Source organism: Prinia subflava, chromosome 5 (genome assembly GCF_021018805.1).
Source record: "Prinia subflava isolate CZ2003 ecotype Zambia chromosome 5, Cam_Psub_1.2, whole genome shotgun sequence".
NCBI classification, from domain to species: Eukaryota; Metazoa; Chordata; class Aves; order Passeriformes; family Cisticolidae; genus Prinia; species Prinia subflava.
In genome coordinates, this window is record NC_086251.1 from 4,680,934 (window position 1) to 4,907,090 (window position 226,157).

Here is a 226,157-nt window from a genome sequence, read left to right on the forward strand (position 1 = left end):
GACTGGCAGAACCCACGTGGTACTGTTACCCACCTCACTGACTCCAAACCAAAAAGGTTTTCATGGCAAGAACCTGTAGGGGCAAATAAAGAGAGCTTTTTTTTTTTTTTTTTTTAATGGGCAAATAAACTTTTGCCCATAAAAGCAAAGGCCACATGGTTCCTCTCCTCTGCCTTCACACCCAGAACTTTCAGTGGGTGAATCACCACAGGAGGAAGATGTGGGAGATTTAAAAGCACCTCACTTGTCTTACAATTTACAGACACCAACACCCCTCTTCTGGGTATCAAGATCAAGCCCAACAAACAAACAAAGCAGAAGGAATTTGGACTTTTTTTTTTTTTTTTTTTTTTGCTTTGGTTTTTTTATCAGAACATCTCCCTTTCTCCTTTTTATTTATATTTTGTGTGTAGGTGCAGGTACCTATAACACTGTTCTGGTTATTTTGTAATAATGGCTGAGAGGTGTCTTTGAAAAGGGTCCTGTTTAAAAAGTAGTTATTAAAAAGTGTTTAAAATGTACTTTGGGAATCCCTGCTAACTGGTCCCTACAGCAATTAAATGTTCCCAAATCCAGGGCTGGTTATAATGGTGATAGCCATAATTATTTGCAAAAGCAGAAACATTATATAATTATTTAAGGGATAATAAATCATTAAGATGAATGCAGAGATTTCATGGTACTACATAAAGACATTTTAAAATTGCTGTCCTGCTGAAGGTAATACAAATATTAAGGATTCCTCCTTTTTTTTTTACCAGTGAGACTTGAAATCTCTGCTGATCCTGTGTCCCAGTGAAATCAATACACGGCTGAATCAAAAGGGTTCTTTGTGGTGTCAGTCTCATAAATTAAACTGATAATTTGTAGTGTTTAATTAGAATTCTGTTCATTTGAATTATTTATTGATTCTTTTTCAATCTGGTTTTAATTAAAACATTTCTGTCTCTATTTGTCTGAACAGGCTGCTCTGTGTCAATAATAATTTCTTTATCTTTTTAATAAAGGTTCTTAACAGTGGAGCTGGTTTACCTTGGTCAAATTCTAACATGGTTAACAAACTCCAAGGGGTCAGGTGGGAACTGTAGTATTCCCTGAAATACAATATTTGCCATCTGGAATACTGGAAGAGAAGGAAATTAGGGAGCTGCTTTGCAGAATGCTTCTGGAGTTTTCTCTTTCTGCAGGAGTTTGTGCTGAGATGCTGCTGGAAGTTGTTTCCCTTATCCAGGTAGAGCAGAATCTCTTTTCTATCTTTTTGTTCTTCCCTCAGGTCCCAGATTTAGGGATGCAATTGGATAAGATGCTTTGGGTGGAATCTGATGAAGAGGATTTAGAAATGGATAGAAAAACTCCCTTTTCTGCTGTTGTCCTGCTCTGTGTGGCAGCACCTCAGCCTAGCACCTCCTTCTTGAGTGTAAAATGATTCATTTATGCACTGATTCCTCTTAGCAGCCACCCCTGCAAAAAAAAAATCCTTCAGTTTTATTGCCTAAAACCTCTTCAGTGATTGTTTGGAGGGCAACTTGAAGGAAATTGCAGTCTGTGTGTCCATACAGAGAGATCCAGCCAGAAACAGAGGTTGTATTTACACTGAACTCCAAAAAACCCGGGTGACTTTATTCCAGCTTGCCACCTAAAATGCTTTTTCAGGTGCTGCCCAGAGAAGGTGTGTTCTGCTGTTACTCCAAAAACCCTTCAAGTGCTGAGCTGTGCTCCCTGCATGTACAGAGCCGCCTCTGTCGGAGCAATTTTCCTCTTACCACCCACCCAAGGGTGGGGCGTGCCTGCTTTTCCTGGCTGCCATCCCCTGGGGGCCTCATCCCATGGCGGGATCACACTCTCAAAGACAGGACTGTGCTTCCCAGGGGATATTTCTGCCTGTTTCCTCTCAAAAATCAGGCTGGGAGAAGCAATCCTGCATCTTTTGTCATTAAACTTCCAAGAGCAATGTGGTACCTGAGGTTTCATCTTGGCCCTTCAGTTCAATTTGTCCCTCAGGAAATTCCTCATCTCCTCCATGGATTGGGGCAGGTTTGCATCAAAATATTAATTCTTTCACTCTGCTTCAAGTCTTCCTAACTGGTGAGTGGTGAGGATGTTCCTCACTTAAAACTCTTGGCCTCCCAAGGGTATTTTTTTTATTTTCTCAGAAAAATATAAATCTATCTTCCTTATAGCCTCTTATTCTTGGTGATAGATGAGGAAAAATCAAGTGAAATAATCTTTACTGATTTGTCTGGTCACTTAACTCAATCTAGTCTGAAAAAAATCATTTTTACCTAAAAGATCTACATTCCCTCCTGGAAGTAACACCTGAAAACACATAAAAATAGATGTGAACATACATCTTCTAGGCATGGTTTAGGTTCTGGAAATGGTCTAGAACTCTCCCTACCGACTGTTCCATCCTTACAAATATTTACCACTCAAGTCTTATTTACCCTATCTGTGTATTTTATCTGCGGGGTGGTTATGCTTAGATGGGTAAATATGTTTATATTTGAGATTTTGATTGTGTGGGGGTTTTTTTTCAATTCTAAAAAAAGGCCATGCTCAGCCACCATGCTATCTTTTTGTGCCAATTAATCCAGCCTGTTGATTGAAGGTGTTGACACAAAGGTGCCCACTGGAGCTGTTACTCCCATCTGTGATAGAAGAGATTCAGTTTAAATGTATTCATGAAATAAAAACAGAGGCAATTTTTAAAAGCACTATCCCTTGCCTTTTGGAGCTTTTAATAGCATATAACACCTGAAAACTCCAGCTGGAACATCCAGAATCCAGCCCTGTGAGGAGATTATTGAGCAAGAACAAGCTAATTATGCAAATAAAGCCCAAATTCCCTGCTGCACACAGCGATCTGCGTGACCTTCATTTTGACTCTGACTCACAATTCCACTTTTGGGAGCAGAGCTGGGCACACCAGTTGGATCCCAGTCAGTGAAGGGCTGGAAATTGCTTACGTGGCCTTTTCCAGCTGTTTCCAACCTGTTGGATCAGTGTCAGCTTCAATTTGTGGTCTGCAGGGTATCCAGAACAACAGAGGCAGGAGAGGGCAAAAGAGAGACCACACCAGATCTGAGCATTATTCCAGTGCCCAGAAGTGGAGGCCTGAAGAAGGAAACAAACCCAGCTTCAACAGGGATTAATTACAGTGTTTATTTGGTTATTCGACGTGGATTGAATCCACAGGGACTTATCCCAAGTGGGGAGAGGCAGCTCTGCCACAGTGATTTAAAGGGTAGATCTGCTCAGGAATTACTGATTCCACTTCCACTGTTTTATTGGTACCTTTGGAATTACAGCCTCATGCCAGAGGTCCCAAATATTCATCTAACCATCTCCTGTTCCTCTGGAATGATGAAATAGCCTAAAACTCTTTGACCTGTTGCAACAATGGATTTACCAGGCTTGGCTCCTCATTAAGCTGAGAAAAGATTTGTCTTTTTTATTTTTGTCTTTATTTTCTTGTTGAAGTGGGTGTTAGATCTACACATACCATGACAAAAACAAACAAACAAACAAACAAAACCTCCAAACCAAATCCCACATAAAAATTACACATTAAAGTGTCTATGCCATTAAAAAAAAAATAAAAAGAAACATCTTCAAATTAAGATTCCCTGCATTCTTGGTGGTATGTCAGGGAGAGAGGAGCAATCAGTTTTGGAATGTTCTACTTGAGCTTCCTTTCAGGGAAATAGATGGGAAACAAACTCCAGCTGGGATTTTCTGATGCCATGTTTCAACACCCCAAGTGTGAAGCTCCAATTTGCTGAATCAGAAATCCATGAGCCATGCACAGCAATGAGCAAAGCAAAGCAGTCAGGGACTAGCAGGCAAAATGCTCATTAAAATTATTTAAAGATCAGCTGTGGGACATGAGCTAAAAGTGTCATATTGCAGCACATAAAATTTGCTCAATATTAAGTGGTGGTGATGTAAGGTTTTTAACCCTAGGATTGAAGTTGCAGGCTTTGGGTGTGTGACAATGAAAGAGATGCTCTCAGGGTAGCTTTAAATCCCTTTTTATTAACTCACTTCTCCTTTTTATTGCTCCTACCAGCTCTTAAATGAAAAAATCCCTTGAGTAAGAAGGTGAGATGCGCTGACAGCTAGTGAGGTGAGGGAAAACTCCACCCATGTGACCATCCACCCAACAGTCCTGAATTCTGTGCTCTCTGGAATGAGGTGAAATCCATTAGTGCCTAAGAATGTGGTAGAAAAAGTACAGAGGAAACTTTTCCCTGACTCAAATAAGGTATTCTTGGGGCTGTGATTTACAGTTTGAGCACCTCTCTGAAATGTGTCTCCTGCAATGAAAAATCTCAACTCCTTTTTGTCCATTTAATCCTTTTAATTCCCTGCAGCACGGTCCTGAGTTCCTCATTTTGACTGCTTATATTTAAAAAAAGTTGGTGATGAAGGCCTGTGTTGTATCTTTAACCAACATCCCCATTTTTTGAGTATAAACTCATTATTTGCATCCTTGCTACACTCCCCAGTCCAAAATCTGAATATCCCTGGATACTTTCACTGCCTGTATGTGTTATTTTGCCACCTCCATCTCTCCCTAGTAACACCTTGGGAAGGGATTTACCTCTGGGCTACTCTCTCCAGTTTTGTTACTCCTGGGATTCTGCCACTCTTTCTTCCCTCCAAAGTTGGTTTGAAATAAATATTGGGGGGGTTATCCAGAGTAATACCTGGATTTAGGCAGCTGGGCTGGATAAAATCTGCTGGTGTTTCTTACCACGAGTACACCCAGTGACTTACAGAGCAGGGAAGGAGAGATCCCAGCTCACGTCCTGTGAATTTGTTCACAGTATGCCCAGATAACAGATACAATGCCAACAAATCCAAACAGCTGGCTTTTCCAGGGAGCTGCACAAGATCCCAGTTCCCCATCCTTGTATTCCGTGTATTTTGGTGCCTTTCAGGCCTTGATCAGCACCAACTGTTGTCTTTTTACATAGCCAGGGCCTCACCATCCTCACAGGGAAAAATTTCTTCCCCATATCCAATCCAAACCCACCCTCTGGCAGTTTGAAGCCATTCCCCAGTGTCCCTGGAAACAAAAACCTCCAATTTTTCTCTTAATGAAAACAGGGCTTTGGAAAGAAAAATCTATGGAATATAATTTGCTTTTGTGCAAATTCAGTGCTGCAATCCCTGTGGAACAGCAGATTCCTGGAAAAGGAATTCTCCCTTGACTAACAAGCTCTTACATATGACCTCAGATATTAAAAGCATGTTTGAGGCATAGCTGCCTCATTCATGCAGTGTTTTATTGTGTGTTGTCACTCTTCAGTTGCATGAACCAAGGTGTGTTCGTGTCTGAATCTGTTGACAGCAAGATAATCCCTCTTGTCTCTGCAAAGGAAACCTCTTAACAAGTTTCCCACTGGGAGAGCTGGGACGTGGCAAGTCCAGAACTCATCTCCGAGCTCAGCTTGATCCCTGGGTCACTGCCTAACACTTTTAGAATCGTTCCCCCCTGGAACTGGGAGTAAACCTTGCCTTCTCCAGGTGTGCTGCTGCTCACTAAAATGGAATATTGTCTGTGGCCATGTGCTCCTCCCCACTGGTAACTACATCCAGGTGACTGTGGAATACATGCAAGGATTATAGTTCTCATTTTCTAAACCTAAAATGTAAAATCGGCTGATTTTGGAGTGTAATCTTCGGCTACTGGGGATATTTTACCTCAATTCCAGGATCAGCAGTTCCCCCAATGACTGGAAATGAAATAAAAACTTCTTAAAGTTTTATCACAGGCAATTTCAAAGGAGTGGTTGACTGAATGTAGATCTGGAGAAAACCACGATGTTTTCCTTCACTCCCTAAGGAGAGGCAGCTGAGTTTCTAATCGATTGATAATTGAGGATAGGCAGATCAGAGTCACGGGAATTTGATCAGCTTGAGGCGTTTTCAGGGAGAAAACAGGGAAAGGGCGACGAAAAATGATCCAAGATTGCCCCCGTGTGGCAGAGCCCCGCTGCTGCAGCCGGAAACGGGCCAGGTTTTCCTTGTCCTTGCATTAATTCCTGCCTGGAACAGCTGCTGTGAATAACACAGGAACGTTATCCAATTCACAGTAACAAATTAAAACATTAAAAAACACCCTGAAATACAACTGCTGTGAATAACAGAAACGTTATCCAAATCACGATAACAAAAGAGAATGTAAAAAAAACCCTTAAATACAGCTGCTGTGAATAACAGAAACGTTATCCAAACCACAATAACAAATAACAACGTAAAAACCCCTTAAACAAAGCTACTATGAATGACACAGAAATGTTATCCAAATCACAATAACAAATAACAATGTAAAAAAACCCTTAAGCAAAGCTTCTGTGAATCACATAGAAATGTTATCCAGATCACAATAACAAATGGCAATATTAAAAAAAAAACCCTTAAATAAAGCTGCTATGAATCACACAGAAATGTTATCCAAATCACAATAACAAATAACAATGTAAAAAAACCCCTTAAATGCAGCTTCTGTGAATCACATAGAAGTGTTATCCAAATCACCATAACAAATGTCAACATAAAAAACATCTTTCTGGGTTACATTTGTATTAGGTGTATTTGAAAATGAAAAGGTGGTGCAATTGTAACAATTGATTTATTGCAGCTTTGCAGCTGGAGATAATCAACCAAAGCTCTGCTATGGGAGTAAAAGAAGCCATTTTATCTCCAGACAAAAATTCCAACTTTTAAGTAGCTCATAAAAGAGAGAAAAAATGAGATGAAAACTGTAATATTTTTGGTGAGTTATTTTGAAATAATGGTGGACTTAGAAGCCAGGACCGCACAGGACTTTAAAAATCACAAATCTCACCCCAAACCTGTATATTCTAGAGCAGGCACTCCATCCCCTGGACAAGAAGGATCACTGTTTACACGAAATTTCACGGTGTGACAATTTGGCTGGCTTGTTTTCCCCCAGACTGTGAGGGTTTATTCCTCAGGCAGGGGCCTGGTGTGGCTGCAGGCCCGGCCGGGGAGGCTCAGCCTCTCCCCTCACGTTCAGTGCTGCATTTCCACACAATTGGAGCCCTGTCCCTCATCACCAGCTTTTTGGGCATGGCTTTGCACGCTGTGAGGGGTCTGCCAGTGTCCAGGAGGACAAATGTCACCTTTGAGGTGATTTTCTACTGCAGGAAGTGTTTGCTACCAATTTTTTGTCGCTTCGTTTTCTGAGGGAGAGAGACTCGGCATTTGGATGGCAGGTCAGGGTCCTGCAGTTCCCTTCTCCTCCAAAATCTCTTCTCCAAGGAAAGGAGCACAACAATAGCTGCATGGCCTCTCATATCAGTAGCCTTTTCTTTCAATCCATCTTATAAAAAATAGAAGGGGATGTGTTGTTTCCACTGCTTGCTCTGTATATAATATCCTGTGGGATACCAGCAATGGCTGGGCCTGACTCAGCTTTGGATGGTTAAACCCATTCCTTGCTTCCCTTTGCAGCTCCCAAAACCCTGTTATGCCTCTTCCAATATGAAATTTAATTGCATTTTATCCCTGGTATAATCCCTAAAGCTGCAAAATAATTACTGGGCCTGCTGTCTCTGGACACTGGGAGGCCCTGCTGTGGTAAAGGTTCTATTTCCAGATCCATGGAACCCTGGGATAATCCCAGCTGCTGTGACGCTTTCTGTTCCATGCCCAAAGGACATTTTCTCTTCCATGCCCAAAGGACATTTTCTGTCCCATGCCCAAAGGACAGCACTTGGAGTGGTTCAGTGTTGGCAATCTGTGAGCAATCAGGACATAAACAAGGGTTTATGGGTTTAGCTGCTCAGGGCTAAGATTATCCAATTAGTACTCCAGAAGTATCCCACAGGCACAGCCCGAGGCCTCTGTCTCATCAAGGATTAGGAGCAATTAAGAGAAGTCAAATGCAATGGTGGCACAATATCCAATAATATCCATCCTGCTGGGCTGGAGCAGAAGGATTTATAATGCAATTACTTTTCAAGGTTAACCCTCCAGGTGGCTCATGCAACACCTAGAGAAGCAACACCTTTGTACCAGAAGAACAAAGTATTCCAACCAGTTAACCTGTGGAAGGGTGATCCATGAATCCAGATAAAGATGTGGTCCCTTCATGGACTTGTCTCACTTAGGATTCCTCAGTTCAAGGATGTAGAAATGAGAGGAAAAGGACTGCACATGAAAATTCACCTTAAATCTCCACTCTTTGCCTGTTTTTATTCTGCCCAGGCATTACAATTTCCACACTTACTATCTGAGTCTTTGCTTCCCTCAGAAGTTGCTTTATGTGCCTCATTTCTAACACTTCATTATATTTTAAAGATGCTGTTGTCCCCCCTAAAACTTTTAATCTTCTCTTTTGCTAAGGTAGTTTTAAATGGTGCATACTCTGATAAACTCCTATGAACATTTACTCTTGGTTTACTGAGTTATAATTAGAAAAAGCTTAAGTAAAAAACAGCTGGGAATAGTTAAACTGTACTTTTACCAATATTTCTTTCACCAATACAGGCTAGTTTTGATTAAAGAGCATAAAATAATACTTTAAAAAAAAGGGAGCATTAAACAATCTGGTCAGCATTAATAATCATTAGTGATGGCAGGTTTTTAGACGTTGAGCAATTGATTATCTACAAAAAATAATTAGATGCTTGAGATAACATATCTGATGACTTTGGAAAAGAACAATGATAAACCATTGCTGATTCATGGAAGCTCTGCAGGGGTTGTGCAAGGAAATATTTAAGTATTTGTTGAACTTTATGGACGTTTTTATTCTACTGACTGTTTGAGACCAGTCAATCTTTTCCTTAATGTGTTCCTTAACAATTTTAACCTTCTAGATTTTTTTAGAAGATAATCAAAGGTTCTGCCTGAAAAATGAGATATTTTGATCATAGGTAAATAGGATACAGGAAACTTTGAGTTTTGCTGTGGGTTTTTTTCCTGAGCAGGAGCAATGACATATTTGCCCTATATGAAGATGTTTATGATGTAAAACTCTCTTAAAGGAGGCACTGCAATGCCACACTCACTTATCTGTGCTTAACACCCCTCCTGTTGGTTGATTGAATTGTATTATCTCCTCTTAATAGGTTGGACACTATTATGAAAGGAATATTTAATTATTTTTAGGGTTCCTAATTGATGGGCAAGACGTTTCCAACAGATTCTGTTATCACATATCTTTATATTGTTTTTACAGATGTACACATGCAAAGGCACAGGTTTTGACTGAGCTGTAACCTTTATTTTACAACTGAAGGTGCAGTTAATAAATCCCTGTGGTTTCCAGAGTGAGCTGCCCTTGTGCACCTGGGGATGTGAAGCTGGAGTGTCCTGTGCCTGTGTCACCCATGCAAATTGTGTTCCTGTAAACATAACATTGCAACTGCAGGCCAAAATATAGATCAACTTGACAGTTTGTAGATTGTTTTAGATAAATCCTGTTTGGCAAGCAAGAATTGTGAGGTTTAGGTAGCATTAAGTTCCCATTTCTGCTTCTTTGCTCTTCACAGGGATGCAGAAGGAAAAAGACCCTAAAAAAAAGGCTGGGTTGTGATGAAATGTGGCTCCAGCCCCTCCAGGTGAAACAATTTCGTTAGGTAACCCAGGCGGTGCTGGGCACAAGTTGAGCAAGGAACTGGTCCGGCTGCAAACTGCAGTTCCTCCCTTTTGATCTTGATAATGGCTCTGAGTGACAGGGTGAGTTACAGCCCTGGGTTCCGCTCCCCCTCGTTTCCCTCCACTCCAAGTGACAAGATTGTCCTGCTCACGGAGTGAGGGGGCGTCTGGCATTTTGTAAGACAATTCCAAGTGTGGAAAACGCCAGTTCTCGCTCCATACTGGCTGAACGACTTGACTGGGGTTTTAATGTTCTGTCTCCCCTGGGGAGAATAAAGGAGAATCGTTTAGGTTCATTCTTGAAGGTGAGGAAGTTGTAAAAGCTAATTGTAAGGGTATATTTCTGCAAAGGGGTGTTTTAATTCTTTGATTTTCTATTTCAACTGCTTCTGCAGACTTTTTCTGAAAGCAGTTCCTTAAAAAACTCCATTACTTCACTTAGGAAAGGGAAGATGAAGAGCTAACCTGGTCACTGTCCATAACAAAGGGAAGGAATACAAAGACATGCCCATTAGATCTCAAGTACTCCAGCTTCCTTTAAATCTAAAATTTGTGCTGCATGCAGCAATGACTTTTGAGAAAAAGAACCTTGTCAACAATAGCACTGAAGGACTCCTTAAATCAGATTTGTCTCGTCCATCTTTATGGAGTCAAGCATCTTGTCTAAGCTGCTGCCTGGGCTCCCTTGTCAATGCAGAGATAATTATCTCTGGATCTAATTTATGCTGTCCATTTCCTTAGATGATTACAGAGCAAGAACATAGAAATCATTTACATTATCCATTTTAAGACAGCCAAAGCCAAGTGGTTAAATTAATTTACTGCATTTGAGATATTCTGGTGCTCACATCATCCTGTTTGGAGACAGAGAGGTGCCATGAAACCCTTTCTGTACCTGTGCCACCACACAGCATGATCCTTAAACATGTAGTTGATAAAAGAGGGTGAAATTGTTAAAGGACATCATATTCTTCATGGAATCATGGAACGGTTTGGGTTGGAAGGGACCTTAAAGTCATCCTGTTCCACAGACAGAGAGACCTTCCACTGGAACAGCCTGGCCTGGAACACTCCCTGCAAATAGCAAAGCAGGGGGAGAAAAGAAAGAAACCAGTATGAAAGGACCAACCACAATTTCAGATGATGTTTGCAATATTTCTCTGCAAATGCAAAGTCACTGCAATTTGTATTTGTGTGTTTAAATTTGGCAGAATAATGTGATTTCCAGCTGGGGTTTGTACGAGCCTGTTAGTGCAAAGAGCTGCAAAGGAATTGCTTCTTAGGTGGTGCAGGGAAAGACGCAAAAGTTGAGTCCAAATATTGCAGAAGCAGCTTCTCAGGAAGGTAATTTGGAGGGTTGTGCAATGTGTTTTCACCCCGCTGGCTGCTGGGGCCTGCCTGTACCTGCTGACACACCTCAGGTGGGAAGGCTGGGTGCAGCTCTGCTCAGGAGCTGGAGTGGCTTTGGAGTTTCCCCAAACACCAGAACAGACAAAGCTTCCTCCCAATGGGATCTGTGAGTCCGGGTAGGATGTGGACACAGCTTGTCATGTGCAGCAAATCCTTGCTGGGCCTTTGCTCTTCCTCATCTCCTTGTGCTTCCTCAGCTCTTGAAATGCACAATTCCTCTCTTTTATAAGAAAAGGAGGGAATGCAGTGGCACAAACACAGAGAGTGCCCTTCTCTGCCTTCCTTTCCAGGAGAAAATGTGAGTTCACTGTGGACACTGCCACAAGTTTCTCCCCAGATTTCCTTTAAGAACATGACTGTAAAAGGTCTTTTCCAACCAAAATGGCTCCATGTTTTTCCTGCATTTCCCTGTCCTTGCCAGTAGCGTGATGGAAACATAATCACCACCCTTATGAAATCCCTCTGCTTACTTTCCACCACAAGTGAGAACCATGTTTCACCTTCTACACCAGCTAATTGTGGATGGGTTATGTTCTTTTCCCTTCCTAATTTGTTACTTTATAATTTGAGATTGATTTTGTTCCTTTTTCTTCATAATTCCAACGTATTTAGAGTTGCTAGGCTGTTCCTTTGGCCTTTTCCAAACACTCTCTTCAGCAGGATGTCACCTTCTGGACATTAGGAAAGGAAGTAATTATGGTTCTCATTTACAGAACTAAGAAATTAGGAATTATGCAACATTAATCCCCCCCTCCCGCACAGTTTGGCAATGTGAACTGGAAATCAGCTCAGAATATTCCAGGTACCCTGAAGAGTGAGAAGTCAGTTTAGCCATGCTGTGATATAAGGTTGTTTGGAAGAGTCAAGGATTTCTGAGGGATTTCTGGCTCCCTCTGACCTTATTCTAAAATAAAGTGTCTGTGTTTGCAGGAGGAGAGGGAGGAAGAGACAGACTGGTAGATTTGGACATCACTGAAATAATGTGTAGAACTGGGCATAACCTTAACAGAACCAAGTTTGAAATATTCTGTTTGAAATAGTGCAGTTGTGAAATACTTTCACTGATTTTCTGCTGCTGATAGGACTGGTAGGATAGATAATATCTAAATTAATCAGGCTAACACGAGGGAAAGTCATGTGGACTCATAAAGCTTTCAGTTGCTTTATTTATTACTTCTTGTTTTAACAAGAGAGTAGTGCCTCCTATGGGAGAGAGTGATGGTACAGCTGATTTTATGTATCATTTTTATGCAGAACTGGTCCTTCTTTATTCTGTCTCCCCTTTGTGGCCTCTCTTGTAGGTAATTGCTGCCATGGTGAAGTCTGAGGTGTAAGAAACAAGGCTGATGAGAGAAATCATTTCCCCAGAGGTTACAAAATGCCTTGTGTTATGCAGTAACTTCAGCATGTGCCACCTCCATGACTCCTGTACCCAGCATTTTCCTCAGCTCAGTTCCCATTTATCCCACTAATAGCACCAGCCATTATCCCATGTTAACATTCCCCAGCCACTTTCTTTGTAGTTTTTGTTCAGGTTCTTCTCTCCCCTATTTTTGTGCCACAGCTTGGCTCAAACATCTCCCAAATACGTTTTGAGTTCCCATGGAAGCTTCTCCTCTGTGTTGACATCCTTGCCTGCCTTGTTCAGACATGCAGAGCTGCATAATTGGTGCCTCCCTAGCCCTGAATTTGGGACTGGAAACTTCTGATTTGGGTGGAAGTATGGTAATAAGGTGCTTGGAAAAGCCAGTTGGGATGAAGAAAATAGGAAAAATGCAGGGTTTTCCTTGGAGTTTAAGTGGTTAAAAGTGAGGGAAAGTTGGTAGGAGCGGACTTCTGCATGTTTCCAGATTTTTTTTCAGGGTTTAAGGGACCTAGGGGCGCAGTTATCACCAAAACAGGGCATAATCAGCTCTACCAGGGTGTGACGTGGTGTGACAGGAGAGAGATTCTATCACTTTTCATTCAGCAAGCCTGTGCTGCAAACCCTGAGTCACAGCTGCTGCTTTCTGGGGAGCAGATAAGATCTGCTCTTGTGAAAGATGACATTACATCACATAAAACCACGAGGACTCGGCTCTGCCAGTTAAAACCTGGGAAGCACACCCAGAGAATGGGTGACCCTACCCAAAAACCAGAGTTACCAGCACCTCTGGGCCGTGCCAGCTGCTCCACTAAATCAATTTATCAGATCCTTACCCACCCCAGCCTTTTCTGCACCAGCCTGCAGGATCACGAACAGAAGGCAGTGACAAATTTCCATGGCAAGCACAGTGTCTTACCCACAGCACCGCTTTGGCTGAACACATCTGAAGTCCTCAGCAGAGTATCAGGACCCTCAAAAGTCCCTGCCGTGGTGTCCCTTCCAGTTTGATGCTGTAAACTCCAAGGACTTGCTCAGATCCTGTAGGAATGAGGAATGAATACAGAACATTCCTCTCAGGAGCTGCACCACATAAAAGAATAAGAAAAGAAAAAAGAAGGATTACGGGTTATAGGCCACAAATAATAATTTAGGGATACAACTTGCATTCTTCTATAAATTACCTTTTTACACCTAAGCTATTCATTTATTTATATTTAATAATTTATTTATTTACACTTTTAATTATGTTTTGCTCTGAGTTATTCGGCTTAATTAGTGCTCCTTTTATTTTTTTCCTTTTTCTTCAAGAGGTGGATGATGTTCCAAGCCTGGCAGTGTTTAAGAAGCATTTGAACAATGACTCAAGAACAATTAACTCAAGAAAAATTTGAACAATGAACAATTTGAACAATTAACTTTTGGACAGCCCTGGTCAGGGATGATTTTTGTAGTGATCTAAATGATCTAAGTGATTAAATGATAGTCCCTTGCAACCAACTCAACTAAAATATTCTGCTGTATCCCATTCTGTTCTATTTTCTCCTGCCTCTAAGAGCAAGGAGATTCCTGGTTGTACATTTCTGACGGTCCTTGACCTCCTCCTGCCTTTGGTGTCAATTATCTAATCAGTGTTTCTCTCCAGAATCTGCCACATTTATGACATGCAGAAAGGGAACAGATGGAGTTTCTTTGGCAGTCAGCAAATATATTAATCACTTAGGAAGTGCAACAGCTCAGTTTGTTAAAAATCAGATTTTAATATGCACAGAAAGTCCATTAAGCTTTGCCCCAAATATTTTTTTTTCAGGCTTGATGATGTGCATTAAGACAAAAGTTCCAGAAAGGACCATCATGCAGCTTTGGTACACTGCAAGGAAAGGAAGATTGGATTCCAGGAGCATAAAACTGTGGGATGTGTGAAGGAACAATGGTTATCAGGTAGCTATCAGTCATAATTTGATGCTTATCTTTTTAGCAGCTGACATCTTCATTGTGAAAAGACAGCTTGCAAAACCAATCAGTGCTGCTTCATGTGGGTAAAAAACTGAGGAGCTGGAACCTTGGTGATGTAAGGGCCGTGGTGCAGATTAATGAAGGGTTTGTTCTCAAATGGATTGTCCCGTTGTAAGGACCTGCTGCTACATGGAGCTGGGTGCTGTTATCAGCATTCCTATCAGAGCAGTGTCTGGCACAGTGACAATGCCGTGAGTGTCCTGCTGTGACAGGCAGCTCCTTCTCTCAGCAGGTACCTGGCTCATCCTGAGGTGATGAAAGCTTCAGTTAGCCAAGGGCTTGACACAAATCTATGCAAGGTCTTAAAACCTTGCCACCATTTGGGGTGCTCCAGGGCAGTTTTTTAAAAAATCTAAAGCTCCAGCTAAGCTCTTGCTTGTCTCCTGAAATCCCCAGGTTCAAGCCTTGTCCAACCTGGCCTGGAACACTTCCAGGGATGGGGCAGCCACAGCTTCTCTGGACAACCTGTGCCAGGGCCTCCCCACCCTCACGGGGAAGGATTTCTTCCCAATATCCATCCCATCTAACCCTGCCCTCTGTCAGTTTGAAGCCGTTCCCCCTCGTCCTGTCACTCCAGGCCCTTGTAAAAAGTCCATCTGCAGCTCTCTTGGAGCCCCTTTAGGTACTGGAACTGTGCCCAGAAGTTGTGGTGTTTGGGGTTATTTGGTGTGCTCCATACACTAAAATCCCCTTTGTGGAGGAAGCTTTTCCCTGCTTGTCTTACTGACCCAGGGAGAGCTATTTAGCTTTGTGCAGGATTTCAGGCTCAGAGAAAGGCTGAGCTGATGATCTTGGAGGTCTTTTCCCACCTTCCATAAAGCAGCTAAGGAGGTATGAACATGGGGCAAGGAGGGGCTGGATTCTTCCTCCTTTTCTGCTGAATATTCAATATTGAGTATTCAGTGTAAGAGGGGAAGCTAAAAGAAACGAGTTGTGCTGCACTCCTGAAGGTGCTGGTGTGCTGCAAGTGGTTTATCGCAAATGTTCTAAAAACACATTCTGCAAAAAGCACGAAATGTGAGCCTAAAGGGATGGCAGATCCCAGGAATCAGGAGGGAAAAGTGCCTACTGTGACAGGGGACAAGCAAAGAAACAGGTTGATTATAACAACTATTAAACTTCTTTTTAAGGCACCTTATTCCACTGGCTGTCTCTGGGAGCTGAGAAATCAGTTTTAGGATTTTCACACCTTCCTGTAAAGGAGAAGAGCCAGAAATACTGTGTAAACAAGCTCATTGAGATGACTAGATGAGATTTCTTCTTTTGCATCAGCATTTCTTTTGGAAGTCTAGACTACAGAATCATTATCAAGTAGACTCAAGAGCAAACAAGCACTGAGAAAAAAAAAAAGGCAAGTAGATGCATGAGAAATGTTATAAATATAAAGAAATTAGTTCAAAACAATCATCAAAAAATCGTATCTGAGATAAGTTAATTCATGTACTTTGAAAAGTCTGTCCTAACTGTGGGCACCTCCATCTGGGTTGTTGCTGCTGTGTGTTTTAACAGGTAAAAGAAATCTTTCAGTCAATCACAGTTTTAAATTTTCAAGATTGTGTCTGTTTTGACAAAATGTGGATGCTGTGACTATGTAGAGGGAAAGAGAGGTGGCACCAAGTGTTGTTCTGCAAGTACTGCTCATTTCCTGGAATCCCCAAATCTAATTAATAATTTTACAGACACGAAGGGGGCAGTGGGAGGTGAGGAAAGAGCAGTTTCACAACCTGCCATCAGCAGCTGGTCCAGCATTCCATGTGTGCCATCCCAGGTTTATCCCAGGTAACAGAAGTGCCCAGGGCAGAGCTTCGAGGATTATTGCTGCCATGGGCTCTGTGGGAACTCCCTGCTCCCTGTGAGTGTTAGAAAACCAGACTGAGATACAGGGTTTCATCGGGTGCTAAATATTGTACCGAGTTTTCTGCACTGATTTTTGATTTCTGATCGATGTGCTGTGGTTGTTGGGGTTTTTTTTCAATAGGACATAAGAATATGCTTAATTCACTTTTCATCCAAGGGGTTTGGGGACTGTAACATCAAAAGCGAAGCTACAGAGTGATATTAATTTTTATTGTATTTTCCAGTTAATCAGCAGAGCATTTTAAGGGAAGTTTTCCCTGTCTGAGCCCTCAGGAGTAGCCCCCTAGTCAGGAACCCCCCAGCTGAGGGAACTGCGGGGCTGCAGGACTGGGAATGCAGAACCAGGGCAGGAAAGGGGCAATTCTGGGGGGCAAACCCAACCCCGAGCAGCCGGAGCGGGTGGAGGAGGCGGGGAGCGGCGCCGGGGCGGGTCCGTCCCTTAAAGACCACGGCGGAGGGGGATGCGGGGCTGGAGCTGCGGGAGGGAGGAGGGCAGGAGGCAGGATGGCACCGCCGGGGGGTGGCGGGGAGGTGCGGGACGGGGACAGGGACGGGGACAGGGACAGAGCCCCCGCAGCGGGGATGCGCCGCTTCACCTGGGACGAGATCGGGCAGCGGAACGGGCGGGGGCCGGCGCCGCAGGAGCGCTGGCTGGTGATCCACAGGAAGGTGTACGACATCAGCAACTTCTACCGGAGACACCCGGGAGGGGCTCGGCTCCTCGACAGCCACGCCGGGCAGGACGCCACGGTGAGCGGAGCGGGGATGCGCCGGAGGAGGGTACCAGGGAAACGCCGTGCCGAGAGGGCTTGGGAGCGACCTCAGTGGGAATCGGGCTATGGGACAGGGTCGGGGGAGCGAAGTGTGACCGCTCCGTGCGAGCCTCGCCATCCCCATGCCATGGCAAATGAGGAGATGCAGCCCACGGGAACAGAGGACTGGAGCATCTCTGCTAGCTGGGAGTATTCAGCCTGGGGAAGAGAAGGCTCCAGGAAGAGCTCAGAGCCCCTAACAGTACCTAAAGGTCTCCAAGAGAACCGGAGGGGGACTTTGGACAAGGGTTGGAGGGACAGGATAAAGGAAAATAGCTTTAAACTAAAAGAAGTCGATTTAGATTGGATATAAGAAAGAAGGATTTGATGATGAGGATGGTGAAACACTGGCAGAGGTCACCCAGAGATGCCCCATCCCTGGACACACTCCAGGGCAGGTTGGATGGAGCAGCCTGGTGTAGTTGAAGATGTCCCTGCTCCTTGCAGGGAAGCTGGACTAGAGGAGCTTTAAAGGTCTCATCCAACCTAAACCATTCTGTGATTCTTAAATCTTCAGGATTCCTCTTAGCTCCTGGTTTTGCTTGTGCAGTAGCTGTGAGCTGCAGCATTTTTTTCCATATATAAGGGATATTTGAGGCTCATGGAAATCAAAATAATTTTCAGTTCATCAAGTTTAAATTTCAAATTGTGTATTAGTTGAACTCTGCATTCTGTAATTTCATCACTCATTTCTCGAGTTACTACCTCCAGATTTCTTTCATTTTAGCATGCTGGAAAATCCCAGACAATGGATGAACCAGATATTTTGTTTCTGGGATCTGAGCTGCTGCTTGTAGGCTGGTTCCACGTCCAAATCATTAAGCCCTGCAGGATCTGAGCCACTTTTGTGTCTGTCCATCTTGCATTAGGTCCATTGCTTAATCTTTTGGATGTATATTATGAAAAATTAGGAAATTATCTTAATTGAACTTTTAATCAAAAGCAGAAAGCCATGAAAGGTGGCAGCTGAGGAGAGGATGAGAAGCACAGAAGGCTCTCAGTGAGCAAAGAAACCTGAGGAATGAAAAAGTGAGTATAATTAACGTCACCATTTTAGAAAGGATGATAGTGCACACCGAAACCATGGAGTCTTCTTGGTTCTGCCTTTTGTTGTGGTGTTCTCTCACAAAGGATAAAAAAGGAAGGATGCCTTCCACCAGACCAGGCTGCTTCAGCCTGACCTTGGACACTTCCAGGAATGGAGTGATACAAAAAGCAATTAAAAAAACCAAAACTTGAAACAAAATCTGGATTTCTTTTCCTGTATTCCTGTGCCTTTGCAGGATGCCTTTGTGGCATTCCACGTTGACAAGGCGCTGGTGAGCAAGTACTTGAAACCACTGCAGATTGGGGAGCTGGCACCCGACCAACCCAGCATTGAGCCCACTAAAAATGTAAGTCTGTCCTCACAAACCAGATCAAGGGAGACTAAAGGGAAATATTCTGAGCTGGTTCTTCTCTATCAGCATGGCTCCTGGAGCAATGGGATCCAGGTTCCTCACATTTTTTTGGGATACTACTTAAAGACAATGTGTGAATATGAGTCTAAATCCACATTATGTGGTTCAGAATGAGATTGCTGAAGGTGATTTTTTCTTATCACAGCTCCTCTACCTAAATAGCAGAGTTCTCACCTCTTCTTCCTTGCTTTGAGGAAGAGCTAACCAAAAGGAAAAGGAGTAGTCTTGGAGCATAAATATTCTCCTTCAGCTGTAGGTGCATTTAACCCTTCCCTGTTAATCCTGGGAAGCAAAAAGTGAAGACAAATATAAGAAATAATTTTATCCCAAGACCTACCACAAGGTGGCATAGGAAGTTCATGCACACAAAGTACAACTTCCACTAAACAACTTCCAGCTGAGCCCTCTGCTGCCTGCCAAGGATTTGACAGAAGCAGCACCGAGGATTTATTTTAGGAATTAGGATGCAGGCATTGTGATGGCTGCTCCTGGCTCCTCAACAAAAAGCTGTAGCAGTGCAATGGTAATGTTTATTAAACCCAAGTCTTGCCCTTTTAGCCAGATCCTTTGCTGTTTCTCCTCCCTTATGAAGTGTTTTCTGGGTTATGAGGCTGCAGTGGTGCCCTCTAAAACCAGAGAATTGTAACCCTGGTGCTTCCCCCAGGAAAAGCTGGTGAAAGACTTCCGGGAATTGCGTGCTACAGTCGAGAGAATGGGACTCCTGGAGCCAAATCCACTCTTCTTCTTCCTGCTCCTGGCTCACATCCTGCTCTTGGATACAGCTGCCTGGCTCATCCTTTTCTACTTTGGGACATCCTTGCTGCCCTTTGCTTTCTCCCTGTTGCTGCTGACCATTTCCCAGGTGAGCAGTGAATTCCACAGCATGGGCTTGCATCAACCTACACACACAGACACACACACACAGAGGGCAGCAGTTTCTTGTCCTTTGTTTTCTCACCTGGCACAGTTTCACTTTTCCATAAAAACACAGCCACTGTCTGGATGCCAAGAAGAAATTCTGCATGTGGAGAGCTCACACCAAACTTAGTCTGGGATTCTTTCAGCAAGATACATTCTGGGGGAAGGCTTGAGTCTGTCAGGATTCCACAGTCCATTTCTGCTGGTGACTTTAGAGCCGTGTCTGAGAATTAAATCTTGGCATTTCAAAGCAAAGGATGAATGTGGCACCATCCTGGCCTCAATTCCTGTTTTCCTCCTCTTCAAAGTTTTCTTTTCCTCTTTCAGGTCCAGGCTTCCTGGTTGCAGCATGATTTAGGACACCTCTCAGTATTCAGGAAAGCCAAGTGGAACCACTTGCTACACAAGTTTGTGATGTGCCATTTGATTGTGAGTCCCTGGAAAACTTCTGAGGGTTTTCCTGTAAAAACGTGTGTTCTGAAGACTCTGTGGATCATGTGCAGCACTGGGGGAAGGATTAGGGTTAGGAACTGAGGGGATTCTGGCTCTGAAAGGGCTTCTCATGCTTCGTTCTTCCCTTGACCAGGGGGCCTCAGCCAAGTGGTGGACCCTCCTGCACTCCCAGCACCACGCCAAACCCAACTGCTTCCACAAGGACCCTGACATTGACATGCACCCTTTCCTCTTCACGCTGGGGAAGAAATTCTCTGTGGAGGTCAGTGAGTGGGTGTGGAAAGTCTGAAACGAAGGTGTGATGGCATGTTCTGTAAAGAGATTTATTTCTCCACAGGTCACACTAAGTCCCTTTAGGGCTGTCTTGAACAGCTGATGCGTGGATGTAAATCAGACATGATGTAAGGGCGTTGTATAGAGGGTGGAAAATCCACCAGCATGTTAATGGCTGGAGAAACCTAATGACCTAGAACAACAACTCAGTAATTAATGATCATTAGATAACTTGTAAATATCAATGGAAGGCATGGCTGCAGTCAGCCTGGAATTATTATTTTAATATTCATGTATGAGGCTCAGTCAGAGGGTGGCTTTGGTGTGTCCATGTCTTCTAGGAGAGTTTGCTGTGACAGGAACAGCAGGACTGAAAAACCTGGGGCTGTTCCTGGAACTCCAGCTGGACAGAATTTGTTGGACCATGTAGGGTATTCCTAGTTTGTCCTGCTTGGACACTTCCAGGAGTGACAGCCTAAAAGTGCTGAACCCCTTTTGCTGTAGATCCCATCAGTTCTTGAGACCTCATCACAGCAATTACAGCAGTGAAATATTTTTCTCCATGCCACTGTGGAACTGCCCTTTAGTTTTAAAAAATCGGAGAAGAAATAAGGGGGGAAACTGAGAGAAAACATGTATTTCTGACCACTAACATAACTTAGCCTTGATCTATCTAATTCTTCACAAAATGAATCATGAAACAAAGAATGAGTGTTGTGGGAACTGTGCAAGAAGAGTCTCTCTGGAAAATAAATTAAAAAGAGCAACTTACCTGTGCAGTTTGCTTCGTCTCCACTCTTCTTTTTTTTTCCACAGCTTGGGATCAAAAAGAAAAAATACATGCCCTACAATCACCAACACAAATACTTCTTCATCAGTGAGTATCTCCATTCCCCTGCAATGCCCTGGCATGTGCTAAAGGGGCTTGGAGATCCTAGTTTTGACCTGGAGAACCTGAGTAGAACAAAGGTGCCTGAGTCAAAGAACACAATAAAATGCCGTAATAATAACTAAATTTTTGCAAGAGTTGAAGACCTGACCCATCTTATCCAAGATCTCCCACATCCTCCACAGAGGCTCTGGGTTATGATATCATACCACATCTTTCAGTAGTATCAAAGTCTGTGGGTTTGGGTTGTTGGGGTTTTTTTCCATTTGCTTTGCTTTGGTTTCTTGCAGTTGTTTTAAGTGCAAGTGAGATGTCCTTTTGAAAGGTTGAGATTGAGTTCTTCAAACCCAAATCCCTGATAGAAAAGAGATTTCATATGCAGTCCTGTTGTTCTCCCTTCCTTTGCCCCAAGGAATAAGGAGCCAGATAAGCTTTGGACTGTGGAAGCCACTTCTCAAAATAATCATTTGTGGCTGTTCTCAGTTAAGAGCCTAAGATGAAATCTGAGGTTTGTTAAGAACTAGATTAATGGACAGAACTAGAAATGTTCCAAGGCACTAAACCAACATCCTAACTTGGGATGTTCTCCAGACTGAGCAGCAATTCAGGACCCTTCCCTCCCAGGCTGATGTTGTCACTCAGTCCATGATGTCACCACTGACGAATTTTTCTTTCCAGCTCTTCCCCCGCTCCTGTTCCCCACCTACTTCCACTGCCACACATTCTACATTGCCTACACAAAGAAATACTGGATGGTGAGTACTGCTACTTGTGTGACCAAAAAGGGGTCAGATGGGGACCTTCAGCCTTCCTTCTGAGCATGGAGCCAGCTCCTTGCTGGGCAAGAATGCTCAAGCTCACCTCTTACAGCAAGCTGTGAGAAAGTATCATTAGCTTGTGTTGGATTGCTCTAGATTATTGCATTCAGAAAAAAACTGTCACAGCTGAAAGTAAATTGTACTCTTATACCTCTTCTGTGAAGCTTAAGAAAAGAAATAAGCAAATGTAATTTATAAGACCTGTTTTTCTTGTTGTCTCTGTTTTTGGTAGGACTTGGTCTGGATGCTGACCTTCTACATCAGATTCTTTTATACTTACGGATCTTTATTAGAAACAAAGGGTCTCCTGGCATATTATTTTATATTCAGGTGATGTCTCTTTAGAAGGTTCTTCAGCCTTTCCTCTAGGCATTCTTCCAATCTGTACCTGCCTGCCTTCCTCTATGTTTACATTTCCACATTCTCCTTTACACCACCTTATTTTTTGCCTACTTTTTAATTCATAAATTCTTTTGTTTAATTGCCAGTGCAAGTTTTACATTGCCCCATTAGCTGTGCCAGCAAAGAGATTTCACTGAGTGCTGACCAAATTGAGAAATACTTATGTCATATAACATTCAGTGCTTTGGGTGTTGAGTCTGCTGCTACTTAAGGAGAACATTTAACCAAAACAGCTTAGTCTGGGTTTGCAGATGCCCAGGTATTATCCAGCAGCACCCACTTGAGTGGACAGCACACTCTCCCCTTGGATCATTTCACTGATTCTAACCAGTTTGGTCTTGGCTACAGATACAAGCTGAGCACCAGTCAGTGTTAACACAACACATGAAATAATCCAGAGTTTCAGAAAGAAATACGAAATTTCCAGGGTTTGCAAGTCCTTCCAGGTGCTAGCTTAGCAAGGCTGGTGTTCAGCCATGTCTTGAAGTCTGGCTCTGCCAGTATTTCAGTGGCTCCTTGCTGACCTGAATTCTCTCATCTCCTTGCACAGGATGCTGGAGAGCAGCTGGTTTGTCTGGGTCTCACAGATGAACCATATCCCAATGGATATCGACTACGACAAGAATTTGGACTGGATGTCTACTCAGGTAAAAGATTTTTCCCTTCTTAAGAATTGTGGCCATACAGGTCCAAATTTTAACCACTAGCAAGTCTCCTGTTGCATCAAGGAATCTGTTGGTGGCTGGGAGGTGGTCAATAGGCTGATGCATTCAGTCATGGAAAAGGTAAAGGAGGACAGCAATGACATGCTCATGGACAATCCAAAATGAAATCCAGGTCCAGCTCTGGTTCCTAAACACACTCTGACCTGTCTCTGACTTTGCTTTCCTCTCCCCTCCTTTAGCTCCAGGCAACCTGCAACGTGGAGCAGTCACTGTTCAATGACTGGTTCACGGGGCACCTCAACTTCCAGATTGAGCACCAGTGAGTACTCACCCCAAGAGGGAATTTTCTTTCCCCTTTTCCTTTTAAAACATTTTTTCTTCTCTCTTTCTTTCCCTCTTCTTATTCCTTTTTGCTCTGAATTCTACAAATAGTTGTGGGGCACCAATGAGTTTGTCTTTAAAACCTGAAGCTCTTAAAGAGAATCATGTAATTCAAAACTTTCACTGGATCCATAGGATGACAAGAGAAAATGGAACAGGGGCAGGATCCATGCAAGGACAGCAACAGAGTCAATCCTAAATAGTAGGTTTTAAGGATCAGTGAAAAAGTCCTGTGCACCTGTTTCTAGACTGCCCCAGGAGTTTGAAGCCACCTCTGCTGGTTTTTGATGCTGTTACTCTGTAGAGTGAGATTGGCAAGGATGGATTCATGTCCTCTGTGCTATGGAGATGGCTACTTCTGGAAAAAGGATTGGGGGGAAAGTAGTTCCTTCCATAAACATAATTTAATTTAGAGACGAACTGCTGAGCAGAGGGGGAAGCAAGAAAGTCCTATGAGTTCCTTGTGCTAAAAGCACAGCAGGGAGAAAGAAGAGCTGGGAGCAGCTACAGACCCTCCTCATTGTGAGCTGGGTGAATCGTGGGAATGACCAGGATTTCCTGTGAAGCTTGTCTGTCTCCTGTTCACAGCCTTTTCCCTACAATGCCACGGCACAACTACTGGAAGGTGGCGCCTCTGGTGAAGTCCCTGTGTGCCAAGCACGGCCTGGAGTACCAGTGCAAGCCCCTGCTCGCAGCCTTCGCAGACATCGTGCAGTGAGTAAAAATAAACCCCCCAAATTGCAGGAGGATGCAGGAGAGACTGGAATCCCAAGAGCAAGAGTTGTCTTGCTCTCCTTTTACCTTCCTGGTAAAAGGAAGTGACTCTTGGGGATGGTGCTGTGTAGGGCTGAGCTGGACTGATCTTTGTGGGTCTCTTCCAACTCAGCTTATTATGGGATTCTCAGAAATCAGACCAAACCTCATTCCCTTGTTCCAGCCACCCTCACCTGAGCATCCCTGTGATGTGTCTTCTCTTTCTCTCTCTCCCAGCTCCCTGAAGAGCTCAGGAGAGCTCTGGCATGATGCCTACCTGCACAAATAAAGGACCAGGCTTGGTGCTGCAATTCACAGCCTGCCACAGCTGCATTCCCAGCAAGCTGAGGGTCAGGGACCACAAGGGACTCTGGCAGAAGAAAGTGAGTAAGGACTGAGGGATAAAATTACAATACAGATGAAGCTGCTTGGAAATTCTTCTGTTTTTTCCTGGGGTTATGGTTCAGATGTGTTAAGAGTAGGCAGGGCAAGCAGAAGGTGAATTGTTTGGAGAAAGAGGAGCACTTTGCTGACTGAGTCTGAGCATTTCTGAGCCTGGGTATGGGCTCAAGTTGGATCTGTGGAGCTGCACACACTTAACTTCGTGTCAGAGGCCTCTGACCATGGCTTATTTTTTTGTTTTGTTTTCCTCATGTGGAGGGTTTAATGCTTGCTAACTTGAATTGGAAACTACAAAGGATCTTGGATTAACGTGGTGTTCCAGCAATGTGCAGAAATCACAATAAATGAGGATAAACTACAAACAACACTTAGACTGTAGCAAGTGCACATGCAGTGAATAAAAACACCAATGTGTTTTCATTACTGTTTTTAGAGAATCCTCATTGTCACAGGGCCAAGAAACACATGGGTTAAAAGCAGCTCAAAGCCTCTGCTCTCTTCCAAATGTATCTGGTTTGGGGGTTTTTGTGAACTTTGAGTTGGGCTGAGATGTGCACACTCCACATACATTCCTCACCTATTCCTCACCTCACCAGGACTAAGATTATACTACAGAAAGGTAAACCAGAAGTAAAATAAATCCCCTACAGATATTTGGTCAAGTCCAGAAGTTGCTGTTGCAGCTAGACCAAGATTAGATCAGATTTTGGCTGTGCCAGGCAGAAGGTGAGTCAGTGAAAGAAGCTAGTCCAGGTACTTTGAATCACCCTTGAGAAGAGACAATATCTTTCCATTCATTATTAAGAAAGCCTGTTCTTTGTCTCAAGTGAGTACTACAGTGAGTACATACTCACACCCTGAAATAAAAGACCAGCTTTCGCAAAGGAGACTACGGGAAAAACAAAATCCATTTGAGTATTAGTGGTTACCACACTTTTTTTCAATAATTCAAGGTTAATAAATAGCAATCTGGAAAGGTAAAAAGATATAAAAAAAGTCTCTGATGATGTAACAAATGGACTCTGTACTACTTGTGCAATGACCAGCTGAATTACTTAAAAACCTTTAACCCTGCACAGTCAGCCAGAACAAGGGAAAAATTTGCTATTAAACCATTTTTCCTGCCTTGGAAAAAGTGCAATTATATTTAGAGGTTAACAGCACAAAGTACAATGCCTGACCCATGGGAGTAAAAGAAGCAATTCCCAAAAATTCAGTGGAGAATTAAGAAATAAAGCAGGAGTCACAACAGTATCATTTACAAACACATTTCCACTACTTTAAAAAGCCTTTTAAAATTACCTTAAGCAGCCTTTGAAAATGATTTATTGGGTAGATGAAAAGCCTAATTTTGAAGATCATAATTTGATTTTTGGACCTTTGACATCATTAGGCTCCTAGTTCAGGACCCCTGCAAATCAAAATGCAATTAAAAAAGAGAGCTGTGAATGTTTCCATTGTTAAAGACTCAACAGCGCTCCAGTGAGGACTGGTGTGCAAGAGGATTGAGCAAGATGGAGATGAAGGGCTGTGGATAAACATGGAATAAACCCTAAGCAATACATGGATCAGTGCCAGAGCAAACAGGAGCAGTTGCCAAGTTTTCCTTGGATATCTTTGACCAATCTTATCAGTATCAGTCTCAGATGAAAGGCTGCCTGCACTCCCTCAGGAAAATATTGAGTAGCTGAATAAGATTTTATGAAGAAGATATCACTGAGACACCCAAAGAAGGAAACACATACAAATTAGTCATATAACCCAACAGAAAACCATAAGCAAACAAAACAAAACCAAAACAAAAAAACCACTCCCACAAAAATTTATGGTACATGAGAACAGTGAAAGGAAAATCAGCATCAGGAGCAGAGTATCTTCCTTAAATGTGAAAGATGATTGAAACAACACAAAGTATTAACTGGCTTAGTCTAAAATACAGCCTTGATTGCTGCAACTCCGAAGGGCAAAATGCCATTCTTTTCTTTTACAGTAGTATCTTGGAATCAGAGGTTCAGGGAAGACAGTTCCTACTTGAAATAATACTGAAAGTTTAAATTCAAAGTGAAGTATTTTTCCAGTAAAATCTCTTAGGAAAAGGACTGAGTGGCTAAAGCACCTTGGACTCTGCACACACAGAATAAGTACAGAAGGAGAATGAGATTTCTTCATTCCTGGTTTTCCAGGTTCCCTCCACAAAGTCGAGAGTGTTGTTGAGACCTTCTAGACAACACAGGAGCTGTGATTATGTAGGAATTCAGAATTTTCATTCTGTTTGGGGAGCATTGCAAGAGCAACTTAGTCTGTAACCAGTACCTGCCATCACCCTCCTTCCTCAATAAATCTTATACCTAAGCACAAGGTCAGAGATTCACAAGCGTGGAAAAGAAAATCATACATTAGTTTTGGTAAGAAAGTATATCCATTTCTGTGTCAAACCCAAATCAATAATCACAGGGACTACTAGGAGTTGTTGCACTGGAAAAAAAAAACAAACCAACCAAGCAATTAAAAAAAAAAAAGTTGTCAATCCTGGTCAAAATTTGAAAATGGGGAACCTACGAGAAACAAGCAAAGAATAAATACTGAAATTAACAGACACAGCAAATCTATATAAAGGATTTCCGTGGTTCATCACATGGTATGAAACAGGAAATGAAGTTTTCCTTCTGACTTGGTCCATTACAGATTTATAGCATTTGAACTGCTCTGAGTAGAGGGATGGAAAAATATTTAGTGGGTTTTTTTCTTTAAAAAAGTAAAACTACCACTTTATCAAGCTTCAGTGTGTGATCTGAGAATAAATTTCAGCCCAGCTCTTGAAGGCCTGCAGTGCAAGGAGATTTCCAGCTGCTCTGGGGTTAGAATTCCACTTTAGGTACAATTCCAGCAGGACAAAGTCCAAACTTTCATCAGACAAACCACACAGGCTCTGCTCTGGAATCCAGGCTGCAAGTGTCACCATTAACAGGCAGCTATCAAATACTCCACTTGTTGTTTTTACACCACTGTCTTGTTCAGTCTTCATTTGCTTTCCCAGACTGTGTAAAAATCTTTATAACCACTTTTATAACTTTCTTTACAACTGTGCACCACTTTATAACCTTTTGCAAACACAGGGCACCTTTTGGCAATCTTCTTCGTCTTACTGATCCACCCCAGCTGGAATCACCCTGAATGCCACAAATCTGGCAAAACTGCCTTAAATGAATTTATAATAATCAAAATAGAGCCTCAGCTCTTTTCCCAACTCTGTCCACAATGGCCTTAGGCAACTGCTGAGGTTTCACCCTCAATGTCAGAGTTGAGGTTATGCTCAGGTCCACCTCTGCATGCCATGACCTGTGTCATGACCAACTTTGACCCCAAACATCAGTTCAGGCTCTGCAATATCATCAGGGAGGCGAAGGTCAGGCTGCAGATCCCCATGCAATGTGCTATCAGCAAGAGATAAGAACGCACAACACGACAACAAGCAGGAGATAAGAACAAACAACACTGGATCGATTCACTGTGGCGGTGCTGGGCTGGAGCCCCACAGCAAACTGAACTCTGAGTGTACAGAGAGTCACAGAGGGCTCATCCAGTCCAACCCCTGCAGTGAACAGGGACATCCTCCACCATCCCAGGTTGCTCAGCCCTGTCCCACCTGGCCTTGAATAATTCCAGGGATGTGGCAGCCACCACCTCCCTTGGAACCCTGAGCCTCATCACCCTTGTAAATCATTTTGTGAGAAAGTGGTGACACCTACCTGTGGGAACTCACGTGGATCAGATCTCCAAACAGCCTTTTTCTGCAAGATCAGCAACAGGTATGGAATATTTGGCAAAACAAAGTGATTGATTCACTGGAAGGTGAAATTATGGATACCCACACACTGCTTAGCAGGCAATTCCCATCGATGAGCTGCACTAAGGAAAGGAAATCTGGGCTTTCTCCAGCATCTCTGAAGCACTGAAAGTCTGATCCAAACCTGCCTCACCCTTTTTATCCTCACATAACTTCTAGCAATCCCATGAATTTCCTCATCCCCCAGCACAGCTCACTACAATGAATGTGATTCTGGAATCTGTGCATGCTTTTTGGATATTCAAGTCTAAATATTTTGGGGAAGGGAAAATAACTTAGGAATGAAGGCCCATTAAAAGAAGAGGTACTCCTGGAGAAGCTGTAATTTTCCCAACATTAGTTCCAAGTTCATTCCCAAATCCACTGCTAGAGATGTGCATCTCAAATAAAACGGTAATAAGAAAATGTTGAGCAATTCTGCTTTACACATCACTGAAGTCATATTGCAACAACCTGGCAAAGGAATGCTTGATTTTAACTGATCAGAACACAAAAACAAAACTGTGGTTGTGTCATATTAACACTCTCTGTGCTCATGATAACAAGCTGTAAATAGATTTATTGTCTTATTTATTTGAAGAAATAGCATTATTGTTCTTCCAGTGTTTCCACAGCTTTGGGAAAAGCTAAATTTTCTGTACAACACTTGTCACAGCCAGTTTAGCCTAGAACAGACGTCATTTAAGTCATTTAAACACAACTGGGGGTTGAAATGTGAGTTTTTAAAATAAAGGCAGCTGCCAAAAGTACATCCAACCTACAGCTTCTGCACCATCTCCAGAAAAACAGATGAAAGAATGGATGAACTTCCTAGATTAACACAAAGTATTTGAAGACATCTGCACAGAAAACATGTTGCCAAGAGATTTTTCACTCCATTTATTTCAGAAATAAAAGAAGACAACAACATAAATCACTTAGCAGATACAACCAAAATCACAAGATCAGGCCTTGTTTACTCTTCTCCAAAATTCATTAGGATTCTCTGTTCCAGCAAAAAATATTCCTACCCAATCATGTAATCCCACGTGTCTGATCAGTTCAAAAGCCAATGAAATCCCAGAATATAGTAGGTTATTCCTTCATATTTTACTGCACCTCTACCCCCGCTGATTTTTCACAATAGATTGGTAGATAAATGAATTGCAGAGCAAGTCACATTCTCCAAAATTTAACAGAATGGCATTTAGTATCTACTCTTCTTGACTTGCCACCATTGCTGGGAATTTACACTTAAATCAGGAAGTCAAAATACAACTCAAGGCAGACCCAGAAATGCAGTGATTATTGACAAATCACCCCCAAAACTGCTATGGTTTGAATTTTTTACATTTGCCTGAGTTAAGAGCAGTAGCTGGGTTCTGAAATGCTTTGCATTTAGTTTGGACAATAATTATCCCATAACTGAGGTCCCAATTTCTTTTTGCACAATTTAACTAAACTGCAGATGCCAAGTAACATTATAACATGCCTCAAATCAGGTTTTAGACATATTTTCTAGACATCTACATTCATACAAAAATGCTGCTTTAATCAAAGGGTCACCCTGAAAATTAGCCCTGGCTTGATGAAGAAACAGCAACAGCAGATTATTGCAGTAAAATAACCATTTCAGCAACCACTGGGAATAGTTTTCAAAGTTCTTGAATTTCAATATTCACACATTTGAAGGTTTATTTCTCAAATATTTGGCACTTTAATATTTTTCTATTTAAATGCTTACAGATTAGAAAGAACAATTTACTCTCCTACCCCTGAAAGGGCTGTAAGGTGTAATCCAATTAGTTAAACAGTGTATGGCATAAGAAAACATCTTTTGCCACCTCCCTTATGTCAGTTATATCCCAACACCACATTAGTAAGGAAAGATTATCTTAAAATATATATTAGGAATACAATTGAACTATATTTAGATTAAGCTTTGTAGTTAACTACTGTGTATCATTTTACTTCTGGAAGGCCAAAAATGAAATACAAGGGATGAGTTTACACATACAGACAGATAATTATTTTATTAGAAATACTGAACAGCATCAACTTTTTAACAGTTTTCTCCATGAGGGCAATCACAGTGTCCTTATAGAAATTCTACTGTGTGGTTGAGCCAGGAAAGTTGCACAACAAAAAGAAATGAAGCAGTATTTTGATTACATTTCTGTTTGCTGCTAGAAGCTAAGACAATTTCTCATCATGAGTTGTTTAAAAATCCCGTGAGTTATCATCAAGCAGTAAAGCACTAGTGTTAAAAGGCACTGGGATTGGAGCTTGTGTTACCTGGTTTCCAGTACAGACAGCACTTGAGAGCTCAGTAAATCACACCTGTGAAACACTCAGGGCTTGGGCCCAGGTCTGCTACATTCATTGAAGTGTTGGACAGGTTCTTGTGCAGCTGGAAGGACGCAAAATTCAGAGCAGATCTCTTCTGACTCACAGGTTGGATCTCTCCTTGACAGACACACGAGTTGTGGACTGTGTGTATGTTCTAATTACATCCTGAAAATAAAGCAACAGAAAAACTCTGGGTAAGTTCTCTTTAAAGTAGAGAACTCCAGGAAAAATCTGAATCAACTGAGTTGTTCTTTGGAGCAAGCACTGAGCCCAGGAAAGGCTTGTGGTAATATTTAATCACCGTCACAAAGAGTTGGTAACCAACCTGGACATATTTGATATGACATACAGTCAGCTTCCAGAAATCCTACAAACCTCAGCTGAAACAAAGTCTATGTACATCACCAGTTCATCAACATTTAATTGTTATTAAAAGTAATGTCTCCTCTTCCTGCACTTCTACAAGCACTGACTTCCAGCCTTTATATCAAACAGGAATCAAGACTAATTTCTCACTTCATTGAATTTACAAGAGGAGCCAAAATAATTCATAGCCAGTCAAAATGCAGCTACAAAAGTCATTACCATACCTTTTTCCCACCCTCAGCATTGTATTTGTCCAGCCAAGCCTGGACATGGGCTCCATATTTAGGATGAACAGCATTGAAGTTTTTCACCTGCACAGGAAAACAAGACAGAAAAGACAACAAGATTTTTTTCCTCCATTTCAAAAGGACTCTTTACCACATTTCCTGGCCTAGAAGCAGTAGGTATCATAAGGAAGAGAAGTTTAATTCTGATCAGTTATAAACAAGATATGAACATCTTCAAACACGATTTCTGTTATCCCACAGAGAGCTCCTTCCCAAATTAAACAAAGTTGCTCTGGAAAGGGACCAATCTTGGCCCTCACTGCCTTCCTGTTTAGAGCAAAAACTCACTCTAGCAGTCATCTGACTTTTGAAACACCAAGCTAAACACATGCTCAACATCTATCCCATTCTTCACTCCAGGAAAAAGTTACTTTAACATGTTATATATTGATGTTATATTGTGTAACTAGGCACAATATTTAATTCCTGAGGAAGCAAAAAATCCAGCCTTTTCAGAGAATTCCTGATCTTCCTTTTCAGAAGCTATTATGACAACATTACTAGACTGGTAGGAAACCTGGAATAAAGCCCCAAGAGGGCACTTACAGCTCGTTTCTGAATGAAGAGTTGGGCATCCTTCAGATGCTCTGCAATGTTTTTACACAGCCTCTGGCGCTCTTCCTCGTTCAGCACTTTGAGGTAGAATTCCCGTACCTGCCCATTGGAAAATAAAAAGGTTTATTTTGATATTCCCAAAAGTGACTAAGAATAGCTTTCACTTCCTAGTCAAGCAACACTTCAAATACTCAAAATGTTTAAAAGGCAGCCTATCTGTGAGGGTTCTTCTTTGGCAAACATGCCAACAGCTCCTCCTCCAGACACTAATGGCAAGATGACAGGTCAGAGCCTCTACACAACAATGCCCCAAATCTGAATTTCAGATTCTGTGAGAACTCACACCAATACACACCCCTCATGTGTGCCAAGCAGCCCAAAGCCTTCCCACAGCCCCACCTGGGTCACGTTGTCCTCATCGGCACTGTTGAAGCGCTGCACATCCCCTGACACAAACATGCGGCTCTCCCTGAGCTGGGGCACGTCCTGGGGACCAGTGAAGCTGTTTGGGTAATAATTTGGGGCACCACCTGGGGAAAAAAAAATCCCCAAACCAAATCAATCAGATGGCAGCACTCTGAAGTAAGCCAAAAGATGTTATTTGCTTGGAGGAATGTAAATGAATTACTATTTGTTCTATTAAAAACAGCTGACAGCATTGTTCTATCAACACCTTCAAGCCAGTACTTAACAGCACCTGCTACAACAAGAATTTCCACAGCTTTTTTCATGGAATATTCATTTGATTCAAAAATAAGAAAACCTGGCCTCTCTCACAACAGTATTTCTCAATTATAACAGACAGTCATGGTTGAAGTCTAAGGCAGCATAAAAATACAGTCATTTACATATCTGAAGTACTACAATGCTTCCCTGTGTAGGGAGTATATTTTAAACACATCATGAACTTAGATAATGAGTTTATTTTTATGCCATTATCTATCCTAGGACAAGAGCAGCTATCCTCAAGTTCCTGTTTTTCAAATATTTCCCTCTACTCCGTCAGCAAGTGTCTGAACTCATAGCCCAGAGCAACACATATTTTGGCATGAGCCACAGCTTAAGCACATCCTTGTTTACTCTCAGGTGGAAAACAGCCACTATTGGGCAAACCCTGACAGAACAGAAGCAGCTCGATAGAGGGGAAGTTACTCTTGGCATTTTCACTTTTGTCTTCCACAATGTCTCAAATCTGAAAGCAAAGCAGTTGAGTGGACTGAGCATATCCAAGTCAGTCTTTAAAACCCGACTGCTTGTATTCTCCACAAACTCCTTTCCTGTTAAAAGGCCTTTTAGTTCAGTTTTAAACACATCTTAAGCTTCACTTGGTTTTTATACTTTTAAACAAACTCCTCATCCCGTACCCAAATATCCCAAACCTCCTTCACTGGATTAACAGAGAAGATATTCACGCATTTGTCACAAGTATGTAAAGATAATTAACATGGATCTTAAGCCCCCTGTGAACTGAAGAGAACGATGCAGCCCATGCTTAAGTATCATTATACTGAAAGCTGTTTTCCTGACTACCTTGGTTGTCAGAAACAGTCATTGGCCCGTCCCTCTGGTAGTTGGCCACCCTGGCTCTGAAGGGACAATTCACAGGGATCTGGAGATAGTTGGGGCCCAGGCGGTGTCTGTGGGTGTCAGGATACGAGAAGAGGCGTCCCTAAAACATTGATCACAAACCACCATTAACCACTGCTTGTGAAAGACTGGGACATGCCAACTCAAAGCTTTCATAAGCAGCAAAGTATCCACTGCTGCTCAGGTCAAACCTCCTGCTTCTTACCTGCAGCATTTTGTCAGGGCTGGGCTCAATTCCGGGGGGCATGTTGCTAGGGTCATAAGCCATCTGTTCCACCTCTGCAAAGTAGTTGACAGGATTCCTGTTCAAGACCAGCTTTCCCACAGGGATGAGAGGGTAGTCACCATGAGGCCAAACCTGTAACACACAACGCACATCCAGTAAAATCAACATTATTACAGTATTATGCAGCTTAATTACCAAGCAGAATTCACCTGATTTAAGTCTAGATTAAGAGAATACATTACTGAGTTTCTTTTCTCCTAATAAACATTGAGAAATGTCTTATTTTAAGAAGCCTTTTGCAATTAACACAGAGTATTAATGCAACTTATTTCATCATCCCAGAATAATCTCAGCACTTGAGTACTTGAACAAAATACCCGCAGGCCCTTGAAAAGCTGCCTAGGGAAGCAGGGCGTGGGTGGAACTGGTGGCACAAATGTTTTCAGCTCCTTCAAAATGCTTAGCTGGCTTAACTGGCCTTTTCTTTGCCATCTGAGCTGCACTTTTAAGTTAAAAGGTCTTTAGCCACTTGGGGAGAGCAGTGTTAGAGGTAAAAAATAGTTTACTCAATGCAAGTTTATGTGGGCACCTTTCAGCAAGGCATTCCTAGGAGCAGCTATTGGAAGTGGGACAAAATGAGACCAGCAAGGCTCAGGGTGTGACTCTGATCTGAGATCACATTTCTGAAGTGTCATGGGATCTACAGGCCTGGAATCCTGCCCGATCCATTCTTCCCTGAGGAAGGGTAACATCAGATATAATACCACCACAGTTTCACCTCCAGAATTTCTGGCTCAGCGTGGCTCTACAATAAAGAACACACTTAAAAACTGCCTGAAACTGAATATTCCCAGCAGTATCAGACATACCTTAGTCACATCAAAAGGATTAAATGGGAACTTCTCTGCTTCTTCAAAGGTCATAACCTGAATGTAGAAGGACCATGAAGGATAGTTCCCCTTGGCAATGGCGTTGTAAAGGTCCCGTATGGCATAATCAGGATCAGTAGAAGCCAATCTTCCTGCTTCTTCCACAGAAAGGTTTTTGATGCCCTGGTCAGTCTAAAAGCAACAAAAGCACCAGTTACAGCATGCCAAAAGTACTACAGAGATCATTCATCAGAACGGATTCTAACAGGATTCATAATCCAAGAATGAGATTGTCCAAGTCCTAACTTCCAATAACTGGACTTTAAATTTATAGTATATTCAACAGCTGCTTCCAGATAAAGATCAGTTCACTGACAGTGCTCCACTAACAAGAGACAGATGCCCAAAGAAGAGTTTCTCACAGTCTAGTAAATGATCACTGTGTTAGCAAGTAAGATGCCTCTCCTATTGGTTAAAGGTACAGAACTGAGATCAAACAAGGACTCCACACATCTTTGAGTCTGAATTAAACTTGAAAAACCACTGGTTTCTGGTTTTTATCCAATACGATGTATAGTTCCAGCTAAAAAACAAAATCAATACCTTGGCATGGAATTTGCAGTAAACTGCCCTTCCATCAGCATTAACCAGTTTGAAGGTGTGTGATCCATATCCATTCATGTGGCGATAGCCATCGGGAATGCCACGATCACTGAATAGGAAAGACACCTGAAGAGAAGGAGCAAACACTATTAATGGGCTCAGCATTCCAAGGAGAAAGTCTTCACTCCAGACTAAGTGTAATTATTGTGTTCATCTGCATCACTGGCAGCTATGTTCATGTTGTTAGGAATTCCTTGAGCAATTTTAGGTGTTAATGAAATAAAACTGACTCCCCCTCTAACCACAGGTAAGCATGGATAATTTAAAATCATATTTAAATAAAAGATAAATAAGACTATGTACACTTCTAAATCAAACATTGAAAAGAGGGAGTTAAAAACCTGCTGTCACAACATGATTTTCTTAATTGTACAAAATGAAGTCACAGGAGAAGCGTACTTGATGCAAAGACTCAGGCCGAAGACTCCAGAAGTCCCACACCATGTCTGGATCCTTCAGATGAGTCTGAGGGTTCCTCTTTTGGCTATGGACGAAGGATGGAAACTAATTGGTCCAGAAGTGGAGGAGAAAAAAGAGAAAAAGAAGAAATTAAAGACAAAGCTGTAAGACCATGGAGAAAAATCTGCTGCTGCCATACCCCTTCCTGCAAACAAATTAATTCACAGACCAGTCAAATGAGGGTAACATCAAACATTCACAATTAGAATACACACAGATAAAAAAAAATGCTTTCATTTTGTGGTTGATAATGTGAGAGATAAAACTGTTCAGATTTGTATATCTGTGTTTATGTGACTCATAAATTAATACACAGATGAAATTAAATACCTGTGCAGAACTGCACTCAAGAAAAGCCCCTCTACTATCTGCTGTCAAGCTTGTGCCAAAAGACAAAAAACCCTGATTTAATGAAAAGAATTGGCAAGAAGCTTTTCAAGTGAAAAGCTCAAGTGAAAATATGAAACCATGTAAGTTACCAAGTTTTAGTTCTTTATTTACTTCTGTTTAAAAGCATCTTTCCAAGTAAAAAATGTTCAAAAAATCTGACAAACAACCGAGTTTGTGTGTCAAAGCAGGAGCTTTTGTGTCTGAGGAAGCCACAACAAGATGTGAATGAACTTTTGGGCTTTCTCACAAAGTACCCCCACCTTTTGTGCTTACTCACCAACATTGCATCCCGAATAAAGAAGATGGGAGTGTTGTTTCCCACAAGATCCCAGTTCCCATCCTCCGTGTAGAACTTCATGGCAAAGCCTCGGGGGTCACGAACTGTGTCAGCTGAGCCAGATTCTCCAGCTTGGAGAAATACAGGAACACACACAAGTGTCAGGATAGGAAATGCATATAAACACGACTTGAAAATAGGCCACAGAATCCTAAAAGGGCAGGGTTTATTGCAGTCTTTTCTAGACCAAGGAATGTTAGGAATATTTTCAACAATACTTCAGGCACTGTGAGTTTTCCAAGTGCAAATCCAGCCAAACATTCGGGCCACAGTTAAAAGAAGAAAAAAACAAGTATACCCACTTGAACCAATTAAGAGTGGAATTTGCATTATCGCTAAGAGAGCCATCATCAGATTTTAAGGCTGAATCATCTAAACCCACATTTGTTTTTGTGCACCAAATCCCAGTGGCAAAGCTCTCATCTGGAAGGTAGCAATCTAACCAGCGTGCCTAATAAAAAACTACAGAAGAGCTGTAATCCTTTTAATTCTTCCTGCTTCACCCAGGATGGGATTTTCAATGGGAGTTTAGAGCAGAGCACCAGTGCTTAGCACAACACCTGAGCAGAGGTGCTCCAGAAGTGCTCAGAACAGCTAACGCAGAATTGTGATGAAATCAGGACGCTCATGCTCTCATTAAAAACCTTGTGTATTTCAGAACAGCAGGGAGGAAACGTGTCCAAACAGGGCAGGCAAAGGGAAGGGAAGGATGCAACAACCTGCTCCAGCAGAAGGCCATGTTTCAGACTCAACTCCATGTCCTTACCCTGTACAACACTCAGGATACCCTAAATCCTATGGGATTTAACACTGGAAACAGCCAATCGGCCAAAGTCAGCAGCTCCCCAAGCCTTGCTGAACTACCTTATTCTCTCCAATACTTCCAGAACCGAATTCTCATTAGGATTGATTTTCTTTTAAAAACACCCTCATCATGAATTGCAACTTCTCTATCAGACAAGCTCTTGATCACAATTAGCTTCAACTAATAGCATTTAAGATTTTACTAGTTGGTGCATTCCAATCTTTAAAGAAATAAGGGTTTATTTACGGAAGATTGTTTATTTTTTCTTTGCCTGGTATTTAGTTTACATCATATATCCCCAAAACATTCCTGCAGCATAAAGGAGGTCATAGGTATTTAACTTGCAAGTGCTGATTGTGATTCAACCAGAAACAAAGCCAGCTTTCTGTCAGATCAAAACAGCTGGGGCTGCCCTCCCTCCCACATTTCAGACAGACAAGTGTCTCCAGAGAGCTCTGACACAAAGGGGCAAAAGCTGCTTAAGGTCTCCCATGTAAGTGAACTTCAGAGAGGATGAACTGGCAGAAGGAAGCATTGCAAACACCCTTAAGTGCCCCACAAAGCAAACACTGCTCTCAGGGCACACATGCAGAAGACATAAAGTGAATTTAGAGCCTTACCAACAGTGGAGAAGCGGATGGCAAGCGGAGTCCTTTTCCCAATGTGTTCAAACACCTTTGCCTTACAATACTGAGTGATATCATGAGTGACTTCAAAATAGCCAAAGGCTCCTGAAGAACAGCAAGTTCAACATATCAGATCTAGGTACCTTCCTTCCACTCACAGCTTGTCTGTTGTTAACAATTTTGAGTCAAAGGGAAACATGGATCTACAGGAGTTTAAACAATGCTCTAAACACTCAATTTACTTTCACAAAATGAAACTGATTTAACACAAAGAATTTGCTCCTTCTCTCCTCCACAACTGACTGTTAGCAACTCCTAGCAGCAGCACAGAAGATGCTCTTCTGCCAAGATCTGTGTATTTATCTGGGAGCAAGGCAAGTATTTTTTTAATCCTACTATGAGTTGCAGAAGTTTTGGTGCACCTGTAAGCTGGGTGAAGCAACAGAATCCTTGCCACCCACACAAAGGAACTTTCCCCATGTACAGTCACATTTTAAATACAGCCCCACATTTGCTCCTTCTAGGGCAATGCAAAACAAAAATCAAGGTACTAATTCTACCTTACTAAGATAAATAATATTTTTTTAAAGATTTAGGGGGTTCTAATTTAAGTATTAGATGAGTAGCATGCTTTGGGAGACCTACATTAGAAGACAAAACAAAATTTTCTATTAAGTAACATGCAAACAACATTAAATAGAAATGGGGAGGAACAGACAGAAAAAGCAGACACTACAGGAGATACAGTAAAAATTGCAGGACTATAACCACATTTTCTTTCACTTTTGTAAAGAATTTTTCAGGGCTTCAAATTCTGGCCCTGAGTTCTTTTAAACCAGGCCTTACCACTGTTGTTTATATAGCTTTATTATAGCCAGTAACACTAAATCATAAATAACAATATAATTTATGTGTCACAATCTACACGTGAACTCAAAAGCTCTTTAATTCTACACAGAGAAAATCTGTGATTTTAAACATACCTGCCCCTTTTGCATGCACAACTCTCTCAGGAATCCTCTCCCTGTCAAAGTGAGCCATCTCGTCAGTGAAAACAACATCTTGGACAAGAAGAGGCCCCCGTGGGCCCACTGTCAGGATATTCAGCTTATCCCCAATGGGGTTCCCAGCACCCGTGGTCAGGACATCTGGGGTCTGGAAGCGAGAGAAAAGTCACTGTCAACACCAGACATGAAAAACCTTCTGAGCCACACAGTGTGCGTGACTGTCCAACCACGACATGTCACAAAGTATCGACAAGGAGTGCCAAAATGACTTCAGATTCTGGAGGAAGTTACAGAACATACAGGTCTTCACCTAAATCACAGAGCTAAGTTGGAGGACAATTTAAGAAGGGGAGTTGAAGTCATGTAAAATCCAGGAATGTTTTCCATGGTTCATAAATGTTTCTTCTCAAGACTACTGATCTTGCTTCAAGAAAAATATGAGATGGAGGAAAAAAACTAAAACAGGAGCAGCTGCTGGAAAATAAAGGAGAAAGGAGAAGAAAAAGAAGAAGAAAACAATAGTATAGGAGTAGAGACTTAAGAAAAGAGCTACAGCCATACTAAAAGGGGGCTTCCATGATTAGTGTTGGTCTGGAAGAGTTATGGAAAATAACGCAAGTAGGAACACCTGGGGAATCATCATTTTAGACTCCTGGACCATGGAAGGACTAAAATTAACACAAGCCCTAAGAAGTTCTACTCCCAGGAAATGTCCTACAACTTCAAGAAACATCTGCAATAGAATTGAGTGTACTCCTAATTTCTCATGAAAAGATTCCAGCAGAAAAGACTTTATCTGATCACATGTGGGGTTACAGGCTCCTCTAAGGCAATATTCCTATTTTACTGGGTGCTGTATAAAATGTAATGAGAAAGGTACATCAGAGACCTGATGGTCACTGAGTTCTCAATTTTTCCTGGAGTACATTTATTGTTAGGAGCCTTGTAAAGGACTTAGAGGAACAGGAAAACAAATAATGACAAAGGAAAAAAATAAAGCAAATAAAGACAAAACTTGCAACAGGATGAGCTCAAATAGAGTCACCGATGACAACCAGCTAACAACAAATCCATCACATGTTGCACTGAAGTGTCATAATTCCATATGGGAATTATGGAATTCACACCACATCATCCTACCTGAAGCATCCACACACCTGAACCACGTCAGCACAAATTCTCTCAGCCCCTCCTGACTAGTTCCCCTCCTTTTGAAGTTCTATAAATGAAAAGGGAAGGTGGGGTGAAGGAAGAAGCAATTCTCGATGAGAAAAGCATTCATTATTCTACCAGCAACTTCATGGGGTTCCAATTCTTACCCTGAGTCCTGCTCTGAGGGGGTTAATAACTGCAAACAGACAAAATTCCCATCTGATAGAAGACTTTTTTCCCCACAAAAGGCAAGCCACAAAGGCAAGAAAAGAACAATATTCACACTCACACCCACACCCAGAGCTCTGGATGAGGCAGAGAACACAAAGGAGATCCAGACACCTTTGTTTCACTCACATCCATGAATAACCACATAAAAGACATTTGACAGGATAAATGCATTTCCACTGTGTTCCTACTAATGTGCAACACACGCTACTCCAGCTGGCTTGAATTCCCAAAATATCCACGTTATTCTTCCTTCACCACTTCATTAGCATAAAGCTTTAAGCATAAATCCAACTCCTCTGGGATGCCTGGAATCCTGACCTACACTGAAATCTGCACGCACATTTTAAAAGATAATACGTAACTGGTTACAAACATAAACACCATGTTCAGAAACTTACAAGAAAGTTAAATAAAGCTAAATTGGTATTTCAAGTCAAAGAAACATCTGCTTAAATCAAAAGGTTTTCTATAGATTGTTATGGGAAATATGCAAGAGTAGAAATTGTTCTCAGCATATTTTCCACTGTTTATTTATTACAGGCTAGACTATTCTATAATGCCAATGTTTAAGATCACTAAAAGTAGTTGCTAAAACCACAACTTGTTGATATTAAGGCTATAAAAAAATTTAACAGCTTTGTGCCTTAGTTTGCTTTGTGCAGGCAGATTTGCTAGTGTTCACGTTAGAAGTAAAGAATATTAATTTCTTTAGTGAAAGGAGATTTTCCCTTTAGTTTTAGGATTATGTTATGTGTGGCACACAAAGTAAGCTCCAGAGAGGAAAAAAAATCCACACTATAATTTAAAGAAGAACTCTTATGCTTCTTTTGGACCTAAGTTTGTTTGATGCCTGTGTTTTCATCTAGTTGGGAGGTGCACAGAGCCCAAACCTTGATAGGTAAGAACTTTTAAATCTCTATTTCATTCCAGCACTAACCTGCCCTGACAGAAAGAAGAGAAGCAAAGCCAGGAGAATTTTAGTCACTGCTGGGGTAAACAGCGCACATCAAAGTACACACTTCCAGGCATTGCTGATACTTTGTACCTTATACAACTCACTTTAAAATTCTAATAAGTCCTCCCTACTTTCTATCATAAAGTCTCATGACTCCTTATGCAACGCAGACTTTGGGTTGCCTCCCAATCTCCAAATTAACCTTGGCCTCTTTTCAAATGCTGCTTTGCACAGAAAAACCAACATCCCTACAAGAAGAATTACTCACGGATAAAAAGGGAACTATTATGACACATGCTAGGATATGATGGAGTCACAAGTCACCAGGTAGCTTTCACACTGCACCTTTGAGAACCAAGAGAAAAACTAAAATTAAGACGACTTAACAGTTCCAGTGGGAACTGAGACATCGACTTGCACCTTGCAAGACTGCCACTTAAAAGCAGCACCAAGTGTATTTAGTGGCAAATACACACTTCTGTCAGAAACTACTTGTGGAAACCGTCACGGTGATTTGATGAAGAAGGGAAGTGAACTCTTGCAACACTTACAGATTAACCTAAATATCTGGGGTCTATTCTACATCAGATGACTGAGTGCCACGCTGTTGATTACCCACCCCTATGGTTTCAGTCAACCATTTGTCCCAATCCACAGAATCATAGAATGGTTTGGGTTGGAAGAGAACTTCAAGGTCATTGAATTCCACCTCCCTGCCACGGGCAGGGACTCAGGGACACCTTCCACTATCCCAGGTTGCTCCAAGCCCTGTCCAACCTGGCTTTGGACACTTCCAGCAGCCACGGCTTTTCCGGGAAACCCGTGCCGGGGTCTCACCACTCTCACAGGGAAGAATTTCTTGCTAAAAAATTCACTTCGGTCTGGTCAGCAAGTCCACGAAGAATATAATGAAGTGGAAGGGAGCCAAAGGATCATCGAGTCCAACTCCTGGGCCTGCAGACACTGCTGAACGCGCTTTATCCTTTCTATTATACCCAGTCACATTTTCACTGGGCTCTACCGCCGTGGCAGCAAACCGAAAGTCAAATTCCCGGTTTTAGGCAGAAAAAAAATCCCCACCATCCCTGCCCGCGGCTCGGCCGCAGCGCTGCCCGGAAGGCGCGGCCGGGGCGGTCAGCGCAGTCTGACTCCGGGCCAGCTGGCAGCCGCCGTCCCTCCGCGCCCCGCCGCTCCCGGGCACAGCTCCAAGCCGTGGGGGCGAGGCCGGGACGGGGCGAGGGCGCCTCGCCCTCCGCCGCTGCCCCGGGGACGCCCGGGCGCTCGGAGCACCGGGACCCCGCGGGGCTCCCCCGGGGATGCGGGGCACGGGGGTACCGGGGAGCGGCCGCGCCCGGCGGTACCTGCGAGCCCCGGTGGCTCTTCCACTGCTTCAGCTGGTCCGCGGCGTCGTCCCGCCCGTCGGCCATTTTGCAGTCTCCCGCGACCCCCGAAGCAGCAAGGGCGGCGAGGAGAGGAGCGGCGGGGCTGTGTTCGCTCCCGGCGAGGAGGCGGCGGCGGGGGGGGTGAGGCCGTGGGCCGGTCACGCTGTCACCCCGCGGGGACCCTCCGCCCGCAGCACGTCCCGCCCGCAGCACCGCGGGTAGCGGGAGGCAGCGCCAGTACAGCCCCGCTCCGGCCTGCGCCCGCCCCCCGCTACCTCCCCGGCCAATAGCGCCGAGGCCAGCCGCCAGCGCGAGTTCTGATTGGTCCGAAGGCACGTCAATCATGAGCGCCAAGGCCCGCCCCGCTCCTCAGGCTGAGGGGACGGAGGCCGGCGGCCGTGGCGTGGCTTTGAAATTCCAAGGAAATTGGCCAACATGGGGCTGTGACAGGGATTTTTCGGCCGTAATCCCATTGCTGAGATGCCGGAGCTTTCTAAAGCTTCTGATGGTGGAGGCGTTGTCCAGGGACAGATTCGGCACTGTGTTACAGGTTCGGCATTGTGCAAACTGCGCGTACTTACTGCGAGTTTGTGAGGCACGGCTTGTTTCAGCGAGGAAAAAAACTGTTTGTAAATTGCAAAATCAAAGCGATCAGTGTATAACTATATCAATTACATTAGCGTATAACTATGTACGGGCTCATTCTTGTATTGGTGCCTGAAATGGGGTACGGGTGATTCACTAACTTTGGTCATATGCACTCAATAGTAAAGAGCATTTCTTTGGTGACTGGAGTTTTTAACCTTCAAACCCACTCACTTCTGAATTATGTGGTTATACTTACAGATTATGAGTAAATATGACAACAGTAGTTTTGACAATACTGAAAGTCCCTGGCTTGGTGCCTAATGCATCTACCAAGGGAGATAAAAGTGGCAAAAAGCTGGTTCTTTTTCCTATTTCTGAGGTTAAACCTTTGAATAACGCAAATACTCCATCTTAAACTCCTTATCTGCAAGATTCTATCTGCATTCTTTCTCTTAATGGATACAAAGAATAGTCTAACTCGTCATTTCAAGTAGACAACTGCTTCATCTAGCATGTGTTATTATGGATTAGAGGGTTAAAGCTCCCAAATTCAGGTCTGTACTATACAGGGATTATCATTACTTCTTTTTCTTCAGAATTAAGAACAGCAAACTCCTTTTTTTTCTGCTTCACCCTTTATTGGGACATTTGTATTTTGAAGCTTCATAATCTTTTCTGCTTCAACATGATAACCAACCTCAAAAAGAAGGGCAAGGAAGATCACTTACATTTCTCATATTTTTATATAAAATATACATCAGCTCATTACACCTACCACACCTAGATTTAATATTAGGACTGCCCATATAGTGTGTTTTTAAATGAATAATTGTTATTTCAGGTTGCTTAACCAGCAAACTGGGGGAAATGTGAACATTTTCATGAACAGTTAATATTTGCTTTTCCCTTAAAGTTTAACACTTTAAATTTTAAGCAGGCCAGCATGTTTAGATAAACTCGCTAGTCACAAATCTGCTTCAAAGTAAGAGTAACTTGCAAAACCTTCTCTTTAATTTCCTATGAACTCTTCTTATTCTTTGCTAGAGGAATGGATATATGTGCATATACCTACATGTATGCCTGCATAAAAACCAAACAAAGAAAGAAAGAAGAGATTAAATATTGGCTAAGAAAATATGCAAACCCCAAACCAAAACCAGGGAAGAGCTGGTGACAGCACCAGTGGCACCTATTGCAAACAGTGTTTGCACTTCAGCTTAACTAAAACCAAGTGACTGCATTTCGTAAGAAAGGTCACACGCAAAGCACAAAAACACAAACACTCCTGTCTCTCATCTTGCTCTAATTTTATGTCTTTTCAAGAAAAAAAAAAGCAGTGAATGCTTTTTGGTTTGAATTCCACAGGTACATGGCTGTGGGTGTCTCCATTTATTTCCTTTTCCCCCCTCTCCTACCTCGATATTTGTTTCCCGTGGTGCCTTATTTGCCTCCCGTTATATATCTGCATTAAGTAAACAAACTTCAAACAATTCCAAATTAATCATCTTTATTTACCTGGGGAGACTGGTTCTCTGCTGCCACATGACTTTCTGAGGCGTGATCCAAACCACACTCTGCCCTTAATTAAGGTTTGGGGAGATTAAGAGACGGAGTGCTTAGCATTTGTGTTTCGTTGTATTTAAAGTGAGTTTAAATGCAAAGTACAAGGTCAGTGTCACACATGATGGTGCTGAGAATAAAGTGTACACATAGCTCAGAGATTTACACCCAAGGAAGGGATCTACAATCAGTTGAGTAGCAGGTCAATGGTGCCTCTTGCTTTGCTCATTGAGTTCCACAGGCACCCCAAGCTTTCATCCTGCATCTGTCAGCCCTCTCTGGCTGCCTTGGTCCTTATTTCCTCTGTGATTAAATCAGAGTTACAAATATTCCCAAGCTTCCTACGACATCTGAACGCTCTCAGTGCCTCTCCTGCAGAGCCAGAGCATTTAACTCCAGCACAGAGCACGTGGGACAAGACGACTTTTAAAATAAGGGATCAGAAAAGAGGAGCACAAGAGAGAGCATGCTCACTTCTTAATTAAAGTGATTATTGATGAAAACACTTGTCACAGGATTGGCAGCCTTACTGACCCTTCTTCTAAAGATATTCAAACTTGTATCTTCCAGAGTATCCAAATTATGCATCTAGAGATGGGGCTTGGATACATTTTCTACCCTGAGCCACAAGGAATGAGGTCAGAAAAACATAGAAACTATGGTTCAGACTCACATAATAAAAATACTGAGTATATTTTCAGTCACAAAATAAATTCAGCTACTGCACGTGGACTGGTTATGGAATAATACAACGAATCTATTCTCCAGAGCTGAAATTCTAATTGGCCTTTATAAATATCTAATATTTATATATTTGCAGTACCTCGGGAACCTTTTCCACTCATCCTTCTGCTGTCATGCCTGGTGTGAACATCAGGGCACAGAAAAAACATGGGAAGAGCAACAAAGAATAATAACGTGACAGAGGATTGAGGGGCAGGTATGGCAACTGCAGACAGAGGTCGGTTGCTGTTCTATTTTAGCAAAAAGCAGAGATTTATGAATAGAACCAACAGATTAATGTCAGTTTTAATGCAGTAAACAGAACATTGTGCTGATTGCCAGCACACACTCAGGGCAGCTTTGTATCTCGAGCTGGCAATTACACAGCCATGAAGTTCACGCTGTGAAAGGTCAGGCAGCTTCTGGGTGCCACGTGCTGAGGTGTTGGGCACGGCCTGTGGTGAGCAGGAGAGATGGAATAAGAGATAGGTAATGATAAACTGGGGATCTCTGTGTCTCTGGGAGAGGTCTGAACACATTTGGTGGTAAGTTTATCACTCACTAACTTGCACTGTACAAAGCCTTTTAAATTTTGTGTTTTCAGTCGTCAGACATAATGGAAAACATGGCAAACACTGAAATCCATCTTCACAAGAGGTGGGCTCTAAGGGATCATTGAGGGGACAGCAAGGTGAGCAGGCAGGAAGGAGAGTCTGGCTTTTATGGTAAGTAGCACATTGGACTGTCATTGCACAGAGTGAGATACTGAGATGCACAGAAAATGTGAAAAAATCAAGTAGAAGAGAATCAGGGAAAGGCAGATAGGAAACTTCACTTTCTGTTTGTCATTTTTCACTCTCCTCTGATGTAGTTATTAGGGCAAGGTCTGGATTTAAATTACTAGGAAAAAAAAAGCTTCAAATATAGAGGAGTGTGTTAGGATATCAATAATTTATATGTTTCAAACATGTTTTTCTTTGCTTCTCTCATTCTCTGTAGATGAGAATGACTTCAGTGATTTTGGAGCAGTTGTCTTCCACCTTTGAGGTTTCTATGGGGTTAGTAAATGCCAGTGGTCCTTTTTAATAAAATTAGAATTTTTTTAATCTATATTAATTGTTTCTAATAATGTATTGCTTTTCTTAAACTACTTGTGATCATCATTATGAAGAAGTGTTTCATATTTAGGGCTGGAAGAACAGCTGCAATCCACTGCTTGAGATTATGAAGGAACAAAAATAGAGTCAGAAATGCAGCACTTTTCATGTAGTGGGGTATTCAAACATCTTTAACATCCTGAATATCTCAGTTCTGGTTTTTTACTCCTCAAAACTAGATCATTAAAGTGATTTCACATCATAGACACACAATTTTCTTTTGTTAATGCAGATTTGATTTTCTTTCAAGTTAGAGCGCCCACATGAATGTTTTTCTCCATTTGTGTTACTAGCAGCATTGTCTGAAGCATCTACCCCATTTCAGTTCATAAAACCTCATTTTTGGAACCTGATTTTGCCCATTAAAAGCTGCATTCTGCATAGGGAAAGATTTAAAGCTATAAACACAGCCATAGTCTGTTCTGTTGTTACAATCAGAAGCTCTTAAGGTTTTAAATGGGTCAACCCTCAGTATGACCTGGTCACATGTTCTTTAAATTAGTCAAGTGCTTAATTAGCATGCTGGATGTTTGCATGTATAAATATAAACGTTTGATCCAAGAGATACCTTGATATAGTAGGTGTCGTTTCATGTGTTCCAATTCCACAGAAAGAAGGGAATCCTAAATGAGTGGAGCTTGAATTTGCAGAAAATGAAAGGCCACTAAAAATGCTTTCTGCCCAGCAGGGCTGGAAAATCAGACTATTATTTCATTGCCAGGAGAAATCAGATAGGTGCCTTTGAAAATTTTGGAGATATGTGTGTAGCTAAATGCATCAGTAGGGCTCTAGGCTGATCCATAGAGATTATTGATATAATTCATTAACACCAGTGCTGATGGATTTCGGCATGGCTCCTATCTCAAATTTCAGTTAGTTTGGTACTAAACAGTGTCAAAGTGTGTTCATTACAGTGGTGGTTTCTGAATTTCCCTGTGAATATGGGATCATGGTGCTGACTGGAAAATAGAATATCATCATAGGGAGCTTATGGGGAAAAACCAACAACAACAAACACAGCAGCAGTGGAATGGCAATAAACCAGCTGGATTTGTGGTAAACACAGCAAATATGGATGCTGGGAAACAAGGAAAGGCAAACAGACAGATTTGTGAGATACTGAGAAAGGAAATGTCTGAAACCAACAGGAGGTGGAAATTCTCCAGACTTGATCTGCTCACCAAGGCACCGCTGAGAGGTCTAAGTCAGGCAGCCAGTGGTGTTTGGGTGTCTTGAAAAATGCTGGATTGATCCCTTTCTGTTCAGCAAGCTGGGAAAATGTCCCCCTGCAAGCAGAGGGACATCAAAGGCTCTTAGCAGGTGACAATTACAGCAGGCACATGTGGCACTCGTGTGCCAGGGCATCACAAACACTCCACAGGGGGAAGTAATCCACTCTGCTGACTGGATGGGTCAGCTTCCTGTGGAACTGCTGCAAATTCCCAGTGTAGAGACAGGCTGCGAGATCCCATTAAAACAGCATTTTCTAGGTGTTTATAATCCAAATATAGTTGAAAATGTTTTAACAATTTTTTTTAGTCGAGAAAACACACACACACACTTCCATATATTTAAATGGATTCATTTTCAGTGTCTCTAGCTGGTTAAGAGATGCTAAAGATAACTGATTTTTTAAAGATAATTTCAATGAATTGTGAAATAAAGGCAGTTTTAAGAATCTGCTTTATTCTAGAAGATGGATGTAGCTGTCTCTTGAGGTGCCACGTTTAAGAGCAATAACAACCACTGAGGTTTGTCCCTTGAGACAATGGCAAATAGAGCCCAGGGAATAATTAATCCTAGGGCACCAGCACACTAATTAGTATTGCTGGAATCAATAGGAGTTTCAGTACCTTTGAGAATCTGTTTTTATTTTGATGTGAATATTTTAGCCTTCATTGAAACACCTGCCATTCTCAGTCTGTTTTCCATCCTAACAGGAGACATTAAAGGATGGAAGAGTGGCAAAAACATCTTCATTCTGATAACATGAAAGGCTACAAAAAATCCTGATTTTAGTGGGATATTAGATAAATATAAAATAACTCTTCCAGCCTGGACTCATTGATCCAGCCCAGTGCCTGCCATCTGGCCAGCAGTTTGCTGGTGCCCTTTGCCCCAGCTCTCAGCATTCGAGCTGCTGTTCCAGTCAGTGCCTAAAAGCAATTAGTTCTAAATCATGATGAGTTGCAAAGGTGGCCATTGTTTTGATTAACATTTGCACAACTGCCAGGGGCCTGCTCCTGAATGAGAGTCCTTGTCTGTTTTGACCACAGGTAGGTGCATGGAAAACAAACGGTGGATTTTTTTCCTGCTCTTTAAGCCCAAGTTCTCTTCTTGACCTCACTTTTCTGTTCACAGAAAATCCATTGCCTGAAAAAGATAAGTTGGAATTATGGAAACTCAAAAGATACAAGAAAAAAAAAAAAAAGGTAAAATAATTCCACAATTACAGTGTTAGTTAGACATTCAGTCCATTTTTACACATCCTAAAGACTGCCAGCTTTTATGTGTTTGAAGAGCTGTGCTTCTAAAATGTTCATCTCCTCTACAAAAGTTGCTAAAATAATTATTTTAACCTATCATGGAAACTGTAGCAAATTATTAGTGTGTTTTGGTTTCTTTTTTCCCTGAGGGCTGATGCTAGGCTATCAGGTTAATTAACATGTTTCTTTCCAGCTCCTAATTGTTACCTGCACCCTGGCCGGACGTTTCCAAGATATTTACAAGAGCTTTACAAGCCCTTTACACTGCCAAGAAACTTATGATGTAGGGATAAAAATGAAATACAGATCATAACTTCCAAACCACCAAACCCATAAACCCACTAAAGCCTCCTGCACAGAGCTACAGGGATATATCAGCATTCCTACCCTTCCTACCCAGCTTTGGTTGCATTTCCTATTTTCCGTGGATTGAGGGCAGTGGTTGAACAGCACAATTGGGTCTTGACCTGTATCATGGACTTCCAAACAATTTTAAGAGGAATACACATTTTTCACTTTGTTTTTTTCAATGCTTCTGGTCTAAAAATATTTGATAAATTTTTACAGCTACAAGAAAGAGCACAACATCATATTAAGCATGTAAATTTGGCCTAGTTTTGACCACAACTACTTTTGATTCCCCTGGGGTGAAAACAACTCTTTTTCAGTAGTCCTCTGGTTATCATATTATTTGAAAAGGGGTTTTTTTCCCTTTTCTTTTGCTGTTAGTATGGTAGAGGGGTTCTCTACTTGCTTTCACAATGTGCTAATCTCTCTTCAGTTTGGTGTCTGTATCCATACATATTCCTGAAACTGAATCTTAATTTTCAAGATATGGAAGGCTGGGATATCTTGGTTTTCTGCCTGCATGACAGGTTCCTGAGGCTTTTCACTGTCTTCTCCCACAATGATGGTTTCCTCCTTTTCCTCCTCACCACTCCTAGGGATTGCAACCGATATTTCCGATCCCATTGTACTTGAGAATTATTTTGAAGTATTCCCCTGTGGACTGGAGACAGACCTGGTCTATCCCCCTCTATTTTGATGCTTTTGAACAGGGAGGTTTTGCTGTGGTCCATAATGACTTATCCTACAACACCTACCCTCCGTTCTACATTTAATTGAATCCTTTTGTCCAATTCTGAGACATTCTGATTCACCATTTTGTTGAGTGCTGATGGCTCCTGGCACCAGCCCCACTTTTACTGAATCACCCAGACTGTTCCTATATTTTTTGGGGATGGGTTTCTGGCTGTGCAGTGCACAGAACATTACAGAGCACTGTGACTCTTCCATCACAGGGGATGTGTCCCAATTGAGAATCTTTCCTAATGACACAGACACGGGGAAAAAAAAAAGGGAGTTGGTCACCATCACCCCATTGCTTGGAGCGTGTGTTTCATCCTGAGTGGCAATAACAAATTGGCCTGTGTCAGCCATCTCCTCGTTGGAAAAGTATTCCTGGGTGATGAGATAACAAGCAGCCCAGTGTCATAACTGGATTGAGGGATCCGAGGAGATGGATGGCATTGTGTTTATTCAGGCTGCACATTGGCAAGGTGGTTCCTGAGCCAACTGTGCTAATTAATAACGTGTGCCTGCACTGAGCTGACAATTAGGTTTGAAACCTTAGTATGGGATTGCTTCCCTAATGTTTTTTTTCCCAGGATCTTGCTTCTTGAGGTTGGAATTATGGTGGGTTACACATTGTTCATCTTCACAAGATGGCAAAATATTGTTCATTCACATAAAAACTGGGAAGGAACCTGTTGGAAAAGTGTGACCAGTGCATTATGGAAGGTGCTTTCTGACCAACATATTCACTTAGAAATTCTGTTTCCATTAATTACTACACTCACTTGGCAATAAATGTCCAGCTACAAATTCCTGCTCTAAACGTAATGAGATTAAATCTTCTCACTGAAAAAGGTTTCTAAAGTTTTTAATAAGGGTAATGTAATTTAGTAGTGAATACTACTGTTACAATAGTATACAGCATAAAACAATTTCTTTGAAATTCTTTTACAGACTCTTTGGGAGAGAAACAATGATTTTTCCTCTGTCTCAAACTTTCGTTTTTTAGTGGCCTACTAGTGATGCAAAGCTTGTGTTTCTGGCTTGTTTTTCTTTTAAAAAAAGCCAATATTAATGGTCATGCTGGGTGAGTTATATCACACTTTTCAGGTAGGACTTAAAAATTTTAGATATAACTTAAAATTTCAGCCAAATTTTGGGCAACCACTCATTTATTTATTCAATTAGAATTCTATGCTATTGGTTCTGAGGTATTTAAACAATATGAAGTATACCTCAAACATTTATAGCATTCTAATCTAAGTTTCTTTGCAGGTAGGCAAAGTTTTCTGTGTTTAGTGGAAAGGGTGAAAAAACTCTTGAGTTTACCAGAGAAATCAGAGATAAGATGATTAGGGGTCATAAAGTAAAAAGGTAAGAAGTTCTTAGCAAAAAGAGAATTCTTCAATTAAAGGTATTTTATTGTGGGTTTCCTCCTTATTCTCACATTTGGCTTTTTTTTTAGGAATTATTTTATTGCTGGGAATACTGATTCATTGTAGGGTTGTTTTTTTTCCCCCACAAACACGTTTGAACTTTACATTATATATACCAATTCAAAGTGAGGCATCTGGAGCCTCACAGTGTTTTTAATCTGCTCCTCAGCTGGAGCAGGGTAGGACAAAACAGTGGCAAAGTTTCAATACCACACTGCACTTCCCTCTGCGGGAAAAAAGAGACGCTCCCCCTTCCAGAGGCTTTCGGCTAAGGATGAGGAAAGCAAGCAGATTTCTCTTTTGAGTTTTACAAACAGAAAGTCGGCAGCTCTGCAGTCGGGATGTTACTCGGGACATCCTGCACTCCTCCTGTGCCAGCTGCTGCACATGCTGGTGGCAAGGACCGTGTGACAGTGTCACATCGCGGGGACAGGATCACCTGTGCCACATGGGCAGCGCCTCGCACACATCCCCATCCTTCGAGGAGTGCGGACAGCCCTTGTTCACTCGGCCGTGCCTTCATCCCGCATTTCGCTCCCTCTGGAGCTCCCGCGTTTGACGGACAAGCCGCAGCAGTTTCAACGCGGCGCTGTTGCGGCTTTGCGGCCTCAAGAGGGAGGCAGCGAGTTACGTGACACGGCAAAGCTGCTAATCCTACCCAGTTCGGGATTCCTCGGGAAAATAAAGGTTTAAGCACGAAGGGGGAAGCAGAATTTAGGTACAGCCAGTGTGGATTATGATGAAGTAGTAGCTAGGAAGCTGTTGCTACTCCCGGTGTATTTCAGCAGCACAACAAACGCTGCAGCTGTTGTCTGACGGTTCTGAATGATCCCAGGCAAAGCAGATGTGGGGTTTGACCCTGAATGTTCTCAATAATTTCTGTTCAATTCTTTTCAGTGCTGTTTGCCATTGTAAATAACCACTCAGCACGTCCTGATAAGCTTTGGGGCATCCACTTCACAGCACTCTTAGAGGGTAATACTTTTTTTGGCTTCCTGGCAACTTCCTGACTGCTCAGGGTTATGAAAAATACAATATTTGGCTGTAATTCTTTCTCTGTGGCTGTTTTTCCATTGGCTTTGTAATCACAGTGATAGAGTCTGATAATGTTCTTATCAATTCCGTGTCCCTGGCTAATAGGGGAGAGCTGAGGATGTGAACGTTGTTGCAGGAAACATGACACACATCCGTTGCAATCGATACACGTAATTTGCTCTATCAAGTGCCTCGTGAGACAGATTGATTGATATTACAGCCAGTGAAGGGCTGTAGTTATAAGTGCAATTTTGACGTGAAGTTCTTCCAAATGTGTGTTTTGGCACACGGGACTGCAGCAGGTTTCCACACAGACATGATACAGCAGTGGAGCCCATGACCAGATAACTGAGATTATTTCAAGTGCTTTTTCACTGATAGCTACCACACACAGACTTGGCAGGCCTGGTGTTAGATCGGAGCTAAGGATCTGGATGACTGGGGAAGTTTATCCTGCTGTAACTTTATGGCTGGATGTTGTAAATTAGAAACTGTTAAATGCTGAAGAAAAATCGTCATTGTCTGCACCTATTTGGTAATGCCTGATGGCTCTCCGAATGTTCTGGTTGTTTGATTCCTGCATTAGAAAGAAAATGTAGGCACTGTAAAATTGTAATTAACAGTAGGAGTGAAATGAGAAGAGGAGGAGTGGGAAAAGAGGCCTCAGTAAGTTTCAGTATACCCTTCATCTTGAATATTGTCATGTGATGACATAAATACTCTTTTACTCCCTTCATTTGATCTGATTCCAGGTAAAATATAATTCCCCCCACCAACCCTCACTGATAGGATTTCTGATAGTGATTGATACTGATTCAAGTTTTTATCCAGGAATTTAATGCATTCTAATCTAGTCTTTCTTATTCTGACAAGTTTTCTCCACCCTTTGTCATCACAATCATTTTATTGGTCAAAATAATCCAACATAGATCCATAATTTTTGTAGTTCCACAATCTTTCCAAATAAAGCCTACTCTAAGACTTGCTCAGTTGCCTCGTGCACTTAAAATTTAAAAAAACATTTTTATATCACCTCTTGTCTTCATACACTCTGAATTTTAGGACAGAAATGTTCAATGCTTGTTGAGGATTACATTTTAAATTAGGTAAAATGTCATTGGTTGTTTCTGAATTCAGTTTACTTTTCCTACTTCAACATTTTTTCAAAAATCACCCATGGAATAAATGCCTTACAAGAGAAACAGCTGCTGGGGAGGGAGGCTATTTCCTGTATCTAAAATCTTCAGGAAGCATCTTCAGTACTACTTTAATTCTTAGAAAGTGTTTGATTTAAAGATGCCTTAACCTGCCCAATGTGTGCTGAATTGAGAGAGACTGAAAACGAAGTGAACCAGAAATGTTTACACATCAGAGGATTCAGCAGCAGTGCTGAAAGCTTGTGAGGAGAGTCACTGCAAATGTAGGCAGACTTTGGAAAGGGGAAGTTGTGTTGGAAATGGAAAAGAGCAGGATCCATGGAATCCTTCTGGTGGTTGGAAGGCACCTCTGGAGATCACCTAATGCAGCACACAAAGCAGGGTCAGCTAAAGCAGCTTGTCCAGGATTGTGTCTGGCTGGGTTTTGAATATCTCTGACTATGGAAATTCCACAATCTCCCTGGGAAACCTGTTCCAGGTTTCACCTGTTCCAGTGTTCCACCTGTTCCCTCACAGTAAGAGGCGGAGTGGTTAAAGTTTAAATGGAATATTTTGTATTTCAGTTTGGGCCTGCTGCTTCTTGTTCTTTCCCCGAACACCACTAAGAAGAGCCCACCTGTCTTTTTCCTTATTTTATTCATCAGGTATTTATAGACAGAGATACTGTCCCAGAATGAACAGTTCCAGCCTCTCAGCCTCTCAAATGACAGAAACTCCAGTCCCTTAATCATCTCTGTGTCCCTTTGATGGACTAACTCCAGTTTGTCCACACCTCTGTTGTACTGGAGAACCCAGAGCTGGACTCCAACCCCATCCGAGTCTCATCAGAGCTGAGCAGAGGGGAGGATCACCTCCTCCACCTGCTGGCAGTGCTTTGCTGGGATGCTGCTGGCTTTCATTGCCACCAGGATGTATTCCCAGCTCACATCCAACTTGTTTTCCAACAGGGCTTTTTATCCAAAGTTGCTTTCCACTTAGATTGAAAGGAGACAATAATCCAGGCAAAAAATCATCATTTTGTCCATGAGGATGTTGCAGGAGCGAGTGTCAAAAGCCTTGCTGTGGTGAAGGTAACATCAACTGCCCATCCTTCATACCACTGATATCACCATGGAAGGCTGACAGATCAGTCAGGCACCATTTTCCCCTTCCTAAATCCACGGAGAATGGATTGAGAGCAGCCTGGAAAAGACTTGGAGTAGTTGGTTGATGAGAAGCTCAACAAGAGCCAGCAACACATTTGCAATCCAGAAACACAACTGTGTCCTGCATCCGGTATTGGGAATTTATTCTTCCCTGTGAGGGTGCTGACACACAGGCACAGGTTGCCTGGAGATTTTGTGGAATCCCCATTCCTGGAAGGCTTTAAAGGCCAAGTTGGATGGGGCTTGGAGCAACCTGGTGTAGTGGGAGGTGTCCCTGCTCATGGCAGGGCGTGGAAGTGGAAGATCCCTTCCAATCCAAACTCTGTGATTGTAAATCCCTTTTTGTCCTTAATGCTTTCCAGGCTTATTTGTTCCACCCCTTTCCCAAGGATAAAGGTGATGCTGACCAGTTGGTACCTGACTGGTACCTGACCAGTTTGCCTTGAAGGATCTCTGAAGAAGTTGTCTGTACAGCAGCAGAAAACCACTTAATTTTTCATTTTGGGCATCTGATATACATGTGCACAGAGATTTTTCCATATCACTCCAATTATATCTACTACAAAAGGCAGCTCTTGAGTGTAGAAAAGATATTCTTAATAGATTCTCACTACTTCTTATGCTTTTCAGACCTGAAAACGTGTGTCAGAAGCAGGCTGTAATATAAAATCTACAGCAATTAAAGTTTTTTAAATGGTCTTGCTTAACAGTCACTATTAGTCATGATAGACATGACCCCTTCTTTCTTGACAGTATTAATTTTGAGAAGCTCTGCCTTATCTGTCATTATAAATAACAGTAAAGCTGATCTGGGCTGATTTCTTATGCTAAGCAAATTTAAGTTCCTGATCTTATTTAAATAGAAATTATGTTTTAATTGACAGCCTAAGGATACGAGCGAGGCAAGTTATGTAAGGACAAGAAATGTCTTTTATTAGACTAAATAGTAGAGTAGGAAAAAATGTGGCAAGATTTGTTAAGCAGGAGTGTTTCTCTTGATGGGAATTGTTAATAGCAAAATGTAGTTTTAGGCTATGCCAAATCACAGATAAAATCAAGACAGGGAAAAGGTGAGATGTCCATTTATTATTAACAGCCTGGGGATTTGTTCAGCACACTCTCTGATTTCAATGACTTCTAACCATCTGAAAAGTTTACACAAGGGACAGTATTATTCCTAAAATTCTACATTCATGAGATTCTGTGTTCTCCTTTTAAATTTTAATTAGTGCCATCAAGAAGATTTACCTAAATTACCAATCAAGACATTCTGAAAGGTAAGTATTGTAACCTTGGCAAAGGCCATTTTGCACAAAATGAATGGGGGAAGAATTTGAGTTATTACACATTGAATAAAGTTTCTTTCCAGCTGGAAAGATGCAGGAATCTGGCAGTGCTGAGTTCAGCGGGGAGTATTTGGTCACTCCAAATACTGGATCAGCAACTCCATTTAGACAGTAAGTTGAGGGCTGGATGGGGATTTTTCTGCATGGTAGAAAACACACCAGATCAACATTTTCTCTCCATCAGTGGTGCTTTGAAAATATGCAAAATGAATTCTCTTAACACCTTCTCTCTCTCTCTCTTTTTTTTTTTTTTCTTTTTTTTTTTTTCTTCCCCATTTAATTTAGACTTGATATGTGATTCACCTGCTCTAGTCATGCTTCACCTCTGCTCTCCCCACATCTCCTGCAGTCTGGGCTCACACTGATTTTCACGTATCAGACAGCAGCTGTCTTTGTTTATTAACAAAAATAGTACTGAATCTTGCAGATAAAATGCAGTTTAATGAAGTGGCTACACAAGGAAAATGCCATTAGCACTTATTTAAAACAGAGACAGCAGCTTGGGAAGGAAATTTCCAACAACATCCATGGAAACCCAGCCAGCTGCTGACTCCCCCTCCCCACAACTGCTTTAAATAAGATTTGGAAAGGGCCCCTCCTTTTAAGGTACTGCTCTGAAGAGGTGATTGCACCCATCAAGCAGCTTAAGGGGTCTGTTAAGGCCAGTTGTGTTATTTTTTTTTTTTTCTTTTCCTGTTGGAAGTTCTTGAGTCTTCTTTGCTTCAAGTGAGTAAAATAAGCTTATGTGGGACCTAGAGGTAAGGGATGTTTATGTTGCTCAGTACCAAATATATGAATTTTATTTCCTAGAAATTCACTGAACTTTGTGGCTTGAGAAGTAACAGGTCCACCTCAATATTGGTTACTTTAAAAAGTATTGATTTGGAGTCTTTGGTACAGTTGAAGTTTTATGGGGATTTTACATTTGCTTTGCTGTAGTTCCTTAAAACAAGTGTTTGTTTTTGAAATAGATTTGCTGTTTATCCAGTTGCTTTTTGTGTATCAGAGAATGCAAAGGCTTTTTATTTCTAATTCATTCTGGTGTACTTTAAATGAAATTTTTAAAACCATGTCATTTATCAGAGCTAGAAAAACTTGTGTCTGAACCCTTTATATGAAGGGAAATTGAGCTTTCAGAGTGCCATGTTTTTGTTTATTATGGAATTTCCACTGTTACTTGTTTTATCTGTTTATGTTCCTGGGAGTCTTTTGGTGTTTTCTACTTTAACACTAATTTTAGAGAGAAATGAAAATGAGCAAATCTGTCTGTGGAAAGTTGACTTCTATTGTGTGAAAGTAACTTGGGATTCCTGTTGGCTCCATTTGAAACATATGCAAACAAACAAACAAGCTGAGTATTTACTGAGCCTTATAAATCAAGGAATGTTAAGTTGTTTTTATGGGTGTTTTGATGTATGACCTGTTGTCATTATTGGGTTCAGTGTCTTGGAGTTTGAGGTTGAAATCTTCTGTGAGGAAAATCCTTTCCATTTGGGGGTGCTTCTGTTCTAAGGGTTTTTTTCTCTGTGGAAAAGGCTGATGTTTCCTTTGCAATAGAAGGAGAAAAGGATTTATCTGGCAAAGTATTTTCTTTTATAAATAAATACTACAATGAGAAAACACTGTCTGAGGGAAGTGGGAAGGCAGACACTGCTTGTTAAACCTGATCATTCTTGGTGTTGTTAAATTCCGTGGAATGGCAAGAATAACAAACTCTGTGGGAGTATGGGAGAAGTGTGATAGAGGGAAGGAACAGACGTGGTATGTAGAAATCTTGAGTGCTTGCACAGCTGCATTTTCCCAAAATAATGTCAAGTTCCTATTTGCCAACTGTGTACCAATTCTCTGTCTATTTAGCCTTGCTTTTGTGATTGAAATGAATCCTAGGAGCTAGAACAGGATGAGTTTTAGAGAAAGCTTTTGCAAAGAGGCATCACAAAACAAAGCATGAAGGAGTTTTGATGAGAGAGTCCAACTCTGTTGCCCTTTTTTGCCCCATTCCCATTTTTGCAGTGATCCTTGTGTAGACACAAGTGTTCTGTGCATGGTTTTAGAGGAACAAACTGGGAATAAAATAAATATCCTGGTTTTGAGGAGGCACCACATGGTCACCCACCAACAGTCTTAAGAGGCCTGCACTAGTCCGTGGCACCCTAAATTGGGGATTAAATACAGATGTAAGAAAAAAGGGTGTTTTGTTTTGTTTTTTTTTTATAAAGAAGTGCATTGATTGAAAACACGAGACTTAAAAAGGGTATTTTGAATCAGTCTCGCCTTGTCTCACATGTAGGGACTTGTTTACCGTGTCTACTGTCAGTTTTGTATTGCTAGCTCTTAAAAATATAGCCTAAAAAAATACACCAGAATAGCTGAGTTACCTTTGATCTGTAAAAAATAACACCTGAGCATCAGTTGTGCAGTAAAAATACCAATTTCTGAGCTGACAGTGGAGCACAAGTGAGGTGCTGAGGTGTTAAGATTTCCAAATAAATTTGAATTACTTTGAGATAATTAGGTCTGGTTTTATTAGACAACTTCTGCTTTATGTTCATGATTTCATGGGGAGAAGCTATGAAAAAGCTGAGAGCTGCTTTATAGTTGGACTTCAATATAAGAAAGATAAAAGGTGATCTTATGTTAAAAAAAAAAAAAAAGAATTTGGGGGTTTGGTTAGTAGTTAGCACACTTTTTAAAGTATTTTGTCTTTTAGTATAAACAGAAGCTGCTTGAGCCTGTGAGCAGAAGTGCATCAGTAAAATAGATGATTTTTCAAGTATTTAATTCATGCCTAATAGTCATGATACATTTTAATTGACACTAAGTAATGTATAACCTGCAGTACAAAAGGATCTCCTGGAAGGTATTGCAGTGTTGAAGCAGGAAATCTCTTCCCTGTGTCATCTAAACCATTCCTCTATCAGTTATAAAATATTCCCCCTTGTCCTATTGCAACAGGCCCTTCTGAAAAGTTTGTCCTCATGGTGCAGACAAGTTGTCATTTTGAACTTAACTCTGGAAATCCCGGTATTGAAGCTGATAATAGTTGTAAGCTGTATCTTGTAAGGGACTTTACTGTGCAAAAGATGTGTATATATATATATATATATATATATATTTTTTTTTTTAGTTTGTAGTTAAGGGCTGTGTAAGGTTTGTCTCGACAGTACTTTTTGATGTGAAAAATATCCTTTGTGAGAAGTTTGGAACTTACTCTCTTTTTAGGCTTCTACTCCTACCCTTTCACATATATCCTACAAAATACGAGAGTATGGCGGGAATAGAGCAAAATTCAGAATCCGTGAGAACGAACAGATACGAGTGTAGTCCTTGGAGCAGGAGGGGTTTTACACACTTTGTCACATTGGCAGGATTATCAGACACGCGTTCTCTCTTGCTTTATCGTGTTTGCCTGGATGGAGGGGCCGTGAACAGCAGCGGGTCTGGGATCTTGCTGGGGGCTGCGTCTTGTAGGCAGTAGCACAAAGCGCGTTTTGAAGTTCGATTCCAGGGATTCGGGGAGCCGAGTCCCAAACCCAGCGATGCTCACAGCGCCGCCGCTCCCCGCTGCGGCCGCGCGGGGGCGCCCTCGGCCCGCGCACCCGGCCGGGACGCGCCGGGCGCCTCCGCTCGCCCCGCGCGCGGCTCCGGCCCGGGTTCGTTTTGGGGCGGACCCGCCGGGCCCCCGAGGCTCCTACCGGGGGCTCCGGGGCCGCCCGCACCGTGCCCGCTCCCAGCGCCGACCCCCGCCCGGCCCCGCGCCCCGGGCCGAGGCGGCCCGCGCCCTCCCTCGCCCCGCCTCCCGCCCCGCCCCCTAGTGTGTGATTGGCCGGGCCGCTCCCCCGCCGCCGCCGATTGGCGCTCGCCGCGCGGCTCATTTGCATGCGGCGGTGCGGGGCGCGCGGCGGAGCCGCGGCGGGGAAGTTGCGCCGGAGCCGCCGCCGAGCGCCCGTCCCGGCCCGCCGCAGGCTCCGCGCCCTGAGCGGGACATGGCCGAGCGCTACCTCCCGCCGGCATGGAGATAGCCCGGCCCCCGGGGAGGGCTCCCGCCCGCCGTCCTGCCGGTCCTGCCGCGCCGCTCGGGGCTCGCTAGGGATCTGCCCCAGCGTCACCTTTCGCGCTTGTCCTGCCGCTTGGCTTAACCCGTCTTTCCTATGGCTGGGATATACAGCTCGACTCTGAAGACCCTGGAGGATCTAACTTTGGACTCTGGTTATGGGGCAGGGGATTCCTGCAGGTCCCTTAGTCTCTCTTCTTCCAAGTCCAACTCGCAAGCCTTCACCTCTTCTCAGCACAGAGGCAACTGGTGGTACTACTCGGGCTCCATGAACAGTAGGAATAACAGCTGGGACACCGTGAACACCGTGCTGCCGGAGGACCCCGAGGTCGCAGACATCTTCTCCAAGTGCCCTAAGCTGCCGGATCTCGAGGAGTACCCTTGGACTGATGAAGACATCGGCAGAATCCTGCGCAGAGGGAAGGCGGAGGGCCAGGGCAGGGGCTTTTCGCAGGAGGCTGTGCGGCGGCTCTCGCAGCTGCTGCGGCGCGCCCTGATCAGGGTGTCCCGGGAGGCTCAGCGCCTCAGCGTGATGCACTCCAAGTGCACCCGCTTCGAGGTGCAGAGCGCCATCAAACTCATCCAGAGCTGGGCCCTGGCCGAGAGCTGCGTCCTGGCCACTGTCAAGGCGCTCTCGCTGTACAGCATGAGCGCCGGCGACGGGCTGCGCAAAGGCAAGTCCGCCCGCTGCGGCCTCACCTTCTCGGTGGGCAGGTTCTTCAGGTGGATGGTGGACACCAGGATCTCGGTGAGGATCCACGAGTACGCGGCCATCTCCCTGACCGCCTGCATGGAGAACCTGGTGGAAGAGATTAAGGCGAGGGTTTTGGCGAGTCAGAGCCCCGATGGTGGAGGGGAGATCTCGGCTGACGTCCTGGAGATGGTTATCAACAACGATGCGGAACTTTGGGGAGTGTTGCAGCCTTACGAGCACCTCATCTGCGGGAAAAACGCGAATGGTAAGATCCAGCTTGGGCAGTCTGACTTGGTACAGGCGAGTTTTACAGTAAAGTCCTCGCTCTCTGTGGTCTCGGGGTTTTTCTGGGTTTTCTTGGCATCTGGATCGCATCTTGGTCGTGGTTTGTGTGTGCGTAAAGCAGGCGTGACGGTCCTGCCGGGCAAGAACGATCCTGCTCTGTGTCTAAGATGTACCAGGTTATAAAAGGCTGTGGGAAACCAAGCCCTGGTGTCCTGACAAACATCTGACTTTGCACCAGCTGCTGTTTTGAGCATTTTCGCTCTAACTGGCGTGCAAATACGTTCTCTGTAACTCTTAAGATGAAATGTGCTTTACAAGCTGCTGTCCAGAAAGTACCACTTTAAACAAAATTTATCTTACAGCGGGTATCTTGTAGTTTCGTGTTAAAGATGTTAGCACGTACTGCCTGGAGAGGGAAAACATTCTTTTTTCCTTTGTGGTAGCAAAAGTCACTTTTTGAGCAAAAACTTGGAGCTCGTATACTTTTGAATTCCTTGTAATTCAGCAGAAACCTGGGGTGTCCTGGCATAAACGAGAGCGTGTGTGTGAGCGTAGGACGGTGCCTCGGCGATGAGAATAACACAGCGTTAAGGTGCTTACCGCTGTCATTGGTTTGGAAAGCAAAGTTTCCGAACACTTAAGCAGATAAAGGAATGTTGGCATCTTCTCGCTGGAGCGAGGAGCAGTTTGGAAGGCTTAAGCCGTGACAGTTGTGTTAAGGAGCTGCACTGTTTATTTTGCATTGTCACACTGAGGAATACCATATTTTTTTCCATGGAAAACGCAGGGAAACGTCCAGTTTAGGAAAGTATTTTGTGTACCACCCACGGTTTCATGACTTTTGCTGGCCTCTCTTACGGTCGACTATTCCATGCTTAACGCGTTTGTGATTTAACTCTATAAAACCAAGGGGCTTGGTCTTTTCTAAAGGAATCTCATAGCGAGAGAAGTAAAGGAGCTGTTTTAATTTGAGGGAAAAATAAAACCCCTTTGAAATCGTCAGAGATGGGCTGACTCACCTTCTCCTCCCTGGGTGCATTGATTTCCTGCAGTTTTCCTGTACCCCAGCAGTTCTGTGGTTCAGATCACGAGCAGGTGACTGCAGGGAGTTGTCCCCATTGGGTCAGCATTACTAAACATCAGGGAAATAAATGTGAAGAGCCTTTTGGATGTTTTGTTGGCTCCAGTTCAAGGCGTAGCTCTGTTTCAAGGTCAAACACAGACATCTACACTTGTGACTAAAAGCGCCTGGGTGATTAGGGAGGTATGAGGATGCCGTGTCTGCCAAAAACACTTGTCATTCTGCGTTTATCGTGGGAGTGTTTGTTTGCCACTAGCTCCGAGAAAAGGACTTCTTTCCCCTCCCTTGTTTCTTATTGAGGGAACCTGGAGTGAAATATTTTGGTTCTGGGACCGAAATGTGCATTTCAGCTCTTGTCTGCTCCGTGCTTCTGCCACACAGGTTGTGTGTGTAAAGTGAAGAGTTGGACCCTCACTCAGTTTTTGGGGATTTTTTGTTGGTTTTTTTTAATCCTTAAGAGAAATTTCCTTGGGAAAACTGCAGTGAGTGAATGGATGCTGGTGTTGAATAGGAAGAAGGGTGAGTGTGCAGGGAAATTATAAATATTCAGAGCACCAAATGGTCAGCTATGATAACGCTGCCGCACAGGGGAAAGCCAAGCAGTCAGCGGCCACAGAAGGATTGGCTTCTGTTGCCTCTTTTGTTGTTCCTGCCTTTCAGATCAGTCCTGTCAATAATTGAATGCATTTTTTGAGTCTGGAAATTGAATCAAACCGCACATGAAGGCATCCTGTGATTTCCTGTGACAGTCTGTCACTAGTGTTTTACCTGACACAAGTCAGTGAATCCTCTAAATGGCTTTTCTTGCAGTTGGAAGGCCACAAATGGTTTTATATGGATGCAAAAAAGCTTGAAATAACTTCTCTATTCTTCTCCCTGTAGGAATTGTAAATGAGTAGTATTCACATCATTCTGCACAATGCTTTCAAATGATCTTGTCTTTTACATTAATTTAAATCTGAAGTAGATCTGGCAGTGAAATAACTGGATTTATTCCTGTTTCAGGAACAGGGAAACTTGCTTTACTGTCACATTTGTGTCTTGTCTAGTAAAAGCATTTAGTGGAGCACTTGTGAATGGCAAGCTTGGGGGGGTGTGTGTGTGTTGGGTTTTGTTTTATAGCCCTGAGTTTGATGTCAGAGATAAAAAGCACTTAGAGGTTCAGTTCTAGCTCCAGTCAAGCATTGTAATCCCTGGATGAAATCCATGGCGCTGTCCTATGCAGAAGATTGCTCGGGATTATCATAATGGACATTTCTGGCATTATGATCTATTGAATACCATTTTCATTATTAGATCAGGACAGCCTGCTGCTTTGGAGTCAAAGAAACAGTAAGTAAATACATAAATCTTCCTAAATTCTCATGAGACTGAGGTTCAGACCTGTATTTCTTCAGTGACTAATCTCCCATCAAAGACCACAGTCCAGTCACTGGTCCTGAAGCTTTGGAGGCTGAAAGAGCAGTGCTGTGTATTACACCAAATGTGTTTTAATCAACACCTGCTGTGAGAAGGGTAGAGGATAAAACTCTGCAAATGCTTAAGGGGGAATTTTAATAGTAATTTAAAATAAATAATAATCTGTGGCTTGTTTGTTTATTTGCCCTTTCGGTGAAGCTGTTCTTTAATGAACTTTTTTGCTGCTTCTGTGAGCCATTCTCTGCCCTCAGTGTGAGTTCTGACTCTGTGCTTGGGACTTGGTGTGCTTGGAAGGAGAAGGAATGACCTGAGCCTGTGGCCCTGAGTTCTGCCAGGCTCTGGGTGTGTTGATGCCACCAAGGGCAAGGTCTTTTTGGGCAGAGTTCAGGTGGGATGGTGCAAAAACAATGCAATGCTGGAAAGAAAATGAAACAAAAGCAGCAAAAATGGTAAGCAGCTACTGAACAATGCAGCTAATGAAAGGTAAAACAAGCGTAAATTGGAATTATGTTTTATTTTCTATTGTTTATTTAGATTGAGATGTATATATGCAGTGGTAGAGAATGCACCCAGTGGTTTCACAGGGATTTTGAGACATGCTAATTTGGAATATTAAGAGTCTGTTAATTTAAGTTTCTTGAGAGAGAAGTTGAAATGTGAATTTACCTTAGGAATGTGTTCCTTTTATTTGTTCTGCCCATGCCTGGTGCAGTTCTTTAGACTCTGAGCTGTCAGCACTGCCAATACATTTTGATATTATTGCCCTGTTAATTACAGCACTTGGGCTGTCCTGAACCCTCTGGTTATGGTCAGGCACTCCCGTGTCTGCCAGTCCACCTGCTGTGCTGTTTAATGCATCAGCACATCCTGGTGCTCTGGAGATAGAAGTGTTGACAGATGTTTTGCCAAAGGAAGAAAAAAAAGAGAGGGGGAAGGGCTGGAATTTAACTTGATAATGCTGTTTCTTCATGTACCTCTTAGCCCAAACACTTGAAGTTCTCCCTGGATGAACTAATCCACAAATGAGTCTTGTGGTTTGCTCAGCTGAGGATGAAGAAAAATAGGGTCTGAAATAATTCTGCTTGTGCTTTGAGGTATTTTTCTTAGAAAGGGTTGAGGGGGGAAATGTATAACCTTTCCTCACAGTGTGAGGGAGTGGTTTGGACTGTATAAAATTAAATAAGACATGAATTTTCTTCTCTCTAATACTAAATACTGACAAATCTTATCAAATATGAGCTTAGCATTTACTGTCACCAACCCTGTGTTCTTTTGGCTATAATTTTTAACCTGTGTAGTTCACTGCACTAACACAGGTTAAGAATTACAGCCAATTTTGACAGAGGACTTTTTAGAGCTGTGCTGTGGTGAAAATTCCTTTTTACACCTATCACGTGATCTGAAGTAACTTTTATTTCTGCATAGTCATGGTACTGTATTGAAATGCAGTGTGGAGGGAAAAATAATGACATTTCAATAAGCAGAATGTCCTTTTGTTATCTGAGCTGAACAAACTGGTGTGCTCATCAAGAGCCTCATCAATTTTAATAAGCTATCAGCTCCACAAGTCTTCAGGAAAGCACTGCTTGGTGGAAGGGGGAGGCATTTTGGGGAAAAGAGCTGCAAATGCAATCAATAAACGAAACTGAGGGGAGATACAAGGCTCACATGGTGGTACAGCAGGTGGCTTGCAAATTGTTTTGGAAAAAAAAAATCAAATAACTCTGTTTCTTTGTCTGAAGCAGGAGTTTGAAGTTTGGGGATTCCTGGGCAGGAATTTGGTAACTTAGGTGCACATTTCCATGTTAGGTGGGCTGGTTGTAGCTGTTATTCCAATTTTGGCTTCATTCACCTCTAGACCCCGAACCCACCTTGTGTGCTTCTACTCCTACACAGCCAAGAGCTTGGATCTCTATCCACAAACCCAGAGGGACAAATTCTTTAAGCTTAAACATTAGTGCTTGTACACACATGTTCACCTCTCCTACAGAAACAAACCACCAGGTGCATATCTGGGGATGTTTCTGTTTTTAATTGTTCATCTTATGTTAAACTACAGAGCAGCTAAGGCTAACCTGCCTTTTTTGCCACATTACTGTGTGCCTATATATATATTTTAGTTATAGTAAAGGAAAATAGTGATATGTTGTTGTAAATGAATCCTTCACTTTGCTGATATTGCCCCATGGCAATGAAATCTGTGTCCTTTCAGTAAAATTTGTTAAAGAGCAAGTGCTGAAATCCCTCTGTCTGTAACTACCAGCAGCAAATGCTGCTGATGTTTAGATTTTTAGTGGAATCAGTGCTGATGGCAACTTAGCCCTGTGAAACAGAGGAGTCATTTCTCTTGGACGGAAAACTCTGTGACTTCTTTTGTAAAGGCTGAAGTCTCTTGTAAGTGCTAAAGTTTGAACTGAGCAAATATTGTTGGAGTCAGGACAGAATTTTATCCGTAAGTGACAGAGTTCTGGTGTTTGGTTCATTGATTAAGTGATTTTCCAGGTGAAAAATAAAGCTGGTTTAGCTTTATTCAAAGATTAAAGATCAAAGATTAGCAGCAAACTCCGGTGCAATACCTGGGGTGCTGTTACATGTTATTTTGTGTGTGTTTGTCAGCAGAAAATGAGGAATTAGCTCTGAGTGTTCATATTATTGGTAATAAAATGCAGTGTGTTTGATGTATATGTCTTCTGATACCAGAATAACTGGAATTAAATTGAAGATTTTGCAGCTGATTTTGCTGAATTCAGCCACCAGAGTGGGGTTTTTTCTAATGTATCCCATCTAATTTCTTGTGTGATATGAAACTCACCTGATCAAGGGAGAGTTGCTGGTTGTCACTCAACTTACATAACTGATCTATAGGATTTGGATATCCTCTTCCTTGAGATCAGCACTCATCCAGAGCATGGACATCATATATATTTTTTTTTTTTTTTTGGCTGTTTTGACGTCTTAATCCTCCCTAATTTGGGGTTATTCCAAAACTAACTGCAGTAGTAACAAAGGGTAGTGGTGAATTTTGTTTTGATAGTGGGGTTGAGATGAAACATCTTTTTACACTGAAAAATCTTGTTTGGGTAGTGATGTTATTGCAGTGTTTTCCTGTTCTAATAGTTTGTTTCTGCTGATACACATCATGTGATTCAATTACTCCAGTTAATGGTCCATTTAGGGCTTTCCTCATCTGTTTGATTTTTCTGTCCCTTTCCCCAGCTTGGTTTTGTAATGGATGGGTCTGCAGCAACTCAAAGGAAATGTTTCAGTTTATGAAGTCCTCTGTTGCAGGAAACATAAGTAAAGTTCTGGAAATGCATATTTGCAATAAACAATTCTAAGTTGCAGAGGAGGATGGGTGAGGACTCAAACACTTAATTAACTTCAGAGAGAGCCGAAGCTCCAAAGTGCCTGCCTGCACTTGGGAGCTTAAACCCAAAATCTTGGTGCAGAGGTAGAAGTGACTTGTTAAAAAACTCACTTTACAGCAATGCAAAAAACTGGAATAAGGTCAGAATTGGTATTAATCCTGTGATCTTCACTAAATTAGCCTGTTGTTCTTTCTTAAAGGCTAATGCATTTTACATTTTACTTTTTCTTGAGCAATTTGTCAGTTGTGCCAGCAGAATTCAACAGATGAGAAACAGAGGCTTGTAAACACAATAAACCCACTGGATACTCTGGAGTGCCCAGTTCATCTCTCAGCTGTCTTAATGTTTGGAAATAAGATGAAAATAATGCTCCATTTACATTTGAACTCTCACTTTGCATTTGGTCAGGGCTGAGCTTTTCAAGTCAGTGTATATGGTCCTTATTTATAAACATTTCCCATTGTGGGAGGCTCAGGATTTTGCAGACTGGACATTAAAGAAAACCACTTTCCATGATGAAGTTTTGCCCTGCCAGTAGACAGCAGGAGGAAATGTCCATTTGCTGATGTTGAGCTATGAGAATTCACACAAGAACAAAACCAATAATTTCTGGTGCTCCTCTTGTTTTAATGGCATTGATCTACGTGGTATTTTGAGCCTAAGTGCCTAACATGACATTTGATTAAATCCCAACAAGCCTGAGGCAACAGTAAATCCAGGACAGTGGCGGCTTTGTGCTTTCTTCATTTACAAATTGGGGCCAAAGGACTTCAACAGAGCTCTTGATTCTTTTCCATACAGAAGAGCAGCTACATTTAAAAAAACCAAACAACCAAATACACATGTATATATAAGACTGGTGTACTTTGTAGAGACCATGAGTCAATATAAGGGTTCCTAGTTGTGGATTTTTATGGAATACCAGGTTGGAAGGGACCTGAAGGATCACCTGAGTGAGGAGAGCCTTTGAAGTGGAGTTGCCTTGTTGGCAACGCAGGACTTGTCCCAAGAGAGCAACACCAGAAAGAGGAAAGGTTTGTTCCTTTCACCCCCAGCACATCCAGCTTTGCCTTTGGCCTTGGCTCACAGGCCAGGCAGGATCTGTGAGCTCAGCCTGCTCCTTGGGAAGGGTTTGGATGCAGCAGTGACCTGGTGAGCGTGGCAGGGCAGCGGGGAGAGGCCAGCCATGGGCAGGGCATGGCTGGGGTGGTTTTGTCAAGCCCAAATTCAAGTGTCTGCCTGCAGCCTGCCAGGGTGGTGGCTGCACTCCTGTGAGCTCAGGAGAGGTGGGACAGAAGGAATAGCGTGGGAGGAACTTGTGAGGAAAGGGGGTGATGTGACAGCTGTGCCCTTCAGGACAGGACACTGAGGATTAAAGTTAAACGGAATAATGAGCTATAAAATCCTTGTCTGTTAAAACCTGCTTGTTCCGTGGTACTTGCAGGTGAAAGCCCCTTAGAAACTGTAAACTTCCTCCTCCTGATCTGCTCAAAACCTGCTCCTTAATGATGTGATTCCTGGTCTGGCTGATGCTGGTTGATGAGCTCCTTCATGGGGCAGCAGCTTGGATTGGTCTTGGCTGTGATTTCACGTGGAACATTTCTCTGAAATTGCCCCTGAGCAGAGCTGAGGTGCTGGGCTGCAGCCTGGGAGCATCATGAAATTGGGTCTGAGGGATTGTTTGGTGCTCTCTGTGTGGCCGTGACACCCAGACACTCAGAGGTCAGCTGTACACCTGAGCACTTGCCAATCTTGTTCTGGTTGTTTAATTATTACCCCTGGACCATCTCTTTCTTAAAAGCTTTTTGATGTTCACATCATGTTGTACTTGACCTGCTTCAAGTCTGAACTGAGCAAAATGCCAGAGCAATCTGTCATGAGGATGCATTTGGCTCTCCCTGTCCAAAATTGGAAAGCCTTGACATGAGCAAAAAGCAAAGAGGAAAATGTGCTTAAATAATTCCTCTAGTTTTTGTGTAATGACACTAAAATGCTTGAGATTATGAGGAGTGTGTGTGGTAGAATTCTGGGACAGAGACAAAGAACTGAAGCCAAATAAACATTTCAGAGCAGCTTTTCAGGCTGTGGATGTATATAACAACTGATAAATTTGCTGTGGGGCTGTGCAAGATCAAAGTAAAAGTTGTTTATGATATTTTGGGGATGAGAGGAAAGGAACACTACAGAAGACATAATCTGCTTGTCCCATTCTTCAGTGTTTGTAACATCACAGTCCATGTTGGATACTTCTGTCACTTTAATTTCTGTCCTAATCTGGAGTCTGTTGCCTGGGACCTGGAGAATAAAGAAGCAAATATAACTCTGTTTACACTGGGACTTGTACATTAAAAAGATAAGCATGTAGAGGCATAATTATCTATTTTTTTTTGATCCTGTATCATTCTGGATTTTTTCTTCATTAATTCCAAGATGACAGTGAATAGATTTTCTTCTAATATTTACATTTTATTGTTTGTGAATAAAGCACACTACTATTGGAGCTGAAGGACAAGAGCTGAATATTGGCAGACAATTTAAAGTAGGGAATTAGGCCAGTTTTGCCTCACATTCATTCTTCGAACTGTTTAGGTTTTGGATGTTTTACTTGAATTTAGTAGAAGTCAGTTTCTTGTTTGTTTTATTAAAATGACTACTGAGTACTCCAGCACCACCGACTCATGTCAGGTGAAAGCAAAAGCCAGGGTTTCGAGCTGCTTTTAGGCAGTTCACTCATCTTTATCTTTGATTCCTCTCACGAATAGTTGTGAGGTTTCTTTGTATTTCTTTTCCCGGTTTTAATGCAGTTTCCTGAGATAATACCAGGGGCCTAACCAAAACTTTAGGGATGGGTGTTCATTGTAATAATATGAGAGATAACATGTAATGCAGTGTGTTTCCTCTGTGGGGGTGGATGTAAGTTCTCTTTAATTGCACATTGAATTTCTGCTCTTGGGTTGAATGTTCGCTTCACTCCAGCCCCCTCCCCATTTTGTGCTCAGCTTGCATTGGTGACTTTGTTTAGTCTAGAGATCAGAAAAAATTCTCCCGAGCTGCACTGATACAATTTTATTACCATCTTAGTGTGGCTTCTGGTACTTTTAAGCTGTTATATCAGTTTTATAATGTGCCTGTGGATGTTTGCACTGTGGGGACCGTTGGACTTAGAGGGCAGGGAAGAAGGTGAAAAACTATAATGGTAGCGACCAATTCATAATCTTTATCAATTAATAAACTGTCTCATTCTGTTGGCAATATATAAAGACTTTTAAAGCTTGTTTTTTCCCCAGGAAGGGTTATGAAAATTTCTGTTATGCTTTGTCAGCATAACATGTGGAAACTTTGGCTTTTGAATGAGTATCAGTTTTGTTCAAACCTCTGAGGTAAGATCAGGAGATTTGTCAGCGTTGTTGTCAATGACCTGCTACTGAAAGAAGCTCAGAGTCTACACAGGAAATGCTGCTTTACCTCAAAGTTTAACCTTGCTGCAGCCAAAGGAATCATTTCCACTTGATTTAATAGATATTTGATCAATTTTTGCCTGTTAGAAAAAACTGGATCCTTTCTGAAGCAGTTGCCTGGTTTCAGAATTGCTTGGATTGAGGCCACATGTTTGTCTGAGGTGGTTTTGTTTTAGTACTTTGTAATAAACTTAAGGGATTTACACCTGGAGGTGGGAGAAGCTTTGGCTTTGGTGACCATTCCTTCCCTGGAAAAGCTGGATGGGGGGATTTAAAGCATCCGTGCCTCGAGGTAGTTTTGTAGCTGTGCTGGTGAGTGCAGCGTGGGTGACTGGTGTGTTTTTGTTAATATTATTCCTCTGGAAAAGTGTGTCCATCCTCCAGCTCCATTCTCTAAGGTCAGTGCCAGCTGCAGAGTCTCTTACTAAAGCCACTCAGGGAAGATTCATGCTCAACGTTTCTCCATGGAAAGCAACCTTGGAATTGTTTCTGGCACTTTTTCCCTGCGTGTGTAATTCTGTGGCAGCGGACATGTGGAAATGCTGCTTTCATCCTAAGTTTTGTGCAGTGATGTATGTGCTGCACATCCCTAAATTTGGGGAGGGGGCTGTCTTGCTTTGTGTTCAGACAGTTGAGGTGACCTGCTGGGATTGAATGATAAAACTCTGAATTTCCTTGTACACCTACAGAAGTTTGAAATACTCAGAATTCTGCTGTTACAGTGTGATGATGTATATGCAAGGCGATGTGATTGTGGTTTTTCACCTTCACTGCAGAAGGCCAGAGCTCCCCCGAGGCAGGCACAATTTATAAATGAAAATGAATACCATTTATTAGTGTGCAGGTAACCCTTGCCACACAGAGCCAAGACTGAGATAGTTCTTAAGTGATGGCAGAAGATCCCGAGCTGGCACGGGGCGTTTGGCCTCGCACCATCTGCAAAGCCCGCACTCCAATTTTCTGCTGTTGCCATGGGCTGCAGACTGAGACAGGAAATCATGGTAGGATGGGAAAGGCTCCAAAATACACACAGCCGGTGGAAGGTTTGCAGTTGAAAGGGAGTTGCAGAGAACAGGCTATCTGTTCTGCAGGGCAGGGTAAAGCTGCCTTGTGTGCCCGCGTGCTTCAAATGTCCTTTTTATATTTTATACCCTCATTTTTTTAAGAGCTGGAATTTTTTCCACCTGAAGTAACGTGCATAACTTCAAATGATCCATTTATGTACCAGGGGCCTGATTCAGCCCTCGCTTAATTGGTTGTACTGGTGAAAGCAGAGGAGAAAGGAGTAAGCACAGGGAGCTTGGGGCACGTCAGGCAGAAAAACCACCCCTGCCTCCCCTTTCCACTGGCTCATTTTGGGGGTTTAGTTCTATTTTGAGGGTTCTGTGCTCTACAGAACTCCCTGCTTTATGGGAGGCTGTGGTGTATGGCCCATGAAGTGACAGGGATGCAAAAGGTGTTTGCTTGGTGGAGCTGGGTCGCTTTCTAGCTCTAGGTAGGTCACAGGGTCAGAGTTATTAATGCATTTTCCTTGAGCTGTAGGTTAAAGTTGGGAATACTGGAGTAATTTGCTTTGGAGAGCAAACAGCTTTCTTATCTGCCTATGAGAGATAAGCACAATAATCTGTGTGTAATGAACTGCACAGTCTGCAGAGCTTCCAGTGTGTCTGAAGAGTAGTGTAGGACTGGTCAGCTTATGCTGCCTTGACAGATGGGGGGAGAGGATAATTTCTCCAGCAGTTCTTTATTTCATTTTAGTGAAGGAGATGCTCCTTAACTAAAATTTACAGCAAATCCACACTGAGCATCATGCTTGGGAGGCATTCTGAACAGACAGCATAGGAGCTCAGCAAACTTCTTGTGGTAAAAACCTGCTTTAAAACTTTCTCTCCCAGGTCTGTGTGTGGTTTTTAATTCTGACTGAAGGGAGCCATGTAAGAGGGTGGTTTGTTCTCCAGGCATTTTCTAATTTGGCTTGTGCCTGTAGTGCCTCTCCAGCTGCTTGGAAGAATGGAACTGTGAACAGGAGTAAGGTGAGGTCTGTGTGTTACACTGCCAAATATTGCTGGATGCACTGGTGATGTATCTGTCAAGAATGAGACCGCAGCTACCAATTAATCTCATCAGAAATGAAAAACTCCAGTAGGGTTTAACCCTGGGCCTGGGATTAAATCAGCTACTGAGGCAGTTTATTTCATGCCCCTGTATCTTCCAGTAACTGCTCCCTTTTTATGTGCAATATAATGTCAGAAAGATTTGCTGCTTTTCCTTTTTGATTTTATTTAAATCTGACGGGAGACAGTGTTCCAATGGCAGACTGTCTCAGCCAAGCCATCTGCCTGAGCCCTCAGCAGCGCATTGTATTCCTGAAAGAGCATTCTCGTGAAACATCCCAATTCTGAAAAGTTTGAGCTGATTCTACGTTAAAAGAAGTGATCCAAAAAGCTGCTGGTGATTTACATGTGAACACTGCCAAGTATTTCTCTGATGAGAGTGCATAACAAAGGAGTGCTCGAGTGGTTGAGTAAGGCTGATTGGAACAATCTGTTGTGGGCTACAGCTCTTGCTGGTACTCCACAATGGTGAGAAGCTACTGTCACTCCTATTTTCAATCTGTATTTTGCTTAGAGGTACGAGACCTTTTGTTGTCAGGTCCCTTGAGCCGGTTGTGGAGGGGGAGAGACAATATTTCTTGCTTTAAAATATTCATGGAGCTCGCATGGGCTGGCTTCAGCTGATTTTGTCACCCAGAGTGATTTCTGGAAGACGACAGAGAAGTTGTATTTGATTCGTCTTAATTAGGGCTTGATAGGCACATTCTAATTTGACTTCTGGCTCTGAATATGGATCAGCATTAATCATCAACTGCTCTCCTAACCTTGTTTTTTGTTCTCAGCTGTTACTGAGGAGTTTGCTCAGGGAATAGCTGGAAAAATGTGTAATATTCATTGTGTGGGACTGGTTCATCCGAGGACGCTTTGCTGTTGTTCAGGGACAGCAGGTTATTTTCTGGGCTTGTTCTGGGATGAGCAGCATGAGCTTTAGGAGACTCGTGTGGGAGTGATTTCTTCCACTTTTTTTTGTGATTTGCTGTTGAAATGAGGCAGGTCATTTGAAACAGCTGCTTATTTTGGAACAAAATCAGCATAACACGTTAAAGAACTCACTAATCACTTAGCTTGACCTTAATATATTATTAAAAAAACAAACTTATTGCATCTCTTGTACCTTTTGAAATGCCAGGGATCCTAAGACATATGTTGTATATTCAGATCTACAGGTTAAGAGGAGCATCAAATAGAATTATAATAGGGAGTAAAACCAAAACAGATTCCTGTTGAAGTGTTGGCTCTCCTTTTACTCATTTTTGGGAGGGGGAAGTGGCTGTATAAATACCTGCACAAAGAACTGCTCTGAACTCTTCCTCTTGTGTGATTTTTTTTGTCCTGGGATAGTGGCTCCTTCCCTTTGTTCAGTTTTGCCAACACAGAAGCCATGACTTTCCTAAAAGTCTTTGAACATGTTAACCAGCTTATGCATTTCCTCTCCCCTTGGAAATCCCAGTGCTTGTTGGACAGCAGAACTTATTCTGTAGTTAAATCCTGAGTTCCTTGGGGATGTCTTTGTTATCTATCCCCTGTGCAGTCCTAATGGTATGAGATGATGCTACATTATAATCACATTAACTTATTACAGAGTTGGGTTTTTTTGAGAAGTATAAGTAAATGGATCAACCACTAAAACCTCGATTAGTTTTGAGACGGAGGAAGGGATCAGTAGATTTGGTAAGAAACCTGCTCTGTAATTGTCTAATAATAGAATTGTCTATTCCTGCAAGCCAATAATGGGATCATAACCACAGGACCAAGCTTCTATTCAGCCTTTAAGGAGGGTACTCAAGCAGCGTTTTCATTTTATTGGGAGGGTACAGTCAGGTTTGTGTGGTCGTTAATATATAGGAGTTCATAAAACTGGCAGCCTTAATTGGATATAAGGATTAGTAAACCATGAGGTGAACCAAAATGAAATCTCTTGGGGTCTGAGTTGTGCCTCCTCTTAAAATACGCATGGCTTGGCACAGTGAGTAGCTGGGGCTGAGTGCAGCGTAGTATTAATTTTGTTAGAATAATGGCATTCATGTGCCTATGCTAATGAGTGTGTTCTGCTGCCCATCCTGCAGATTGTGGACTGGACTCTGAGCTTGGTTCACATCTCTGGTGCTTATCTCACATCCCTAATGGCTTCCTTCTGCAGTGGAGCCTGTCTTGCTTCCCAGTGATGTAATGGATCAGAACCTGACCTTGCTGCTCTGCTTTTCCCACAACTGTTGTGCTGCAATCACACAGCTGTTCACTGATCATTATTATTATTTTTTTGCAGTTAGCTTCTTTATGATACATTATTCTTTGGCCTCAACTTCCTAATGCAAGCCACTCTTTGGTAACAGCATTCAGGCAGTGCAGGCAGTGGGTGCTGAAGGCTTTAAGTATTGCTGAAGTGTTTGGGTCTACTCAAAATGTTGAATGAATATTAGGTTTGTTTTTATTGGTGGGGAGTTATGTGCTTCCTTTACCCCTCTCTTTTCTTCAGCTTATGACAAGCCAAGAGAAAAGCAGCATTTAATGAAGGAGTGAGGTGTTTCAAATAGAAATATCTGGTGGGCTTTTTTTCCCAGTAATGTCATGGATATGTGCTCTGTTATATTCAGCATCAGGGAAGTTGCATGCACTAGCAATTTGATGTGTTTTGGGAGGATTTTTCAAGTATTTTTGATTCATTCCTTGTGAAAGTATTGTGAGCTGATGAATTAAACCCCAGAAAGGGTGGGAGGAGGAACAGAATTGAATACTTCACAAGCTGGCAATGTCAGCTGCAGTGTACCTTAGGATCACTGAAACGCTGGTTGGGATTTGCTCCTGGAGGTTTAGTCCCTTTCCATTTCTGATTGGACATCCACCAGGACTACATCAGCATCAGCTGACTGATGCCTTTGCATCTCTAAATCTTGGAAACACCCCTGTGGTGGATACCACAGCCTTGCTGAGCCACCTGCTCGCGTTCTTAGTGAAGAACTTTCTCCTGATGTGCAGCGTGAGGCTCTTCCATCACTCTTCGTGCCAGTGCCCATCATGTGCTGCTTCTGAGAAGAATCTGACTCCATAAATTTTGTAGCCACCCTTTGGATAGTTGTGGGTGCTTTTTAAATTGGCTTTCAGCGTCCTCAGACCCAGCCTCTACAGCTTCTGTTCCCTCACTATTTCCAGGCAGAGACCATTTGGTCTCTCTGAAGTTAATCCACATCCCCCTTGAAGTGGGGAGCCTAAAATAGCATCCCCCCAAACCTGCTGAGGCTGCTCATGAGGGGATTGAGCAAGCTGCACCTCAGGATCAGCTGCTGCTCTCTGATCATTATCAATACATGCTATTGTGTGGTTTGCTCTCATCTCTGCTTCACCTTGAGTGCAGGAGACCTTTCAGGTTGGAAGGTGCTGCTGAATTGTGTGGCTGAGGCTGTGACACTGTGAGGTGGGAAAAGAGAAGTTTCAAATGTAAAATTTTCATTATGTCAGAGCACAAAACTGAGAGAGCTCTTTGGGGTTTCCATAGAAAAATGACTTCATTTCATGACTGGGATGCTTGCTGCCACAAGCACAGGGGTTCTTGAGTTCCTTTATACCCATTGGTAGAGTCAAAACTATTTCTGGTGTTTAAAAAAAAACCCGAAATGAAACAAAAATGGAAAGGCCAGCACATGTCCCAACCATCACAAAACTCCCCGAAAAAACCAGCAAAATCAAACCAACAAAAATCCTCAAAGTCTTCTGTGTGGCATTGTTGAATATTACATTATTTTGCAGACTCACCTGACTTACAGCTATTGCAGTGTGTGAGAATATCAGTGTTTTCACTGTCCAGACACTTTCAAAACCAAGGGTTTGAAGTCTGGCTGTGAGTCTGCTTCTGCCTGAGATCTGGTCTCAGGTTTCAGTGCTCATTTTCTTTCTCCTTTACTTTCCTTTCCTGTCCCCCTCAACCAGAGTTGAAGGCACAACCTGCCTGATGATTTTAAGCTTAGAAGATGCAAAAGAAGGTTGCAGCAGACTCTCTTTTGTAATTCTTCATTGCTGGCTGCCCTTTCTGAATTTACAGTCACTTACATGAATGCTGCCTCCATGTACTTGGAGAATTGAGGCACTTAGTGCAATGGGGGAAGTGAGAAGCAAATATTTTGCTTTCTCTACCCACTGCATGGTGGAGCTTTCACAAAAACCAAAGGCTCATTTCTTTGGAAAAATGGAGCTCTAAACACTGCTTGCCCAGGAAAACAGGTATGGGATTATGTTTTAGTCTTACATAACCCTTAAAAACATAACGTCACCATCAAAAATTACAGACCAATAATGTAAAAGCAAGCAGTTGAAAAGGATTTTATACCAATTGAAATAGCAATGCTGGTGACTGTGCAAGTTTCAGCATAGCCACACTGCTTTTCTTCCAACTTTCATTTATTTTGCTTCTAGGGTTATAAACTTTGGGGATGGAGACTGTGACACTGAAAGTTATTCTGTCTTAGCTTGTTCAGCCCTTGAACAAAGCTCCTAAATCTTGAGCTTTTCAAGTAATTAGTAAAAATAACTGATAAGAGTTTTAACTTTGCTGTGGAAATGTTGAGCTTGTGCTGGACCCTTCCTTGAAGAGCCTGGATCCCATTGGCCATTAGCAGTGCCATTCCTGGATGCAGGGTTCCCTCAGAGGAATGGAAAAAGAGTAGAGACTTCTTTGTAACGTAATTAAAAACTCCAGAAAATGTCAGTAGAGATAATGCTGACTAATGAGGTATGGAGTGCAAATATTGGTATATCCCGGAAAGTGGTGTTCTCCTGTCTGGGGCAGTGGAACTAAATTGGGTTTGGTACTAGTGAGAGGGAGCTTGCTCCCTTCACATGAATTCACGTCTGTCTTGCTCTAATTGAAGTAAACCCCCTGTGAAATTGCTACCCAGAAATGACCTCACCAAGGCTGTTTGCTCAAGCTCTTGGCAATCAGTTTTGAATACTTAATGCAGTAGCCAGAAAGCAGGGGGGGGGAAGTGCTAGAGAATGAGTGTGGTGGTGGTGTTGTCCATTATAGTAAAATGCTCTGTAATTCCTCTCTGCTTTTAGTTGAAAAAATAATTAAAATAGCATTTTAATGTTGCATTTATTAGTTACACCCTGCCATGTGAAACCCAAAGCTCTGTGTAGATGCTAAAAATGCCAGAGGTTAACTGTGCTTTGACATTTTGTATTAATCTGAGTAACTGTACTGGGCTACTTAAATACAAACATTAGGGGGAAAAAATCCTGCACTGCTCTTGTTGCCGGTGAGACTTTGAATTTAGGTAATTTCATGCATGCAGAGGTAGACTTTACTTTTCCTTCATCAGCTAAAATAACAGTAAAGCTCAACTTGGTATATTTATTTAATGAAACACAGGATCCCTGCCCTGATGGTTTTAATCAGTCCCCTCGCTATGTGGTAATTAGGGGTTCTCTCTCGTGGTTCTGTTTTTACTTAACTTTCCGAATGTGCAGCCAGTTGAAGTTTCGAGAGATACTTGCACCTAAATGTTTCCTCATTTACATGCGGATTATCCAGAGGGGACCCTTAAACGCGCCCTCCCGTTACAGAAATGCAGCCCCTTTCAGCACTTGCTCATTCAGGTCTCCAGGAAAATGTTATCTTTTGTCAGGAGCTAATTCATTCCACTCGGGGGATGTGACCAGCCCTTGGATTCCTCGCACACACGAGGATTCAGGAGCTGGGGGTGGCTCCGAGCCAGGTTTGCCTGTGTCCCCATGGATGCAGCTCTGCAAATTCAGGAGAGCATCCCTGGAATCAGGGATGTGCATCTGTCACAGGCGAGCCCTGTATTAAACACAGGTCGGGAAATGGGCTTTTTCTGACCAGGCAGAGCCTGTCAATGCTTCTCATCTTTGTTTAATAACCAGCTCTCTTCAAGAAATGTTGTGTTTGTGCCTCTAACTGTGCAGCTGGGTACCATTTGCTCCTGGAATCGCTGGAGATGTGAGGAAGTAGAGCAAATACAGAGCATTTAAAGCTCTCTAAAACAGCTTCCCTGCCTAATGTGTGATGTTAAAATACTAGGTGGCAGTTTGGTCCGGTGTAAAAGTTTTATTGGTGTGAATTTGAGCCAGCCACATTATTCAGGAAGCCACTGCTGAGCTCTCGAGTCATCTGAAACGTGTGCTGGTAAAATCCTTTTTATAAAGCAACACGACCCCATGCCAGCTCCCCGTGTAACTCGTCATCTCTGTCCTGGGATTTAGCTGCTGGGATGTTTGGGCTGCTGGTCTGTACAGGTACTCTGCTTGTAAATCCAGACAGGAGGGAGCTTCTCCCAGTCCCAGGATTGTGGAGAAACCACCTCTGCACTGTGCTGAAAGCTATTAATGAAACTGTTCTCACTGTAGAACTGAGCCCTGCTGCTGGTTCATTTCCCTGCCCAAGTATTGGCAGGGAATTTGTAAAGTTTTATCCAGCACACCAGTGACTTGCGTGTTTCTGTTCCTACTGTAGTTGTATCTGGTGTCTTCTCTACAAGCACAGATCTCAAAAAGCCTTCCCAAGAACGTGACCATTGAAGAGAGGACACTGAGACAGTGGAACTGGAGTTTGGGATTGCAGAAGGGGGGGAAAAAGTTCTCTTTTATGGCTTTTATCTCAGAATAAATTAATCTGAGAATAGATGAATAGGAGACTGAAGCATTTGAGCTGCAAATAGCAGTCAGTAGCTGGAGAGATCTGGGGTTAGAGCTGGGGCAGGTGGCACAGGAGCGTTGCTCCCCACATGTGGGTACACACCCAGCTGGTTTCAAAGGTCCTGTGCCACAAATATCCCCCTGCTCCCATTCTTGGGAATACTGGTGATTGTGAAATACCCTCCTAGCAGAAATGCAGTGTTAGGGTGAAGGTCTCTTATGTTCTGAAGGCAGTGGGATCTTGTGTTATTTGTCTAAAAAGCTGATCAGATTCTGAGCTAAAATAGATCCTTCCAGGCTTCTTCACTCACTTCTTTCATCTCGTTTGGCACTTTTCTGTTTCATTCTGTTGTAATTTTTTTCTTTGCAGCTCAGCAACAGCTCATGAATTTGGGTGCACAGCTTAGCTCTGGCTTTGAGGGGGTTCATCTTTACCTTTTTATCATAAATAACAAACCCAAGAATCTGGTAATGTGCTTTAAACAGTTTCAGTAGGAAAGCTTGTTGTGAGAAACCTGTTTCACTGGTACCAGTAACAGCCTGTTCACAGCAGCTTAACTTGAAACTTGCACTTACTGCCCACAAAAAACCTCATGCACTTAAAGCAAAGGTAATTTTCTGTTGTCAAGAAGACAGGGATACCTAAGTCCATGGTTGTGGAAGAGCTGCGTGTGAATGCTGTGGTTTGGAAACCAAGCAGGAGGTGGAGATTGCAAAACAAATTGCTCAGATTTCTTCCTTAATTTGCCTTACACTCCCCCCCCTCCACCCCCAAAAAAGGGAAGGATGACCAAGAATGAGAATGATGATGAGCAAACATCAGGGAACCCAGCAGTGAATGGATTTACTGTAACAGTGGTACACTGTAGTTTGTTCTGTAGTAGCATCCTGTGAAGAGCATGTAGGTGAGTGAAGGACCAGGGGTGTCCCCTGCTTTCCTGAGGGATCAAATATTATTCCTGCTTTTATGTTGCCTGATTGGCCTGGATGCAGTCCAAATATTTGCAATTCTCTCTAGGTTTGTCCACGTTATTTCTAGGCAATGTAGCAGTGGATGGAAGGTTGTGGGTGAATAAATGTGCCAAGGTTTGAAAAATGGGATCTGCATTCACTGCTGGGGTTGGTCTGTGGGAAAAGGAAAACTATTCCCTTTAGGGAAAAAGGAAAAGGAAAGCAGATCCCTTTATGAAAATGAAGACATGTATGGAATAGATTTGTCTTGTATTTTGAGTACCTTTTTATTTTTTCAGCGGGCCCTGACTTTATATAAGTTGAATATTGATGCTAATTAGTACGGCACTGTACCCATTACATTCATGTGGCACTGAAGATTCAATTAACTGTCCAACACCACCTTTTAAGTCAGTATTAAAGCTGGGATTGAATTCTAGATATCCTGGCTGGTTTAAGTTTTGCGTTTTCGTGCTTTCCCTGTTTGACAGTTTAGAGCTTAGAATTCCAGAGGACAAGTTGCACGTGGCATGGCACCAGCTGCTGATGGGAATCTTTAGCAGTGATTTTATACCATGAGCATCAAGCCTTCAGTGAAAATAACTGCAAGATGTTACTGCAGTAAAAAATCACTGATGTTTGCAATAAATTCCACAGCTGCTTTGAACTGCTTGCTCATCTGGTGTTTTCTCTCCAGCCTGGCAGGCTGGGACAGTTACGAAGAAGAGCAATGAAAATCTAAGTAGGCAGATAACTCTGGGGATTTCCATTTAGCTCAGCTGTGGCATTCTGTCAGACTGAAAGTCACTGCATTGTGATGGAATATTCTAAGGAATACCCTGTGTACAGTCAGGTACAATTTGGGTAACATTTCCATGTTGTGGAAGAGCAGAGCGCCGTGAAACCTCATTACAGAACAAGTTGGTGCAGCTCCGCAGCAGCAACCTCCACGGATCTGCCTGGTGACAAACGCTGGCTCAGCCAGCAACTTCTGCTTTCTGATAAGCCAAGGTGGTTTCCTTGTTGTAAATGATGGGAAGGTCTCTTTCTCTGAAACTCAGTCATCTATTTTTGGATTCGGTTTGAGTCACGTTGGTGATGACTCTGCTGGGTACGTCAGAGGCTGTCATCTTTCTTTTTTAAACCATTCTCCAGCTGAGCAGAATTAGGGCATACCAGGCACATGAGGAAAGCTGCTCTTTCCTTTCCCCTTGCAGCTGCATGGAAAAGCTGTGTGGGTTCTCTGGGTGTTTGTGCAAATTCCCAAGTGCTGTAGGCAGCGTAGAGGTGGAGAAGGTGACACGCAGGAATTTGTGTGCTGCTTCTACCTCACACCCTGCTTTCAAAACACTGCATGGGCTCAAGCCTTACGTAAATAAGCCTATAAAACTTACTATTATCATAAATAACTTGGAATTTTTATAAAGTACTTCTTGGTGTTTTGCAAGTACTAAATCAGCTTTGTAGTGTTTAGTAAAGCAGAAGGTATTGCAAGTTTAAAACAAAAAGGAAAATAGGAAATGTACGCAGAAGTAATTTGTTTAAAATTACACCAGAAAGTGGTGGAACTTTCCAAAAAGTGGAAAGAATCCTTGTTTCTGAGTTGGTATAGTGGTGCTGCCTAATAGGCAGAAGTGTTGTTAGTTCAGGACTTCCAGCGATTCCTCAGGAATTGAAACAGAGGTGTCCTGAATGTGCTGTGAGGCTGCAGCAGAATTCAGGAGTTTTCAGAGCAACCCCAGGACCACAGGAATTTAGAGCCCACTAACAGTGGAGGGGGGACACGACACAGCAAACCATCTTTAGCATCCTGTTCTATCCCCAGACAAGAAATGGGGTGCTGCCTTCCTGGAATTCCTTTGAATATTGAGAAGTTATCAGAGCACTCTGCTTGAGGCTTGGGGAGCAGAAGGTCGTGCCGTGCTTAGGCCATGGAGTGTTGACTGTGCATTTTAAGGAATTACTCTGGTTAGAGATTTTGCAGGGAGTTTTGCTGGAGAGAGATGCTCCTGCTTCAAGATGAGAATGGGAACTGCCTCCTTGGGTTGTGCCAGCTCTCGGTGCATCACACATGACTGGATTACAAAACTCCTGTCCGTGTTGAAAGTGAAATCTCAGTCTGTTTCCATTGGGTCCTTCCCAGGAGGAGTTTTTGCTTCTTTTACAGCCCTTTGGTAGATGCTGAAGGTGAAGGGGGATGCATCTGCTACTGCATTTTTCTTTATGGCAGCTGTACAGAGAGTTCATTGTTATCTATTTTATAAAACTTTACCAAAAAATTAATCAATCCCTCATTGTTTTTATGGCTCCTTTTAGAACTGCAACACAATTCAGTGTTACATGAAATAAGAACTGGTTTAGCACAGATAAAAGCAGCTTCTGTTATTAATCAGCTAAGAATATGATTTCTTTTTTTAATTACAAATAGAAAATTCCAAAGGCCTGAGGAAGTTCACTAGCATAACTTAAGTATAAAACAAAAAGTTGTGATTTATTGCTTTCAGATCAGGCTCTGACTTTACCAAATGGATCTGGTGTTCATCTGAGCTCCAGTTGTGTATCTCAAACAAGCATCTGGGCTCCTATCTCTTATCTGCAAAGAAACCCGTTTTAAACAATGGCCCTTCAGACCAATAAAAATTACTCAGACTTGGTTATTTAAGGTAAAATCAAATTCTGCATGGAAATTCAGGCTCCTTCCATAAATGTGTGTGACCAGAAATTTATCTGGTTGACTAAACTTGTAACAACAGTCCTAAATTAGACCTAAAGAACAGCTTTTACATAAGTCATGTTAAACCTCTGGAAATGTTATTGATTTATGAGTGGCTGAATTTCCTTGTTGCTAAATTTGTTCTCAAATGCCTCTTCCTCCAGAGAAAGAAATAATTTTCAAGTGTTGTGTGTAAGCTGTGGGGTGGATTCCCCCTGCTGTGCCTTGCAGAGCTGGTCTAACCCCTTCTGGTGTTCCTACCACAGGGCAGGACAGGACTTGAGTGTGCATCTCTCCTCCTCCTCCCCAGTCTGCCCGGTTACACCTGGGCACCCAAACCTGAGGAAAACGGGAATTTCCGGCAGAGTTACAGCGATAGAGTTGGGAAAATGGGACTGCAGGGAGTCCCTGGAATGTGTTGGTTTGGAGCCTGGGCACGACTGATGGGTGAGGACCCAGTGGGGCTATGCCAGCATCCCAGGAGAGGGTTGACACCAGACATAGGCAGAGCATTCCACATCTGTTTGACAGGATTTTGACATTCAGATTTGTAGTTTCATCTTCTACAAGGCAGTGAGATGTCCATGAAAGTATTTTCCAAGCAGATCCCAGTAAATAATACTAATGTCTTAATGAAAGCTAATTGTGCCTTGTGGGGGGAAAGTTTCATTTTCTTCACTGCAAGTTGAAACCCTGTTGTAGGTGGCTGCTTGCAACAGAGAACTGAGAACAGAGCTTGTCCTTTCCCAGGAAAGGCTCTGGAGTGCAAATCCTGCCCTTCCAGCATGGGTGGCAGCTGCAGCAGGCTGTGTTTGTGCTGTTGGTGGGTTGGGATCCCCAAGCAAGCAGCACCTGTGTTTAGGTGCAGCAGGGGAGGATTTGGTAAATAGGATCTCATCCTCCTCATGCCCCCAGATCCAGACTGTTGTGAGCTTTGAATTGTTGTGTCCCTGCTGAATATTTTCCTAAATGAAAGTTTCTGATGTGATGTTTTTGATTGGCTAGAAATTGAAGCTGAAGAACTGTTCTGAAGAACAGAAAAGTGCAGAAGGAGTGATCTGTGCCTTAAGAACGATGATCTGGCTCTGTGCACCCAGTGTGAGAAGGAGAAGAGCTGTTGAAGAAGAGCTCATCACTGCTTTAAAGTGATTTTTCCAAGTGGAAACAATCCTTAAACAGGAACCTGAAGAGTCAGGTGCTGGTGGAAGTGAAACCAAACAGAACACTTGCTCTAAAGCAAGTTAACTGCACCATCCAGTCGGATTTGGGATTCATGAGCTCTGAGTTTTGTTCTTGTAACTTGAACTGGGCTGTGTTTTTGGAGGAATAGTCACTCAAATGAATATCCTGGTCGAGAGTTTTTCCAGGTGTTGATTTCAATGTAAAATAAGCAGTGGAAGACATTTGAGAAGGCTGTCCTAAAACTGAACAAATGGGAGTTGCTCTGTATTTGTCAGGGTTGGTCCCAGAAGGAAAACAGCACCCAGGAAGTTGTCCCCATTTATGCCATGGTTTGATGATGAATGCTAAAGCTTACACACTTCACCTCCTGCAATATAACAACTCTGCAGCTGAGGGGGAAAAAATATCATCTTTCAGAATATTCTTAATGCCAATGAACAAAGAGAGAAGATCAAAGCCAACCAATCAACCCCATTTTTTTTGTTTTATTGAATTGATTTCTAAAGGCCCTGTTACTATAGTAACTCCAGGAGGTCTTTTAATTACAAAATTTGTATAAATGCTTTAATTATTCAGAACTGTTGGGGGGGAGGGAACAGTGGCACAAATGCTTTTAAAAAGTACATAGAAAATTTGCAAACAAAGCTTGACAGACTTTGCACGAAGCACTCCAGGGCCTGACACACCATCAGCACAAACACACTGAGTTCAAGTTCTCGGCAATCAATCTGCTGTGAGAGGGTTCCCCTTTGGCTAAAGAGAAAGCAAAAAATTCCCCATCCCTGTCCAAATCGAGCACTTCCCTCTGCACAGATACAGATGGCAGAGCTTATTCTTTCGCTACCCTAAGTTTAATTACAGTGTATCTGAGTGGAGCCCTCGTGTTATCACGTTAATTAGCAGTTTAGGGAGCTGCTCACTCCTGGGAGGGTGGAATTCCAGTGGAATCCCAGTGTGTGTTGCAGGTACTCAGCTCTATCAAAGAGGGATCATTGAGCAGTAACGAGCACCTTTCAAATAAAAATTGCATTTAAAATAGATGCTGTCATCCTTTATCATCGGGTACATTTCCAGAGTGGATTTATACTCCAAACAGACTTTTTATTTATGGTATCAGAGTAGAATTGGAAATATCACATGAGCAATTCTGAAATGCCATCTCTTGACTTGAATCCATGCTGAGCTGATGTATCTGACAGAGCTGCTGGAGCTGTGGGAGTCCCTGACACCCCTCAGGAATGCAGTAGTGAAATTTGGGTCCTGAATCTAATCTCTGGATTGAATTTGAGTTTTAGCCCAAAACTTAGTGGCTTTGCCTGTACTAAAGTACTCCACTTACTTGGCTGTGTTCTGCTTCCCTTGGAACCTCTTGCTTTGCAGTTTTCCATTTTTATTCTTTTTTCTGCTTCCATGCTCCCTAGTTGCCCTCTGTATGTCAAAACCCGTTTGCTTCTGTGGTGTGGCCAGGGTTTAAGCCTACATTTCATGTTGCCTGTTGCATTTCTGCAAGACTTGGATCCTCTGAAGTCATGGGAGTTGTAGCAATGTGGGCCAAGAAGTCTGGATTCTGTTAAATCTACTGTGCAAGTGCAGGGGGGGAAGAAACAGGGATTTTTTAAAAAGAGTTGTCATAGATTCTTAGAATGGTTTGTGTTGGAAGAGACCTTAATGACCATCTTGTTCCCAACCTTCTGCCGTGGTGGGCAGGGACACCTTGCGCCAGACCAGCTTGAATTATTTCATTCTTGAAGAAACTAGTTAGTGTCCAGTGTTGGAAATAATAGAAATAAGGAATTGCTTTACTATATAAAGTAATAATGGGTGTTGATAGCGTTTTAATCCTTGTAATTAGCACTTCTGTCTCAGCCTCTTCATTAACCCCTGGTGGCAGCACTGTGGTTTGAAGTGCATGTGAGGTTGTAAGGCAAGGCTGGGTTCCAAAGCAGGTTTGGTGAGGTTTGTTTGCATCCTTGGAAAGGCATCCCTAATACCTGCTGCATGTGAAGATGCAGTTTTTGGGCAGAGGCATCCCAGGAACTCCGTGGGAGATTGTCCTAGGGTGGCTTTATGTTGGTTGTATCCTTTTTGAGGTTGAAGTTTTCCTTGTCACACAGCAGGTGCTCTGAAGGTCTGGGAACAACTCCCCTTCAGCCAGTTACATTAATGAAAATAAAATACTGAGTGAGTCTTCCAGAATCTGAGTTCCATGAAATTTGTCCTCACTTCTAAAACAAACAAAGCAAATTGAACTTACTGCTACCGTGGGAGTGTTACTGGTTTTATTCTGTAGTTCCTGGTGCTACAAGGAACATCCTGCACCTGCTGTTTACTGAGCAGGGGTTTAGAACAAACAGAACAATAAAGGTGGGTTTAGAACAAACAGAATAATAATAACCCTTGGGGTGGTTTGGTGTCAGCTGCATTACTTGGCCAGAGTGAAAATGCACCACAAGCTTTTGAAAAAGTTTCCCCAAGATTCTTCTGTTTACAGAGTCAGCAGGTTGCAAAATGATTCCCCTGAGATGCTTTCACGAACACCACCCTGGTAGTGGATGCTTATTCAGAGTTTTTCAAACTCTGGGATTATGTAAATCCAAGGAACTGGTTAACAAAGCTTCTTCAGTGTTAGTGAATTCCTGGGAAAGAATTTGTTCCTCCTCAACATCTTGCATTCTGTGGAAGCTGTGAATGGGCTGTGTGAGCAGGGAGAAAATGGGAATTTTCTTCACCTGAGGAATAATCTGTGCCAGTGTGGAAGGAATCATACTGTGCTCAGTTCTGGGCCCCTCCGTTCAGGAAGGACATGGAGGGGCTGGAGTGAGTCCAGAGAAGGGAATGGAGCTGGGGAAGGGTCTGGAGTGGCTGGGGGGCTCAACCTGGAGAAAAAAGGGCTCAGGGGGGACCTTCTGGCTCTGCACAACTCCCAGGTGTAGACAGCACAGGCAGCCAGGTCAGGCTCTGCTCCCAGGGAACAGGGACAGCACAAGGGGAAAGGGCCTCAAGCTGTACCAAAAGAGGTTTACTTGAGATATTCTGACATCCCTTTTCATGGACTTAATCCTTTATCTGCTTGCAGAAGGTTATTTCTGTTTGTGAGGTGAGCTAGGAATTCAGGACCCAGAACTGTGAGAAGCCCTTGTTTATCCATTGTCTTTAAACATGGCTTTCAAAACAATGTATTAAAAAAAAAACCTGAAAAAAACCTCCAACTTTTGGGATGAGGACTGTAATTTGGGTGTTCTTGTCATGCAAGAAAAGAGTAAATGTCTTGTATAACATCAAAATATGATGGTAACTTTTACTGGTTAGAGGTAGCGCATCTGTTGTGTCTTAATAGCACAACCCTCCTTAAGGTTCAAAACTGCCACAGATGATGAAGTTTCCATTAAAGGATAATAAAGTCTCTCTGTCAATGTAACAAAAGAGCTCCCTTATCTCTTTGGAGTAAGAATGCTCTCTGAAGAGCATCATAAAAGGCTGCACTATGAAATGAGTCTGGTGGATGGTTATTTTGAATTTCTATAAAGTGCATCAACTCAAAGGCTAAAGGGATTATCTGGCAAGTGCCAAAATGTGAAAGATGAATGCTTTCCTTCTGTGCAGTGAATGACATCTCTTTAGAAAGCACAGGTATGATTTGTTCTTGTCTCATTGGGAATGATGCCTTGAAATTAACAGAGCTGCTCAAATCCATGGGATGCAGCTACCGTGGAGCCAATTCAGTTTATCTTGAATATAGATAATGTAGAGTGTTATTTATTTACAGATCCAGCACGTTTATCCACCTCTGCCATTGGAACACCTTCCTTCTTTAGCTTTCCTTACACCTATAAGGGAATTATAGTGACCAGGAACAGGCATTTTCCACACATGAGTTTAGTTCAGAATTGCTCTCCCTGACCTGTTTGCAAGTCTGAAATCAGAGGTGAATTGGATCTGACGAGTCATATTTCATGTTTATGCATTACTTTTTATTGTTTTACTCATAAACTGTCAAAATACTAAGCTTTTACTCAAAGACAGTGGGGATGAGGCTGAGGAGAGAGTGCATTTTACTCACTATTGCCCATATACCCTTTTTTTTATTTTAAATTTCTAACTAGCAAAGAAGAAACTGTTTCCATTTCATCACATTCCTTGTGTGCCAAAAGTGTAAAAGCCCCTTTTTTTAGGAATGAGCAACTTTGGAAATAATTGTCACAGCACTGTTCTTTTATGATGGATATATCTCTGAAATCAAAAGCAATGTGAAATTTATTCACCAAAATTCAAGTTATTAAAACCTTTGAATGGTTTTGGTGCTTTTTCATTCATTAAATGCCAGGACTCTGGGGGAAAAAAAAATAAAGGGATGTAGGTGAAAGCTATCAATTCAGATTTCCAAGCCCCTATCATTCCCAATTAGGTTTGGCAAATGGCAGAACAAAATTAATGATGCCAAATTATCCTTCAGTGCAGTGTGTGATGGCTTAACTCTTTTAGCTGTTCCAGGGTTGTAAATGATGAAACTGATAACACACTAATGTGATCCTTTCAGGCTTCTCGTTTATATTAATGAGTTTTAGTCATCTAAGGCAAACTGATAACCACTGATTAATAGCTCAGCAATTTCCAGACTGGCATCAAAGCTTGATCTCTTTTTTTTTTTTCTTTCTTTTTATTTTTTTAACTCTTTGATGGGTCAGGAGTTAAGACAGTTAACAATTAACTCTGAGCTTAATTGAAATCCAGATGTAAAATTTTTGATGGAAGTTAATTTAATTCTGGTCTCTGTGCTTGTAGCTGATTTCAGTCTGATATTTTAAGGAGGTTTGAACTTGGAAAGCAATTTGTTTCACAATTTTTAAAACTTTGTCTTGACATGTGCAGTCTGTTGAAGAAGCTTTGTTAAACAAACATTGGACAAAGACAAGTTATCACAGAAGCATCAAATCACTGCCAGCAAAAGCAGTTAAACCCCTCAGAAAAGCACTAAATTAGCAAGAGGGAAACTGTTCAAGTCTCTTAAGTTGTTTTCTGTTTTTATATATACAGATATATGTTTATGAAGAACAGACACCACATTTTCTGGACACTGTCATGGTAGAGACCAGAGTCAGAGTTACAGAAGTCAAATAACCATCTCTGGGTTAAGAAAATGGCTTGGAGGGTTTGGAAGAAAAATTACAGTACGTGAAATAATCCTGGATATAGGATTGACCCAAACTCTTGGAACAGTGAATGTAAGGCATTGTATTGATAAGAGAGGGCATTACGGTGGGCTTGGCTTACACAAATACCTCCATGGCACTTCCAGACATTCCACTTCTGCAGCAGAGGTTTTCAAAGCCAAGGAGAAGCAATTTAGAGGAGAGTTTGTGCGATTGTTGTCGCAAACGCTCCATGCCTTCCCTGGCCTGCTTACTAAAAATGCCATCAAGCAGATGAAGTTCTTGCCCTGACATTGATAATCCAGGTCAGCTTCTGCTTTTCAGACAACTGCCTTCACTGTTTTCCAGGCGGAGTATTGCTCCAGGTTTCCAAAGAAGCCGTTCCTCAGAATAAGGAAACCTGATCTGCTGAGAAGTCTTGGCCTAGAGATCAGAAACAACATTCTTTAATCAGTATTTCTTTAGAATCTAGTGCTGTGGATGCTTCATCTTGGTGCCTGGAGTTTTAAGGCTGTCCCACAAACTACAGGAACCAGAAGTGCAAGAATCCAATCTCCCTGAAGAAAGGGAGTTATTGGTGCACGTTTTAGTCATCACGTTAGATCAAAACATCTTGCAATCACTGGATATTCCACACAACATCTGCTGGGAAGATAAATCCATTGTAGTGGAAATGAAATGCATATTTGAAGTTCAGGCAGTTCTGTATTGTGTTGTCAGTGATGGAGAGGCAAAATAAATGTGAAAGCCATTTAAAAAGCCTGTGCAGAACGTGCCTGTGTGCTGAAGGACGTTGTCCTCTAGAATTAGACCCCAAATCTGACTCTCTTGTCAGATTGACTGGGGTGTTTCTAATCTTAACAGCTCTTTTCATCCTTAGAAACTTGAGTTTGAAAAAGAACTTTAATATTCCACAGCAGAATTGTACATCTGAACAATGAGCATCTGCTGCCATTTGGGATTCTTTCCTCCCTTGGAAAGTGCCCTGGTTCAGAGTGTGCTTGGTGTTGCTTGAGGAGTTAACCTTGAGCAGCTTAACCTTTTTGCTCAGTTTTGAAGAGGCCAACCTGAATTTAAAGTACTCAAGCTGGGCAGGTTCTGTTTGACCAGGTGAGTTTCCTGGACAGTGTTAAGACCTGCATGGCAGAAATAGGATAATTACAATATGAATTCCTAAATTCCAAATTTTTTCCTCAGAGCTGGCATAAAATTCAAACACCAAGATTAATAATAAAAAAAGGCATTAACAGATGATGGTATAAAAGTTTTAATGCTTGTAATTGGCATCCTTTGAATATTCAAGGTACTAACCACAGAAGAAAAGAGCACTAATATAAGGAACTTAATATAAATTACTGGAGCCTTTGAACTAAATCAGGACCCTTCTAGTAGAAAATACATTATATAATGTTTTGATATTGACGATAGTCCTGGAATGCTAAAGAGTTCTTATTTGCAGGATTAAGGCTTGGTTCTTTTAGCATCTTCAATATTCCACAATCCTAGCCTGGCTATTCAAAGGTTAGCCTTAATTTTTAATACATATCAAAACAAAAACAACCCTTACTTTTGGTTAGATTTTGGTTGTTTAATTTTGGTTGTTTCCTGCTGTTTTTAGCCTGCAGTATTTCAAATTGTTGTCCTTACCCATGAAGAATAAAAAGATGGGTGTTTTGCCTTTTTTGTTGTTGTTCTTCCAAAGAATATTTTCCTGCTCATTAAACACTTCTGCTTGAGAATTGGAGAAAGACAGAGTGGCAACTCCTGACTGTTCTGGTGCCTTGGCTTCTCACTGAAAACTGCTAAGAGCTTGCACAGCCCTAATAATAATAATAATAATAATCATAATTAGTAATTTGGTAAATCTTGTTTTTCCTGAGTCTGTAGCATGTGGATGAGGTTTCATCAGGAAAGTCTCACAATTCCTTTCTGGATCTGTTGTTCCTCTGTTTATCCAGAGCTTTGTGCCAGCCTCTGTCACCACTTCCATATGAAAAGTGTTGTAGCAAAATGCTGAACATCTGTTCCGTTTGCACAAATGGGGGAGAGGAGGAACCAGCCTCATGCACAGCAGCTTTTGTAGCTGTCCAGAGATCCTTCAGTGTCCTGTGAGTCACTCAGAGACAATTCAGGGTGCAGGTTTGTGTTACAGGGAGTTCAGCCGAGTTTGGGCTGCAGTGAAACGCGATCCTGTTCTCCCGGGCCAGCCATGTGCTCCCTCTGTTTGTGTTTGCTCTGGCTGTGGGCAAGCTGGATCAGTTTGCTGACTTAATGGAAAACTGCCTTTCCAAACTGTAAAAGCAAACTTTCTGCTGGATTGGATGCTGAGACACAAAACTCTGCGAGGCTGAGGGTGCGAATCTGCTCCTGAAGGGAAAAAGAAAACAGGATTTTGCTTTTTGACAGCAGCCAGCCTGATGTGACCTCGGTGATTCAATTCTGGTAACACCTAGCTGAAGTTTACAGAATAATTTGGGTCTTTTTAAAAGGTCATTCGGTACCTGCAGGTGAGATCCTGGTTTCTGTGCTGATGGCTGTGAGCTGCCCTGTGGATACACTGGAATGGGTGGAATTTCCCAGGCAAATATCCCGTCCTTTGTAGCACTGACTCAGCCCTTGCCAGAGCATCACCTGCACTCCTGAGCAGCTGTTACATCACGGGTATTTCCTAGAGAAGAAGAGATAAACACGAAACTCCCCTGCAGCCTTATCAGGGGTGTGGAGCAAGGCTTGAAACACCTTTCTTTGAGTCAGAAGCAGGAGGAAGCTGCAGCCCAGGTCACAGTTCTGGGTGAGCGCTTTCCCTCTGGAGCTGGTGACAGCCTTATCCAGCAGGAAGCTGCAATTTCCAGCATGAAAACAAAGTGCTTTATCCTCTCATCTCCTGTGGCCCAATCTCATCTTCCTGATTGCTGCTACATGAAGGACTGGATGAATGGACACACTCCTTCCTTTTCTCTTAGGAGCTTTATGCAAGATCCCATCTTGTTCTCATCCCCTTTCACTCTGATGTACATCAGGAGTAACTCTGTTTGAGGTCAGGGTGCTCATAAAGCAGAATATTCCCCTTTATTCCTGGAGGCAGTCCCTGCAGGTAACCTGTGGAGATATGCACTGCAGAATCAAACCTTAAATCAGTGGAAATTGTGGGGTTTTGTACCAGGTTTATGGTGGGAATAAATACCATAAAGAGCATAATGTAACAAACATAGCACTGTTATAAAACTCTGTATCACTCTCCCACCCCTCAGCAGGGGAAAGTAGAAGAAATAAATTCATTTTCTGCTTTTAAGAGCGCAATATCTGTGTAAGATCTATCCCAGACCTGTGAGCAGACCCAGCCTGGTGCAAGTTCTTACCACTGAGAGGGGTGAAGCCACACTCAGCCCATGTTTGCACAATTTTAGGGGGACCCTTACAGAAATTCACTTTGCTTTGTGCACTGCAGATCAAGGTTCTTTATTGCAGTCACTGCTGAAAAAGAGCTTTATCAGGTTACCCTGCTTTGTAGCTGGTTCTTGCATCTGTCTCCCTTAAACATTTCCCTGTTTATTGCAAGTCCTGCAGCTGTGCCTGTGGTGAGGTGTCCCACAAACAGGAGTTTGCGTGGAACAACTTTCCCAGTAAATCCTCTCCTCCCAGCTCTTCACAGTTTCCTTTGCCAGGCACTCATTTTATGTCTGAGCACATATACTGTGGTAAAAACTGGTAAAAAGAAAAATCTAAATCGTGCTGTCGAATATGAGCAAACCACTGGAATTTGAAATGTACAATCCCAGTTTGGTGCAAAAAATATCCAAAAATATCTTAATGGCCATGGTGCAAATCCTTGTGCTTCACCTGCTTTTGTTCAGGTACAGAATTAGGGATCACAATAATAAACAGCCTCTTGTGGCTCACAAGTGCATTTTCTGAGGCTGCTTTTTCATGTTAATATAGTTCATTGTTAATATACAAGGAACAAATGCAAATCTGAAGGCCAAACTCCAGGCTTTTTAATGAAAATTGAAATTAGTGTCACAACACTGGAAGCAAGAACAGAGGCTGTGCTTTGCAACTGGGAAGAGAGCAGGAAATTCAGATGGATAATTCTGACTGGCCCTTTGTTGGAGGTATTGTTTACTAGTACTGAGTTTTACATTCAGAAAATTGCTGTTATTGTATACAATTGATTTTCCTTAGTGTGCCTTTTTCCTTACAGTTACTATATTTCTTAACTTTCAGTTTGTAGGTCTGCTCAGTGAAAGATATAGCAAGTGGCAAAGTTGTTTTGATCCCTTTCAGCATAACCTCTGGCCAGAAATTTGTGATATTACAGAACAGGAAGGAAAAAAATGAGAGAAATGTGAAAGCTCTTGGTGTTGTGAGTGGAAGCCCTGCTCCCTGAAGGATAGAGCTATTTCATGTCCCCCTATTCCAATGGAGCATTACAGCCTATAATGCAGCAATTGTTTTGTTGGGGAGGTGTTTCATTACCAACCAGGGCCTTGGAGGTGATGAGAGAAAATTTGTCTTGACCTTCCAGGGAAGCCATAAAAGAGAAATGATATCTAAATAATAAATGTACAGGAGAAATGGGGAATGCCTGACAGTGTTGCACTTGGCTTCCATGGTATCACTGTAGGATAAAGAGCTGCTATGTGGATCATTTCAAAAGCTGGAATATTTTCTATAGTTCCCCTGCATTTTTGACCTTCTTTCTCCTGCTTCAATCCCTATCAAATAGGGTTTAATCTTTTAGGGTTTTTTTCCTGAAGAATGTGCATTTTCCTGGTTTTCACTTCTGACTGGAGCAAACCACAAAAAGCAGATTTGGAAAAAAACCCTTTTGATTCCGAAGTGAGGGTGATGGGATCAGGTTTTTATTTGCTGTGCTTTGCCAGATGTGCAGCATTTGGGATTGGGAGCCACCCAAGAAGGAGTCTTGCCTTCTCTCTTTGATCCTGTGACAGTAGAACCAATAATTGTGTGGAAGAGAACATGCAGGAGTGGCTGTGGTGACACTTGGCCCTGCTCAGGGGTAGGGAGTGCAGGTTGCTCTTGGTTTGGGATGTGGGGCTTTTCTTCCCCCATGGTTTCCCAAATTTAAATGTAATCATTTCCAGGAGCAGCCATTGAGGTTGTTGTCATTCTGAAGTTCCAAAACTTGAAAATTCTGTTGTGTTGGTCAGTCCCTTGCTGAATATTCATATTTCTTTCTATGCTTTTGCTCTTTCAAATAGCTTTGAATTGCTCTGTGAGGGATCTGTGGTAAAACTGATTTAAATGACAAAATAATTGTTCTAGAATAAGCAGTCCATTAAACCATCTCATTTTTTTTAATCTTCTAAACAAGGATGAATGTTGCCATTGCTGCTGTTCTGATTTCATGTTCCTCTGGGTGTAGTGGAGATGGAGATTCTCCTTTGCCAGGCGAATGTCATGCCCTCCAAAGAACTGCAGATCTGGGCAGAGAAATGAACATTATATTGGGCTTCAGTGTTCCCAGGGAGCCTTGTGTGACATTATCCACATAGGAGGAACTGCAGATTCTATCTGTCCCCAGTGATCTGCCTCATTCACTGGAATTTTACAGCCCTCAACAATCCCAGGCATCTGTGGGTGCTTCAGGGGTTTCTGTTCATGGCTCTGATTCTTCCACAGAACGAATCCTTTGGAGAAATAAATGCTGAACCACTCCCCTGCTGCTTTATTGCATCTTTAGCTCTGCCAGGCAGGTCTCTGAGGCTCTGCAAGGTTTGGAGCAGTGGGTCTGGACACAAAAGGTGATTGGGAAAGGTTCAGAGCAGGGTGGTGGGGCAGGTGTAGAGCAGAACTCACAGCCAGGTCCTTCAGCTGTGGCATCTGAAGTGCTCCGAGTGCTCCCTCCCACAGAGATAAGGAACTGCTTCAGGAACCACTGATAAGGAAATGAGCAGGGTCTTGCCTCTTTTTGAAATCAGTTTGAAACTTCAGATTCCCACTGGGAGAGGAAAATTTGATCTGGTACCTTGGCCTCAGAATGTTGCCTGTGCTAATTTGAGCTTGGAATCCAAGGAAGCACAAATGAAACACTGTCCAAAAGCCTCTTTTTGACACAGGAGTGAGCTCCTGATGCTTTCCCTTCATGCCTGTTGAGTTTCTGAGGTTCTCCTCCTCCAAACATAGCTGTACTTCTCTTCCTCCTCCTTTCAACCTCACTTTTCCACAGTTGAGAGCCTTCATCAGTGGATTCCCCCAGTATAACTCCAAACACATTTAATTTGTGCAGGCTGAGTGCTCTTCCACTGAACTGACCCCAGTGACCTGCCCTAAATCCTCTTTACATTCTTGAGACTTGCTCAGGTTGTGTTCTCCTTCCTTCACTGACTTCCTTCTACCTTCTCACAGCTCCTTTCCACATACCTGCAAATACTCCAGATTGGATTACTGCAACTTCATTTTAGTTTTCTTACTTGGGGTATGGCCTTTTGCCCATAAAAAGCCCTTAGTAAATGTTTGTTGTAGAAGAACTTCTGGGAGCTGCCCTGTTCCTGTGATGAGGTTGTGCCTCTGATTTCATCCCTGGCTGGTTCTGTTTTGGACCACAAGCCCAATCATGTGCTGTCTGAAACTTTTCATCTTCTTAGGGAGAAAACAGGTATCCAAAACTGATGTAAGGAGTATTGGTTTGGGGGTTTCAGATGAGTGGGGGCAGTGGGAGTGTGATAGATAATTTGTAAAAGCAGAAACTGGGTGAGTTGCGAGGACAGACATTGTGATTCACCACTTCACATCACTATTATAAACCTAAAAATATCCCCAGGGAGTGGCTCCAGTGTTAACTGAGCTCAGCTGAGAGGTGGTTTTGATCATGGGAAGAGCTGCCAGTTTTTCTCAGGACTTCCAGACAGCCTGGGCACCACGCTGACATCATAATCACTGTCAAATATATATATTTACATGTATGTACATGCAAAAAAAAGATGTACACTTGTGATCCCTTATCTCATGACAGATGTGTCTTGCTTTACTGTGCCTCAGAACAACATCACTGCTGATACATTTTCTCTCGTTTTTTTACTGCCTGCTGGTTCCTTGGTTTTGCCATAAAGTGGTGGTTTTAAAAAAAAAATAAATGTACCAATGTGTGCCTTTAGATGATCACATTCGTGTTTGCTGTCAGCAGATAGTTGAGATAAGCAAAAGCATGTTCCAAATTGGAAGCTGGAAGGGGCAATCATCATCATTGCCCTGCAGCAGGGCAGTGGCAAAAATGATGATAACAAAGCCATGTGGTTTTCTTAATTTCCTTAAGTGAGTCCTGCTCAGTGTAATGGGGCTGCTCCATGTGGGGGAGTCTGTGTAATCTCTGTAAAGGGAACACAAAGATATTCAAGATACAAAGTTGTTGCTTAAGGTAATTACTTTTATATAGAATTGTTAAACAGTTGCTCCCCTCCAAATTACATGCATATAGTAGGAAGAAATGCCTTAATAGCTGTGAATGAGGAAGAGTGTGTGAGGTCTGTCCATCCACACCTGAGGGGATGCAGGAAACCAGCGGGGACAGAAAGGGGAAGAGTGAAGATGAGACCTCTGGGTTTCAGCTCTGGGATGTGCCTGCCTGAGTTCATCTCAGGGGCAATGGCAGAGCCTGGAGGAAATTCTGAGGAGAGAATTCTCCCTCTTGCCCCCTGCAGAGACCTTGAACTGCCATCCTGACACAGCCTTGGATCTGGGATTTTTTCCGAGTGGATGGAAGCATATGAAAGTCCCGTGCAGGATTGCTGTTATGAGTTAGTCTCACCTGTAAGTCTGAGCAGCACTAAACTGGATCTGAGCATCTGTTAGGAGTTAAGCAGAGCAGTGCCCTGACTTTTCCTTCTATCCTTGCTCATTTTCTGGGCTTTGTGTGCCTTTTTTTGGCTGTTGGTGAGTGCCCCCCATAGCATTTTTGCTGCTGAAGTGTGGTGTCCCCTGAAAACCCACCTTGGAGCACAAAATAAAAATATTCTGTATGTGCAGCTTCAGAGGAAGGATCTTTAAAGGAGTGATATGAAGAGCATCCCTTGGGATGCTAAAAATCTATGGCACCATTTAGTCTTGGTGGCCCACTGGTGAGTTTATAACTGGGGATAACAGGTTCCTACCTGGTGTGTTTGCTGGAGAACTTGAGCTGATGGCACAACAAAAAGGCCACTTGATCTTTGGGATGCCAGCCAACAAAATTCCAGGATTTCTGTCACATTGCCTGTTAGCACTCTGGCAGGTTTGCCTGTCAGGGCTGGTGCTTCCCCTTCAGAGGGGTTAATTTTGTCTCACTTTGTGAACACAAGGGAATCAAATTCAGCCTCTTTATTCTTTTGTTCCCTCTCTATTGCCCATGTTAATTTAATTTGACAGCCTGGCGAATAGGATTTGTCAAATATGGTAACCTTAAGCATCTCAGATATTGAAAATTGTGCTTTAAATTTATATAATCCAGATGTGAGAACCAATAAAAGGCTCAGATGAAATGAAATGTCAGGCTTTGTGGGGAGAGAAAGGGGGAAAATACTCTTTGCCACTTATTTTTCCACATGGCACAAAGTGCAGAGCAGGGTCCAATCAATTCTATGAGTCAAGAATAGAAGCAGGTTTTGTCATCTCAGTGCTGGTAGCTAGCAGTAAATCTGATTGAAAGCAAAGTGCTGAATCTCACAGGACTGGTTAAAATAAAAACAACTTTGGAGTTTGGGCAGTGAAATGGGGAGTCTTGGGAAGTATTTAGGTATGATGAACACAAGGCATTGCTCAAAGAGAACATTTCTCTTAGTAGTATTAATAAAAAAGCCAGTTTAATGAATTTAGGTCTGTAGGCATTATCCAAATTAGATAATATCCCACTCACTCATTCTACAAAATATGTTCTCAAATTACACATACAAAACAACTTCTGTTTCCACAATAATTTTTTTCCTGCATGTAGAAAGAGCCTGCAAGATTTAGAATAATTATCTTAAGCTAATTCTCGGCTAAATCTCTTGATTCCCTCTGGTGACCCTCCTTTGGCAGGAGGGAAGAAACAAATACTGAGGGAACACTAGGAAGTATTAATCAAATAGTTCATTCCCCAAAAGTGCAGTTTAATTTTAGCTCAAAATGGGCATTCGTCAAATTCAGAGCATTGGCCTAATAAGTAGGATTAAAATTTGGAAAGTTTAAAACATTTCCATTTTAGGCCTAACAGGCAAAAATTTTTAATGTCAATATGAATTAAAATTTAAAATCTGCCTGCATTTAATATGAAAGCTGAAGAAACTTTCAATCAAAACAAACGAGTTTTTCATGTTGTAAAAACAATTTGATGGTAAGCCTGAAGTTGTATTCATAGCTCAATAAGGAAATTGATAGAGTTAGACCTGGACATATTTCCATTCTTACCCATATGCACTCAGTGTTCAAAAATAGTCATAAATTAAACTGTATTTAAACCACCACCCTCAATTCCACACTCATGCAAAACTACCTTTAATTTTTAAATAAAGGTAGACCTGAATCAAGTCCATCTATGATTTTGATCCCATAAAAGCAAAACATGCAGGATAAGATTTAGCAAATCCAACCCAACCACTGGCTTTGTGTGTGTGTAAATGATGATTTACTTCATCCTAAGCTGTAGGAAAAAACCACGAAGGTTTACTGGGGAAAAAGAAGAGTAGGATGAGAAAATGCACTTGTTGGATTTTTTCTTACTGCTGAGACACAAACTTAATAGGCCACGATATTGAAATAACTTCTTTGGGCTGATGGAGAGGCAAAGCTTTCATCAGAGAGAGTTGTTGGAATGGAAATTTGGAGCAAAGTCTGCTGTTCCTGTTGGAGTCTCCAGGTATCCCAGCCTCTCCAGGCCATGCTTAGGGTACAAACCAGCTTAGAGATTCAGGCTGATGTTATGACTAAAAGGGCAAAATTTGAGCAAGTAGAACTTCACAGCCCTGGATATTTTCCAAGAGAAGTGTCCTGTTAGGATTGCCTGGTGCTATAGGTATGTTTGAGAGGGAAATGCTCCCAAAGTTGTCTCAAGTTTTGTAGAGGCTGTCACAGAAGTTTGGGCAATAATGGCCGCTAATTCAGATGGAGACAGCCCTGATGAAAGATGTCAGTGGGGGCAGATCCACGTTGAAACATTCTATGGTTTTGGAGTTTCTTTAAACAATTCCGTATCTGCCTGGATCCTGACTCTTTGAGACCCCAGTGTAACCATGCACAGAGACCTAAGTGCACTTTCTAACTAAAAGTGCCAATTGAAAAAGTGAGTCCCATGGAGCTGATCACAGGATCTCCCCTCTTGGTTTCATTGGTTCACTCATTGGCTCTGTAATCCTTTCCTTTCTGCTGGGCTCCCATAAATCATGTGCTTGCCAGAGTGGAGAGGGTTATTTGGAAGGATGGAAGAGCCATTAAGCAGGAATGAGAGCACGTGTAAAACGCTCACCCCTGCCTCGCTGGGGGGGATGAGCCCTGGCCTCTGTCACTGTGGAGCAGAAAGCCCAGCAAAACCTCAGCCATTTCCCCTCTTTTGGGTTAAAGTAATAAACACGAGGCTGGGCTGCTCCCAGGAGGGACATCCTGCAGCTTCCAAAACTGGGAATAGCTCTCTCCCGTCACGCTCGGCCGTGGCTTTGTATGTTTTCCCTCGGAATTACAACATGGTTTTAATCTAAACAGACAGCGGCTCTCTACGCCAAGCACATCAAATCTGTATGGCAGGGATCACAGGGTGGAGGGAACGTGGCTCGGGGAATGACAGTGAAGGGAAGAGGAGGGGAACAGGAGGAAAGGGCTGAGTAGGGAATGGACCCCTCAAGGGAAGCAAGAGAGGTTAATGAATGGAGGTATTGTATTGGAGTTCGTGAAGCAGAGTCCCCAGGGAATGGTTAGGTTCCAGCAGAAATGAAATCTCCCCTCAGAAGTTCTTCCCTGTTTGGATACAGGCCTGGTGATTACCTGGGAGGAAGCAGAATTGACAATATTTATCACTTATGGTCTAATTGACATGTCTGTGCAAGTGTCTTGTTCTGTGCCTGGGTTGAAAATGCTGTGTCATCAGGAGAGTCTGCCTTTCTGGGAGATATTTTCTTGCAGGATCTCTCAAGCACCTCCTCCCATTTATTTTCTTTATTTTCTTGAAGCTTTCTGTGCTGGAGAAAGATCCAGACTTTTTCCACAGTCAGTGCAAAACTGCAGAGAACAGAGTCAGCACTGTGCGAGTCCCACATTTTGGTGTCTCCACCTTCAGAGTTTTGGAAGGGAGTGTGACTGGAGGAGTGCTGGCTTTGGAAGCCTTAAATCTTGTGTGAGCTCCCAAATTTATACAGGCAGGGGATGTGAAGTGCACACATGCCTTATGGACTGCTTCAGGTTATTCAAATACTGAATTTGAATAAAATTAGTTATCAAGCATGTAGATATGCTCATCTATTTAGCAGATCAAAGGTATATTAAACCAGAATTATCTGCAGCTGCCACTAACATGGTGAGGCAGACTGTGATATTTGTATTGTTTTTGGAAAATTCTGCCAAACTCTTTGGAAAAAAGACAGGTTACAGAAGTAGTCACAGCCCAAAAAAACCCCAGGCACAAAAAAGAGCCGTACTCGGAGCGTGAGTGAGAGTGCAAAGGAAACAAGCTGCTCGTAGAAGGTGTAGAAATGGCTTCAAAAAAACAAAAATCAAGCTGAAACACGTTCTCTTTAGTCTCTGGTGTCAGTCTACAGCTGCTCCTTCTCCAGCCAGGCATGCAGCAGTTTCCTTGCAGCGCTCCCTGAGGACTTGGCACTGCTGTGGCTGTCGAGACCAACAACAACACAGCGCTGCTGAAATGCACGAAGCACGAGCTGAACGGTGCCAACATTTCATCGTGTTACAGGGTTTTTCCCCCCAAACAGGGGGATCCTGCACTGAACTGCTTTATGTTCAGTCCTCCTTACAAATCTGCACCTCTGACTTGGAGTTTTGGAGGGGCATTTGTGGCTTTTCTGAGGTGCGGTGTGTTCTTTGGGCTCGTGCTGTGATGTTCTGTGTTTTGACGTTTGGCTTCGAAGCTGCAGTGGATTGGGCTCCAGAGGGTTGGAGGTTCAGACTCCAGTTTCAGATGGATGAGAAATGAGGGAGGCAAGTCAAGAATCAAAACAGAACCCTAGGAAGCACAATGGTATTCACCAGCAGAGCCAATACAATAATGCATGACCAGAGTGGCAGAAGCAGAATTACAGGACAACTGGGGCTAAATTCATGTCTTTCTGAATTTTTTTTTTCTCTGGAGCACCTTCAGTTTCTTTTATGAACCAATGGAAGGTGTTCTAAATTCAAAGACTAATGGTGAAATGCTGAATTTCAGGCACTGTTTTCGTGCTGACTCTCCCTTTGTGGCCAGAGGTAGAAGGTTTTGTTGTTTCTAATGTGTAGAACAGGTCAGACACTTCCCCTCTCAGAGAGGGAATTAGCTTCCACTTCCAAAGTATTTTAATGTGCTGTCATCCTTCATGGTTCAGAATGGACTTTAACCATGGAGATCTCTGCCTGTGGCTCAGCACAGACCACACCTACCACATTGCTGTGAGCTTTATGCGTTTGAGTCATCAGAAAAAAGCTCCTAAATTGGCAGGAGCTCACAGGGGAGCAAACCAAACGACTCAGGGACTGGCTGGAGGGGTTAAATTAATAGCATAAGATGAAAAGAGATAAATACAGGTAGTTTGGTGAAAGCTGTTCCCCTGGAGTTAATTATGCCGTATTATTTGAAAGATGTAAATGGTGAAGGATTTGCTTAGTACGCTCTGGAGAGGTAATTGGCAGAGGAAAGAGGATGCAAAAGGGAACTTCAAGTTGAATACCAAAGGGTTTCCTGACAGTGGATGTCTTGCTCTGTCAAGCAGACTTGTAGGAAAGCGCTAAAAGCCCCACTGCTGAAAACATAAAAGTCTCCTCAACAGAAGAGAAACCCTGAGCTGAGATAAAGATGAAACCCAGTGAGTTTTGTCTGTTCCAATTACTGTAATCTGAGAGACGATTGGTACAGCAGTAATGCCCTGGAGCTCGAATCAGAGAGATGCTGTAGGAGCTCACAAACAAGCTTTCCCTCTGTGTCATAAAATCTGTAGAGTAATCTGGATCTAGGCTGACTCAGAAGTCAGTCCTGAAGGGCCACAGCCCGGATATTCCTCCTTTTTCTGTTCCTGTCTGCCTTGGAGTACCCAAGAGTGGAATACAGCTCCTTAACTCCTTCTCCATGCATAGACTACAGGTCACAAACCCAAAAACACTGTCCCAGGCTTTCAAGGTCCTTCTGGTCTGTAATTTTAAGAAAAGTTATTAAAAGCTACAGAGGAAAACTATTTTTCCTGGAGGTCTTCTACTTCAGTTAACTTCCCAGTTAATTCTAAACATCTTTCCCCCTTCTTAAATACTTTTGTTTCTCTCAGATTCCAGGTGTTCCTGTACTGCAGCACACAGCAGAGTTGACCTGAATATTTGAGGAAGGACAGCTGGGGTGCCCTGGAGTTTCTTGCAGGCAGATTTATCCTGGAGTCCTAGCAGGGCATATTAACCCATATTTAGTGCTGTGCTGTTGTAATTACTGCACTCCCAGTGATTAACTTGTTTAGAGTTATCACCAGCATCTCTGCAGCGCTCAGCAGTCAGCTGAGCCTTTTTTCTGGAAAACAGTATCAGCAAAAAATCAGGTTTTTTGCCAGCTAAATAAGCTGCAGTCCTAAAATCAGACCACTCTGGGCACTTTATTTAGACCAGGCAAATCCTGAGCTCTGTTCTGCAGAGTAAAGAAGAAGTCAGCCTAAATACTCATGGCTTTTAACTTGCCACACACTGGGTTTGATGTGAAAGCTGGATCAAATTGTCCTCTGTAAACAAAACAGCACATTGGCAACCACATGTGAGCAGTGACAGTTCTGAAGCTGTCATTGCATTCCCATGTTGCGTGGGAAATACTGAAGTGAGTTAACTAGGACCATTTACATTTCTGGGGAAAAAAGTCTGCAGGGTCAACACAAAATCAATTTTTTTACATCTGTAGTGAGCACGTGAGATCTGCCAAGCTCCATGCCCTGTGCTGATGAACAAAACTTGCAGGGTTTTGTTCCCAACCTGGAATAGTCCAGGAATGGAATTTTAGTTCCATTCCCTTTCCGTGTCAGCAGTTCATGCCTTATCTACAGCTTTCTGCCAGACCAAGCCTCAGCCATGGCAGAGCAATTCTTAACATTGTGGTCATGATTTGTGGTTAGCAGGATATTGTATTTACAATATGAAACTTCAGAGCATCTCAGATGGAGGGTATGAAATCCAGGGAGAGATGTGAGTGTGGGATTTCAACCTTTTCTTAGGTTATTTTCTTGGGAAACTTCTGTTTTGGGGCATTAACTTGGAGGTGACTGGGTTTTTTCAGGAAGCAGTCCTGGTGGAATGAAAACAGCGAGATTTAGTGTTGCTGAAACTCCAAGAATTCCCTGCTGTTCCTGTGCTGGGTAACTCCAACACAGGAACACGTACAGCAGCATTTTTATCATTTTAAGTGCTGCCAAGCACTTCACTAAATGTGGGAAAACTCGTGAGCTGGAGCTGAGTCTATTTGCTCTATTCTTTCAAAATAAAAATACGTGTGCCATGAGAAAGCTGCCAGAGTAGTGATGGAATTCTTATTAACTTAAGAACCGAAAATTGATAATTGGAAATAGCCTGTAGTATTTTTGGGTTTGGGTCAGCCTTGCTGCTTCCCATGGGGAAAGTCTGGTGTGCAGAGAAAGCCGAGGTGACAATTTTATTCCCAGGAGCAGTTCTGGAAGTGGGAGCAGAGTGCCTGACGTGTCCAGGCTGTTCCAGCCTCCCTTATCCGCTCCCGTGCGCCCTGCGCCCCATCACTGCCAGGGCTGCCAAGGGAAAGGCCCTGATAATGCAGGGGGGCTTGGCTGTCCCATCGGTTCTGTGTGGTGGTTCGACGATAACATAAATTGAATTGGCTCACTGAGTGCTCCCTGGGCAGGGTGCCAGCTCTGCCGGGGGTTTGGAGGCAGGGCTGAGATCGGAGCCCCTCGCACCGCGGGCACGGCTTTGGCATCGCTTCCCACCGGCTCCTGCCTCCCAGGGGATGTGTACAGACATCCAGGGCTGGCTGTGCCCTCTGCTGCTTGGGAGCACTGGGCTTTTGTCGTCTGTCACAGCAATGACAGCTGGAACGAGCTCTGCACACATGGAATTCCCTGCCTGGGCGACGTGTTCGCCACCAGCCGCGCTTTCCTCTCCTTTGCCTCCTTGGCTCGCTACGTCCCTGGCCTTGGCTTGGGGTGCTCAGTGGCTCTTTCCTCTACTTGCCCCCTTACCCTTCTGCCCTCTTCATCTCTCTGGCAGGAGAGCAGTAAGAAGCAGGAAAACTTTCTCTGTTGTGTTTTGGACAGTGGCAAACCCGCTGCTAGCGCTGTCCCTTTCCATTTACCACTTCTGTGTGTTGTTCCCCATTCCTCCTCAGAAATTCTGCTAGGAAATGCTGCTCTGCTCCAGATACAGGGCTCAGCCTTCCAGTGATGATCCCACTGCATCAAACAAACACAGGATATGCTACAATAGTTACTGTGCTCATGTTGTCATCAGGAGCTGGGCTTTGATGATCCTCATGGGTCCTTCCCAACTTGGGATATTCTAAGGATAATTCCTTCTGATCCATATAGATGCACAGTGTGTGTGCATTACCAAAATCCAAGTCTTTTCATTGTTTAGTCATTATTTTTGTTTAGGGACAGATATACATAGTAAGGACCATTTCAATTATTCATTGCTTCAGCTGGTTAGAAAGAAGTTCCTTGGCCTTAACTAAAAATCTCATATGGAGGGAAAAATTGTGTGTGTGTAGCTAGGGAGACAAAGGCAGTCTTTTTAGGAATCCTGTTTTATTCTGAACAGAAATATTCCCATTTCCTCCCTCCTCTGTCAAATTTGGAGCTTCAGCAAGCTGATTCTAACTACTAACATATGTCTCTGGGTGGGGAAAGTGATGCAGGAAGGAATACTCTGAGGAGTACAGTAGCATTTCTATATTCAGCAAGTTAGTCATCAGCTCCCTCAGTTGTAACACAAAAAATAAAATGAATGGTCTGTAAAGGAGCTGTAAATCTGGGAGAGCAAAGCTTCTGCTGTTCCTGAAATGATCACATAGCAGATCATAACTGTACCTACTGTTTTCTCTGTGAGGAGGAGCTCAAAGCACTTCAGTGCTTTGAAGTAACAGAGATGTTTATTGCCTCTGCTTCACAAATGAAAACATGAAGTGCCAGACAAAGACAAAGCCAGATCCTGAATTTCTTGCTTCTCAAGGGCCATTTGCTGTTTTCAGCGTGAGGTGCTGTACGGAAGGGGTTTTGACAATTCAGCAAGTTGTGATGGAGTGGGAGATGAAGCCATGTCTGAAGTGGGGGGAAGACTGAAATCTCTTGCATTCTAATCTGTTCTTTGAACCTTAGGATCTTCTTAACTTTTGTCTTCCAAGTCAAGCCCTACCAGCAGCACTGACAGCTCTACCTGAGCAGGATCTGTCCTTGCCTGAGCTTTTTGAAATCTGTCCTTTGAACCTGCCCCAGCAGTGATCTCTGTTTTAGTTTGGCCTTTTACTGTATAAATCATGATGTGGGGGTTGTCTCACCATCTCATTTTCCCACCTCTGCCTTTGTGCACTTGACAATGTTCCTTCTGTGTCCACCCCTCCCAAAACAGATACTTTTCCCCTTCTATTTTAAGTGACACACATCCCTATACCTGGAAGTGTTCAGCACCAGGGTGGATTGGTCTCTGAGTAGCCTGGTGTAGTAGAGGGTGTCCCTGCCCAAGGCAGGGGATAGAACTATGGTGATATTTATGGTTCCTTCCAAGCCAAACTACTCTAGAAGTCTATGATTCTGTGACATCAGTCTGTTTACTTTTAGTCCTTAAGGATCAACAAATTGTGATTTAATTGCTGTCTCCTGAGTATTTCTTTGTTAGGCAGGTAGCTGGAGAAAGGAAAGCACTAATAGTGGTCCTTTAAATCAAATTACTTTAATGTATGCTATGTGTGTGGTCAGTATCTCTGTTCATTTTTGGTCTCAAATGTGAGTTGCCCATAAAACCTCTGTGACTCTTGATGGGAGTGAGCCAAGAGAAAGGAGAGCTGTGAGGAGTAGAAGCACATCTTGCCCACAATTGCAATCACATTTGAGTCTGCTGGTGCTGCAGATTTAACCTGCTTCTGTGCATTCCTTCACTATTATCACCTGGGGTTCAGCACTGGGCTGAGGCTTTTCCTTCAAGTCTCATCTTGAACACACGCTCTGCCTTTTTTCTTTTTCCCCTTCCCTTTGTGTTTGCTCAGACTCAAAACTCTGGTTACAAATCTCCGTGGAGGAGTCCTTTGAGCCCTGCCAATTGTTTCTGGAAGCTAATTATTGTGTGTTAGTAAATGAACCAGGTAGAAGGAATGTTGAATATATCAGACTTGCAGCAACAAGTCTCCTGTCAAAAGGCAAAACACTCACCTCTCCCTAGCAGATGAGATAGCAGCACTTGCGGCCACCAGCTGGTAGGAAGGTGAGGCACAGAATAAAGCAGGAACAGGCACGAATTGTGATATTATACAATGAGCTGCTTCAGAGAGTAAAGAAACTCTCTGAAAAGTGGAGCCCAAGACTGTTTCCTATAGCACACACGTGGTTGTGTGCTGCTGGCAGGGTAAGGAAAGCTTCTTGTCTCTTTTATTTCCTCAAGTCCTTTCCAGGCTCAGTAAATTCTGCAGTGGAACAGGAATTTGAATGCTGACTCAGAGTATGTATCCCATCCTGGTTGGTCTGATTCCTGCTTTTCCAGCTATAGCAGGATTTCTCCAAATGAAGTTTCAGGCTCTGAAATGCATCCACTTGCCCGGAGGGAAATAATGAAATCCAGAAGGCAGCAATTCAAACCATTCCTGATTCCAAACCAATCCCCTGAGTCACCCAGTTGAGGGGACACCATTCAAGAGTGAGCTCCCTTCAAAACAAACTTGCAGCTCATTATCATTTTGGGCTGGTTTCATCTTGCAGCCCTTTCATTATGATTCTTTTTGGGGACTGTCTGAGGTGAAAGTTGGATCTGCCACTGCAGGAAGTGCCTCATGTCAGTGCTGTGCAGCACAACCTGCTCGTGTCTGTCTGACAAACTCCAGGAGCTTTGCCATCCAAAAAGGAAGCTCCTGCTAAAAGTAGGGCACAAGTCAAAGAGTTTGCCACGAGTCTGTGAGCCCCTTGTGCCTTGCTGGTTTTACCCATAAAATACACGTGACCAACTCTGAAGTGCTGCATTTTTTTTTTATTAAATCCACCCTTTTCTTCCTGTTTTTCCTGTGTCTGTCCCGTGTCAGGGAAGGGGATCACTGTGTTCCAGCACACACTGTGCCAAGGCAGCAGATGCTGAGGCTGTGTCAGGTGTCTCCAAAGTTCTCTTCTCTCCCAGAGTCTGGTCCTGGGAGAGCAGAATTGGGAATCGATCTCAGGTGTTGATGCCTGAGCTGCATAATTAATTATAACTTTATATGGCAGAGAGAGAAACAGCAATGCTGCCTCTGGGTGCTAATGGTAATAAATGGATCTGGTTACCAAGGATCTGTATCACAGTTTAGGGTTTTTTTTAATCTTTCCACTGGTTTATCATTTCATCCAGACGTTACCATTAATTAATTATGTTGTAATTAATCCTTGTTGCTGTTCATATCTGTTCCATCTGAATAAATTTGTCTTAGCCAGTTGACTAAGAACAAAGGCATTTTTGGACTCCTGTCAGTGCAGAAAGTGACCCTGAGTAAACTATTCTTTTAATCCTGTGGGTATCTGTCACTTCAGCTCCCCTAAAGCAGAGATATTTCTATTTTGTAAGAGTGTCTTCACCTTCACACACATGCTGTGAATTTCTTTTCAGTGCGTGCCTTATGCAGCCTGTCCTGCAAATCCAGAGGCTGGCAGCTGTTGTGATATTCGGGTTAGGCTGGCTGTGTCTGCTAGGAGACAGTGAAACATCCTCTAGATGCACTTCATGCTCTTCTCAAACTGGGACAACAACTAAAATACAAAACTATTTCCCTTCCAAGCTACACCTCTGCACGTTCTCCAGGTGTAACCTGAACATGTCATTTAATCCTGACACTCTCCATCTGCACACTAAGCATGACAGCTCCAGTGGGTTTTATTTTCAATACACAGGAGAGGTGTATGTATTATTCAGGATGCAAAACGCAGCACAGTGAACAGGTATTTGTGGTTTCATTCAGGCCAGTTATTTGACTCTCAGAAAACCCAGTGAGTAGTAGATTGGGTTTTCCTCCCTCCTGCTGGTTACACTTTATCCTCTTTCCTCATACCCTTCTTATCTGTTCTTAATTCTCTATAGAAATGCTTCACTGAACATGTCAGATGTTTAATATTCTGGTGTTCACTGCATGAGCCCAGGCATTTTAAGCAGTTGCTTTAGAAGACCTGTAAAGTGATTTAGTAAATATGAATAATCTTATCTTAAATTGGTCTGCTTTAGAAAAAAGAAAGAAACGGGAACTGCAGAGAAAAGTTCTTGGTTAAAAGCATGAATCAAAAATTGCTTCTGAGGATATCTGAGTTTTGATTGTTTCTAGTGCAAATGCTGCTCAGTCAAATTTTGATCTGATTTAAACCCTGGCAGGCCTTTGATGTCAGCAAGGTTATGCAAGGCTGGCTTTGCAAGCCTCTCACCATTTCCTCCCACGAATCCAACCCAGACTCTCAGTCTCTGCAGGACCAGCAGATGGTTTACTGGGAAATTCACTTGGTTTCACCGAGGTTTTCCCAAGTTTTAATGTGTAAAGGAGGCAGAAATGAGCACAGGCCACCAAAAGCAAATCTGCTGTATTATCCTCGGAGCACAGCACTGGCTGAGTGCCCCGTGGATGAAGGATCCTGTTGCTGAACTGGGAGCTGGGGGATTCTCCTGGTGCTGAGAGGAAAGGTTGCACTTTCAACCTTAATTCACCCTGGTTTTGTCTTGCCAGTGAAAATTCCCAAATTGCCTGTCACACTCTGACTGTTGTTTCTTTAAGGTAAAAGATCTGGAGGCTGCTGGAGCTTTAATAACCACGTCTGCAGATACTGGTGTGGCCTGCCTAGCTCAGCTCTTGCCTGGGCTTTTTTGCAAAGCCTTTCATCTGCCAGAGCAGTGTCTGAGTCTCAGTCTCCTCTTGCTCACATTCATTGTTGGCACACGAGTTGTGCAAGTCCCTGGCGTCACAGCATCCAAAGGAGAAATGTCTTTGTTACATATGGGAGTCTCCTCAGTGCTGGCACTCTGGCAGTTTATAGGGCTACTGAAACATGTCCATGGTTCCATTTGGGGTAGTTTGGGCAGAATGTTTAATAGCCCTGTGTGTCCCATTGTTCCAGTGCAGAAGGAATGTGAAGGAGTAGATGTGGCACTTCATGAAATGGTTCAGTGGGCACAGGGGTGTTTCATGTTCATCATCTTGGAGATCTTTTGCAGCCCAAATGATTCTGTGGTTCTCTGTATATGATGAGCTGTTATGCACTCAAAGCAGAACCAGCCCACCATAAGCCTCCTCCCAAATCCAAAGCTCACCTCTGGGCACTGTTCCTGTGTATCACTCACAGTGCAAGACACTGAATTTTCTGTCTGAAAGAGCTTTCTGTCTGAGATGAGCTCTGCTAAACAGCCGTGGCAACCATGGGAGAAGAAAAAAGTAAAAAAGAGGTGGATAGAGATGGCCTGAGGAGAGGAGAAAGGGGCTGCGTGTGCAGAGAATTGTGGAATTACATTTTTTCAGTTCAGCAGAATCAACTGCTCTCAATAGGAATTGGTCCTGCCTGTTCCCTGGCAGATGTGTATCCCTCATCCTGGGCACTGTTTGTCCTGATGTGCTCAATGCAGTGGATCCAACTCCAGTTTGTCCCACAGCCTCTCCTAGGGAAAGGCAGGGTTGCTGTGAAGAGCAGAACTTGGGATCTGTTTGCTTTTGTAGCGTTCAGGATGTGCCTTTTCCTGTAGGTCTCCCATGACTGTTGAATGTAAAATAAGAGAGCGTGGGGCCCCAGGGGGCTGTGATCACACTGCCCTTACAGTGGGGCTGACAGAGCTGGAGTGTGTACCTGGTTTTGCTTGCAAAAAGAAGTGGAGCGTGTTTTTAAGGAGCCTGTTTCCTTTCTACTCTCCTTCTTTGTGCACAGATGTTATTTCAGAGAGCCTGCAGTTACACAGATTCGTAGGAATCGTGGACGTTGCTGTTTCCTTCTCAGTCTCGTGCATCTGTACAGTCTTGTAACTCAGAAGGGCTCTGTAACTCAGGAGTTCTTATCATTTCCACCATGAGATTTATTTTCTGGGCCTTACTGGAAACATTACCAGAGAAAACTCAGAGCTAGCGATCCGTCTACATTGTGTTTTACTGTCTGGCTTTTATTATGCCTGTGGTTTTCACTAGATTTGCTTCAGCTGTGATTTATTTTGGTCTCCTGCTCTGGCATTTGCTGGGTAAGCTTGTGTATTCTTCGCATTTTGTTGTGTTACTACTTTTCTCTTCTCTGAGTTGTTATTTTTAGGTGACATTCAGGCCTTTGTCTTTCTTCTGAGTACTGTTTTTCAGATCCTGCTCAGAGGCAGATGCCAGGTTGGCTCAGCACCTCCTGCTTGACTCAAGAGTTCTTGCTGCCTTTTTTATCTTGCTGAAAAATAGTTGGAAAACTATTTTAGTAATAGGTTAGGTAATTTTAGTCTGGGTGTTCAGCAGTTTAATGTAGTAAATAGAAGTTTGGTGGTGCTCAAAAGCACCTGAGTAAATTTTTATTTAATTCATTATTACAAAGTTCTGAGGCAAGTCTTCAACAGAGAGGGGTGATGGAGTGAAGTAGGAGCCAGAGTTTTCTCTGTAGATTTGAGGTTCTTCTGTTTGGGGAGACAGATAAAGTGTGACCACTCCAGAGTTCATGTTCTCTCACTTTTTTTTTTGCTGTTCAGAGTCTTTTGGGGGCTTTTCCAGTTCTCAGTCCATGAGCACAGGGCTGCTGCCTACACAACCTGTAGCCCAACACTGTGTGCATTGTTTGGGCAGGAACTACTCTGATTACCCTGTGATTCACAGCCCTGCTGTGCCACCAGCTTATGTCATACGTGTCCTGCTCCCACACCCACAGTGCTCTCAGAAATCCTGTGCTCTGCTTGTATTTATTTTGTTTCTTTTGCAGTATAAAAGTGTGGCTGGAAACCTCAGCTGTGGAAAGCAAGTGTGGTCAGCTCTGACAAGGTTTTTTTGGCTTTCCTTTTGCTTTCCCTCCATGTGTGTTTACACACAGAGCATAGCCTTGTCAAGCCAGGATCCGATTACACTCCATCCTTGTGCTGTTTCCACTTTTCCTCAGCTACCAGCCCAAATCTAGCTGTTAATACAAGCCTCCTGCAGGTTCTGCAGCCTCCTGCAGGTTCTGCACCTTCCTGCAGCCTTCTCTAGGCAGCCTGCATGTGCCAGCTTCAAAAGCCACCAGGCTGGTGCTGGTGTGACATCAGTGCCTTAAGCCTGGCTGCTCTTTGCACAGCCCCTGCTCCTCTCATCTCCAAACTTATCTGTTTCATCCTCAGTCATTCCCATGCAGCAGGGAAGTGGTTCCTCACAGGAATTAAATGTGAAGGTTGCCTGCCACGGCCTCTTTTTTTGGGGATTAAGCTCCTGGGATCCATCAGGACAAGCTCCAGATGAAGCCCTGAGGGTGGCTCTGCACTGGATGCTCTTGCTGGAGATGCTCTGGGACATGACCAATGCTCCTCACCCAAGGGGACAGGAACTTCTGGGGCTGATTGCTGGTTTTACTGTGCCCCACTGGATACCTGTGAGGGGACCCAGATCCAGGCTTTGGGAGAGAGCTAAAGCACAGATATTGTGGTGGCCTAGTGTGGATTCCCACTGGAATTTTATTGTTTCCAGTGAAACCCTGCATAGTCATTTAAACCACTTCATTGTTCGCAAGGCTCTGCCCCTGAGCACAAGCACAGAGAAGCAGAGAAATGTCACTTGTAAACCACAAAAACTGGAAGAGAATTGAGTGTGAATAAGCCTTTTCCACCCCTTGCCATGAGGCTTCAGTTTGTGATCTAATGAGCCAAAGATGCCAAGTGCTTTACTGGTGTGAGGATTTTTCCTCAGTTCTTTGTTATCCACAATACCTTATTTTAGCCCTTTAATTTGGTTTTGTGGACTCCCAGTTAGACTTTTGTTGCCTTTAACTGCAAGGGAACCACTGTCTCAATATGGTTTATTTTTCAGAAGATGTAGAGAGATCGCCAAAAAACCTTTTTCACTTCTGGTTTCTGCCTTCGTGGTTCTGAACCATGCAAACCTGCACACTTTAGTGTGTGAAATACTGTGTGAGAAGATGATTTGTATTTCCTTGGCCAGCACAAAGTAGAAAATGCTCCAGTGAAGGTGAAAGTGTAGAAACAACAGCAAGAGCTGCCTCCTTGCAACTTCCTCAGCTCTTACTTCCAGTAGTACGAGCTACAGGTAGAACCTGGGTCTTCTGTTGTTTTCTTCTTGGCTTTTGGGGATTTTTGTTTGTTAATTCATCTAGACTTATATGTGGTAGGATAAGCTGCTTGGAATACTTGGCTGTAAAACATGACAGAAATAATGAATATAAAAAAAGTTATTTAGTTTGTGATGTGATTTATGGACACTCCAAAATCACTCTGCTTCCAGAGTGCAGGATCAGATGATCTTAAATAATAAAATGAACAAGGAATGTTTATTGAAAAAAAAAATACTGTGGAGCAGCAGTTGCATTCTAGTTGGTGAGGAGAATGTATGAACACAGCAAAGAGATGAAAGAGGCACGAGGGTGAGGCAAGATTTTACACTTTTTAAGAGATCAGGAAGGGGAAATTCATCCTTTTCACGGTCTGGCTGTGAGCCTGCCAGCCCTTGGTCATGACCTTGGGAAAGGCAGCAGAGTGACCATTTACTTGCTTCTTATTTTTGGAAGAGATGAGTCTGGAATTAAAGTAAAAATCAGTCTCTTACATGATGAAATAAGCCTCTTTTTCTTGGCTCTGCCTGTCACAAACTTGTCTGTAGTTCAGCCCCAAGGGGTGGAGCAGCAGGTCCTCACAGGGGCAATGTTATTAATGTCAGATGGAGTTGGAGTTGCTCAGAACCAGGCAGGGAACGTGGAAAACTGCAAGGAAAGAAACAGCGTTCTTTTAAAGATGACAACTGAAGGCAGGAATAAAAGTTAATGGTGATAAGTACAATTTCAGCAGGGATGGGTTCCGTGCAAGAGGGTGATGCCTGGAGCACGTGGGTCGAAAGTAGCTGCTGATACAGTCCAGGCAGGCTGGGCTGCAAGCAGAGGCCTTTCCCTCCTCTGGGAAGTTCCATGGATCACATGCTGCAGATGGAAGCTGTGTGGCTTCATTACTCATTGCAGAATTGTGGCAGACTGTCCTCTCTGTAGCCTCTGTGTCAATCTGAAACAGAAAAAGCCTTTGCTCAGAGAGAAGCTATGCTGCAGAAATGAGCCTTGCCCGTCAAGAATTGAAACTGTGAATAGTCAAGAAAAATCCCCACGTTAGTCCTTAGTTCCTAGGCCTGGAAAAGGAGGCATGGAGTGAAATGTCCTAACTGGGGCATATAATCCCCGAAAAACAACATCCCTCTGTGCTCTACCTTGTGACACACCAAGCCTCGTGCTCATCTCTTGCTCCAAGGCTCCAACTTTCAAACAAAGTGAAGCTTTGTGTGAAGCTCAAAGTGAGGATGCCTGGTGAAGCTGGGTGTCTTTTAGTCTCACCACAATGGATTGATCTTCTTTTTAATTTTTTTAAATTGATTTTCCCCTCCTCTCTGGTTAGACAGTGCCAATAAAGGGAATTTTCTGTGTGTGTGACTGGTGATCTTGAAGTCATTTGCCTGCTCCCACTGGCGTGCCCTGACTTGCCTTTCATCTCCCTTCAGGCTTTTAAGGGCTGGGGAGAGAGCAGAGATTTAGCCTTATCTTAGAATTTGTTGTAAAGCAGCTTCTCTGCTGCATAATTTGGTTTGGAAATGTAAAAAAAAATGGTATTTTTATCAGGACACAGATGCTGCCACAAACACAGATGCAACGAGCTGCCCCTTTGGTGGATCTGGACAGAACTTCTGGGTTCTTCCCCAGCTCTTCCTTGTCTCTGCACTGGTTGAGAATTAAGGATTTAATTGCAAATACCAGAAATCTGTATTTGCAGCAACACCTGCCTCGCCATAGACAAGAAAGTGCTTGTTTTTCAGGTTAAAACTTGTCTTGGAGCAGCTGCTGACTTTGTCATGGTTGTGTTCACTCAGAGCTGTCTTGCTCCGTGTTGGTTGGAGTTTTTTCTTTTCCCCCAAGAGTTCTTTGGAGGAAACCCAGAATTCTGAAGCTGCCTTGCTTTGAGGCTGATATCTGCAGTATTATGTTTTATATGAAGCAGCAGGCTAATGCTCAGCCTTAGGTCTCAGTGGATGAGGAGTTTAGTGTTCAGTTCAGAGCTTTTCCCCTGTGCAGACTGAGAGCTTTTGTCTTGCCCCGCCGTTTCCTCCCTCCACATCTCGGAGCCTTTTCCAGGCATCTCTGAGGCATCATCTGTGGGAAGCAGGATTGTTAACTGTTTAACAGATGAGAAGACCCAGGGAAATGCCTCACTCACATGATTTAGTGGCAGACTGGAATAAATACACTATTTCTGCTGCTGGGTCCCAGGAGCTGTGTACTCAGCCCACTGTTGCCTTTCCAGCCTCCAAAGGCTTTTCCCACTCCAGCCTCTGTTTCTACACAGGCTTAAGGTTTTTAATGCTGCCTCAAAATAGTTATCCTTCTCTTCTGAGAATAGAAAAATTTTTCTTCAAAATACCTTCCCTCCCCCAGTTTTGTTTTTGGACTTTTAAAATTTTTATTCATTCCCTGCTGAAAACCTCCACATCAGTCTGATCTCAGCTTGTCCTTCCAGCAGGAGAGCAGGGTTTTGCACAGGCTCCATCCAGAGCTGGGAACGTCAGCGCCTCTCTGGGTTATTTGAGATACGTCTGCGATGCCATAAATCTCATCTTGTCTCTCTAATGGTACAATAACTTGGAAATCAAAGAAGTCAGCTGGGGGAAGCTGTGTGTGCACTGGAAAAACCATCCAGAGTGCTGCGCTGGAACAGGGCTTTGGATGTTGTTGTGGAAAAATCTTGGAAGCCGTCAGCCTGGTGCACAGGAGCAGTGAAGCAAAACAGGGGTGCTTGTTTAACAGAGGGAGAAAACAGGAGAGGGGCAGAATAAATGTGTCCATTCTTTCTGGACTCTTCCATGGCTTTGTCTCGTTGGCACTATCCCTCAGGAGAAAGGGCACATACAGAAAACAAACCACAAACAATCCTGAAGCACACTAGCATGGAAATTTTTTTTTTTTTTGTTGAACCTCCCAGCTGAAGACACTGAATAAACCATATCCACATGGAAATGCCTCGAGCTTTTGGCCTGTCAGGCAGGTTCCATGGAGGACATTGCTTAAATCTGCTCGGGGGGAGATGGATTTCACCTGGACATGGCACCAGGTGCCCTGTGCTCACCCAAGATGTGCAAACAGGAAAGGAATTATTGATAACCCCTTCTGTTCTCCCACCCTTTTTTCCCTGACTTCCAAGGCACTGGGTTTCCTGGGGCACCAAGGGCTTTGATGGCTGTGCCTCTGCTTCTCCTGCTGGAAAACAAAGACAGTGATACAGATCTTTGCTTTACACCAGGTATTGTTTGAAACTTCAAACTGCTCCAAAAGGAGGAAGGGCCAAGGCAATTCAAATGCCTAGACCAGTGTTCCTGCAAGGAGTGGTTTGGGTCTATTCATTCAGAAGAAAAGAGGAATTGTCAGTTTGTTTTTTCAGTCTGTTGCATGAAAAGAAATTCAGAGACCTTTTCCTTCCTACCTAAGAAATGCAGAGATGGGAATGGTTCCTAAAGGCTCCAGTTAGACCCAAACCTCAGCTTTTTAACCATGTTTGGAAGGAGGGTGGTGATAATGTCTTCAGTGAAGCCTAAATCTGAACCTAATTTTGACGAAAATACTGTCTCTGTGAAGTGGACCCAAATGCTCCTTCACAGCTTTTTGTGATGGTTTGAAATCCACAGTTCAGGTTTCAGGCAGGTGTGGATAAAACAAACAAACAAAAAACCTAAACAAACAAATAACCACCAACCCCCTGTGATTTTCCTCCTCAGTGCCTGGTGAGGAGAAGAGAAATGCTGATGTGTCTGAAGTGCATTTCCTTTCATTACAAAATACAGAAAGTGAAATTGGGAATGAAACCTGATGCAACAAATGCTCTTTTATTTGTGGAGAAGACATTTGGCAGCAGAAGCACAAATGACAACATAACCTCTTTGAAACAGATGACCTCTGCTTGCCCTGTAAAATTTCCTGCCTTCTGCTTTTCATTAGCTGTTTGCTTATGTGGTTTATGTATTTTATAGATTAAAAAAAATACATAAAATATGAACTATGGGATGATGTAGACCTAGCATGGGCCTTATGGATGATGTGACCAAGCTTATAAGAGCTGAGCTCTCTGTGGTTGGATGCAATGTGGTTCTTACTCCAGTCAATGCTTAAGTGGTATTTTTCCATCTGGGGATGCCCATGGCATTAATGGAGGTTTTGAGTCAGGATCTGTTGATATCTTGGAGGGAGCCTCTTCATCCTGGGATGATGTATAAAAGCTTTAGCTCAGGCACTGAATGCTTTTGGTTCAGGGTTGTATGCTGGAACTTCCCCCAGCCCAAAAGGATTAAAGATGATTATATTTTTTGCCCCAGAGTGTTAACTCTGGTGAGAGATTAATAGGAGATTACTGGAGCTGTTAAAGAGGATTCACCATTGTAAGAACAGAATGTTCAGAAGCAGAACCTCATTTCAGACCTTTTTTCCTCAGCGTGCTCTGGTGTGAAGGGAGAGAAGGGGAAGGCAGAGAAAGCCTCTTTCCAGGAAGCACTGCTGATGAACTACCTTGCTTAATGCATAAGAAAGTTCTTTTAGATGCTTCAAGATAAAAGGCATCCCTAATGCTGCTTCAGAATTAATGATGTCATGCCAGCTCCATCAGAGAGTTTATGAGTCTTGGCTTCTTAGACTCTCATATAATAGGTGATTTATCAGGGCTGCTAAATGAGAGAAATCCCCCTGCAGCTGCAGTGGGGAACACTCCGGCTTTGATTGCAGTGGCAGAGGAAGAGAAGGTTGTTGGATGAGCTGTCATGTTGTAACTGCTCAGTGCTGGGTTTTACTTTGGAGGGAACTTGTCTAAATATTGCAGAGGTGTTCTCTAATTATGACCTTTGAATTACTCAAGTGTCAGCTGACCTCTTTGCGTGTGCTGTGATTTCCTTTTTTGACCATGGCACCACAGAATTCCTTGGCTTGCTGGCACTGTCCTTAATTCCAACTCATCAGCAGCACCAGGGCTTTGTGGCTTTGGGGTTGGAGTTACCTTGTAGTTATCCCTCTTCAGCATAAACCCAGAAAGCTCCTGTTGAGCACAGCGAGTTCTGGAAGGGTCTCTAAGAGATGCTCACTGCCCTAAGAATTTTAAAATGTTTTAAAAACAAACACCATTTCCCCACCTCCACCAAAGCCAACCAACCTGAGGAATAAAGAGAAGAAATCCTTTGTTTCTGGTCACAGGGAGTGAGTTTAGAAGCAGCCTTGCCCATCAGAGCTGCAGGGAGAACCCAGACCTCCTGCAAAACCATTTCTCCCTGCCTGTGGTACCAGCAACTTGCTAATTTGAGAGCAATATTGTTCCAGTTCTCAGGCTATCTGGGCTGATGTAATATTCTTGGCTGCAGTCAGGTGGGTCATAATAAATTTTCTGGAACCACTTCCAGTTCTCTGTTTCTTTTCTTATAAACAACTTCTTGCACTTGGCAAATTCCATTTGCTTCAGAATGCCAAAACTGTGGATAAGTTTCCTACTGACTTCTACAAGTCAGTCCTTTACTCTGAATTTTCTCTGAAAGCAGAAGAGATTAAATTTAAGGGGTTTTACTTAATTTATGGGGTTTTTTTCAGCATTTCAGCAGTTTCTGTTATTTCTACAAGATGTGGTGGCACTGTCAGGGTGTGATTTTTGTGGCAGTCTAAACTGAACTAAATCAGGAGTGCTACAGTCTCACCCATCCTTTTTTGCCCCCAAACATTTCCCCACTGCCCTTTTATGCCTGCACTGGCACTGATGTGTTCACGCAGTGCTTACACTAGAGCAAAGAATTGATGTAACCAAAGCTGAGCCTGCTGAGGGAGAATGTTCCTGCTTTGACAAAAGCAGAGGCCAGGAACACAAAGCTTGGGACAAGGAAGAGCAGGGCTGCTCTCACTTAGGATGTAACTCACTTGAAATTTAAAATAATGTAGATGGTAATGAGAGCACCTTCAGCTCATTTTTAATGCCTTGGGTCTCTGAGATATCTCCTCCTATCAGTGTAATGTAGAGACAAGGGTGGAATCCAGCCTGGAGCACTCAATATCGATGATCTTTCAGCAGAGAGGGTGAGAGGTGGCTCAGGCTCCAGCAGGTTAAACGAGTGCCACTCACCTGTGGGATTGGAGTATCCCAGGCTGTCAGCACCCGCATCCAGAGCCAGCTGGGACAGCAGCCCAGGCACAGAACCTTTGTTTTTACAGAGCCAAGTGCCCAGGCTCATGTTACAAACACAGCACAAACATTGCTCTTTTCTTCTTTGGGACAAGTCATGCACGACTTTTGCATCTGGAAAGCGCCAGTGGTGCAGGCTGCAGTAGCTGCAGGACTTGGATGTGTTTCCTGCTCTCAAACCCTGCAGCTTTGCCACCAGTCAGTGATGCAGTGCATTTTTACCACTATTTAATATAATACACTACAGCTCCAGCTACTGCACACAGCCAGAACTGAGAGGTTTGGCCTTGACTCCCACTGAAGTTTTCTCTGTGTACACTGATTTTTTTTTCTCACATCTGTTTTTGGCAAAACTGCAGTTGCCACATTTGATCCAAACATCTGCTTTTTGCTGATGGCTTTGTATAGTTTTTGTACTTTGGCAACATCAGCAGATACCAGGGAGAAGGCTTGGGGTGAACTGACTGCTGCTTCAAGAAAGCTACAGGGAGCAACAAGAGAGATGGAGAGAAACTTTGGACAAGAGCTTGAAGTGACAGAACAGGGGGAGTGGATTCACACTGACAGAGGGCAGGGCTGGATGGGATATTGGGAAGAAATCCTTCCCTGTGAGGGTGGGGAGGCCCTGGCACAGGGTGCCCAGAGAAGCTGTGGCTGCCCCATCCCTGGAATTTTTCCAGGCGAGGTTGGACAGGGCTTGGAGCAACCTGGGATAGTGGAAGGTGAACGTGGCAGGGGGTTGGAATGAGAGGATTCCTTGAGATGATCCCTTCCAACCCAGACCATTTTGTGAGAGAGAAAACTTTTCCATCCAGTCCGTACCATCTATGACATGCTGGTTTACTGGTAAGAATGGGATTACAGGCAGAAAGTCAGAATAGAGGACATCTTTTATACTCCAGAGATAGTTTTGATGGGCACTGTAGTGACATTTCCCTAGGGGAGATGGAGGAGATGGATTGCTCACACCTGAGTGAGAGCAAAATGCCCCCAGAGGAGCAGTGAGTGCAGCTGGAGATCAGGATTCCTCCTGGCTTCGCACAGCACAGATTTCCACATTAGTTCCTGTCAGCATGGAGACCCCTTGACATTATTGGGTCAGAGAAAGGTGCTAATCCATCACAGAAAATGGCTTAGCACGTGATTTATATTCATTTATCTTTGCTCTGCACAAATGCTTTGTTCCTTACCCTGCTTTGAATCAGGCCAGCCTAATATATTGGCATCTCAATCATCATTTGGCTCCCACTGAGATGAAGAAGCAATGGTGGGGCCTGCAGGGCCCTAACAGTAAATCAGTGATTTATAAGGAGGAACAGGGCAGGAAGGTGAAGATCATCTCAAAAATAGGTGGTGACGAGACTGCTACGTTTTTGTGTTTGTCTGATTATTCTGCCCTGAAGAACTAAAAAACAGCAAAGAAACCCAAATCAAACCCAAGTAACTTCAGGTTTCAAAACATGGTGTTAAAAATGGAGTCATTAAAATTTTTATTTTATTATGGTGATCTTGAAATGAGGAAGGGGCATTGGGAGCTGAATGACTTTGCCCACACAGCTACAGTGGGTATCGAGTTCCACCAGCACGGAGCCAAGGCGTGTCCAGCTCTGCTCAATCACCCTTTGTTTGTTGTGCCACTGCTCGGGGAATGGGATGAGGGCAAGGGAGACAAATGATCCTGGGGGTTAAAGGACAGAGAGTGTTACACGGTCCTCAAGAGTTTTTAGGAAAAATAAAATATTTCCAAGGTAAAGGTGCAGAATTGGCTCTTATTTATAGCAGTGTTTCCCAGTGCTGGCCCACCATTCTTTCACTGATTTCTTCCATCAGGGAGTGTTTAGGGTTTGGGGTTTTTTTTACCTGTTCCTTTTCCCCATCCTCTTCCATGTATCTATCCCCAGCCTCTCTGAGTCTTCTCCTTTCCCTTCCCTGTCATTACTGTATTACTTTGGGGGGAACAAGATTGTTCTAAAGTACAGTTTGAACTCCAAATAAGTTTGTTTCAGATCCAAGTGATGTTCCCTATCTCCTATTCCAGTCTGTTCCCACCCGTAAGTGGAGCTCCAGGGCAGCCCAGTTCTTGCCTTTTTTAACAGAACAGTCTCTTACTCGAGCTGTCACTTCAATAATTTGGTGAAAAGAACAGAAAAAAGCATTCTTGGACAGTTAAGCCTCCCCAAATCTGCCTCTGCCATGGTTCTGACTCTTGTTTAATTCCATGACAAATTTAAAAAGTCTTCTAAGATTTTTTTTCCCCTTGGCAATAATCAAAGCTATTAATATTGCTGGCATATAGTGGTTGCAGACAAACAGCTAGATTCAGAAAGTGATTACTTCTGTGGGATGGGAGTGTTTGTGTGGGATGGACTTTTGCTTTTCAAGTCCCTCCATGCTGTGCATCTCTGCCTTGCAGCAGTGGAGATGCTCCCCACTGCCCTCAGAGAGAAAATCACAATTTAGAGCAACACAGAACTAACAAAATAGAAAATAGGGATTTTATTTTTGCCCTAATGACTCCAGAAGTTTTATGGGCAAAGGTACTGCTATGGTTGTTCATTAAAATAAAGAATTTTTTTTCCAGCTTTGCAGTTTTTTGTCAATTATAGGATCTTGCTCTAAAAAATTCTTTCATTTGGCTTCTGCTGTGAGGCAATTTTCCCTGTTTTTCCATCATTTTGCCTGAAATGATTAAATTACTATTTTTCCCCCTCCATTTCAGCTCTACAAACAACAATGTTCCAAGTGTCAGGAAAATAATTACATGCTATGAAATAGGGTAACTGGAAAGTCCCATGCAGGAAAGCCCAGAGACAACAGCATGCTGTCAAAATCAATTGGGCTGAATGCTTGAATCCATTATGGATCTGCTGCACGGGTATGACAGAGATATCAAAATGTATTTTTAAAATAAAATACAAGATTGGGATTCTAATTGTCATCCCCTACACAGATTGCAGTGTTAAAAAACCCAGAACGTGTGCCAGTGTTTCCAAATTCTTCAAAGAACCATGGCCATCCTGAGAATTGCTCCTTTTTATGCTTATGCAAAAAAAATTTGCTGTTTTAAAATAAAAATACTGGTTTCCTCCAGAGTTATAAAACAATGCTGAGGATCCATTAATCCTTAAGAGTGGCTTCCTGACTAAGTATTCAGATCTTAATGTAAATGTCTATAAATAATATAAGCAGCATTCTTTTGGAAACAAAATTCAAAGAGGTCCTGTCTGAGCAGCCAATACTTGCTCAGGGCAGTTATATTTAGGGCTCTAATGGAAGTGTACAAGTTATGCTTTTTATACAAACTATAAATGGCTACAACCAAGAGACTTGGACTTTGAAATGTGCTTGGCACTTGTGCAGTGAGAGAGACAAGCCAGAGCCTTGTAGTACAGTTATTTTTTTCTTGGATTTTCTTGGTTTTAGGGGGGGGGTTTGTTGGTTGGGTTTTGAATTTTTGGGTTTGTTTTGGGTTTTTTTTTTTTTATGCCTGCCAGCTTTACAAACATCGCCAAATTCTTGGGCAACTTTCAGAAATACTTGTTGGATCTGCTCTTGTTTGGGACTGGTGTGGAGCCTTGAAAAGGATGAACCCTGAGTACGAGTGTGGTGACAGTGGAGAGGTGATGGGGGACGAGAAAGATGAATTCAGATGCAGAAGCAGAGAGTAAAAGGTGCAGAAGCCTTGCAGAAGAGCAAGATGATGTCATGGAAGGAAGCCAGGCATGAGTGTATGAGATGGTCCTTGGGCACCACACACATGAGATGTGAGAAATGAGCTGAAGTCTCGCAGGGTAAAATCGAGGGTAAAACGGAGCAGTGGGTGAGTAAGAGGAATTCCGAGTGTCTGAACAATTGGTCACTGTTGACAAGATCTCCAGGAAGCTTTGATGTGAGGAAGCAGAAAGCTGCAAAACGCTGTCATTAGTAAGAGACTAATCAGCTGTATGGAGGGGGAAACTGCCAAATACTTCCAAGGGTTTGTTTGAGGAAATGAAAATGGGGAGAGGCAGAGCTTCTGTCCTGGGCTGGGATTGCTGCTGGTCTTCAGTGCTATCAAAATAGTGTTGGAGAGCAAACCCTGCCTGATGGTGCTTGTCAAACACAAACATTGTTAGTGGGATGGTGGAGCTTTGTGTTTGTCTTGTCCCAAAAGCTTTCACAAATATCGGCTGTGAGCTGAGCTGGGCTAAAAATGACAAAGCTTGTGATTCATGAGTTACTCATGCACGTAAACGCTGCTGTGAGCAATTGGCTGCTCTGAAATAATCCCGAGGGTTAAACTGGAGCTATCAAATCTTCAGTGGTGCTGTCTCCTTTCTGGTGAGCTGCTCACGATGCCCCCGCCCCGCGTTTTGTGTTGTCTGGCCGGTGACTCCAAACCTGAGTCATTTTTTGTCTGCAGGCAGGGCAGGGATGTGCTCATCCTGCTGAGCCTCCGAGCCTTGCCCTCCTGAGGTCAGACATCACTGTGTTTCTCTCAGATAAAATTTCAATTTTATTTTGAGTGACAGATGCATATTTCACCCTGACAAAAGCCAAGCTGCTGCTGCTGACAGCTAAAGGAGGACAGCCTGTGATTTGCCTAAAAAATTCCTTTAGGGGCACTAAGTTGGTTACTGCTGAGTTCCTATTTCCTCGTGGCTTTTTAAAAATAAACTGAGAGCAATCAGCTCTTATGACACTCTGACATTTTAGGTCATTAACTGGTGTAATTGTAGTCTTGATGTTTATTATTAAGTGACCATGGTTTCTGAAATCTGATTTTAATGGCTTACAACAGCCAGGAGAGGCTAAGGAGGGTAGATTTTATCAGGCCAAGGGCTCACCTGTATAAAGAAGATGCCATGCAGGGGTTATTTCTTCCCAAAAAATTGCTCTGGAATGTGTTAGGAAGGATTGCACTGGATTATTCTGGAGTACTGCCCTTGTCAGATTCTCCATCTTGACATTCCCTAAGAAAAGGAACTGGGAGTGACAGAGGATATAAATTTACTCTCCTCTTTGTTTGGCAAGCATACAGATCATGGGATGTATAAATAGAAGAATTGAAGGCAAGTAAAGAGAGGTCATTATGGGATGTACAAAGAGCTTACTCAGAGCACATCTGGGGAACTGGGCATGATTCAAAGGCCAGATTACAGGAAGGACACTGAACAATAAGGAATGGGTTAGAAGAGGGTATTGTGGAGGGGATGAGGGCTCGAGCTGGTGCCTGCAGTTGCTGCAGTCCCACTGCTTACACCAAATGAAGCTGCTTTTACTGTAAAAGCACCTCAGTTGGAGACTTATAAATAATTCCCAGGGAATGGAGACAGAACCCTCTTCTTCCTGAGCTTTCTGATCCCCACGGCAGTGCCACTAGAGGACTCTGACCACTGCTTACCTGTCATACCTCTCTCCCTCTTTCAAAAACAGAGCTTATTGTTTTAGCTTCCTTCTATATATGCTGTTTCTTTATAATTTCTTATGGTGTTTCTGCTCTGTTTGTCAGAATTACTATCCAATATTGTATCCACATCCAAATTTCTGCAGGGCTAAAACAATTCTGCTTTCCTTGACCCTCTCACAGTTGGGTAAAGCTTCTCTTCTGATGTCATAAGCTCCACTGAGGTGCAGTTAAATATTGTCACAACATCTGTCCTTTCGTCTCAGAAGTAGCTGCTTCTTGGGGAGCTTTGTTGAAGGTAAAAAGGGTTTTGCAAATGAAACAAGGGCTGTTGGTAAGGGGGAAAAAATGTAGTGTTGACACATATGGGGAATGGGGACAGTGCTGAATGTTGAGCAGTGTGAAGGAGTAAGTTGAGGATGAGAAATGAAGCAAGAACACTGCTGCTGTCACCCTACCCTTACCAGGAATGAAGCAATATCCTCATTTTCCAGATAAGCAGACTGAGACACTGAGATTAATCAAACTGGTTGGGCTTTACACATGCAGGGAATTCCGAGTCATCAGCCTCTTGGACCACAGTCATTTTTTGGCACAGCATTCTGGTTTTGTATTTCTTTCACAGTGTTAGCAATCTATTTATACCATTCCTCATAAAACTTTGTGATATTTCTAGCCCAGCATGGGATTTTCTCTTTAGTGTGCCTTACTGGATCCTGAAAATTAGAATCCTGGAAGCATGGATTTATTGATAATTTGTGGATTTTTTTTTTTTTTAATACTGATATTACAATGTAGTGCAGGTCTTTGCCTGCCCTTGGGCCCTGCATAGGAGAGCCAATGCCTGGAAAATCACATGTATAAAATCCCAAAAGGAGTTTTAGGGATGTACTTGTTGATATATGAACACACACACTCCTCTTCAGAAGGAGATGTAGGAAGTAATAATAATAGGAAGCATTTACAGTTTATATTTACATATTATATTCCCAAAGGCCTTTTATTAGGACATATAAAACAGGAAGCACAGTTCTACAAGCCTAGACTTAAAGCCACATTGTTATTCCATTCATTTCCAGTCTCTGGGTCTGGGTTGTGGGAGCAATGGCTCTGTGCTGCCCAGTTCCATACTGGGAATTGGAACTGAGAATTTTGAACAGGGAGCAATGGCTCTGTGCTGCCCAGTTCCATTCCATGGAATTGGAACTGGGAGTTTTGAACAGGGAGCAATGGCTCTGTCCTGCCCAGTTCTATACTGGGAATTATGAACAGGGAGCAATGGCTCTGTGCTGCCCGGTTTCATATTGGGAATTTGAATTGAGAGCAATGGCTCTGTGCTGCCCAGTTCCATACAGGGCATTGGAACTGGGAATTATGAACAGGGAGCAATGGCTCTATGCTGCCCAGTTCCATACTGGGAATTATGAACAGGGAGTAATGGCTCCATGCTGCCCAGTTCCATTCATGGAATTGGAACTGGGAATTTTGAACAGGGAGCAATGGCTCTGTGCTGCCCAGTTCTGTACAGGGCATTGGAACTGGGAATTTTGAACAGGGAGCAATGGCTCTATGCTGCTCAGTTCCATACAGGGAATTTTGAACAGGGAACAATGGCTCTATGCTGCCCAGTTCCATTCATGGAATTGGAACTAGGAGTTTTGAACAGGGAGCAATGGCTCTATGCTGCCCAGTTCCATACAGGGATTTTGAACTGGAAGGTTTGGGCTTTGCAAAGTGCTGGTTCTGGGGCAGGAGTTTTGTGGTTGCTTCTCTTCCTTTCATTCATGGTTTTCCCTCTCGGAAATGGGAATGAGGACAGTCATGGTGCTGTGCTTTTTGGCAGTCATGACAATGCAAGCCCAGGATATGTTCCCCCGTGCTTATGTTCAATTAAGTGCTTGGGGCCAGGCCAGGTTAGTGGTTGTCCAGAAGACCACAGGGATATGGAAGTGGGATTAATGACTCAGTAAATTCTGCCTCGGTATTAAACCAAGGCCTTTCTCCTACATTTATAGTCATTTGCAAGCCCGTATATCACAGCTGGATTCAAATGGAATACAGATACTCCTGCCTTTGTCCAATTCCACCATTTTCATAGCAAAAGGGAGGCCAAATGCGTGGGATGAAGACAGGCACAGGGAGTTTCCTAGGACTAGGGAGGCATTTGTAGTGGTGCTCCATGGGCTCCTGCCCTTTCCCTGGCAGTGTTGCTGTGAGCTCCGTGGCTTTCCCTGCTTTTTACACTTCCAGGTGCTGCAGTGACCTGCATCCCAGGAGGAAGGGGTGGTGGATTTTGAGTGTGTTTTATAACTCTCTCCTGGGGTATTTTGGTCCTTTATTTAGGCAATGCCTGTTGATACTGAGCTACAAGAGCGTGAAGGCAACGCATCTCTGATAACATTCCTGAAGTCTAGGAAAACTATTTTGTTAATTTGGAGAGGATATTGTCTCTTTGAGTAGAAGGACAAAGACTGAGGGCTGTGTGACTCTGAAGGTGTCCAGAAGTGTCCCCTTAGGACATCAGCTCTTTGATGGAGACATCCAGCATAGCACTTGCAGAAAATTTAAAAATGTTTCCCACTTGAAGCTCCTCCCTCCTGTTTCCAATTACAGAATTACTGTTTAATGTGGATGCAGATATAAGAAATTGTGTTTGATTTTTCTCACTGCTGACAAACTGGGAGAGATGCCTGTCTTCTTTTTTCCTGTATGTGAGCAATTAGGTGCATTGTTCCCTGATCACAAGCCTCTCTCACCATCTAGAGCATGGCTGCAGTTGATTATGGAGCCTGATGTGTTTGGATTTTGAGGGGGCTCTGTCAGGAACGCCTTGGTTGCTGTTTTTCAGAGGGGTTTGTTTATGTTCTGTCAAAATGATCCTGTCTCATTTCATAAAATAAAGAGGGCCTGAGCTTTCCTAGCAGCGGTAGGTCAGCAAGGAGAAAAGGGAGCTCCAGGAATTGGCATGAATTCCTGCTGGTGCTCCGCGTTCGGAGCTGATTGGCAAGAGGGAACTGCGGGGCATTGTGTGGTGTGGGAGAACGGGGAAGGGAAAACAAGGAGAGCCTTGAGCGCTCCTGGCCGTGAGGAATTGCAGGACTTTGTGCAAGGTGACAGCCGTCCTGATGCCATGGCCACGTTCCAGCCTGGGAACTGCGCTTACAGCTGGCTGAGGTTCCCCTGCCTCCTTTGGAATGGGTGGGTTTTGGCAACTGCAGCACAGTCACCGTCTGCCTTCGAAACTTGGGCCTTCCCGAATTTCACAGGGATCTGCCGTCGTTCCCACCCCCCGGGATGGTTCTTGAGGAATTTATCCCAAGCCAAACATTGCAAAAGCACGCTGGTGCAGGGGTTCCTGCTTGGTTTCCTAATGTACGTCTTTCAAGCATACTCACAGCACTTTGGTTTCACACATGGGGCTTTTAGCAGCAATTTATAATGTATAGAGATGATTTTGAGTTTTCCGAGGGCTTTCTGGTTTGGCCAAATAGGTGCTTTTTCCCCTACTGTTCTGATTTGTTTCATGGAAGTGTTTAGGTGTAAATAGCACGTTGTATTGTCCCATACGCTTTGCTGGGTTTATTTTTTTAAAAAGCACTTTTTCTGTGTCAGTAGTTGATGGTTTATATCCCTGTCCTAATTATATTCCTGATTCTTTGCCTAATCTGTCACGAGCAGAGCCAGTGCATTTCTGAAATAAGGGAATCAGTACCCTGGGCGATTTCCATGAGGAATCCCAGACAGCAGAATTCAAGTGCTTTCCAGCCAAGACTCCTTGGCCCTTTGCCACTTGTGAGTGGCCCCATCTTAACCTCTAGACATCATATAAGTGTTTGAAAGCCATCAAATGGCTGATAACTTAATCTCTAGGAAGTTGTCTGCCAGCATCGAGGGTCCAGGCTGGAGAAAGCCCAGAGAAAACCACTGCAACGTGGTAAAAACGAAGGCAAGTCCCTTTGCACGACCATGGCCTGTGAATGGTGTGAGGGGTCCAAGGGTAGTTGGAAAGTCAGACATTCCAATCTCAGAGCAAAATTCAGGGAAAGGTCTGCATTTACCTCTGTCTTGAAATCAAAAGAACAGAACTTGATGCCAGCCTCTGAATTACGAGGACAATCGGGGAGGGACGTGGGGTTCCTTACAGGAATTGCCCTGCTTGAGGAACAGGATTGACTGTCCAGCTTGGGGAATCATAGAATCAGGCAGTGGTTTGGCTTGGAAGGGACTTTTAAAGATAATTTATTTCCAACCCCTCTGCCATGGGCAGGGACACCTTGCCCTAGAGCAGGTTGCTCTAAATGCTGTCGAACTTGGCCTTGAACGCTTCCTGGGATGGGGCAGCCATGGCTTCTCTGGGAAACTCCCCACCTTATAGTAAAGAATTCCTTCCCAATATCCCATCTAAACCCACCCTCCTTCAGTTTAAGGCCGTTCCCCTTTATCCTGTCACTCCATGCCCTTGTCCAAAGCCCCTCTCCAGCTCTCTTGGAGCCCCTAGGTTTTCCCTGGACCCTTCCCTTCTCCAGGCTGAACGTTCCCAGCTCTCCCAGCCTGTCTCCAGAGCAGAGGTGTTCCAGCACGTGCTGGAAACCACACAAGAGCTTTGCCCAGTCCTGCTGGTGGGAGCCATCGAGTTACAGCCAGAGCTCTCCGCAGAGCTGCTGCACCTCCTAAAGCAGAAAGATGTCCAGGAGTGTGAGCAGACTTTTCCCTGGATCTTGCTCAGACTGTGGAAACATTTTCAGTTGCTGTTAGAAAGCATCAGATTACAGACAACAATTTCAAACTCTTTAGGCAAGCAGAATAATTTGAGTTTAAGGAACTGCTTAACTGGAATTCACCCAGTCGTGACTGCCTTTTAAGAGCGCTGGCAGCAAGTGCTCGTGAACAGGTTTCGTATTTAACTGAGGCAGAATAAAAATGGCTTTATTTCCAGCTGCTGTTTCAAAGGCTGTGGAAAGATCAGGAACAAATTGTTAGCCAGCCAGGCCTTAACTGAGAATCAGGCCATTCCAGAGGTGACTTCTGAGCTCCTGCTGCTCCTGAGGTTTGAGCTATGCCACACTTGAATTCACAGTCTTCCCTTAACTCCACTAGGGCTTGGGTCCTGTACTTAAAATCTTAATTAAAAATAAAAACAACTGCCTGAGTGGTTCATTCCTGCACAGTAATTATGAGCTGTTTCACATTATTTTGTGGGAAAAACATACTTTGGGAAGTCAGGAAATATAGGTGAATATCAAACAGAGAGTGTTTTGAGATAGATTGATTTATTTCACTTGCTTATCTTGCTAGTCATGGTTAAAACTACTGTTGCCGCTAATACAAAAATGCAGGAATGTGAATGCCAGATAGAAATTGCCCCATGGTTTATACCATTCTAACACCTTTTGACTGAAAATTCCGTGATTTGGGAAGCAGGAGAGCAAGAACCATAGTTTGGGATATAAATAATCAACACAAGGCAGTTGCCTGTTATCAAAAAAGGGTTTTTTAAATTGGTATTAAAGATTAAGTCCTGTTTCAACTTGCAACATCACTGGGCAAAGCTTGACTGCAGATGTCCTTGTGCCTGAATTTCTGATGTGAGGAGCAACAATGATGCTTTTCCAACTCTCTGGAGTTACTGGAAGCGGATCAGAGAGGGAAGCCTGATTAGTTTGCTGCAAGACAGATTAGTTGTGGGGTACATTTCTGTTCTGCTTCCCACTGCCTCAAAATCAGTGTTGGCAGGTGTGTCCTCATTCCCAGGCCTGCTCATACCTATGGAGGCCTGCCAGACGTGGGGAGCCTTTCAATCCTTACGTCGTTCATCCCCCTCTCCCATCCCAGGGAAAATCCCTGGTGGCATCACCATCATTGGTACATGGCCAAGGTCTTGGTGAATTCCTGATTCCTCTCTGGTGTGTAAGGGATGCTCCTCAGCTGTGCCAAGGCAGGTGATGGCATCAATCTTGTCCACGGCTACCTTGGATGAGTCATTTTTCCAAAGGTAAATAAATCCTCCCTGTTTCCTCGTACCACCTGACAAACTGTGAGCTGGAAAACTGAGAAAATGTTGTTGCCTCTTGCGAGCCAAAGTGTTCTGTGGGTCTTTATTTTTAATTCCCTGTTAGAAAACAGAACCAACTGAAAGTGGCTGGCAGAGAAAATGTGCCCCATTTCTTTCCCTCTGCTGGGCTCGGCAGTGGAGCTGCCAGTTTCTGTTTTCGCCTCTGTAGAATTATGTGCCTCTATTTGAAAGTTTTGACAAATCAGGCTGTTTTCATTCTCCCTCTGCCATAAATTCAATCCATATGTCTCTAAAACATCCTTTCATAGCTTTGGCATGGAAAAGGAAGTGGCTCAGGCTCTGTACAGTGTGTTTAAAGCAAAGCCCTCCTAGTTTGCATGCATGGCTTCTGGTAGCTCTTAAAGCCTCAACTTCCTAATTATTCAGGTTAAGAGGGCATTGGCAGAGCATTCTCCATTAACTAACAGTGATGTACAGTGAAGAAGCACAACAGGATAAATCATTCCCTTATTCTCATCATGTCCAGGAAGTTTTTGATGCAGCCCTTGGCTTTGCCACAAAGCAGGATGCAAAGAGGATGTGAAAAGGGTAGGAGAGATCAAGCCGGCATAAAATCTCAAAAGAAAACATCAAGACAAAGAAACAAAGGGTCTTGCACAATGAGCTGCAGGGTTTTGTTGAGCAACAATACACAGCACCTATGTGACAGGAGGTCACTGCCACAGGAGTGAGGGATCTCCACATCCCAGCCTGACCCGGGGTCGGGAGGTGAGGGCGGAAGGAAACGTGGGTCCGAGCTGAACTGAATTGCTGTGGATCAAAGTTAAAAACCAGAAACACAGGATGCAGCAGGCTAAGAGCACAGGCTGCTCTGAGCGGCCTTGCCTGGGATCAGGGAAGATTTGGGCCAGGAGGTGCTGCTGGGGTTGTGGGATGGATCTGTAATTACAAATGGGGCAGTAGTGAGGGCACAGGAGCAGTGGCTGAGCGACTGCAGGTAGCTTTTTGGAGTCCACCTGCCCTGTGGATGCAGTGGCACCAGATGTACCCCAGGGTGCCCCTGGACAGGGCAGGTCACTCTCCCAGGCCAGCCTCTGTCACACACCCTTCTCCCTGCCTCACCTCCACTCCAGAGGTCACATCCCCCTTTTCTCTGTGCCACACAGAGCTCCTGTGCATTGGTGCTGATGGAGAGGAGTGTGTGGTAAACTGGTGCGTGCAGTGTAATTACCTTCCTAATCTCTCCGTCTCACACAGGGGTCATTTAGAGATGAAAATACAGGCAAGCCCGGAGCTCCTGGCGCATCCAGAGGTGTGCACATGCAGAAACCACAGTCTGAGCACCTGAAACTGCACGGCAGGTTCAAAGGGCTGGCAGGGCCCCTGGTTTTGTTTGCAGGGTTGCAGGGATGAGGTGGACTCCAGGCGATATTCCACACCTCTCCACATCAGCCCCTTCTATCTGGGGATCTGCACGCAGCTGTTCAGCAGCCAGCCATGTGTGCGCGGCCCGGTTGTTGTGTAAACAAGGGTAGAGACTTAACCAAAGCTTTTCATGTAGTTTTATCTCAACTGCAATTTGTTTCCAGCTCTCAAAGGCTGTAGGAACATCCAGCCTTACTCCCTGGAGCCCGTGTCAGTGGCGTTCACAGGGCTGTTCTATTTCCTTTGAACCGTTCAAAAAACTCCCGGAGAAAGGAGTTCTGCATCCCTCCTGGAGGGATTTGCTTTTCCACGTGTGCAGGCTGACCTGTAAGAGGTGTGCTGTGTGCTTTGCCCCCAGGTGTGCTGTCCCTGCCTCCCTACTTCAGCCCCTACCACGACGGCTCGGTGTGCAGCGATGGACGGGCGGACGCCTACGCCCAGCTGGAGCTGCGGACCCTGGAGCAGTCCCTGCTGGCCACGTGCGTCGGGAGCATCTCGGAGCTGAGTGAGTTTGGGCTGGGCTCCACCATGGGGTTCTTCCAGCAGAGCAGGAGAGAGCCCATCCCTGCACTGCTGGGGGGCAGCGTGAGCAGCGTTTAATGTCGGGTGAGATTTAATTGTCTGGTGGTGCTGTTTATGAAAATCAGCTGGTTTCATTAGTCTGCTTTGTGTCTAATTCACCTGGAGAGGTGTAAGATCTGATCTCCTTTTTTTTTTTTTTTTTGGCAGAGATGCTGCTGCCAGCTAAAGTTGGTTGTTCTTTCACAGATACCTCTGGAGGCTCTCCTGTGCATATTTCGTGGAGCACAGCAAACCTCCCTCAGACAGCAAAGAGGGTTCTTTTTGTTAGTGTTTCTGCAGTGGAAATGTCTGGGATATCCAAGGAAAAGCTTTTTGGTTACTTAAAAAACAAAAAGTGAAGGAAAAAGAAAATCTGAGAGCACTCTGGTAACAAAAACTTGTTCAACTCCATTTTTTTTTTTAAGCTGACCAAATGAAATGTTCCATTCCTAGAGTACTCACAAAGCCCCTTTAAAATAAACAAAAATGATTTGTGTTTTCCTGGTCTACTTTTCCCCTTGCAACGTTTCTGCTGGCATCACTTTCTTAGCCTGCACCATCTGAATGCTAATGAATGCCAGGGCCAGTGAGGAGTTCGTGTGTTTCACCATTTATTTTGCAACCTGCCTTAGTTTGAGGTTTTCAGATTCCTTCAACACACCTCTGTTTATCCTGGAACACAAGAGAACATTTGTAGCAAGGGCCTGGGATTGAATACAGCTTCCTCTCTCCCTCTCCCCCCATCCCTGCCTGGCCAGCTTGGTCAGTGCATGCAGTGAATGGCTCTCCTGATACAGTTGCCTATTTTTTTTCTTTTTTTTTTTTTTTAAACATTGCTGCCCACTGCCAGAAAAATAGAGTGAGTGTGCAAAGGAGAAGGAACGTTAGTCTGAGCTGAAAATTTGAATTCCAGATGCATTTCTGCTATAAACTGTGCAGACTTGTGCGTTAGCGCCAGTGCCGGAGGATCCGTGATGCTCTCGTAAAACGTGTGGATCCTGGAGCTACTGAAGTGGCAAGGCAGAGTTGTTAAAAGGATTTTTTTATTATTCTGGAGTGGGCCCTTAAAGCTGAATGTGCTGTACAACAAAGGAGTGGCACGGCTTTAGACTGCAAGCTGAGATTTTTAGTACCCCGTTGGTCTGAGCCGCTAAAATGTCATGTTTAGACATACAGTAGCTTTGTGGGGCTTTCTCCTGTGTAACAGTAGAACCCCAGGGGTTCTGACTGGCAAATTTTAGTGTACTGCTTGTAGATATAAATGAACAAATAATAACTTCCCAAGAATTTCAGAGGGAGGTGTTGCTAATGCAGATGTGGCAGCGCTCAACTCAGGACACTTTCCCAGGAGCCAGCTTTGTGATGGGGTGACTATTTTGGTTCCATCCTTTCCCAGTATTGTAATTTTTGGACACAATAGAGCAATGTTTCCTGTGAGAGTTTGAAGGGACTGTAAAGCATAAAGGAGCAGAGATTCTCCCAAGGAAAAACAGATCCTACCTAAGTATAGCAATAATTCGGCTCACTGGTTGGTAGCCACACTACTCAAAGATGAAGCTTTTAAAGCTTTTTGGGGTTTGTAATGCACCACAGTACAAGGGGATTAAACAGAGTTGTGCCTAAAGCAAGCTTACTGCAAAAAGACCAGCTTTGGGGTCATTGCTCTGGGAACTTTTTAAGAATCTGCAGTCCTAAAATTCTGAGTGCAACTCTGTGATCCGGGTCACCTTTGTCCAGGCCTCCTCAGGTCCACCATACCCTGACACAGAGGCAGCTTGGCTTGAGTTCAAAAGCCAAGAGGAATGAGAAGCCCAGAGACTTCCTGCATTGAGCTTCTCATAATGCTGAGGGACAAATTTCTGGCACAGCTTGAGACAGGCAGCAATGTAAAGATTGGGTTTTTAATAAGAGAGTTAGATCTTGCTGTTCTGGAGGAACCTGCAGCTTGAGTGAGAATGGGAGCAGCAGACCCCTGAAAGGAGGGGTTTCTGTCTTGAACATAATGTCACTAATTTATCTCCAGCGCCTGGGCAGGAGGGTAGAACAGCATGACCCAGTTGGAAGAAACGGGAGCAGCCTCCTAGCAAGAATGAGAGTGAAGTTCTGGTGCTACTGACTTTGCCCTGTGAAGCTGTCGCTCCCAGATTGGGCAGAGGATGTTTTACAGAGACATCAGTAGTTTGTGTAGACTGGCAAAAAAATTTGGCACTTGGGAGTGGAAAGAGGAGAAAACCAGCAGTAAACCAGCAAACTCACTGTAAAGAACGTGTGGCAACTGAGTGGTGTTTGACTTTGTTTTCTAACTTATAACTTGGTATTTGAAGGAAAATGCTGCCAAGTGGGGACAGGGCACCCTCTGCCTTTGTGGAGGAGGCTCTGTGCACACAGCAAACATTCCTCTGAGCCGTGAGAGCTTTGATTTGTCCAAAGAACGTGATTAGAAGCCCTGTGGGTGACCAACAAGGAGATGATTCTGTCTTTTCCCTGTGTGTGCAGGTGATTTGGTCTCACGAGCCATGCACCACATGCAGTGCCTGAACAGCGTCCGGCCCGGCATGAGCCCCGTGCGGCAAAGCCGGCAGCAGCAGCCCATCTCCTGGTCCCCCGACGCCCTCCACACCCTCTACTACTTCCTGCGCTGCCCCCAGATGGAGTCCATGGAGAATCCCAACCTGGACCCTCCCAGGATGACGCTGAGCAATGAGCGGTAGGTCGGTGAGCGCGGCGCGGGCTGAGAGGGCTCCTTCTGTTGCATCTCCTGTGGGATGCTACCTCTGAGGCATCACTTATTCCTGCAGCCAGGCCAGATGAGGCTGTCAGCACTGCCATGTTTGGGAAGCCTGGCACTGGAGCTGGAAAGAGAGCTGTGGTTTTTTGTGCGGTCTTTCCGAGCGAGGCACAAGGCCGTGGGCTGCCAGCGGGGCTTGTCTGGAGACCTTGCCAAAAATACGTGTGGTTGCCTAAAGCAGGAAAGGCCTTCTCAAAGAAAATGTTACCTCCTGAATGGTGCCAGTTAACAATTGTCATCGTTCTGGGAAAAAAGCAACGGGGAGGGTTCAGAGGGTTTGTGGACATCCTACTTAAGGATTTCTTCGGTTGGTGCTGTGTGTCTGGAGTAGAAAGAAAGTTCTACAGGCAGCCAGGAGCTGACCAGGGAAGGCAGTGGGTCTCCCTGCCTCCTGCCAGCTCCGTGAGCGGCTCTCAAAGTAGGGCCATTATTAGAGCAGTCAGAAATTTTCCAGCGGGATGTTTTTTCTCTTGGAAGCCTCCCTGGTTTCCTTCCTGCCCAGCTCCTTGGCAGGCTGCCTGACAGGCTGGTGGCACAGGAGAGCTGAGGAGCCCTCAGGGCTGAGTTCCTGGGCAGGTCAGGCAGCTCCCACCCCCCAGCTGCATTCTGTAGGGAGACCCAGGCCACTCCAGACTTGTTTCCCCACTTCCAAGTGCACATCCAAGTTTCTGTTCATTTCAGAAATTTTAAATTGGAGGTTCTGTTTTCTGGTTATCCATTATTTATTCTGGCTTGGTTTTTGGATGTCTTTTTAGCCTGCTGGACATCAGGCTGGGGGAAGGCTCTATCCTGGCCCTTCCCAACAGCACCCTGTGGTTGGGAAGTTTCCCAGTGTATTGCTGTGTTGAGGCCATACCCATAAAAAAAAAAAGCAAAATGTTTTTTTTTGTTGGACAGGTGAGCAGGGAAAGGAGAACATCTCTGCAGTTTTGTAAATAACATGGTTTCTTCTTCCCACCTTGGACTTCACTGTTGTTAGCTCCAGCTTTTGAAATCTGCATGAAATCATGGTAACACACAAATCATTAATTACAGAAGTAAAAAAAGGTTGCCTTTCTGTTTGGTCCTCCCCTGAAATCTTTTCAAAAAGAGCAGAACTCTGCTAAGAGAGGGAAGTGACGTACAGATAGGAAGAATCAGGAGGAATTAAGTTGAATAAAATAGGAGTAGAAAGAAGCTGCACACCTCAGCCTGCTGGTGGCTCAGCTTTTGGGCTCACTAACCCTGATCAAGGATAACCATACCTAGTGCAAGGCTGTTTATTTTGCACACTGTGCAAAACAAAGAGTTTTCAGGAGGCCTGTTTGGGTAAAGTTGTGCCACTGGTTCCCACAGCGGTACAGCTGAGGTGGCTGAACAGCTCCTATCAGAAATGTAGATTAGGCTTTCTGTGTTGTGTTCTTTTCAGTGCTCTCAGCTACTTGTTTTGTACACTGGGGATAATAAATGAGTTAAATCATGAGAGCAGTTATCTCTCCAATTGCTCCCAAACAATGCTCTTCACATGGTTCACCGGAGTTTTTTTGGAATGCAGGCTGCAGCTCTATTCTGTTTGGAAATCCGCACTAGATCCTACAACAGCTGGGGTAAGGGAAATCTCTGCAATTTTTTTTCTGACCAGTACTTAGCTGTAAAGGAAATTAAAGAGGATATATTAAGATGGAGCAAAACCTGACATTAATAGAAAAAAAAAATGTAAAACAACCTGAGCACTTAAAGGACTGGCTTCGAAAAATTTATGGAAGCTGGAAATGAAATGAGCACTGCCCACCCAACCCTGCGTTTCATTTGGTGCAGGATGTGTTTGTGTCTGAGCTCTGGGCACATACCTAGCACAGGCAGGGGGATGAATCCTGCTGGCAGCACTTTGCAGAGAGGCTGCTTTGCTCTCTCCTGGCTGGAGAGGAGAGGCAGCCAGGGCTGCGTGCGAGATGCTGGACTCGTGGCATGAGAGACGAGGACGCTGATTCACCTAATGTGACTTGGCAAGGCTGTGCAGCCCAGTTCTTTTATTCTTCCCTGAGCTGTGCTAAATCAGCTGCAAACTGGGCGCTGCTCTTTTGTGTGTCTGTGCTCACTTTCTGGAACAGACGTGTTCCGAGCGCTGCAATCCCAGCTCGCTTTCCGCTGGAAAAATCCCGGCCACAAGCTGACCTGTTCTGCCTTTGCTTGTGCTTCAGTCCCCACGCTCCTGCCTAAATCTGTAAATCTATTGACCTGAAATTCAGCAAAGACAGGGATGGCTGTTGGAGCTGCAGACTTGGTGAGAGCTGATTTTGGGGAAGATCCATGAGCCACGCTGATTCCATGGAAGGAGCTGTGGTCGTTCATCCACAGACCCAACGATCTGTGGTTCGTTTTGGCTTTCTGTGTCTCACACTGTGGTGATGTGTGAGATGCTGTGATGTGAGGATGCTGTGAAAATCATAACCTTGTAGGGTGTGGGAGATCTCCACTTCAGCATGAAGGCAAGCCTAGGATTCAGTTCTGAAACCATGCCTAGTGGAGGCCGTCACGTGCCATGAAGGGCTTTTAAAAGCCTGGCTGAGCTTCTGCACTTAGCCCGCAGCAAACTGCAAAAGGTATGAAAGCAGACACACTTGCAGGTTTGAGGCACCCCAGTGAACAGAGCCAGTTTCAACCCACACAAGTGGGTTTTTATCCATGCTAAACACCTTGGCAGAAGAGCTGAGGTGAGGAAGCTGGAGGGGGCTGCAGCACTGGGGTGGATGGAGTCATCTCCAGAGCTCTCTGGAGTACGTGGATGGTTTGGAATACCCAACAGGCTGAAACTCTGCAGGGTTTGTGGGTTTGTGAAGTTTGCTTCTGGCACCTTCAGGTGAAGGTGTTGAAGCAGGGGAGGAGAGGAGGCAGAATTAGAAAGCATTCAGGTATCTCAGGCAGAACATGAAACATTTCCAAAGTGAATGCAGCTGCTCGCTGTGCGACCAAGCCATGGCCCACTTAGAACCCCAGAATGGCCTTGTTTGCTGCACAGACAGTAAACGATCTGCTGTTTGGGGTCAGACAGGACACCTGAGGAAGCGTTTTGCAAACACAGAGTGCCACTTGTGCAATATTTTGGCAAAGGAATTAGACCCTGAGGTGAGCACGAGGATACACCTGAGTGCCCGCAGGCTTGGAGCTTTTCCATGTCAGCAGAGTTCTGTCTGTGCTGCTGCTGCTGCAAAAAGGGCTCTGCTGGGCAATAAGATACTTTTATTTTCTCTGAGATCCTAGTCTGTGTTGTGTCAGGGGTCAGACGATGTGGTTTTGGACCAGGCACGTGGCACTCCTGCTTTCTTCACTCTGCTCCTGCTCTGGGATTTCTCCTGGTTCTTGTGTCAGGCAGGCTGAGCTTGGGAGCACTCCTGCAACGTGAGCTCATGTCCCAGAGCGTTTGCTGGGATTGTTTGGGATACTGTGACTTGAGAAGAGCCATTCAAAGGTAAACGAAGTTCCTTCCTCCTTTTTCACTTTCCCCCAAGTGGGATATAAAGCTTTTGTTTTATTTTTAATGGTGTGTCAAGGCAGGAATGCTCTCGCCGTGATGCTTATCTTGGGGAGTATTTGTCAGCTCCCAGAGAGCCCAAATCGAGATCAATATTTAGGCTCACTTTACTGCTGAATGGACTGCTCTGCCCTGGGTTAATTACTTGGCCAGCATAGAGGTCCAGCCTTGAAGCTGGGACACCACTGACTGCCCTCGTCCAGGACGAGGTTTTGGTTATCATCTGCCTGCAGCATTTATTTATTGGAAAATCAGCATGATCTAATACCTCAGAACAGGCAAAAAAGTTGGATCCTGCTTCCTTGTGTAGCTGATTATCTGTGGCTTTGGATAGGCTGGGCTTCCTCCCCTTCCAGCTGCCCTGTTAAAAAATCTCTAAATTTTTGTCTGGAGAACATTGTGCAGCTAATTCCAGGCTTGTCCATCAGTGCCTGCCTCTCCAAGCTGTCCCTGCTGCAGCAGTGCCAAGTTTTCCATGTTGTCTGAGTTTGCTGGTGCATTATTTTATCCCAGACATCAGGGAGTATAAAACAATTTGCATCTGCAGAAGCCCACAGACTGTACCCATCTTGAGCCTGTCACTGGAAATCCAGCAAAACGCCAGGGAAATTCCAGAGCTGATGGAGGATTTGTCAGCTCCCAGCAGTGAAGTTTTGGGGCTTGTCAATTTAAAGGGGATTCACAGCTCTTCAGCTGGAAAACTGCAAGAAGCCAACTACAGGGGCCACCTTGTAAGAAAAAAGAGAAAACTTCGTTGGGTTTGCCATGTGCAGGCTCCAGGTTTGCTGCTTGTGGACAAACCTGGGCTCACTCAGTTTGTCCCTTGTCACAAAATCGCTCAGGAAGGCTGCTGCTCATCCTGCTTTCAGCTTAGTGCCTGCTCTTACCAGGCTCAAAAGCAACCTGGATTTCTTTTCTGTATCCAACAGGAGTCGTCCCATTACATTTGTTAACTCTCATGATCCAAAGCCAAAGGATAAACATGCAAACCGTGTTTTTCAGGAGGGTCAGGCAGACAAAAAAGGACTCCTCTGTGCTGTGTTAGCTGGGCAGAAGAGGAAGGAGCTGAGCTGCTTGCTTGGGTTTTCTCTGTGGTGTATTCCCAGCAATGCCTGCTCTGAGGTGTGATTTATTGGGAAGGGGTGAAAAATGCATCTGATTCTGAAGGAAGATGCATCAGTGCTGCAGAAGGAAAGATTGGAGCCCTTTCCTGCTGTTTCCCAGGGCTATTTGCTCAAGTACTCTGTTCTTCCAACATCTGAGCTATTGATTTAAACCATCATTGCCTGGAACACTTGCTAGTTTATCTTGTGTGTAATCTAAATTTACTTTGGCTGGAACAGAAACCGGAATTGAGTCTGAAATAATTCTTCCTGGTAGAGTGTCAAAATCCTGCCCAAGCAGGATTGATTGATTGATTGATTGACTGATTGATTGATTGATTTGCAGTGGCCAATGCAAATAAAGAGCCCCTATGCCATGGCTGGTTTTTAATCCCTAGTGACCCTAGGTCTCCTCATCATATTTCCCAAAATTCATGTTTTAAAAAAAGCATGACTTGGATCTTAGTTCCTTTTTACTCAGTGATTTCTAGGTGCTTCATTAGAAATAGAGCCTGCAGCTCCTTCCCTTATGATTAGCTGGGTTCTTTTCCCTGTGTTCAAAAAATGCCTGCCACGACTAAGTGTTCCTTCTGGAATTGCTTGAGACAGGAGTGATTTGGTCACATGGATCACATTTATGCAAAGATACTAATTCAGATTAAAGAGAATATTAATAGCCCAGTTATTAATAGGAATTGTCTCCAAGAAGTCTTGCTTGGCATAGCATGGGCATCCAACTGGCAGGAAAGGAAGGAAAATCAAGAATAACCTGCAGAGCCTGCTGCTGAGGCCTGTGTTTGATTGAGCTGCATCCTCAGCATCACTGAGAGGAATCCCTGCTTTCAGAGCTGGTTGAGGCTTTTCAGGACAAATCTCTTCTCCAGATGGATCTTTCCAGACTCTCACTGATCTGTCATGAGGCTTTTTTCCCCTCTGCTCCTTTTAACTGCAGGTTTATGGAATTTTATTAAGTGCCACAGCTACATCATTGCCTGTCTTTTAGATTTATCTGTGGCCCTAGTCTTTCCTAATTCCAATTTAATGTATTTATGTCTGAATTCTTTTATTTTACAGCCATACCCTATTGTTTCCATGCAGTATCAGGAGCAGAACTTGATACACTTAGTTCCTTTGAAAAGGTCTGCAATAAAACAAGTTCTGGGGTCTCTTGTCTGAGAGGTCTGAGTATCTTTCCATTCTGTCTGCAGCTGCCTCACCACTCAAAAATAGGTGGACAGGAATAATAAAAGCAGCCCCTGATCTGGTCATTTGCCCTGAGAGAGCAAAATGCTGTGATCATGCAGAATTGAACAGTGCTTAAATCCACTCAGAGTATCCCTGAAGTCAACAGAAAGATGTGTCCACACATTCCAGCCCCAGCCCCATGCCACAGTCCATTGATTTTATTCTTTCCCCCACAGCTGCTTTGATAGAAATACAGTGATTAAATATAGGAAAAGTGAAAGAAGCCCTGCAGTGAGCTGTGCTATTAGGGCATTGCTTGTGCAAAGGGCACACATAAGTGTTTTCCTTTTCAAATGGAAAAAAAAAAGCTATTTGCTATCCATGATAACTTAATCTGGTAGATTTATTAGAAGAATAAAAAGGCTGTAAACCTAGAAGATCAACTTCATTCACCAACACAGGGAGAGAGGCTGCTACCATGCCTTTTTCAGACTTTGACCAGTTAATGTCAGCCTTAATTGTGATTTTGATGTGCTCATTCACAAGGAGATGGCATGAATAACCCTATTTCAGAGGCCAGTAAGCTGCAACCCACATCTATTGACTGAAATTAACTGTTCAGTGGTGTTCCTGACCTTAGGCTGGATCATTTGTTTGCTGAGCCCCTACTAAATGGTTCAAAACATTGAATATATTCCACAATTCTGAGATCTGAGAACATCTATCCTTTTAAAAAGAGAAGTGAGTTGCTTTAGCACATTTATGATGAGCAGCTTTCGCCTTCCTGCCCTTTATGGGACATCTCAGCACATACTCAGCAGTAACTTCTAGATCAAAATGACAAAAAAATGACATTTTTGACAGAGTCAGAGCCCATGCAAGTGGGACTCCTGCATGTGCTCCTGGTATTTTAACTGAAATGCTGAGGAGAGAACCAGGATGAAGTGTTTATGGAATATTAAATGGAAGGGAATTAAAACAAGTCAGTAGGTGACAGACACCAGTCATGCTTCCATTCCTGGAATAGTCCTGCCTGTGCCTGGAATCACCTAGTGAGGTATTTTCTCATCTCGACTTTTTTTTTTTTAATTGTTCGTTTCTTTATAGTTCAAAGATTGCAGAACTGGAATGAGAGAGATGACCTTGGCAGTGGTGAAGGGAATTAATTGCAAACCCCGAGGATCAAATCCATCCAAGTGTAACTGCTGGAGCTGGCAATGCACTCTACTCTCAATTAGATACTTTCCCCCTCTCTTTTATGTTGTTTATATAAACAAGCACTGCTCAGTTTTATGGTTTTTTTTCCCCCTCTAACTCTACATATCTCACACCTGGTTCAGGCCAGCCTTTCTTCCACGTTGCTGGCTGTGAGCAATTTGTAGTGTTACTGTAGTGCTTCCAAAGGAGCCCCTGCACCTTCTGATCTTCTGGTTTCGGAGCAGGGGTGTGGTACAAACATTATTTAAATTCTCTGCAAAACTGGGAGGAGAAGACTCTCCCTGTGTATGAAATGGAGCAGCACAGAGCAGACTGTGTGGAGAGTAAAGAGACAGGGAAATATTACAGGCACAAAAGAGAGTACAGTGAAACAAAAATTGGATGATGAAGGCTGTGTGTGAAGCCATGGGGGGGAAAAATCAGGGTTTTTTGGCTGTCTTGAGACTTTGCTGCTGTTTTTCATGTTCTGAGAAGTCTCAAATGTCACTGGTACAGGTGGGACAGGACACCTGAAGAATCACCCATTTCATGTGGTCCTGGGCACTGTGCTCAGCTGAGCCTGGTTTTGAGCAAGGGCTTTGGACTGAATGATCTCCAGAGGTGCCTTCCAACCCCAGCTGTCCTGTGCTTCTGTGGTTCCAATTTCAGTATTTGCCCTCAGAGTTAAGATCTCTCCACTTGGTGATTTCCCACTCGGCAGGAATGAATTCCTTGTTCCCTGGAACTGGTTCTTCAGCAGGCAGTGGTTGCTCCTCACCACTCACCTGGAGAAGTGTGAGATGTCGGGCAGTCTTTGTCCCGTTCAGTTACAAAATATTAGTTTGAAAAGCACCATTTTCTGCTCTTGCACTGGTTTTACCCCAGTGCTGGTTGGAAATCCCCAGAAAGGCCAGCACTGACCAAAACCACTTTTGTAAAAGTGTTGAAAAGTGGAGAGGTGATCTCTGCTGTCTTGTTTAGCAGTGAAGAGACAGCAGGCACTGTGTGTGTGTTTGTGTGTGTTCCCGCCCTGCAATTACAGCTCCAGTAATTACTGTAACTACGGCAGAGGTGCCCACGTTGAGTTCTTGGCTTCTGCTCCTGAGTTTCCATCTGCTCAGATAAAAAGGAAGGTGCAAGGAGATGAGGGCCTGGCAACTCAGCTGCCTGGAATCTCGGGCTGGTGCACCCAGGAATCTTCAGTGCCTGTGGGGCAGCCTGGGTCGTGCGTTGTTTGTTGTTTGCTCCTTTGTGATCAGCAGCAAACCAGCATCAAGATTGAAAGGCAGATAATCCAGGGAGACCTAAAACAAAGCTGTGAGAGAGTTACAGAAACTCAAGAATGAGTTAGGCAAGGTCTTCTGGCTTCTTCTCCCCACTTTACGCGGTGCATATGAAAATAATAGAGGGCTGATTGAGAGTCTGCATCTCTCTGCTTGGCTCTTGCAGGTTTGCTGTCTTCCCTAGACACAGATCCTTAAGGACAGCCTGCTGATACCAGCATAGTGCTCTTGTAGCTAATGCAAGGAAAAATCAGCGATTCTGGGGATGAAAAGCCCTGTGCACACTGCAAAGAACAGTGATGGTAACAGGCCAACAAGTTTCTCCTTTTTCAGTAATTGCTGTTGCCAATTGAAGTTAATATTGTTTCCTATTGGAGTAAATTGCAGCCCTTCCCCTGCAGAACTTGCCTGTTTCCTGAGGAAGGAGTTATCTGGTGCTCTAACAAAGGCCACACTAAATAAATACAATTCTGAGCCTTTGCTGTGCAGCAGCCAGGGCTGGCAGGTTGTTGGGGGCTTTGCTCTTATTGTTCCTGACATCTTTGTAACACATTGCTAAGAGCAAAGCTGCACTGCAGAGGAAATATTTCTGGGTACAATTTGTGGTAATAGCAACAATCGCTCTCTCTCTCTGACCTTGTGGAGATTAGACCTAAGCTTTCCCTGGGGTAATCCTAGGTTGGGGTGTCTCTGCTGGGTTTCCTTTTCCAAGGCAGTTTCCCCATCCCATCCCTGTGCTGCCCTGACCTCGTGGTCACTTACAGAGCTGAGCTGCACCATTTCAATCCCGTGGTTTTCACAGCAACTGCTGAACTGAGTGTTTTAAAAAGCACCTCTGCTGTGCAAAACAAACCCTATTCAAATGAGCTGCGTGTCTGAGCTGATTCAGCCCAGGGTTCAGATTCTTCTGGGGCTGAAGCACCTGGTGTTGATCCCATGGGTGCTGGTGGAACGTGTTTAGAGAGAGGAGGGACCAGGCTGTGCTTTGCTGGCGATGCTGCTGCAAGGGGCATTTCCAGCCTGGAGTCAAACCACTGGCAACTCCAGTTCCACTGCAGAGTTTGTACCTGCAGGTCTCTCTTCCAGGGGTTGGAAAGCCTATCATAGTGTCTGGAGAATAGAAGGGGCAGGCAGAAGCTGGAAGGTTTTATTCCTAGGCTTGCTGGAAAACTCTCTGCTGCTGGAAGGAATTCAGTTAACAATTCCTCACCCTTTTGGCTTGGTTCAGAAATGGAAAAGATCCTTCCAGAGGAACAGGGGGCTCTTCTTGGACAGGTGCTGCACAACTGGGGACGTTTTCAGTGGGAAAGGATGAGTTGTCTGTGATGCAGTTCCAGAAGATGGTCTGAGAGGAATAGTTGAGAGGAACAGGAGCATGGTACCATGAAATTAGAACAGGGCTAACATAACCTGCTCAGAACTTCGCTGCTTGTAATTATTCTGCTTCCAGCAGCCAGGCTGGGTGATTAAGAGTTCTCTCTGTCAGCTCTGCACTGTGCCAGGTAGCCAGTGCTCAGTTCCCTGTTGGGGCTGCCAAATTCTTCAGGAAGGATCTCTCTGAAGGGTTGGTGAAGTGGAACATCACAGAAACATATGTGCCTTAAGTGACTTTCCATCTGTGCATCCCATTATTCCTTGTACAAGAAGTTACAATAGTTTAATTAACACACTTTGGGGCCACTTTTGGTCTGCTAAACTGTCTGTGCTCAGACATTTGAGATACCTGAAGATAAGTGGCCAAACTGGCTTAATCTGAGAGCACAGTTTGCCCCAGCATAGTGACAGTATTTGGGCTCTCTACAGCTTCATTCACAGTCAGGGCTCAGAGGTACCTGCTGCAAAGAAAATAAAATGAAAACCAATTTATTCCTCAAATAATTTTGTTTCTTCGTGGTTTTTTTGAGGTAGAAACCCTGGGGAAAAAATGTGTCCCATGTCTTCTAAACATCTTTCTTTGTGCTTGAAATGCAGAGCATTGGTTGCTGGGAGAAGAGTTTATTAAAGCAACAGGTTCTGAAGTGTACAGCAGAATTTTAGAATGCTGATATTACTCTCAACAAACTGAAAAAGAATAATTGTGCACATTGAGTACAATGGTGTTAGAATAGGCTCATGTTGAGCTTTGTCATTTTTATCATGTCAATCACTGATGCATCTTTGGTTTGAGATTTGGTTTTTTGCAATAGCATTTTAATGGGACTGAAAAGAAAAACAAATCCATGCCATTTGGCATTAGAAACAAAAATTATTGTTTCTTCATGCTGGTCATTTGCTGGGAGAGCAGCTGGAACTTGGAATTGCTCTGTGTTCCTGTAGGAACCAGAGAGCTGCACCCTCTGCCGTGGTCAGCATGAACCAGATTGGGCCTGTTGCAAGAACAGGTTTTATCTGAGCTTAAGAAAACTTCATTCTCCTACCCCTAATAGAATGTTTATCTAATCTATTATTATGAGACTGTTTAAGTGTGGCTTTTTAGTGAGAGAGAGAGATGGGGCAGCAGATAACTGGATATGGAGACTTGAGTGACGGCTGGGTTTTTTCATCTACCTGTGCTGCAGGTGTCGGGGTGTAAACAAATATTGCTGGTGTCTTATTTAGTCATTTGCCATCTGGGCATAAAATCTGCAACTCTGTACTTCACACTCCATGAGAAGTAGATACAAAACTTTGGTAATTTGACAAGTTGCTTTGTAGGAGGGGATTAGTTACGCCTCTGGCCTCCTGTTTGTGCTGATGTTTGACCACAGTGTCCTGAGGGTGTCAGGGTAAGAGGGTTTTTTTCCATATGTCCTGTCAGCATTGCTGTTGTTTAGGCCAAGCTGTGAACTGCTGGAAGATCTCCTGTGTCCATATATTGAGGTATCTGAATCATTTTAATTACTCTCATTTGAGATTCTGTAGAAGTTTATACGTTGTAGCAGGCAAAGCAAGAGGCTGCTCAGCAGCAGTGCTGGCACTAAAAGCAGACTTAATAGCTGGAATTTGTGGCATCTGCTGAGAAGCTCCAAATGTTGAAATGTAGAGCTTGCATGCTCTAAATTTAGGATATTTGAAAACTGAAAGAATTTGAGCTTGGCCAGTTAAATCCACCTACCAGAATCCCAGAGTTAAGCTGTTGTGTCTGCCATTCCCATTTCTGTTTAGGTTCAGTGATGATGCCCATTGATAGGATCATAAAAATCCCAGGGACAGAACCATAAAAAGAGTTTAAAATTAGGAGATTTCACAGTCCTAAACACAAAATGGTAGAACAAGAAGATTTCTTGTCTGGCACAGAAAGACTTCAATGCAACAGTTGTTTTCTTTAAATTCAGGGCACTCCTGTTGCTGCATTTCTCATATCTGTAACCTTGTTATTTATTCAGTTATTTAAGACAAAATGCAAGCATGGAACTCTCTATGCTTTCCAGTAAAAAGCAGAAACAAATGAATTCACTACTCAAACTTTCTCTTCATTCTGCAGAGCAGTTCTTCAGTGTTTTAAGACAAGAACTGAGGAGCAGAGCAGAAGCCCCTTGAAGATTTAGGTGAAATGTATTCATTGAGCAGTTTGCCATTAGGACAGGGTGATGTCTTCCTGCAAAATAATAATGATAATTCAAAACCTTTTAAAATGCCACACTGGCATCTGTTTGATCCAGCAGTGTTGTTACTTCTCCTTCTGAACTTTGATTAATGGCAGATTTTGTGTCTTACCTGGCGCTGTTAGAAAAGTGCTGGCCATTAATTCACAAATGCTACACCCCATGGGCTTTGAATGCCCTTTATTTAAGCAAATGGACTCTTAAATTACTTTATTGGGTGGAGTAGGTACCTGATTTTAGAGCACACATTGCATTACTTTACCTAAGAGAGCTCCAAACCTGCACGTATTGGTGTGTCCTTAGTGCCTTCATGCTAAATTAATTCCTGGAACATCTCAGATTCCAGGAATGTGAAAAGCCAATAGGTTCCTTGGATTTTCATGCAGAAAGCAGTGACATCAACAGCAGGGTGACAGTGACATCAGCAGCAGGGTGACACAGTGTGCTGGCTCACAGGACAAGGCACAGGAATGTCACATCAGACAAGTCAATAGAAAAATGGGAGTTTCATCAACTTCTCAGCTCTGAAAGGGAAAGAATCATCTTTTAAACCTTGAAATGTTTTGCCTCTAGATACTAGTATTCTGTGGTTTAAAATGTCTTATTTGAAGCACTAATTAGCTTTTGGCTTGTGCTGGGATATAAATGGGAAATCTTTCCCTGTTTATTGTGAAAACCGCTTTTCTTCGGTAAGAATTGTCTTCGTTTAACTGAACAAACTTTTCCAGCTATAATTAATTGACCAGCTCTCAGTATTCCAGAACTGCAGAAAAAACCCACATTTCTCTCCCTGGCTCTTTGCTCACACAGCTCTAACTCGGGAGCTCGGGGCAGTTTTCATGAGCGTGGCAACGCTCCGTGTCAGGATTTTACAGCTGGGCCCTGAGAACGAGCTCAGTGATTGAATCTGGCAGATTGGGTTTGGCTCCAGAGCCAGCATATGCTTTTAACATATGCACGTTGGCAAATCAGATTGAAGTCATAACTAAAAGGGCTGCTATCTCCATCCTGCTCCTGCTGTTGGGAATTACTTGTAATGGACAGAAAAGAAAATTGGGGATGGAGGAGTCTGGGCTGTGGGTAGTGAAGGAGCAGCTGACCCCAGGTAAATCCTGCAGCTAGCATGGGGTGTTGTTTTGTTTTGTTTCATTGTTGTTAGTTTGCAGTGTAGCTGCTGGAATGCACTGTAGGAGTTACCTCTTGGTTTTTCTGCCCACGGGATCAAGGCTGATCCAAGAATAGCAGAAACCCCACTCTGACTCTGCCTGTGTTTATCTCTATCACCTAACGTGCTGCTACAGGCTCATTGCCTTCGTGCATGTAAATTGTGCTCATATCCTGCTCCAAAATGTACCAGTTTTTTCCTTTGCTGCTGGAATTGTCGGGCATGGCAAAGTTTTCCTGGGTCAGATTCCTCAGGGTGGGTCCTGGGTACTGGGACTCCACACGTTGGACTGGTTGGATCTTGTCTGGGAAGTGTTTTGTGCTTACAAACCAGGGCTGTCACCTGTTTGTAAGAGTTGGGAAGGGCTTGGATCTGATGTGGATGGGCTGGCCAGTGTTGGAATCATGGAATCAGGATAATGGGAAGGTTTGGGTTAGAAGGACCCTTAAGGGTGATCTTGCTCTACCACAGTGCCATGGGCAAGGACACCTTCCACTGTCCCAGGTTGCTCCAAACCCTGTCCAACCTGGCCTTGGACATTTCCAGGGATCCAGGGCAGCCACAGCTTCTCTGGGAATCTCTTGCAGGGCCTCAGCACCCTCACAGGGAAGGATTTCTTCCCAATATTCCACCTAACCTTGCCCTCTGTCAGTTTGACAGCCTCCTGTCACTCCAGGCCCTTTGTCCAAAGTGCCTCTCCAGTTCTTAGAGCCTCTTCAGGCTCTGGAAGGGGCTCTGAGGTCTCCCCAAAGCCTTCCCCTCTCCAGACAGAGCAATCCCAGCTCTCCCAGCCTGGCTCCAGCGCCGCCGTGTTCCAGCCCTCGGAGCATCTCCATGCCCTCCACGGGATTCATTCCATATTAATTGAGGTCAGGACTGCAATTAGTCCAGACACATGGAAGAATGGTTCATCCCCCAGATTGTTTGCAGTAGTTTTCATTTTACAGAGGGTTTTAGGGCACCGAGGAGTTGGGAGCAGCAGCAGGAGCAGGATTGGTGTTTTCCCTTCCTCTCTGTTTCCTCTGTGTCCATCAGGGCTCCAACAGCTCCGTGTGGGGCTGGGGGGACAGACAGAAATCTGTCACATCCTTGACCCCATAACTGTGACCATATTGTCATAGTTAAACTATCATGTGTGTTTATCTGCCTCTTATCAACAACTGTTTACATTTCGAGTTGGTTTTCATTATTTTCTGCCTCTCTTGAAACCTTCCTCCTGCCTCAGCCTTGCAGATGTTGCAAATATGTTTTTCTAATGAGACACATGGCATGTTCCAGAGCAGCACCAGTGCTTGTTTCCAGCCTGAAAACGAAATCTTTTCCCTGTTGGTAAAACAAAGTTTGTAAAATGTGATTACAATAAATAAACCATAGAGTTGAGAGCTCTTTTTAAGTTTCATAGTGAGTTCCCAGTGATAACTTCATGTTATTTTTTTTAGTCAGCTCAAATTTAGCTTTTCCTTTTATTTGTAGCAACATGAAGTAAAACCTGAATGATGCTGCACCTTATTTTTAAGTGTGGTTTACAAAGGATGGAAAAGGTGTTATTTCTGTCTGTGGGAAGAAGGATCAGAGCTGCCAGGTCTAGATTTAAACTCCTCTTGTACCATTTTATATTCTCTAAGCAGAGGAAATTCTGAAGGCAGATTCAGTGGAGAAAGGATCCCAATAAATCTAATATTATCCAGATGGCTTTCATTCCATTATTGTCTGACTGCAGGATAACTCTCTGAACTCGTGGCATAGCCAAGCCAAGGCCTTAGTAACTTGATCCACTAAAATTTGAGAACTCTTATCTTGTGAGATGTGAGCCAGTCATTGTTTTAAGGGAAGTAAGAAGAAAGTTTTTTGGGTCAGTTGGATGTGATTAAGTTTCTTCTTCCTTTTCTCTAAGGATCTGGACTGTCTGCCTTGAAAGATGTTGCACATATTGGGATAATCCTTGAATAGGGCCCAGCGTGGTGATTCCTATTTTTTCTGTAAATATGGGAAGTTCTTTAAGTTTTGTAAAATACTTTTGAATCTGTGAAGAATTAGCCTCTGTCTGAAGCTGGTTGTATTTTGTAGCAGCAATTTTTATGTTTCTTGTAAATCATCATCTCTGTTGTTATTTTACTCACATATAATTACATACTCTGAGATAGATTTTTTTTCTCCCTGCTGCTTGAAGAGGGGTTTTAGTCCAAATTGTCAATGTGCCACTGTTTTCCACATCAGCCTGCCATGGTTTGAGTTTTGGATACTGTGTCTTGCTCCGGAATCTTTTCCCTTCTCCATGCAATGAGACTTCACTCTCATTTCTTTTCGACTCTGTTGCCATCCTTGGGGTTTTTCCATCCTAGTCACTTTGAGCCATCGAGTTTGATTCCAGCAATAAATTCAAACATTAGCTCACTGCACTGAAAACCTTTTTATTTTTTAGTCCCTTGCAAAACCCCACACTGATCTTTGAAGATTTGGGATTCTTCTCTGCACGAGCCTCTGTGTAGCTCCTGTAAGTCAAATATGGGGGGTTGCCATGGGCTACCCCACTCTGACCATAAATATTGTGATATTTCCATGTGCTTTAGTTCACTCAGACCATCCAGAAGGCCTGGGGACAGGCAGGATAGGAGACTGTGCCTGTGTGTCTCAGGCCCTGCTCAGGCTGCCAGGAGGGAGGTGAATTTTGCCATTCCCACCTGCTTCCATCAGGACAGGACTTTCTTTCCCTCTTTAGAAGAAGGAGAGCCTTGTTTAGAAGAACAAGGTTTTTCTTTCTTGCTGTTGCTGTCACTGTTGGCTCCCGCTTTGTTTTGCTGTAGCAGAACAGAAGGCAAAGAAAAAATAGCAGAGAAGAGGTGGGTCAGCAGGGAAAATGTTTTATTCCTCCTTTTTCCCTCCAGGATGGAAGGGGCTTTGAGCAGCCTGGGCTAGTGGAAGGTGTCCCTGCCCATGGCAGGGGGGTTGGAACAAGATGGGCTTTTTTCCATGCCATGACTGTGATTTTTCAGCAGTCTCGTCACTGCATCCTCCTGAGGACACAGGAGGAGGAAGGAATGTGATAGAATTTTTGTGGCAAACCCCACTGTCTTCACGTGGGTTAGCAGGTGCCCAAAGCAGAGGAGGGATGGTGTGATTCTCTAACTCCTCCTGAGTGCTCTCCTTTTTGCATACAATTAAGTTCCCTTTGCCAAAAACATCTTGATCCCAGTGCTCTTAGAAATCCCCAGAAGAGCCCACTTTGGGGAATGATTTCTTTGTGATGGATATCCCTGAAAATCTCTGAGCCCACAGCTTCTCCTCGAGATACTGCAGTGCCAGTCGTGTCCAAAGCCATTCCAATGCAAGTACCTTTTCCAGGAAAAAGTTATCCTAAAACTTGCTGTAAATTCTTTGCCAAGTGCTGTTTGGCCTCCTCGGCTGTGTCTAAATAAAACAACGAGGTTCAGCTCAAAGGAAGGGGGAAAGCCCAGGTTAAAGTCTGTTCTTTCTCAGAGCACTCTCACCCAGCTCCAGGGTGATCCCCTGCGAGTGGAGAGGCTCTCCCATTCCAGATGGAGAGAATTGCAGAGAACTTTTGGGTGGAATATTGACAGCACATGACAGTGTCAGACATGAGTGTGATTCTTCTCAAGGTGTGCAGAAGAGGAGCAGTTCCCATCCCTCTTCCCAGTCCTGTGCACATTCCCGTTGACAGTGGCATCGCTCCAAGACAACTTCATGGCAAAAAAAAAAAATGGAAAAGGCCATGGTGGAATTGCACGTCTGAGAAAACTGAGGGTCCCTGTCCCCAGAGAGCTGCTGCTGGAATATGACAGCTTCCCAAGGCTGGATCACTTCATGTGTGGAATTTAATGAGCTGCCAAACGCTTCTGAATGTCAGAAAGACCAGAGGAGAATGGCACCGTGCAGAACATGGCAGAGGCAGGAGCACAGAGACAGAAATTAATTCTTTAGCTCGCAGCATCTCCCAGTTAATTTTCCATGAAGGTTTCTCCCCTTCCCCTCCTGCAGTGTTTTCCAGACTGTGAAATGATCAGTGATTCCTTGGAGGCAGGTGGATGCCCAGGTTAAGGGCCACGGGGTTGAGAACCGCATTTTATTTTCTCGGAAAGGAGTAATTTAATTTATTTTCCTAGTGCAACATGACCCAGTGTTGGTGTTTTCATTACTGTTTCAATTCTGGGATAATGCTGCTTTTCTGGTGCAGTGGCAGTTTGGTTCCTTTGTCAGAGCAAGGGAAGATAAAGCTGTTCCCAGAGCGTGGCCAAGTTGGGAGAAAGGAAACAGTTGGATAAAAGCAGGGGGGAAAAAGTAAAAAGCTCATCCTCAGGCTAGAAATTTTGCAGAGAAACAAATTTTTTTTCAGCAAAATAGCAATTTAAGCCTTGATAGTGACCCTTGATAGAACAATGAATTATTTATCCAATTTGCACAGCAATGCCAGTGGTGGGGTTTGGAAAATCAGGACAGCAGGATGAGAACATCCTTCCTGACACTGCTTTTTGCATTCCAAAGTCTGCTCCCCTTTGGACACAGGGGGAACCAGGCAGTCTGAGCCGTCACTTTTAAAGCCTTCGGAAAAAATCTGTTGAGATTAAAAAAAGAAACAGAAGAGGGGGAAAAAAAAAGTCTTTTCTCCTTGCCATTCCTCCCAAAGCAAGTTTTCCACATCCAAGGTCTGCTTGTGTGGAAGCCGTTTATAGCCCTGGCGCTCCTGGATTTTTGGCGGAGTGGAAATTCCTGCAGGATAGGTGTTATTTCTGGTGCAGACTCCGTGGCATTTGCTGCTGGCTGACCACAGGCTGTGCCTGCCCAGGGCCTTGAGTCACCCACCAGGGTTTGATCAGGGACTGGGTTCCGTGCCCAGCTCTGTTCCCACCATGTCAGGGAGGCTGGGATGTGGCCTGAATCTTTATTCGCCACAAAAGGTGGCAGACAGAATCTCTTGTCAGATGAGCTTTTCCAATGCTCCTGAGTGGTCTCAATCTAAATATGATTTAATTCTGTATTTTATTTGGGTGCTTTTAGCCTCCCTGGCCTAGCTCTCTGCCCTCATCACCTCTGTGGAATTTTGAACCCCATGCTAGAGGCTCTGCAGAGTACATAGAAAAGACAAACAATTAATTATGGCTCCTCTCCTAAGTACCTGCATTAAAAAAGTGTGAATGGCTTTTTTCCAGGCCGGATAAGAGTTGAAATTCTCTGGAGCAGAGAATTTGCTGGAAGGCGTTTCCCAATTGCCTGTTGACAATTCCTGCCCTTCCCTTAGGGAAGTCAATCAGCTCTGAATTGGGTGAGCAGGAGTGATTCATCCCATCCCTTTCACAAAGTCTTTGGGAGGATGAGCTGCTGGGTGATTCTCCAAGTGGTGATTGTAGCAATCGGATGATTCTGGTGATCTGATGATTCTTTGACAGATAAGTTAACTGGGAACAGGAGAAAGTCAATAATGTCCTGTTGGAAACACCCTGGCAATCCAGCATGGATCCGGTGCTTAAAACACCTCTGGTTTTGTAGATGCTGTTTCACAACTCAGAAGAAAAGGAAGAGAAGGAGAAGAGGGAGGAATAGTGGGTGTGTTTGTAGAGTGATAATGGCAGCGTTTCAGGGTGCACCTTGCATCTGGGAAAATGGGAACAGCTCATATTTTTTACAGAGTGGAGTTATTCCAGCCTGAAGGCTGTTCAAAGTCGTGATAAAGGGAGTTCTGCTTGCAAATCCCATTATGAATAAATGGTTTCTGACGGGATTGGTGCAGCTCACTTTTCCTGCCCTCGCACATGTACACAGGCAGAGCTTTGAAAATGCCTTTCATGGCTTCAGCTGCTTTCATTATTGCCCAAATCAGTTCATATTCCCTCACATATATCTTTTTCTCTCTGAACTTTGCAAAGGAATCGATCCTTTCTCCCCTCAGTTCTTTTCTTTTGAATGGTTAAATGGAAAAGGCTTTTTTGTAAATTATTTTTCCACAGCGTTAATGAAGTCGTTACTGGGAATAGGAGAGGTGTTTTCATCACAGCTGGCAATTCCAAGCCTTCCACTGGGGTGACAGGTATCCTTGGGGAAAAATCAAGCAGAATACATCAGTCTGGCTGTATATTGAGAGGCTGAATGAGATGTGTTGTGTATGAGATGTGTATATGTGTATTATGGTAACTGTACATTCGTGTGTAATCTCAGTGCTGTGTTCACTCTTACAGCAGGAGTAAGGGGGGCTAATCACGAGCTGGTGCTGCAGTTATTAGCTTATTTATATTCCTTCATTGCCTTGCAGCCCATCATATTGTGTAAAACCTCATTGTTCCACCGGTTCTGTGGTCTGGGGGCTCTGAGGGGGCAAAACTGAAAGTCAGGTGGGCAAAACTGAGATCAGCATAAGAAAGGCAAAACACAAAAATCCGTGGGGATGGTGGTAACGTAAAGATGAGCGGAGGCAGGACTGAATTAGCTGGGTTTGGAGTTGCAAACAGTCAAGGGTGTTTTTAGTGTTCCTAGCAGAGGAGCATAAAAATAATAATAAATAATAAGTACTCCCTTGCCTATGGATTCTTTAGAATATCAGAGATAAACTGTTCAGGTGACCGAGGCTGGGCAGCTCCTTCCCGCTGCTGTGACCTCCCAGTCCAGCCTCCTTCCTCGGGTGGGATTTACCCGTGCCAGGCTCGCCCTTTGCATGCCCAGGAGCCCTCCAGGCTCAGCCCTCGTTCCATGATGGATTTCTGCCCTCCCTTCACAGCCCCTTCATGCTGCTGCCGCCGCTGATGGAGTGGATGCGCGTGGCCATCACCTACGCCGAGCACCGGCGCAGCCTGACCGTGGACAGCGACGACATCAGGCAGACGGCCAGGCTGCTCCTCCCGGGGCTGGACTGCGAGCCACGACAGCTCAAGTACGTGGGCCAAGCTTTGGAAAGCTCCTCCAGGCTTTGGGGCTTCTTAAAACGTCCTTTCACTGCGTTTGGCAGAAGCCAGATCTCGCTGTGCCGTGCAGGCGATGCGCGTTTAACCTTGCTGTACTCCCGGAGATGAGGGAGCTTTGGCCAAACGCCACAGCTGGGGCAGAAAGGTTTTTGTCTTTCTGAAAGTTAAATATGAAGTACAAATGTCTGGGTTTGGGGTTTTTCTATGCCTCAGATTGAATTACAGGATTATTCCTTGCTTTATAAGATAGCTTGAATGAAAGATCTAAACTAGCAAAAAAAAAAAAAAAATAGAGAAGTTTATTCCAGATGCATTAATCGATTTTTTAAAGGAGTCATTTAGTATCCAGCACATTCAGGGGGAAAGAAGGTCTTCAAACTGGTTTATTTGTTTGTTTATTTATTTATTCCTGGCTTGCTGTGGGATAGGAACAATGTGCAAAGGCAAGTTCCATCCCTTTAAAAAACCTTTGTTTTTCTGAGGTTCACTGGATTTCAAGTGGAGTCATTTTATTTCACTTTTTTCCTCACAGAATTCTTTTTCTCTTTCTTGTTACTGTTACATATTACATCTTATTCTGGGTAATACTGTAGGTTGTGATACCAGTTAGAACAAGATTGTGGTGGGATTTTATATGAGATCCATCCTGGATCATCTTCTGTGTGAGGTGATGAGCAGTCTGCTCCTCTGGCAGGCTGTCCAGGCTCTCCAGAGCAGGATGGCTGTGCTGAAAGCATCTCATTTATCAGAGGAACTTGGCAGGATGATATCTCACTCACTGAGAGTTTGCTCAAGGGCCTGTGCTGGAAACCAGGCGGGTGCTGTGGAAGGCATTCACCCCAAAATAACATCAAAGGGCTGAGCCTGCCAGTGCCAGCCTCCAGTTGGGAAGTGATCCTTCAGTGAAGGAGACACACTTCCAGGTCTGGAATTCAGAAGAGTCTGAGCAGACAGCCAGAGGATTTACAGTAATCCCTGGGCTCCTTCCAGATGACATAAAAGTTGACCTGATACTCATCTGAAGGATAAGGATTTAGTAGATCCTCACAGAAATGTTAAAACACTTCTTTTAACTGAGCTGCTGGAAAAGCATTGAGGGTGTTCCCCTGCCTAATTTTGATTTTTATTTCATACTTTAACAAAAAAAATTTCCATATTTTTTTCCCAGAAAAGACTAGGGATCCATGGTTTTTTTTTTTATGATATGTGCAGCATCCAGGAATTCCTTTGTCTTTCACAGGCCTGAATGCTGCTTCAGCTCCTTCCGGAGACTGGATGCTAAAGCTGCTACTGAGAAATTCCAGCAGGATCTGGGCTTCCGGATGCTGAACTGTGGGAGGACAGATCTGATCAACCAAGCCATCGATGCCCTGGGCCCTGACGGGGTGAACACCATGGATGACCAGGTGAGCCACAGAACAAACACTCACAGCCCCAAAATTCCTGCATCAGCAGCTCCCTCCTTCCTTTCCACGCGGCAAATCAATGCCAGGTCGTGTTTGTTGCCTCTCCAAGGGTTTTCTAATTCTAGCTCGTGTTTTAGGCCGAAAATACATCCCTTAAAACGCAGAAAAACATTTCCCCACCCCACTCTCATGCCACCTCTCAAAAAAAGAAATCCCATTAGAGCCCGGAGTGGATTGTTTATCAGCTGGAATGTCTGTTCCTTGGATGGGCTGTCTCAGGCACTGATGGCAGGCAGATTAACACGGGGGCAGCGAGTGGAAAGTCTGATATGGGCTGAGAGGATGTCAAAGCAAAGTGGTTTCTCTTCCAGTGACACTCCCCTCCGGCTCAACAGCCCAAATCCCGGCTGGGTCAGTGAGGAGTGACCAAAAGGTGTTTCTGTCTCGTGGCTTTCAGTCTCAGAGCAGTTTGGAATACAAGGAGCAGCATACAAGGAGAACCCCGCCCCAGTGGCCTGGTGTCAGTCAGTGGTAGATTTGCTCATAGCCCATCGTGCTGATGTGTCTGTTTATCCATTTTTAACTGTTCCCTGCTCAGCCACACTAAACCATAGGGATTTGGTGGTCCTGAGAGTCTCTGCCTGCTTCTGCTTGTGCTGTCAGTCCCATCAAGTAACAGCAGAGTCTGTCCTCTGGGGCATCATTCAATGCATGGAATTGGCTTTTAATTTTAAAAGGAAGGGGGAAAAGCCACCTCTCCTAAATAAACACTCGTTACAGCTGTCACAGCGAGGAGAATGAGCTGTCACATCACTGGAACAAGAGACTATTGAGCAGTGGGAAGGGTTTATGTTCAGGTAGAGAGGTTTTCTCACAGCCAGCATTTTAGTGCAGTAGCATTTCAGACCCAGCTCTGAACCTGGCAGATGTTCCAGGGCACTTGCCACCATCCTCCAGTTTTAAGGGAAGTGTGAATGCACACACAAATAGCAGAAACTGCTCCTGGACATAGCTGGGTCTGTAGTTTCCTTATTTATAAATCCAGTACCAGGAGCTCTGTTGTCACTGGGGTGGGTATCTCATCCTAGATACTCACTTCAGTAAAGTGACTGAGGTGGCAGATTTTTATTATGAAGGTTTCCCACTTCCTCTTTATATATTTTTTAAATTCAGTTTTTGCAGTTCCTGCTCCTGTAGCCCAGAGGCCTCTCGTTCTCCCAAGGATTATTTCGTGGTTTGCATCATGAGCCCAAACACCACAGGCACCGGTGCCAGGCCTGTCACTTCTCACTGCAGGATGTTCCCTACCTCTCATCCAACCAGCAAACTGGAGCTGTCTGGCTTTTGTCAGCACAGAGACCCCTGTGGGCAGCTCCTTGGGAAGCCTGAGCAGTTTCTGGTGATGAAACTCTGAGAAGTTTCACTCATTGATGTCTTATCCTGTGGGTGGGATCCTCTTGCCAACTCTGCTGTGAGTGGGGCGGCTCTGTGGTCTTTGCCCCTCAGAGAGCGTTTTGGCACCAGTAAAAAGGGCAGGACAGGCCCCCTCTGGAGACATTGTTGCTTGGAAATTCTCCACTTGACTCTGGAGCAACTCAGCTTTGTGTCTGAGCAAGTGCCTGTGTGGCACTGCCAGCTCCAGGCAGAGTTAAATCCAAGTTCTGGGAATGAACTCTGCCGTAGCTGGAGCAGGAAACCAAAGCTGGACTTTGCCACCAGCTTGATCTGCTCCTTGTGGAAAAGAGTAAGGCAAAGGCAGATGCCCAAACTTGGGAAAACTGACTTAGGCATGACAGAGCTGCTGAATAGTTTAATACAAAGGCTTCAGATCCAGGTTTGGATTTTGACCACTCCCAGGGTGTGAGCATGTCCAGGGTGTTCAGACCCACTTGTCCATCTGTGTCCGTGGAAATCTGTGGAAAAGAACTCAGAATATCCCCTCAGAAATGTGAGTTTGGAGCAGGACTCTGTGTTCAGTTCTGCTGGGGACCAACAAGCACTCTGGTTTCAGGGGCTTGGAGATGTTCTGGAAAACAATCTCTTCTTCCCTTAGCAAGGAGCAAGCAGAGAGCACAAAACTAATGTTAAAAAAATTTGAAAAGGACAACATAAGTCTGTGGAAGTTTTAGAACCCTGACTGGGGTTTGTGCCTGCAGACCTGCCTTTTGAATTCTCAGTTTATTTGTCTGTAATGAGTGTGGAGCCTCCCAAGCCCCACAAAAGCCAAAATATCTCACCCAGAAATATCTTCACAAATGGAAGTGCCCCCAAGCAGGAAGCTGAGAGCTGTGGCTGCTTTGAAAAGACACCTTTGCAGAGGCAAGGGCAGAATTCCTGTGTGAGAGATGTAATTCCCTTTTGCAGTACAGCTCCCATTAAGGATGAAGCTCTGTTATTGCACTCTGAGCAGTGGAGATGCTGCCTGTAAAAAATTCAAATGCCTGTAATAATTAAGGGGAGGGGGCAGGAAAGCTGTGGGATGTGAGCAGGAATGGATTTTACCAGGCCATTTCCTCTCTGTCCTTGGCTACTTCAGGAATGAACTCCATAAGTAAGGCTCATTTTTGTCATAATTCATCCCTGAGCTGTCATGGTTTGCTGGTTAAGTAGAGGGAGGGAGATTTATGGGATTGAAATGCTGAAATATTGAGGCAAATAGGATTTTAGCAATGGGGAGAAGTTGCCAAATAAATTCATCTTCTGTATTTTTGTGTTGCTTTCTGCCTTCAGTTCATTTGGCTACAAATGAGCCAAGAAATGGCATTTCTTTGTTGGCAGCCTTGGGAAAGCTGGAGAATTGTGGACAATATAGGGGTTAGGATTTTCAGTGATCCTTTTTGTGTTCCTTCAGCCTTGTCCAGTGATGTTTTGTCCAGGTCATTTTCCAGTATCAGTTGTGCCCACTCTGCATAGAAATCAAAAATAAACATGTGTATGCTGTCCCTACACACACTTTGTACATTCAGATTCAAACTCGCTGTGCTCATGGCAGCGTCACTGTTAATAGGGATAAAAAGAGAACTTTGGTTTTTATTTTTTATTTTTCATTTCCTTTCTGAAGGGGATGACCCCGCTCATGTACGCCTGTGCTGCTGGAGATGAAGCCATGGTCCAAATGCTTATAGACGCTGGAGCAAATTTAGATATACCAGTGAGTAACCCTCTGCCCATAATTATCCATCTGTAAACTAACAGGAGGAGTTCTGAAATTTCTCCTAGCAACTGAAGCAAGGCATTTCTCTCACAAACTATTGCTTCAGGGATTTGGGAGGGGGGAGAAAACCTCCAAAACCCCTTGGAGCACTCAGTGGCTCCAGTTGGGATTGGAACTGGCTTAAATCTAATGGGTACAGGGAGGGGGGAGGGAAGGAGCTGCCACAGGGAGAAACCAGTGAGCCCATTAAGAAGTGCCGGGGGATGGGGCAGGGTGAGTGGTGGCAGCAGTGTCCTCTGAGTGGCCCAAGTGCCCATCCCCTGGGCTCGTCCCTCACTGAGGAAGAGGCTGGCTCTGTACCAGGCAGGGGATGAAGGCAGCCAGGCTGCAGTGGGTCATGAGTGGCTGCTTCCCTCTGCAGGTGCCCAGTGCCTCCCCACGACACCCCTCGGTGCACCCCGACAGCCGCCACTGGACCGCCCTCACCTTCGCCGTGCTGCACGGACACATCTCCGTGGTGCAGGTGAGATTCCAGCCAGGAGTCCTTCCAGGGGGCTGAAATGAGAGCCCTCACTCTCAGCCTTCCTGAGCCTCCTAAAAACCTGTGAAAAAACTGTGTGTTGGATAAAACAAGGAGTTTTAAACACATGGACATCATTGCTAACGAGGCCTTGGTGATAGAACCCAGCGTTTCCATATTGTTCTTTGGTTTCAGTATTGCTCCAAGGCTCACTGCTTCCAGCGCTGCACAATCATTTCTTTGGTTTTAAATAAATGAATGCTTCACGTGGAGTGGTTACAGGTTGGCTGTTTGATCAAGAGCTTTACAGCATTAGGTATTAATTGGTTTGTAAATTTACGTGTGCAAAAATCCAGTGTGTGCTGATTTCTGCCCTAATGGCAGCAAATCATCTGTAACTTCCTTCATAATCCTTGAGAACTGCATGAACAAGACTTAAGCTGTTGTGGGATTTGAGGCTGTGGCATCCTCCCTGCCCCCTTTTCTGTGGAATTATCACAGGGGGCAGCAGGATGGGGTGGAGCCCCAGAAATGCTACCAAGACTTCCAGGGGAATGAAAAACTGATCATAGCAGGCAATCAATTGCTGTTGAATTTAATTTACCTTCTTCTCAAAGGGAAGGAATAAAAAAAAAAAAATATATAAGTAACTGGAGGCTGCACACACTCATCTTTTGTTTGTGTACATTTGTACATAATTATAAAGATTAGATTCCACCTGGCAAACTGCCCGGGCAGCCTTTGGTATTCCAGAGGTTGGACAGCCTTAATTTATGTGTAAGATAGGAGTTGGATTCTCCCAGGAGATGAAGCCAAGCGCATCAAAGCTCCTGTTGTGTGCTGCAGTGCCCACAATCGTGGAAGCATGGAATATCCTGGTGGATGCACAGGCACAGGGCTGATCCTCCCTGCCAGTGCTGCTCTGGGTGCCCCAGAGCCTTCTGTCAGCCCCACCTGGCCATAAAACACCCCCCCACCCTGTGACCTTCTCCCCTTCACCTGGGAGGGAGGGGGCTCTTCCCTCCACAGCACTTCAGGGAAAGCAGGTTCTGTGTGACAAATCCTGCAGCTGCCAGGCCTCCCTGCACAGGCTCCACCAGGTGTGAGCAGCCTGGGCGTTCCCTGGGGGACCCCTGCGTCCTGTGCACAGCACATGGAGCTGAGATGGGCTTCTGCTGTGATTGCTGGGCCCTTTGGAGTTGGGAGATCCCCGTTGGCACAGCTGCAGCTACAAAAGAGGTTAAAAACGGAGGTGGTGCTCTCCAGACCTCGGTGTGCGTGCCCTCCTCCCTCTGAACCCGCTGGTTCTCCTTTCTGACACCCAGCCTTGGCTGTTTTGCCCATTCTGAGTTGCTCTTTGCCCAACCCCTGTCTCTCCTGTGCCCCTTGCAGCTGCTCCTGGACGCTGGTGCCCACGTGGAGGGCTCTGCCGTCAACACTGGGGAGGACAACTACGCCGAGACCCCGCTGCAGCTGGCCTCAGCTGCAGGTGAGCTCCCTGTGGCCTCAGCACCCTCCCTCTGCTCCTGCCACCAGCCTGATGAGCCCCAAGGATCTGTTTTCCAACTTGTGCCGTGCTTGGCTCTTCCCCAGAGCCCCCACAGCAGAGCTGATGGCACCAGCTCCTTCCCAAAGCGCTGTCAAGGAACATAAACCAGCCCCTGTCTCGTCTGGGCATGCCTGTGGGCCTAAGCAGCACCCAGACGTGAAAAATTAACAAGTTTCCATTCAGCCTGGGGAAAAAGAACTGTTCTGTAAAGAAATTTGGGTTATTAGTTTATTAAATGCAGGTAAAAAATCTGCATTTCTTCCAGCAGTCTGTCAGGAGTTGAGCGTTCTGTGAATGAGTCTGTGCTGGCCTTGTTTGCCAACACTTTTCACCTCAAAGTGGTTTTAGATTTTTTTCCTTCTGTTTCTTTCTCTGTTATTTTTGTGCTTTTATGAGGATGAGTGGCTGGCTTGCTCTGCTCCAAGCTTTATGGGAGGGGTAAAAAGGCCTTCTCCCCTCCCAGTGACACCCAGTGCTGGATCTGCTGCCACAGCTCCCTACTCCATCTAATGGGAACAGAGCCAGGGAGCCCTGCCAGCAGCCAGTCCTGTGTTTTGTGCTTCCAAAGGGGGACCCATCCTGATGTTGCTGTTCTTTTTCCCCAGGGAATTACGAGCTGGTCAGCTTGCTGCTCAGCAGGGGCGCTGACCCGCTCCTGAGCATGCTGGAAGTCAACGGGATGTCACCGTCCCTCCACGAGGACATGAACTGCTTCAGCCACTCAGCAGCACACGGCCACAGGTGGGGAATGCTCTGCTCCTGTTCAGAATGGGGTTTGTGCACTCCAGGTGTTGCTGTGTGTCCTGTGTGACTTTGTGACCCAACCCCCTGTGTATGCAGTTCAGCAGATGGGGTTAAGGCTCTCCTGACAACAAAGAACAGAGATCTTTGTTTGCTGTTTCTTATTCCTGCACTTGCTGGTCTGGCTCTGCAGCACTGAGAGTGAGCTGGTTTTAGGCCCTCATCAGCAGACTAAGTCCCACCTAAGGGTAGGTTATGAGATCCTGGTTCATGTTCTGAGATGGAATCTAATCAAGTGGAGGTGGCAAAAATAACCCACAGCAGAGCCTGGGTGTCTGCATCTCTGTTTTTTGGGTGGCCAGCCCAGAGGTGAATCATTGAACCAGCCAGCCTGGGCTCCCCTACCCTGTTTTCAGGGTAGTTGTTCAGAAATAAGACATCATTGGGAAGCTCCCCCAGAAATCTCTGTGTTCCCAGAAAAAAAAACTCAGTGAGATTGAAGGCTTGTTCTGCCATGGGACGGGATGGGGTGATCCTAAAGCTGGGTCCTCAGATGAGCTGGATTTAGCCCCGGGGGTGGCGTGGATGCAAGGAGAGCATGGGCTGGTGGCAGTGCAGCAGCACAGTGAGCGCTGGGTGGCCCTGCTGGGCTGGAGAATGTCTGGAGCAGCTGTCCCCAGCTGGCTGAGGGACACCAGTGATGCAAACTCCCCAAACAAGACACAAACAAGAACGTCCCTTTCTTGCAACTGCCGTGTGAAATTCCAAACAAACCCACCGTGTGAGGAGTACTGGCTGCGTTTTTTGCTCTTGCTGTGGGGCACAGTTTCTAGGCTTTGGGGTAGTGAAGGACGAGTGGTTTCCGAGCTGCTCCACAGTGCCAGCTGTCTTTGGGAAGGAAATTACTGTTTGCTGGGCTGGATCCCTAACCCCAAATCCCCACAGTCCTGTCTGAGTCGTTGAAATTTCATTGTCACTAAGTGCAACCTCTCGTCCCCGCTCAGGAACGTCCTGCGCAAGCTCCTGACGCAGCCCCAGCAGGCCAAGGGGGACGTGCTGTCCCTGGAGGAGATCCTGGCCGAGGGGGTGGACAGTGACACCTCCAGCCAGGGCAGCTCCAGCGAGGGCCAGGTGAGGCTGTGCAAGACGCGGATGAAGGCTCTGCAGGAGGCCATGTACTACAGCGCCGAGCACGGCTACGTGGACATCACCATGGAGCTCCGGGCACTGGGTGAGCCCTTCTGTTCCCATTTGGAAAGACAGGAGTCTGCCAGGGAGAGCTGGGGCTTCCCCTGGAATGGAGACTGTAAAACCCCCTCCCTCCAAGTTACTGTAGTTTTGCTATTTGGGGCTTTCAGGCAAAGGTATGGGAATAGGAATAAAAGTTTGTCTTGGTTTGGAAAGACAGATATCTGTCAGAGAAAACTGGAGTTTCCCTTGGAATGGAGAATGTAAAACCCCCTCCCTCCAAATTATTATTGTAATTTTGCAATTAGGGACTTTCAGGCAAAGATACAGGAATAGGAATAACAGTTCTTTACTAGGAATATTAAAAATACAAATGCAGTAGTACAAAAAAGCAAACAAAGATCCTAAAAACACTGGCAGAGTCGGAACACAACCTGACACCCTGCTGGTCAGGGTGTTGGGAGCGGTCCAAATAAATCCTGCTGGAGTGACAAATGTGGTTCTGCTGGAGTGACAAATGTGGTTCTGTTGGAGTAGAGATGATCCTGTAGAAGGGTCCAGTGGTGGTGAGATGGGTCTGGTCTTCCTCTGGGAAATCCAGTGGATAAAAAGGCTCCCTTGGTGTTGTGAACTGCAGCTTTTATCCAGGTAGGAATGCTTGGCCCCTCCCACTGGGTGGAGGATCTGACAGTGGGAAGATGTAATTGTGTCAGTCATGCAGTGAGCATCTATGGCCCATTAACAGCAGATCTCCCCCAGAGGGAGCATGGGTCATGGAAAAGATAAAGAACACTGCCCCACATGGTTTTAACAGCTGGCCCATTGACAGAACACACCTGTCCCCTCCCCTCTGGAGTTATGAGATGAACAAAAACACCTCTTCAGCTGGTTCCCACAGACTCTGAATAGAATACATGCTTTTGGTGACATCTTGCATTGCCACCCATGACATCTTCCTTCTGATCATGGTGCACACAAGGCATAAAAACCTTCCTTTTCTGCCCCTGTCACTTAGAAGAGCAACAACCCCAATAGCAAAGCTATGTAATCTAAATTTTTAAAGTTTTTAAGGCTCCTCACAAGTTTGTTAGTTTTTTTTCAAATTCCTGCTTCTCTGGTATGTCCCTCACTCTTGGCTTGATCCTCTGTTCCCACATATCAAAAGGAAGGGACGTCTCTCCCTGTCAGATACTGACACCTAAAATTCAGTGTTTATCAATGATTTAAGGTGAAGGAACAAATCTGACCCCAAGGTAGGCAAGAGAAAAGCTTTGAAGCTTGTGTGTAACTGGGAGAAAAGACCTCACACCACAGCTGGGTGGCATTACATATCCTTACAACTTCAGTTCGAATTTGCTTTGTGGTTCTGACTAACCATGAAGCTCAGAATGAAACAGGGAGTCTCTGATCCTTAAAAATCAGCACAAATTTCCAATTTATGATCCCGATGCCAATCCTTTGTCACTTGATCTGTCAGTGACCCAGTTCAGTCACCTTTAATACCAAGATAAAAATCTGCTTGCTGTTAGGACGTAGGTAGAGCTACTTCAGCGCTGCCAAGTGTTAGTAACAGGAGCAGGATAACCTCCTCAGAGGCACTTCAGGAAATCACCTCTCACTGTCCCTTTTTCCTGTGGCTGCAGGAGTGCCCTGGAAGCTCCACGTGTGGATCGAGTCCCTGCGGACAACCTTCTCCCAGTCCCGCTACTCCGTGGTGCAGACACTGCTGCGGGAGTTTGTCACCATCAAGGAGGAGGATTACAACGAGGAGCTGGTCAGCGAGGGGCTGCAGCTCATGTTCGACATCCTCAAAACCAGCAAAGTAAGTCAGAGTTCTGTAACTGTGGCAGAGCTGAGTGTTCCGAGGTTTTGTTGTTGTTGCACGCGACAGGAGCAAGGGAATGGCTGGGCAAAGTCCCCAGGAGTGATGGCATGGAAAGGGCCCTGGAAGCTTTGATCTAAATTCATAAACAGCACCCAGACACATACCAGTCCTCAAACACACACCTGGGGGAAACTCTACAGCTCTTTATACCTCTGTAACTCCACAGATGTCGTAGTTCAGCCTTAAATTAAAGCTTGTCCGTCTCAGGGGAGGTTCCTCCGGTAGGGTGCAGATGCTGTGAGCCCCCAGTGAGCCCTTACAGCCTGTTTGGAATCTGCTCCGTGTCGAGATGCTGATCCCTGTTCCATGCTCCTCACAGAATGATTCCATCAACCAGCAGCTGGCATCCATCTTCACCCACTGCTACGGCAGCAGCCCCATTCCCAGCATTCCCGAAATCCGGAAGACTCTGCCGGCTCGGCTGGGTAAGGTGCTCACCTGAGTTTCTTCTGATTACTGCTGGGTTGTTCTTTTTTATTATTATTTGTTTGTTTGGATTTTTTTTTCTGAAAAGCATGCACAGTTTAAAAATAAATCACCTTTTTTTTCTTTTTGTCCCTTTACCCGACAGATCCTCACTTTCTGAACAATAAAGAAATGTCCGATGTAACTTTCTTAGTGGAAGGAAAGCTCTTCTATGCACACAAAGTCCTGCTGGTTACTGCGTCTAACAGGTGAGTCACTAACCAGGGACATAATTAATCCAGCCATGGTTGTCCCTGAAATCATGTGGGGTAATTGGAGTGTAAATATCCAGCCATTCCCTGCCTTCCCATTCCTTCTCCCACAGTCTGCAGGGAGAGCTGCACTTGCTCCAGCTTTCCTGGGATCCCACATTGGCCTGGTGCAGTTGGCAGTCTCTCTGTTCTTGGCACAGTGACAGGGTTTTCCACCTATCACAGGGTGGGATTAGATTAGATCCAGGCAATTTACAGTTCTAAATTGTCCCTGAACATCATTAAATTGAAGGAAATGTTTTGATTTTGAGTGTGCAATGAACAAGGAGGAAACTTTGCTTTCCCCTTGCTGTTTGTGATGAGTGTGTGACACACAATACAATTAAATTAAATATTTTTAATTAAATCTCTTTAAAACTATTCCCAGGTTCAAGACACTGATGACCAATAAAACAGAGCATGACGGCCACGGCAGCAAGACTGTTGAAATCAGCGATATGAAATACAACATTTTCAAGGTATGGGACTTGATTCCACTTTTTCTTTATTCTTTTTCCTCTTCTCAACTACCTGGAAGGCAAGACAAGCCCAAGTAGTAATGTCATAAGTAGGTAATAAGTAATGCCATAATTAGATAATATTACAAGTAGAAATGGAGTAGCTTTCAGCAGATCTGAATTTCAGGAGTGTTTTGAAATGCCCTTTTTCCAAAGTTTCAGGTATAAAACAGAATCCTCCAGTCTATATTCTTACTTTCTTCCTAGGCAGCTGACTCCTCCATAAAGCAGGAGAAGCTGGTCTTCTATGGAAAAGTAGTTTTATATTTCTAACACACCATTTTCATACTTTTTATGGTACCGTTTCCATGCTTTGCTAAGCAAAAAGTAACTTATTTACAGTAGCTGCATTGCCAGGCTTCATATTAATTCAAATCAGATGATCAGAACTCAGTGGTGTCCCTGTCAAGAACAGCTCAGAACTGAGAATTGTGCTTTGCTTTTATGACATTTCCATATTTAGTGGAGGAACAGGGAGATGGGAAGTGCAGAATGGGTCGTGTAGCTCTTTCACTAAAGGATGAGGCTTTTTTTTAATTCTCTTTTTATAAGCAAACAAACCTGGTCTGTTGGTCAGCAGTGCTGTTATCTCACTGGAGGGAAGGAAGCTGACCATGAGAACATCTTTGTTCTGCTTGTAAGGAGCTGTACAAGTTTTGTGTTGGATAGGTGACATCAAATTTTGCAGCTCCAGACTCAACAGAGAGGAAAATTTAACTGGGTATTGGAACAAGCTTCCTTAACAGCATTTGTACACCAAGAGGTTTCTAAAGATAAACTTGTTCTTAAGTTTAGAGAGAGACAAAGGAGATGGAACTGAAACAGTGAATTATTTCCCAGTTTGATGGTAAATCAGGTGGGTTAAGGAGAGGCAGGCCCAGGTAGAGCAGAGGATGCTGAGCCACCAGAGATGTGTGTCCTGCTCAGGGCTCTGCTGGGAGAGCTTTGCTCTCACTAACTCTGTCACACAAACAATGCAGTCGTGTAAGGAGCAGCTGAGATTTGTTCCCAGCCCTGTTAGGAGTGGCAGAGCTTGCAAGCCCCACGCAGCACCCGGGACACTTCTGCTCCAGCACCGGATCCGTTCCCTCCCGGACACTGCTCGGGCTGGGGGTGGGCACGTGCAGATCAAAGAGCAGGAGCTGCCTCTTGCTCTCCCTGCAAACAATTAATGCCTTTTCCTCCGGGCCTGGCGAGGGGCTGGAAGCTGATTAGAAGCCCAGCAGGGAAGGCCAGTGGCTGGGAGGTCCCCGGGATGCTCACGCTGGGCTGGCTGGCAGCGCTGCGCGTGACCGGCCTGCCAGGCGTCACCAGCCCGGGGCCCAGACAAGGACAGCGGTGTTGCTCAGAGACAGCACTGTCACCCTCGGCCCAAAGTCCCCAGCAGGGCCCTTTTCAGGGCCCAGGAGAGAAAGGACTCTTAGAAAGCAGCGGATTTGCCACGCTAGGAGTGGGGAAAAAAAGCCACCAGCAGAGGTGAGAGCCGGCACAGGACGCGATTCCCGTCTGCTCAGGAAGGGGAGCAGAGCCATCAACAGCCCCTTGTGACTGCAGTGATAACTTCATGCCTGGCCTTCTTCCCATTCCAGATGCTGATGCAGTATTTGTACTATGGAGGGACAGAATCCATGGAAATTCCCACCGCTGATATCTTAGAGGTGAGAGAGCTTTTTCTTCCAAGTCTTGCCAAGTGCGCTGTGGCGTAAAACGGAGTTGAAAGGCAAAATCCAGGAGCTAACAGCAGGCTTCCATTCAGTCCAGGAGCATGCTTAACGCTTGGAAATGAGCTTAAAAGTTTCAAAACATCACTGCCTGGTGTTTCTGTGTCGTGGTGACAGAAAGGAGAGCAAATGTGCTTGTGGGAGGAGCTTTGCTAGGAGGGGAGATGTGTCAGTCTGTCACTTCAGCATGGAGCGGCCTTTTTGCTGTTGCATGAGCACTTGGCCATTAAAACAGGGAGTCAGGGACTCTTCAGAGGGGAAATCATCCATCCTGTTTGCCTTGCCCAGGCCTTTGAAGCCTCACGGTCTCACATAGCCTCTCTCTTGTCCCCGTAGCTGCTGTCGGCTGCCAGCCTGTTCCAGCTGGACGGCCTCCAGAGACACTGTGAAATCCTCTGTGCCCAGACCATCAGCATGGACAACTCTGTCAACATCTATAAATATGCAAAGGTGGGTCCAACCCCCCTGGTTTGAGAATCCCAGTGAGCTCCTGGTGGTAACTAAACCCCCAGGTGGGCACCCTCCCTGCAGGTAACTCCCCCCAGCCCCAACACGAGCGAGATGATTCCCAGCTCCAGGCTGGAAAGCCCTGCACAGCCCCGGTGTGTTTTCATGTCTGAAGCACTCATGGATGAAATGGATGGGGGATCCCTGCAGGGTAGGGGAGAGCTGTCTTAGCAGCCTGATACAGCAACATCAGCAAATCCTCAGGGATTCAAATCCTGGGAGCAGCGGGGGCAATTGATCACAGCACAGCAATTACAAAACAAACCCTTTCCTAGCATCCCTGCTGCTGGAAAATATTCTTTTCAGCTCTAAAAGGAGCATAAAGTCTGTTGGGTGACAGATATGCACCTCTGCAGCAGCTAACATAAGTCAGAGAAATACTCTGCCCTTCCTGGAATTTTGCAGGATCAGATCCCTTAACAAGGAGAAAACTGCACAGAGGGCTGGTCATGATTTTTTTTTTTAATTGTGTCTTTTGTGTCCCACTGATGCTTTTCAGTTTTTCTCACATTGGGCTGGTTTCTTTCAGACCTAAAATTTTAACAGTGTGCAGTGGTAGAAAGGGGAAACAGCATTCCCTGCTGGCCATTATGTGCTTTCCCTGAAATTATTATCTGTACAGAATTCCCAGGCAGAGGCTGCATGTGCACGGAGCTTTTTGATATCAAACCTGAGTTCCGTGGTTCTGGTTACTGCTCCTGAAGCAGAGGGAGCCCAGCCCCAGGCAGGGGTGGCCTGCTGGTGGTTCAGGAGGGCAGCAGGGCTCTTCTCCTGCCTCCAGCCCCTCGTGGGGGGATGAGGCTCCGTCCCGTGACCCGTGTCCTGATTGCCCCCAGCCCTGCTCGCCATCTGCCAGCACGGCAGCCTTGTTGTGTGCTGTGGCTCAGCCAAACAGGTACCTTGGCCACCTCATCAGCCAGCTGCTCTGCTGCAGCGAGGGAAGGGGCTGGGGGCAGCCCTGCCAACAGCAGGCCAGCAGGGAGGGAATTAAAAAAGCCTCGGTGCCTCCCTGCTCGCGCCTGTGCCCATAGAAAGCGCTGGGAGAAATGATCCAAGTCCTGCCTTCAGTGCTTTTCCACTGTTACTCCTGTCTTCTAAGAGACAGAAAGGAGAGAAGAATCAGGAGTGGGACTGTCAGGGATGTCACTGAGGTCTGTGAGGTACGGAAGGGGTTGATAATCCTGCTGTCTCCCTCAGATCCACAACGCACCGGAGCTGGCCTCTTTCTGCGAGGGCTTCTTCCTCCAGCACATGAGCTCCCTGCTGGAGCAGGACTCGTTCAAGCAGCTCATCTACGGCAGGAACAGCAAAGTGCAGGGCCTGGACCCCCTGCGGGACCTGCAGGCAGCCCTGGCCGGGCGCCTGCACTCCGTGTACGTCACGTCCCGGGTGTGAGCGGCGCGAACCGCGGCGGAGGCGCCGCTGGGGCTGTTCTGCCTTCTGCAGCTCCCTGGAGGTGCCCTGGGACAAGCACTGTCCCCTGGTGCTGAGGGAGGGGAGCTGGCTGCTCCGTGCTGCTGCCACAGGAACGACACTGTCACACAAACACTGCCACGGCCCAGACACTGCGGGTGCCAGGGGAGAACCCGCGGTGCAGAGATGGGCGCTGCCCTTCCCACGAGCACGGCGGGAGAGGCAACTGAACCGAGCCCAGCACTCATACATGGGCTTAAGTTGGTCCACACAGATGTTTTCCCTGTAAAAAGGCTGCCTAGAAGGAGTTCCCTGATCCTGAAGCCTGCCCACGAGCCATCTGTCTGCACACAAAGTGCTTCCCCTCTCAGCAGTACCAGCGTCCTTACAGCAGACCGACAGAAACTCCCCCCAAAACTGTTTGCACCTTGAGAGAGAGTTTTGTATGTTCAAAGCTGAGTAGAAACTAATACTAACACTGAAATTACTCACTCCTTAAGCCTAAAATGAAGAGCTGAGCTGCGGCAGGGAGGGGAGAGTTGGGGTTTGAGTGTTTTTAAATGCAGTTTCACTGTGCCAGTTGTTAATCTGGATCTGTTTTGAGGAGAAAGAAAGAGACTGTCTGCCCTTTTGCTGTCAAGGCCTGGTAGTGTCAGTCAGTCACTTTGACCTTAAAAGCCTTTTTCTGGGTATTACCTGTGAGACCTGACATCACAAAAGATACTTTGTAGATGGCTCAGGTGTAGCAGGAGCTGGCACTAGGCTGAAAAACTGCCCAGTTGCAAAAATAGCAATAAAAGCCTTCCCTGGCCTCCAAAGAGCATCCAGCTCGGTGGTTTGTTCTCTCTCTGGAGTTGGTTGGGATTAAGTAAAGACCTCCAGCTATTCCCACTGAGCTTTGCTAAGCACTCAGCAAAAATCATTTGCCAGGACACTTCTGTTTGTTGTGGATGGGTGAACAAGAGGAAACCAAGTTTTCAGTGGAGAACTGTTCATTCCTTATTAGAAATTCAGCAATTTATTCCCATTGTGTCTAAACACAGTGGAAGGAGGAGGCTCAGCTGGGCCCAGGCTCCAAAGCACAACGCAGACACAGTTTGGATAAAGGGAAGGAGAAGGAATCACCAGCATCTCCCAGCAAATCCATCAAAATCTGACGTGGCCTTGTTCCTAAAGGATTTACACCGAGGCAAATTGCATGCATGGATAAGGATTCCTAGTCAGCTGACAGACAGGTTGGTCAGGGCACACTCCCTTTGTGCTTTAGGTCCACAGCTGCTGAGCACCACCAGCTCCAATAACCCTATTTATTACAGAAAGCCATACAGGGGGGGTCAAAATTATCACTGAGAAATGCCACAGAAGGCTTTATTTTGGAAAGTATTTTCAAGTAGCTGCACCAGCTATCTGTACAAATATGTAGGTCCTCTTTTGTTGCTGTAATATTACAACGCTTTGTTTAATTGTACATTAATGTTGTCATTTATGTAAATGTACCGGGATTTTATTAACAACGTAATTTTAAAATACACAGGTGCTGTTATTTATTCTGTTTCTCTAACAGTAACAACAAAAAAAAAAGATTTAAAGACATTTATGTGGAAAAGGCTGTTGCAGTTGGAGCATCTTAAGTTGGTTTTGGTGTAAATATACCTAATTTTAGGGATACAGAGGCATTCATTTCCCCTTCCTAGGAGCAGACATTTTTGTGAAGTTAAAAAGTTTAACTTGCATTTTCCCCTAGCTGGAATAAGCAGAAAGCAGCAAATGGTAATGTTCAAAAAATAACCCTAATTCCAGGATTCTCCTCTGCAGCAGGAGAAACAGTGAGGGTTAAAGCAGCTCTTACACCAGAGGTATTAGAAAAAAAAAGCAGGTGATCCTTCCCTTCGGTGTCACCTCAGGATCCCAAAGGCCAGAAGGGCTCTGGGTGGTGCTCTGTGAGAGGACTGATGTGAGAGCACAGGACTCATCCAGCACAGGACTCATCCTCTACTCAAATAAGAAGTAGAAAAGCTTAGGAGAAGGAATTTGACCCAGAAGTGTGTTTTTTTCTTCCTTATTTGGAAACCTGCCAGCATCAACAGTGACTTGTTCTCAAGAATCCTGGAATACAAACACCTCCGATTCCCTTTGGAGCCCTTTAATAAGTAGGCCAAACAGAAATTCCTTGTGAAACCAGTTGTACACTGCCTGTATTTTATAGAGTGCTGCAGGGGAGCCTGAGAAAGTCCCAGAGCAGTTTGCCCAGCTTTGGGGAAGCACAGAGCTTGGCTGGCCATAATGACATCATTGCAGGGAGCAGAGGAAATAAACATCTGCCTGAGCAGGCTCGGTGACTTCCAGCCTGAAATGAAGGCTCGTTTGCTCTCTAATAAGGCTCTGCACAGCAGGCAGGCCCTGGCTAATGCAGCACCACCACTCACGGCCCCTTTGGCCTCGCCAAATGCTGCCCAGGCAGGCAGACCCCGCTTCCTGCACCTGCCACAGGGGCGGGGGACACGCAGGGAGAGGACAGGGACTCCCTGAGGAGGAGCAGCAGGCTGCTGTCCCTGCCTATGCCACAGGAGAGGGCTCCAGAGCTGGGTCTGCCTCCCCAGAGGGCAGGGCTGGAGCCTGGGGGATCCATTAATCCACAGAACGCTGCACTTGGGCGTTGTTTGCTCAGGAAAAAAAAAGGGCAGGAAAAAAGGTGTCTTGTGATGATGATGGCAAATCACAGCAGAGCAAGGGAAGAGGAGCGACACAACCCACAGCTGAAGTCATCTCAGGGCTGTCCCTGTTCCTGCTGTTCCAGGCACGGGATTTCACCTGGAGATCCTCTCTCCATGCTTTGCTCAGGCAGGAGAAGGTTTCCCGTGTCCCTTTCTACCTCTCTCCACCACAGCCCTCACAGCCACACGGAGCCCTGCCCACGCCAAGAGCCCTCACCGAGACAGGCTGTGATCCCCAGGCACACAGGCCAGCAAAAATCCAGCTCTGGAAGTCAAGAACTCCCAAGGGAATATCACCAGGGCCAAGTGGAAAGGACAGCCCTTCCTCCTGGCCCTTACCCAGTGCTTCCCAGACTGCTCCCTTCTCCCTCTGGGATGCCAGACCTCTCCTGGAAGCACTTCCAGCTCACAGCAGCCTCAGCTTCTTCCCTGCTCCTGCTTCCTCCCAGGACACTGCAGGAGGGATCAGCCGGCCCCAGCTGCCACAAGAGCTCAGAGCTCCCCGAGCAGGCGGGATGATTCCAGTGACAAGTAGGTCACATCCCTTCGCCACCTGCAGGGAGCTGCTCGGCCAGGCGTGGCTCCGATCAGCCACAGGATCCCATCACTGCGGGCAAATTCTGGGCGTGGGAGAGGAGGAGTGATCCTGCTGCAGCGGGATCAGCGATCTGGAATGGCAAACACCGAGCTGGGGTGTGGAGCGGGCGGGGACTGGTGCCCCAGGGATGTGCAGGGACCTGTCCTGTCCCCGTGCTGGGACAGGCTCCCACGGCTGAGCCGGCTGAGCCCGGGATTAAAGGCACGCTCTGCAATTAGAGGCACTCCCGGCTCCTTCCGGCATTCCCAGCCCATCTGTGCAGGGTTTGGAGAGAGGGAATTGTGAGGGTGTTCATGCCTGCTATCCAAGGCCACCTCTCTGCTTGTCGTTCCTTGGAATAACAAAAAAATCCTTTCCCTAATGCATCAGGATGTTTCCATCCCTTTTTTGGGAGGGAAATACACCTAGAAACTGTGGGATCATAAGGATTTACAGGAAAGCTAAACAAGGACAGAGATGAGGGAATGGGCTTCCAATTAATAATTATTTGATGGACGTAGGAATGATTCTCATATGTTTTACAACTCCCCTCTTTATCCCTGGAATAAATTTAGACTTTTTAAACAAATCATCTAAATTTGAGAGGAAACAATGAAAAATGAATGCAGGGAGAGATCATGGAATCGTCATGGAATGGTTTGGGTTGGAAGCCCCATCTCTGAGCCTGCCCATTGGCCACTTGTTGGAGGTGGACATGGAAGGGGTGGAGATGCTCAGGGAATGCTGGTTGGTTTTCCTTGCCTCTGGCAATCTGGTCATTAAAAAGATTAACTGATCTCTTCCAGCAGGGAAACATTTAAACAAGAGGTGCCAAAAAAGAAGTGGAGCTTCTGCACAATGAAATCTGCAGGAGTCCAACTCAGAATCCCCCCTTGGATTGTCACCGGTCCAAATTCCATGCACTGGTGACCTTGGCCAGGAGTGTCCAATCCTGCTGGAAATGCACTGCACCAGGATGGCATTTTCATTTCGTGCTGGTGAAGACCCTCTGGGTGACCCCCAGGCACTGGGAGGACTGGACTGGGCTCCCGGGGCACTAATTCCAGGAGTTGTCGTTTTGGGAATAGCACAGGAGCCTTTTCCTTGCCCAGAGGAGCAGCCAGTGTTTCCCTGTCCGGGCCAAAGGAGGTGGAGAACGCGCTGGGTCAGTGCGAGGGCTTGCAGGGAGAGGGGCATCCCTGCGGATGGGTGACTCCCACTGCAGTTCCATGTCCCTGCAGGCACGGACAGGTGATGCCGAGCCAGGACAAAGCGATGCTCCCGGCGCATCCCGGGGCGAGCGGTCCCGGGGCGGGGCGGGCCCGGCTCAGGTGCACGGGGCGGAACCGAGGGGATTTAAAGCCTCGGGAATCGCTCTCCGTTCTTCTGCTCCTTCAGCTCTCGGTGTCGGTGGCAGCGGCCGGGCCGGGCTCCTCCGGAGGGGTCCAGGTGAGGCACGGGGGCCTCGGGGTCGCATCCTGTACCTCCCTCTACCCCTCCTTCCTCCTCTCCTTCCTCCTGCTTTTTCTTTTCTTTTTTTTTTTCTTTTTTTTTTTTTCCTGGGACCAAATTCAGGAACGCCGAGGCAGTGGCCGGGGAGCAGCGGGGCCGGGTTCGGAGGTGAGCGGGGAACGGGGACAGCCCCAGCTGGCTGCGGGGGCTGCGGGGAGGGGATCGCTGTCCCGGCACGGGGATCGCTGTCCCGGCACGGGGATCGCTGTCCCGGCACAGGGATGGGTATCCCGGCACAGGGATCGCTGTCCCGGCTCAGGGATGGATATCCCGGCACAGGGATCGCTGTCCCGGCACAGGGATGAGTGTCCCGGCACAGGGATCGCTGTCCCGGCACAGGGATGGGTATCCCGGCTCAGGGATCGCTGTCCCGGCACAGGGATCGCTGTCCCGGCACAGGGGTCACTGTCCCGGTACAAGGATCGCTGTCCCGGTACAAGGATCGCTGTCCCGGTACAGGGATCCCTGTCCCGTCCCGGGGCCCGGAGCGGGAAGGCGGCAGCAGCGGGAGCTGCGGGCAGGGGGCGCCGGAGCTGCCTCGGCCGAGCGGGGCCGGGGGATCCTCTACGGGCCCAAATGAACATTTTGGGGTAAAATCTAAATGGATGTGCGGGAGAGAGAATGCACAGTGTGGGTGAGAATGAGGGATCGGCGCTCCCCGGAGGGACCCGCTCGGGGGCTGTGGATACTTTGTGGAGGGGCCGGGCTGTGTCGCTGTGGATAATTTGCTTTATGGAACGGGACCCCCGGGACTGCCGCGGGAATCCAGGGGAAGGAAACCTGCTCTGGCTGGGAATGGGAGCGGGGCTCAGGCGGGGCTGCCTCGGTCCCCGGGGTGTGATCACAGCGCGGTGTAAGGGACGCGTCGAAGGCAGGGCCACCTGTAAGGATGCACAGCGGTTCTGTAGAACGAGACACGGATAAAAACCCTCGGTCGCCATCCTCCTCCCAGCCCCGCTGTGTTTTCAGGACCTTTGGGGAGAGGTTGGGCTCTGGACAAGGCTCTCGGGCACAGGGTGGGATTCTCGGGGTGTCCTGTGCGGGGCCGGGATTTGGGCTCGGTGTGGGTCGCTCCCGGCTCAGGCTGTGCTGCGATCCTGTGCCTTGGAAGGTGAAATGAAGGGATCAGCGGGATTTCTGCCCGCGGGGGAAAACCCCGCCGGGCCCGGGCGGGTCAAAGCCTCCGCCGCCCCCGGGACACCGGGACCGGCCGGGCCGGGAGCGCCCGGTGCTGCCGCCCCGTGGGGAGCGCCGGCACTGCAGCCCGGGAGGCGCTGAACGGCGGGATCGGCGTGGGACGGCGTCCTGGGAATGCTGAGACATCCCGGGAATGCTGAGACATCCAGGGACTGCTGAGACATCCCGGGAATGCTGAGGCATCCAGGGACTGCTGAGGCATCCAGGGACTGCTGAGACATCCCGGGAATGCTGAGACATCCCGGGAATGCTGAGACATCCAGGGACTGCTGAGACATCCCGGGAATGCTGAGGCATCCAGGGACTGCTGAGGCATCCAGGGACTGCTGAGACATCCCGGGAATGCTGAGACATCCCGGGAATGCTGAGGTGTTCCCTGCCCGGGGCACTGAGCAGCACATCCCTGATGAGATGCAGAAAAAGGAAAGTCCTGGGTTAGTGGGAGGATGTTTCTGGAATGGAATTGGGATAGGTGCTGATCCTGCTATGGAATCACAGGGTGGTTTGGCTTGGAAGGGACCACAAGGATGATTTCCTCTCTGTTGTCTGATTCCAGAGCAAAGAACATCCCAAAGTGCCTCCTCACCTTCATGGACAGCAGGAATGTCTCCCATCGCTCTTGCTTAGGAATGGCAGTGGCTGTTGGGAGCTCTGGCAGGAGCACCTGGAGACCAGGTAAGAACAGAAATGGGATCATTCCGGCTGCTGCTGGAGGTGGTTTTCTCTTTTCAGGATGTTCCTCTGACTGATCCTTTCACAGCCGTGTTCTAGGGCACTTTTGAGGGTAATTCCAAGAAATTTGAAACATTGGGGGAGAACTGTGAATCTGATCCATTTCCAGTAATTCCAAACTTCTTCCACAGCACCATCCTAGAGGAAACCTGGGTAAGGGATAAAGATGCAGAAGAACAAGTGTGGTAACCCCCCCTGGATTTCTGACAGAACAAACTTTCCAGTAATCCCAGCAGATCTCTTGGAAAAAGTGTGGGATCATAAGGATTTCCAGGAAAGCTAAACAAGGAAAGAGATGAGGGAAAGGGCTTCCAATTAATAATAATTTAAAGGACGTGGGAATGATTCTTGTATGTTTTACTACTCCCCTTTATATTCCTGGAATAATTTAAAATAATTCCTTTAATAAATGATCTAAATTTGGGAATTTAAATTTGAAAGGGAAACAATGCAAATGAATGCAGGAAGAGATCACAGAATTGTTTAGGTTGGAAGCCCCATCTCTGGCCTGTCCTGGGCCAGCTCCTGTCCATTGCCCACTTGTTGCAGGTGGACATGGAATGTATGGAGATGCTCAGGGAATGCTGATTGGTTTTCCCTGCCTCTGGCAATCTGGACATTAAAATGACATTGAAACAAGAGGTGCCAAAAAAGAAGTGGAGTTTCTGCACAATGAAATCTGCAAGAATGCCATTTAAAATCCCCCCTGGATTGTCACTGGTCCAAATTCCATGGACTGGTGACCTTGGCCAGGAGTGTCCAGTCCTGCTGGAAATGCACTGCACCAGGATGGCATTTTCATTTCGTGCTGGTGAAGACCCTCTGGGTGACCCCCAGGCACTGGAAGGGCTGGCCTGGGCTCCCAGGGCACTAATTCCAGGAGTTGTGTTTTTGGGAACAGCACAGGAGCCTTTCCCTCGCTCAGAGGAGCAGCCAGTGCCTCCCTTTATCCACAAATCCCCAGGATGGAACACAAGGAAAGGAACAGCAATGTGGAAATGCCCCACACTGGGAGCTGATGGTGCTCTGGATCACATTTTGGATTTCTAATGTCAGAGGGGCAGTGTGGAGGGGTTTTTCTCTCTCTGCTCTTCATTACTGTCCTCCCTGCTCTTGTTGCTCTGTTATTTATTGTGTGTTGACATTAATATCAAATATTGTATTTGTCTTGGTTTCCATGATTATTAAACTGTTCTGAGCTGGATTTCTGACTCTGGTCCCTTCCCCATCCCCTGGGGCTGAGGGAGCTGCTGCTGGTGCCCGGTTGGGCTCTGCCCCTGGCCGGGGGCACTCCTGGGGCTCCGAACCCCCCGGGCTGGAGCAGTTCTGGGGCTCACAGAGAGAGCCAGGGCTGCGTTTTGGGGCTCAAACTGGGCTGATTGGGCCGAGTGCAGACACAGACACTGAGCCCTGGTTCGGGGCTGGAAACCAGGGTCCCTCAGGCAGCTTTGGGATCCCAGAGAGACCCAGGTGTGCATTTGGAGGCTCGGAGCAGAGCCCGAGTCCTGTGTGCGGGAGCTCTCGCACCGGGCTCTGCCAGCCGTGTCCGGGCTGCCCCGCAGAGCTTTGAGCGCTGCATTTGGGGCCGCTCGAACCCAGCCCGAGCGCCGCGTTCGGGCTCCGGGCGGGCTCTCCCGGCCGGGGCCGGGCTGTGTCCCCGAGCTCCGAGCGGGGCCCGAGGCACAGCCCCGGCCGGGCTGCCCCGGCCCCGCGGAGAGCTCCGCAGCAGCGGCGGAGCGCCGCGGGCGGGGCCGGCGGCGGAGCCCCGGGGCCGCGTTCGGGGCTCGGCGCGGGCTCCGGGAGGGGCTCGGGGCTGGAGCGGAGCCCGGCCCGGCGGGCCGAGCGCGGGATCCCGGGGGCTGCCCGGAGCCCCGGCGGGTCCCGGCCCCAGCGCCCGTCCCGGAGCGGTGCCGGTGCCGCCCCGAGCCCGCCTCGGTCCTGCGGGCCCGGGACCCGCAGCGCGCCCGGCGGGGGAGAGGCGGCACCGCCCGGGACCCCCAGAGACCCCGGCAGAGCCCGGAGCCGAGGCCCCGGTGCCGGTGGCAGCCCCGGTCCGGCCCGGGTGAGAGCGGCGGGGCCGGGAGCGATGGTCCCGCCCCATCCCGGGCGGGGATGGGCGGGACCGGGGCTGGGCGGGACCGGGGCGGCCTCAAGGGGCGGGGCCTCGGCCCGTGTCAGGGGCGGTCCCGGGACGGGGCCTGACCAGGCTCAGGTGCGCGGGGCGGGCCCGCTCAGGTGCGCGGGGCCCCAGTGCGGCTGCGCGGGGCGGGGCTCCAATGCGGCTGCGCGGGGCGGGGCCGAGGTGATTTAAGCCCCGGCTTTCCCTCTCGCCGCCATTTGCTCTCTCAGAGCTCGGGGAGGCTGGAGCTGCGCCGGGCTCTGCCAGCGTGGCCTAGGAGAGGCCCCCTCTACCTCTCTTTCTTTCCCCTCTTTCTCCTGCCCTTATCCTCCTCCTTCTTGCTCCCCTTGTCTCCTCTTTTCTACCCCTCCCGCTTTTTTCTTTCTCCCCCATATCCTCCCTTTCCGTCCCAGCTCCCCTCCTGCCCTTCCCCTCTCCCCAGCCTCCCCTACTCTCTCCCCTGCACCTCCCCGACCCCCCCCTCCTTTCGCCCCTCTCGCTCCCCTCTCCCCAACCCGACTCCCCTCTGTTCCCCCTCTCCCCATCCTGTGTCCATCATCCCTCTCCCCTCCTCTGTCCATCATCCCTCTCCCCTCCTCTGTCCATCATCCCTCTCCCCTCCCACCCGGCCTTTCCCTTGCCCCTCCTCTCGCGAACCCGCCCCGATCCTTCTCCCTGTCCCCCCTCATCCTTCCCTGCCCTCTTCTCTCTCCCCTCTCCCTCTTTCTCCCGTAGCCGCGGGGCTCGGGGTGCCGCAGAATAAAGCCCAGAGGGCCGGAGCCGGCGCCCCCTGCCCCCGCTGGAGCCCCGCACGGGCCGGGCCCGCCGGGCGGGTCCCGCTGTGCGGGTCTCAAGGAGCGCCCGGCGCCGCCGGGGCTCCGGCTGCCCCCGCACCACAGTGGGGGCTCCCCGGCGGCGCCGGGGGTCCGGGAGGGCCCCTCCTCGGGGGGGTTCTGGGGGCGGGAGGGATGGGCTGGGCCCCCTCGCTAGGAGGGGGTCCCGGGGTGGGGGTGGGTTAGGCAGGGAGGGCCCCCTCCGGAGGAGGGGGTCCCTGGGGGGGGTCGGGGCGGGCCCCCTCCGGAGGGGGGGCCCGGGGGAGGGGTCGGGGCGGAGGGGGGACTTTCCCCCCTCCGGTCCCCGCTCTCTCCTCCGGGCCCTCTCCTCCGGACGGGGCTGGGCCCGGCCCCCTCCCCGGGACCCCCTTCTCCGGACCGGGGCCCGGGGGGAGGGAGGGGGGGCGGGTGGTGTGGGGGGGCCGGACGGGAGGGGCCGTTCGTTCGTGCGGTGATTTTTTTTTGCGTGTGTTCACGGTTCACAGTGATGTGACCCCCTCTGCTTCCCCCCCACCCCACCCGCCCCCCCTCCCTCCCCCCGGGCCCCGGTCCGGAGGAGGGGGTCCCGGGGAGGGGGCCGGGCCCAGCCCCGTCCGGAGTAGAGGGCCCGGAGGAGAGGGCGGGGACCGGAGGGGGGAAAGTCCCCCCTCCGCCCCGACCCCTCCCCCGGGCCCCCCCTCCGGAGGGGGCCCGCCCCGACCCCCCCCCCCCAGGGACCCCCTCCTCCGGAGGGGGCCCTCCCTGCCTAACCCACCCCCACCCCGGGACCCCCTCCTAACGAGGGGGCCCAGCCCATCCCTCCCGCCCCCCGGGACACCCCAGTGTGATGTAGGGAGAGCCGGAGCCCCGGCGGTGTCGGGCCGTGTGTTTGACCGGAATGGGGACACCCGCCGGGCGGGGCTGTCCCCGTGTGGGGCTTCCAGGGAGGGAAGGGCGCCGGCTCCGGCCCCGTGGGCTTTATTGTCCGGCACCCCGAGCCCCGCGGCTGCGGGGGAAAGAGAGAGGGGAGAGAGAACGGGAATAGGGGGGCGGAGGGGCTGGTCGGGGTCAGGGAAGGGGGGCAGGTGAGGGGGTCGGGGTGTGCAGGACAGCACGGAGAGGGAAGGTGGGGTGGGGGGCAGCACGGGGGGAGGATGAGGATGGAGCGAGGAAAAAAGAGGGAAGGGGAATATGGGGAGGCGGAGCGGAAGGAAGGACAGGGAGAATTGAGGGCAGGTGGGGAGGAATTGGGGGGAAGGGGAGCGGGGTGAGGAGACAGGTGGGAGCCGGGGGGAAGGAAGGGTGGAGGAAGGAGGGTGAAGGTGCAGGAGTAGAGTAGGGCTGGGGGTGTAGAGGGAGAGGGGCAGGGGCAGGCGGGGACCAGCCCGGGGGGGGAGGGAGGGGAGGGCTAGGGGGGAGGGGGGGGGTGGGGGGGGGAGGGAGTAGGGGGTGGGGGAGGGGAGGAAGGGAGGGGAGAAAGGAGAGCTATAGAGAAAAAGAGATAAAGAGACGCATAAAAGAGAAGTATAAAGAAAAGAAATATAGAGGTAAAGAAATAGAGAGCCCAGCCGGACAGCATCCTGCCCCACCGAGCGCCGAGTGGCAAATACCTCCAAAAGCGATTCCCGGCGTTTAAATACCCCCCGGCCCCGCCCCGCGCAGGCGCTCTGGGGCCCCGCGCACCTGTGCAGGCCCCGCCCCTCACACCTGGGCCGGCCCCGCCCCGCCCGCGCCCGTAAATCCCGGCGGAGCCGCGCCCGCGCCGCTTTCTGCAGTGGAGGCTCAGCCCGGGATGCGGCGGGACCGGCGTTCGGAGCTGCGCACCGGGGGCTGCTGCCGGCGCCGCGCGGAGCTTGAGACGCTGAGGTGGGACCGGGAACGGGACCCGGGACCGAGAGGTCGGGTCCGGGTCCTGCCGGTGTCTGCGGGGGTTTCGGGTGAAGCCGCTTCTCCCTCGGTGGGCGGGCTGCGGGTCTGGGGCCGCAGGACTGGGGCAGGGACAGGAACCGGGATGGGAACCGGGATTACCGCGGCCGGGAAGAGCCGCTCTGGGACCGAGCCCGGCGCTGCCGCTGCTGCTCCGGTTGCGGCCGGCGCGGGGTTGGAGTCCCGCTGGGGCTCCGGGCAAACCTCGCTGCAGCCGCGGGGAGCCGGGGCTGTGCCGGTGCTGTTCTTTCCAGGAGAGCGGCGCTTCCCCGGAGCAGGCGCTGGATGCCGGCTGGAAGCGGCGGGGCCCGGGGACCGCCGGTACCGGCCCGGGACCCCCCGGCCGCCGCCGCTCCCTCAGCGCCGCCCGCCCCGCGGGGCGCCCCCTGGCGGGCACGGAGCGGCGGCGCCAGCGCAGCGCCCCCTGCCGGGCAGGGCCGGCCCCGCAGCGGCTCCTCCCGCCCGCGGAGCGCCCCGGGCCCGGCCCCGCCCCGAGCGCCCCGCGGCCCCTGCGCGGAGCCGCCCCGGGCCCGCCGCCGCTCCCCGGGCCCGCACCCCCGGGGGCTCCCGCCCGCCGCCCCCGGAACGAGCGCGGCCGCAGCGCCGCGGGCCGGAGGAGCCGCTCCGGGCCGGGCGCTGGGGCCGAGCCCGGCGCTGCCGCTGCTGCTCCGACCGTGCCCGGGGCGGGACCGGGGCTCGGGCCGCTCCTCTGACACACCTGCCGGGGGAGAGGCCTGATGCTCTCTCTCCTTTCCCGCTTTCTCTGCAGCTCGCAGTCTCTAATGCAAAAACCTCTGGGTCTGAAAGGCCAGTGGAAACTGTTTACTCTTTATTTCCAAGTCATAAGATATCGTGAATGGGAAGGAACACAAAAAGAGCACCAAGTTGAACCCTTATGTGAATGGCTCATCTGGAGACTGAACCTCCAGCCCGGGCATTTTCAGCACCCTGCTCCACCCAAGCCACTCTCGGGTCATGGCAATGTCCTGGCTGCGATGGGAATGCCAAATGCCAGCCAAGGAATTCCCATGCCAGTGCAGCTCCCTCTTTTATGCTCACACTGCTTCCCACAGCAGCCCCTGGGATGTTCATAGGGCAGAGCTCCATGGCCACACCTGACCATGGAACAACACAGGTGAACAGTTGTGTAACAGCACAAAACTCTTCCCATAACCCGAGTTCCTGTCTTTTCCAGCAGTTCCCTGAGGGCTGTCAAGGTGCTCACCCCTGTCCCTTTCCAGGGAGAAAGGAGCAGCACAAGCCCTGAGGGTTCCCGTGCTCCGTGGCCAGAGTTCTTCTGGAGAGTGCCAGGGCTGCTCCTGCCTGCAGAGGGGCCTTTGCTGCAGGTCAGTGTTCCCAGCCCAAAATCAGGGTGGGGCTGAGGCCGGGGCTGCTGCTCTGCCCAGAGCTGCAGGGAGCCCTGGGGGACTCCTGCTCCTGCCAGGAACGTTCCTTGGTGCTCCCTCCGGGTGTCCCGGCTGGCCGGGAACGCGGGGCCGGAGGAGGCCGGGAGCCCCGGGAAGGGAAGCAGCCCCTCCTGTCCTCGGTGTTGGCAGGGGAGGAGCTGTGCCTCAGTGTCCCGCCCGCGGCAGCAGCGGCCAAACACAGCCCGGGGAGGGGCGCTGGGATGCCCGGGCAGCGCCGGGATGGACACGGACCAAGGGCTGCCCGCGGCTCCTCGGCCCGGGGCTGCTCTCCACAGGCACCCGGAGATGCTGCAGCCCGGACAGAGCCCACTGACAGCCCAAAAACACCCCCAGGAACAGCTGCAATGCCTGGGAATGTCGGCACGTTGGGTCTGCAGAGGAGCTCAGACAGCAATTCCCGGTGCCACCTCCTGGAGCTCCCACACCCCCAGGTGTGTCCCAGCCAGCCCCATCCCTTCCCTTCCAGCCTGGGGACATCCTCCAGCAGCAGGGCTAAAGCCAAGGGAATTTCCCTCCCAGAAACTGAATCCCAAGCAATGCCCTCGGAGATGCCTTAAAAGAAAAGGTCAGAGTCAGACAAATTCGTTTGGATTAAGGTTGGAGAGTCTCAGGGAGCCAGCTGGAGCTGCAGAACTGCTGGGAAGCTTTCCCAGGTGGGTCCCAGTGCAGGTACCCTGAAGGCAGGGATGTGCAGCCCTTTCCTGAGGGAAAGGAACTCCCAGAGGCCCCTCCCGAGGCTCTGGAATGAGCTCAGCAGCTCCTGCAGGCAGAGATGTCCTCCCGTGGCACAGGGGCTGCCCCAGCACAGGGAGCGCGTCCGGCCAGCGCCTCCTCCTGCTGGAGAACATCAGCTGAGCCCAGCTCAGGGGTGGCACTGCTGAATCCCAGGGAGCTCTGCCAAGGGCCCCAGGGACACGGCTGGGATGAGGGTTAGAAACAGCAAATTCTATGGAACAGCAGCCTGTCCTTATCCCATCCTGCTGAGCTTCCTGGGGACCTCTGCTGGTTCCTGGCACAGCTGGTGTCCAATGGCAGCTCTGCATGGGAATATCCACACTGCAGGAGGCACTGGGAGGTTATTCCAGCAGGAATTCAGCAGGGAATTCAGGGCTATCACTATAATTCATCTCAACAGCAAAGCTGAACCCCAAATCTGGGCCCCACCCTGGGAACAATCTCTGTGCTGCCCTGCCAGCCAAAGCCCCTGGGCTGGAAATGGCAGCAGCCAAATGGATGGAATTATTTAAATCCCAGCTTCCCCAAAGGAACAATCCAGGCAGCTCCATGTGCTCCCAGAGTGCCCATTCTGTTCCCCACAGGGGCCCTGGTGATGCCAGGGGAGTTTCTCCTGCCCCTCTCCAGCCCGAGGCCCCTTCTCCTTCCCTGCCAGCTGCTGCCAAGGAAGGAGGACACAGTGAGTCCTGAGTTCACCTCAGAACACTCATTCCGTCACCTTGAGGTCACCTAAGATTTCCCTCCCAAATTTTCCCTGTCTGTCCCCTTCTGATTTCCTCATTTTTTACAAGCAAGCTTTCTTTCTCCACTCTGGAGATAACCACAAGCTCTACTCCCCAAATTTTCCCTACCTGTTCACTACCTATTTCCTCATTTCTGCCTCAATATTCACTTTTTATCCTATGGATGCCTTCAACTTTTAGTCCCCCCAGTTATTTCCTTACCTGTCCATAACTGATTACCTCAGTTTACCCCATGAAGAGTTTTCTCCCTGCTACAGATCACCTCAGATTTCAACCCTGAAATTTTCCCTACCTCTTCACCTCTGAGTATTTTACCTCAAAATATTAATTTTCTACTGTGGAGATTGCCTCAAATTTTATCCCCAGATTTACCCACCTGTAATCCACAGCAATTCCCTCAGGTTACTTCAGGATGTTCCTGCTCTCTGCTAGAGATAATATCACATTTTACCCCCTCAATTTTCCCTACCTGCCCAATACTGATTACTTTGTTTCTACCTCAAAATATTAATTGTTTTCTCTACAGATTAACTCAGATTTTACTGCCAAGATGTCCATTTTGTCCTCTGTATACTAACTACATTTTAAAACCAAAACCACAGAGGTTATGTCTCTCATCCCCAAAATGTTCACTCTGTCCCCTACAAACTGTCAGATTTTTCTCCCAAAACACTTATTGTTCCTACATCATTAGCTCAGGGTTTGTCTCCCAAATTCAACCTAACACAGAATTCTACCTCATTTCTACCTCACAGTGCTCATTCTCTGCCCTACAGATCTTCCCAAGTTTTAGCCCCAAAATTTCCTTGCTGACCCCCAGTGACTGCCTCAGTTGATGTCAGTGTTCCCTCTCTCCCTAGAGATTATCTCGAGTTTAACCCCTAAAATTTTCCTTAGGTGTCCACAACTTATTATCTCATTTTTACCTAAAATATTTATTCTCAACCTTTAGATTTTTACAAGTTCTGCCCCCCTCAAATTCTCCTACCTGTCCATTACTGATCCCCTCATTTTTCCTTCAATATTATTTATTTTCTACCATGTAGCTTTTCTCAAGATTTACCCCTAAAACTGCCCATTCTGTACCTAATTTTTACTTCAAAATGTTCACTCTACAGATTATTTCATATCATTTTTTACCCATAAATTTCCCCATCTGCCCACAACTGATTCCCTCACGTTACCTCAGTAGGTTCACGCTCTTTTCTAGAGATTAGCTCCAATTTAGCCCCCAAATTTTCTCTACATGCCCACTACTCATCACCCCATTTGTTCATTCTCTACACTTGAGATTTTATCAAGTTTTACCTCCAAAATTTTTCTTACTTATCTACTACTGAGTACCTCATTTTACTCCAAAATATTCATTCTGTCCCCTACAGATCATATCAAGTTTTACTCCCAAAATTTTCCTTCAGGTAAAATATTAACTCTTTTCTATTCCAAATTTTTTCATTCTTTCCCCTAACCATCACCTCAGCTTTTCCCTCAAAGATGCCCCCTCGCTCCCCTCACATTTTCCTACACAAACAGTTCTTGTGTCCCTCTCAATTGCCCCAGGTTTTCAGCTAAAAATGTCACCTCTGTCCCTTCTAAGTTATCCCAGGCTTTCCCAGTTAGGAGCTGCAAGGAATTCAGGCAAATGACAGCAGGGAACAGCTGTAAATTCCAAGGCAGAAAGAGATTATCTACCAGGAAAGGGGAGAGGTTTCAGAAAACATTTCTGCAATTAATAATTAATAATTATTTCCAATTTCCCAGTGAGAAGAACATGAACTCACAGCCATTGAGGCCTGGAAGTCCCCTGCAGTGAGAGCTCAGTGCACATCCACAGAGGCAATTCCAGCATCTGAAAGAAAGGAGAAGAAAAAGGTGATTTCTTCTGTTTCCAAGTTATTTCAGGTTCTCAGACCCAAACCAACCTTTGCTCTTGATTTAATTGGGTGAATGGGGAGCGCTGGGCACAGGTCATGCCATCCATGCACATGACAGTGACACTTTGTGGGGGAAATGAGCTGATTGCCCAAGTTCCCTGCCTGCCCCTGCCTGATCTGCACAGGTGAAGCCTCTTCCCTGCAGGGATTTTGCTCCATCAATCCCACCTGCCCAGGCTGTTCCCTGTGGATGTTGCCAGGCTGGGCAGCACAGGCAGACGCAGCTCTCAGCACTCCCTGCTCCAAACACAGCTCGGGGCTCCTTTGCAAACTGCCTCTGCAGTGGGGTTTTCTCCAGGAGAGATCAAGGAATGGCTCATGGCAGGGTGGAGATTATCACAAAGGGAAGTGAAGGATAAATACTCCTGGAAAAGCCTTTGGGATCTGCTGGGCTGAATTGGGAAGGGAACATTCATTCCCTGCAGTGCAAATGCACAACAGCCTCCAGCACAAAGCAAACACTGTTAGGTGGGCTCTGAAAGCACCACTCTGACAAACTTCACTGCCATTCTTCCTTTCAGGGACTGCTGCAATCCAACTCTGAAGCTGACAAGCCCCAAAGCTCTTTCTGTCTGCTCTGGAACAAAAGGATCCTCCAGGGCTGGGGCCCATTCCCAGCAAACACTCCCAACACGGCCCAGAGGCACCCCTGGAGCTGTGTGTGGGGCTGGCAGGGGCTGCAGGAGGACACAGCCCCAGGGGTGGCAGTGGCAGTGACAGCAGCAATTCCCAGGCTCTGGTGGCACAGCAGGGACAAAGGCCAGCAATGCCCACGGGAGGTGCAGGTTTCATTCTGCTCCCTGCGCTGCCACAGCCCAGCAGGAAATCTCCAGGGGCACAGAAACTCTCAGGGTGCCCAAAATGCAGCATCTGTCCCCCTGATCCTGGGTGAACTCAGCGTGTGGGGCCAACCCCCACAGGCAAACCCTGCCCTGAGCTGGCTCAGGCTCAGACACTGCCCCAGCTCTCACCTGCAGCTGCTCCCGGGGCTGCCCCCACATTCCTGACAGGAGCCAAAGGCCCTTTGGGCAGGGCTCTCTCTGTGCCTCAGGCCTTGGGGACTGTAGGGAGCAGGGCAAGGACAGCCTGGAACCAGGGCAGAGCCCTCTGGCTTTGGGACACTCTGGGGACAGCTGGGGACTCACCCCACACCACGGGCAGGCCCAGGGGCCCTCCAGGGCAGGCTGACTGGACTGGGCCCGTTGGATTTGGTTGCTCAAACACCAAAGCTTTGGGCAAGGATGGGATGAGTTCAGTGTCCCAAAAGTTTCTTGTCCTGAAAGAGAGGAGGAAATGGAAATGAAGTCCACTCAAAGGCTCCTGGCTTTCCTATTTGTGTTCTGATTGCTCACTAGAGGGTTCTATCCATAAAAAATGAGAGGTGACACCAAATAAAAGTGTCCCTTTTCAACATTTTATTCCCTACTTTTTTTCATACATAAAAAGGATGCCCATTTTTTCAAACTGCATTCTTTACCTAATTTGAACAGAACCATTTTCATTCCAGGCCCCACTTGTGAGTTATTCCATCCTTTGCCATCAGACTTTGGACAAAGGAAGAGAAGGCTCTGTTCCACACGGTGCCATCCAACAGGGAACAGCCCTGGGCCAACCCCAGCCTGGGCTGAGCTCGCTGCCTCACTGCCCCAGTCTGGATTCTGCCCCCAGCCCAGTCTGAGTTTTCCCCCATTTTCCATGTCCAGAGACAGGAAATTGTCCTGGTCAGGCTGGGAGACCTTCAACTGCACATTGATCTGGGGCTGTGACTGGGATTCCAGCAGGGAATTCAGGGTTTCACAAATCAAAATTATTCCAGGGAGCAGCCCTGACAAGGTTGGCAGCTGCTGCTTCACCACACGGTGTCAGCAGCAGAGAGAAAGCACAAAATGCCTATCCAAAAAGAAGGATAAAATGATTCCTCCTGCTTTTAGTGGGACCAGGGCTAATTCTGCCCTGCAGTGACAAAGAACTTCTCCCTCAGACCCCCAGAGACCCCTCAAAAGCCCAAGTGCAGCAGGGAAGGAAGGAAAGGCCCCTCTGCCTCACCTGCTGGGGACAGCCCAGGTCCTGCTGCTCCTGGGGACTGAGAATGTGTCTGGAGCCAAAAGCTCCTTCCCAGGCTGGAGGGCCTTTCCTAAAGCACCAGCTGGGGAAAGCAAAGGGCTGTGCAAGACATGGAGTGGGAATTTACAACAATGATCAACCCATTATTGGGAAAGAGCAACGAGGGAAGCAACAATAATTCCAAGGCAGCAGGGAGGATGCTGAGCTTTAAAGGAGGTTTGAGTGAGGCAGCATCTCCTGGGAGCTCTGCAGCACAGCTCCAGCTCTGGGATTGCAGGAGCAGTGCAAACTCCCCCTGTCCAATCCCTGGATTTGCCTCCTGCCAGCACTCAGCACCTCGGGCAGGTTTGGCTCCAGGGCTCCAGTGCTGCTGCCTGAGGGATTGGGACAATGGGCATTAAACCCCTTCCCACAGGGCTGGCTCTGAGCCCTGCCTGGGGACAGCATTTGGCACCTCTGGCCTTGCAATGAAATCCCTTTCCATCCTTTTGAACAGACACTGAATGAACCCAGGGCACACAAATAAACCTTTCTCCATAAGGACAGCCCCAGGGAATACACAAATTTCCTATGCCTGGTCAAACAACCCAGCAGGCAGTTTTTGGGGACAGACTCCAGACTCTCATCTCTGGCTGTAAAACACTTGCAGAGGCTTTGGAGTTCATATGAGTGTGTCAGTATTTGGATATCTCATTTCAATTCCATTCAAATACTCAGGAATTGGAAGTGTCCTAATGGCACCTCCACTCACACTTTAAATTTAAGGCCTTTACCACTGATCAATCTGGATGCTCTTTTGTCAGGAACACCCCACCTCTGCTTCTTTGGGTGACCCCATGTGGGAGATAAAATAAATGTGAACAAATGTTTGGATTGCAGCTTCCAAGTCAGGTTCCCTGCTAGGAAATGACTGCAGCTCTCTGCTCTCTGGTTAAACACAGCCCGGCCCTTCAGGGCTGCACACTCTGAGCTGCACAGCTTGGGAGCTGCCAAGGGACACAGCTGAGGTCTCATCCCAACTGCACACAAAAACAGGGATTGGGGGCTGCATTTGGATACAGGCAGGCAGGGTTGGGCCACTGCAGAAAGCTTCAATCCCTGTTTTCCAGAGATTCCATCAGGGATAAATGACCTTTCCACAAATCTCTCTCAAGGCACACCAGAACCCAGAGAAGGAAATGGAATCAAACCCTTTGTTCCATTGGCCTCACCCCCCAAATTCCAACAGGACACACAAGTCCCTCTCCTTGGAAGGCAGCGTCTCCTACCTGGAGCTGTGCCTCCCCAGCCTTTGGTGGCCGCTGTCTCCATCCTCCCACTCCTCCTCCTCTTCCTCCTGGGCACGGCTGCCTCCTCCCCCTGCGGAGCAAGCACAGGGACAGTCCCAGCCTGCTCACCCCAAACCCGGGCAGCAGGGACGGGCTGGAGGCGCCCTCTGCACGCTCCCCCCTCTGCCTGGTGCCACCCCTGCTCCACGCCCACTCCTGTTCCTGCCCTGGCATCTCCTCGAACGGGATGGGAAACCACAAACGTTGGCTCTGCTGGGCTGGGACATCAGAGACTGCCCCGAGGCCGTGGGCAAAGCTCCTGTTCCACATCCTCTGCCTCCCAAAGCCCTGCTGGGCTGGGCACAGCAAAGGGAACGGCTCAGCTCCTGCTGGGAATTCCCTCCTGTGCCCATAAACCCAGGGAAATCGTGGCTGCTCCAGCCCTGCAAGTGTCCAAGGCCAGGCTGGACAGGGCTTGGAGCACCCCGGGCTAGAGGAGGTAATGGCAGGGGTGGAATGAGGTGATCCTTAAGGGCCCTTCCCACTCAAACTATTTAGGGATTCCAGAATGATTCCATGATTTCTCCATGCATTTATTTTGTATTTTGTTTCCTCTCCAATTTAAATTCCCTTATTTTGATTATTTGTTAAAGGAATCATTTAAAAATCATTTCCAGGAATAAAAAGGGAAGCATCAAACATACAAGAATCATTCCTATGTCCACCAAATCATTATTACCTGGAAGCCCATTCCCTCATCTCTTCTTCTCTCCTGGAAATCCTTAGGATGCCACACTTTCTCAGAGACCTCTGCTGGGATTATTGGAAGATTGGCTCTGTCAGAAATCCAGGGGGGTTTACAACACTTGTTCCTCTGCATCTTGATCCTTCCACTAGGTTTCCTCTAGGATGGTATTGTGGGAAAAGCTTGGAATTACTAGAAATGGATCAGATTCACAGTTTTTCCCCACTGTTCTCCAACTATTTCCAAATACTTGGAATTACCCCCAAACGTGCCTGAAAAAACTACTGTGAAAACCTCAATCAGAGGAACCTCTCCAAAAGAGAAAACCACACCCAGCAGCAGCCAAAAAAATCCCAGTGCTGTTCTCCAGGTGCTCCTGCCAGAGCTCCCAATAACCATTCCCATTCCATGAGAGGGAGGAGGCAGTTTGGGATGTGTTCTTTGCCATGGAATTGGATGACAGAGTCCAGAGGGTCTCTGTGGTCCCTTCCAAGCCAAACCACCCCGTGGTTCCACGGTATGATCAGCGCCTATCCCAATTCCAGAAACATCCTCCCACTAACCCAGCACTTCCCCCTCCTCTGTTTGCTCCACATCAGGGATGTGCTGCCAAGTGCCCCAGGCATGGGAGGCCTCAGCATTCCCTGGGGATGCCATTCCAGGCTGAACTTGTGGCCTCAGGGCTCTGAAATGAGCGCTCAGCCCCAATTCCAGCTGGGAATGGATCAAACAGCAGCGTGGGGGGTTTGGTCTCTCTCCCATCCCACCACTGAGACAGCTCCCATGGAATGGGATTGACTTACTGCCTCTGGAATTGCTGGCTCAAAAGGCAAGCCTTGGAATATCCTCTCCTGGGAATATCCAGGACATCAGGAGGGGCCCTGGAAGTCACAGGTCAGCGGCAGACTCAGAAGAACAATCCTGAACTGGTTCTCAGGGCGTGCACCCACTGCATCCTGTGGCTGCAACAACTCCAGAGCTGCTCCTTCCCCTTGGAACAGCCAGGGAAAACATCCCCATCAGGGATTGCTGACAGGAAAAACCTCACAGCTCCAGCATACTTGGCTCCTCCCAGATCCAGGCCAGCACTCCAACAGGCTCTAAGGAATAAACTCTCAGGGTTGTAGTTTTCCTGAGATTCTCCTTGGGGTTGGTGTTCCCCATGGTACTAAGGGTTCCCCCAAGGTTGCTGTTCCCTGGGAGTTCCCACTGGGTTGCTGTTCCCAGGGGTAATAAGGTTTTCAGTCTTCTCTTTGCCCTAAGTGTTTCACACTGGAGCCAGAGACAACAAGCTGAGTCCGCCAGTGCACGTTTCCAAGGTTGTTTATTCTTCATTATCTCAGTCCTTTTTCAACTCTGCCAGGCACTTCCCTGGCAGGGTCCCTTATCTTAGTTCTTTCTCAGCTCTGCAAGGTGTCTCCACAGAGCAGGACACGCGGCAGACTGGGCGGATCAGAGAGCCCCGTACCTTATGTACAGTACCCCTGACCCAACCACTGTCCGAGACGTATTTTTTATTTACAAAATTTTACCAATACCTATTACCTATACTAACATGTCAGTTCTACTCTAAACCAATCTCTAAAACCCAACTCAGCACAAGATGGGGGACGAGAACAAGAACAAGGAAGACAGGGGCCACTCCCCAATTCCTCCATCTTGTCTCTTCAGCCCCATATGCTAAGAATCCTAATTTCTATATTTATATTCTATAATAAACCATCCACTACTTATTTCAAATTCTTAGGATTTGTGATTCTTCCTGCATGTGAGTGTTCACTCCCATGGACAGGGATCAGAGGCAGTGTCCTCCTGGGACCTGTGTGGGTCTAACTGACCCCCCTGTACAGATCCCAGACTCCCCTGTCCGGTCTCCAAACCCTCCAGGGTGGCCAGAGGGATGTTCTAGACTCCAACAATAAACAACAGGAAAGATCATCTCAGGGTGCACCCCACGAGCTGGGCACCACATTCCTCACTGGAACTGGGCTGTTCCCACATCTCTGGGACAGTCGGGAGCATCCCCATTTCCTCACCCTTCCCCTCAGGAGAAAGAGACAACAGAGCTCTCAAACACCCAATGTGCAATCCCAACAACCCAGGGAAAACCACCTCGCTCAGGGAAGGAATGTAATGCCCAGTTTGGGAAAAAACCAAACAGCAGGACTGGAAACATTTCCAGGCACGGAGCTCCCAGCCCTGGAAATGCAGCTCCCAGGATTCTGCCCATGGAGACCCCAACCTTGCCTGGGACTGGGCTCAGGGACAAAGCCCCACCCCTGTCACCAGCCTGGCACTGAGCAAATCCCATGGACAGCCCAGAGGGTGTCCCTGACCATGGCGGGGGTGGGAACAGGATGATCCATAAGCTTCCTTCCCAACCCAGACCATTGCAGGAGTTTAGGACCACTTAAACTTGATTAGAGCCACTTCTCAGCTCACAGCTCTCCCCAGGCCTCATCCTCTGGGCTGCCTTTCCCAGGGCTCCTCTCCCCAAACACACCCACTGCCAATGGCTGTGCCCTGCCCAAAACCACCGGGTGACACCAGGGGTTGATCCCTGCTCTGGGCTCTTTTCCACATCCAGCACTTCAGGGACTCCAGAGCTGGGCAATCAGGATCCAGCCCAGGTCACAGGCACTGGCACAGAGCAGCTGCTGGCCTGGAAGGGGCTCCTCTCCTCTCCCTTAGCTGGAATTCAGTGCTGGAAAGAGCCCAGCAGGGATTGTGGATTTATCTGCTGCCATGGATTAAGCCCAGCACTCACTGCCCACTGCTGCTGGAGCCTCTCTGCACAGGAAAAAGCTGTGCCCAGCCCAGAGGGTCTTCAGGGAGCTCCCTGCCCACTTTCCCAGGATGGATGGGAAGCTGCTACTGCCAGCCTGGATCTGAGGGGAACTTCAGTACTGTGCTGAAAGCTTCTAAAACAGGGACTTCTTCCCAAGTCTAAGGCAGCTCCAATCCCATGGCTCACCAGGATTCCTAATAAAGTGCTGCACAAATGTGTCTGTGTTTGGGAATCTTCTTTTAACCTGTTTGCAAGGAAAAGTTGCCTGGGTATTGAGGTAAAATTTAGTTCAGCCTTGAACAAATCAGACAGAAAAAACCCCTCAGAACCTCTTTTTCCCTCAGCTGAAGCTACTGCAATATTGATTAGAGCTTATTGAGAGATAAAGCACTCTGAGATATTCCATATCAAACATCATGGGAATTCTGAGGGATGAAAAAGCAAAGCAAACACTTTCAGAGGCAGTTCCACCACCTGAACTCCAAACACCCTCAGAGGTGGCACACGGCACCTCAATCCCTGCATGGCCCAGACCTGACACTTTGGCTTAGGTGGGAAAAAGGATGGGAAGTGCAGAACCAGGCTCAGTCCCACCTTCAGGCCATTCCCAAGGAGTTCATGAGCCTCCAATGAAATCCTGGCTTGGAAAAGCTTGTCCTGCCTGTGGCACTGACCCAGGGGAATGCAGGGGCTCTGGGCTGGCAGGGACAGTTCCTGCACCGCTCCCTGTCCCACAGCAGAGCCCCAGAACTGGGATCAGGGGATGTGGTGTGGCTGCAGCTCCCTCCAGCTCTGGAAGGGAGCTGGGATGAGCCCAATTCCCAAGGCCTGTGCAGGGCTCCCTGTGGAACAGCACTTCAGTTTTCAGTCAAAAGCTTTTCCTGGTCCCCCGAGGCACAGGATGAGCCACACATTTGTCCCTCCCTTATTTCTCCCACACAACTGAGGCCCTGCTCCTTTTGCCCTCCTTCAAGCCTGCACCCAGAGGGATTTTCCCACTTTTCTGCAGACCAGGGATCATTTTCCAATGTCCCCAAGAAATTCCTGGAGCTGATCCATTCCTGAGTACAGAGGTCAGGACGAGAGAACAAAGATTTTAGTGCTTACCACCTCAGATTTTCTTTTCCCATGATGACTCCTGCACATCCCATCTCCAAAGGTTCCTTGTCTTGGTTTCAGCCTCAGAGGATTCTATGAGAAAATTCCACAGCCACAATTCAAGATCCCAGATCCAGAGGGTTGTCCATGAAGGTGGAGCAGTATTGGTACTCCAGGGGATTTCTTCCATGTCCTCACAGATCACCTCCAATTTTATCCCCAACATTCTCCCTCCATCCACTCACAGCTCCCTTTGTTCACCTTGTGAGGCCTCTTCCCTCCCTCAAGGATCACCTCAAGGCTCCAAAGTTCACAGCTGGGGCTGAGAAACGATTTTAGTCCTGATTCTGTGACTCCATCTCTGGCTGGAAGGCACCAGCACCTCCCAGTGGGTCCCAGCTGCTTTCCAGGCACATGGAGCCCATTCCCTGCTCCCACTGCACCCTGTCCAGCCAATCCTGCAGCCTGGACCTGCTCATCCCACAGCTGGAGCTGTCCAACCCCAACCACTCTGGGATTCTGCTGGCAGCATCTGCAGAAAGAGCTGGGAGGGACAGGAGCCAAACTCTTCCTGCTACCCTGGAGAAAAACATCCACCACTTTCCACCATCTCTGGGATGGTGACTTTATCCAGGACATTTTCATCCCCAATAAACCCAGACAAGCAGCTGAAATGGGGGAAAACCTGGATCAGAAGAAAACCTGGACTGGGATTTTTCCTGGACTCTAGGTTGGGGGAAAACCCAACCCAAACTTCTCCCAGAACCCAGATCAGGAAAAAACCTGAACCACATTTTGCCCAGACACAGGACTGGGGCAAACCCAAACCAGATTTCTCTGGAAATCTGTATCAGGGAAAACATGGACCAGATCACAGTTGGAATATAGACTAGGGGAAAACCTGGAGCTGATTTTATCCAGACACCGGATCAGGGAAAAACCCAGACTGAATTCTGCCTGGAATCTGGATCAGGGAAAAACCCAGACTGGATCACTCCAGTACCCAGGGATGGGGAAAAACCAGGATCAGATTGCAACTGGAACCTAGAAACGGGAAAATCCTGGACTAAATCACACCTGGACTCCCAAATGAGGGGAAAAATGACCTCTGAACCAGAATCTGAAACTGGGAAAAACCCAGACCAAATTGTGCCGGGAATCTGAAATGGAAGAAAACTCAGACAAGGCCCTGTCTGCAATCCAGAAGAGGGAAAACCCAGACAGACCCTGCCTGAATCCAGTATGTGAGGAAACCCACACTGGATTGCATCCAGAGTCTGGAATATGGGAAATACCAGACCTACGCTCAGTGTCCTGAATGGGGGACAGTCCATATGGATCCTTTCCCAATATCTGGAATAGGGGGACAACCCATTGCCAACAGAGACCAGGATGGAGAAAAATCCAGATGGAATTGTGCCCAGAGCCCACAACCAAGGAAAACATAGAGGGGATCTGTGCTGAATGTAGGAACACCAGGAATGATCACAGGTAGAATCCAGAATGAGGAAAAACCCATCAGGGGTTGTGCATTAAGTTCTGAATGGGCAGAAAACAGGATCACAGCTGGAATTCAGAAGAGGAAAAACAGGAAAACTCAGACCAAAGTGAGAATCCGATGCAAGAATCCAATCCAGAATCCAGTATGAGAGGAAACCCAGACAGGAATGTGCCTGAAGTCTGGAACAGGAGAAAAAAGTGGGTGGGAATGTACCTGATGTCCTAAATGGGGAAAGCCTAGACCAGATGTCAGCCACGACCCAGAACAAAGAAAAACCCAGATCACTGTGCCTGGAACCTGGAGAGAGAGAAAAATCCAGCCTGAATTAGGGCCAGGTGGGAGCATGAGGGGCAAAATGGGACAAGATCACTAATGGAGCTTGGCATAGGGAAACACTGGAGGAAACAGGCACAGAGAAGGAGATATGGGAAAAAGCAGGCAGGATTGTGCACAAAGCCTGGCACAAGGGGAAAAAGCAGTGGGGATGGAGTTTGGAACCTGGCTAGGATGGAAAACCTGCACTGGATCACGTGCAGAACCCATCATGGAGGAAATCCCAGACCAGATACACACGGAGCATGGCACGGGAACAACCCAGAGAGCATCACGTGGAGTCTGGAATGGGAAAAAAGAGGCACCAGATCACACCTGGAATAATCCAGAACAGAAGGAAATGTGGACAGGCTGGTGTGCAGAGTCTGGAATCAGGAAACCATGGCCTGGAGAGCATGGAGAGTCTGGAATGTGGGAAAACACAGAGTGGGCAATGCAGGCAATCCAGAATGTGGGAAAATGAGGACAGGATCACACCTGGAGCCCAGAATGAGGGAAAACACAGAGAGGATCACACGTGGAGTCCAGAATCAGCAACCACAGACCTGATCACCTGCAGAGCCCAGAGTGTGGGAGAAGGCAGAGTGGAGCACGTGTGGGCTCCAGAATGGGGAAAATACAGAGCAGAGCACACGTGGGGTCCAGAATGGAGGAAAACATAGAGAGGATTGTGCATGGACTGCAGAATCAGGAATTAATGGATTGGATTGTGCATGGAGTCTGGAAATGGGGGAAAACACAGACAGGATCACACATGGAGACTGGAAAACAGGAAATTGCAGATGGGATCATGTGTGGAGTACAGAATCTGGAAACTGTGGACCAGAACATGCATGGAGTCCAGAATGGGCGAAAACATGGACTGGACTGCACACAGACTGCAGAAATGGGATAACAGGGACTGGATCACACAGGGAGTCCAGAATGGGGGAAAATGCAGAGCAGGTGGCACAGGGGGTCTGGAGTAGAGGGAAACAGGGACAGGATCATGCATGGAGTCCAGAACTGGGAATTCACAGACTGGATGACATGTGAAGCCTGGAATGGAGTAAAACACAGCCTGGATTATGCAGAGTCCAGAATCAGGAAACCATGGACTGCATTGTGTGCAGAGTGCAGAATGTGGGAACACAGGGCCCAGATTGCACATGAGTCCAGAATCAGGACAATGGAAGGGGAGAGCTCACACAGTTCAGAATTTGGTAAGCAGGGACTGGATGATGCATTGTACAGAACTGGGAAAATGTGGATGGGATCACATGTGGACTCAGGAACTGGGAAAACACAGACTGGATTGCACAGGCAGTCTGGCAGGTGGGAAAATGGGGAGCCGAGGGAATGTAGTCTGTGATCAGGAAAACATGGATGGGATCACACAAACACATCCATCATGTGGGAAAACCCACTGGTCACAAGAAATCAAAAATCACAGGAAATCACAGGCAAAGATCACAGGGCAAGGGGCAGCTGAAGGGTCAGGATCAAAGGCAGTGTCCGTGTGCAGCAGGCACTCAGAGTGTGCTCTCAGCGTGTGCAGCCTGGCCAGGTGCTTGGCCTGCACAGGGAATGTGGTCCATTCCTGATGTGCACCTGTGGCACGTGCATGGGATTGCCATGTTCAGGAAATCTGTCACTGCAGTTTGGGGTCTGGACACAAAACTAAGCCCCTCTTCATATTTTTAACTCTTTGCATTCCAGTCTCTTTACCCCATCCTCCACTCACTGCCCCGTCAGCTTGAGACCAAGATCCTATTTCTGTCCTACCCCTAAACACAGAACTGCTGCCAGTTAGTGACAAGACCAGGGCTGAAAGTCAAGATTCAGGGTCAGACATTGAGGTCAAAGCAAAAGGTCAGAGGTCAGTAGCCAGGGTGGAATGTCACAGTCAGGGTGACAGGAATGCAGGTCCTCACTGTGTGCCTCGTGTGTGGCAGTGTGGGAACAGTGCAGGGCCATGGCCGGGGTCTGCACTCGGTGGGTTCATGGATCCAATGAGCCCCACCCAGCCCAGGATCAGCAGCCCTGGCAGAGCCCTCCCACAGCAGCTCCTGCACGCTCAGGGGGCCACAGCCAGGGTGGGGACACCTCCAGAACCCCCCTGGCTTTGGGCACAGACAGCTCCTCAGGAACACAGCCAGGATCAGGAACGGCCACGGCCACTCCAAACTCTCAGTGTGTTCTACAGGGGGGCTGGGCCTAAGGGCTCCAAGGGCAGCAAGAGAAGGACACTGCAGGAAGCACAGGACCTGTTCCTGCACCCACAGAGAGAGGCTGCCCCCGTGCCAGAGGGCTGAGCCCAGAGGGAGCCAAACAGCTCCTGTGTGGGGGGAAGTGTGACCTGTGGGACAGGAGGGTGTCTGAAAACAAGTGGATGAAATGTGTGCAAAGCAGAGGAGGGCAGCGCCTGCAGCCCCAAGGCCAAATGTGAAAAGCCTGTGAAAGGCTGGGCTGTTCTCTTGCTTCTCCCATGCCAGTCCCTCCTCATCCTCTGCACATCCACAGAGGAGCAGCACTGCTGTGGAACTAAGGCCCCAAGTCAGCTGTACCCTTACTAAGGTGACACCTTTCCTCAGGGGCACAGGGCATTTACGCTCAGCCTGCAGGAGCCTCTCGCTGCAGTTTCAGGGAGAGCTGCTGCTGGGTTTCCCAGGGCTGACTTGTTTAAATTTGATACAGTGCAAAAAACAGTTGGAAATTATTTTCTCTGAGAATTTTCCAAGCAAATCCATAACAAAAGCATGACCTTGCTTATCTCACTGGGAATCCTTTTTCTCCAAGTCCCTCTGTGTCTGAAGACTCTGGGATGTTCCAGTGTGACAACAGATGGAAAAACCTGTGATGTGCAATGCACCCATGTGAGTTTCCTGGCAGCGTTCTGGAAGAAAAAATTGTTCAACTGTTTATTGCAGAACAGAAAAAACTAACTAAACCCAACAGCACTTCTCTTTACAATTCCATTGGGAATCCCCTTCAGGCTGAGCCTGAAGCACCTACTCCAATTAAACAAGTGTGCACTTGGACTGCTTTATGTGTAAGGGTCAGTGCAGTTCTTGTGCTGTTATGCACACAGGAGGAAACCAAAAACCAATTTTGCTGCACAAAACTAAATAGAAAAAAATTAGAAGAAACTGTATCATGCACAAGAAAATATCTGATTGTATTTGAATGCAGTGTCCCAGAACTTAAACATTCATTAAAAAAAAGAAAACACACATAATATGAACAAAAGTATCAAGTATTAGACAAACTTTTCCACACAAGTGTCTGTCTTGGTTTGGAAAGACAGGTACCTGTCAGGGAAAACCGGAGTTTCCCTTAGAATGGAGAATGTAAAAACCCCCTCCCTCCAAATTGTTACAATTTTGCCATTAGGAGCTTCCAGGCAAAAATATGGTAATAGGAATAACAGTTCTTTACTAGGAATATTAAAAAAATACAAATGCAGTAATACAAAAACAAACAAGCAAGCAAGCAAGCAAACAAAAAGTCCTAGAAAACCCTGACGGAGTCAGGAATACGACCTGACACCCTGTTGGCCAGGGTGGTGGAAGCAATCGAGATAAGTCTTTCTGGAGTTACAGATGTTGTTCTGTGGAGTAGAGATGATCCTGTAGAACAAAGGGTCCAGTGCTGGCGAGATGGGCCTAGTTTTTCTCCGAGGAGTCAGTGGAAAACCAGCGGCAGTAGTGTTTGGGAGTGCAGGTTTTATCCTGGTGGAAAGGCTTTGGCTCTTTCTACTGTGTGGAGCATCTCACAATGGGATGAGGGAATGCTATCAGTCATCAGTGAGAGGCCTTGAAAGGCCCTTCCACAGGTGCTGTCCCTCGGAGGAGGATGGGTGCAGGAGGAGAGAAGGTGGCACTGCCTTATCTGGTGTTATCAGTAGTCCCATTAACAGAAGGCATCTGCCCTCTTCCCCCCCTAGAGTTACAAGAGATAAAGAACAAGATCTCCCGACCGGTTACAAAAGATGAAAATAGAATACACGTTTTTGGTTATATTTTTCAACCCAAGACACTTTGTGGGGGAAATGAGCTGATTGCCCAAGTTCCCTGCCTGCCCCTGCCTGATCTGCACAGGACAAAGCCTCTTCCCTGCAGGGATTTTGCTCCATCAATCCCACCTGCCCAGGCTGTTCCCTGTGGATGTTGCCAGGCTGGGCAGCACAGGCAGACGCAGCTCTCAGCACTCCCTGCTCCAAACACAGCTCGGGGCTCCTTTGCAAACTGCCTCTGCAGTGGGGTTTTCTCCAGGAGAGATCAAGGAATGGCTCATGGCAGGGTGGAGATTATCACAAAGGGAAGTGAAGGATAAATACTCCTGGAAAAGCCTTTGGGATCTGCTGGGCTGAATTGGGAAGGGAACATTCATTCCCTGCAGTGCAAATGCACAACAGCCTCCAGCACAAAGCAAACACTGTTAGGTGGGCTCTGCAAGCACCACTCTGACAAACTTCACTGTCATTCTTCCTTTCAGGGACTGCTGCAATCCAACTCTGAAGCTGACAAGCCCCAAAGCTCTTTCTGTCTGCTCTGGAACAAAAGGATCCTCCAGGGCTGGGGCCCATTCCCAGCAAACACTCCCAACACGGCCCAGAGGCACCCCTGGAGCTGTGTGTGGGGCTGGCAGGGGCTGCAGGAGGACACAGCCCCAGGGCTGGCAGTGGCAGTGACAGCAGCAATTCCCAGGCTCTGGTGGCACAGCAGGGACAAAGGCCAGCAATGCCCACGGGAGGTGCAGGTTTCATTCTGCTCCCTGCACTGCCACAGCCCAGCAGGAAATCTCCAGGGGCACAGAAACTCTCAGGGTGCCCAAAATGCAGCATCTGTCCCCCTGATCCTGGGTGAACTCAGCGTGTGGGGCCAACCCCCACAGGCAAACCCTGCCCTGAGCTGGCTCAGGCTCAGACACTGCCCCAGCTCTCACCTGCAGCTGCTCCCGGGGCTGCCCCCACATTCCTGACAGGAGCCAAAGGCCCTTTGGGCAGGGCTCTCTCTGTGCCTCAGGCCTTGGGGACTGCAGGGAGCAGGGCAAGGACAGCCTGGAACCAGGGCAGAGCCCTCTGGCTTTGGGACACTCTGGGGACAGCTGGGGACTCACCCCACACCACGGGCAGGCCCAGGGGCCCTCCAGGGCAGGCGTTGATGACATTTCTCCAGGGCTGGATCAGAGTGAGGGTGCAGCGCTGCAGAGCCCAGGAGCGCGCAGGGATGGCACAGAGGGGAGAAGAACGTGCCCAGTGCAACTTAATGTCCTTTCCCTTCCTCTTGCACTGCTGCAGCTGAAGAATAAATTCAGCAAGAAAGTGCCTCGTGACACTGAGGCCTCCAAGGTGCTGGTGGGGGAGGTGGATTTCCTGGAAAATCTCTGCACTGCCTTTGTGTGGCTGCAGCAGGCAGTCATCCTGGGAGCTCTCACTCAGGTCCCTGTTCCACAGGGGGAGGAACCCAGCCCCAGGCAGGGCATCAACAACCTCTGCACTATTGATCATGAGGAGTGCTGCTTTCTTAGCTTCCCTAGCTGCCAAATTATTTCCCCAAATTCCAAACTGCATTCCTACTTGGTGCCCTTTTACAGGTACAATGGAAATGGCTTCAGGTTCTCTTACTGCTTCTAGGATTTGTTTTATTGATTCTTTGTGGACCAATCCTCTTTGCTCCCAGATTTTCCAAATGTGTGCACTACTCCAAAAGCAAATTTGGAATTAGTAAAAATTGTCCTTCTCCTCCCTTTGAATCTCTTAAGTGCTGGTCAGACTACAGACAATTCGCAAGCTTGTGCTGACCAGCTGGCACTTGGAGGTCTTGACTCTGTTACTTCTCCTGCCTTTCCATCTGCTATCACATACCCTGACTTTCTGCTCCCTTCTGTAACCTCTGCCCATCCATCCACCAACCATTGCTCCTTGTGCTTCAGTTCCTCATTCCCAAGTCCTGTTTGATGTTTGTTTGCAGTTCCACCACCTCTGGACAATTCTGACTGCACTCTCAATGCTCCACTAAACAGGAGCTGTGCTGGATTTGGAGCAGTGCCTGTCCCTGACTCCAGATCAGGTGAATGAATCCACAGAGCCTCACCCTGCACCAGTCCAGCATCGCTTGTCAGAGTCTAGAACATCCCTCTGGCCACCCTGGAGGGTTTGGAGACTGGACAGGGGGGTCTGGGATCTGTACAAGGGGGTCAGCCAGCCTCACACAGAGCCCAGGAGGACACTGCCTCTGATCCCTGGCCATGGGAGTGAATGCCCACATTGTATAAAGAATCACAAGCTGAGAGAATTCAAAATAAGTAGTATTTAGTTTATCATAGAATGTAAATGCAGAATCTAGGATTTTTAGTATATGGGGTTGAAGAGACAAGATGGAGGAATTGGGGAGTGGTCCCTGTGCTCCTTGTTCTTTGCTCTCGTCCCCCATCTTTTGCTGAGTTGGATTGGTTTAGAGTAGATTGGTTTAGAGTAGAAATGACATGTTAGCATCGGTAGTAGGCATTGGTAAAATTTTGTAAATAAAAAGCACGTTTTGGACGGTGGTTGGGTCAGGGGTACTGTACATAAGGTGCGGGGCTCTCTGACCCACCCAGTCTGCCGCGTGTCCTGCTCTGCTGGGGATGCCTTGCAGAGCTGAAAAAGAACTAAGATAAGGTACCCTGCCAGGGAGGCCTGGCAGAGCTGAGAAAGAACTGAGATAATGAAGAATAAACACCCTTGGAAACGTGCACTGGCAGACTCAGCTTGTTGTCTCTGGCTCCGGTGTGAAACACTTAGGGCAAAGAGAAGATGAAAAACCTTATTACCTCGGGGAACAGCAACCCTGAGAATCGCTGAGCCATTTGTCCCCTTTGTGTTGCACAATCCTCCTTACACTGAGTGCAGTACACACCACCAGTGGTGCTCCCAAGGTGACTTTCTCAGCCTCTTCTCCTGACAGTGCCACTGCAGCTGTCTGTCCCTGTGCCCGTGAGCCAAGGGAGAGCATCCCCTGCCTCCCTGCAGCCCCTTGGGCCTGGCTGCTCAGACACCAAAGCTTTGGGCAAAGATGGGAGGCGTTAAGTAGGTTTTTCTGTCCTGAAAGAGAGGAGGAAATGGAAATTAAGTCCACTCAAAGGCTCCTGGATTTCCTACTTGTGTTCTGATTGCTCACCACAGGGTTCTATCCATTTAAAGTGAGAGGAGACACCAAATAAAAGTGCCCCTTTTCAACATTTTATTCCCTGCTGTTCTTGAGGTGGTGGGTTTTGGTTAAGCTGTTTGGAGTTCTGTATCAATGGTTCTTCCCTCTTTCCCCCCAGCAGTTTTTCTTCTAGTCAGAGAAGATGAGGAAGTGAGAATGTGAGGGAAAACAAAATGGTGGCACCAATGTCCATGGAAACAAGGGGGAAGAAGTGCTCCAAAGGTCACAGCTGGGATTCCTCTGCAAGTCACAGTGAGGACTGTGATGAAACAAACTGTGGCCCTGTAATGGATTAAGTCCATAGGGGATGCAGAGATCCACTCACAGCCCATGGGAGAAGTGCTCATGCCAGAGGGGGTGGAAACCAGAGATAGCTTTGATCCAGTGGGAGGCCTGAATAGAGAGAGAGGATCTTTGTTTCTAGAGCTAGAGAATGAAACTTTGCTTCCAAACTAGAGCAACCTATCCCTAAAAAACTGCACCCTTTGGACGAGTAACCCATGCCACCACAGTTTTGGGGAGACTCTTTACTCATGGGAAGGACCCCACAGCATAGCAGAGAAAAAACTCCTCCCCCTGAGCCAACAGAATAAAATCTCAAATAATGAACTGACCAAAACCCCCATGCCCTGACTCCCTGCACTGTCAGTCAGAAGGAAGAAGGGGCTACGAGTGGAAAAAAAAAAGTGTTTTAAAGGCATATTTTACTTGCTCTATTAATTGGCATTATTTACTTGCTCTGACTCTATTAATAGTGAATTAACCTTATACCTTTAAATTTGAAACTGTTTTGCCTTTACAGTGTTGTTCTCCTAATTCTTAACTCATGAGCCCTTCATTAACTTTTTTCCCCCTCTCCTCTGCCCAACTGCAGCAGAAGAGAATGAACAACTTTTGTGGGTGCCTGGGTTTGGCCAAATGCCTGCAGTGATTGAGGCAGAGCATCTGTTACACCCTAAGAGTTCACCATCCTGCAGAGCCCCAGCTGGGGAGCCCCTGTCCCAGCCCAGCCCTGAGAGCCCCTCCCAGAACTGGGAATTCCCACGGGTGCGTCCACCCGCAGGCAAAGAGGCTCCCCCTGGGCTGGGACAGGGCCCAGCTGGCACCCCTGGGTGCCATCCACAGGCTCCCAGCACTGCCAGGCCGGGAACAGCTGGGCTCAGCCCCTCCTGCCTTCCTCCCAGAGCCTGGCCAGGGCTCAGGGAGCAACCCAGGAGCTGCCTTGGGCCATGGAGCTCCCAGCAAGAGCAGGGCTCTCATCTCATGGCCTTCTCCAGCTTCTCAGTTACAGAAATGTCCATCTCTTTTGTTAATGAGCAAATATCTAGATGCTGACACTAACAATCCTGTTAATGATGGACACAAATACAGCATTTGGGTGGAAGGTTGATCAAGAGCTCAGCTTCAGCTCAAGGCCTGAGCAATCCCCTCAGCAGAACCAGGACAGAAGAGCCCAACCCCTCCAGACTCCCAGAGCACCCCCTGTGCCTTGGCACTCACCTTTGGGCCTTGTCTGGAAGGTCAGGACAATCCCAGAGACACAAATCCAGGCTGCTCCTGCTCCTTGGAGGAGGGCCAAAAGGGCACTCACCTGTCCCAACACAACAGCAAGAGCAGGATGCCCTTCCTTGGGCAAAACTCAAGCTGCTAAAAAGCCAGGAACACAAGACAATCCTGACTTCCCACTGAAGGATCCTGACCCAGCTCTACTGACAAATGGGAACTCCAGACAGGAATCTACAAGGCCTTGAGAAATCCAAACACAGCCCCAGATGTTTTCCTGCTTGTGTCATTCAGCTCTGCACTCACCTTTCAGAGTCTTCTGCCAAGCTTTTGCAGATGCTCTGCTTCCATCAAAAGTCTTCATATCACCATATTTATAGGTTCCCATCATCTTGTTCACCTGTTCCCCGTGAGGTTTTCATGTAAAACAAGCTGTTTTGCTTTTCAGATCTTTCTTAAGCTGTAAGAAGACCATAATCTCACAGGTACTCACAGAAACTCTGCCAGCACCATTTGCTGCTCCTCCCTCTGCCAGGGTCCCAGGAAATTCTGTGTCAGTTCTTGTCCCACACTTGCCAGGGACCTGGAGAGACAAAGACACAATTATTACTGTTAATTATGGCCACAGGCTGTGGGCTCAATGTTGGGTTCAGCCTTCTGGGAACAGAAGCAGACACTGCTCACCCTGCTGGAGCTGATTTCTCCATTCCTGCTCTGCTCTCACAAACCCTTCACACCTCTCTGCAAAACTCAGCCCTGCTGCAGACCTACAAGAGAGCAGCAGTTTATCCACAGGGGATTCCTACCAGCACACATTTCCTGGGATGTTTCCAAAGCAATCCCAGTGCTCATTTCACATCTCCACAAGTGTGTGCCCACGGACACAACAGCAGCAGATTTTCAGTGCACCCACAGAAACACAAACAGATTTAACACGTTGTTCTTCACACAACAACTGATCCACTTCACCCCTGGGCACTGGGACTGCTTCTTGTGGGAGGGTCAGCAGAGGTTCTTCATCTTCAAACACAGAGCGTGGAAACAGAAACCAACTTGTCTCCACAAAATGAAACAAAACATGAAGAGAAGGCACAAGCAGTTAGATCATGTCATAGAAAACACTGATTTGCTCTGAACACAGTGCCTGAGAACTCAAACACCCACTGAAAACAGAAAACACACTCAGGATGGGCTCAAGCACCAAATATTAGACAAACCTTTCAACACAAGTGTGAGTCTGGAAAACGCTTTCTCCAAGTCTCTGTGTCATCCCAAGCTCCTCTCCAACCTCAGGGCTCACAGCTCTCACCCCAGGGCCCTTGGAGCAAAGAGAGAAAATAAACACAGGCTTGTTATTTTACAGGTGGTTGTTACACCCCAGGAAGGGCAGAGGGACTGAGGTTCTTTTAACAAATCTCTTTAGGGGGGCTGAGAGTGCAGGACTGGATGAACCCTGTTTGCAAATCCATCCATGGATATATCCACAGGGTTCATTTCAAACCATTTGGCTGCAATGGAAAGCAGCCATGCAGCCACTGGGTTCTCACTGTCTCTTGGAATACAGCACTATGAAAGCATGGAATTGTGACTTAAGGAAACATAGAAGGGCAAAGAAAGCTCTCCAGCTGGGCAGGCTGTGTCAGGCAGGGCCATGGGCAGGAGAAGAGGCTCCAGCTCCTGGCAGGATTTGCCTCTCAACCCTTCCAGCCCCACCTTCAGCCCCCAGGCAGTGAGAGCTCCCCCTGTCTGAGCAGAGCGGCCATTCCCACACAAACCTCCTCCTTCCAGGAATGCCCCCGGGGCCAGGCCCTCCACAAGTGGCCTTTGCCTGGAGCCAGCGCCCATCCACAGCCCAGGGGCTCCAGGGCTTTGGCCGAGCGCTGCAGCAGCCTGGAACAGCCTGGAGAGAACCACGGGAGCCTGTGGAAGCCAGGAGTGCAGGAGCTGCCCTGTGCCAGCCCTGCCTCCCCTGCCAGCAGCAGGGCAGGGGCAGCCTCAGCCCCCAGGGCACCCTGCCAAGGGCAAACGCCTGCACCCAGCTGGGGACAGACGTGGCACAGCCTGGACACGCTCCAGCAGGGCCTGCAGGGGGACAAAGGGACAGCACCAAATCAGACTCCAGCAGGGACTCACAGCAGCTCTGCCGGCACCATCGGCTGCTTCTCTCTCTGCCACGGGGCCAAAAGGTTCTGGGTCCCTTCTTTGTCCCCTGCCTGCCAGGGGCCTTGAGCAGACAAGGCTCTGTTCATATTCTGAGCAGGAGCTGAAACAATAGAGAGGCACAAAATGGGACAAAATCCTCTGCCCCATCCTCTGTATTCCCAAACCAGGAAAAGCAACAGAACTCCACAGTTCTGGAGGAGGGCAAAATTCCAGGTGTACTTTTAGCTAAAGCGGAGGAATGGCTTTTTCTTCCTACCCTTTGGGAAAAGCCATGGAAACAGGAGATCCAACACACCAAAGCAGCTCAGGGCACACAGCAGGTTTTCTCCCAGTGCCCCTGGCAGACACAAGAGACAGGCCCTGCCCACCCCGCAGCACACTGCTCTCACTGCACATCCCCTGACCCACACCCACCCAGCCCCTCCACAGCCAGAGCCCAGCACTGCTGACCAGAACGCAAAATCACCAACACGGAGGCAGAGGTCTGCAGTGAAAAGCTGCTCCTTGGAAAAGGGACTTAGCTTGTTTATTTCTTTTCATGTTATAATTTTGTGCGTCTGGAAGCACATTGGCTTCTGAGGTTACTACCCCTTCACCCCACTGGCCAGATCAGCTGTCAACTAACATTATTTTCAGGCTAGAAATATGTAAGCAAAGGACACTGAACAAAAACAAGAAAGGTTATTTATGTTCCCAAGTGTGAGAAAGTGAAAAACTGACCCTTAATATTGTACAGAAACTCAAGAACTGACTCCATCTTATAAGCAAGCAGAAGGCTTTAAGAAAATCTCAGAAAAACTAGAACAACACAGCACCATTCCCTACTGGCTGCCTCACACGCAACAGGTTTTTCCAAGAGCTGGCAAATCTGAACACCTTGTAGTCCTCAGGCACTGAGGGACTTGGAGCAGAAACAATTCCAGCAATATAAGAAGGGTAACTCGGCTTAAGCATTTTCTTGCCAAATTCTGGAAGAAGCTAATTTTCAACTGTTTACTGCATGAAAGCAAAGTTAAGTAAACCAGCTCTGGGAAACTCAACAGCAGCTATCACAATCTTCACTGGGAATCTCCTTTAGGCTGAGCCTAAATCACCTGTGTCCCCAGGGATAGAAAAGAAAAGCCCAAATAGATGAGTCCCTCCTCCAGCAGTGCAGGAAGAACAAGGACAGACAGGACAGCACAGATGCAAACAGCTGTGGGAACATCTCCCTTGAGTTGCCATATACCAGTCCTGCTTTCCTACAAGATGCAAAAAAAAAAAAAAAAAAGCAGAATTTCCATCTAAAACTTACAGGCTCAACTTCCTGTAAATATTCCAAGCAGCACATTTCCCAGGATGTTTGTTGGACAGTAGAAGTGTTTGGCTAGTGGGCAGGGGCAGCAGCAAGGACACAGAGAGCAGCTTCAGGAATCAAGTGTCATTTACTAGAGCTCAAAGCAGCACAGAATTCCAAAGAGACAAAGTCTGCAGTGCCCCCCATCACTGCTACCAAAGACTGCAGCCCTGCAGGGACTGAGACCCAGCCCCAGGGAGCCCCTAAGGCTGCTCCACCCTGCAGAGCCCCAGCTGGGGAGCCCCTGTCCCAGCCCAGCCCTGAGAGCCCCTCCCAGAACTGGGAATTCCCACGGGTGCATCCACCCGCAGGCAAAGAGGCTCCCCCTGGGCTGGGACAGGGCCCAGCTGGCACCCCTGGGTGCCATCCACAGGCTCCCAGCACTGCCAGGCCGGGAACAGCTGGGCTCAGCCCCTCCTGGCTTCCTCCCAGAGCCTGGCCAGGGCTCAGGGAGCAACCCAGGAGCTGCCTTGGACCACGGAGCTCCCAGCAAGGCCTTGTGCAGCTTCTCAATAGAGAAAGGTCAATCCATGTTTCATTAATGAGCAGATACCTAGATTCTAATCCTAATGATCCTGTGTTTTCCATTAAGAAGCAGAGATAGATATAACATTTTGTTGAAAGGTTCATCAAGAGCTCAGCTTCAGCTCAGGGCCCATTGTTCAGGCCTTTGTACACAACCACTTCACATCCAGAGCAATCCAAGTGCTTATTACACATTTCCATAACTGTGGCCCAAGCCCCACATACACAAGAAGATCAAATTTTCCCAGTGTGTCAATTCAAACACCAACAGATTTAATTTACTTTTAGTTTTCTGTCAACAACTAATCCAGTTAAGTACTGTGTACTTGGACTGCTTGGTGTGGAAGGGTCAAAGCAGTTCCTCTGCATCTCTAAGCACAAAGCATGAAAGCAACAACCAATTTGACACACAAAATGAAATAGTGAAATCAGAACACATGATCCCATAGCCTAGAGGGTATTTGCTTGCCTTTGAATGGAGTGTCCCAGAAATCCATCACCCACTGAAAACAGGGAACACAACCAAGGTAGACAGAAGTACCAAGTATTAGACAAACATTTCAACACACGTGTCATTCTGGAAAATGGTTTCTCCAGGTCTCTTTGCCTCATCCCAAGCCTCTCTTCATCCTCAGAGATCACTGCACTCACTCCAGGGTGCTTGGCAGGAAAAAAGAGCACATGGAGACTTTGTGGCTTCCCTGGGATCTTTTCTCCTTTGACTGCCTGGGGCAGTGACCAGAGACCAGGAAATGCTCTCTGAGAACCTAGGGCAGACCACAGCCCCTGAGTGTGGCACACAAAGCACATTCTCTGAGATCCACCTGCAAGGGGAAGGATGGTGACCTGTTCCTGGGATCTCCATAGGAATATTCCAACCACAGCCGCAGCCTTGGCCAGTCCAGGCATGCAGAACACAGCACCGACCCCGATCTCTCCCTCCAGCACAGGATGGAGCAACTTCCCAAGACAGGAAGGGCTGCTGGGAAGGGCAGGACAGCTCTGCCCTGGGACAGAAGCAGAGCAGGAACCCAGGAGTTTGTTACAGCCCTGCAGCACAGCCAGAGCAGCTCTCCAGGCTGGAATGCTGCCCATGGCCCACCACATCCCTAAAAACCACCCAGCACACACACCACAACAGCTGGAGCACAGATCCAAGCCTGCCCTGCAACTGCCAGAGACAAGAACAGCCTCGGGTCATTTCTTCCCTGAGAAGAAAGTGAAAAAAATCAACATCAGCTTGTTATTTTAGCAGTGGCTTGAGCTACAAGATCTCAGCATACTTTGGAAACTTTCATTCCCATTCAAGTTGAAAAACTGCCCAGAAAAATCACCTCAGCCAAAGCTGAGTTCTGAGGAAAATGAACTTATTTCTTCCATCTTGCTGATAGAATTTTGTGCAGTTCGTACTACCTAAATTATACCAAATGTACTCCATTCCTTTATTTATGCCATTACCAGAAGAAAAATTTTAACCATTTTTGAGGCTTGTACCTAATTCAGTTGACATTTTCCTTTGCAGAACTTTTGAAATTAGCCTCTGCTTTGCCTCTCACAAGTGCCTAAGTGTTATGACCATGATTTTGCTTTCTTCCCTGTGTATTTCAGAAGAACATTGAATTTCAAGAATCAAATATGAAAATTTACTGAAAACTCTGAGAAACAGAGACAGAAGAGAGAAAGGCTGTGTTTGATGGTAAAATACCTGACTTCTGTAGATCAGCAATAGCACAGCTGATGTTGCAGTGCAATATCCATAAATGCATTTCCTTAGATGAGGAAAGGCCACGGTCTCTGACTCACCCCAGGTGCTCCACAGCCAGAAGGGCACCACGACCAGCTAACAGCGTGTCTGTTAGAGCTGCCAACCTCTAAGCTTTGTTCATTTGACCAAGAAACTCTGAGCTAGATGGAAACCTGGATTTTCCTACTGCACTGGAACCAAACATCAGGAGGGGGGAATATCCCAGATCAGGTTTCCCCAGCCCATCTTCAGGTTTCTCCCCAAGCCCTCACAAGAGGGAATACCAAGCCTAAAACCTTAAATCCTTGCAGGTTGCTTTGCCAGGGGCCAGGGGTAGCAGCAAGGACACAGTAGCTTTAGGAATCAAGTGCCATTTACTAGAGCTCAAAGCAGCACAGAATTCCAAAGAGACAAAGTCTGCCATGCCCTCATCACTGCTACCAAAGACTGCAGCCCTGCAGGGACTGAGACCCAGCCCCAGGGACCCCCTAAGGCTGCTCCAGCCTGCAGAGCCCCAGCTGGGGAGCCCCTGTCCCAGCCCAGCCCTGAGAGCCCCTCCCAGAACTGGGAATTCCCACGGGTGCATCCACCCGCAGGCAAAGAGGCTCCCCCTGGGCTGGGACAGGGCCCAGCTGGCACCCCTGGGTGCCATCCACAGGCTCCCAGCACTGCCAGGCCGGGAACAGCTGGGCTCAGCCCCTCCTGGCTTCCTCCCAGAGCCTGGCCAGGGCTCAGGGAGCAACCCAGGAGCTGCCTTGGGCCATGGAGCTCCCAGCAAGAGCAGGGCTCTCATCTCATGGCCTTCTCCAGCTTCCCAGTACAGAAAGGTCAACACTTTTCCATCTCCATTTGCTGCTTCTCTCTCTGTGTCAGGGCCCCAATAAGTTCTGTCTCAGCTCCTGTCCTACCCTTGAGAGTGACCTCAGGAGAAAAATGGCACAATAATTACTGTTCATTATGGCCACAGACTTTATGTTCACTAGGGAATTTAACCTTCTGGAAATAGAAGCAGACAAAGCTCAATCTACTGGGGCTCATTTGTCCCTTCCCTGCTCTGCTCTCACAAACCCTTCAGCCACTCTGCCCAACCTGCAGATCCACAAGAGAGCAGCAGTTTATCCACAGCCACTTCTCCCAACACACATTTCCCATTACATATCCAGAGCAATCCAAGTGCTTATTTTGCATTTCCATAAGTGTGGCCCCAGTCCCACGTACACAAGCACAGCAAACTCCCAGAGTGTGTTGAGAGAGAACCTACAGGACAGTTAGTGTGAGTCCTTAAGTATACAAAACATGAGAACAAAACCCAACCTCGCTCTGTAAAAACAACCAAGGAAAACTGTAAGAAATAATTCCATAGAACTCCATGGAAAATACATCCCTTTAACCCAGAGAAGTATTTAATTGCAGAAGGGGACCACCTGGTAGAGGAATGCTGACCAACCAAAAACAAAGCACAGACCAGGGGCTGCCTGAGCGCCTTCAGGTGAGTGTGCTGGTCTGAAGGCAAACCAGCAGGAGGAATTAACTCTGCACAAACACCTTGTGGGAGACTCCAAGGCAGAGCTACAATTCCATAAGAATATTACAATAAAGGCAATAGCACAGAAACAGTGGCTTAAACCACTCAGAATACAGCCTGGCATGCTGTTGGTCAGGGTGAGGGTAGCAGCCCAGTTAATGGTGGTTGCAGTCCTGTGGGAGTGATGGACGTGGCCTTGTGGAAGCAGGGAAGTGTGGAAAGGCCTGGCCCTTCTCGAGAGGTCCAGCAGTGATTGTTGGGGGCTCTCACCCTCTGGGCATCCAGTGGTGATATCAGGGTGTCCCAAAACCCAGAGCACACCCAGGCACAGGTATCCCTGTACAATACAGGCAGGAATGCTGGTAACTCCCCCAGGGCAGGGAATCCACAAGGGGCTGATCTAATTCTGTGAGTTATTCTGGGGAGTCCCTGGCAGCCCAGTGGCAGAGATGCCCCCTCAGGGTGGGCGGTGCTGCTTCCCTGAAGGAGTGACCAGGGCGGAGTCGGGGCAGAGATAAACAAACAGGGCTCCACCCACTTCCCAGCTGAGCAGAAGGCAATGCAGGTGGGGGTAGAGCACAGACTTTGTTACACCCCATGTGGTAACCCAGGACAGGTAGGAAAGCCTAAGCTGCACAAAATAACCCACATTTCCCAAAAGCTGCCTCCACATTCCCAGACTACTCTCTATGTATTTGATGGTCATTTCCACAGGAGTTTCACCATTAAACTCATTGCATAAATCATCAAAGAAGTTGAACCTGAAAACCTCTTGCTGTTTTTTCAGATTAAAAGCTAATAAAGAGGTGCAGCACAACACACAGTCCAGCTGCTTTTCTATATCATTCACAGCATTGAGTGACCACATCACAGTACTCAAACACATTTCACTGCAAGGGTTCCAACTCAACTTCCATTCTTCAGGAGGAGCCTCAATTAACAAAAAACACCCCCATACCCCTCCATTCCAAGTGGGGCAGCAGCGACATCACCGGGAAAGGAAACAGGTCCTGTCCCAAATACTGACTGCAGCCAGGACCACACACAAACCAAAAAGTTCCAGGTTGGAGAAATTAAGGCACAAGGAGAGTTTAAGGCAGGGGAAGCTCTGTGCCTCCCATTGCCTGTCCAACACACCCCAATTCTACACTGCAAGAACAGTCGTGATTTTAGCTGTAAGAACTCCCAGACTTTACATAATTCTTATCTGTAAAAAAGCTGCCCAAGGCAATTATCCATCCCAGCAGAGAGCAAAACCCTCTGCACCATACCAGAACCAGAGGAAACCTCAACCAGTGGTAGACACGGACACAGACTAGCCAAAAATCCACTACTTCATGCCTAAAAAGGCCAGGAAAAAACCAAATTACAGACACTGCTACCTACTAACTCTTCACTAAGGAACACTTTTGAATTCTGAGGCACACCCTGGGAGACGCAGAGAGCAATGAGCCCTCAGCCACAACACAGCTTCAACTGGGGCCACCCAACACTTGTCCTTCAGCATACCACATGCTTAAACACGAGTTTCATTCCAAAACAGTTTAAAACAACGAATTAAAACAGGCTTTTACCCAATTAATAAAGCCCGGAGACACCAGCACGGACAAGAAGCACAACTCCACACGCAGTTGCCGTCAGCCTTTAGCCCTTATAAACCCTTGCCCGGCCTGTGATTGGCCGATGCGCTGAGGCGCTCTCGGTGCTGATTGGGCAGTGGGCCGGGGCCCCGCCCCCCGCAGGTGCGGCTGCAGCACTGCCCGAGCGCCGCGGGTCATTTGCTCCTGCCGAAGCAGGAGGAATCACTTTACTCTTGTTTTTGGATACACGTTTTCTGTTTTCTCTCTGTTGCTGACTCCATGTGCTGAAGCAGCAGCTCCCAACCTTGTCAATGCTGCTCCCAGTTTTGTTCATAGCTGGTAAACAAGAAACAGTAATTTGCTGCCCTGTGGTAATTGGATTAAGGACAAGGCCTCTCTCTTTGTTTAATATTCCAGAGAAAAACTGCCCAAGAACAAATCAAGAGCTTCCCCCAGTGAAAACCTGCCCAGACCACGCTGGGTTTGCACACACAGGGCTCAGTCCCTGCTGGAATCCCACTCACAGCCCCAGATCAATGAGCAGCCTAGGGTCTCACAGCCTGACCAGGACAATCTCTTGCCTCTGGACATGGAAAATCAGTTTTCCATTGTTACAGCACAGCTCAAGGTAATTATGAAGTGATTTTTAAGTTGTGCACATGGAGGAAATTCACTGGAGTAGCCAACACTGCTCCACCTGCATGGACAACCCTCTGGGTTTGGGATCTTGGTTTGTGGGTGTGAAATTTCCTCACAGAATCCCCTAAGGCTGAAACAAAGACAGGGAACCTTTCGAGAAAGATCCAGAGCAAGTTGTTGTGAAAAAGGAAAATTAAAGATGGTAAATCCTAAAACCTTTGTTCTTCCCTTGTCCTGAGGGAATTCTGTACTCAGGAATAGGTCAGGTCTGGAAATTTCCTGGAGACACTGGAGAATGATCCCTGGTCTGCTGAAAAGTGGGAAATCCCACTGGCAATTGCAGCCCCTGAGGGAGGGCAAAAAGAGCAGGACCTCAGTCTGGGAGTGTGTGAGAAATAAGAGAGGGACAAATGTGTGGATCATCCTGTGCCTCAGGGGACCAGGAAAAGCCCTTGACTGAAAACTGAAGTGCTGTTCCACAGGGAGCCCTGCCCAGGCCCTGGGAATTGGGCTCATCCCAGCTCCCTTCAGAGCAGGAGGAACACCCACAGCCTGTGTGAGCCATTCCTGGCTGGAGCTGGGGCCCGCCGGGCTCTTTCCCGTTTTCCTGCAGGCTGTGGCCGTGGCAGGGAATTGGCTCCAGCAGGGCCAGGTCACAGCGGGGTCTGTGGCAGGGACAACTCCCAGAGCCGACAGGAAAGGGCCCTTCAGCCACATCCCGAAAAGCTGAGCAGGGAAAACACCTGCCTGCAGCTGCTGCAGCTCCTGGAGCTCCGGGGTTTCTGCACACCCAGGGACACGGGATAATGCCAGAATCATTCAAACCTTGGGAAGAATGGAGTTAATGCCACCCCTGGAGGCTGTTCCGGGCAGGTTCCTGCCCGTCACCACTGGGTGCAGATGGCTGTGGAAGTGACAGAGGTATTCAGGGAGAGCACCCGAGACTTCTGAGGGGGGTGTACATCCACTCTACACTTCTCCCCTTTTCTTTGTTTGAAGGTTTATAACAGGAACAAAACATGGACCTTAGGAAAAGATTAATAAGGTGAAACTTATAACTGCAAGTATGCTTTACCATCACCCAGGGTCTGCCATCGCTGAGAAGCCTCCTTTTCACAGTGAGGACTTGAAGAGCCTCTTCTGCATGAGGCCCTTCATGTTTATCTCAAAGGGAAAGGGGTTCAGCTTCTGCAAAGCCAAATCAGCTGGTCAAAGTGACTTGCTTTCATGTTTAGCACAGAAACACCTGGGCTTGATGGCACAGCTCTCCTGCCAGCTTGGCCAGAGCTGAGACCAGACTGGGCGGGCTTCCCTGCCATACCCTTAAAAGAAATCTTTCAGGAATGACTCACGGAACAGCTGGCTTTGTTATCTATTCTTAACTAAATAACCAATGATATATAAACAACTTGTAAACAACTACAACTATGCATACACATATATAACTCTTTTAAAAGCACCATTTACTTTGTCACAAACAAATTCAAAACCATCAAAGGAAGCATCTCTGCCTCAGCTAGGTAAAATATTTGCAGTTTTAGATGACTGATTACAAAACTTAATTTAGATTTTGAAATCTAACTGAAATTGTAAGATTTTTGGAAGAGGAAAGTGAATACATTGATGTTTGTGGGGTTTTTTTTTTTTGGAAGGTAAAAGTAGCCTAGAAAACTATTGTGACTTTTATACAGAAAAAATTATTAACCTAAAATCCTTAAATAATATATTGAAACTTCAATGCACATTTGAAAAGAAAAGAGTTTAGCATTGTTAGGACTAAAACTGTTGAAAGTACCTAGAAACCAACATTAGAATGGGTATCTGTTTCTATGGCAACTGTTTGTTGTGTCCAATTACTGAAAACATTTGACACTCCAAGGGCAGCCAGGATCTGGGAGAAATCCTGTGCCATTCTTAATTTTAGCCATTACAAGCAGATACCACATTATCTGGAGTAATCTAGAAACTGGCTCTGAAAGCTCCAGGCAGTCTCTCCTGTCCAGTCCATTTGCTCAGGTCTCATTCCTGCAGCTAATTCAGACTTCTTGTCTCATGTTTCCAGGTTTTTGAACTTTTTTGAAACATTTGGAGTGTAGAAGAAACATCTGGAGTAAAACATTAATCTAACTTCCTTGTCTAACTTAGTTAAATTAAGATTTAAAACAAAGGACTCCCTTTCATTCCTAGTCTCAGACAGAAAGGATCTCCTAGCAGATGTGGATAGACATTCATGCACAGGTATTAAAAACACACCTGAACATTAAAAACAGGGTGAAAAATTTCCATTACATAGATAACATTCCCTCAAATATCACAAATATGTTTTTTGATCAAGGTAACCTTTTATCTGCTCCTGAATTATGAAAATAAAAGCAGCAACACTTCTGTAAAAGCTCCTGGTCCTTCAAGGATTGGCAATCCTGTCCATGGACTGCATGGGAAGCTGACAGACTCGTGCACACCAGCTCAGTATCTCAGGGCAGGTCTGAGACAGGAGGCTCTGCTGCCCTGCTCTGTCCTTGTTGGCTCCTGTTGCACATCTTGGGTAATTTCCCTGCTCCACAGCTCCTGCCACATGTCTGGAAACACACTTTTCCTTCAATCTGTCACAGTGTTTAAGTCTGCTTAGAGGACAGAAGTGTCTGCCACAGGGAGGGAAACAAACAGCGAGTTGCTCTGTCCTGTTCAGAACAGATCCCAAAACCCCAGTTCTTTTAAAAGATCCTCAGAGCAAAATGTCAGAGTTGGGCTTTGACATGTTGGGAATAAGTGGAGCAAGCAGTGAAAAATGGCCATGCGGTGGGGAAAATACTGCCTTGGCACTGGGGATATGGGAAGTGATTCTGGAGAGAAGGCCAGATTCCATGTTTAATGACTGCTTGTCTGAATTTAGGACTCCGATGCACACTGATAGCAGTGGGGTACAGGCATTAGGATCTAGAGGATCTCCTATCCTTTTGTACTGCTGTAGCTTACTCAGGCTTACAACCACCATCATTTCTCAGCTGTGGAAACATTCCCATCCTGACTGTTAATTCTGTGCTTTGATTTTCTCCTTTACAGTTTTCCTTTTGTTGCTATTCATTCCCTTTCCTTGGGAGTTTTCCTCCCTCGGATAATTCCTCTTTCTTCTCATTCTTAATTCTAATTGCCTCCAATCAAAGTTTTGCTAAGCATTCCAAGTCATGTAATTGGATTTTAGAGTTAACTGTTCAAAGATAACTAATGTCATTCAGAAGAAAATGCTGCAGAAGTGTACAACGAGTTCATGTTTAGAATATTGCAATGGATTTTCTTCTTTCCAGGGAAGATGATGGGTGTAACCACAATAGTTATTCTTAAATAACTAGTTGCAGCTTTTAGAAAAGCTCCATTTATGCCATGAAAGCTGCATCAGTTGATTTCCTTGTGTAGACAGAAGCTTTGTAAACAGGACAGCTTGGCACAGGAGCTGCTTAAATGTAAACTGGAAGTCTGGAGAAACTGGATATATCATGGCTTTGTGCACTACATCAGCTGGGAAAATGGAAACACTCCACTGACTCAGGTCTTTTCTGGTCTCTTTTCTATGAACCACATTGTTGGCTCTCCTCTGTCCCTAACTGTGATATTATGAGCTTTCTGGCTTCCAGCTCTTTGTTCTAATGATTAAACAAGACTAACATTTTTTTTTTGAGGTCACAGTAATAATATGATAGTCCCTTTGAAGGGATTCAGTAAATACAACACCAAAGTAGTGCACTGTGGTATTATCAGAGCCTTAATTTTGACTTTTGGCAATATTATCAGTGAAGAAACTCTATTTTTAAAAACTTAAAACATATAGTGGGCAGAAGAATCACCAATAATAACCAAAACAGGTTTATAAAGCACAAAACTCAGTTTCCTTTCCTGACCACATTGAGCAACTACTAAAAGGAATTCATCTGTTGATGATTCCTAGAATCGTGCCTCTGCTGCCTAAGATGGCTATCCAGAAGTAGCTTCCAAAAAAACTTTGATAATTCTGACTCCCTCTGAGATTCCTGGTAGGCAACTCATTTCCAGGAGTTACTGCTGGCCATTCTTAGGCACCTGTGTGGAGATCAAAATAAAATCTCTTTTTTTGCTTCCTCTTATGGACTATAAAGAATCTGAGAACACCAGCTTAATTTTAATCATTGTCTTTCAAACATCCAGAGCTAGGTCAGGTCAGCTCCCATGCCCAAAGCCTGTCCTACCTTTGAATTATACATATTTTAGATTGCTAAATGGACATTAGGATTTAAATTAATCACTGCATTATGTCTATCAAATCTGTATGATTACACTAGACTTGGAGAGGGGAAAAAAAAGCAAAAAGAAAAAGAAAAAAAAGAAGAATGATTATGGGATGCTGACTTCTGTCATGGACCCAGAAAGAGGTGGTTTGTCTCAGAAACATCTGTGGCTCTTCCTGATGTGACACCTCCTGTCCTCTGTCCTACACCTGCCATGCCAGAAGGTGACAGGTTAGCTCAGACTCTGCTTTGACCCCAATTTTTCTCCACAGGGCAGCAAAATTGTCCTTTGCCTTTTTGTTGAGTAGCTGATCACCTTCCTAGGTTACATTAGGAGAATAAAACCAGCCCAATTATTTAAACAGTAAGTAAAAAATCACATTTTTTTGTCTCTAGAAGTTATCCACAAAGGCAGAAAATGACCATCTGAATATGTGATGGGGAAAGGACTGTGGATGACAAATGTTGAGCAATTACATCTGATCTCAGCAAGAGAAATTATGAAAAAAAATCAATGTAAATTGTGAGTGTGTCTTGTGTTCATGCCCTGAAGCAACAGGCAAGGGAGCAGCACAGGAGTTGGAAGGGTCTAGATGCCAAGCAGAAATGAAAACATAACTGAAAATTATGATATATGAAAGTGGCTGAGCATAAATATCAGAAAATGTTTTTGTCTAGACTTGGGTGTCTCCAGTAAAGTAATAGAAATCTCCACATGCAATTTAACACTGTCAATTCTGCCACCCATAACTGTACATTTTGTAAGAATCCAGAGCTGCCGGGGATTAATATGAAACCTTATGAGTTGTTTTCCCTCTCTGACAATGAATGATGTACCTGTTACTCCTGCACACACATGTCCAAACCCCATGGAACTGTAATTTTTAAACGCTAGATGGCTCCATTGGCTTTTTAAATGCAGCATTTGCCAAGCTTGCAGAGAGTTTTGAAAAATACCATACAGTGTGTTCCATTGACCGCCATAGATACTACTAAAAAAAAAGAGAGAAAAGAAAAAAAAAGAAAAAAGAAAAAAGAAAAAAAAGAGAAAAAGAAAAAAGAAAAAAGAATTGTCTTCATCCTTTGAGCAATGTGGAACTGATAGCCAGTGCAGGGGTCAAAAAGGCTTTCAGTTTCTCCCCTGTAGTATACTGAATTTTCACAGTTAATTGTGTCCACAGGGTGCCTGCATGGTGCCTAAGGATGGAAAACAAAGGATTCTGGCCTCTTGCACAGAGAAAGTTGGTAAAAGTGGTTTTAAGCTGTTGATATGCTCTTCCAACCTTTTGCACTTGTCTGTGTCACACTGGCACGAGGAAAAGCCATGGAAGCAGCCATTCCTTCCTGCTGCACTACAAACTGCTGCAAAGTTATCTTGAGGGATTGTGAAGTGTATTCTTGCTCTTTTAGCAAATATCCACTTTCAGTACCAGATTACTAAAAGAATGTTTGCATACAGCCAATTTACCTTTCCCCATTGTTTTGGGGAAGCACATGTAAGTTTAAAATTTATACTTCATTCATACGAATTTTGAAGAAAAACCAAATTGATCTGAAAAAACGAAGTTGAAGAAACACCGATGTGATGATTTATTTTTAAATTATCTATTCATTTAAGTTCTAAATTCCTCTGATATTTGTTTTGTATATAAAAGGTTGTTGAAACTCAGCAATTAAATATTAGAGAAGGCAGGCATTGAGTTGAACACGTGTTCTTTTCTTCCACTTCAGTCCAGATTTGAGAAGACTGGCAGTTTCCCTACTATCAGCTTATTGTACAGGAGCAAGCCACACAAACACTGACTAATCCAGCAGGTCACCTTCCTTTCCACACCTTCTGCCATCTGCTCCAGCCTCTGTTGGCCACCTGACACTCAGAGATTTGTGCATGGTGGAGTTGCTCCCTGTGGAAATCCCTTCTTTTCCATTACATGATCCAGCAAAGAGTTTATGACATACAGAGACCCTCCCCACAGATCCTGGGCTTTAGGAATACACTAAAAAGGAAAGGGGTGTGAAGGTGTAGGGTCAAAAATGTCCAAGTAGAGAATCTGAACAAAGCCCTGAGCAGGGCACTCCTTTACACCAAACCTTCAAGGTGTCCATGGAATTCGAGGCATTTCCATGGAGAAACAAGGAAAAGGGGAAAAAAACCCGAAACTAACATAAAACCAACCAAAAAAACCCTGAACAAGCCACCCACCCCAGTTTATGAGGGTCAGTAAATCTGAAAGGAAAGGTGTGTAAAGTTGCAGGTTCAGAAATTAGAGGGAATTGAGTAAGGCAACAAGCACAGAAGCCCTGACAGCATCCGCTGCTCCATGAAAGTATCCCAAGGGTACACCACCTGATGATGCTCTGCCTGCACATCAGGGACAAGCAAACAGGCCCCACCATCTCTGCAATTCTCCCTAATATCTGCTAAAGAGGGTTCTGAGCTACAGGGCTCTTTTTTTCCAGCCCTGGTGGCACTGAAGTGCCTTGGAAATCTGTCTTTGGACACAGGCATTGGAATCAGGTCCTTCAACAGTGGCAGCAGCTGAAACACAGAGCTCGGGGTACACAGAACTTTGCAACTTCCTTTTATCCACATTGGATTAACTTCACTCCGTGCAATAACTGGGAAGTAATAAAAGTCTCTCCTAGATCCAGAAAAGGGCACAAATACGACTTAGGTATGTCGTTTATATGTCATAAATAATAAAATATTCCATTTTAATGGAAGCAAATGCTCTGCAGGTTAAGGAAGAGGCGGGACTTTGATGACACCCGAGTGGAAAGAGCCACGGCAGCAAACAGGTCAGCATGGAGCCAGAGAGAGAGAGATGCCCCAGCACGGCTTTTCCCTCCGTTAATGCACGGGCAGCGCCGGCACCGACGGGGAGGCTCCGCCAGGGGCGGGCGGTTACGTAAGGGAAATCTGCATTCCTTGCGTAACGCGGCTCTTTACATAACCCCGGCCCGAGCGGGGACAGCGCCGGGAGAGGAGAGGGAGAGGGAGAGGAGAGAGGGAGAGGAGAGAGGGAGAGGGAGAGGAGAGAGGGAGAGGAGAGAGGGAGAGGGAGAGGGAGAGGAGAGAGGGAGAGGAGAGAAGGAGAGGGAGAGGGAGAGGGAGAGGGAGAGGGAGAGGGAGAGGGAGAGGAGAGAGGGAGAGGAGAGAGGGAGAGGGAGAGGAGAGGGAGAGGAGTGCCCGGCACTGCCCGCCCCGCTACAAAGGAAACGCGCTGTTTCTGCCCGAAGGCGAAGAAATAAAGAAGATGGGAAATGTCACAGACTGCAGATTGCCATAGCTGATAGTTCAGGTGGGGTTTATGGAAAGAAGCCAGGAGGTTTTGAGGTGGTTCTTCATGTAGAATCATGGAAGCATCAGGTTTGGAAGAGACCTTCAGAATCTTCCAGTCCCCCATGAAGCCAGCGCCGCCCCTGTAACCCCTAAGCCACAAACCCACATCAGCCAGGTGCAGATCCTTGAACACCTCCCTGGGCAGCCACATCTGGCCATGCAAACAGTGAAACACAAATATAACACAGGCCTGGCCACAGCGATTTTCCACAGGCAGACTGGATACAAATAATAAAACGATTCCCACTCCCAGTGAAAGTTTAAGGTTTTTACCGGAGAATAAGAAAATTCTCTGTTGGATTTCTTGCCAGCTCTGCCTTAGTGCTAGGTAAGGAGCACAGAGAAGGTTTATTTGAGCTGTAAATTGTCACTAGGAATCCCCAGGTACAAGGTTGGAGGTTGCAGAGTTTCCCTGACACTTGTGAAAGGAGAGATTTGGAAAATACACTTGTAAAACAAAGAGAAGATGGGGCATCATTTGGGGACAGGGAAAGCTGCAGTTCAGCAACACCCAGCCTCGAGTTTAAGGAGAGAAGTTTAACAACACCTAGCCCAGGGTTTATTTAAGCATATGTGACCCTTGTGTCAAGTCATGTCCAAACCATATCTTGCATTTCCCAGTTCCTGGGCAGTTATGTGCTCCCCCTGCATCCCACAGATACCTGTTATTTGGGAAGGAAACTTCTGATGAGAGGGCCAAAGGACCCAGATGCAAACCCTTATCACAAATGATTACAGAAAACTTAATGGCCGATTATAATACAAATACAGAAGAGTATAATTTAACTATTTTCATTTCCCTACAAACATAAACTAATTCTAAATATGTGGGTTGGATTTCCATACTGATTTTTGCAGAAATCACCTAATTTAGAATATTTTTATTTTAGGGGTCTCCAAAATAGATGAGAGTTCTCTTCTGTAAGCTGTAATTACACTCTTTTATTATTTATCATGCACTGGCAGTGTCTCATTTATTAGGCCACTGCTTGCTGAATATTTTATTTTATGTGCATTCCGAGCAAATAAAATTCCTCTTAAAACAAAGTTGAATAGAAGGGCATTGTACATCAGAATTGTGCTTCAAAACTATTGCTACTACATTGCACATAACAGATTTGAAATGTAACTTTCAGAAAATTCTGTTTGATAAATCAGATCTAAGGTCACTCAGCTACACATACAGGTTTGTCTGATGCATTCGGATCTCTCCTTCTTTGAACAGTTCCAGAATTTCAGATAAATTATGTATAAAGTCAGAGAAAGGCAGTCTTCCATCTGGGGTAACTACTTGCAAAGTCCAAGCTAAGTAGGTTTGAGACAAACTGGTTTTAAACCAGCATTTTACACGGCTGTTGTGCCAAAGGCAGTGAGCAGATGCCAGCAAAGAATTTGCCAAGTGGCTGGAAAGGAATCTTTCCAAATATCCACATGATGACTTACAATTCCAAACACACCAAAGAGTCCCATCTTACTTGTCAATCTTTCTTGTGCAACAAAGCATTACAGTATATTCTATTTATAAACCCATGGAAAACTTCTTTTATGTTGCTTCAGACTCCAATTATTTTAGGACTGTACAGGTACTTTCCCAGTTTCTTTTTAAAGCAGTGGCTGAACAGTCACATCCTTCTGCAATTTCTACAGTTCTCACTTCCATTTCTGGATTTTTACAAACTGCATGCATTTACCAAATTTGCATATTCTGTGTGTTTTATCTTATAATAACATACTACAGGACAATTATACTCACAGGTATCCTTTAAGAAGGGGGAATGTCACTTGGCTGAAAACTCCCCAGGAACTGGATTCCACACCTAGAACTGTCAGTTCTAATGTCAGTACAAATCACTTAAAAAACATTTTGCATTTTTTATAAGCCTAGTAGTATATTGTATGTACATATTCCAGCTACTCAAGATGGAGTTTATGGAAAAGCCTGGTCTAATCAAAGTTTCTTAATTCTCATCTCACATTGCACTTTCTGGAATGGCCTTGAACAATCTCCAAAACATAGGAAAATTGTTGCTTTTATTTAGAGTAGGAGCCAAACTTCTAGATTTACAAATTCCTCCTTAACTCAATACTGAGAAAGACCAAATCATCTGTACTAAGAGTTCTTAGCAGCTTTAATTCAATTACAGGACTGAATACTCATATTAATTACTCAAATTAATTTCTGCAGGCTTTTTGGAAAGCAGAGGACAAGAAATATGATGCTTTTTGATTTGTTGACTTTACAAAACTGACAGATATGATTGGCTTTGTGTCATTCAATCATTCAGTGGAGCAATTTTCTCCCTTTTTGAATTATTACAATTTTCAATATTGTTTTGTTTAAAAAAAGAATCATTCTTCCTTTACAGTGAAGAGTATTTGATAACACGATTCAACTGCATTTCACATTTGGCACAAACCTCCCCTCTGGCTTTTGGAGATAACTTCATTTAACTGTGAGGGGTTTTTTTTCTGTTGGAATATCAGCAAGTCTTCAGTAAGTAAATGCATATGTGCCAAGCATATCATTAACTGAACTGATTGAAGATCAGAAAAGCAAGTACTAGGTCTAACATCGCTTGGGTGCCACTAATGGGTGCATTATAGATTGAAATATTTCATTGGATCCATTAGATGTTTTGTTGTTATCAATACCACAGGCAGTTGTATGAATCTATTTACAAAATTAATTCAAACTCCATTAGCTTTTAAGGCACTGCTGAAATGAAAGCAGTCTCTTACAACAGCTGAAACAGTTACAAGTGAAAATGAGAGACCATTTTGATGAATATGCATTCCAGCAGTAATCATCTCCCAGACAAGATCTGTCTGTTTCTAAAAATAATTGTTAAAAATACAGATGTATATTTAGAGGGGGTTTATTATTTTGTTCCATTCCTCTGTAAATGTTGACATTTAAACTTTTACTGCATTTCCTCTTGTTAAAATAGACTGCAAGAGAGAAAATACCATGGGCACTGAAATAATCATGAGTGTATTACTGTCACCAGAAGAGTCTCTAAAGTACAATAAAAGCAAGTTGAAGATATAATAGAAATACACTTTTAAAAAATAAATCAATAAATAAATGTGATCAGTTGTTACTTGGTAAAAAGAAGTGGACAATTTTTTTTTATATAGCAAGATTAGAAAGATAAAATAAATACATTTTTACAAAGTGCAAAATTTACCTGAGGGAACCGGTGCTTGCTGCACGACAGAAGTGACCTAACACCCAGGTGGTTTCAGAAAGTACTGACATTTTACAGTGGGAATCCCAACATTTAAAATAACTCTGGAGACACTTGCACTACTGTCAGTGTGTGGTGTGTAAAGGCACAACCTACCTACAAACAGGCTGGCAGGCTCCTCGTGGGGCAGACAAGGTGCTGAGTGGCATCACCAAGCTGTTCTAAGGTTTAGTAGTTTATGTTTTATAGGTGCCAATGGAAGGGTACAACAACATCTGTGTTGAAAATACGCTGTTTCGCTGTCAGCTCAGTGTCACTGCCATTCCCCGGGGAACCATGTGAGCTGTTCATTAGGAGAGCAGAGATAGCACAGCAAACTAGACCCACCAGTCAAATGTATGCTCTTAGATAACTGCCCATAGTAATCGCTGCTGCAAGA

General features: G+C 45.8%; 4 protein-coding genes and 3 long non-coding RNA genes across 11 annotated transcripts in view; 4 read left to right on the forward strand and 3 right to left on the reverse strand.

Moving 5' to 3' along the window:
• The window catches only part of LOC134550808 (acyl-CoA (8-3)-desaturase-like), an 11,769-nt gene extending 10,158 nt beyond the window's left edge, over nucleotides 1-1,611 (forward strand). Inside the window, exon 12 of the mRNA XM_063397652.1 lies at nucleotides 1-1,611. This exon is cut by the window's left edge and continues 1,361 nt beyond it. The gene's annotated coding sequence lies outside the window, so the exon portion shown is untranslated.
• A 9,437-nt stretch (nucleotides 1,612-11,048) lies between these two features.
• On the forward strand, nucleotides 11,049-15,925 carry LOC134550811 (uncharacterized). The gene is made up of 3 exons (XR_010080441.1): nucleotides 11,049-11,162; nucleotides 14,220-14,350; nucleotides 15,556-15,925. It is a non-coding gene; the product is annotated as an uncharacterized LOC134550811 (long non-coding RNA).
• An 861-nt stretch (nucleotides 15,926-16,786) lies between these two features.
• On the forward strand, nucleotides 16,787-27,613 carry LOC134550809 (acyl-CoA (8-3)-desaturase-like). Its single transcript, XM_063397653.1, has 12 exons — nucleotides 16,787-17,032; nucleotides 18,378-18,488; nucleotides 19,219-19,416; nucleotides 19,800-19,901; nucleotides 20,059-20,187; nucleotides 21,015-21,075; nucleotides 21,766-21,842; nucleotides 22,138-22,235; nucleotides 22,858-22,954; nucleotides 23,212-23,291; nucleotides 23,942-24,067; nucleotides 24,344-27,613. Exons 1-12 carry the CDS (start codon nucleotides 16,787-16,789, stop codon nucleotides 24,393-24,395), a joined length of 1,377 nt encoding a protein of 458 aa, XP_063253723.1. The 3' UTR covers nucleotides 24,396-27,613.
• A 1,606-nt stretch (nucleotides 27,614-29,219) lies between these two features.
• Nucleotides 29,220-42,862, reverse strand: CAT (catalase). Its single transcript, XM_063397659.1, has 13 exons — nucleotides 42,560-42,862; nucleotides 38,837-39,008; nucleotides 37,848-37,958; nucleotides 36,363-36,493; nucleotides 35,636-35,740; nucleotides 35,177-35,302; nucleotides 34,574-34,765; nucleotides 33,684-33,836; nucleotides 33,422-33,560; nucleotides 32,291-32,421; nucleotides 31,883-31,990; nucleotides 31,274-31,360; nucleotides 29,220-30,848 (listed from the first exon to the last, which is right to left on the reverse strand). Exons 1-13 carry the CDS (start codon nucleotides 42,623-42,625, stop codon nucleotides 30,783-30,785), a joined length of 1,587 nt encoding a protein of 528 aa, XP_063253729.1. The 5' UTR covers nucleotides 42,626-42,862; the 3' UTR covers nucleotides 29,220-30,782.
• A 71-nt stretch (nucleotides 42,863-42,933) lies between these two features.
• Nucleotides 42,934-170,631, forward strand: ABTB2 (ankyrin repeat and BTB domain containing 2). Of its 3 annotated transcripts, XM_063397658.1 has the most exons (19): nucleotides 42,934-43,130; nucleotides 45,549-45,668; nucleotides 46,056-46,176; nucleotides 132,272-132,418; nucleotides 134,971-135,181; nucleotides 155,015-155,167; nucleotides 156,439-156,604; nucleotides 159,666-159,755; nucleotides 160,180-160,281; nucleotides 161,671-161,767; nucleotides 162,433-162,568; nucleotides 163,573-163,799; nucleotides 165,400-165,578; nucleotides 165,961-166,066; nucleotides 166,213-166,315; nucleotides 166,746-166,836; nucleotides 168,465-168,533; nucleotides 168,933-169,046; nucleotides 170,301-170,631. In XM_063397658.1, the coding sequence occupies exons 5-19, from the start codon at nucleotides 134,991-134,993 to the stop codon at nucleotides 170,496-170,498; spliced, it is 2,022 nt and encodes a 673-aa protein (XP_063253728.1). In that variant the 5' UTR covers nucleotides 42,934-43,130; nucleotides 45,549-45,668; nucleotides 46,056-46,176; nucleotides 132,272-132,418; nucleotides 134,971-134,990; the 3' UTR covers nucleotides 170,499-170,631. The 3 variants fall into 3 exon arrangements, with proteins under 3 accessions (XP_063253728.1, XP_063253727.1, XP_063253726.1); XM_063397657.1 differs by lacking the exon at nucleotides 45,549-45,668; XM_063397656.1 differs by lacking the exons at nucleotides 42,934-43,130; nucleotides 45,549-45,668; nucleotides 46,056-46,176 and adding an exon at nucleotides 60,156-61,300.
• An 18,353-nt stretch (nucleotides 170,632-188,984) lies between these two features.
• Nucleotides 188,985-194,032, reverse strand: LOC134550815 (uncharacterized). Of its 2 annotated transcripts, none has more exons than XR_010080442.1 (4): nucleotides 191,825-194,029; nucleotides 191,016-191,180; nucleotides 190,277-190,367; nucleotides 188,985-189,090 (listed from the first exon to the last, which is right to left on the reverse strand). It is a non-coding gene; the product is annotated as an uncharacterized LOC134550815 (long non-coding RNA). The 2 variants fall into 2 exon arrangements; XR_010080443.1 differs by having other exon boundaries at nucleotides 188,990-189,107; nucleotides 191,825-194,032.
• Nucleotides 194,033-199,893: 5,861 nt separating this feature from the next.
• LOC134550816 (uncharacterized) lies at nucleotides 199,894-207,939 on the reverse strand. 2 transcript variants are annotated; one of them, XR_010080445.1, is made up of 6 exons: nucleotides 207,192-207,939; nucleotides 206,634-206,734; nucleotides 206,101-206,183; nucleotides 205,910-205,999; nucleotides 205,723-205,816; nucleotides 199,894-203,807 (listed from the first exon to the last, which is right to left on the reverse strand). It is a non-coding gene; the product is annotated as an uncharacterized LOC134550816 (long non-coding RNA). The 2 variants fall into 2 exon arrangements; XR_010080444.1 differs by having other exon boundaries at nucleotides 199,895-203,807; nucleotides 206,634-207,939.
• Nucleotides 207,940-226,157: the final 18,218 nt, after the last annotated feature.

Excerpts from the sequence above, each read along its gene's own strand:
- LOC134550809 (XM_063397653.1), top strand. The coding sequence starts at position 16,787 with ATGGCACCGCCGGGGGGTGGCGGGGAGGTGCGGGACGGGGACAGGGAC. Across the intron at positions 17,033-18,377 it reads ACGCCGGGCAGGACGCCACG|GATGCCTTTGTGGCATTCCA; the intron begins GTGAGCGGAGCG and ends GTGCCTTTGCAG. Across the intron at positions 23,292-23,941 it reads AACTTCCAGATTGAGCACCA|CCTTTTCCCTACAATGCCAC; the intron begins GTGAGTACTCAC and ends TCCTGTTCACAG.
- ABTB2 (XM_063397656.1), top strand. The coding sequence starts at position 60,439 with ATGGCTGGGATATACAGCTCGACTCTGAAGACCCTGGAGGATCTAACT. Across the intron at positions 165,579-165,960 it reads ACATCCTCAAAACCAGCAAA|AATGATTCCATCAACCAGCA; the intron begins GTAAGTCAGAGT and ends TGCTCCTCACAG. Across the intron at positions 169,047-170,300 it reads ACATCTATAAATATGCAAAG|ATCCACAACGCACCGGAGCT; the intron begins GTGGGTCCAACC and ends TGTCTCCCTCAG.
- CAT (XM_063397659.1), bottom strand. The coding sequence starts at position 42,625 with ATGGCCGACGGGCGGGACGACGCCGCGGACCAGCTGAAGCAGTGGAAG. Across the intron at positions 34,766-35,176 it reads ACTGCAAATTCCATGCCAAG|ACTGACCAGGGCATCAAAAA; the intron begins GTATTGATTTTG and ends TGTTGCTTTTAG. Across the intron at positions 31,361-31,882 it reads TCTTCATTCAGAAACGAGCT|GTGAAAAACTTCAATGCTGT; the intron begins GTAAGTGCCCTC and ends TTTCCTGTGCAG.